This window comes from Tyto alba, unplaced genomic scaffold, assembly GCF_018691265.1.
Source record: "Tyto alba isolate M040663 unplaced genomic scaffold, T.alba_DEE_v4.0 Super-Scaffold_40, whole genome shotgun sequence".
NCBI lineage: Eukaryota > Metazoa > Chordata > Aves > Strigiformes > Tytonidae > Tyto > Tyto alba.
In genome coordinates this window covers 24,152,530-24,404,003 of record NW_024881316.1, presented here as the reverse complement: position 1 = coordinate 24,404,003, position 251,474 = coordinate 24,152,530, and the positions used below count along the sequence as shown (strand labels likewise).

Genomic DNA, 251,474 nt, shown 5'->3' with positions numbered 1-251,474 from the left:
TAATAGCAAAATCTGTTGCAAGACAATGTAAAAATAGATTTAAAATGGCTCCAATAAGCTGTACAATAAATACTTTTTTTCATTTGTAGTATTTTGTGGGATAAGCTATACAACCAACAATTAGCTTTGCAAATGTGTAATTCAGAGATCTGTAAGATTACTGTGGTACTTATTGTAATTTATTCCCCATATCAGTGTTGTACTGCACAGTACACTATTGGGTTTTTTTTTAGTTTGTTTTCATTTAAGTCCAGAGAGCCAGGGCAACATAAAGGTGCAGTAGTTCATGGGTAATTGAGACATGTTAGTCCAATTTTGTCTTCTCTTGCATGAGTACATATTCCATTAGCAGCCCAGTGACAAGAGAAGAGACTGCAATGCTCAAAAGGCCATCTTGCCATTTCATTCTTTATTTCCTACAGGTGCTTACAGATGTCTTGGTAACTTTCTATAAGGCCTAAAATTTTTCATCATTTTCAACTCAAAATTAAGAGTTACAGTTAGGTCTCCATTTTTCACACTTGGACGTCATACCAAAACCATGTTGCATGTTTTGAGAAGTGTTTTCTGTATTGAGAAACAGGATGGAAGAAAACATTTGCTCTTGGACAGCTCAGAACAGAGCTACATTCCTGTTAAGCAAAGCTAATAGTGCAGATTTCTACTTTAGTGTTGTTGACTACCTAAGTTTTAATCCCCTTAACCTCCTTCTTGCTTAGAATGAATCTCCCAGGTCAGTATTTAAAAGCAATTTTCATAGTTCTAACACTTTAAAAAAGTGGTCAAATCCTATTTCTGAAAAGCCAGGGGAATATAGGGGTCTAGATTCCCAAGTCAATCTTTGTATATCTTGAAAATATCCTTGAGTATTTCTGGAAGAGAATCTGGTTTGCTAAAAATGACTGGACATCCCTTCAGAAGAAGCTGCTGTGAAGACTATGCATCTTTCTCCCACCACATGTGTTACATTAACTAAAAATTCCACACATAAGTGCAAAATATAGTTGGGTGGAAAAATAATTACTTCTTATAAGAGGCCCATGAAACGTGATTATTTTGGTAGTGTTGCTTCCATATGTAAATATGTCTGGGATATAAAATTGCTTCTTTTCTCTCCAAAGTAGACAAAATCGATGACAGTTGAAGTAGAAATTTTTCTAAAGACTATGCACCCACGGCAATATTTTATTGTGTTTGAGAAATAAACAAAATGCACTTATTAGCCTTCAAACACAGGACTTTTACATGTTGTTTGTACATTGTCTGTTCTTGCCTCATTTAGCAACCAACATGCTCAACATTCAGACTGATTGTCTACAGCCCTTGATAATACCCTGAAGAACCAATCCAATGAAGCATTAAGCACACGCTTAGCTTTTTAAAATAGGCAGTCCCTAGATAAAGCATACCACCAGGCATACATGTTTGTTAGATTTCAGTGTTAAAAAAATCTCAGTGTAGTCCTAGCTGATGTATCTCAGGAGACTGTTGAATATATGGTTTCATTCTTCAGGTCATGTCTAATTTTGACCCATGGTGACACCACATTTTGACATCATATCTGTCATATTTCTTCCAAGTGTCACATATGCTAGTGTTAAAATATCATTATTCTGGTTTCAGAGTTTAGATCAATCTTCCTTAGTGCAAGGCCTGTGGATCCCTGGTGATTCATAAGATTTCAAAAGGTGACATGGAAGTGAATTCAGATAACTAAAAAAATGCAACCAAACAGAAAAGAATTTGTGCATATTTCCACATACAGCAGAGGAAGTAAGTAAAATCAGAAGATAAAGTTGTAAGTGAACATAAGTTGGTACACGAATGCTGCAGGGAAAAAAAAAAAAAAAAAGAAAATCAGGTACTCTGATTAAAAAGAGCTGAGAAACACTGATCTAGATGTAAAACAAACATGAGGAGTGCTACAAACACACAAGACCCAGAATAGATATTACTGGGTAATTTCAGAGGGAGGGAAAGGAAAGAGGATTCCATAAAGTTGGATGTAAAAGACTGCGGGTTTCATTTACAGTTGTTACTTGATATATAAATCCTTTTTTTTTTGTTGGAATTCCTGGATTTCATAGCAGCTATGTTATGGATTTACCATGTATGTACAGATACAACCCAAAATTTGTCTTGAAATAATTTATTCCTTTATTTTTTACCAAATAAAATGTTTCTTTTAAAGCTCAGCTCATTCCTGTGCTCCTGTTTTCACTGGCTCATACTGTTATTAACATTTCTCATTTCAAAACATTAACATATTTTTAAAAATGCTGACATCAGATGCATTGAGTGACATGTTGTAAACCAAGGTCCCAAAGTCGCTTTGTGGCAGCATCACTGTTTGCACATCTGCACTTTCTATGGGACAAAGAGTCCACCCCAAACAACAGAGAAAGGACGAAAGCCAATTTCGCTTCAGTGTAAAATTTCTGGAATAAAATATAGGTAACAATAAGCTGGATCAAAAAGTAAACAAGGTAAAAGATCCAACTATGTTATCATCCCATGTTCACTTTCAGAGCTGTGTTTCACTTCCTTGCTGACATTTTGGATTTGTTTGCCTTCCTGTTAATTCTGTCTTCCTAGTGATGTCAGGTTCAATAGTCTTTTCTGTGTCCTCCTTCCATCTCCACCTTCATTTCCTTTTTCCTATTTACATGAAACATCCTTCAGAAATCTGATTGCCTACCTCATCCCTTGTAAATGCTATTGGAAAATATCACTTCCATCACCTTGCTTGAGAATTAGCTTCAGACAACTCCATGCATGAGTGCACACTACTATTGAATGTCAAATGAAAAATTAATTTTGAATCCTGCATATTTGGTCAGTACCTTTGAAAAAAACAGGAGGAAACATAGTAGCCTTTCTGAGCAGCTTAGGGTCTATATTTATATTTAATGGAGGAAGGAAATGAAGAGGAAGAGAGGAACTGAAAAGTTAAAAAGGCAAAGGTTATAAACCAGTGAGGTGGTTACTCAGTTACCACATAGGAAAACTTTAATGGTTGGGGTTGTGGCATACATGCATGTACTTGTATGCATAATACCAAGGCTCCTACTTGTACAGGAACTTCTACTTATGTAGTAATATAAGTAAAATTCATCTTGATTAACTAACTTACCCTGCCAGTAACTCTGTCTGCAGCATTTCAGCAGTACTAGGTAAATATTAAAAAAAACTGAACCTTTTCATTTTCTGGACATATCACTTGGACTGAGCAGGAAGATATGCCTATAGCCAAATGAGGACAGACTGATGACTATATGAGTCGAAGATTTCTGACAGGAAAGTATTTGCATGCAATTCATTACTGAAAATTAAAATGTGCCAATTTTTTTACAAAACATTGATGAACAATAGAATAATTAGAGTACGTTATGGCAGAATTAATTGAAACTCAAATACTTCCTTGCATCTGAGTTAGAGCTGTCATCTCCTTTCTGCAGATGGGAAACCCAAGGCTGCACTGGTCTTGCACACCAGAGCATTTGTGGGTGCAGACACAGGTGTCTCCTCGTTTTACCTTCACCCAGTTCCACTGCCTTGAATTTACCAATAAAACAAGTGACTTGGAGAGTACATTTTTAGGTTTGTAAACTAGGTCTTTTTTAGTAAAAGTACATACTAATCGGAAATTTTGCTTCAATTAAGTGCCTGTAAAATTGTCGCTTTTGATATTGCATAGCTTCGTATATAATAAACAGCTTTTCCTTATGTATCCCAAAAATGACCAACTTTCACACCGTATTTGAGACACCTAGCTCTATTTTATCTCAAAGTAGTGGCTAGTGGTACTTGGGGCACTATATTTTGATAAATGTCCATAAGTAGTCAACACTTAAAGAACAAAAAAGATTAACCATTACTCTTTGTGTGCAACAGCCTGTTTCAGAAACATCAGCCACCATCTTCACAATTGTTCTGTTCAACTTGCTCCGCAAAATAAAAATATCTCAGTGCTAAGGTGGGACAGCCAGTTGGCTCTTACAGTTTGTTGAAGTCCACAGAGACCTGCATCCAAGTGATGCCGAGGACTCGGTCTCTAAGCAGAGAAGTCAAGGAGACTGCCAGGGCTTGAGGTCAGGCTGCTCTCAGAAACTCCTCATGATGGTTTCCCTAATTAGAAGCATTATGATCAGTATAGGCCATAGGGAGGCAGGTAGTTGCTATATACTTATTCTTACACTGCTAAGCCTGTCAGCCAGAGAAGTGCTGTAGAGGTGTCAGGCATGCTTTGAGATTCATATCCTCTGTTCCTCCTCTTCTGAGTAGGACAAGGGTTTGAGGGAAAACACAAAAGAGCTGAAGGAAAAGAGATCTGGGAAGATCAGAAGCCTGTTTGTCAGCAGGTTTTGATCTCACACCCCACATATAAAAACCTTTAGGAGGACAATATCAGTCACTGGTTACTTGACACTCAAGGAAACTGCTGGGTTTTAGCTATTTCACTGACACCCATCTCTGTCTCAGAGGGCCCCTGCACTGGTAATTCTTAGTAGTGGGGGGGAATATTCTGAAGAAATGTTACTGTACACAATCTCTTTTAAGCCAAATAACTCACAGCAGTCTCTCCGCCATTGTCCAAGGGATCATGCCATCATCCTTTGATGCTTCAAATGATTGGCTGGAGGCAGGATCACAAATCACAGATCTAAAAGAGTGTCCTTCCCACTCTCGGGGAAGACATAAACAGCAAGATAGAAGTCTGTCTGCCTCCCTCTGCAGATTTCAAGAATGGATGTTCCACAATCTAGGGGCTTTTTTAAACTTCATTTCCTTATGGTATCTCTGTACAGTGTGCAGACTTATAGCAATAAGACTGCCAAAACAATAAAGTGTTGAACCTTTAGGAGTTTATGAACAGAATATAAGTTTTGCCTGGAGCATTTTTGTCATTTTTTTCCCACCCACACCACAGACGTGGTCAGAGAGCAAAAAGCAATGAAAATAAGAACAAACCAGAGGGCACCTTTGTGGCTGATACGTGTTCATACTTTTTCTTCTACCAAGGCTTCTGCACTACATATTGGTTTTAGCTCTCTGATAAAACCTGTGGGAGCAAGTTGCACTCCTTACATTGGTCTTCAAACCCACCGTTCACAGACTCATGTTTAAACCTATATTTATCACATTATTTCATTCATCCCTCTGAGGGATTTTTGAAACACCATCTATGTTGAAATATAGTTTTCCCGAGGAGTATTACTCGTTACAGTGTTAATATTTTGAAGGTTATATATGTATGTATGCATACATACCTTCCTTCACATACTTCTTTTCCAGCTTGATAAGTTCTAAAGACAATTCAAAAGAGATTACTCTCTCAGTAGGTAAAAATTTACAGCCTATATTCTTTAGGTTAACAGGCAATATTTCATTCAGTTCATTAGCCGGTAATCTGTTTGAATTAATTTCAGATCAGTTATTTATAACAATGTTAATCTCATGACCTTGAGTAAATCGGTAGTTGACTGTTTTAATTCAGTCAACATTTACTTCAATTTCATTTTCTTGAGCAAGCACTATTAAACCTCATCAAAAAGAGTGAGCATTACACTAGGATATACACTTGTGTAAGGTCTAACACTCACCTGCTTGTACTGGCCAAGTAACAACAGAAAGAAATAAACAGCAGCTATCAGCAGATATCAGAAATCTCTCATGCTCAGTTTTGAAGCAAAATGTTAAAAATCATGGCAGGGATACAGAAATTGAAGTCCCATCTTCAAAATAACTGAGATAATAGTTTTTTGTTGGCTTTTGTGTTTGTTTGGGGGAGGGGATGAAGCACTGTATCTGGATTTACTCCTTGTATTTTGCAGACAAACATTTTGAAAAGACTCATCGTACTCAACTCTTACTGATTTTTAAGGGAGAGAAATAAATAATTTTAAAATCTGTAAAGCCTGAAAACTACGTGTGTGATTTTGGAAAGGATGTCTTCAGTCATGTACTGAGAGACGAGGAATTCAAACCTGAGTCTGCACTTCAGAAGGGGTTTCTTTCTAGGGAACAACATACTGAATTTTGGTCATTTGGAGAACATATTTTCCCAAGAATGACCAGATGAATTGTCATCTTTAGATAGAAAATCCTAGAAAGTCTGAATAATAAATAAATTAAATAAAAAATAAGCATAAAAGTTAAGACAAGAATAATGTATGTTTCTTTTTTTGGTAAAAAGAATTTTAATTTTTTATTCCCCAGGATCAAACGCCTTTTATTAATTAATAAATCTTCTTCCTTTGAATTTTAAATAACTCCATTCATTACTATGAGTGCCTTGGGTTCCAAAATTATAGAGACATGAAAGACATGACCTTGCAAACTTTAGCTACCTCGAGTTTCAAGGAGTATACCACAAAGCATATTTTACCATGTTCCTTCACAAGTAATTGAACAGTTTTTTTGCCTTACTTGAGAAGCAAGTGCCATTATGCCCTTAAACCCTTTATAATTTTTTTTTTTGTAATATGAGAAGAAATGTGGGTCAAAGTATTTATATCCAAATACTTTCATGCACATCTATAAATCTCTTAGTTAAATGGGAAAAAGAATCAGAGAAGAGAAAGAGATATTAGTCTCTCCATCTGCCCAAGGGACCCAAAATGTACGTTGGCATATTTTAATTCCCTGCCAGCAGCGAGCCAAATTTGCAGTACTTTGAAGTGACAAACAAAATAAGGTGACAACTAAAAATATTGTAAAGCCTAGGCTAGGATTTCACACAGAGCACCACGCTTACCTGTGTCTTCAGCCTTTAAACATGAATCTCAGAAAATTACAAAAGCTACAACCCTCTGTTACGTACATGAGCAGAGAGCTGAGTTTGCTCACGCCAAACAGCACTGAGGGGAGGCAGAGGCTGTGCCAGCCCGGTGCTCAGGGCGCAGTGGAGAGGGAACCTCACCTGGTGTTTTAAATGCTTCCCAGCAGCTGGAAGAACTCCTGTCCAAACACTCTGTAGGTATCCCCTATCCTCCTTATAAGTGTTTCTGCTTATTTATTTTAAGTGTGGAGCCAAAATCTAGAATTAGAAGATCTGCATCATGTTCTGGCTTGTGCAAAGTCAGGTTGTGTTTAGAAAATCCAGTCCCCAAATTTTTGCTTGGGCTGGTGATGAATGACCAAGCCAGGTCTCAGTGAGATTTCTGTTCCTGGAAGTTGGGCAGTTTGCAAAATTGAAACATCTTCCTGAATATCACAGAAAGGGGAAAAGTGAAAAAGTCTCCCCCCACCAATATTTCTGAAGTGCCTTCTGAGGTGGGAGCAGACTGTTGTGGCAGGGAGAAGCACTGAGGAGTCAGAAGAAGGGTCCAGCAGAATGACATAAAACCATAAGAAACAGGAATCTGACCTTATCAGTACAGTGAGTTAATAGCTCTGCTTCTATAAACACTTCTGAGAAGTCTCAAGCAGGTCTGGTCCACGGTGTTCCTCGTCCAATTAAAATTTCACCCATGCAATGATGGTAAAAGACCCGGTCTTCAGTTTTTTCCTCATTTTCCAAAAGAGATTCTTTTCCTCCCCACACTGCTACCCATGCATTTATGGGTACAGCATAGCAGCAGCGTCACTGCATAATGATACTGCAGAGAAATGTTCAAGGAACAGACAGCTTTGCAGTTATAACGTGATTGTTAAAGTATCAGAAGTGCCATAATTCACAGCCTGCTCAGATATCTCCATTCTTTCATGTTGACAAAAGTATAGACATAACTATAGAAGAGATGACAAAACTGGCATTTAAGTCATCCACAGGTTCTGAGGTTCAGTACCAATGTATTGGTCTGACAGCAGTCATCATATGATAACTGATTATATCCTGTGATATTTGTATATATATATTTTTATAGTATTAAATTTAAAAACATATTTAATATTTATGTGTTTGACCTGACAAGGTACTAAAATGCCTTAGAATAAAAAGCATATTAATAAACAGCCCTAGTTTTGCAGATGGTTCCTTACTGCCCTCCAAAAGTAAGAATGGAGTGTTCTTTGAGGTTTACTTTAGCTACTAATCAATTATATTAAATGATACTTAGGAAACACATAATTAATTTGTTTTCAGTGTGATGATGATGCAAGCATAAAGGGATGATCATCAGAAGAAAGGGTATAGTAAAGAAGAAACTGATGACAGACTTTTTCAAATATAATTTTGTTGGTTTTTTGTGTTTTTTTTTTTCATGTACATGATGCATATTCCCTGTATAGATGAAAAACTACAGATGAATCATAAAAAAATAGTGTGAATGAATGGGTTCTGCTTGCTGTAAAACACAGTTAGTAATGTATTCATTACCTCCAGCTAATACTAGAGCTTACAGCTGCTACATCTAAATAACACTGAGGTAATTTCCATGCTGATTTATACCCAAGAGAGGACAGTTCCAAGTCCTGATTTTCAGGATGGGCAATATTTTTAAATGAATGGCTGGACTAGCACTTGGGAGATTAAGATTCAGCAGCTCTTCCACAGGTTTCTTATGTAGCCAGTTAAGGCTTGATTTCTAAGCAAGCCATGCAACTGCACTTTTCTATCTTCCATTTTTCCTCTAAGCTAAAATAAAGAAGCATAGCTGGATGCAATGATCCAAAGTCAAGGTTCCTTCTTCCCCTGAATAAATGCTTCAATCAATAGGAATCTCTTCTTTGACCTTACCTGTTTTGCTACCTGACAGCTCAGCTTCAGCAGTGGTGCTCCTACAGGAATAATCTTGAAGGAGCTACTATTTTCCCCTCAGCTTTGTGAGAACCTTCTGCATCAACCAGGGGCATGCACAGACCAGGCACAGATCAACCAGGTGCCTCAAGTGCAATAAATGGAGGACAACTTAATTGAGAAATGTTAAAGGCACAGATGTGAGAGAGCTGATGATTCTCTCTCTGCCAGCAAGATCCAGCCCCCTTAAGGGTGACTAAAAGCAGAATTTAAATAATCAGAAAACTGTAATACTGACAGCTGACTGGGCTCCCGTGACTTCCCAGCCAGACAGAAACCATTCTTCTGGCTTTTGAGGCTTAAAAATTTAGATCAATGTGAATAAAATGGGTGTTGTTCAGGTGATACTTCTGCTGATCTGGTTTCTGATCCAGTTTTGCTCTTCCCAGTACATAGCAAACCCACTACAAAAATTAAAAAAAAAAAAAAAAAAAAAATCTTTCATTTACTTCTCTGCAACTGACAGGGACAAGTCACAATACATCCCCTGCTGCCATTGTACAGCTGGCTGCCGCAGGGTCATTTCCTTTCTGTCTATCCAGTAAGAGAACCTAAACCAACACTTAATATATCCAATTTTTAATTTTCTTATTTTAATTTGTAATTTACAGCACTTGTAGCAGCACAGCTCTGAATAAATATCTTTGACTTTTTGAAATTTTGACAAAGAAGGTTTGTACGTGACTTGTTCTGCAATCATTGTATTAGTTTCAGTGATGCTCTTAAATTAGCATGTTTGATTTTGCTTTAAGAAATCTACTGTGGCAATAAAAGGGTAAGTCTGTGTTTGTTTTTTTTTTTTTTTTTAAGCAACATTGCTTTACATTTGTAGGATTAATTCCATTCTGCTATTTGATATTTTTTTCCTCATAGTTTTCTGCCAAGATGGGAAAATGATCTGACAAATGCTAGGGGTCTATGTGGCTGCTTCTCCTCATGGCACGGACAACAAAGCAAATGTCATGCTGTAGGGAGGAGGCAGGCTGCTGGTGCTTCCCATGGAAGTGAGCAGGATAACGGGGGCTCCTGGACAAACCACCCAGAGAGGATGGTGGAGGATATACACACCTTCTGTAGAATCAGGAAGGGTTTCACCACAGTCCTCCATCAGCCACGTGTTCTCTTGCTGGCCACAGACAGAGGCAGATTCCTTTATGGAATGGCTCCCAGGTGGGTGAAGTTTAAGGTACCCTTGTTAGTAACAGGTGAAGAGACTGAGACCTGAGCACTGAGGAGGGCTGGGCTGTGCTTGGATGAAGACGTCTCACCGCGAGACAGGGCATGGGGGCTGAGGCTGGTAACCCTCCCCAGGGACCACGGCACCTCCAGCCCCTGGAAGCCACAGCCCATCTCTTCCCTGATGCCTGCACAAACGATGTAAAATTAATCACCAAGACTTTGCCAGTAGCTCCCAATGTTTTAAGGAGAGCTTTGTGGACCTGTGCTGAGGGAGTGGCTGAACTAATTGAACAAGCTATTGAAATACCTGCTGTGAGCCAGAGGCTAAGCTTGACTACACAAGGATGTGCTACACACTCTCACGGAGCTGGGCTAGCACCAATAAACGTGACCATCAGCCTGGAGGTTATTTCAAAATCAGAAAATTTACTTTCTTTTTCCTTCTTTGTAGCAAATTTATTTTGGTTGTAGATCTACATATTGTACTCAGGGTTCACTGAAGCAGCAGAAGCCTGGGGATGCATTTTAAGACAACAAGTCAGATATCCTTTGGAAGAGAGAGATTTTTATAAAGTCTTAAGCACCTCTCTGATTATAACACTCTTTAAAGCACTTTGAACTGAGTAGCTCTATGGGACTAGAAATACTCAAAACCAAACTGGTTTTGTCTTTTATTTATCAGTTTTACTATTGGTAATTTTTTATCATGCCACAAAACTACTCCCATGCACCTGTAACTTTATCAATACATCATTGCATAAGTGAATCTTCTTAACTTGAATCTTGTTAATTAAAAAAAAAAAAAAAAAATCTAATCACTCCTTAAAGGAAAAAAAGCTCATAACTGGACTGAATACGAACTGCACAGACTATAGTTAGTCAAGGATTTTTAGCTGAAATTTTTTTGGAAGGAGATAGCAATGACCTGAAATAAAAGCTTTTTAATCTAATTTCTCATTTTCATTTTGCCCCTCCAGGGTGAACTATTTCTGTGAATTTTTTATCTTGAAAAGATTTAGAAAAATTTTCCAAAGCAGCTTGACCACTGTATTTGGTCATTCTGAAAGAAGAAATTCCAGCCCATCTAGTTCAAAATGAACACTGTCTTTCAAATAAGACTGCATGTACAACACGGTGAACATAGACAACAGCCAAGCACGATTGACCAGAACGACTTTGTAAATATAATTTTGAAATTTATTTTACTAGAAAGATTACACTTTTCATCTTTGGTTTAGAACTGGAAACTTCTCTCTAAATCTCAGAAAAACAGTCAGAGATGGAAAGCAGATTTCCTTCCCAGCTCTGGCATCATTGCCCTGTGGAACAAGTTAAATAATACAAAGTAGTTATTAACCATGCAAATTAGTGAAGGAAGATTTAGCATGAGTGTTACTATCAAATCTTCCTCATTTTGTTTTCCAAAGGAGAACAGTGTTACTGCTGGTTAGTAGATACACAGCAACATGTGTGAACTAAGGAGGACAAGGGACAAAGGATATAAACTGAAACAGGAGAGGTTCATACTAGACCTAAGGAGAAACTTTCTCTCCAAAAGGACAGCCTAGTTGAAGAGCAGGTTGCCCAGAGAGGTTGTGCCATCTAATCTTTGGGGGGTTCCAAAACCCAACTGGACAAAGCCCTGACACCACAAGTGGCCCTACTTTTGTCAGGAGGTTGGGCTGGGGACCTCCTGAGGTCCCCTCCAGCCTGAATCATCCTGTAAGCCTAGTTTACCAGGCAGGCTAAAGTCGCTGCCTTTCCACCTGCCTACCAGCACTTAGGCCTGTCTCCTGTGATCCCACTTCGTTTCCACTGCGTTGTGATTTTGGGCGCTTTCAAACAGCTGGTTGCTACATGGCCCTCCAGCATTCTCGTGACTCTGCTGAAGCTCGAGGAGTTGCACTTTTGTGTAGCATCCCAGTGTGGTGTGTCCCATTCCCACTGCTGCCTGCATCCCCCAGCTTTGGTCACGTCCCTAGCATGTGACACATGAGGCAGAAAGGTGTTATGCAGGGCGGGAGAGAGGGAAACCTTAGTTCTCCCCATCCTGCGTGAAGCCTGAAGCTGTACCTGCTGCTGCACATGGAGTTGTCACTATACTTCTCGTGGCAATCTGTCTTCCTTGATAGAATATCCTCAAGGGATGCACAGTATTTTTTTATGGTAACCTTTGGGTTTAACGTGTAAGCTGCACTGTGCATTTTATAACTTCATTTTATCTTCTGCAGACTGTGCCTATGTGAACCATCTCTGTGGGTACAAAGTTTGCTCTGGGGTCTTATTTTGATAGATTTGATGTCTCCTGATTTAGTTTAGTGTTATTCAGCCTGGGATCTGTGAACTACTGTTGCTCCACAGAACATCAAAGATGTTCCATAAAATGTTTGTTGGCATCCCCCTCCCCCTAAAAAAAAAAAACAAAACCCTCTATGCAGTCAGACACAAAATGAAGGAAAATGAGGAAAATCGAATAATAGATGAGTACTTAAAGTTTACACTGTTGTTCTGGGTTGGAAATTAATAGCTTTGTGCTGGAACTACATGAGATAGTCCTTTCTTTTTCTCTCCAAATAGTAGATGGTCCTTTAATTAAATAAGTTAGTTGACACGTCAGTTAAATGAAATTAATTTAGATTTAGTTTTAGATGCTCTGAAAGGCTTTTTCCACCTTATTGATATTCCAGCCACAACAGAGTACCAATTTTGGCAGTAAAAATATCTAAGCACTGTTTTTTTCAGAAGTGTAGCTTGCTAATGCCAGCTATGCTAATAATGAGATTTTTCATGAGTTTGTCAGATAATGGATAAAACCTTCAGAAAATTCCTTTAATTGTATCTCTAATGTTTCTGTAATTGCCAGCTGCGATACTGCAGCTGCATTAAACTTTGTTTTCTGAGATAGGAGGAAATGATTGCTCTCTTTCCACTCTATGTTAAGAATATTGTGTGGAAAGATGTCTTAGAATAAGGTTTAGGGAATGTGAAGGTTATGTTGTGCACTTACCCCAGGGAATATTTTTGCTCTCAGCTAGAGTTTTATCAATATACCCTCACAGAAAGCTCACTGTTAGGCCCAGATACAGTTCCTGTAGATAAGAAACTTTTCCTAAGTCTGATTCACTCTGCTACTACTCCTGAGAGCCTCAGGATCCTTCTGTCACCCCATGGCCTCAGAGCAGGGCAAGCCAGGGGATGCCACTCTCACAAGGGGGACACCATCAGCAGTTAAGAACATTTTTCTCTATGAAACAAACCAGCATGTACTGATTGCCTGAAAACAGTCAACAGTGCAGTCCTTGAGGGAGGCTGTTGTGTTAGTCCATGGTATTAGTTGGAGAGCAGGTCGGCTGGCCAGGCTGCGGTCTGCAACCTCCAGCCCATCCCTCCCAGTGTCCCAGCCTCTCCTGTGTCACAGGGTCAGCCTCTCTCTTTGCTTCCTCTATCTGTTTTAATCACCCGATGTCTTTGAAGTAACTTCAAAGGTCTGCTTTTAAAAATGAATATCCAGTAGATGATGATTCCTGTTGTTTTAGACAGGGAAACTGCCTCAAGAAATGGTTCTGCTCATGTCTCAATGCTTCATTCAACAGCTGGTTACATTTCCCTGCATCTCCTTGACTCCTAACTGTGTAGTTAACCCTTCATAATCTCTCATAAACAGCATGCAGGGAAAAAAAGACACAATGGTGAACACAAAGTATTTTATTATACCTAAATGTGCAGCTATTTTACAAAGTTTGCTAGGCATTGTTTACGAATATCACATATTATTGATGATCACTGTATCTGGAGGAAGCTGCTTCTTATCCCACTAGTTTTATTTCAGAACAAATACATTAGCCTTCACCAAGAGTGATATTCCTTCATTTCAGTGATATGAGAACGGACAGAAATCTCCTGTCCCTTACAAAAGATTTGCTGTACCGTTGTGTAAGTCAGGATCACCTGCACTGAAGTCATTACTCACAGCTATAATCCATAACTATTATTTTATTGCTGCTAATGTTGTTATTTTGTGTGAAGTTGTAATCATTTACTACCCACAACTGAAATCCTACTCGGTATTTTCTAGGTATAGCTGTCAAACGTGTAGTAGTGAGATGGTTTTATAGGACTAAAACTAAGAAGTCTTAGAGCTATCAACTGCTGAGTCTGACCAATACATCGAAGGATTCAGTAGGGCCAATGGGCAAATTTTAGGCCTAAGACATCTGTTTTGTCTCAGGTAATTGACTACAAATGGTGAAATGAGGACTTCTTGTGCATTCCTTCCACTTGCAGCAGTACCTGCACCTGTTTCAATTTGATCAATTTCCAGTATGGATGTTGAGGAGGAAGCAGAGACCAGAGCTTCACTGATCTAGCTTTTAGTTCATATGTTCCTCTTTGAATTACAGCTAACCTAGTTACCTTCTTGCTTTCTTCTCTGTTGTGCATATTTCAACCCTAAAGAAAATATGACTCACTTCATTTTATCACTTTTGTTTGGGAAATTTTGCATGCTCTGTAATGTCATCTTCATGTTTCTGAATGCAGATTCAGTATATGCTGTTAAATTTTCACCTGTGATCTTTTTATAAAGTGCTGCACTGATTTATATTGAATCACAGTATTGCTCTTAAAAACACCTGGTTCAAATCTCAAAAAATGACAGATCTGCAAGATAAACTACTAAGGAAATGCAAACTATATCAAAGTGGAGTTGATCAATTCTTCTTTAAAATTTCTTCTCTGAATCTACCCTGAAATGACCCAAGAGATTTCTATATTCATGTCAGAAAGTGGGGCCTGGAGCTCTCTTTAATGCAAAATATTTAGCTGTAAGGACGGGAAAAGTCAAGAACAGGTCCATAATAATGACACTGACACAGTTGCAGGGAAGGTTTGACTGCAGAACAAAGAAATAATAATTTAAAAGGGTTTTCACTAGAATTACATTTTTTATTCATCTCCTCTGAACTTTCTTAGACTGTCCTCAGAGATGGCACACCCCATATGGACTATGAAGTCTATAAGTCAAGGCTCTTGTTTATGGGCATGGCTATCCATTTAAGGATACTCCCTGTTGACTCACCTGAAAGTGCAGCTTACAAAACATCAAGAAAGGCTCATAATCATTGCAGTAATGTGAATGTGCAGAATTTCTCTGGGGTGGTTGTCTTGCATGCTGCACACTTGCTTAATAACAAAGGAGTGGAAGTCATTCAGGGATGAATTCATTCAAAACTTGCATCTCCATGGAAATAGATGTAAGATTAGGGTAGAATGAAGAACAGGCCTTCAATTAAGTCATGAGGCATGAAATATGACCTAAGTTACCTCTTTGCAATACTTCTCAGGCATGTTTACTGCTGCAGATGCAGGATGTGTAATTCATTGGCATACATGTATCTCCCCCTACCTGCAGGCCAGCTCTGCTAAAGAAGGGAGTTTATTTTCTGACATCACAGGAAAATACATATTCCTTCATGAATATTAAAAGTTTTAGTTCCTACTAAAGGTCTTCCTGAATTTAGCAGATGCTGTTGTCTTCAGTGTGTTCGTTATGAGTTCTACCTCAGAAAGGAATGTGTAAATATCATCCTTAATTAGAATTAAACAGTTCCCAAACTGTAATATTCACACAAGTTGTACTCTAAGTAGTAAACAAAATCTGAGACAGTTTTGCCTTATCTGGTATGATAGCTTATTCCAGCTCTGTCAAAAGAAAGGCAAGATAGAGAGCATACAACAGCAAGACTTCTGAAATAATACAGATAGACACTGAACTTTTCTTCATTTTTCTTTATTCCCATAAGCCTATAAAACTCAAGCCAAGGTGTGTCATGAGGGTAACACAAAGAGAGCAGCCGTTACATTACTTATCTTACTGATAACAGAATCAAATGTCGCTTTTAAAATAAAATCTCTGAAATGGTGAACACTGTAGGATAATGAAGACTACCTACCATTACAAATTGTTCATTAAGCCATTTGTCAGATAATTTAAACAGTGAGCAAGATAACATGAAAACCATTTTTCATATATTTTTTTCCTGTAAGAAAATTCACTTTGTTCAGAAACAAAAGTTGTGGGGATCAGCAGCAGAGGGGTGGGAAGAGATGTGCACCATGTATAATAGTCCTGCCACTCATACGTGAGCATGTGTTTCCAGCTTCATATACCTTCTCCCTCTTTATCGTAAGTCTTTGAATGCAAACACTGACTCTGCTCTTATTGTGCTAGAGAACCACCATTGTGGCTGTGAAGAGCCAATTTTGAGTAGCTACTGGCAGAAAAGAGTAGCTGCTGGCAGAAAAGCTGCTGACTTTGCCTGTGCTTGATCCATCTATTTACAAAGAGGAATATGTGATGGGGTGCCAAGTGTTCTCAAGTTCTTACTTTCCAGAGACCTCTGGATCTGAGTCAGTCTCTGTACCTACGTATGAATTTGTGTGCAAAAAACTGTGGGATGTCAGGAGATACTAAATGGAAAAAGTTTTAATCCTGTCTTATCTGGGCATTTAGACATATCCTTTGTCTCTGTGTTTTTCTTTCTGTCTATGGTCTAATTCTGTTCTACTCCCCAGATACTACCACAGTGAAAAGAGATAACTGAAGTCTTTTACAGCTGATTAAAGTCCTGAACTCTTTTAGCTGTTTTGTTATACTATACTTGTCTCAGATAAGCTCCTTCTTTGCCCGTTCTTGAATATTTCATTTCTTCCAGAAGGATGGATAGAAGATGAATGAAAATGCCCTTTCAACAGAAAATAGCTAGAGTTTCATTTGATTGCCACTTCAAACAAGGTCCTTTCTATAATATAATATAATATGTTAGCAGGTGCACTCAAATAGCATGCCATCAACTTCAAGAAAGTTCTAGGTAAAAGCAAGAGAAGCTGTTAATAGCTGTTTGTATTAGATTGCTTATATTTTTGTAGACGAGGACAAGAATAAAGGAGTTGTGAGGCCTCAGGAGATATGCTTTTAGACAGAAGTTAATTTTCAGTTTAGGGTACTTAATGAAGAATGAGCATGTCTTTTTGCATATCATATCATAAGCAAAATGGTAAACTGTAAAGACTAATGTGAAATAGAATGTCCTTTTCATCCTAAAATACAATTGAAGGAAGTGAGTGCAAATTCAAGCTTAACATGGACTAAGAGGCCAAGGTAGATTTGGGAAATGAACTCCTGCGGTATTGGAAAGATCTTTTCTCACAAATCACTGAATCATAGAATGATAGAATGGTTTGGATAGGAAGAGACCTTCTAAAGATCATCTAGTTCAACCTCCCTGCCACAGGCAAGGACATCTTTCACTAGATCAGGTTGCTCAAAGCCCTGAGCAGGTAACATGTATCAAACACTTGCCTTTGTCTGGACTCGTGTCCTTCGGTACCCTTAAGCCAGTATCTTTGCACAAGCAGTATGTTCAGACACATTAGAAAAAGTTCCTTCCTCCTCTTCCTGAGAAACATTTTTTGAAAAATAAAAAAAGTACAACTTAGCGGGAGTCTAGAGATTGTAGCATTTGTACTTACTGTAAAGTTCATAGTCCTGGATCTCAAGTCAGTGTTAAGAGTCCCAGATCAATATCCTCAGGAGCCAAATCTTTGCTCATAGCACCAGAATTAACAGTTCCTAAACTAGTATTCTCTTATTCTAAAAAGAGTCATTAAAACTTTTCAAAGTTAAAGCAAATGTATATACACATATATTTATATGCTAGCATGTATAGAGTGAGCAGAGAGAAAGGAAATACTGATTCTTAACAGAAACTTAAGAAGTAGAAGATGCATTGAAATAGCAAGTGCTCTTTTATGCTAGTCTGGAGATTGGTCTTCAGAATCAGGACAATGCAGAAGTATCTAACAGTCATCTGATGGGTTTGAAGGACATATCATGCCTTCCTTACAGCAATTTCATTGCCACAAAATAAAAGATATGTGAATTCTCTTCAAACTAGTAATTTAGATTTCTGTGGCAGTTTCCACAAAGACTGAAGAGTCTGAAGACTTGCATTTTACAAAGTCAGATACTCACTGATGCAGAAAAGACACGTCCCAATGTGCTGAGTGACTCTGACTTAAATTACTTACCTATTTTCTCTCACCACCAATGCAGTAATGAGAAAGACCCTTAAAGTCAAAACACATCAGTGAAATTAATAAAAAAATATTTTATCTCTGTTTAAAATTATCAAGGTATTCAATCCATTTAGCATGTGACTATTTCTTGCTATCTGTCTTATGGTATCTTACTTGATAATCAGCATTCAGTTACGACATACTCCATTTGGGTCTGTTGGAATGTATGTGTAGTGTACTATTTCTGTGGTGTAACACTGCCCTGTTCTACAAATTGCCTAGCAATGAAGGGCTTCTGATGTTGTTGACTACTGAAGGTTTTGCTCAATTAGTGTCATGTTAGGTTGGTGTTTGGTGGCCTAGAGATTGGAGATAGCTTGCAAATCCTTTTCTAAGATTATAATCATTGTGATCACTGTACTCTACTATTATATTTTCCATTAAATGTGTTCCAAAATCTAATGGCTACATTGGGCAATACGTAGGAATAAGATTCTTTCTCAATAATGGATCAACATGGGAGAATGACATATCATTTTTCATGATAACAGAATATCATTTTCTTGTGAAAGTATAGATACATTTACTAGTTCACTCGAATACAATTTTTTGCAGTTTCTTATGTGACACAGGTATGAGAAAGTCTGTCCCAGTAATTCTTAAAGAAAAAATACAACCATTTTGAAAATGCAAATTTTGTCCTGAAAGCAAGTTAGGTGCCTGCTTGTGCAGCATACTGGAGTGTTCAAACTAGTGATGACTGAACCAGCTCCAGGGTTGGCAGAATGACAGATGTAAGAAGGCAGTATGCACCAGCCTTGCTGAAACATATTTACTAGCTGGAGTGCAGTGTGGAGCAAGAGTGGCTATAGTAGTTTTTGAGACATAATTGGTACATTCCTGATGCTCTACATGCTTAGTATTGGTAAAGCAAACACTTAGGGCTGATCTGGGATTTTTTGTATATTATATTCACATAGGCACTTCTGAAAATGTTACTGTTTGAGCTGGGTTCCTACTGTATTTATTGTGTAGCCATTGGCTTATCTCATATCTGTTCCTCTGAAAACATTGTCTTCCATCACAATTAAGAAAATGAGGTTTTGTTCACATCCAGTTCTTTTCCCGTATAAGGGTCAGGTCTCAGAACTTTGTATTCTGTGTGGACTTCCCTGTGTTTTTTCTCTGTGTATATGTGGGCAGTGTGGTTCCTGTTTTGTGTGCTGCATAGAGAATAATAACGTCAGAGGAGTCAGTGCTTGTAAAACTAAATTAAATAAGGTGGCGTGGCTGCAGGTAGGTTCCCATCAACCCTGTGTACACAAATTGGTGTCACAGTGGCACTTCCAGCCTCTTCCTTCCTGCAATTTGTGTGCCTCCCTCCAGGATCCAGTCTTTCTACATCTTTCCCTTCCTTTATTTGATTGCAGCCTGAATCATTTTCTTACTTCCTGGGGTCAAACCGAACTAGAATTAGTCACACCATGGGAACCTGGAAGAAGATGATAAGCTTCATATACCTTTCAGTATGCTGATTTACAGTATGGCTTGGACTACTGATGCTGCTAGGGAGCCCAGGGGGTTCATAAGTTGTTTTGCGATTCCTGTTTGGTACTAAATCCATTTGAATATGCTGGCATGTACTGTGACACAGTAGTTCATATGTTAAACTTTGGCACACTACACCTTGTAAAATCTGCTGTCAATATCTTACCACAGTTATTGCTGGCATGATTTAGCAATCAGAGGATGGTAGTTGTGACTGTAGTTCTGGACCTTAAAACTCTATAAGTTCTGTCACAACTTTTTCAAAAATCAAGTCTGAAAAGTTTCCTTCCATGGGTGACCAAAGTATTCTTCACACACCTTGTACTTGTCCCCAAATGTGTGTTCAGGACAAAATACAAGATGGTTGTCTGTTTCCTTTCACATATAATGTTGTCTCTAGACATGAAATATGCATCCTTTAAATTTTGTCACCTCTTATCTGGCAGTATTACTGTCTGGATCCTCATAAAGATGCACTCTTCCCTCCACAGTGCATCACTTTGCTGGTAGAAGAAAGTAACTTAATGTGATATTTATGTATTAGGTTCTGGTCAACACTATGGTTTGAACTATTTTATAGTTTGTAGTACCCCATCTTTGTTGGGTTGCCTGGAACTGCTCATCAGAGATGAAACTATAATGCTGTGTATTAATTGATGTCTTTCACAGCTTCTTATAATACATTGAAGTAGGCCTCATATTCACTTCCTTGTATTCAGCAAAGGTTATTTAAGATTTCTTCTTTTCGCCTATAGTAGTTTGTGATGAAGTTGTCTGTCTTCCTTGTAAACTGGTGGAACTGTCCTATTCCAGAAAGCATAGTCATGAGCACTTCTTCTGTCAGAGCATAACTCCATTCTGTGCCTGTCACAGTTAGAAATTAAATTAAAACAAACAAACAAACAAGAAAAAAAAAAAAAAAAAGGACCCCAAAAATTCAAAAAATATTTAATATTGACCTAAAACATTTATTACTTTTTTCCATTGGATACAATATAGTTTTGTTGTCTCCTAGTCCTGGATTTTTTTCACTTTTGACCTTACAAATTTTTCCTGCATTTTATCAGCATCATAGTTTTGACCATGGTTTTGATCTTTCCCTGCCAATTCTCTTTAACATTTGGAGTCAATATTCACTTTCTCTCAACAAACTCTCCTAGAAGCTGGACTGCCATACCTCACAAAATAACCAAGCCTCTCATTATCAAGTTTTTATCCTTTATTTTTAATGGGGATACCAGATTGCCCAACTCTGCAATTACCTACTGTCTCTCCTGATTCTTAGTTTTAGATTTAAAAGATAAGGCAAAACAGCCATCCAATTATCTCTCTGCAGTCTCTCTCATCAAATATTTTTAGTACAGCTACAGTGTTCTGAGCTTCATTCTTAAGATTGTAAAGCTATTATTTATTTTTTTAAAACTTAATTTTCTGATCTCTATCCTCCATGGACGTATCTGTGTTCCAAAGTGATTTCAAGCTCTTAAAAATTGTGCAGCATTTTAAACCACAAAACCTTCATTCCCAGTGGTCTCAGTCCCTGCATATTGTCTATTTGCTCTGCTTCTCATATATGTCTGGCTTCCCCACGTACCACACTTTCTTTTTACCTTGCAAGTTTTGCTAAACTGAGTGGTGCCTAACAGATAGTCAATAACACAGGAGGAATCCCTTTTCCTATGAAAAAATGTGTTTTATTTAAATGTGAATTTGCTACAGCTTCAGTTCAAGTAACAGCCATGAAGAAAAGCCTCTGAATACATTCTTACTTCTCCCTCCATTAGGATTTGTTGCAGCATTCCAGTTCACAGAAGCTGCAGTAATCCCAGAGTCAGTCGGCTTTGTATCCATGGGCCATTATGGCTGGATAATCCAATGATCCTGGACATCGGTTCTGTGTTTGTTCCCTTCTGTCTTCAATTAACATGCAAATCTTGTAATAAAGTAATTGCAGTTTAATTAACGTTAATTTTCAGCTGTGCTCAGCTATAGATTAGACTATGGGCTTGGTTTCTTACTTAAGCCTTCAACCTGCCTTGACACTCCCTCTTCCGAGTGCAAACTGGTTCCAAGGCAGCTCTGTCAAAGCACAGGGACAAAGTCTCTCTTTATGTAAATTGTTTGGATTCCAGTGAATGTGATGCATTAATGCAATTCTAATCCTTTGGGCACATGTTTTTCTGAAAACATACTTAAATTTAAATCAAAATAACAAAGAAATCATCTGGGCGTACATAAGCATAAAAGTTTTGAAGGACAAGTGATGTAAACATTAGGGTACAACCAGGAAGTTTTTCTTAACTGTGACACCAAATCTACCAGATGGTATGAACTGCATGTGATGTGTCTGAGAATCTGGCCAAGACTTCAGTAGTGATTTTGCCAGAGGAGGATGAAAAGATAAGGCCTATGTAGATATTTGTTAAAGGCTTATGTAATGCTTCTTATTTTAGTCTGCTTTACGCTGTGTCCCATGCCAAAATATAGACTAAACAGTAAGAAAACACTAACTTGTTTTATAGGGATGGGATATTTCCATCTTTGATGGGTAACTTTTCAGAGGACTCGACAGTGTATAAACTATAGTGTTGTTATGGAATTTGGCTGTTAATTAGGATTGTGTATTTGCAATAGTATGGATCAGATTCTAAAGATAGTTAAGGCTCAAAAAAACATTAAAATAACCTATTTTTCATTGGTTTTCAGAATCAGAGTATGTTACAAAATAAAAATCAAAATAAATGACAGACCAGAATTTTAGAATTTTAAACCTGTTCAGAAGATTTTGTCTTGTGAAAACTTGGTATAAGCCTGTATGTAGTAAAAACGTGACTGTGCATGTCCATTTTTAAAGCTGGACCTTGATTTCCAGACACTTCCATTTCCATAACATATCACTGGCATGAACATAATAAATTACAATATAAATACCTGATTTTCAGAATCAGGTAGTAATTTAAAAGTTTTCATTCCTCTAAGGCATATGGAACCTGTTACAGATAAGAGAAAAAAAAAATGGGAGGAAGAAGAATGGGATAAATAAAGAACCCTAGCTTTAAAGATAATAAATAAAAAAAGATTGCTTTGGCAGTCCCACATGGAGGTAGAATTGCTGGCTATGCAGATTTGCCTACATATTTATTTATAGATGACTTATCCAACATAGTCTAATCATTACCAAGCTAATATACTACATTTGCATATTCACAATAAATTTTCACTCTGTTCTGCTGTATTAAACTAATCTCTGTAGATTAGTTCAAGTGTATTGCAGTTTATTCCTATAAGAATGTTAAAAATCTCTATAAACTTGAATTAAAATATATTTCAGATATAGATAATTATTTCTTACTTTGAAAAAGTGAGGAAAGTCCATATCATATGCATAGACCCTTTATGCAGAGCCACAGTGGAAGAGGCACACCAGTAAGGAAGTCATTGTAGGATCAATGTCATAGGTTATTATATGCAGCAACATAAAGGAACAAACATGAATTAAATAATTAAAAACCATCTCAAGCAGCAAATTAAATAATTAAAACTCATCGTAAGATATTGCAATAAATTAATGCCATTAAAATCACAAGCAATGCAGACAGGCCAGATGCCAGACAAAAAGATCCAGCAGTGCCTCTTGGGCTGCACTTCAGATCTGTTTGTTTCATGAGTCCAAAAGCAAAGACAGAAGATCAGTAGCTCAGAGAAAAGGATCTGACCTTCTCTTCTGCAGTGACTCTGTTTTGACTACTTGCTGTAGCAGTTTCACTTACTACCTTATCTTCCAGACAGCCACCATCTTTTTCTCAGATGCTAGGCGACATTGGCCTGCAGATGATGCACTGGCCACCAGCCACCTCTTCATCCTCTTTCTCTTATTAAACCATGAAAAATTCTTCTTTAGATATGGTGTTGTTATTTTTTTAATGGTCACGTCTGTTGTCTTTCTGTACAGTATGAAGAGCTTTTAGCTTTTCCCTTTCTATTTTCACCCTGTGACAGTTTTGAACCTCCTCCATTTCTTCATTTAGTCTATTCATCCCAAACCACAGGCATGTGGGGCACACTGAATACTGATGTTCACCAGAAATTAAATTGTGAAAATTAAATTAATTACTGTACTGATTGATACTGAATTGCATAGACAGAGACAGACTTATATATGCACTTATGGCTTAATTGACGTTTCACCAGAGCTCTGAAAGAGGAATATGCTTTTCCTGACATTGTATGACCTTTCCAGACACAGAAGATATATATATATGAATGGCACTTTTGCATTTGTTTTTGTGGGGGTTTTGGCAGGTTTTGTTAGATTGTAGTTGCTCCCAACTAAATAAAAATGCAAGATTTGCTTTGCTTTTGTGTCTACACTAAGCTCATCATGGTCTTTGTTTTGTAGGTTTCATTTTCAAATTTCTTGCTTTCAACATTGTGGCATCTCTTCCTTTATAAACACTGAAGAGGTCTCATCTAGACTGTTGTTCAGTCTCTAATCTGTGGGTAGAAGTCCTTTATCTATCCTTTATGAGGACCAGGGGGAAGAAAACTGAACATTAATCTCCCAGGAAGCTGAATGGGGTACCTGTCAGTGCTTGCTGAAGCATTTATCTAGTGAGCAGCACTGCCTGGCTGCAGAGAAGTAAAAAAAGACTGTAAATTTTAGACTGATTTACGCTCACAAAAGATTGTCCTTGCAGAATGAAGAGCAAAGTTTTAAATCATTATTCAGTAAAATGTGTTCTTTGGAATGTATAAAATTGCAGGTAATATTAATAATGAAATAAAAGAAAAGGCAATGATGTTTACCATGTTACTTGCTTTCTTCAATCCCACAAGTCAAGATACAGCAGACAAGTGCTTTAGCTCCATCTAGGAGGCAAAAAGACTATTACTGCATCTTCCTAAAACCAGATTTCACAGGTTATTCTCATTTATAAACTGCATTTTAAAGACTTTAATGAATTAGTCTTGCTGTATCTCCCTGAGTCAGACTTCCATTTCTACCATCATTTTTGTGGATAAAATTCTGCAATGTAGAGATGCCAGTTTTGCCCAGTGTAGCAGCAGCCAAGTTTACACTGTAAATAGTTCAGTTTATATGAATGGAACTAACAGAAAATAAAACACTATTTAGACCAAATTAATTAATCCCTGAAAAATGGGAAATTAATTCTAATATCACTATTGAAGAGGAAAGACCCATTTTAATGGAAACTGTGAGTAAAGCACAAGAAGTAAATTTGGCCCTGAATGTCTTATTCAAGGTCATATGGAAAATCATGTATAGAGATGGAGTCAGCCCCTGAAACACCTTCTTCCACTTTACCCAGCAGGCAGTCCATCCTTTCCCAGTTAAAAGGAGTCTGTCATGCCAAAGGCTAGGGTGAACAGAAAACTAGAGCAAATTCTATCCTACAAAGAGACTATATTTTCCATTTTTATTAATGTTATTTTAGTCCTGTAGTGTCAGGGTCCCAACACACACACACACAGAGCCCAAAACACATCTCTTCCAATGTTTGTACCAGACCAATGCTGAATTGCTACTGTGCAAATGAATGGTAGAGTTTTACTTGACTGTTGTAGTAGTTATGTTGGAACATAAACGTTTTCTAACCATCAACATCCTGTTTTCATTCCTTGCAATACAGTTTAGCAACCTAGTCAGTGTATCATGAAGTCATGGTTGCTGATGTCCCACTTCTATGGTAGTCTTCCTGCTCGTTTCTTCACACGCAGTTTCTACCTACAAATGTTGTCTGTTCCTTATGCAACTAACTGATTGCTCATCATTCATCTTTTTTTTTTCTGCCTAGCAAAGCCTTCATTTTACACCTTTTTTTATGAGCTTTAAAAAAGACCACAGAGCATCTCCAGTTACTTTCACATATTGGTGAGCTAATCCAAATTACAGAATGTTTTTCTGCAAGCCTGGGAGCGTGTTTGCAGTTTTCTGATGTCTTAATAAAATGAAATACACAACTTCTGACATTAAACTCAGACAAAGGCAGAAATAGGAATGTTACCACCTGCTGTCTAGTGCATTTTGTATAGCAGTTCAGTTAAGCCTGCCTAATTTATTGTCGTTCTTCATATCATGCCTTCTGTATGCACATACACAGTCAAAATGTAATTCCCAAATTAAAAAGGAATTTAAGGACCTGTATAATTTTAAGGACTGGTATGGTCTCCTTGCTTTTCCCTTTCATATGGTTACAGTTATACTCTAAGCATCCTGTCACCATGAAGCCAAAATGTTTTGGAAAATCTGAATAAACTTTGCTGAACTTTGGTTTGTTAGGTCATGCAACTGCAGAGTATTTCCACTACACCTGAGTACCCCGACTTGATAGCTTTACTCTGCTACCAATTACCTCACTGAATTTGATGGAGCTACTTCTGGATGTCAGGATGACCAGAACTGATCTTTCAATTTCTGATCTATCCTCTGTCACATGACCATTCCAAGGTTCCACATGATTAATTTATTTTGATATTGGATTCTATTCACCACTATGTAGAAATAAGAACGTGCAAGGAAGTTAGATGTCTTACATGACTAAAAGCAACATTTGGATGTAAGTGATAACAACATTAATCTGGAGTAATTGCACTGATTTCCTTGAATCTCTTCCAAAATTTACAGTGACACAGCTGAGATAACAGTACAGGCATAAATACCACTGGGGGAGCAAAAATACATTGGATAATGGACCTTCAACATCATTCTTCTGTGTAGACTTCAGAAGATAAAAGAAGATATGCATCTAGGGAACAATGACTGTAAATACAGAAGTTTATATTCTAGAGTCTGTGGTTGCTTTGAATGCAATATATGTAGGACATGGCTAATAGTGCCTATACACTGCCTAAATAAAATGCACATGGATCCCTCAGGCCTCAGCATTGTTCTTTGCAGCAAACAAAGTAAGTGCATTTAGGAACATTTCAGAAGACTCTAATCACTGCATTTATGTGGAGTATGAAGGTTTAAAGATCCTGTAGAGTTTAGATTAAACCTATGTTCTAAATTCTCTGCGACTTGTTCAACCTGTTTGCTGTCTGCAGGTTAAACTCTTCATTGAAAAACATATACAAAGACATTTTATTATCATTATTTTTTAACAAGAACCCCTCATCTTTGCAGAATGAAAGCACCCAGCTAAAATCCATGGTTAAGTTTTGTTTTCAAACACAAACATGCAAACAACACCATATAACCACATAATTAAATGTCTTCTCACTGTAGCCATTAAAGTTTATATTAGTGTTTGCACAATAAGACCTCTTCACAGCAATTTATAACAAAAGTTGGAAGTACTGCTCTGGTACACTATTTATTACAAAATATTAAATTAGAAAAGGAGTGGGAGGGATTTAACTAGCTCTCTTGGTTTACATGTCAAATATTTGATTTCTTCACAAAGAACAGTAAATAGGGAACTTGCTTTAAAATTTTCAGCCCATCAGTATCTAATGAATAAAAATGTCTTGTTATTCAAAATGTGATTTTATTACTTAGCTGTCTTCCCTCATTTGCATTTTAATCCAAGACTGGTACAAATTTCATAAGTTTTTTGTTGTTTTTTGACTTACATGATGCAGAGGTTGACATTTTTACAAGTTACATTATACACTTTTCCTATCAGTATCCCTAAAAATATAGGTACAAAAGAGACTAAGATGCTCTTACATTTTGAGTAAATAATCCATTTTTTTTCTTCCTCGAAATTGCCATTTTACTTGTTTGTCCAGGAAATTAGAGCTATCTATATCAATAGAGCTCTCATTTTTTTTCTATGAAGGAGATAGTTACAGAAAATTAGTCAAAGCCAAATGATATGTTCTAACCAGATTAATCCTACAATTAAATATGTGCAGACACATTTAAATAGTAAAATCCAGATAACTTTTAATTGATATTTAGTGTCTTTTTTTTCTTAAGCAGGAAATCTTTCAGACTTTCAGATTTTAATTTCCAAAGAATTTTTCAACTTCTAATGTTTGCTCTAAAAATGCATGATGTATCCAGCTAGGATATCAAACTGATAAACAGAGATATTAAGAATGCACAAATCATAATAAAGTCAAGGCCACAGGACACATTGCTGGGAAATCACTTTTCCAATGATGCCATGACCTTTAAATTCATGCAGTAGGATTTCACATCTAGCTAGCTATATTCTCAAAATGATCCAGTTTACTGGAACAGAATTGTCAGGTATAAAGACTTCAATAGGCTACAGTAATTTTAAAACCATAGTTATATCTGTAACATTTATAGAAAATCATTTTATTTCGGATCATTTGCATATATATTTTTCCATTTGTGATTTTTTGCATTCATTAGACTTGAATGAGTTCACAAGATACATTTCAATCAGTTTGATACAGTGTGTACTAAGGTTTAGCTGTCTCTGTCATATGACTCTGAAACCTTAACTGAAAATATTTAGCAAAACATTTTAAGAAACAATTTAATTCGAAAAGATTTTGAGAGTGCTATGCAGATGTTTAAATAGCTAATCTTTTCTGAAATTCAGTGTTTTTCACTTAGTTGCTTTCAGTCATGATTTCCATGATCTCTTTGTTTTCATTCCCATATAAGATCCCAGGATATTTTCCACAGGAAAAGGCATGTGGAACTCATTTCAGTGTTCATCAGTATTCGTGCAAACATTGAAGTTAGCTGTTTTCAGGAGAACATATCTGGTCAGAGTGTTCATTTCCTTTTCCTTATTCTTACTGGAGAAGTGTTAGGGCATATTCTGTCTCCTCTATAGCAGCTACAGTGAAAAATTAGAAGCAGAAGTTGTATTTGCTTTTCATCTTCTGCTACTTATTAGGGATCAGCTAGCTGAGCATTAAAGAGGGAGTCTGAAGACTCTTAACAATTTTTATCATAAGGGGAATACAGACAGGGAGAACTCATCCGGCTCTGCATCACATCATCACCAATGGCCATGGGGAGGTGCCCAGGGTACAAGGACATCAGGATGCATTTTGAAATTTCATCACTCTGCAGCTCAAGAGTTTCTTTATCAAGAGGTATATATACATTTAATAAACCTTCACTGAACCTTTCTTCCTTTGACTTATCTAATAACTTTTTTTGATCTATATGAAATTTAGCATTCACATAGTTTCATCACTTTCACACAGAGACTTTCACAGATTACACCTGCACTTATAAGAACTATCTCCTTTGCGGGGGGGGGGAGAGTTTGTTGGGTTTGTGTGTGTGGTGGGGTTTTGATAGTGGTGGAGGGAACTACAGAGGTGGCCTCCATGAGAAGCGCCTTGAAGATCCTCTGACTCCAAGTCGGACCCACCTCTGCACCAAGGCTGAGCCAATTAGGGACAGTAGCTGTACCTCTGCGATAATGTATTTCAGAAGAGGAGCCTGGGAGCAGGAGTTGGAGTTGCGAGGAGGAGTTGCTAGGAGGACACCTGTGCAAACACTGAGCTCAGTGGAAGGAAGGAGGAGGAAGGGGAGGAGGTGCGCTGGAGCAGAAGCTCCCCTGCAGCCCGTGGTGAGAGGGCAGGCTGCCCTCCTGCAGCCCATGGAGGTCACTGGTGGAGCTGATACCCACCTGCAGTTTGTGGAGGACCCCATGTCAGAGCAGGTGTCTGTGCCCAAAGAAGGCTGAGACTGTGGGAAGTCCTCACTGTTGCAGTTTGGCACTGGGATGACTGTGACATGTGGGATGGACCCACACTGGAGCAGTTCAGGAAGAGCTGCAGCCTGTGGGAAGGACTCATGGCAGAGAAAATTAATGGAGAACTGGCTCTCATGAAAGGGACCCCATGCTGGAGCAGTGGAAGAATGTGAGGAGTCCTCTCCCTGAGGAAGAAGGAGTGGTGGGATGGACCGCAACCCCTATTCCCTGCCCCTTGTGCCACTGGAGGGGATGAGGGAGAGAAATCGGGAGCAAAACTGAGCCCGAGAAGAAGGGAGGGGTTGGGGTAAGGTGTTTTTAGGATGTAGTTATACTTCTCACTGTCCTACTCTTTTTGATTGTTAAATTAAGTGGTGATGCTAGCAGTGGTGGAATTAAATTGACATTATTTTTCTTCCTCTAATAAGTCTGTCTTTTGCCTGTGACCGTAATGTGTGAGTCATCCCTCCCTGTCTTTATCTCAATTCCTGAACATTTTTGTTTTATTTTCTCTTTCCCATTCCTGATGGGGAAGGAGTGAGTGAGTCGCTTCTGGGTGCTGAGTTGCCCTCTGGGCTCAAATCACAACAGGGAGGCAGCCAGTCCCTAGTTTTATTCAAAAGCCCTTATTCTTCTGTTGGAAGACATGGTGAAAAATTTTTTTTTTTTTTTTTTTTTTTTTTTAATCTCTCATATGAGTCAGATTTTTTCATCTAATCCTCCTTCCTCCCAGTCATCTCTGCTGGCTCCTAAAACCTGGTCTGGGCAAGCAAAAAAGCAGCCCAAAGGAGACAGGATATACTGTCTTCTGTGATATATCTGACTATAATTTCTTGGTAGTATGGGCTTTTTTCCATAAAGCTTATAAATGAGCATCTTTAAACATGATATGTATATGGTGAGATAGGAACTACCCGTTCCTCTAGCAGAAAGCCTTTTTGTAGTCATTATTGTCACTGTCCTTGTTGAAAACACATTTCAAGCATCTCTAATAAAACTTAGTGTGAATACAAAAGGTCTAATACACCTACAGATGACTAAATATTCTTCATGAAAGTACTAACAGACAAATAAAAAATGTAAATCTGGAGTTTTGGTCTTCTGAGTAGTTTTTCTTTGAATAAAAATAGAAGCAGCTAGATTATATAGTAATGTCAGAATAAGCATTTGCATTATAGAGGACATCACTGTAAACCCACATATGTTCCCGAATTATGGTATAGTTCCTTCTTTGCTAAGTGGATTGCTTTAGTTTGATGGAGAGAGAGTCCAACATTCAGTTTGTTTTAAATATTTTTGGTAAGAGATTTTGTTTTGTTTTTAGTTTATTCTTTCTCTCACTCTTCTAATCCCACATCACTTTTCAGTATCTGCCATCTAATTTCTTGAGAGCAGTTGAATGAGACACTTCAGCCTTAACTGCAGGACAAAGTTGGAGCCAGGCCTCATGTACTGCTCACTGAACATAACTTGAGCTGTTGTGAGGTTGTTATCTCTAGTTCTGAAACAGGAACATAGTAACCATACTGATCTTATTAATGACACTTATCATAAAACGCCTTGTGATTTGCCATTGCCTGTGGATATCTGCTTAAATTCTTTCATTCCTCCTATTCAGCCTCTTCAGGACTACATGCCTATGTATTTCTGAAACTTAAGCTCTAAGTAACATTCTCAAAGGTGCACACATTGTGACTTCTGTTTGGATTTCTTTGTAATTTTGAACAGAATGCCCAAAGAGGTCATGCAGTCTCCATCCCTGGAGTTTTTCAGGACCTTACTGGAATAAAGCCCTGAGCAACATGGTCAGACCTCATAGCTGACCCTGCAGAAGTGGGACTATAGACTCCTGAGATCTCTCCAACCTGAGTTATTCTGCTTTGTTCTACTCCATCAACTCTATTCATTCTATAACCTTCCAAAACCCTTTAACACTTAAAATAAATCGTGAGTTATATCCCAACTAAGACATATTTATTTATACAATTGCATCTCATTATTAATGTTTCTGCTGAAATCATATAACTGTATACTTCATCTACCCATGTCAGCTAATAACAAATAGTGTGGTGTACAGTATGAACTCCTTATCACCTACAGAGTTTCTGTAACAACTTTTGGAGGCAAGATTCAGTTCAAGACTCCCATTTAGGTATCTAGGTGTGCTGTATGTGTTGAAATTTCCATTACAGTCAGTGGAGAGAGTTAGTTGACCAAACATTATGGGCAGGATGCAGCTGCCTCTACGCAGTCCCCTAGTGCCAGTTCAGACACACTGGAATGTGCAAGGTACCTACTGAAGGACACAGATTATCGGGGAAACTTGCATCCTTCTAGAAAGACAATGGGAAAACAGATATTATACCATACACCAACTGAAATTATGTTTTATATCAATGTCTAGGCAGCTGAATTTCATTGTAGGTCTCTGCTAAAGGATGAGCTGAATTGCTTTCCCTGCGTCAATGACAGCAATACCTCCGTTGACCGTAATGAGAAATGAGACGTTTGATGTGCCCATAGACACTCATTAATTTACATATCTTCATCTCAGACTGAATCCCTGCATAGACAACTTAATCTCAAACTGAATTTCATCTTTATCATAGTTGATGAAGTGTATCTTTGTCTGTGATGAACACGTGTAGTACTCATCAGTGGCTTAGTCTTTGGGGAAGGTAGACAGAAATAGCTGCAGAGACATGTTAATATGTTTTGGTTTTATTTTGTGATTTCTGATCCATGGGAAATTAGTTTCTTGTAATGAGTTTAGGAGGATTAAAAGGGAATTTAAAAACTGAGGAGTTGAGGGATTTTGAGAAAATGTGTTTACACTGACATACGTTTGAATTCCTTTTGCTATGTTGCAAAATTTACAGGAAATTTCTGCACTTCAGCAGTGGTCTGGAGTCAAACTGAAGTCCGCTATTTCTCTAGGGAAAGTTTAATCTAGTTAGAGCTGTAAAATCCCTTTCTGTCGCATCTCCTCTGCATTTAAGAAGGCTATATTTTGGGGAGGAAGGGGTTTGTACAAGAGAAGAATAGCCTTGAAGCACTGTATGTTTGAATTTTACATCTTTGGTGATTTCTCTCATTTCATCAGAGTAGATTGTCAAATAATAAACAGAAATTATGTAGACATCACTTCTTTTGATAACTTCTGGGACAGACTGGGTAAGATGTTTGTCTGACTTTGTTACTACCCATGCAACCAAACACCCCAAGGGATTCTGATGCTTATATTTCTGGGCAGGCATGTTTTGCTCATATTTTCCAGACAACTGCAGTTTATCTCATCACATGCATAGTTTGTGGAAGACATCCCTTCTCCTTCAGAACTGAGCAGGTAGTGGCAAGACTCCCACATGTCCTTGTCTGGAGTTTGCTTACACATTATTTTGTCTGAATCCTTTACCTTTTTTCTGCTCATTTAGGCTGTTACTTGGATATCCCAGATCTCCAGTATCCCAGCAACTATTTTATTTATAAAGCAACTGAACTGAAATCATGCTTCATATCTCGGTTTTGATATGGCAACATGGAGTCTACTCTTATGAAATCCTTGCTCATCCTTCTGCATCTTTTTTTTTTTTTGTTTGTTTCTGGGCTTCATCTATTATCTGTAATTGGTGCATTGGATTAGTCTTTTACCAGTTAGGCTCTTAAGCTATTTCTCATATATTTTATGATGTTATATAAGTATACAAGCATTCCCAGAATGGAAGACTAAGTCAAAAGGGACAGCTGGGTAGCACTAAAATTATGTTCACACCACATATTTCCCTCTTAATAAGTTCCTGTCCAGAATAACTTTTTAATTTTGGGCCCTCTGCTTTCAATCAGAGAAGGCAAGTCCAAAGCCACACTGGCTTTTTTTTTACATAACTGTAATTTAGTAGAGCTGTGTTGATGCTGTTATTGTTGTGCTGCCGAGATACCCTGCCTACTTCTGTATGTGCATTTAGTTCTTTGTATGGGCTAGTGTACAGACTCAAGCACTATTTTCCTCACTATTAATTTCTTAGCATTATCCCTGGCATGGCTGGGAAAAATAGCACTGTCCCAGGCCCAGCTCAGGAGTTAGCACTCCTGATGCTGCAGATCAATCCCAGTGCAGTTCAGATGTGTTCACCTTCTGGTTTTGTGGAGATGAGATCTCTGTGTGTTTCAGCTGGCCTTTACTTTATGCAATGTCAGTCAGCCACATTATTTACTATGACAGGCAAAACCTCTGGGTTTGCCAAAACCCCTTCACTAGGACCTCTGACTAATGGATTGGTAATGGTGGTAATAATCTCCTAGCACAGCCACAGTGTGTTGGGGGCTGGTAGGAGGCTTAAACCTCGACAACCAGAAAACATTTATTAGTTCAGGATAGAGAAGAGAGAACTGGATTTGGGAATTACATTTTGTAACAACAGTCTGCTCTTTAAATTATTGCTAATTATCCCCGTTTATTGTTGTCAGGTCTTCTTAGCAATCATTAAAGTATTAATTCTAACTCTCTTTTCCACAGCCACAGTAGGGGTATTTTCAGTTGTCCACCAACTGTTAGTCATTAAAATCTCTGAAAAAGCATTTGGTTGGTGTGGGGGATGAAGTGTTGCTTGTTTTTAACGTAGAACCTGAGCAGTTCTTTTGGACATGTATGCAGTGGGAGATAAATGGGAGGTTCTCAAGCTAAGTCTTTTTGTCCAAAGACTAATGTGAATGACAGTGATAGGAAGAAGTTCAAAGCAAACCTATAATGCCCCAAAAGCAGGCTTATTTGAAACAGGCTAATATTGGCCCCTTGCAGGACTAGCACTAGCAGTGTGTGTAGCTCCGAGGGTGGGACTTGTCTTGTTCTGGTAACTCCAGAGAAACTTGTCTGTATTGGTGTCCTGGCCAAGAACTGAGCATAGGGCATAAAAGGACATGCACTGAGATCTCTGACCCAGTCTGATGTGTCACGTTGTTATACTGGGGCGGCTCAGCACAGAGAAACTCAAGTGTTGCCATGGGACTAGAGAGTGATCTGCACAGGCTCGCTCTGAACACTGACTACAGGATTGCTCCCAGGAGGTGGATCAACGGCTGGCTTTTAAAATGAAATTCAATATCTCTGCAAGAGCTTAACGTTCCCCTACCTCTTCTGATGAACTGTTCCAATGTTTAATTTTCATCCTTAGGGAAGTGACATAGCTTCAACTTCTAGCAGCTGTGCTATCTCATGCTCTTTCTCTGTAGGACTGAAAAACTTCTCTATTTCCTACACTGGGTAAGCACCCATTACTTGTTATGGATAAGAGACCTCTATAGCTTCTCTCTGACTAGCTGGATAGAATGTGCTTTTCAAGCTTTACATCACAAGGTTGCCTTTTTTTTTTTTTTTTTTTTTTTTTCTGAATCTGCCCTCTTTTATGACTGTCCTTTGAACTTCTTGCAAGGTGAGTATATAGTCAGTCACTCTATGCTGGTCTGATATGTGCTAAGTCTTTCTTGCTGGCCCTGAATTAGCTATTATGTTGCCTAGAAGTGATGCTCTGTTTCACCCTTTTTACCATATCTAAATATTAGAAATATGTGAACAGACATATTCTAGGGTTTTTTTGCTATTTTCAAATATTAATTCTTAATGTATCATTCATTAAACTATATGATGTTCACAGAGCTTTCTGGATCCTTTCTTTAAGACCATTAAGTACAATTTGTCTGGGTCACATGATGTCATGACCTGAAACTGTTTTATCCTGCCAGATCACTTTTGCTGTTCATAAAAGAAATATAAATAAAAATTTATTTTCTACATATAAAAGTAAAGTGTTTTTTACTTCAGATGTAGCACTGGGCTACAAGACTTTCTTTTTCCTATTTTTTTTTAAAACATTTCCTGTTGCCATGTTGCTTACTGGGATTTGTTTTCTTTGCTGGTCCTTCTTAACCCCTTTTGCTATCTCTATATTAGTAAATTAAGTAACATGGTAGAAGAAACAGGCATGGCAATCATCTAAATTATTTTATTGTTAGAACCATACCTGGCAGCTTCAACCAGCCAATACTGCCCCAAGCACTTCCAGAGCACAGTTTGGGATTTAGTCTAGTCCAGACCTCCTCTTCAGAAGTCTGAAGGCTTTAATAAATAGTATGCATGTGTTGGTCTTTGAAGCTCAAAACTGTTTAGCTTGTAAGTTTAGAGGTATCTTTCAATATGTAAATTAAAATAATTTCCCATTTTTTAATGTGACTATTAAATTCAAAGTCAAAAGTGATGACTATTTTCATAAGGACTCAATGTTTTAAAGTTAATACAAGTATTACTGACTAGTCTAATGACATGAATTGTTCACAGGAAATGAAAAGAATTCAGGATATCAAATAAGTGTCTTTCACATTGATACTATCGAAGCAATGATCAGTTCTTTTATATTTCATAAAGACACACGAAAGACCCATTTTAATCTTAGCATATATGTAGTATGAAAGTAACCTCATATCCACTGGAACCTCCAGATCCTTTTCATCAGGCTTCTACACTTAGAGCTCCTTCCCAACCTGCTGTTATTATTATAGGGTCATTCTGCACCAGAAGCAGAACTTTGCACTTTTTGCTGAACTTTGTGAGGTTTACTCCTGGATCAGTCTTCAAGCTTCTCAACTTTCCTCAAGATTAAAGCCCTACAGATTAGCCCTCCACCCAAGGCCCTCAATTTATCATCACCTGTGGTAATTTACTCACAATCCTGTTGGTTAAGCAGGGTTTGCAGCTGGTAAATTCAGGCTGCCTGTTTCTTATTACCTTCTTGTCTTTCAGATAATTGGAGATGGATTGCAAGAAGACATGCTCGAAGACCTTTCCAGGGACTGAGGTGAAGCTGATCAGCCTATTGTTCCCAAGGTGTTTCCTACTCTTCATGAAGATAAGCATAAGATTAGACTTTTCCCAGTTGGCACAGACTTCCTCCAGTTGTCATCTACTTTCTCCAGATGATAGTCAACGTCCTCACAAAACCATGTTATTTCAATACCTTTGAATGAATCTCATACAGCTCTATGGATCTCAATACTACCAGACTTTCCAAGTAGCCCATAATCTGCTGCTCCCCCACTGCTAGTTGCACCTCTCTCAGCAGCTTTGCAGATGATACCAAGTTGAGTGGTGCAGTTGACACATCTAAGGGATGGGATGGCATCCAGAGGGACCTGCACAAGCTCAAGAAGTGGGCCCACATGAACTTCATGAAGTTCAACAAGGACAAGTGAAAAATCCTACACACGGGTTGGGGCAACTCCTGGTATCCGTACAAACTGGGGGATGAAGGGATTGAGAGCAGACCTGCAGAGAAGGACTTGAGGGTACTGGTGAATGAAAAGCTGGGAATGAGCTGACAATGTGTACTTGCAGCCCAGAAGGTCAGCTGTATCCTGGGCTGCATCAAAAGAAGTGTGGTCAGCAAGTCTAGGACAGTCATTCTACTTTGCTCTGGTGAGACCCTGCTGGGGGTACTGTACTCAGTTCCAGAGCCCTCAGCACAGGAAAGGCATGGACCTGTTGGAACAGGTCCAGAGGAGGGCCACAAAAATGATCAGAGGGATGGAACACCTCTCCTATGAGGAAAGGCTGACTTGGGGTTGTTCAGCCTGAAGAATGTTCTAGGGAAACCTTATTTTGACCCTTCAGTTCTTAAAGGGGGCTTAGAAAAACAGGCACAAACTTTTTAGTAGGGCCTGTTGTGATAGGACAAGGGCTAATGATTTTAAACTAGAAAAGGGCAGATTTATACTAGATAAAAGGAAGACATTTTTTACAGTGAAGGTTGTGAAACACTGGAACAGGTTGCTCAGAGAGGTGGTAGATGCCCCATCCCTGGAAACTTTCAAGGTCAGACTGGATGGGGCTCTGAGCAACCTGATCTAGTTGAAGATACACCTGCTCATTGCAGGGGGGTTGGACTAGATGACCTTTAAAGGTCCCTTCCAACCCAAACTATTCTATGATCTCAAACTGTACATGAGAATGGCTGGAAGCCAATTTTGACTGTGAAGAATAACACAAAAAAAAAGTACTGAGTACTTTAGCCTCTTCTGTATCATCCATTACTACTAGATCTTCCCCATCCAAAAAGGTGCAGCATTTTCCCCAAATCCGCTCTTATTACTAACACTGCTGTGGAGTTCTTTCTTCTTGTCTTTTTTGTATCTAACTAGATTTATCTGCAGATGAAGTTTGACCTTCTTGCTTTTGTCCCTAAATGTCTGAGTTATGTTTTTATAACCCTCCTTTGATGCTTGTCCTTGTTTTCACTTCTTGTATGCCCTCTGGAGCTATGTCCAGTCTGTATTCTTACTAATGCAGGGTAAAAGATGAATATGTGTTTGGTCATATCAATGAAGGATGTTGGGCCCTGTGTGACAGACTAGATGCCAGTAACTCAAATAACCTCCAAATTATGCTATTTTTTTTTTGTTTTGTTCCTTGAACAGCTATAGATGAGGATAAAAGTACTCCTTTCCATCAAGACTGGATTTGTGAAAAACAATTTCTTTGCCCCTTCTGGAATTGATGCAGACACCCAAGAAAGCAATCAGTGCATGAGATTACATACCCCTTCTCCAAAGCAAGCTATCAAGAGACTGGGAGTCCAGGAAAAGGTTCAGTAATATGAGAAGAATGTGATTAAATGATGATGCATTTTTCTGGAATGGTAAAAGTAATAGAAAAATTAAGACTATATTCTCAATATCCTTCTGAATGTAGCAGTGGTGTTTGTGATATCAAATACAATCTCCTTAACCAAATAATCTAATTTTGTCTATGGTTATAACCAGTGCTTTTATGAACCCACCTGTGTGACCTACTTGCCAAATATCAGCAACTCCAGTCATGATGTTTTTTTTGTTGTTGTTGTTGTTTTGTTTTGTTTTTTTAACATTGAAGGCCCATATATAATTAAAAACATATTCTGTTGTCATATATTTTCTGTCTTCATATTCACTTTAAGATTTTCATGGCTATTTTAGTGTATTTTGTAGCTGACGTGTTAAGCAGGAGCTAATAAAAAATCAGTTTCTCTGTGTTTGTGAACAAATGCCATCAGATGGGAAGAGAAAAGGAATGACAAAAAGTACATAATGTTCTGTTGTTAGTATCTCTCTAAATTAGTTTGGTGAAGGAAGAAAGAACAGCAATTTCTGTGCTGATTAATTTCTGGTCAATGGAAGTGAAATTGCCCTCAGTGTTTCCACACAAGGCCAACATAATTGTAAGTGCTATGGCAGTCATACGTTGTAAGGTTGTTCATAAAAGGAAAATAGCACTTCAGTTGACCATAGCACTCAACAAACCTTGAGTGAAAGACACAGGTTTGTGGTTTGGTTTGGTTTAGTTTTATTTTTCCATTCTATGTGAATTAAACCCAATTTATAGAGTAAGAGCCTCAGGTTATAGTTACCTTCACAGCTGACTCTTTGACTCAGCACTCAAGTATATAAAAATAAGTTTAAAATACTGCCATCAAACTTGTTTTTATCTTTTCTTGCCAAAACAATACCTTTCTCCTTGACAAAGACAATAAAAATGGTCCAGTACCTGACCTGCTTTCTGTGGCCGAGTCCCTTGTAGGCATTTTCCAGAAAAAAAAACAAACAAAAGGAAAGTTAAATCCACAGTAAAGGCAATAATATAAACAGCGTCCAGTTGAACAACCACCTAGTGATCACAGAACATGTCCAATATGTGTGACTTCTGGATTTTATTACTCTTCAGTGAGGGTGAACAAAACCTGCATTTTGAATTCCCAGCAGAATATTCTGTCAGGACAAATATTGAGTGGGTTATTCTCAGTTATCCTTGACAGCCACTTATTTGCGGAAAAAACCTCTTCAGAAGGGGAAATGAAACTCAGTGGAATTCCTTTCTTATGACTATCCTAATGACTGCCTGACAAAGTCATTTCAATAATGTTTAGTGTTTCAGTACAATCTGAAAATGAAAGTCTTCCAGCAAAAGAGAGTGACAATGATGCATCCCAGAATCAAGCTTAAGGACACTTCCACAGGAATTCCTTAGATGGTAGGTTATGGAGTTCAAACAGAATTAAGCAGAGGAGGAAAATGAACAGAGGTCTTCCACCTCATGGAAGCATGTTCCAAACACTGAGCCTGAGCTGCTGCATTAAAGATGACTTTACTACCTCATCTTCTGATGATTTTGTTTTCTATATCTAGAAACAAGAACCACATATAGCACATTCAATTCAAATTTGGAAACACTTTCAGAATGTCTGAAACAGCCTTTTTAATAACTTTAACTGTAGAATCACAGAATTACATAATCACTGAGCTAAGAAACCTCTGGAGATCATCTAGTCCAGCTCAAAGGAGGATCCAGCTTAAAGCTAGACTAGAGGGTGTCCAGTCAGGTTTTGAGTTACCTCTCTGGGCAACCTGTTCCAGTGTTTCATCACCCTCACAGTAAAAAAAGGGATTTTCCATGTTTAAGTGGAATTTCCTATATTTCAATTTGTGATCATTGCTTCTTGTTCTTTCACTGAATACCACTGAAAAGAGCCTGGCTCCCTCTTACACCATCTCATCAGGTTTTTATGTATCACATCATACTAATGTGATTCCCCTTCTCCCCTAGTCTTCTCTTCTCCAGGCTAAACAACCCCAGCTCTCTCAGCCTCTCCTTGTATGTCAGATGTTCCTGCCCCTTAACCATTTTCATGGTCCTGAACTGGACCTGTTCCAGTATGTCTATGTCTCTCTTGTACTGGAGAGCCCAGGACTGGACTCAGTACTTCAGATGTGACCTCAGCAGAGCTGAGGAGAAGGATGCCTTCCCTCAACCTGCTGGCAATGTTTTTTCCGATGCAGTCCAGAATGCCATTAGCATTCATTGCTACAAGGGCACGTTGTCAGCTAGGGGTCAATTCGTTGTCCCCCAGGATCCCCAGGGCCTTCTCTACAAAGATGTTTTCCAGATGGTTGGCCTCTGCATCAAATCAGGCCCCACAGAATTGTGTATGTCCAGTTTGTTTAAATATTTCCTACCCGGTCCTTCTCCTCCAAGGGTAAGTCTTCCTTGTTCCAGATATCCTCACTGGTCTTAGGGGCCTGGGATTCCATAGGATTCTTGAAGTCTGATCTTATCAGTAGAGATATACTCAGCAGTACTGTTCAGATTCATCTAGCCAACTTCATATGCCCCCAGCCTGATTTTCTGGAGTAATATGAACAGGCAGCTCCAGAAGTTTAAAACTAAAGTTTGGATACTTACCCATTTTCTCACTCTGAAAGTAGGCATCCAAAATTCAGTAATATTTCTTGAAAGTGTTAATATTCTTGCTACTGTTCTCAATTAAACAATGTTTCATATGCTTCCAGGACCCTGGTATTTTGCACCTCATCCTGAAGTGCTTGAGAACTGTGCTGATGAACACCAATCATCAGAGAACATATTGACAAACACACATCCTTGCTTTACTTTTCCTGTAACAGACATTGCATATCAAAAAGGTGTACTCTGCACCTGTGTATCTGTAATTACTGATAAATTATAGAATTTTATAAAGAAACAAGTAACAAAAAAGCAGACAAAATTAATACATTTATACCAAGATCAACTCTTGAAGGCTTGGTCCACCACTTCATCCCACATCAGTAGGCTGCATTCAGAAAAGAATACAGGTTGAAGGTGATTGCTGCAATCTCTATGTCTCCTCTCACTTGATTGAGAGCTAATTGAGGATTAGATAGCTATAGAGAAAATCTAGAATGTGTTCCTACATGAGATTCTCAAGGTTTGGTAGGAAGAACATGGGACATTCTCTTCTATTTTTAAAGTATTGTAACATTAGGTGGCCCAGGATACAGAGAAAAGTAGCCATCCTGACACATGGATTATTTTTTTTCTGGTGTGTTGAGTCTGGACAAATGGAAATAGTTCTCTGAAATTAAAATAGAAGTGAACAAGAAAGAGAAAAATATATGTTTCTATGTGGTTATTTAATCTATGTCATAATTTCTTGCAGCAAAATATTAATAAAATCAGAAACAACAGTGAATGAATCTTATAAAATTTAGGAACTTTCCTTTTCATGTCCTGTTTTGGTGATAATTTCTTACTATAACTCCTCAGTATACACTGCATTGAGGGAATATTTATTTTTGATTAAACAGGCATTTTGGAATTTGAGTCCAACATGATCTTAATTAAAGGTTGACATTTCCATTTTCCATAAAACCTTTTTGTAATTAGATCTATTGTAGAAATAATTACCTTTTCTTTTTACTTACGTATATGAAACTGTATAATTATTTCTAAATATAAAAATTATGTGGACTGATGTTTCTTAGAAAGGTTAAGGATTTTATTCCAAAAGTAATTCTGAATACTCATAATTTATAGAGTACCTTAATATTGATACCTATTTCTCAACCTTCTTCCAAAAGGGAGGGTAATTATTTCTCATAGAGTAACAGAAGATTTAATGTCTAAAAATTTGTCTTACAAAATTGACTGTGGTTATTGTTGTTAGTAGTGGCCACCACCTCCAGCAGCCCTGGCCCAGGACTTCTTCCTGCCCGACTGCTGGAGCCCAGCCCAGTGCCTAGAGGCTGTTCCAACTTCCTCTTAACTCCCCTAGAGGAAATCCTCTCTCTTTCTCAAGAAGGAAAGTTGTAAGATTAATGTTGTAAGAGACTTTGTCAACACTACTAGGCCAGTGTCAGTCACCTTTGGCAAAAAAAGCTCTGTTTATTTTTCCTCCATGCTCTCCATCTGTATGCCACCCCACTTTTGCCATGCCATACCCTGAGTGGATGGCAGCAGGTATGGATATAAAGGGACAAACAATGCACCACAAAGAAGGTGAGAGAGAGAAAAATTGTAGGAAGAGAAAGGAAATAAAAGGGAAGTGGGAGAGACCATGTCCAGTATTTGAAGTATCAAAAAACCAGAACTAAACAGTGCCAAGGATCTAATTAGTGTGCTGGAAGGGCCTATGTAGACTAATTTTGGAGAGTGCATCACCATGTAACCCTAGCTAGAGCCTTCATCAGCAGATACTCCCATGTCTGTCAGTCTCCATGGCCTGGTTTCTCTCCTGAGGAAGGCAGGATTAGAGCACACTGGTGCATGTTTCAGTTCTGATCAGCAGAGACACAACTTTAAAGTAATCTCAGGCTTCCCCAATTACACATACCCTGACTCGGTTTCAGAAGGAACCTTCCTCTTCCCTTGTCGTGGTTTGAGCTCAGAGGGCAACTGAGCACCATGCAGCTGCTCACTTCCCCTTTTCCCCCCAGCGCTGAGAAGAAAAAAAATAGGCAAAGACCAGAGATTTGAGATAAGGACAGGGAGGGATGACTTATTTTGGTAATGGACAAAACACAAATTCAGGGGAAGAAAAAAAACCCATAAATATATTACAGACAGTAACAACAACAACACTTAACAGACAGGGTAGCACAGTGAGAAGCATTGCCACATCTTGAAAACACCTTCCCCCCACCCCTCCCTTCTTCCCAGGCTCAGCTCTGCTCCCGATATCTCTACCTCCTCCCCCAGAGACACAGGGGGCAGGGAATGGGGGGTGCACTCAGTGCTGCCATTTCTTCCATCTTCAGAAGGGGGAACTTCTGGAACTTCTTTCTCCTGCTCCAGTGTGGTCCTCCTGCCACAGGAGACAGTCATCCACAACTTTTTTCCAACTTGAGTCCCTCCCACAGGCTGCAGCTCTTCACGAGCTGCTCTGGTGTGGGACACCCCTGCCTGTTGAAATCCTCCCAGCACTGAACTATAACAGCGGGGGATACTTCTTCCCACAGGTTCCTGGCCTCCTTCATGCACAAGTGCCTTAGATGGTGCAGGGCTCCCCACAGCCTGCAGGTTAGCATCTGCTCCACCATAGACCTCCATGGGTGGCAGGGGGACAGGCGGACCCTGCTGTCTCACCATGGGCTGCCACGGCAGTCTCTGCTCTGGCACCCGTCCCCCACCCTTTCCTCCTCCATTCTTCCACTGTCCTCAGTGTTCACATAGATGTTGCAACTTCTCCTCACAACTCCAAATCCTCCTCCCAGGTCACTTTTTAAATACCTTATCACAGAGGTGCAGCTGATTGGTTCAGGCTTGGTGGAGAGGTGGAGCTGACTTGGAGCCAGGGCAGTTTCAAGAAGCTTCTCACAGGGGGCCACCACTGTAGCCCCATCCCTGGCTACCAAAAAAACCCACCAATCACTCAAACCCAGGACATGCCTAGGTGGGAAATTAATGTGAATAATCGCCTAATATAGTTTCCTAAATTACAATCAGACAACATGAAAGTTGCCCTTCATTGCTTAATTAAAAATACATTTTCTGTTGGCCACCTTTAGGAGCAGATGATGTGTTGTCATTATGTGTTCATACTCAACATATTTGATTTTGCAGTATTTGCTCTCAGTCAGTCCTGAGGTCTTGAAATAATTCACACTTTTGATGATATCTCTTGGATTAAACTACAGGTTAAGGTGAACTGCTGGTTGGGCTACAGAGGTTGTACCTTGACTACATCTCTTGCTGTTAAGAAATCTTAGTGAAATAATCAATTGTACCTCCCTTCTATATTTAGCAAGAAAAGTTCTAATATCAAGCAAAAAAATTTGATTGTTATAAATTAATGCTTCATTTTTCATACTAGTCATTAATTCTCACAAGGGATAACTGTTACACATTTAAATTATAGAGCTGTTTTAGAAGCAGCATGTAAATATATGTGTCTACAGTCAGAATGGGAGTCCAAAACACTGCACAGAGTACTCAAATCTGATAGTACCTGAACTTATTGGGAGCCTCTGTCATTTTGGCTGTGAAATTTTCAGTGTCTAGTTTATTTGGTTTGGGGCATTTTGTAAGTTTTTTCAATCTTAGACAGTCAGTACCATCTTTCCATGAGGATCCATCCAGAAGAACAGCGAATGAAAGCCTATATCCAGTGAGGGATCCCATATTCTAGGCAATTAAAGAACATTCCTTAATATATGTCTGCAGAATGCAGGTCCTCCAATAGTAAATTTCCTGACATTTTCTCTTAAGTTGGGACTGAGGAACTGTTTTTACTCACCAAGGAATGGGGAGATCTTGCCCTCTTTATCATGAAAACTTTTAACTCTGAGCTTCTCTTTGCCAGGATATTGTCTTAGAGAAGGATTTTGCTCTCCTTCAGGAAAGCTGGGCCACTGTGGCAAAATAACTCATATCTGAGTGTATCAGAAAGCAGATGAACAAATGAGATTAGCAGATGTCATACTGATATAGTATAATGTAGCCTACTGCTTCAGGTCATCTAAGATATGGAAGCTGTGCCCTTTAATATGGTAGCGGGCAGCATCACCACCACCTGTGCAGCTCTTTTTAACAATGAATACAGACAACTTGTCTGAAGAGAGTCTAGATTCTGTGGTTCCTCAGTAGATGAAGAATGAATCTACACTGATGTTTTCAATGCACTTTACAAAAGAATCTCTGAAGCTTCCTCAATGGCTATGCTTTGATTCTTTGATTATTAACTGAATTTAATTTGGGTGGAACTGAACTGGAAGGTGTGCTTTGATATACTCCAAACACTAGTAAACATTCAGTCACAACAATCAAGCCATTCTACTCCTAGGAAAAGCCCTCTGAAACATTTATAGTGTGGATGTCAGAGCCTCAGCATCAACTATTTTCCTTGATGAATTTGGGTCTTAGCAGACTTCCCTACTTGCTAGTTTAGACAGATACAAAATCTGGCTTGACTGTCAAAATTCCTTGAGAGGTAGATTTTAAGACCCTCTCATTTAGACGAGTTTCTTCTTGGATGGCTTTAGGCACCTTCTCATTTTGAGTGTATTTTTTAACCAGCTAACCTGAAGCATAGAGATGGGGTGTTGAATTTTAGGCTTTGTATGATGAGGTGAGCATGTAAGGACTTAAGTTGACAATGGAGTCTTAGACAAATAATAGGTCCAAGACCTCAGTTCATAACCCCTTAGAATGTATTTCTCCATTTTCTAAATAGATATGGATTTCCAGATTTGATTTTCCGGTTGAACTCAGTAGCACTGGAAGACTCACTTAAATGTTATTCTAAATAACTTTTAAATATCATGCATACATACAAAAAACTTCTGTAAATTGTAATCTGCAAATTAATATGCTAATAGGTAAAACATCAAGTCAGTTGACCAGAGAGATTAATAACCCGTCATAAAATTCAATCTACTACTTTGGGGTTTTTTAATTACCACATTTTGAAGAAACGTTCATATAAACAACAAAAGATTGAGGTTTTGATTGAATGTCAGAGTGAGGTCAGTGTATTTTTATCAGAGCCTCTGCAATGATTCATCCATCTGCTGTCTCGTTGTTTTCTTGTTGATATATGCTATCAGAGGTATTGCTTCTCCCCTGTATTTATACTGTTATTAAACCAAAAACACTGACCAAAATGCCCATTTATTTAATTTTCCCAATCCCATTCTGTTTATGCAGGATGACTTCAGTAAGTCTAATTCCTAAATATTAATAATTTAGCATAGATTTCTATTTATATTGATTAAACATTTACAACAAAGAATACAAATTTTCTACATCAATTTCATTCATTAGTAATATGTCAATTTTGAGTAAAAATTTGAAAGTTACCTTTTAAATGATGGGATTATATTCTCTTTTTGTTACATAAATCTGATCCGTAAAACTCACAAATGAAATGACTGCTTTCCTCTCCTGTTAGTAGACTGGATTAATAAACCTTCATAAAATAAGAATTGTCTCCTAAAGAATACTCTTCCAAGGAACTAAATTCTTTCTTTCTTTGAGTGTGTTTCTCCTCTATTTTAGTTATATAGTTATTTCTGTCACCAGGAAATGTCCACCCCATCTATATCTGCCTATGCCTATATCTCTATCTATCTCTATCTCTATCTCTATCTCTATCTCTATCTCTATCTCTATCTCTATCTCTATCTCTATCTCTATCTCTATCTCTATCTCTATCTCTATCTCTATCTCTATCTCTATCTCTATCTATCTCTATCTCTATCTCTATCTCTATCTCTATCTCTATCTCTATCTCTATCTCTATCTCATCTCTATATCTCTATCTCTCTATCTCTATCTCTATCTCTATCTCTATCTCTATCTCTATCTCTATCTCTATCTCTATCTCTATCTATCTATCTCTATCTCTATCTCTATCTCTATCTCTATCTCTATCTCTATCTCTATCTCTAATCATCTCTATCTCTATCTCTATCTCTATATCTCTATCTCTAATCATCTCTATCTCTATCTCTAATCATCTCTATCTCTATCTCTATCTCTATCTCTAATCATCTCTATCTCTATCTCTAATCATCTCTATCTCTATCTCTATCTCTATCTCTATCTCTATCTCTATCTCTATCTCTATCTCTATCTCTATCTATATCTATATCATCTATATCTATATCTATATCATCTATATCTATATCTATATCTATATCTATATCTATATCTATATCATCTATATCTATATCTATCTATCTATATCTATATCTATATATCTATGTGTGCATGTGTATAAATATATATAAAACAAATATCTTTATGGTATGTCACCTACATATGCTGCACAATAGTTTATTTAATCACTAAGTGTCTAAAATTTAATGCCATTTTACCACTACAGACACAAAGTCCAATCTCATGTGATCTTTTTAACACATGTAGATCTTTGGAATAATGTCGGATACAGACTTTCATAAAAGAAATATCTAAAAAGTCAGATTTAACCAAATTTCCAAGTTTTGATAACTGTAATGGATTGCATTTGTCATGTTCAAACAGGAGCTAGACAAGGGCTGGAATGAGACTTGCAGAATTTATTTGTGGATATTTCTGAGTTCTCCAGCCTCCTTTAAGACACTATTAACTATTAGATCATTCTTGCTGATGTTGAAAATCCTACCTGCAAATAATATGTGGATCCTCAGCCCTTAGAAATTCAGTCTTTCAAGGTTTCTTTGGCTAAAATACCTCAAGTCTGTATTACTCAACTTTTCTGACATATAGATTATTTAAACTTTTAAAAATACAAATACTTTTTAAGTTTTCTTGAGATTTGTAATTTTTAATATTGATTTTTTTTCTTTTTCCTTATATATATTGCAGCAGTAAATCTAATACAATATATTTGAAGAACACAATATATTTTTCATTAATTTTTATATTAAATCAGAGTGGCATTCATGGTTTTGCAGTTGCTAAGTTTGTTAACATGTGAGGATATGGTAGTTGTTTTCTACCATGCAAAATTATGCTGTTATGTACATTCACATCTATTAAATAGAGGTTTGAATTTCAGTCTCTGAATTCATTAACTCACCTAGTAATCTGAACAATCTGAATAATCCAATATTTTAAATGATAGATGTGTTCTTTGATTACTCATCATTAAAATCTGAACAGACACAGTTTTCTAGTGTATATGCAAAAAGGGGAAAGGACCAAGTGTTGTTGTTGGAATTTCCAGAAATTAACACAACTCTCCTAAAACTTGTACAAAAGCAACAATTATTTTTTGTAGAAAAACTGTGTATCACCTATTCAGTAGTATGCAACAGCTAGTCTCTAAATTATTAGCCAATAATGGCTAATAACTTAAAAATAGCTCTATGATGAAAGAAAAAGACCCAGAGTATTCGCCTACACCAATGGAAGAAAATAAAACTATTCAAACACTATAATGATATATTATATTCCTAAGAATATAAATTTAAAATATATCATATTATTAAGCTCTTTAAAGTGGTGTATGAAAAGGTACAATTATTAAAGAAAGAAAGAAGGCAAATATCTTGCAGTTAAACTAAATTTTGAGATGAGAATTTTTTAAAGGTCTAATAAAATCTATCTGATAACATTAGTTGAAAGACATGAGCAAAATCTAAACTACAAAAACTGATAGTGCCTGTATGCTTCTACAATTAAATAACTTTTTCAGATCTGCCAAGAAACCTGTTCCTAATGATTTTACTGAAATTTAGGAGCCACATGGATAGAGGCTCAGCATATCACTAAGTCACGTAAGACAATAAAAACAACTCCCAGTCTTCAGGATTTAGAAAAAGTATCACCAATAATAGTGCCTTCTGTAATTTGCTTTTGGCAAAGACAGACTGCAAAAATGATTCCACTAGGCCAGAACAAAATTATGTCATATGTATTATTGTTTATTTTACCTCCTGCTCAAGGATAAGAGCTAAGATAAAAGAAAATATTACACTGTGGTGGGTTGACCCTGGCTGGATGCCAGGTGTCCACCAAAGCCTCTCCATCACTCTCCCTCCTCCAGCTGGCATTGGCTTTGTTGAGCACAGGGTAAGTTTCTAGCAGCTTTCCACAGAAGCCACCCCTATAACCCCTCCACTACCAAAACCTTGACACACAAACCCAATACATGCACACAGGAAAATGTGAAGGGTCACATTCTCCCAGTTTAATAGCAGCCCATACTCAGACAAAACACTTAAAATTCAGAATGTCTTGGATGGAAGTTGCCCATGAATACAGGGCAAGAAGATCAGCCACTGATGTGTTGCAGTCATGAAACTTGAAGTGGATCCTTCACAGATATTAAACTCCATACGAAAACAACCCTTGATTCTTTTTTTTTTTTTTTTTTTTTCACTGAAGAATCATCACATTTTAAATTGTATAGCCAAAGAAATAGAGGAAAATTTGTACTGGCAGCCTGTCACATTGGCATAGTTCTGGACAATGAAGGCATAAGATTCATCCATTACCATTTGGGCAGGGAGTGCAGTTCACAGAAGAACAGAATCACTCTATTGCTGAGGTTGGAAGGGACCTCTGGAGTTCATCTAGTCCCACATTATATTGCTTGTGAATGTAGAATTCTCATCTAATTTGGAAATATAGCTCTAATTCTTAATTAATTTGGAAAAAAAAAGTTTTGACAGAAAGTATTTAAGCAGTCCTATCTCTGAAAGACAGAGATGTTCCACAACAATCTAAGAATACTGAGGTGTGCTAATTGATTAATATTGTGAAATCAATGTTTTGGTTAATCAAACACAGCTATCGGGTACTTTATAAAACTTCCTTGTGCCAGTTACAAGGTTGAGGGGTAGGGAATGGGAGGTGGAAGACATTCTGAAAGCTAGCAAGGAACCCAAAGTCTTCCTAAATACAGCATCCACAAACACCCTGCCTGTACTGTAGAGCATTAGCCAATGTTACCGATGTTCAAAGTGTCTATCATAAGGATGTACATTTGCTCTTCTACTTTTATCACAAAGATGCATGTTTATACCCTCACAGTATACATTTTCTTTGGTGTATTTTCATATTAGTCTATCAAACTGTGTGCTTACCTAACTGGATTCAATATGGTTAGCATGTCAAGGAGTAATAAGGGTCTTTATTATTCTAGGCAAGTCTCAAATAAGTACAGTAACGAGAAAATGTAAATATGAACACGTCTTTGTTGAAATATCAGATCTAAAGCTGTTATTAAAAAGAAGATAACCTTGTCACAAGATGAAGGAAAGAGAAAGGTACATGGAATAAAGTCATGTACTTTCCCTGCAGTTCTGTCAGTTATGTTACATTGGATTTTTTAACTTAACTGTGCAATGGAAATGCACATTTTATGTCTGGTCAGCCAAAATTTAGTGAAAATACCACATTACACTTACTTTATATTTTTGATTATAACACTAGATGAGAGGGAATTAATTTTTGATCAGCCAAATTAAACAAGATCTCCCAGAATGGCATTTACATGAACTGTGATCCCAAGTGTGACCTGAATTGCTGTGAGTTTAGTATGGTAGTTTGTAAGTGAGAGCACAAGTAAATGTTATACAAGTGTCCCTCCATTGATTAAGTTTTGTTATTAGAAGGGATGCCTTATTGTTCAGGTTTTAATTACATACTTCTAATTGATAAAATTTTGTATTTAAAGAAGAACATAAAATAGAACTGTAAGGGATCTTCAGAGCTTCTCTAGTCTAATACCACCCATGATCAATTATCCCTCACCCTGTTCAGATAAATTTATTAATCTAATCTGGTTTTATAAGCATTCAGAGATGGAGATTTCATACCATATTAAAATATCTATTCCAATACTTTTCTAGCCTTACTGTAAGAACATTTTCCCTGGTATCTAAATCTTCCTTGCTATAGCGTAAAGCAGATGTTTCTTCTAACCAGAGTAAGAAAGAGTAGGAAGAATAGATATTTCTCTTATTTTCTTTGCAGTAGCTTTTTGTGTACTTGAATGCTGTTATAAAGACTCCTCTAATCTGTTTTTCTTCAGCCAAAACAATTTATTTAATCTTCCTTCAGAGGCCACATTTTCTAGGCCTTTTAATTATTTTGTGGTTCTTCTTTGACTCTTCCCAAATTGATCCAGTTTCTTAAACTGATGCTCAAGAACTGGGTGCACTTCTCCAACTGGCATCTTGCCAGTAATGAATGGAACAGGTGGATGTCACTTATGTTTGTAAAATTAGGTTAAAATTATACCTTTTCCCACAGTAAGCATAGGACATTGTTTTATTTGGATTTTGTTCATAAATTCTAGACCCTTTTTTGAAGAACTGAGGCATAGTCATTGTGCTGTTTATTATTCTTTTTTGTAAGTCATTTTATTTCACTGAATTTCATGTGGTTTAATTTGGATTATTTCTTTATTTTGTTGAGATTATTTTGAATTCTGATCCTCATCACCAAAGCACCCGAGTCCATTCCAGCTTGACATGACCCACAACACTTACTTCCATGCATTTGTAGGGACTCATAGTTTACTCCCAAATAGTCTGCAGGAGCAACAATTACAGGCTAATATTGTCTGTGCTGGACAATCTCCATCTCCCTGGAAAAGCTTTGGAAGTTCACCAATTGATTGAAAATTGTTAGAATAAACTGACCTTATAGTTGCATCATACGAATCAGTCTAATGTAGTATTTTAATTAGTAGACATTGAAATCAACAAACAAATAGACCTCATCTATTAAACAATATATTTAGAAAACCTTTCTGTTCCAAGAAATTATGGTAAGCCTATAAATTTAATAGCTTCAAAAATCAGTAATGCTAGTTATCCTAAAACTTGGCTATAATTTTGAGAATAAATATACAATCAAAAAGGAATTAATATTTGTAGATTTTTCAGCTGTGTTCAAATGGAAGATTTTACAATCCACTTACATGACCATGAGCTCTGATGTGTATATGAACCAGCCACAGGTGACAAAAATGTTGTTTTCTAGAGGCAATCTAACTATATATGCCAAACTTTCAAAGAATATAATAAATTTTGGTCATTTTAAAAAACATATCTCACACAAATATGTAAGAGGTTCCATTGTATTTGTTTTATATATTTGGGCTATTTATGCTGGAAAAGGGGTTTTTTTAGCAGACATAAATTTGGAGTATTTATTCAGCTCTGATGACAGCCGACAATAACGGCAATGAGGGTTCAACCAGATGTAAAACACATTGTGGGATGAGTAATTTCCTGTGCTGCTGGAATATGGAAGCGGGGCTTGAAGGAGAGGTGGTAGGCTGGCAGTCTCATGGCTAAATGTGTACATGAGAACATGTTGCTACAACAACCACTTGCTCAAACAGACACATAAGCAGCCTGAGGGATACACATGAGAATAAATATGTTCTCATAAGATTTGTATTTGATTATTTTCTGCCCATCCCTGCTGCTCCTCCAGAGTTCCTAGAGCTGGGATTAGTTCAGTAATTGATTATGTAGCCCATAGTTGGAAAACTAGATTGCACCTGAATGTGAAATGCAAACATTTGGGACAGTATAGTTATTGTTCGGGGAGTGTAAAATTCTTAAACAAGAAGCAAGTTCTCCAGTGGAGACAAGTGTGCCAATTGTATGTATCTATTGTCCATAAATTATAATAAGTAATTGTTAAACTAAGTTTTACCTAATTATTCTTTTACAGTTTTTTGGCAACAGGAATGCAAATCTGCATTCTTAATATTATCAGTGAACTATTATCTAGGAAAATCAAGGATGATCAGCTGAATCAATAAATAAGTCTTTTCAAAAGACACCATTTTTGTTAGGTGTGATGCTAAACTATTTTTACAGCGTTTTTCATACAATATTTGATGCTTTATCCTTTTAAAGTATGCAAAACACATTCAATGTGCTGTAGCTCTTAGAACAACACAGTGCAAATAAAGGGTTTAGGACCATGTTCAGAATATCTTTTCCAGTTTCCCCAGCAGGATGATTGAGACCTGTTAGATTTAACATTTTTATCTCCATAAAAACAATGGAAAGAGATATATGACTGAAATACCTCCGAAGTGAGAAATCTGCTTCAAGTTTCTGTGTCCCAAGGAAGTTCAAATCTACATATTTGAACACAAATCCACTCCCAGGTTGTTCCTAAATAATCTGCTCTCTACACCCTATACAAATTGGGTTAATAAGCAGCCAAGAGCATTGTCACTAGAATGGGTACCAAAAGAAGGTACCTGAATATGTAACCTCCTTTTCAAAGAATGAGGTTTTTTTCTCTAGCACGAATACAGGCTGGGTAATGAGTGGATTGATAGCAGCCCTGCGGAGAGGAACTTCGGAGTATTGGTGGATGGAAAACTGACTATGAGCCAGCAATGTGTGCTCACAGCCCAGAAAGCCAACCGTGTCCTGGGCTGCATCAAGAGAAGTGTGACCGGCAGGTTGAGGGAGGGGATTTTCCCACTCTGCTGTCATGAGATCCCACCTTCAGTATTGCATTCAGCTCTGGGGCCCTCAACTTAAGAAGGACACGGACCTGTTCAAGCAGGTCCAGAGGAGGCCATGAAGAAGATCAGGAGGCTGGAGCACCTCCATTCTAAGGACAGGCTGAGAGAGTTGATGTTGTTCAGCCTGAAGAAGAAAAGGGTCCAGGAAGAGCTTATAGTGGCCTTCCAGTGCTTAAAGGGGGCTACAGGAAAGATGGGGAGGGCCTTTTTATCAGGGAGGGTAGTGATAGGATGAGGGGTAATGGTTTTAAACTGAAAGAGGACAGATTTAGTTTAGGTATAAGGAAGAAATTCTTTACTGTTCAGGTGGTGAGGCATTGGGACAGGTTGCTCAGAGCAGCTGTGGCTGCCCCCTCCCTGGAAGGGTTCCAGGCCAGGTTGGACGGGGCTGGGAGCAACCTGGTCTGGTGGAAGGTGTCCCTGCCCATGGCAGGGGGGTTGGAACTAGATGGTCTTTAAGGTCCCTTCCAATCCAAACTATTCTATGATTTACTTAAAGGCACATGGAATCAGGAGAAGACTTGATCTGTAAACATCTTTTTCAATTAAACATGTATCTCAGAGCTCCAGGGAAGTAATTAACCACAAGGGGAAGCAAATTTCAGAAGCACATCTGTAGTTTTTTTGGCTGGGATAGAGTTAATTTTCTTCATAGAAGCTAGTGTGGGGTTATGTTTTGGATTTGTGCTGTAAACAGTGCTGATAACACAGGGATGTTTTATTTACTGCTGAGCAGTGCTTACACAGAGCCAAGGCCTTTTCTGCTTCTCACCCCACCAGTGAGTGGGCTGGGGTGCACAAGGAGTTGGGAGGGGACACATCCAGGACGTCTGACCCCAACTGACCAAAGGGATATCCCACACCATGTGATGTCCTGCTCAGCATATACATCTGGGGGAAGAAGGAAAGGGGAGACATTCGGAGAGATGACATTTTGTCTTCCCAAGTCACCATAACACGTGATGAAGCCCGGCTGTCCTGGAGATGGCTGAGCCCCTGCCTGTGATGGGAACTGGCAAATTAATTCCTTGGTTTGATTTGCTCATTTGTGAGGCTTTTGCTTTACCTCTCAGACTGTCTTTATCTCAACCTGTGCGTTTTCTCACTCTTACTCTTCCCATTCTCTTCCCCATCCAGCTGGCTGGGGAGTGAGCAAGCATCTGTGTGGTGCTTAGTTGCAAGCTGGGGTTAAACCATGACAACATCTCGACATTTTTTATTGTGTAGCTTATGTGTTACCTCTGCTCAGCTCATGTTCTCTTGTGAATCTGACTCTTAGACACATAAGACTTCATGGCATTTCTCATGCAATGTACAGGAGCTGTAGGTCTGTGATCCTGTCCTGGGGATACCACCTCAGGAACTGAGGAAGGGCAAAGCTGAATATGTGCCTTTTGGATCTGCACATATACAAATTCATTGTACTTCCATCACCAAACAAAATTCAGCTATATATCATCCTCTTTCAAATAAAAAGTAGTTTAAAAAATTTAAATTGTTGAAGTGACTCAGCAGAAATAAAGCAGTATTACCACTGGAGTATGTGAATCAGAGCAAGCTTACGTAATGCTGAAAGTCACACTCAGTCCTTGAATTTAAGCTAGTCCTCAAAACCTCATCGTCCAGCTTTAGTCTTGTTTCATTATTTCCTGCAACCATTGTTAGTGCTTTCGCCCCAAATCAAAGATAGATCAAAGATGGGATAAGGGAAGCCAAACTCCCAAGCAACTGGAAATTTCCTTTGCTCTTTGTAGTTTGTCACAGGGAAATGCTGGAGGGATTAAAATGCCAGCAAGGACTGTAAATATATGCTAAGTGTACCCTGAAGCAATCCACTAAACACTACAGCAGTGACATTCTATGTCACCATATGCATACATTGATGAAATGTGTTTCAAAGTACCATTTGGGAAAACAAACAGAAAAAAACAGACAGTGTAAGACTGTGCACTAGTAATGTGATAAACTGTAAAGGAATAAAAATAATGAGATTTTAAAAGTAGAATCTGTTTGGATCAAAATAAAAATCTGGAAAAGAGAAGCACATTTTACAGGAAAATGCTTGGGGTCTATTACATGATCAGTTTCAAGTGAAAATAAAAACATCTACAATCTTGTTAAAGAGAGAATTCCTATAGTATTTGTGCTCTTTATGGGACTCTGAAGAATATGGAGAACATCAATTACGATGTGACAATGTACTCATGAGAACGGATCCTTTTTCAGACTTAGTTCTAGAAAGTAGTCAGAGCTTCAGTTAAGTCTTGATGATAGACATTAAACTTAAATTGAGTAATCACAAGCTTATACAATTGAATGAAAAATAAATAAACAGAAGGTTAAAGCTAAAGCTTTTTTTCCCAAGAAGGAATCTGTAGCTAAGAGTTTGAGTCCATGTAATGAACCTTTAAGAACTGACAAAGTGCTTTAAGTTCCATCCTTCCTTTGCCTACCATCAGTGACAGATACCTATCCCTTGCCACTTCAACTATTCATGTAAGTTAGAGATAACATTATCTGTGCCTTTTAAGCTGGTAACTTACTTTGCTCTGAACAGGATCTGTAAAATGATACAATTAGAAAAAAATATCATTTTCTTGTTGTTAGAAGACTCATGGAAGTCATTGGGGTCAGGTTGCTCAGAGGCTTAGCTGTAACATGACATATGGAATTTCTTTTAAGATGAATACAAAACTTTGTGATGCTTACAGCTCACATCAAGAGGAAAATACATTGAAGTTCCATGTCTCCACAAAAGAAAAGCAGTTTCATACAGAATATTAGAAATAAATAAAAGCCTAAAAGAACTGAGGAGAAAATACAGTCTAATGAAGAAAGCTGAGCTACATCTTACAAACTATAATGAACCACAAAATGTTCTTCAAAAGCCATAAAAACCAAATGAAACCGGAAAGAAGTAGAACCAGTCTTATACCAAGAATGAAGAAGGTAATCTATGTATGATGCCCAAACAAAGGAATACTATGTTTTGGTTTTCAGCAACACTGTTTTTTTTAAATATTGGACTGTTACTGGAAATAAGACTACAGAAATAGAAATACTGAGTTTAAGGAAAAAACACAAGAGCATTGCATTCTGTAATCTCTCAGCACTGAAAGAAGTAGCAAGTGAAATTAGTACTCTGATAGTTACGATGTTTAGTAAATTCCTCAGTTTGGAATTTATGCTGCATGACCATAGTATAATACCCATTCATCTAATATCAAGTTTTTAAAACAACGTTTAAGGGAGAGACAGGCTTCAGTGGATATGCTTAAGTTAAGCAAGTCACTAAGACAGAACACTGAACACAAACAGTCTCAGCTTTGCGTAATCAACATCCTGATCAGAATGCTATGTCGTGAGCCCATCTTTAATTTAAATTGATCTCAACCAGGATTTAAGAGGAAGGGGGCAACTGAGGCCAGTGTGGCTTATGAAGGAGTATGAAGTGATAAATCAATAAGCATAAAGTGCTCACAAACCAAAAACGGCTCTGTAGAGAAAGGAGGTAGTGTGACCACAGTGAAGATAGAAGCAATCTTAGGAACAAAATAAAAAAGAATCTTTTAAATGGACACAGCTAAACAATATTTCAAAGCCTCTAAACATGTCGACTATGATTAGTGTCCTCCTGGGCAATGGTTTAGAGCCCATTACCCTGTACTTGTTTGAAGTCATAAAACACTTTTTAAAGCATTCTGAGTTTTTTGTTTTGTGCCTGTTGGTTAGTTTTTCAGTATCTTAGAGTTTATGTCAGGTTCCTAGACCTATTAAGCCTTTTTCTAAACACTCTTCAACTAGGTCACAGAAGATGTTAAAGATGAGATGAATAACAAGCTCTTCATCCCACCATACTTCTGAGCACACATGGTGCCTGGTTTGGATCCTATAGGAAACTCCATTACTGACCAGTAACATGCCAGGTGAAGTTAGGAAGCTCTGAACTGTGAGATTTCTAGGTTGCTTTCCTGGAAATAAATGTCTACATTCTGTATTAAAGTTACATAGTAAGGATATAAAATGTCATTTGCAGTGTTAAACATCATAGAATTTGGTTTTAAAATAGCAAGCATCAAATGTTCACCGTGAGCTGATCAGGATATATAGCAAAAAAACTCAGGATCAGCAAATATATTGAAATAAGAAAAATAATAAGTAATATCAAAGTTTTCAGACATTGAATAAATTTCTCTGTTCAAAACTGAACCCCCCAGGAACTCCTATAATCCCTCAGACCATTCATTTCAGCCTGGTTTGGCAACTCTTAGATGTCTGAAAGGGACTTTGAAGCAGTTACTGTATCAAGTTCTTTTTATCTAATGATAGCTGACCATATTATGTGTTTCCCAGCACAATTCAAAGCAGTTCCCTAGCAATAATGATAGTTTAAGGATGTGCTGAACTGTAATGAATTGTATCTAATACTGTGCCAGCACTGAATAGGCAAGATTCAACAGACCCCTAACTGCTCTTCCTCCCTAGCCATGCTTTCTTGTTAACGTAGGGAAAAAGCCTGCTACAAAGTAGTCTAGTTTAAACAAAGTTAAGAGTTTTCTATGAATTTATCTGATGGTCAAATTTCCATTTTTATCTCCTGCATATGCCAGTTATGCTGATCTTCCATTTATTTATTTTCTAAAATAATAGAGTCTTTTTAAAACTAAAGGCTAGTATACTCGTTATTAGAAATGGCAGCATTTCCATTTGTTTAAGAAAAACATTATTTACAGACATCCTATTTTCATATATGGCAGATCACTGCTTAATGTATGGACTATTTCTTTGCTGTTTCTCATTCCTGTTTTTATGATGTTAACTCCAGTACTTTATTCCATTAAGGAGATATGAGACAACTATTAAAGAAATTAGTTTAAAATATACAGGTATTACTTTTACACATATTGTCAAGGTTTATCCAATGCCATCCTTTAGTAAAAGCTATTACTGACAGAGAGATTGTGATATCTTTGGCAGCTGTACTGCATTTCTTCTATAAGGAAGTACTGACAGCCTTTCTATAAGGGAATGTTCATAGGCACAGCTTCTCTGTTCCCACCTACAGCTCTGTACACACATGTGGACATCTGATAGACGTAAATGGGATATAAATAGGACATTTACACACAATCATTCTCAAAGGAGCTTCAAGAATTTTGTAGTTATGTGGAATGATTTCATTCCACCATTCCCCTCAGAGGTGGAACAGGATCTCCTAGTCAAAGGGATCGCTCTCTTTTTACACTGTTAAATTTGTATGGTTTGGGTGTATGTCTCCTTAGATCAAGATAGCCTTTTAGCGAGAATACTCATTCTGCTTAGTTTTGTAATTCAGGTTCATTTGAACCTTTTAGTGACTGAGGAATGACACTAAATGTAATCCATTTTGCTGGTCTGGAAGAACTCTTCTGGTTAGAAATGCATTCCATTTTTTATACTAAATACCATAATTGCTGGAATCAACTTGATTTATTTTTATAAGTACTAGTAAGTCACACAAATACAAACACAGTCATGTCATGATGTGATTATTCAGTGAGCCACAAAGCATAAATTTTCTCTTTCAGGTTACTGTCGTGGCCAAGTGACAACTGCTGAATCAAAACCAGTGTTTTGTTCATTAACTGTCCTCATGAGAAACCTAAAACAAGCAAAAGACAATATAATTTCACAAAATAAGTAGTAAAATTTTGGAAATACTTCTCAGAGCAAGCTGTACATGTTGAAAATATACATAGGATTAAACAACAAAATTATGAAATGAAAAACAACATGCTATTGAATACAAATACTGTAGCTCAAGGATCACTGGAAGCTGGGTGGTTGTTTGTGGTAAGTGTCATTACATTTTTGTTGTATTCTTACATTGGTCCTGGGCATCTGCTACCAGCAACTGAGGGAGAATACCACACCTGACAGACCTTCACCTTGCCACAGCATTGTTGGTTTGCTTCCACTCTACTGTACAGATCCTATGTGTGGCATTTAGCCACACGTACATAATGTAATATGTAATGTAAACAAAATCACTGTCCAAAATGAGAATGCTCACTAATGGTAGCCATATGTACAGCTGTGCTTGTGTGAGAGTGGACACATAACAATTCTTGCTGGTATCTATGTTCGAGCTGTACAAGAAAGCCTGTAGTTTGTTGCACATATGTCTAGTCATGTACAGCTAGAGCAGAACCTCCTTCCTAGAGACTGGGGTGTATGCATCTTGCTGTGGTAATGTGCTCTAGCTTGTATAGTGTCATTCATTGGCATTCTTGTCTTCCCACTTTATGAAAGACAATCCGGTAGTATGCTAGCTACAGAGATCAGCTCCAGAACTTCACAAAACACATGAGCCTCTGTCAACCAAGTTAGATGATCCATCAGTGTTAGCTGTATCTGAGGAGGGACCAGCTGTAAGCCAGTGAGGTCAGAATGCCATCCTAAAACAATTTGATACTGATAAAATTTGCTTTCACTCATGTAATTCATTCTGTTGGCTTTCCAGGGATGTCTGGATGTAAAAGAAAAGAGAATTTGATTATTGCTTTCATTTTGTGAGTCAAGTTCTACATCTGTGCTCTTTAAGATAGTATAAGATATTATGTTTAAGACATTATACCATGAAAGACAAGCACAAGGTCCAAGTTCCACATATTAGAGAGCTGTTTAAAATCACAGAAATAGATTTTACCCTAAGGAGGGCTGATGAATTACTAGCATTGACAAGACTTGCAAAGCTACAGATGAAGAAAATAGAAGTGTTTGCATAAAAATACATTTTAAATATGAAAAAAAGGCCAGGAAAATAGAAAGAAAGAGAATGATAACCTTTATCTTTTTTGTCATTAAACCTACACTTAGCCACTTTGCCAATTTAAAAGATTCAAATAGCATAATACATGTCAAAAAACATTCACAGTAAAAGACAGGTGTTTACTATCCAAAATATCAAAGGAGGCAAATATATATATATATATTTGATTTTTTTTTTTTTTTTTTTTTTTACATTTTTGAGATAATTTCCTGCCAGCTACCTCTCGGTGTCACCTTTAACTCATTGTGCTAATGACACACTACTTTTGGGAAGTATGCTCTGAAACAAACACTGCAGTTGACACAGAATGGATTATTTTTCCTTCAATACTTCATCTGAACAGCAGCTGTTTGTTGATACGAAAATTTGCATGACTAATCACAAAATATTGTCTCTGCTGATAAGCCAAGCAGGAATCTAAAGAATAAAAATAATCACAGGTTTGCAGGCATATTGGACATATTTGTAATATTTTCCCAATTGTTCATTTTATACATATTTTATTTTTTCTTCCTTGTGCTACTTTTTTAAGGAAGAGTTTTAAATGTAGGTAGTGCTTTACCTTCAGGGAACTGTCAGACCACAGATACTTTCAAATGTATTATCAGCCATGGATATGTTTAAATTTGTGCAATTCAAATTATTGACCATTTTCTCCACCTGCTTATGGTAAAAATTATTTAATGATTCAGGAGTAGTACATGTTGACCATAGCCAACACAAAGAATGATGAAAACCTCTCAGACATATGCATACCCACTTCTGTTTTCTTATGTACTTGTTCTGAGTAATTCTGCACTTATATTTGCTGGGCTGCCATTTTTTTTTCTGGCAATGAAATTTGTTGGAAATATTTGCTAAATAAAACCTAAACAGACAAAATATTGAGAAGAACAGATTGCAAATTTTTATTATTTCAATATTAAAAATAGCAGTAAACTAATTAGGAAGAACATGAAACATCTTATAATCTATCAAAACAATTTTTAGTCTCCATGTATTAGCAATATAAAGTCAGTGAACAAGTTACCAGCTAAGAGTCTGCTCTATACATTATTTTACATTTTAAAGATTTAATACATATAAAATAATTAGTCTATTAAGTTGGTCTATTAATGACAAGACATACATTTATCTTGTATAGTATTTTGTCTTGTTTGATAATTAGAATTGCCTGAAGTAGTAGACTTCACCACATTTAAAAAACAGAGTATGTTTGCAATAAAGAAGTATGTATAATGCTGCATTTTCAGTTGTAACTGGCCAATTTCAAAATATGAGTAGCAGTATTAAAAAATAGTTAGGAGAAAAAGATATTTGCCTGTAGTATATTATAAATTTACTTTAAAAATAAAGAAGTAAATTTAGACCTAATTTCAAAGATTAAATTTGTGTTCAATTCCATCTAAGGTGCATCTTGTAGCTCTTTAACTCAAAGATCCAAATCTCACAAGGTGCAAAACCAGACTTACATAACAGATAAATCTTTTAAACATAGGTATAAAGAGTTAACAGAAGAAAAAGGAAAATCCTTCATTGGTATGTGTGGATTCAGCTGAAGAGAATATAACTCTTGACAGACCTGAGAGGTGGGACCATGTGAACCTCATAAAGTTTGACAAGGCCAAGTGCAAGGTCCTGCACATGAGTCAGGGCAATCCCAAGCGCAAATACAGGCTGGGCAGAGAATGGATTGAGAGCAGCCCTGCGGAGAAGGATGTGGAGGTATTTGCTGATGGAAAACTCACTATGAGCCAGCAATATGCACTCACAGCCCAGAAAGACAACCGTATCTGGGGCTGTATCAAGTGTGGCCAACAGGTCGAGGGAAGTGATTCTCCCCCTCTGCTCTCATAAGCCCCCACCTGCAGTACTGCATGCAGCTCTGGGGCCCCCAGCATAAGAAGGACATGGGTCTGCTCGAGCGGGTCCAGAGTAGGCCATGAAAATGATCAAGGGGTCTGGAGCACCTTCCCTATGAAGACAGGCTGGAGAGAGCTGGGGTTCTTCTATGATTTTATGTTTCTCATGCACAGAATGGAAAACGAGAAATTTCTGAAGTGGATTCAGAAGTACGTTCTCTTCTGTACTTTAATAGGAAGTCTAATATGTTAGTAAACTTCCCTTAACAAAGAATTGACTTGGTAACACTAAAAAGATCCATCTTTTTTTTTTTTTTTTGAGAAGGATCTGAGTTATGTGTATTGAGTCCAGGTTGGGATCTAGTGATTGCAGTTTACAAAGTTCAATATACCAGTCACACACCAACCCTTTATGCTCATTGGGTACCTATTCAAGTCTCATGCTAGGGTAAAACCTTCTTTCTGCATATTTTTACGCAATTAACAAAGACACTTAAGTTCAAAATACAAGTTCTTCAACTTCCTTCCCTGGTCAGGGAAGGCTTCCAGACAAGCCTGTCTAAGACTTTGGTTCTCTGGAGAGTTTTCTGCCTTTGTCATTCTCTCTCTCCTCTGACCCTATGAGGAGGACAATCCTAACTTGGATGTCTCAGTTCAACACCTAAATTATTTTGGATAAATGTGACCATTATGCCATAAATAATAAAACATGCCAGGCGACCCTCTATTAAATAGGATCTAACATCTGTGTTCTATCTTTAGATGCATAGAGGATAATTAATTCTGCTATGCATCCAAAGCCATTCTGAAGGTATCATGCATTCAGTGTGGAGCCAAATGACTTGCTGCCCAGAGGATCTCTTGTTAATTGTTACAGAGTTGGAACCACATAGGCAATGAGACAGTTTTTGTATTGCCTTCAATTTCTGATTACTGGGAACGCATTATTAACTTTTAAGACAGACACAAATCAGAAGAGTTTCATAATAGTGAACTCTTCTTAGTCCCCATGCACACTCCAGACTTTGTTTTTATTCTTACTCTGCCACTTCCAGATGATTACAAGGCTTTCAGAGTCACACAGGTTTCCCAGGATTTGTCTGATGACAGTTTGTGAAGCTAATTTGTAGCTGATGTGGCTACTATGCGAAAGAGACAATTAGACATACTCCTTGTGGCTTAGTGTCATGGCTTAACACCAGCTGGCAACTAAGCACAACCCAGCTGCTCTCACTTCCCCTCACAATGGGATGGGGAAGAGAATCAGAAGAGTAAAAGTGAGAAAACTTGTGCGTTGAGATAAAGACAGTTTAATAAGTAAAGCAAAAGCTGCAAACACAAGCAAAAGGAATTAATTCACCACTTCTCATCACAGGCAGGGGCTCAGCCACCTCCAGGACAGCTGGGATCCATCACATGTTATGGTGACTTGGGAAGACAAACACCTTAAGTCCAAAAGCTCCCCTCTTTCTTCTTCTTCCCCCAGTGGTATATGTTGAGCAGGACATCCCATGGTGTGGGATATCCTTTTGGTCGGTTGGGGTCAGCTGTCCCAGCTGTGTCCCCTCCCAACATTTTGTGCATCCCCAACCCACTGACTAGTGGGGTGAGAAGCAGAAAAGGCCTTGGCTCTGACTGAGCACTTCTCAGCAGTAAATAAAACATCCCTGTGTAATCAACACTGTTTTTGTCACAAAACCAAAACAACACCATGCCAGCTACTATGAAGAAATTTAACTCTAGCCCAGCCAAAACCAGCACACTTAGGCTCCCAGGGTGAAGTCCAATTTAGCAGATGGATTTTTAGCTGATATCACTTGTGGGTTCAACTCTTGTTGAGTTACTGAAGGTACAGTTCAAGCTGTCTGGATTTGGGTCATCATCAGGTCCCTTAAGAGTGTTAATTGCTGATCTATCAGAAAAATATTACTCCTCAGAAGAATTTCTAATGATCAAACAGTAAAAAATTGATTGAATTTAACTATCATCAAACTTGCAATGGCTATCTTGCATCATGATTAATCATAGGAAATAAAGAGAGGCACATAGATATTTCTTGTACTAGAAGGTGTTATTGGTTGCTGTGAATATGTGCTGTGAATATGTCTTTGATCAACAGACAATAACAAACCCACTTTAAACAAAACAATAGCTAGTTCAGTCTTCTTGTATCTTAAATACATGCAACAAGTAAAACTCTTTCACAGATTGACAGCTATAAAATTAAGAAGACATCTTCTAAAGAACTTAGCCAGATATCAAAGCTGGAACAGAGGTGATTTGTGCTTTTTGAGTGTTTTGCCTTTGGTTACAACTGAAGAGACATGCAAACTGTTTGGAAGAATGTATACCCATGGGGAGAAAAAGACAGGATGAAAAGCAGTCATGCACCTGCTTCTATGAAGGGATCTCTGTGGTTGCAAAACTGACTGAGAAGGACCGGAGGAAACTAAAAGTGAGGTCCTGTCCTCTTGTGCTCAGGGAAAACAGGATTTGTGTGTAGGATGAAGAATCTCATTTTTATCATTCACTTCTTCCCCAAATGGTCACAGTCATGGGAATTCCTGTCTACTGACTAACAGCTCAAAAAAGCAATGAATAATGGAAATTACAGAACTCTCACTAGGCTGTCTAGGAAATCAGTTCTGTAAAAATACGTGATTGTCAGTCAGTGGAGAAAGCAAATTATTTAGCATATACTAGCAGATATGCTACTGCTTGATTCTTCTTTTTGAAATACAATTCTGCTGCAGGTGGGAGAATTACAAGGGTTGGGCTTTATTATACTTAAATAACATGAGCTTAACAATGATGTTAGATCCCCTGAGATCAAGCGATCTTTTTCCCTCCATCTTAACTATCAGCTACCTTTACTGTTCTGAGATACTGCTTACATATTCAGAGGGGATCTGAAAGCTAATTTTTCTGTATGTCTACACAAATGGAAGATAAGGCCAGTTTCCAGACAGAATACTTAAAAATAAATCTACATTGGTGATATGCTCTAAATGTTGTAAGGTTACATCTGTGTTAGCAAAGTAAAAATGCCCATGTTCATCTTCCAGTTGTGAAGAGAACCGGCGCAGTTTGGTTATGTCTGTATTACTAAGCTGTCTCCAAGACAGGAGGATTCTTTATTCATAAACTCTATTGTGAATATTCCCTTGTTTATGCTACTTCCTGAACTATTCCCAGGAATTGTATGGCAGATGAATTATTTAGTAAAAACCAGGTCAAGAACTATTTTAACAACTTTGTATTGTGGATATTCAAGCTCCAGTGCTTGGACATGTATTGGCACTGAAGACAGTTTGAATAGTTTTTGTCATGGAGGCTTTAGGTGAGATCTTTTTTTGATTTTTAACCAGTAGTTTTCTGTTTTAAGCCTGTATCCTAATGTATAGAATAGCTTTTATTCTCAAATGAAATGGAGTAGGATTGGGTCTGAAATGTGACTGCCATCAGCATGCTGGAAACCTTTCAAATTCTTCTCAAATAGAAACACTTTGGAAGCTTCCCATAAATTGATGGTACTTCCTTAAATCTTCATCTGTGCTCTATCTAAGCATCTATAAACCAGGGAGAGATGTTATTTCCTAACACAGAAACCCTGTGCATTGTGAATTCTTGCTGTCAGCTTAATATATAATCACTCTGGATTCCTTTTTTTTTTTTTTTTTAAAGTTTGTTGCCTCTTTTATAAATAATCATTCACAAAATAAAAAGAAAAATAGAGGTTTTATTTTCTTATTCACTCCAGATAATGTAAGCCTGTCACTCTCACCCACACAAGTATACTCATTTTTCAGGCTCTGTAGGCTGTTTTTTAGGGAAGGTGAGGTGAGGGGGAGTAAATCTCAATATGCTAAATGTATATGTATATCCTTCTAGTGCCTAGAGATATCTGTTTTACGTTGAAATTGTGACTGTTAACAGAACTCTGGTGTCTTTCTGAAAATGAAGAATCAGGGGGGAAACCCCCCTTTTTTTTAATAGTTTAAATAAATTTAAAAATGAGTTATTTTTTCTTTGTTAGTGTTTTCTTCATTTTTCTTTTTTTTTTTTTTTTTCCTTAAGATATTCACCAGCAATTTTATCACCTGAAGTTTTATAGCCCAGAAGTAAGTACATGACTGGAATCAGCGCAATCTCCATCTGATCCAGGGTTTGATAAGGTGAGACCTCCCATGGCTGGTTAATTTAGCTCACATCTTTGTAAGGGGTAAACTAGAATCCTTCAACTAATTTGATAACAGTCCATCATTTCCTGGGGACAATCTAAATGCAAGAAATATGTGGGTTATAGCACAGATTGTAGTTCTCCTTCCTTATATTTGAAACTACTGAGAAACTAAATTTTCAAGTGGCTCCCTAGAAACTTTATGCCATCTCTTGTGTCACCTAAAAAAAATTTCTGGAATGCTTGGATAGGATCCAAAACCTAGTGGCTTTAAGTCAAGACATTTAAAAAGTTTTCCTGATTTTTTAAGAAACATTTTATGAGCACTCCCACGAGAAAAGGCAATTCCTGTGCTTAACTAGACCCAATGGCACATTTCTGTAATTCTAGTTTCTGGCTTTGAACAAGCCTTGAGGCTGTGAGCAAGTGGAATTATTTAGAATGGCCCTAGGCTATCTCTTGCTCTAAGAACATTGCTGGACTACTCTATAACAGAAATCCTTGAGTTATAGTAGTCTGTCTAGTCATGCTCATGCATCCAGGGAAATATGTATGTGATGCTGTACCACATGCTTTTCTTCAAACACAAATAATCCTTTGAGTTTCATTGAGAATGCAATCAAACTTCCAGGGACCCCTAGTTGACAGGAGTTGTACACATTCAGACTATGCCTAGGCTTATACTAGTGAATTGAAATACAGTTTGGACATGAGTGTCCTGATTTGAAGTGTAAAAGAATTAAGTAGTATCGATGTAATTGCTAGAGAATTGTGTCTGGAATACTAATTTATTAGTATAGACATAGCCCCACTTTCATGATAAATACCACTTATTTACTCAGCTGGGAGCTCCCATGAGGGGCTGTGAACTGTTGGCAATGGTAGTAGACTGCCTGCCTTGAAGCACAGTGGGTTTCTGTACCTGCACTTACAATATGTTACATTTAAACATCATCCCTACAAGAAGCACCTGACCTAGACATATCTAAGTGACTCCTCCATGTTCCAAGGAGCCAAACTGAGCTTGGGAGAAGCCTTAATAGATGCTGATTAAGAGCAGCATCTGTTCAGGCCTTTCCAGCAGCCTCCCTTGTGTGTAACCCTCAATAGGTATCCAGTACAGGGAACAGAGTCTTTGATTAACAGCTGAAATAACAGGGCACACAGCCACAGCTCTGCTGTGATCCACTGCTTCAAGGGAATAATATACTTTTAGATGTAAAGAATATATTAAAATGCTTGGCTTGTGAATGCCTCTTTTTTTAATGGGCCACATTGCCACAATGGTCACAGTCCAGTAGTTCTGAGGTGCAAATGTGCGGTGTGTAAGACAGAAGATTTGGAATCAGGAGACATGAGTTTGATTTCCAGCTGTGTGAACTATTTTCTTTGGGTCATTAGAAAGGCCTGCACATCTCTATTTTTCTGTTTGTCCTCCCACATTTTTCTTTCTTGTCTGTTCCCACAATAAGCTCTTCAAAGATGACCATTTTTTTTTAAATCTGTTTATGTTTTCTAGGGTACTGTGATTTTCTTTTAAACTCCACATTTTGGAATAAGAACAAGGCGGTTTGTTCTAACTTTCTCAGGCTTTTATTGATTTATAAGTGCTATGATTTATTACCTGCACTGCCTGATTTCATTTAACTAAAAACTTAGTCCAAACATAATGCACATAGCACTTGTCACAGAAAACATCAAAGGCACTTCTCTTCCTAGAAAAATCCACCCTAACTGAGTAAACAAAATGTGTTCCAGCAGGAAATAAATATTGAACACTGTGGTATGGGCTCCAGGACCTGCAGCTAGAATCCACAGGAGAGATAACCAAGCTCTCTGCCTCCCTTTCAGCTTCATCAGCAAGATGTAGATCATGGTTCAACCATCACCAACTCAAGATCTGGGCACTTCTGGGTTACCTAGTAGTACCAGCTGCACCCAGATGAAAAATAAGGACATGAATATAGTTCTGATTATTCAGAGATAACATATAATGGGTCATTTATTAAAGTTTTATGCTAGCTGTGAAGAATTAATGATTCCTGACCTAGCTTTCAAATTCTTCACAAAATAATGAATATATTTGTACTAGCAGTGTTTTTACTGGTTAAGCATTCCACATCATGTAATTATGACCATTTCTATCTTGTCCAGTCCTGAAAGTAGATTTGCCACTGTCTTGAGCCAAATGAAAGGAAATAGAGAGAAGGTGAAAATGTGGGATGGGCTACTTGGGGGAATAGAGAGATATTGTCTAAGCTTGTAGGGGTGGAGTTAGGAAATCCAGAGGTTAGCTGGATCTGAAACTAGTGAGATCTGTGAGTGAAAACAAGAGTTTCTTAATGTACAGCAGCAGCAGAAGGAAAACTAAGGAAAATGTGAGCTTTGCTCAATGTGCTTACTTAGTGTCAAAGGACACGGAAACGGCAAAAGTATTCAACAATATTTTTGTCTCGGTCTTTCCTGGTAAGATCTGCTCTCAGGCCCCTTGGGTCTAGTAGCAGAGGAAGACACATTTAAGGAACTCTTAAGCAAATTCGGCTCTGTGAGATGCTATGAATCCGGTGATACAGAAGGAACTGGTTAACTTCATTGGCAGGCCTTTCTCTGTCACCTTTAAAAAGTCATGACAATCAAGGGAGATTTCTGCTGACTGCAAAAATAGAAATGTCACATCCATCTTCAAGAAGGGCAAGAAGAAGGATCCAGGGACAAACAAACAAGCCAGGAACCTTACTCCAATGACACCAGTTGACATGGCATGGCTTACGTCAGCACAGATAAACTCTTTTCTTGGAATATGGGTTGTGTCCTGAAAACTGTTTATTAGAAATGGTTCCTGCCCTATTTTAACATCCAAATCACACTCAGGTAATGCTTAGGCTTTCTTTAGTTTACTGTATAGATGTAGCCAGTACTGGTAGAGACATAGTCAAGGAGATCCAAAGCCAAGTGCAAATTAGTGTTGATGTAGTTAGACTGTGCATGTTAACTGAAGACCAGAAAACAGGCCCTGGCCCTGTTTTAATTAAAATTACAGATGTATTCATTGCTTCACATATCAGTTAAACACATGCATACGCACTCTGGGGACAAGCACATAGACAAGTAGATGGTAAATGTTTTGCTCATGTGAAGTTAACCTCCATTCTAAACAGCAGAACTTTTCTGAAACTGGTCAAAGACTATTTAGCAGAAGATGTGGAGGAGGTGAACAACTGAAAGGGTGCTACTCATTGCTCTGTGTTACTTCCCTATATGTGTGATAAACTTTCCAGAAGCCTGTTCAGACAGCATTTTATTCTAAAAAAAAAAAATTTTACTTGAGTACTGCAGTTTTGACTGTTTTGTTAATCTTTAATAACTTGTTTGCTTTATTTGTTTTATTTATTACTGTTGTTTGATAATTTTTTGTCTTACAATAAAAATATACAAAGAATTCAATAGCAATAATTGTAAGTTTCCAAAAATAATATACATTCTGGTATAAAGTGAAACTTCCTCAGCATTCAACTTCAGTATTGTTGCTTAAATGGGAATAATTTCAATATTATTTTTTTTAAAAACTGCTTATGAATAGATGTCCAGCAAAACAATATTCACAGAGCGAATCTAAAATCTAGGTTTCAACAACTAGTCACTAGAAGAGTAATAATTTAGTATATACTAACATAAAATGCTACAGCTTATAGAACAGCAAAGAGGCTGTGTTTCTTTGGTCATGGGGAATGGCAATATTTGAAGAAAATAAACTATTAAGATACCATTTATGTAGGAAATGCACATCTTGCACTACAGGCTGAAAGAAAAAATATTGACAGTTACAAGATAGTACAGTACAGTATTACAGCAGTACAGTATAATACAACCCAGGGTGTTACCAACACTACACTGAAATGCTGCTTGCAATGGTATTAATAGCAAAAGGAGGCATTTGGCTGCTAGGTAAAGTGTATTCCCTCTTAACTGTATTCCTTCTCACAGAGTGGAAAAATATGATCTGACTAACATGTCTCTAGTAAAGTGAGGGAATATTTTTTGGATAATGAATTAAATACTAGTTTCCTAGGAGACGGAAAGATGCACAAGAGGCAGTGTCAGTCCTCTTCTCTGGAGCATTGCTTGCTATCCAGTGTGCTCTCAATCTACAATATTAAAATATGTTAATGGATCTGGGAATAGGAAACCTGTTTCTGTGGAAATGTCTTGAATTACTGAAGAGTGATTTAGGACAATTTCCAGGTTACTTATGCTAGCCTCTCATTTTCTCTGTGGAAGTACAGACTTTAAGAATGTATGTGTCACTAGAAGTCTGTCAGCTTATTTTGCCTGCATACATCACACGGGTCCAGTTTGGGAGGGGGCTTAACCTGCATATCTGAGTTGGAAAGTCTATGTTCTGAGGTGTACATTTATGCAGCTTTTGCTCTGATGCTTCAACAGAAGGTGAAACCTGTTTTCTTAATTATCCACAGAGAAGGGTACAACGTTACATTCAAGAAGGAATATACTTATCTTAAATAGGTTTCTTTTTTTTTTTTTTTATTTACAATTGATAATGTAATTTGGAGAACATTCAGTTCAACTGTAACCATCCAACTTTGCTGTTATTTTGTAACAACAGTAGACATATAGTTTATCTGGGGACAATTTGTATACTTAGAGTAATCTGGATTTTCAGAGAAAATAAATTTATCTGGTTTTGAGGTGCAGCTTATTACATTTATTGAACAGATTTCATAGTGTGTTAACCTATGAGCAGCAGGGTACCAGATAACTTAATTTTCCATGGGAAACTTCAGAAATCTCACCTAATTTCTAACACAGGAAAGCTAAACCAAGCCTTTTGTTATAATTAACAGTGACAAGCCTGGATATTCTTGTTATCTGTATGAATGATGAGACCTTCTGAAAGGTAACTAAATTTTATACCTTAATGGGTTCTACAGTCTATTTTTACCTTGTTGGAAAAAAATCTGTTAGCTCTATTCTGTATTTCCCACTACTAATTTCATTCAGTGATTCCTTCTTGTGTCATGAGTAAGAGAACAGAAATATGTAGTTTGCTTTCCTCTTGCTGTTCATTTTTTGGCACACTTTTACTGATATCCTTACTGATGTGTTTCCTGTGGTAAAACAACTCCATTTTTCATCTTTTCAAAGATGTTTTCATTGTCTTTATCATTCTTACTCCTCTTTTACAAAGATCTTCAAAACCTGCTGTGTGCTCTTTGAATGATAGATTGACTAGCACATCCAACAGCATTACTGATAACACTACCAATCTATCTACTGATACTATGTTTTTGTATAATTCTCTACACCGTCCTTTCTCCCTGCACATACATACTAATTAGAGACCTTAAATGAACTTTAACAACAATGTAAGTAATAATTTGGGCTGCACTTATAACAGCTCTTTATTCAGAATAAATTCTCTAACTCATGGTCCAGCTCACTCTTATTATCTGGCAAGGAGAACGGAAAATGAAGAGGCAATTTGTAAGTCCTATAATTGAATGCACATATCTTAACATGGGTTATTAACCAGCTCTGTTTAGGTATTTGTAGATGTGTGTAGGTGCGATTATGAAGCCAGAACCATTTGTAATTATTTTTATATAGTATTCATTATTAAGCAAATTTACAGAAAAGAGACAAGAAAACAGGTAAAGGAAGGGACAGATTTTTCAAATTCTGACATTTAGTTTGGACTTAGTGGACTTAGTCTGAACTTCAGTCAGCACAGCAGTTCCAGGATTTATGCAACTTTTATAAATTTCAGTGCCCAACTTCCTTTCCATCACCTCCTTCATTTGTAGCACCTTAATTTTATGTTTTTACAGACATTCATAGTAAGGAAGTTCTGTGAATTTAATTTCCAGATGAGGAACTAGAAGCTGGGATTAAGTGATGATGGAGTTTTCTATAAGTAGTTGCGAGCAACTTACTATGATGTGTATAAACATAGAGAAATCTCATGAAGTTCATTAAATACAATCCTGCTTGCAGTAACAATGCTAAGAGCTCAGCAGTCCTTCACAAGAAATGGATTTTACACCAAGAGTTATGAAATCCAGAAGAAAAAGCCACTAAAGAAACATTGGGGAACATCTGAGAAGGCTTAATTATTTAAAGAAGCGGGAAATTTGGAAGGGAAATAGTGAATAATGCTTTTTCAAATAATACTTTGACAAGCTCTGCTCATGATTTACCATGAGATCTTCAGATCTTTAGTTAAAGATCTTGGCTACTCATGATCCTGCTGAACTTAAACTGAGACACAGCTGCCTTGTTTGCAAGTTATTCTATAATTTAAAAACATGCAGCCAAAATAATTATATTTTTCAAAGTAAAACACTAAATAAATTAAACATTACTGTTACTAACACTGAAGTGCATTTGAACAACTTTTTGTGTAGTTTACCTAAAATTTTGATTGTTTGAAACAAATATGTCTTTCATAGATTTGTTTTATAAAAATATAGTTTTATCTATTTGCTATGTGGTTCTTTTTTGATTCCCTAGCATTTATGATTCTTCTTATGGATAAGTTTACCACCTTTTCAGAACATCTAGGTGGAAATAATTAAACGCGTCAAGACTCTGGAAACAGGTATGCCTGGAATTAATTCTTCAAGGCCCTCTACATGTCATTGTCCTTTTATGTAACGTAAAATCTGTAAACGCTATATTAGCTGCACAAATTAAAAGAAAGGCTGTCTGTGAATGTGTTAAATTATTCGCAGAAGAACTGAATATCACAAATAAATAATGTCTACTTGTCATGGTTTGAGTCCGGTCAGCAGCTAAACACCCCGCAGTCGCTCACCCACCCTCCCCCTACTTGGGAACGGGGAGGGAATTGGAGGGGCAAAGGGAGACTCGCGGGTTGAGATAAAAACAGTTTAATAACAGTAACAGAATAACACACTGACAGCAGTACCAACGGGTAATGTACAATACAGCTGCTCACCGCTCACCCACCCACCACAACCAACCAACACCCACCTGCTCCCGGCCAGCAATCCCAAACACCAAGGCCCCACAGCCACACTCCCAGAAGTGGCAGCCCCTCCTGGCCCTCTCCTGCCTTTATATAGTGAGCACAAGGTCACATGACACGGGATATCGGCCAATCGGGGCCCAGCCCTCCAGCTGTGCTCCCCCCGCCCCCGCACACAGGTGAGGGCACTGGGACCTGGGGAGCCCCTGGGGTCTCAGGGTGCTGCAGCTCCTCCCGCTGCCAGACCAACGGGAACTCTAGGCCAGACCCAACCAGGACACTACTTGGTCCTTTATTCAACCTAAATGCAATGCTTACAAGTCCTGAATGTGAGAATAATTGAAAGGACAGATAAAATCAACTATTCCATTTATTGACAGTAGTGTATTGTTTCTTTATACAGGAAAGCTATCTAGAGGTCATTCTGATGAGACTGTGTATCTTTAGGGACCTTTGAAAACCCTAGTTTGGGTTTTCTTTAAAAAAAGAGAGAATTAACAGTATCATGGAGTAAAAGTCTGTTTTATAGACTGAGATCATGAAAAAAAAAAGGGATTCTTTATTTTCACAAAGCACTGGAAGAATTGCACAGACTCAGACATTCCACCGAAAGAGTTACTGGGAGAGTCCTGAGGTTGCATGGCTGTTGTAATCTCCAGGTTCATCTCATCACTCAGTGCATGTTAAGCACAGCATCACTCATCCAACTTCACAGAAAAATAAGTGTTTGTCCTCTTCAGTGTTGGTGCCCCACAGTGTAACAGTAATGTGAGAGATTATAATGATTTCTTTACACATATGGCTCTGACACAGGAAAAAGCAAGGAAGATTCCTGTGCTGAAGAGTTTCCAGTCTGTGGGTCCCAACCAACAGTTGTGTCTGTATTGGCACACGTCTGAGCCCATTCAGGGTCCTGCCAGAGCCAGAGGGGTGCAGCACCATAGGTGGGTAAGTTTGTATATGCCTGGTCACAGGTCTGATCCTTCCACAATTGCCTTTACTGGTAGCAGAGACAGTCCTTAAATGACTTCCTCCTCTTCCCCTTCATGGATAATAGGCTCATCCTGCAAAGTACACACACATCTTTATTTGAAATCATAGATACAAAAAGATTTTAATAGTAGACAGAAATATAATTATCTGAGTCTCAAAAGCTGTCAAGTGGCAAAGGGAAGAGAAAAATCTGTCCTTAGTCATAAGGACTGGTATTCTCAGGCTTGAGAACTGAAGCTAGATTTAACTCATAAAATGCAAGGTGACTTAACTAAGGTACAAAAATATGTGTTTACTTCACTAAAACAAGCGTTTTATATTCAGGCTAGGCTAATTTCTACAGTACAAGGTTGACCGGTATCTAAGCTTCTTAACATTTCCTTCCCTTTTTGACATTTTTGGGTTTATTTTATTTTATTATATTATCTTCTTTTTACAAGTTGAATTACTGGTTTACAGTGCTTAACAGACTAAATATCTGAGCCAGCCACTGTCTAACTGGATAATGAATAGTATTGACAATATTCTTTAATACACAGCCAGGCCAGGTAAGACTTACTGAAATAGGCAACTGACAGCAAGAGATTAACACAGAATGCAATATTCAATACTTGGGGAGCTGGAGAAGACCACTAAAGGTGCTAGCTTTAGTTATTCTGTAGCAGAGATAACTTCTGTAATTCATTTATTCTTGGCCCAACATCATCACAGAGCCTGAACAATAAAGATCTTCACTGATTTGGTGTTCAGATTTTTCACAAGTAATCTCGTTAGTAAGTATACATTTTATAGATACAGTAGCAAACTGCAGAAATGTCCTGGGTTTGAGTGGTGGGGTTTTTTTGGTAGCAGGGGAGGGGGCTATAGGGGTGGCCCCCTGTGAGAAGCTTCTCAAAGCTCCCCCAGCTCCAAGTCGGACCCACCTCTGCACTAAGGCTGAGCCAATCAGCTGCGTCTCTGCGATAACGTATTTAAGAAGAGATGTGGTGAGCACAAGTTGTACTTGTGAGGAAGAGTTGTGGCAGCTGCATGAACACCAAGGTCAGTGGAGGAATGGAGGAAGAAAGGAGGGGGGAGGTGTGCCGGAGCAGAGACCCCCCCTGTATCCCGTGGTGAGAAGCAGGGCGGCCCCCCCTGCCACCCATGAAGACCTACAGTGGAGCAGACACTGATTTATGGACTGTGAGGGGCCTCTCGTGGATGACCAAGGTGACTGTGCCCGAGGATGTCCGGGATCTTTTGGAGAAAAGTAGCCCCCGCGGCTGTAATTCAGCTCTGGGAGGATTGCAGCATGCGGGGGTGTCCCACGCCGGAGCAGCTCGGGAAGGGCTGCAGCCGTGGGAGGGAATCCAGTTGGAGAAAGTTAGTGACCCATGACGGAGCAGTGTGGGGAACGCTGCGGCCTGTGGGAGGGACTCCCATTAGAGAAAGTTTGTGGAGGACTGTCTCCTGTGAGAGGGGGACCACAATGGAGCAGGGGGAAGAAGTTCCAGAAGCTCCCACCACTGAAGATGGAAGCAGCAGCAGCACTGACTGCACCCCCCATTCCCTGCCCCTGCGCTTCTGGGTGAGGAGGTAGAGATATCGGAAGCAGAGCTGAGCCTGGGAGGAAGCAGGGGGACGGGGAAGGTGTTCTCAATACGTGGCAATGCTTCTCACTGTCCTACCCTGTTAAGTTTTCTAATTAGTGTCTGTAATAAATGTGTGTTCTTTTTTCTTCCCCTAACGAGTCTGCCTTTTGCCCATGACCATAATGGTTGATCTGCCCCTCCTGGCCCTATCTCACATCCCAAGTCTGGCTTATTTTCCCTTCTCTGCACTGAGAGGGAAAGGAGAGCAAGGGGCTGTGTGGTGCTCAGTTTCCCTATGAGCTCAAATCATGACAAGAATACAAACAAATCAGGGCAGTCTATGCTGGCACAACAGTGCACTTTCAGCCTTTAGACTGAAAGATGAGAATCCTGTCCAAGAGGGATCAGATCAAACTGTGTAAGAAACTTTTTTTTCTTCAGAAATGGTATGTCATTATATTTGCAGTTTCTGAAACATAAAGCATGTTTTTCTATTACAATAAGCCTTAGAACAATTAGGGAAAATACTGTAAAGTTTTGCATGTTGCAGTGCAAAGTAGTGTATAACCAATGAAAAGCTCTTATTTCACTGAATGATTGAGAAAAATATTCATGCAACAGTTCATTAAAAACAGGAGGAAAGTAAGATCTTCCCTGTTACCTAACTGAAAATTTTATTAAACTAGAAAAAAAAATATATAGTAGGTATGGAATAAACTATCTAGGCAGCAGTAAAGTTTTTAAATGCCACATGAAAATGTAAGTGCACAAACAGAATATGAAATCACACCTTAAGGAACAAAATAGCAAAGAGTGAAAAAAAGACATGGATACAGATGATCTTTGTGCTTTGTGAGCTATTCTCATGACAAAATACTTCTGTCTTGTTTTATGATGACTTAACATAAAAACGGAAATATCAAGAGGTCATATTATAGAATAGTAGCTACAAATGATATAAAATCTCTGAGAAAAAATGTGCTGAGAAATGTTCTCAGTACCACACACAGAGCTAGAGAGAGTGCAGAGTGTCAATGTGTCTGAGAAGTGGCATAAAGAGCAGAGTCAGTTAATTAGGAATGGTGGAAACTTTAAGAAAAAAATGGAGCTGACAGGAGGAAGGTAGTCTATCCAAGGAAAATTAAATCTATTGATGAAACTTTAAAATAAATATAGTTATGGATAAGTTTTTAAACCAGTGTTCTGAAAACCAACATGTTGAAAAGTACACCATTTGAGATGAGTCATCTGGTAGTGAAGTTACAGAACGCTGTACTCAAATGAAGTATAGTATATAGGGCAAACCAAACAAAATTCAGACAAGTGACAGCAAAAAAAGACTGAATGAATAGCGTCTCATTTAAAGAGGTTACAAAAAAATGATCATATGTATGAATACTTCTATGCAAAGGCTTGAAACCAGAAATAGAAGACAGATTACCTGGAATGGTTGCTTTAAATGAGAACGTTGGCAGGCAGGCTTTCGAAAGAAACGAAGTCAGTAGGATGTAGAAGTTATGCCTGCATTATATGGGACACTGTCACAGGTTCTAACTCTCTTTCAGACAGTTCCCTGGAAGAGTTCAAGGGCTTTCAAAATGGAGATCCTTTCAAGAAGGACATGACTGAGGAAAAGAGCATCACAAGCGGTATGGAAAAAGTGGAAAAGGAAATATTCTAATTTTTACAATATATAAGAACAAGAAACCAAATAAAATTATCCAGCAACAACTTTATAGGTAGCAAAGGAGGAACACTGTAACAAACCATGGAAATCACTGCTTCTAGTTGCAGGGAAAGCAAGAGCTTCAGATGGGTTAAGAAAACAATTAAGGGAAATTGTTGGGGAAAAAATATAAAGACCTATTTATTAACCAGACACAACGGTTTGCCTCAGGAAGCTGCTAACTTGCAGACTGCTCATAGATGGGAAGTTGTAATGATGGAAAGTATTGCAAACTTGCCTTACCCTTATGTTCTCCTCTACACATCTATTCTTGGCCACTGTCAGATGTAATACAGATTAGAGCGATCTTTGACCTCATGCAATATGACCTGTTTTTCTGAGGGATTAGAGAACAAAGTAAGGAAAAGTCTGATGAAAGCAATGGGACAATATAGTACTTTTGGTCTGATCTTATGTCAGTAGGTCAGTGAATCTGAACACAGAAAATACAGGTCATAGCCTGTAATACAGGTGGGTGTCATTTAGCTCTCAGGTACCAACGGTGATATGTCACTTAAAACCATCTTTGTCACTGTTTTCCTTCCCACTCTTAATCTATTTTGTCTGCTTAAAATGTACATTCTGCCGAATAGAGATTGTTCCTTGCCTCATGTTGTAAATGGTACCTCTAAACACCATGAAAACCTTTATTATAAATTATAGGTGTTCCAGAGCACTGGATGTTGTGCTAAATTTACTTGAAAGGACTTTATTTCCTTTAGAACAACCAAATTCTTTAGATATTAAAAAAAAACTTTGTGCCTCTTCCTTCTTATTCCTCAAAATACTCAATATAACAGTATCCATCTTGTCTCAGATCACACCGAAGGTCCTGTGCTGTTTCCAAATGGGTCAGGAGCAGATGCTAGGGAAATTAATTTTAAGAAAGAGTTTATATTTGGAGTTATATTTTCTCTGGCTTCAGAGCTCGAGTGAAATGTTGCATCCAAACTGCTTCATTTAACAGCTTTGACGGACTTGTAATAAATTTGCCCTGTCTTCTACAACAATGAGTTCCAGTATTGACATAAACGTGAAGTTAAGAGCTTTCTCTATTTTAGTTATTTAAACTTGATGACTGAAATTATCACTGGGTGTGCCTTGTGTTGCGATTTGAGCCTACTCAGCAGCTAAACACCACACAGCCGCTCACCCACCCTCCCCCCACTTGGGAATGGGGAGGAATTAGAGGGGCAAAGGGACACTCGCGGGTTGAGATAAAAACAGTTTACTAACAGTAACAGAATAACACACTGACAGCAGTACCAACAGGTAATGTACAATACAGCTGCTCACCACCCACCAACCAACACCCACCTGCTCCCAGCCGAAGATCCCCAACACCAAGGCCCCACAGCCACACTCCCAGAAGCAGCAGCCCCTCCCAGCCCACTCCTGCCTTTATATAGTGAGCACAATGTCACATGACACGGCCTATCGGCCAATCGGGGCCCAGCCCTCCAGCTGTGCTCCCCCCGCCCCCGCACACAGGTGAGGGCACTGGGACCTGGGGAGCCCCTGGGGTCTCAGGGGGCTGCAGCTCCTCCCGCTGCCAGACCAACGGGAACTCTAGGCCAGCCCCAACCAGGACACTTGTCTTATAAAAAAAAAAATAAAAAGGGTAAGCAGACATCCCTCTTTCAACTTTCACATGCAGTTCAGAGACCTCTTCAGAAAGGTGCATTGTAATTTGTTCTATCACAGTTGGATCTGTGCCCTGATCATGATGTGTGCTTGCTCTTAAATATTTGGAGAATTGGTGGGGGAGTGAATACTGCAGATAGAACACATTTATTTTCCTAGACAAAGCAAATTTTTTTTCTGAACTCCTTTTAGTACTTGTCTGTCAATAAGCAAATGGCCCAAGAAAAGCATGGAGGAGCAGTGTACTTTTTTTTGTATTAATTATACCATCTTGGAGATTATACGTGTAACATACAGGAATTATGTTAGGCAATTCTGTTGCAGATTGCACAACAGAATTTTCAGCAAGACTTAGATTCTCATATTGCTTTCAGTTCATCTGAATTTGCACAACTATGCAGTGTAATATTTTAATTTGTATTACAGCAGCAGAACTCTACTGACATAAATGAAGTCACTTCTAATTTATAGTAGTGTGATAAAGACTAGAATCAGATTCTTTCACTTCAAATATGTTCCGCATTGATGGATATTAATAATGAAGATGGCATGTTCTCACCAACTGCTGATCTTTCTTATCTGATCACTGCTAGAAACAGAACAAGTCCTCTCAGCTTTGCCTCATTTTAATGGTGCTAGTGAGCTAATAAATCAATAGATCATAGCTGATATTATTCCTATATTTGGGTAACTGTACCCTAACAAGCTCTTGGATTGTTTAAAACAGGATCCTGCTGAACAGGATCCTGCTTTCTACACACAAAGAGAAAAATGCCTGAGGTTAGTTAAACAAGGTTAATCGCTGGATGCTTCTTATGTCACCAGTGGTTCCCAAAATTCAGCATTAGGTTTGAATAATATCTACCATGTTAAAACTAGGTTTGCCTCTTGAACCTACAGTTCTTTAACAAATTAATGCTAAGACAAGAGGGGGCCTAAAGGAAATGTGGTGCTGCAAACGCATTGTGTGATGGAGCATCCTTATGTTCATTTGTGAGATTTGCTGATTAATTCCTTCTTTTCACAAAAAGTACAGTATTTATTTTTCTTTTGTGGCTCTTTACAGATTACTGCCTGGTGGTTATTACCCTTGTTACCCCACTGAATTTTATGGCTGTAGAGATTTCCAGATATGGCTTTTTCTATCACTCCTTCTTTCTTGCTCTTAGCTTCTCTCTACTTCCTCATTTACCATCTTCCCTTCTTCACTATTTAGTTGATGATAGCTGATCTGCTTCTCAGGAACTGCTTAGTGCTGCTGCCAGGGAAGAAGCACTGCCACCTCGAAATACCATTAGAGGAGGAAAGATACCAGAGGGGCTTCACAGACAAAATCTGGAACATGACTGACCAGGGTTGCTCAAGTAAATAAACAGTAAAGCTGCTGGTTTTCAACTGAGCTGCTATGTGACATATTCCTTAAGAGAGAGAAGGGGAGCAGAGAAAAACTGTTAAATGAGAACAGCGAAAGGAAGATGGGAAGGAAGGACATAGTCACACAATCCATCTCTACTGCCAATACAGCAGTCAACTTCTCTTCAGCAGCCGTGCTTATGTGGTTTGCTTCCCAAGAATGAAAGCACCTGTTAAAATGTTCAGCAAAGGCTGAACACAAACCCTCCTCCAGCTCAGCTGCCTCTTAACCCAAATTGCAAAAACTTTAAAATTCATTCTGCTTTGATAAAAGGCTTCTAATTTAATATGCTATTAGACTAGTATGGAACTAACCCTCTGAATCAAATAGCTTTTAAAATGAAAGGGCTAGTGTCTAAGATATGAAAAAAATGCTACCTATTTGTGTGATTAATAAAAATGCAAGTCTGCAATAGAATTATTATTATGGAAGGGGAAAATGTGTTTGAAAAAGCAATAAACTTGGATGCTGAGGTAGGGTTAGTTTGTTCTCTATGAATGCCAGTTCCTGTGAGCTATCAGATGCAATAAAGCATAAAATTGCATTTGATTTATATTCACATAGTCTAATATCACATAATAAGTGGCATTGAAAGCCACAAGGCATATCTTCTAGGGCTGATAATTTCATTTCAGTATTTTTGGATTAGTGATAGAAAGTTATGGATTAAAAGAGATATCAATGTAGGCAAACCTTTTAGCTAAATAAAGTACCAGACAGTACTCCTCCTGAGGTAAGAAGGCTAATAGATATAACCTTGAATTTATGCTTCTTTTAAGTGCTGGGTAGCTGATATATGCTTTGTTCGTAAAAGTTTGTAAACCCATGTTAAACAGGTTTTGAACTGTAAAAAAAACAGTTAACAAAATAAGAATTACATACTTTTGAGCACTTGCATGTGAAAGGAAGAGACTTAAACTGTTATACTAGTCTTGGTGTAAATAGTAGAATTAAAAGAAAAGATAAATCAGCCCTAAAATTCATCAGGTGAATCTATTTTGCTAACGTGCTTTCACAAATCAGAAAGCCAAAGGGGAGACTAGCACAATCATCTAGTCTGACCTCTTGCCTACTACAGGTCATGCAACTTTTCTGAATTAATTCCCATTTCAGCTGGCACTTATCTTTCAGAAAGGCATTAAATCTTGATTTTAAAATGTACAGCTAAAATGACTCAATTGAAAAGTATATCCACAGTAGCAGAGTTTTGCATATGGTGAATATTTCCATTTAGTCAAGTTTCACTCGTACTTGTGTAAATCTCAATCTGTTTTCACCGGTATACTTATTCATGCCATCAAGGATCTCATGAAGATTTCTGGCTGCAGATTGGTGATGTGAGTGTGTGTTCAGCTGATTACTCCTGATCTTTGGATCACCTACCAGCTTCTTCAAGGTCATTGAACGATGAGTGTAACAGAACCAAGAACTGACCATAGAAATGCACGGGCTCACTGATGATTCTCTGGCTACCATTTCATTCTGAGATCCATTAGTTAGTCCATTTTTAATCTTTATAATGTGTGCCATATTGATTTTTACTATCCTGTCTTCCTAATCAGAATGTGCTCTGTCAGTCAAAGCAAATGTCTTACAGTACTGTAGGAATACTAAATTTATGCAGTTTATCAATATGCATAATCAGTTATTTATGTCTTTATCAATCAAACTTGTAATCTTGTTGAAAAAATAAGCCTTAAGAGGCATTTTTCATAAAAACATGTTGTTTCTTAATACCTTTTTAGTTCAATTCCTTACTATTGGTGAGGGAGGAAGAAAAAAAGCACTCTATGTCAAAAAAGGCATTACCTGTTTCAGTCTTTATGGTAACATGGAAGCGAATATTTGAATTACGGACCAACATTTTAACATATGAAACAAGCTGGAGCATGAGTGTGGCTGTCTTGCTGATCACCAAGTGCCCGGGGTCTTTTCACCACTAGTGAAGACCATGACAATCTCCTTAAATATGTCTCTTGCTGTGTATCAAGCAGACGTGCATTCCCACGTTCTCGGGAGAGTTTAAATCACTTCTCAACTAATACCTCAACTAATGAAACTTTTGTTTTTTTCATTAGTTGTAGAGTGTCTAATCATTATTTATGAAGCTTGCAAAGTCTACCTTTCTGATCTACATAAGATAGGTGCTGATCCTACCTGTATATCCAAGTACATCTCACTCTTTAATGTAGTTAGCCTAAAAAGTCCACTCAGCTTCTCTGTGGAATAGGAAAGGGATTTTTTTATTTTGTTTTACAGGGAACTAAAGCAAAGAGAGTAGGTCTGAAGAATTAGGTGCAGATATACCAAGTGTAGGTATGCTGTACTGGACCTTGAAGGCAGTAGAAAAGGCTGCACATCGGTGAAGAACAATTCAGGAACCTGAAGTACTGCCTAGAGATAAGCACGACAGTGTTAATGAATATCTGCTCCTCTGTTATGCTTATGTGTTGGAGTAGAGTCTCACCGTAATAGTTCCTCCATTCCTATGGAGATGCAGACCCTGCACCGAAATGCTTAACTGAGGGAGGTGTGCCATTTCACAAAGGAGGTGGTGCTTTTGTCAGATTAGCTAAATTATTCAACTAGGAAATTAACAGATTACCTGAATAAAAGTGGTTTTTTTTTTTTTTTCAGTCGGGGAGGGGCAAGTCCAGACCTATCCATTCTCTTTTGGGAACTGTACTCTGGGGTAAGTATGAAAATAATTGAAGAAGCAATGACCCATAGCCAGGAATCCTATCACGCTGTTTAAGTGGCACATCTGGTCTCTCTTGAATTGTTTTCTGCCAGCTCAGCTCAATTCAGAATAGCTAAGGGGCAGTTGCTGTCCTGAGAGCCCAAGCTGGACGTTTGAAGCAACCTCAGCGCAGGGAGGCTGCCTGCTAGACTCAAGCCTACAGTGAGCGCTCAGTGATTTTCAAATCCAATGAAACCCCACGCTTGTCTAATCAGTGCTCTTAAGGATTTTTCCCACCGGGGTTAACTGCTCTGTATTAGCCCCATACTCAGCCCGGTTTTCAAAGGGGCACAGGAGGAAGCCAGTCTCATTAGCCCCTCGTTTTTAATGACTCCTTTCACCCTATGTTTCCTTTCACAGCAGCCTTTCATCCACAAATATCGTGAATGGGTTTTAACGTAGAAAGATTTAAAGAGCCTGTGCGAGAAAGCGTAGGAAATCGAGGGGAACCGGAGTCGGAGGAGGAGCGGATGAGCCAGGAGCTGGGGAGAGAGATGAGGGGGTGTGCATGTGCATGGTTCGGGGAAGGAAAATCGGCGTCGTCTGAAACAGACGTGACTTTTTTTTTTTCCAGCGGGGATGGGGGGGGGGGGGGGGGGGGGCAAGTGCAGTCCGGCAGCCGAAGCATGCAACCTCTCCTGACCAGCCTTTTCCCCGGCCGGGCAGGGGGCGCAGCCTCCGCGGCCGCGGAGGCTGCGCCCCCTGCCCGGCCGGGGAAAAGGCTGGTCAGGGAGGGTTGGGGAGCGACGCGGATCCCCAGCCTGTTCCCGCATTGGCTCCCGTAAGTTCCCGCGTCATTTTTTCTCCCCACACCCCGCTTTTCGCACTGGCAACCACAAGCCTCGATGGACGGGCGGGAGAAAGCGCGGATGCTCTGAGAGGGTCTGGTGGGTTTGCTTTTGTTTTTTTTTGTTGTTTCGGTTTGGTTTGGGGTTTGGTTTTTTTTTTTTTTTTTTTTTTTTTTTTTTTTTTTTTTTACTCAGCCCCCCGGACCAACCACCCAGGGATGTCCGGGATTCAACCCGAGGATGGTTCCCCTCCGTGCAGGAATTGGACGACCGGGTCGGAGCTAAACGAAACGCGGGAGGCTCTTTTAACCCCTTCCTCCGACTACGACGATGAGGAGTTCCTGCGATACCTCTGGAAGGAGTATTTGCATCCCAAGGAGTACGAATGGGCGCTGATCGCCGGCTACATCGTCGTCTTCATCGTGGCCCTCGTCGGGAACGTCCTGGGTGAGTCGCGCTCCCCCCCCCCCCCCCCCCCCCCCCCCCCAAACTTCCCGTTCCCCCTCGCCGAGGTGAGGTTTGCAGGGATGGTGGCTGGAAACCGGGGGGGACGGGTTTCGCTTCCCGGTAGAAACGTGGGTGTCCCCCCACCCCGAGCCGCGAGGTAAAGTTAAGGCTGCGGGCAAGGGGCCTTTGCTGCGGGACGCCGTGAAAAACCGCTTCCCCCCCCCACCCACCCACCCCCCGCGCTTGCGAGGGGCTGCGGCAGCTGCTGAGGGGCTGGGCGGGCGGAGCGGGGCCGGCGGAGCTCACCGGCGGGGCAGCGCGGGGGGGCTGCCGGCCGCCTCCCGTCCCTGTCCGCCGAGCCGAGGTGCTGAAACGACACATTCCCCCCCCCCCGCCCGCCGCTCCCCGCCCTGCCCGCCCCGACCGGCGGCTCCGCCTCTCAGCCCGCCCGGGAGGTTTCTGCCTCCTCTCGCAGCCCCGGCCGGCTCAGCGGAGCCCGGCGCCGCGCCGGCGGTAAACAGCGTGCGGTGTTTTCTGAAAGAGAGAGACCGGAGCCCCGGGGGGGTGGGGGGTGGTGCGGGGTAACGGGCACGGCACGGCGCCCGCCCGGTGAGGGGGGAACCGCCGGTTGCTCCCCTCAGCAGCCGGCGGGCGGGAGGCGCGCGGCGCAACGGCCGCGCTCGCGAGCCGCCGGGATGAGGGACGGCGAGCGGCGGATGGCGGGGGGGGGGGGGGTGAGGGGGAGGGGGCGGTGCCCTCCCGGGCTCTCATTGAGGGAAACGGGGCGAGGCGGCGCCTCGGAGCCCGCCTCCTGCCCGCTCCCATTCATCCGTGAAGGAGGCGGCTGGGCGGGGGCTGTGGGGCGGCCGCCTCCGGCGGGGGGGGAGGCGTGGGGGGGGGGGGGTGTCGCAACCCTCGGGCAATGATGGGGGGGGGGAGCGTGGCGGAGAGCCGAGGGCACGGGTGGGCTGGGAAACGGGAGCGCTGACGGGAACAGGTGGGGCGGGGCGGCTGGGAACCCCCCCACCCAAACCCGCCGCACCCCCCGAGTGGAGCTGCTCCCCCGCAGCCGGGGGAGGGGGGCGGGGGGCCGGCCGGCCCCACGCCGGGGCTTGGCGCGGGGCTATGGGGAAAAGCGCTTCTGGCAGCCGGAGGGGAAGAGCCCCACCGCCGGCTGCGTGGCGGGCAGACACGCGTGTGCACATGCCCACGCCCGGGGCGGCCGTGTCCTCACCGGCCGCTGCCCCCCCCCCCAAAACACACCCCGCAGCCGTGCCCTTGCAGCGTGCTGGCGGCCGGGGGAGCGGGAGCGGCGTTGGTGTTCGCCCCGTCCTGCGTGTGTGAATAAGCGCGGAGGCGGCGCGGCCGCCGGTTGCGCCGTGAGAACCCGCCTAGCTGGAGTCACGGCCATTTGCTTTTTTTTTTTTTTTTTTTTTTTTTTTATTTACATCAGTGACATTTTCATGAACGGAGTGGCGCACTAGCGCGCCCCGCCCTGCCATACGGGTCTTTCATTCATGTTTTTCAGAAGGATTTATGCATGTCAGGGCTGTCATCTGCAAGCTCCCTAGGCTTCCCGAAGCAAGATGCAAATAAGAGCGCAGGCAGAGGCAAAATTTTGCAAGGTTTTTTTGTTTTTCAACGGACTGACGATCCTTTTTTTTCTTTCTTTTTCTTTTTTTTTTTTTTTTTTTTTTTTTTTTCTGGAATAGTGCACTGATTGCCTGTAAACATCCACTATGCACGTTGGCGAAACCAGTGAGTTTTCAGCCAAAGAGGTTACGTTAGAGCTGTTAAGAAGCCTGAGCATGTTTGCCTGGTCCGTTGTTCGGCAGCCAGCTTGACAGACGGTGTAGAGATAACAGTCCTTACAAAGAGGCTGCACTTCAAACTAGAAAGTAAAGTGTCCTTCGCTCTGATCTTGAGCAAAGACAGTTTTAGGAAAACTACCTGTGTTTACCTATTTGCCTCCACTCGTTCGGTAAACAGGCTGTCCTCTCGCCTTTAAAGATTCAAGGTCAAATCTTCACCTCGAGGAGCTCTCAGCCTGTTTACACTTCTCCCTCTGAAGCCACGAGGGGAATAGCTTTCCTCTCCGTTCACTTGCAAATAGCGACGATACCGGTGCTGATGTAGAGCCGATCCTCCCTGACATTCGTGTACGTTATCTTTTTGATTGGGCTGGAAGCTGGCATGTGGCTGTCTACCCACCTTTCCTTTTACCGGACTGCTGCTACCCAAACCTTTTGCTCTTTAAACTGCCTTTGTGCGTTACACGGACCTCACCCACCCAAACAGCTGCTTCCCTTAACGGGCAAGTTGTTTGTGGGATCTGCAGGTGCAGGTGCTCGTTAGCTGAACACTGTCTCATCCTTATGCAAGGAAGCTCATAGTGCACTGATTGCAGGCTCGTGGTTTTGAGGAGAGAAATGGATGTGGTCTAGTGCTCTTTGCAAAGACGTTTTGGTTAAACTTTATTTGTCTGCCACTAAGAATCTGATACAGAACAGTACACGTTTTGAAATCTCTGAGAAGCTAGTTTCTCCTGCTTGGAAAAATCTATATTCAAGGTTAATCTGGGATTTAATCATGGACCTTCTCAAAGCAGAGCAGAAGTGGCTCTAAAGAGAGATTTAGTAGCTCATAGTGCTTTACTGTATCATCTTTTAATGATGCAGTGTGTTCCTCAGTTTATGTTTGATTGACGCTACTGGACTTGTGTAGCATGTGAAGTCAGTGCTTTGACTCTGTTTTGTCCATGTCCTAATCAGATAGCACTTAAGTAACCAGGAAAGACCCTTCCCTTCCCTATGTGGTGTAGAAGGATTGTATTTCTGCCTCTTATTTTGAATTGTGCATTCACATGGAATGATGAAGAGACTCATTGTGTCCCAGCAGTAACATCTGTGCAAGTGGAAGGCACAGCACATCCCTCGGATGTTAGTAATAAACCAGACTGAAGCATTCTGACAGTTAATTAACAACCAAGGGTAGGATCAGAAGCTTGAACTTTGATTGACATCTACTGGGCTCCTGAGTGAGCTGCACTGCAGGAATTCTACTTATAGTAGCATATAACAAGGTCTGCATTGCTATTAAGCTTTCAATTTAATTAGGAGAATTGACACACACTGTCCGAGATGCTGCACAAACCAGCTAAAATGAAAACTGTTAGCAAGTCCCTGCATTTGAATGCAAGTTTCATTACTGCATTTGACTGCTTCATGTCAGTGACTCTCATTTGTGCCTACACTGGCTACTCACCACAGATTTTGGTGCAGGCCACTGAGAAGAAACAGAATATGTTTTTAGGACATACTGACGTGAACATTCAGAGAATCTGGAATCCGGATGATAACATCAGTATGTTTTGTCCTATTTTATTCTTCACTCTGTCACTATCACTAGAAGCAGAATAGGTGTTAGGGATAAGGACTTCCTGTTTCCTAAACAAGAACAAAAGATTTCTTCACCACTGCAGGGTAATGAAACTCTTGCAGCTTCTTTGCACAGCTAGTGCAAAACATAGGACTTCCTAATGGAGAATAGATGTTGTCTGTAGAGTACATACCTGTTTCTTCTTTATTTGAAAGCACTGCGTTAAAAACATTGCTTAAAAATAGAAAACTAGGTGATTAAACAAGGAAAGATATTTTTAGGATGTACAGAAGTCTCTGGTTACTGACATTATCATTCCACACTAACAAGTTGCAGCAGTTGGTAACTGGAATAAGACAGAAAGGATTAATAAGTAACGTGCAACTCCATAGATTTAATTCCATTTATACAGGTAAAGAATGGGAATGGTCCTTGTTTAAGTTACTCATTTGCATGGGCCAGAACTTTCCTAATGAAATAGTTTCCCTCAGGGAACATGCGTTCATCAAAATCAAAATGTTCAGCAGAGACCTCTTGGTTTGATCAAAGACAGAAGGCAGAACAAGCAGCCTTCTGGTGTCCCACCAGCTGGGCTGCTGGGCCTGTTGGCAGCCCTCCCCAGAGCCGGCAGGAGCCGAGATCCTGAGCGCACACAACCTGCCAGCACCCAGCTTGAAAGTCCTCAGCACTGCTGGCTTCCAAGGCTAAGAGACTGTGCAGGAATTCAGTGAGAGATTTCAGAAACTTTCTTTACTCACACAATTTGGTGATACTTGTTTTTCTTTCCAACTCGGACTGAAACCAAATTTAGTTGACAGAGAATTACTCTTCTCTGGATAGCTCTATTATTTATTATCTATTTTACAGTAACTGCTAGATGTGCTGAGATCTGTACAGAACCCAGCTGTGGTCCTTTTCTCAAAGAGTTCATAGTCTGACTCAGAGCTCAACAACATTCATTTGATTTTTACTTATTGTAGTTTGATTTTTTTAGGGCTGGAGAGAAAAGGTTTGTGTACAGTTCTAACATCAGAGTCATAGTCAATGCCTATCAGTGGGCAACTGTCTCAAATGCTGCTCTGTTATAATTTTAAACGTATCTGGTGAATACTGAGGTCTAGGCATACATGCATGTATTGGTAGATTTGGATGAGTCATGTATTCTCTTAAACGGTGCCGTGATCTTCATGAATCCTATTTGATTGCTATAGACGAGGCGTATTTCATTTAATTTTGTCCAGATTATTTGGGAAATCTGGCAATGAAAGGGCTTTACTTTTGTAATATCAGCATGAGAGTCACCTTTTTCTGTTAGATGAATAATAACTAGAGTGGCTTTATCATTTTTAAAAAGATACCACATAGGAAATGCTACAATATTTATACATTTCATCTACCTAAGATATAGAATATATGAGCTCAATTTATGTAAGAGAGTATCAACTAAAGTACATTAGTGTTTGCATATATGGGCATTACTGGCAAGAAAGAGTCATGCGCATCCTTGTGAGATACGCAAAAAAATAAAAAAGCATTAAAAGAATGAAGCTGCTTTGAAATTATTTCCTTTTCTGTCTAGATTCTTATATGCAGATGCATAACTAGTTCCACTCTATATGCTTTCTCACCAGAGAGTCCAGAGGGGGGACAGCTCCGCTATCCTTTACCATTCTTTATGTCAAAAGGCAATTCTGCCTGTTGTGAATAGTGCAGTCCTATTGAACCCAACTCTGAAAAAAGGCAATGCCAGAGACTCAAGGAAGGTGAGCTGCAAGGGATGCTTGATGTCTTGAATGTTAATTCAAATCTGTTGACTTTCATATGAGCTCTTCTAAAAGAAAGGACAGCTAAATCTGCCTGGAGGCTGCCCTTACAGTTAAATAAAAAAAAAGTGTCCTTGGATAATATTTTTTTTCAGTCGGAGTAAAAAGCAGCTTGGATACTTGTATTCTAACATCATTCTGAAGGACAGTAGTTCAGCTGTGAACTCATTCAGTGATAAAGGAGGAGTGGAATCGGAACAAGTGGAAAAGGTCTTGGTCTCAGGGGTCAAAAGCCATTAAAAGGTATTGAAAGAGAAACAAAAAATATATTCCTTGCCATATGAAGTCTCATATTCTATTCAATTCATAACCACTTGTGACAGAGTTCTTGTTCTTCTGAGGCTACATGTACATTTTAGAAACTAAAAACTAAGGACTCCTCTGCCATTCAGTTTTCTTCCTTCTCTATAGCACTGCTGATAAAATATCTCTAACCTGATGTACAATAAACTTTGACTTAAAGGCTGGCTGTTCAGCACCTCCTACACAAGGACTATCACCAGTTAGTCAGAATTCCCCTGCAATGCCAGAACATTATGGGGTGGGGTTGGGTAGCAAGGGAAAGCACACCAGCATGTGTTTGAATTATTTGTGTTTGTATTACCTAGGAAGCAAATAGGAAACTTTACTGTTGCTGGGTTTTGTTTCATTTTACTTTCAAGATGTACATCTGATAAATGTGTGAAACTTTTAAATAACTTACCCCATTTAATTTTATACTTTCTCAAAGCTGTTGGAGTGACAGTTCTGAAGACCACCTCTGCTATTTAGACCCAAAACAGGTACAACATTGATGGTGGCAGGATATGCTGCCTAGTGTTAATTTTATATTGAGTGATGTTTGGAAGGAATCATCTGTCTATGGAAGAAGGAAAGTAACTCAGCAGAGCTCTTCAGCAACTGCCTAACTCCAAGACAACTGGAAATAGTAAAGCCCTGTCTGCCAGGAGCTGAACATGGACTAGCATACCTTTCCCTTAGGTCAGTGAAGTAGTCCAGACCTAAGTGACTTTGGGGCATTACCAAATAAAAAGAAAGCTGTTGTCACTTCTCGCTTTAACTCACTATCTTTCAAAAAAATTGAAGGTTTTGAAATGCTGCTTTGTTTTTCAAGCATTGTTTATTTTCTGTGTTGGAAGTCAAGTGAAACTTTTTTGTTTGTTTGTTTACTTTGGACATTAGCAACTGATTCACTTACTGTACATCTCACAACTGGAATTTGTCAGAGAATTGGAGTGGACTGTTGCCCAGGGGAAGGAGAGCCAGGAGGTGAGGGCAGCAGTAAGATTGAAAGGGCAGTGTACTCACCAGCACAGTCCCATGGTTCCTGAGACCCTGGTAGGTCTGGTGACGTTTATCAGGGTTCAGTTGCTTGCCGGCAACCTCCAGACAAATCCATAGTGGTGAAGCAGGTCTGAAGCCAGAAAGGCAAGCCAGTGGGTGAGGATTACAACCAAAATCAGCAAGGCACGCTCATACCTGCAGTGTGGTCTTTGCCTGAGCTAAGTGTGAGAGCCTGAGCTCAAATGCAGCTCCCAATCAAAGAGGTGACCCCTCAGAAGAGGTGTCTCAAGTCTCTTGCCAAAAGCTCGGTTCCCAGCAGCCTGATCCCAGCTTACACACTGCCCAGCACCAGAGCTGGCCTCCAGCACAGGCAGGTAGCCCCCAGGCAGGGGCAGGGGCTGCAGAGCCTGGGGGGGCGCTCAGCCCTGACAGAGCTGTGCTCTGTTTCCTGGTTCTCAGCGCAGCAAGACTGCAAGGATTTTAGCCCAGTTTTGGGAATATGATATTGACAATATGGATTCATGATATAGATTCAGAAGATATACACTATGCAGGGTATTGTCTGTAGCATTTCACAAGCACAGTATTTTCTTTGTGTAGTCTAACGAAGAAGCATTCTTACATCTGTGTTAGAAACATACATGGACATGGAAGAGTTTTTCCTAGTGTAACTGCATTTTACACTGGCAGATGCATTTTGAAGCATAGGGTTTTAAAGTTGCACAGCATTTCAGCATGGAGCATACCTTGCTTTTAATGAGTCATGCAGGTTTAAACGGAATCATAGTGAAGTGTGAAATCTTTTTATTGTAGTGTCGTGCAGTATGACAGCTATGATTATGGTCCTTCCCTCTCTAACACGAAGAGTGTTGTAAGGATTTTATAGGCTTTTTATTGCTACTATGGATAGAAAAATACATATATCAAATGTGATTATGAAATAACTGGTCATTCATTCTACCTAGCTCTGCAGAGATGACCAGGGTTGCTGATTAATACTTGTAATGATTGGTTTGTGTACGTGTGTGTGGTGAGACAGTGTAAAACCAATATCTGTGTTACTCAGCACAGTTAGCGCAGGAAACTTTGTGATGGTACCTCTCACATCCTCTAGAGCTGACCAAACCTGGCATTTTTGGCAGTATGTTTTTATAGCATATCTGTTCTTCTGGTAATAACTCCCATTTCCATAAGATTGTTAATTGTCTAAGATTATGTAATGTAACTTAGAAAATGAATCCTGTGCCCATTGGATGGCTGTGCTATTACTCCCAATTGTAATATGTAGAGATAAGCTTCCAGCAAGCAGAATTTAGTTATTGTATTCTCTAGTGCCATAATAATGAGACAGTACGAAAAATGCAGAAGTGGGTTGAGAACATGAGTAACCCACAACCCCCAACTCATAAGTCCCTTTAAAAGCCTGAGTACAATAGAGCACTTGGTAGCTAGAAGACATCTCAGAAAATATATTGCTGCAAGTGAGCTAGTGGCTGTATATCTTTTATTTACGTAGATTCTGTCTTCTGTGGGAGACAGTTCCCCCTCAATACATTTCAGTGAAGCTGATATTCAACAAAATACTTCAAGATTTCATATGTTCAATGTTATGCAGCTGTATTTCTTACAGTTTCAGTATTTCTTCTAGAGTTTTACTAGAAAAAAAGTGGTGGAACCTACACATACATACTTGCTTATGCGTGATACATAGCTAGCATGACGTAACCACCTACTCCTTTTGTCATGCTTCTCCTCAAATTTGTTGACACAGCTAGTGTGTCCTGTTGATGAGGAACTATCACCTCACTGGCAGGCTATGTAATTCCTTTGTGTGTGCAGCCCAGAATATTGTCCATCTTTTCAGCTGTCACATCACATATTCAAGGACAGTTCTTATCTGCTGGGCATTATTACCAGCTGTAGAAACTTTTTCATTATTTGCTTTATAATAAACATTGCATTAAAAGTGTCTTTGTGTCATTCTTTCTATTACTTTTTCAACATAAACCTGGTCTTATGTTGGACTCCTTTTTTCAGATAAGATTAGTTATGTAAAAAATGAAGTAATGTGTGAGTTTCGAGCTTAATAGCGGGTCAGAGATGGACAGCCTAGGAAGTAGGTATCATCTCCCTGTTCACAGAAGAGATTGCTTTGTTTTAGATCCTTTGTTCTCACTGGTGGTTTCAAAAAACCCTAATTAAATATCCTCGGCAATTTAGTTAAAGTACTTCTCACCTCTTAATCAAGATCATCAATAAAGTTATTGAAAGACTCATGGAAAGCCTTCCTAAAACAAATAAAATAAGCTTAGTCTTAGGCGCCTCATTTTTAGACTCTTAAGTTAAAGCAGAAGAGTCCTTAATCAGGAATCACTCATAATGAAAGTAGTTTCAATTACAGCATTTTTCCTTCCAACAGTATGCATTGATTCAGTGTTTCCACAGGGACTCTAGCTCTCCAGAATCTGTTCGGTAGCCTGTCTACTCAGCCTTCCTTTCAACATGATTGTGTTTCTGGGCACCCCGACCACCCATACCTTGGTTCGCAGTCGGTGATAGCATCATCAAAAAAGGACAAGGGGGAGAATGCTATACGGAGAACCAATTCATTGCCAGGTGCAAAAATTTTTTTTGGTGGGGGTAGGAGGTAGAGAATAAATAATGCGTAACTCAAATATAACACTTTTTTAAATCAGGTTTTCTGCCTCATGCATTTGGAAATGTTGATGACCAGTGCTTATAATCACAGCATCACTTCCAAATGATTGCTGGATGGCTATATTATGATATTTTAATCAAACAATTGTGATACTGAATTACCAAAGCAAAAGAAAATCATTGAAGTTTAGTGTGGAACAAGATAATTCTTTGTTTACATCCATCTGGGTTTTATTATTCACCAAAAATGAGATAAGAGGTAGTGTCATTCATTTATATAAGGAAATATCAGGTATTGCTGGTTGTGGAAATTATGTTTCTGTTTTGGCCAAGAAGTCACACTGGAAGATGACCTACTGAACAAGAGATTGAAAAGGCTTCTGGAGTGTTAGGGAAATGATTTACGGTTGACATGTGAAAAACAAATTGACAGCTGAACCAGCGGCCCACCAGCGGAAGGACTACAGCACAAACTTTAGCATGCTCAAGGCAGCGTAAATCTTCCAGGAGGCAAGCAGCTGCATTTTCTACCAGCTGGAGCCTTTTTATTGTTTTCACATTCAGCACAAGCTACAATGAGCTATGCTAATTGAATAGATGGCATTAAAGCCTCTAATTAAAATGCCCCAGGACACTAAACCAACGGGGATTGAATTTGTACACAAAAAAAAAATACCAATCTCACCATACCGTCATGTTTGAGATGTTTTTTTTCTTCAGGAATATAATGAGGTATATGAAGCTTTCTTAATGGATCTCTAATAGCATCTGTCTTAAATTTTTAACTTTTATTTGAATTTGGGACCTGCCTGTGAGACTTTTTGGGGGGCGGAAGATCACGAGTGTTTGGAAGATGGGTTCTGAACTATGCTTCATTATCGCAGAACTGTCCTCGCTGGGGGAAAGCCTCCACAAGTTTTTCCAAACACTTTCAGCCTGGCAACTCAAGCTAGTTTCTGAGCCTCCACTGACACTGTGTGGCAGAGGTAGGAATAGCAAGCATTTTGCTTAAAACGATTTTGGCAGAAGAAAATGGGACGGAGTTATGAGAATCGTATTACTTAATAACCATTATAAAAATAGCTGTTCTATGTGAAAACTTGTCTGCATGTTTTCATTTGAAGAAAAGTTATTAACTGCAACTTTGAGAGTTTCTAGAAAATAAAAACTAAAATACAGAAAATAATAAAAAACCCTAGACAGGTAATTAGGTTCCAGTAGAGTTTTAGCAGTCAGGAAAGTCATGCACAGTAAGGGCACGTTTCATAGTTTCCTTTCTCTCACATTTCTCTCCCACTTTTTTTTTTTTTTTTTTTTTTTTTAATTCCGATCCCCTCATTTTCAATGCCTGTGTTAATACCAATTTTGACACTTTCTTCCTCACTCCTATCTATAGTTGTGAATATCAAAGGCTGCATAAAAGATTTGCATATAATGATAAATTGAGATTTTACTCAGAGCTATTTTTACTATTTCACAGATTTTCAGCAGAGGTGTGAAGAGCTCAGTTTGGGCCACTGCATTGTGCCCTAACTGAATAAGCATCACATTAATTATGTGGTGTCTCCCAAAATTTTTAGGAAGGCTGGTTCTGGCCTCATCTTCTGTTCTATGATTTTGGAGTACTTTTTAGTAAAATACACTCCTGGTTGAGAATCTTTACTACCTTTCTCATCCTTGCATCTCTTCTCCAAGCTGAGGGGAAAGCACAGTGCTCTGATATTTCACTCTGCATAGGCAGATGGCATTTCCCACTCCACAGCACTTCGTTTCTCTTAGCACATTTCTTTACAGTTTATATGGGAGCTGAGTGCCTCCACTTCTATAGAGGACCACCTGAGATGAAAATGCATGTTTAAAGGAGTGAGAGTGGAGAGTATACAAAATTCTTTTGTTCTGATACTTAATTGGTTATAATATATTCAGTGTCATAGTCAAACTAGTTTGCACACCTATAAAATAATGGGTTTTTAACACAGGTTAGAACATCTTTCTTGATGATCTGCTAGATCCCTGGTATATCAATTAAGCTACTGGCTAAGTCTACTCAATAACCTTATATTGAAGTAGTCTGAGAAAGACGTTGAGTCTGGAAGGAATATATTGAACTAACTTTCTAATTTATACCATTCTGTCCTATTCAAATAACTTGTATCAAATCCTCACAGCTCAGTTCAGCGTTGCACTGAAAGAAAACATTGCCAATGCTTGTGCAGGTTGAGAACAATACTGCAACCAGCAGAGGGCAACGAGTGGGGGGGAGAAGCCGACTTGTTTTTATAATACTTTCTCTTTAGAGGCTTTTTTACACAAACTTTTTTTTTTTTTTTTTTTTTTTTTTTTTTTTTTTTTAATATACATTCATGGAATAAGTTTCTGGGATACTTAAGTATTGTGGTAGTATGCAAACACGCTAATGAAGAAGATTTTTTTCCCTGTGCCATATGGTCTGCTGCAAAGAACAGATGAAGTCAGAAGGGGAAACACGCAAACATAAACAGTGAAATCTAAAGTAAAAAATTATCTTGTATTTCTATGCTTATAAATGATTATTTTTTCCACCTTTCAGGTGTCTCTTGCCCCCATAGATTAAAATTCAAAGGAATTCAGAGCTTCTTTCTGTACACTGGCTTTCCTGCATACTGCTACTCCCAGAGTAGAAGGGGGCATAGTCTTTAGGTACCAGAGTTCATCTAAATTCCATCCGTGTTAAGCCAGTGTGACCTGGAAAACTTAGTACAGAGCTGGGAATTAGGAGTCCAAGTTTCCCATTCTGTGTCTGATTTACTGTATGGCCTTTAGCAACTTCTGCACTTCACTTGCCTTGCGTCGAAGATGAAAATGATAATATTTTCTTAGCTCTCTGGGGTATCATGAGGTTTCATTTGCTTATACTGATAGAAAGCTTTGAACACAACATGAAAAATGCTATGCATTGATTTCTGATGCAGTTTGCTGCCAGTTAGATTGACCTCACATTTGTTAACTTCATGGATTTGTTTTACCAGTTATAATGTTTATGTTCAGGTGCTTTCCCCAAACAGGGCAGCATAGGAATTAGAATAGGGCTTTCCAAAGACCATACACCTTGCACCTTTAAGCACTGACATCCTCAGCTGAAGACAATGCTCTGCTTTTAATTGGGTAGAATGTAGGAGGGTTGAAACCATAGCATGGGAACAAAGTGGCCAAACTCTGAACTTTTAGAACAACATTTTATTTAACCTTTGCCTGTTGACATTGATTTCGGTAACTGCATCCAGACCACAAAGACATGATCCAGTCTGAAGAGTGTCCAGAGAATGTCAACAAGGATGATTGCAGAGGTTCTAAAAATGACTGGGAGTAAAAGAGTTTTGAAGTTGTACAGTCTGAAAAGAAAACTGAGGAAAACTGTAACAACAATCTTTACACATGTGAAGCATTGCTATGGGGAAAAACTATTCTTCATTCCTGCCTATGTGCAGGGGAAAAAAAAAAAAAAAAAGAAAAAAAAGAAAAAAAGTTATATAAGTAGCAGCAGAAGAAACGTAGATTAGACATTAGGAGGTTTGTTTTTTTGTTTTTTTTTTTTTTTTTTTTTTTTAATAGGGAAGATAGTTAAACACTGCAACATATTTAAGAGAGGCATGGTATCTTCAAATATAACAGATTTTAAAATGTAAACTGGCCAACAATGGCTTAGTGGTAGTCTTGCTATGGTTGTGTTGGTCTAAAGACTTAAATAAGACAAGATTTGTGGAATAAAGTAATATATTTTATTACATCAACTAATGCAGCTGGAAGATGGACACAAGCTTTCAGGCACATCATCCTTCTTAGAATATACTTAGAAGTATCTGATCTCAGGAGCTTATGTGCCTTACAGTCTGTGTATTTTTTTGCAGCTGTTTTAGCTAGTTTAGTAAGAGAGTGGCTTAACTGTAGCTGATTCCATTTCAGATTTGGACAATCTCTTGAGGACCCTTCTAACTCTAGCATTCTGTGATCTGTTTAATATATCTAAATTAAGCATAGTGCTGTATCCTGACAGATTAAGGAGACCTTGAATCTTTATCCAGATTTGCATGATGGATGAATTATTATTTACAGGGAAAGAACCTTTGATGTACAATGTGTTGTATTGTTTTTGTGGTGTTTCTGGAAAATTTTGTGCATCAGGAAAACAAGCTGCTTTATATATCAGATTATTTCCCATGCTGTGGTATGTGGAAAACTATTCTTTGTGTACTAAGATTGTCTCTACATGTACCCTTGTTTTCACTCTAAAGGAAAACACATGGTTCTTACACTGAACTACATATTCAAATATTCCGTGTTAAACAAAGGACACAAACACTTCCTTGATTCTGCAAAGCCAAGTGTTTTCCCGTTGAATCATCCCCTAAGTCATTTCCACCTCACTAACTTGTCTTTCCAAATTCAGTTTGCATTGCAGTGTGGAAGAACCATCACATGCGGACAGTTACCAACTATTTCATAGTGAATCTTTCTCTGGCTGACATTCTGGTCACAATTACTTGTCTTCCAGCAACTCTAGTAGTGGACATCACAGAAACATGGTTCTTTGGGCAGCCCCTCTGCAAAGTGATTCCCTACTTACAGGTATAATTTTACTGTGTTTGTGTACACATTACCCATGTTGGAAAAAAGAGAAGGAACAATAGCATCTTCCTAATAGTGATAATCTGATGGAAGTCTGTTTCTGCTAGCAAAGTAGATATCTCAGGGTACATGCGGAGGATGAAAGGACTGTTCCACTTGTGAATGTGTTTATGCTTAATAAATACTGTTCTTGGTCCATTTGATTGTTAAACATGGACAATACAATTTCTGGAAGTTTTGTCTGAGGCGCTTCACTTTTGTGATCTTTTTTAATAATTCAGAAGGGATATAAAGAAATAAAAATGTCTGTAAATAGAATTGCAGTCATTTATACTCTATGTGTGTGTACCTAAACAGCTACACAAGTGTCCAGGACAGACAATCCAAACTTCTGAAGGGAGTCTGGGCTTTCATGTATGTTTAGTGACGCTTTGCATTTTTGAGAAATAGCAAAGTATCCACATTCACTGGGTGCTGATCAGATTGTCTGCCTTAAGCAATAATTGCCACCACACATTTACCAGTGGACTGAATTAGTTATGAGATCTTTTGCATCAAAATGATTGAGAAATACCTTTTCGAAGAATAGCTGGTTAGTTAAACTGACTGGGCATACTAGAATGACAAGTGCTTGGCCTTTCAGTCATTATAAATCAAAAGAATTAAGCAGAGCTCTGAATGTATGCAGGTGATCAGCTCCATGCTTCCAGCACATTTTATATTTTGACCTGTATGACTGAAGAGCCACATTGTGTCATCTACTTAGTAGAATCAAAATCACAAAACTTGTTTCAAAGCCTCCATTCTAGTGGAAGAAAATCTGAAGAGAAAGTAAAATGATCACCTAGTGTATAAAGTAAAAGAATAAAACCAAAGTGATAGGTTATTTCCTATACCAGATAGAAGGTAAAATGAATTAATCTGTCTTAAGATGATTGGTTGGGTTTTTTAATGAGAGCCTGAATTTCCACTATTCCTGTAAAAATTGAAAAGGCAAAATGATGATACTGGTATTCAAATATAACATAGAATACAAGCAAGCAAACAAAATTGTTCTACAAAGAAAAGAGAATTTAATTAGTTGTGTATTGTTTTTAAAGTAATATTTCAGATACGGTTTTACAAATTCAGAATCTGACCCTGCTAAGCTTACTCAGTTTGGGTAGCGCCCTAACATGTGAATTGTTCTGTTGATTCTAGTGGGACTACAGCAGATGAGGGTATCTGTTGTAGTTCTGTAAGAAGTGATTTTAAAAGGAGTCTTTTCCTGATAATAACTTCTATTTAATAATTGCAGATAAAGAGCTAACGCTGCTGAAAATAGAAATAGTTTTTAAAACTTGGGGAAAAAATTTTCAATAAATAATTTTTAAGGCTCTGAAAAAATTACATTTGCATTTACATAATATTTCCTTTTCTTTAGACAGTTTCAGTCTCTGTGTCTGTACTAACACTTAGCTGCATTGCTTTGGATCGATGGTATGCAATTTGTCACCCTTTGATGTTTAAAAGCACAGCCAAGCGAGCAAGGAACAGCATTATAATTATTTGGATTGTATCCTGCATCATAATGATTCCTCAGGCTATTGTTATGGAGTGCAGCAGTGTGTTCCCAGGATTAGCCAATAAAACTACCTTGTTCACAGTGTGTGATGAGCACTGGGGAGGTGAGTGTGTCATTGACCATAAAGACTGAATTTGTACTGCTGTGATTTTTATGTAATAAAAATATCAGGACATATTAATATGCAGTCAAGTTGGATAAACACATCACAAAGTGTTCTTAATTGTATAAGCTTTCCTAGAATTACTGCTTTTCAAATACTGTGAAATCCTATTTTCTTTTGTATTGCTAAGACTTAAAGTACATTTGAAACCAAGTTTAAATGAATGAGGCTGGCTTGTGTCTTGACCGTGTTAATGTTTCCCAGAGGGTAGAAATGTTCCCACCCTTAAATGCTTATGCTTATATAATTATGCTTATAATTCTGTGATCAATGAACATTTCAGGTTTACACAGACTTCAGTATTTAGCCTTAAGAAATACCTACATGAGAACAGAATTTCTGTTTACCTGATATATTGTTTTTGCTAATTGCTGATTTTTGACTAGTCTTTATAGATATCTCCTGGGACATCAATGCAAATTTCCTGTCGTTACAGAATTTATAGAGATGTCACCGATACAGGGTAGAAAGTTAGCCTACAATTAGAAATTTGTCACGGACAAGATATTTTAAATAATTTTGTAAATGTAGTCAGTTACAAACGATTCTATCTGAGAAGTGTAATTCTGCCTTTCCAGATTAACTTTGAATCCAACTTCTGTATTTGAATTCAGCTGTAAGAAGCCGTAAGGGTTGCCAGGGAGTAACTACTTCTATTTTGTCTCCGTTCACAGCGAGCAGCATTAGCTACCCACCCGAATGGTTACGACCCAACCCTGGTGGGCCTTGGCATAACTCCAACGCTAATAGAGTGTATGATTTACATGCTGTGACTCTGACACTGGATATAATGACCATCAGTAATAGCATTATTCACACATGGGAAAATAAAGCCAAGTTTGCCAAAACATATAACTAAAAGGTGCCTGTTTAATAGCTGCAAGTCACACTGAAACACAATCAGATTCTCTCCCAGAGCTGTCTCTGTAGAAGAAGATTCCAGTCCTGTAAACAATTAAGATGAACTACAACTGGATCACCTGTACTTAATTATTGTGATAAATTAGCTTAAGCAGCATGAGCAGCTGAGGGCTCTTCCATGTGCTGTTTTGGGAGTTCCTCCCCTGCTAACGGCCTCCACAGGGCCACCATGGGATTAATGAGAAGACATTGGCTAGCACATTCCTCCTGTTCTTTATCTCCTTCATCCCAGCTAGTCCTCTGGGACAAGGCAAGGGGGCAGAGATGGCCATTAGCTAGCTGGCCCTCACTGCAGACAAAGATGTGCTGTAAGTTTGTAGGTTAGAGGAATCCTCTGTTAAGCTATGAGTATTGTACTTGCTGTTTCATTGGAGAGGGCACATCTGCTCTTTACGTCTAGTGTTCTTTCTTCATCTGTGAGCAATTTTGTATCTCAGCCTGCTGCTGGATGCTGCAGTATTTATGTGACTATTTTCTTTCACAGCATTCACTTCAAGTACAATTTGTGTCCACTCATTTTGGCTGCAGAACTAATTATCCATGCCTTCATCACTTCAAGGTTAGATCTGCAGTGAAGATTCTTTTAATCAACCTAGGAAATGAAAATGATGTAGCTAATTAATTAGGGAGTCGGGATAGCATTTCATCAGGGCAAGCAGTCTCAAAAATTCCAGATCTGCACTGGCCACTTTTTGATTCCCAACAGGAAATTGTTGCTTTTGAACTACAGAGTCCGTAGTAGCCTTGGAACTATTTTAAAGAATGCCTCTTGCTCAGTGCTGCACTGACGTAGTTGCAGCCCACATATATGCCTGAGCTGAAGCACCCATTATGCAAAATAAAAAAAGCTACCATGTATGTTTGCAAGACTCTACTCCTATGGAGTATATTTGTCCAAAATGGAATCTATTCATCTTCACGTTATGCTGTGACCCCTCACTTGGATGTTTGGAGAGGTAGAAAGGGGTATAACAAAGGCAAGTACTTGTGCATAGAATTAAGAATTAAGTTCTTTTGTGTGTGTGGCTTCAAAAATTAAGTGCAAACACTCCAAAATTATTTTGATTTTTGTCAATTTATATTAAGCATGAAATGAAAATAATTTTACATTAAAGTTTTCTGAAATGGGAAGCTTTTCATTCCATTGAAAGATAACAACCCTATTTTTATCCTGCTGCCTTTTTAATGAATTATTCTTCTAATGATAATGCACCATCATTGCTAGTTATTCTGCTAGTGCATTTCAGCTATCCATAAAAAATAATCCTCTCCACTTTCTAATAATAGCTTATCATGGTAACTTGAGAGAAGAACCTTTCTGTGCGTTAAGTTACAAGCAGGTTACTCAAATCATGGAATTACTTAGTAAATGTAGAGTTAACCATATATTATCAAGGAGGATAAAATATAATATATATTTACACCTTAACATCCCTTTCAGACTATGGAGAATAGTGGCATTAGCTACAGATAATTTCCATTCAGTTGAAAATGTCTAAGAACACTGAGTTGGGCCAAAGCATAGAAGATGCAGTTTTTCTACTGAAAACTGGGGTTTGAAATCACAAAATCCCCCAAACAGAAGAACAACAGAACAGGGATAACAGGGCAGCAGTTTGAAAAGATTGGTGAGCCTTGAGGCCAGAAGAAAGAATAAAGAGCTAATATTTTCAAATAAAATAATTGCATTTTTTGTTGGATTTTGTTTTCCTTTTTTCACTATGGGAATATAGAGGGTCAAAGAAAGCAAACTAGGAGAAAGTTGAAGGAGAAAGAAATTAATGTTCCTACCAATAAGCTTATTTGCAAAGAGAAAGTGGGGATGTAGATAGTGCATGCACTCAACAGACCCTGAGCGATCAAGTTCTATAAGAAAGTCAATTTAGAGGAAAGGGATTATATTTGGGTGTTTACTGCTTGTTTAGAACTGCATAGAATTTATGCTCCCTAAAATTAGGGTATGTCTGATGAAATCTTTGCAGACCATCATGTACACTGTATGTCCCAAGAATGTTAAACTGAATTGTCAAGGTTAGGACTGCAAAAAGGGGGTTCTTAATGATACTTTCCAAACTGTTTTGGAATTGGAAGTCTAAATTCTTGGAACTCAGGGCCACTGAAACATGAGGTGCTATGGAGGACTAACGGGAAGCCGCATCCAGGAAAATGTTGGAGATGCCAAAGCAGGAGATAGCACTGTACCCTACCCAGACTTAGGTCCAGCTGCTGAAATCCATACAAGTCTGATGAGTGTCTGTAAGGAAGGTCTGATCAGCACTGTGACACTTGGGCTCCTTAATGGTGAACAAGTAGTGGCCACCCTGACTAATAAGATTTCAAGCATGCTGTTGGAGAGCTGCCAGTGTCTGCAAATGGAGCAATAGTCCAGCCTAAAACAGGGCTCAATTTCTTTTTAATTGCTTCTGGCATTCCTGAATATAAAATTCATTGCCAGTTCTAGGCTGAGGGTTTTTTCATTTTGAGTACTGTCTAATAACAATATTTTATTTGGGAATGCAGAAGGATCCAACATGTGACCTATGCAGGCTCACTTAAGGAGCCAGTGCTGGCCACAGTTCTATAATACTCTGTAATTGCTATGTGCTGAATTTTATGATAAAGTGCCAAAATAAAAGAGACGTATATTAAAATGAGTTCACCATGTGTTCAAGTCAGCTAAATACATTCTCTTAGAGCTGCTTGTGAAGTGAGTGTTAGCCAAAGTGCATTAGGCAACCCCTTTGCAAATGATAAAAAGAATATGGAGATAATCCTTTCCCAAAACTACATGGTTGAATGAAAACAAAGGGAAGACTTTGTGTTCCATTTCCTCTTAGACGACTCATAAAGTAGTACAAAAACATATTGTCTTAATTCTGGAAAAGAAATAACTGGAAATTGCATTATTACGTGAAGGTTTATACATCCTGTTTCTCAAAATGTTCAGAATTTAAGGAAAAACTTGTGGGACATTTTAATGCAGAAAGAAGTCAGAATATTGCTAATACTAAAAATATGCTTAGTGTTATTGTGAATTGAATAACTTAAGCATAATATATCAGGTTTGAAATTGTAATTTAAGTATTAGCTAACTGTAAATACTCTGGCATAGGAGCATAGCTTGGAAAGAACAGTGTTGTGTGGTCGAATTTTCTCTACTATGGGCACTCACTTTTTAACATCCCAATTTATTAAGCTTTATTCTAAAAGTATACCCTTTTGGCTGTCTTGCTTCTTCATATTGGTAAGTCCAAAACCTCATAGGTATCTTCCTGAGAATAGGGAACCTGGGAACTCTCTACTAATGCTTAACAAACTTGATAGTCTTGTTGTTCATCCCTACTCATACGGAAGCTATCAAGAGTACCAATTTCATTATGCACCTATGGCTTAAGGGAATATTGCATTTGCTAGACATATCAAAACCTTTTGAGTCTGGAATGTTTTCAGTTTGTATACATATGTATGTGTATACATGTATGTATATATGTATTTACACAAATATAGTAAAATTCTGGCAAAAATCCAAAAGCTGTAGTTTCAGTCTTCTAGCTCCTTGCTTCATTGAACAACAGTCTGGGACTGGAACACGGTGCTGAGAAGGAAACTTTAGAAAAGTCTAAAATTTATTTAATAACCCCCTGCAGCAGACAGAGGAGGGCTTGTTTTAGCATACTGAACCTCTATCAGGTTGGAGTAATCATACTGTATGACTGGTACTGAGTAGAAACACCAATTTCACCCTAGTTCAATCCCCATTTTTGCTTTTTATCCCCTTCTCTCTCATCTGTAAAATAGTGGCCAGCGATGTGAGAATCATTAATTTTTTCTTAAAGAGATGGTTACTTCAGCTAAGAACAATCTCCCCCTGTCTTGAAGCCCATTAAGTGTCCATGGAAGGCAAAGACACTTTTCCCCTCTTCTGTTTGGCAGTAAGAGGTTCAGCAGTCCCAGTCAGGCAGCTGATATATCACCAGGACCATAGACTGATTGATGTCCTTATTCAAGGAGCCTGGAACTCACTCACTTGATAAATGAACAGTATCCCAGACCAGCCCCTTCCTCCTTCTTGCTGCTGTGATTGTCAAACAGTTTTAAAGCTTTTCTTTGGCTCGAGAAGCTAAATAGAGTCATGCTTCTTAGGGAAAAGTTCTACAAAGAGTTTTGCCCTGAGTGGAGGAGGGACAGGTCTTCCTTTGATGTTTAGCAGCTGGCACTTTCCAGGTGGCTAAACTTCAAAGGCAAGTGTTAGGATCTTCCTCTAACCTGGTCCGTCAGTTCTTTGTAGATAGCTAGGCTCATTTCACTTTACTTGGAATGCTAAGTTGGAAGCCATAAACTCCAGATGGCCTTTTAAATATGTACTGTCCTTCTACCTGAAAGGGGCCTGGCTGCCTGCAGGGCACTGATGAGGCAGGTGGCACCTCCTTCTGAGCAGAAAGAATGTACTTTCAGCTCTGACCTCCTGTGATCCCAGTAAGTCACTTTACTCCAGTTTCTCCTTAATCTCCCCACCTGTGAAGCATGCATGTCGGTATTTCCCTATCTGACAGGACTGCTATGAGGCTGCATTTTCTGGAAGGCAAAAACAAGTTTGAGATCATCAGTCAATATACAAACCCAGGTTATCACTAATTATAGAAAACCTGAAAACCTACCCTAAATGGTCTGCTTTCCCAGGGGACATTGACAAGAGCTAGTAGCTGCAACTGCTAGTTAAGAGTTGGTAAACTGGTTTGCTACGGGATCTTAGAGCAAGGAAGGAGTAAAACGCTGCTCATCTAAATTTTTTGAAACCTGATCCATCAAAGTTGTCAAATGACAATGGCAATGTCTCTATTACCTTTGCTAGCAATAAACATGGGGTGGATTTTGTTATAGCATTTCTATTTCCCTGATACCAAAGTTTTTCTGACTGGTGAACCAGCTGGCACTTTCTGGCCCAACACTGAGTGTGATATTACTGGAGTCTGGGTTTGAGGGTGAGTCTGGAGTTAACGTGTGATAGTGTACTCCTTCCTGCTGTGAGAGTTATGGGCCAAGTCACTGTATCTCCTTATCTAATCAAACTCTTAGGGGTTCTCCTGGCATGCAAAGGTACCTCTTGTTCAACAGGGTCCACAATCTCAGTCACATCAAGAGGCAGAAAATAAGTTTGACTCACCAATGTTTTGATCTCGTGGAACTTTTTTTTTTTTTAATTATTTTTATTTTTTATTAAAACTACAATCAATACAGAGTTTCAGTTGCATATCTTATCATCCTGAAACATTCAGAAATTCTGGAAATTAACATAAGCATTCCTCCTTTACTCTAGCCAAAATGAAATGTTTACGATTACCATGCAATCCAACTGCTCATGGAGTACACAGGTTCTCTTCTGCTATGTATTGTCAGTCTCCACAATGTTCATTCCTTTTCTCAGGCCATCCATAAGTGTTAAATTGTAATTAATATAAACATTTGGCAATATCAAACTCTCCTCCCATCACCATCCTGTGTGCTCTAGTCTACATTCTCTGTTTATAGGTGAGGGGCTGTGCAATGTACTCAGGGATACATAGTAGCCTTTACAGAATTAACACTAAAGACCATTACACAACCTGCTAAATACGTCAAAGATGAGGTAGGTTGGATAATTAGTTAGCTATTGTTAGATAATGAAATTTTCTATCTTTCACTGATTTAATAAAAAGCAAAACTTAAGACTTCATACCTAAATTAATAATGTGATATGAAAGCAATAATGTGATATGAGATGCTTGAGATAAAAGCAGGTTTATAATAGAAACAGAATTTATATAGAAGTGATGAAAAAATCAATCCTGACTGAAATATTATTGGATACATCTCCCATTATAATCTATTATGTTTGAAAAACACATGGATGTCTATATGAATAATTTGTCTTAAAGTGATTTTGAAATGTATGTATATTTAAATGCATTTTTCCTATTTGAATTCTCTTTCCAGCTGAGGCTTACCCTAAAATGTACCACACATGCTTTTTTCTGGTGACATACATGGCACCACTGTGTCTTATGGTGTTGGCCTATTTGCAAATATTTCGAAAGCTGTGGTGTCGCCAGGTAAGTCACTTAACACTAGCTCTATTTGCTTGCTGTTGTGACTATATGCAGATTCCCATGTACAACCTTCTCTATATGCTCCACAGTGTCACTTAAGACTTTGATTTTTACATCCAGCACTGTTACCAGGTTCAGTGGCACTGCTGGCTTACAGCCACCTTGGATAGGCACTAAGAGGCATTAAAACTTAAGGCAGTCAGGCTGAGTGTAAACCCCTTCTTGCTCATGTCTTTGAAGAGCTTAGAGAGAGAGAAAAAGGCAACAGAAGTACTAAATATAGGCAGAAGAAAGATCTCTCCCATTGTACCTGAAATGCTTACCAAATTACCTTCAGTGACCTTAAGTATACCGCTAAAATCTCCTGTATTATACCTCTAAAATCTCCTGTAGCAGTCAAAAGTTAGCATCGACCTTCCCATCTTGTTAGTAGTCTGTACAATTATTTATTTTTATTTTTCATTCTAGAAAGTCTCAGGTTCGTAGCAGGTCCAATCTGAACAAAAGTTAGACTAGAAAGTCCACCTATCAGAACTATGAGACTGGAATTGCCTGATGTGAAGTGGGCTGTTATCTGTGACATTTGATGTGAATTACTGATGTATAATTGGCATGATTTCTAATGTGAACATCTGTTTTTTCAAGCTTCAAATTAAAAATACAGGAAAGAAAAGAGGAATACTAAACAAAAAAACCCAAACAAGTAAGCACACAAAGAACATTTGAATTGAAGTGGCAAAAACTATGTCAGTTTTTTCAGGAATATTTTTTGCCCCTCCAACATTTTGAAATGGTGCCAGCTTGAGAATCATTTTCTGGGTGTGAATTGTAATCTGTCATGCAACAATGCAATGAATCTGTGGTTCTCTCTGCTGTCTTCTGCTTTGTCCAAGATTTATCTATAGCTGTAGTCCTCTGCCACTCCCTGCCCTGTCATTCTGTAATGGACAATAAACTCATCCTATTGAAGACATGATGCAAAATATTCCCTCTCCTGTCCTCTCAAATGGCTCTAACAATGGCTGACATTTCCATCAAGATATGGGCATGAATTATTTCTCTGTCACTGTTACATCCGATATCATCCAAATTTGAGGCTTTCCTGGCCAGGACATAATATCTGCTACATCAAGAGCACTTTTCATTTAGTTCAAATTGATCCATCTGAGAAGTCACAAGTAGACTTTAGATTTCTAAATATACATGTTAAAAGTAAAAATCATACTGACAAAACCTATCTCTTGCAAATAACTAAAACATAGATAAAAACAATTCCGCTATAAGACATTTTGTTATCATCCGTACATCATAATAGCAGTTATTCTCACTTCCAATCAGATTAGGTTAAACCAGAGTTGCGGTTTATCTTGCTGTTTAAATAATTATTTTTGCTTTTAATTTCTTATAAGATTAAATAACAAGATAGTCTGAAGGTAAAATTTAACCTTTACAATTTGAGGGGATTCTTCACCAGAACAAAGGCTTTGCTTGGTTAGTTTTGAAATTAAGTTCAGTCTAATATATCTCTAAGATGCTCTGCACTGCTGAATAGTTACCTGTCCTGTAGCACCCAATGACCTTATCACCATAGTCCTTAACCTTCTTTTCTGTACTTTCCTTACGATCTACCTATTCTCTCAAACTGTCCATTAATTAAGTTAATGCAAAGAAATTGTTCTGTATGTAGCTTGAAAATTCTGGTTCAGATTCAGAACAGAAGTTGGATGACTGGAAACCAACCTATTTTGTTGGTTTTTTTCCCAATTGTATTAGCAGGCCAATTTCTTTTTCACAATGTTTCTTGCTATACCTCTTGCATGCTGACAAGGATAGGATGATCCTTTTTTCAGTGGCAAAAGACAAATACTGTTACAGGCTTAGTGCTATCAATAATGCGAAATTACAGATGTCTCTTTTCCTAGCACAGATGATAGCACTATATGTAAGAGGCTGCACTAAGTGAAATTAAAACCCCTGCCCATCTATTATCCACTGTGACTTGGCTGCAGACATCAGGCATTTTTCTAAGTGCAACAGGTGTGCCAGAATCAGTCATGTAGAACAAATGAATACAGTGCTCTAAATGTATTATTTGATAATAGTTTCAATTAAGAAATCATGCTGTTTACCAGAACTTCAGTTAAATATAGTGATCCTAATGCAAGGTACAATAAGCCTTCCAGATGTACCTGATAGAAAAAAAAAAAAAAAACAACATAGCAAACAGATGCTTTCTATGCCTTACACTTTTTCTAAAAGTTCTTTTTAAAAATGGAGTGTGTCGTGCATGCAAATTTTGATATGTCTAAAGGTAAGATAGATTTACAAGCTATTCTTACCATACTTGTGCAATAGCTTTTAAAATTGTGTCTTTCAAGCAGATCTTTGAATATAAGCTATACAGTCTTTGAATTCATGAATCATATTTGTAAAGACAAGAACAGTCATGCCACAAATACCAGGGATTTTGAGTAGTTTATTGTAATTATTAGCAAGGAATTAGTGACTTAGAAGGAAGGCTATGTTCTCTTGCAGATTTTAAGTAGATTAAAAGTAACTTCTGAACAAATAAATAAAATTGAATGGATTTATGATGAAAGTGTTGATACATAATTTGTATTATCAAGTTCCATACTGCATGCTTCGATTTACTGATATCCAAATACATTCACACTAAAGCCTACTCATATTCGTAACTAGGAACCCTGTCCGTTTTCATTTTGGCAGCTGAAATACACACTTCTAATCTTTGGAAGTTGTTATTACATTTGGAGAGATTTCCTCTGGTTATAAACCCCTTGAAAATAATTTGAGGGGATAGAGGAAAGGTGAATAAGAAAATAACTGCAACTTTTAGTACCTGCTTGGACACAGGCTTTTAGTGAATCACTGGAATTGCACAAATTCTCCACAATTATCTCTAGAACTGATTCATTACTGAAAAGCAAATGTATGCATTATGCTGGCATGTGTATACTTGTACATACGTAATCGTAGAATCACAGAATAATGTATGTTGGAAAAGATCCTTAAGATCATTGAGTCCAACCATAAACCTGGCACTGCCAAGGCCACCACTGAACCATGTCCCTAAGTGCCACATCTACACGTCTTTTAAATACATGAGGGTGGTGACTCAACGACTTCCCCGGGCAGGCTGTTCCAATGCTTTATGACCCTTTCAGTGAAGAAATTTTTCCTAATACCCAGTGTAAACCTCCCCTGGCACAACTTGAGGCCATTTCCTCTCATCCTATCACTTGTAATACATGTATGTGTGTTTACACAAATGCATATTTGTAAATGTTTCTGTATACACACACACACACTTCTGAAGTGTTATTCTCCTTAGATGGTACTGGTTCAGATCTGCATCTGTGGGTATATAGCACTTCTTTTTTTTTTTTTCTTTTCTTGATAAAATTCTTGCTGTATTATTGCCTATTGGTGTAAGAGTAGCAAATCCCAGGTGTATACCAGGTAAAGACTGAGGAAAATAGGGCTCTTCAGAAAGGTTCTCAATACAAACTTCTGAAGATTTAGCAATTTAATACATGGTACAGTGAGATTGTACATTGTATACGGTCCTACCTTTGATCACCTCTTTCTATTAAAGACTGCTTAAATACTAGAAAAGACCCTTCTATCTGCACACACAGGTACAAACTATGTAAATAGTCATGTCTAACATTTCTTTAGAAATACCCATTTACAATTTTTGAGCCAAGATAATGTTTCTCTTCATCTAAATTGCATCTAGCTACCATGAAAGCTGGTTACTGATTTCTTCAAATGAACCTTTAGCATAATCAGGCAGAATTTCTCTGCTTCCATCTCCTGTTCTTGCTACAATACAGTAAATCAGTATGGCTGAAAAGGAAGGAAAACCTTCCGCTTCAAATTTAGAAGAACAGAATATCAAAGTACCCTGATAAGCCAGAATCAGAACCTTAGGCATCATATTATCTCAGTCTTTGCATGGCAAAGACACACTGGAGTGGTACACCCCCCAGCTAAGTAGTGTAAATCCCTTGCAGTAGGACAGACATGTCCAGGTATGAAACTGACACTGCTGATTTCAGCTGAATGAGTGGGAACCCACAGTAAAGTAAGTGCAAGGTGGTTTTTTGCTTATAGTACACATTAGTAAAAATTACATGTTATAGTGTGTCCCCCATTCTGCTTCACTGATTTCCTGTTCATTACAACACAACTTTCACAAAATGTTCCTATAGTTGTAAAGCAGGTTTGATGGTGCACATAAATGCTAAATTGAGGGCTTGTCTGTGCAAGGTAGCTATTCACACACACAAAACCAAAATGAAACAACATAATAGCAATTCTGAATTTGCATGCATTTATTTTAGAACAAGTGTTCTCTTTTTAGCTTACTTTTTTTCTGAAATAAATATCTAAAAATTAATTATTTTCTGGACAGTTTTTGTGGATAAACCCTGATAGACAATTATTTATTTTTTAGATACATTTAAAAATTAATTATATTATACTTATGACACTAGTCACTCCACAGAAAATTGCACTACACATGAATAAAATTAAATTTCCACCCAAAAAGATTTTCACAATGTGTAACACTGAAAACATTATAAATGTCATTGTAATAGAGTTCTCTGGGGAAGTCCTTGCCATCTGTAGTCTTTCACATTTGGCTGCAGGCAGGAAATAATTTTGAAGAACTGAAGCAAAATTGCTTTATTTCGCTTGGTTTATGTGAGGGCACAGGAAAAAAAAAAAAAAGGAGTTATTGTTTTGTTTTTGTTTTTGTTTTTGTTTTTGTTTTAATAGCATGGTGCTACATCTACCCATTGGCAAGGTGTCTGGCTAACCTAATTCTTCCTGTCTTGGTACTCTTCCATGATTCCCCTCTATTAATCACTGTATATACATTGGGTTTTGAAGAGCTTTTCAGGGACATCAACACTTCAGCTGTGATTTCTTTAGCTGCTTCACTGTAATCTAGATTGTGTATTTGGAAGTTTTATGGCACCTAAAACTATGTAGGCTTTATATCCTTCTCTTGCAATGCTGAAAAGCTGTTTAGTGTCTTAAATTAGCAACATATTAATGGGGAAAACTACTCTGCCATACAACAAAACATTTAATGTAGAACTCCATAGCAACATAAACAGAAATAGCGTTGGTAAATGTGATAATCTGAAGGCACAAGCAAGGCAAAGTATGTGGGAAGTAAAGAAAATTTTAATACATCAGTTGATATATTTGGATAAAACACAGATTTTTTTGCAGTCCTTCAAATTGTCTGAAATTGTGTTTATTTCTCGCAGCTACATCAATTCATTTAATAAAAACCTCCTACTTCTCCCTGCAAGCTTACATTGTGTATGCCAACATGTCTGTTTTTCTTGTTACAGGTACCGACAGTGCTAGTTTTACAAAGTGCCCCTTATTTTGTCTTTGTTAGATCCCAGGAACTTCTTCCGTTGTTCAGAAAAAATGGAAGCCTCTGCCATCCTCAGCACAGCCCCGAGGGCTGGGACAATCAACAAAATCAAAGATTAGCGCTGTGGCAGCTGAAATAAAACAGATTCGTGCAAGAAGGAAAACAGCACGTATGCTAATGGTTGTCCTTCTGGTTTTTGCACTTTGCTATCTACCAATTAGCATCCTCAATGTCTTGAAAAGGTAAAAATTATCCCAAAAGGTAAACACTTGGTAAAGTTTTCTGTCTAAAAACATTCTGTAACTCTGTTGCAACATTCCTGTTATACTGGCAGTTACTTTTGAAGGATAAGCTTACTTATTTCACAATAAAGAAATGGAAAAGAAAATCATACAGTTGCAAGAAAAACATGTATCTAACCTATCCGTAGTACCTAAAGTCCAGATTATGGAACCCTTATTAGCAAGCTTTTCCTCATGAAAATGATCTAGCCTAGCTCCTCATTAAAACCTGTCATTTTCATGGGATTACAGCTTGTTTGCTGTAAATGTGCCCATGGAAGTGCATTTCCCTAAAGCAGCTGCTGAAGCTTAGCAGCAGAGTGTAGTGCTGTAGCTTGGGCCCGGTGACTGTGAGAAACACTGGGGTCAAACCCAAGCCCCATCATGTACAGTTCTGAGACCTTAGGCTAACCCTTCAGTTTGCCTGTGAAGCTATGTTTTACCTTTTTTTACTCTTTTCTCCTCTGTTCATTTGAGACATAATTATGTAAGCTCTTGGGTTTTGTACAGTGCCTGACAGGCTAAGGCTTTGGTACAGTTTTATCTCATGACCCCTCTGGAATACTGATAAATGATGACATATAGTAGAAGATTTTAATATCCTAAAAAATAACTAGCCTGTTATTGGTGCTCGAGGAACATTTTAGTTTTTAAGGAATAGTTTTAAGTTGGATATGAAGGCTTAAATACATCCCACTCAATTCTGGCACTTTCCTGAGGCCTAATTTAAGTACTTTTCATCTTCAAGTCCCTTGGTAGATGATGTGGAGAGAAAAAAGTATTTCCAGAAGGCAGTTCAGGCCACCTACAATCTGAACCACAGAGGAAGCACACAGGCTGCCTCAATTACAATAGCAGAGTAGGCCCACAGTTAGGTTTTCACTTAAATGGCAAAAGTTAGGTGTAAGGAATCTGGGAAAAGCAGATTTCTGTGGATGACAGGAGCTGCTACTGTGGCCTCAGTTTTGGGGTCAGTTCAGTGCCTTTTCAATTCCAGTGCCCCTGTTTATTGGAGAGTAGGTCTAGAGCCAGGAACCTCAATGACATGAACAGGACAAAAGCAACTTTTCCCATCTTTTATTGGCTTATCTGACACTGGCTGACTTGGTCTACTTAGCAGAAAAATACTGCATCTGCACCATTGAGAAGTAGAATACTGATGGTCTCTGTTGTACTAAAACATCAAGACAGGAGGCTGAGGGATGGGGAGAAGACTTCATTCTCTCAAGAAAGTGATCACTGTTGAATCAACTTTTCTGTGATACTGCAAATAGGCCATCAGACATAAAATTAGGCTAGAGGTTGCCAAATCTTTTTATATGATTTCTCATTTTGCCATCTTTCAGGTTTGCTTTTCTTTTTCTGTAGGGTTTTTGGGATGTTTAATCATGCCGATGACAGAGAAACTGTATACGCCTGGTTCATGTTCTCACACTGGCTTGTATATGCAAACAGTGCAGCCAATCCTATTATTTATAACTTCCTTAGTGGTAAGTTACAGTTACCTAGAATTCAAGTTTAATGTATAGTTTGAATGTAATGAGCCATAACAAGTAAGATTAATGACTGTGTAACATCAGCCCAGCTCCTCCGGTGGGAGCTAGATCCTCTTCTTGGAACAAGTATCCCATTACCTTCAGGCTATCTACCTACAACTAAACTAAACAGTGCCACGGCCTCAGTTCAAGTGCTTGAATTTGACTGTCCATGACATTAATTTGGTAGAGAAGTCCCTGGCGTGACTTTGATCTGAAATAATTATCATTCTCCTAAACACTCCCCAGATACTGTCTGTGAGGTAGCACAGGCCAGGGGCTGGTCCCAGTTGGCATTTTATATGCAGGTATTGGGTTTTGGAAGCTTTGAGTCTTTAATAGTACTTGCATGACCAGACTGTGCCAACTAGGGTCACAAGGTCAAAGAACCATCCAGGATTCTGTTTACTTACTAGTACAGATTTATCTTAGTTTGTGTTTTTCTTATTTGGCTATGGGCAGCAGAATCAGGACTTCAACTGGTGATATTACAGACAAATACAAGAGGCAAAAGTCTTTTGATCCTCACTATACATTTGCCCACTGTAGTTTTTTTGTGGTATGTTGTGTAAGGATGATCTGAACAATTTACTCAGAGCCTCACAAGCAGACTAATGAGCTGTCGAACATTTTGAATCTTCTTTTAAAATGTATTCAAGATGAAATACAAATTAGCCATACCTTCTCATTTCATATGTCAAGTAATGATTCAGCCATTTAAGCCTACGATTACTCAATTACTTGTTTTTGTTAGATATGTTATTAATCAACAGACTATCCATGACATGATTTCATAAATCATTCTAGTTTATCCATTCTGTCTAGCCAAGAATAATTTAGGCTTCATACCACACCTCGCATATCTTCTTACAAGGCTATATTTTTTCTGTCTTTCTCCAAGGTGTTGAAATTGTGATTTCCTACTTCTGCATTAGAAGAACATCTGGGTGTTTTGAGTTAATTTTGCTTTAGATAGCTTCTTTTTTTCTAACCTATGAAGTGTGATGAAACACGGTTTATAGTACAGTTTTTTCATGAGTCTTTTCTGTGGTTGACAGGAAAATTTAGAGAAGAATTTAAAGCAGCATTTTCTTGTTGCATCTTTGGCATTCGCAGTCACCATGATGAACGGCTCACCAGAGGTCGTGCCAGTACAGAGAGTCGGAAATCCTTGACCACCCAGATCAGCAATTTTGATAACATTTCAAAACTTTCAGAGCACGTTGTACTGACCAACATAAACACAATTCCAGCAAATGGTACTGCACCTATTACCCACTGGTAGTATACTTGTCCCTATGTCTTTTGATGCTGTGGAAGTAAAATTTAATTGCGCATACAACAATATTTGAGTCTGAGCACAGTGCAAGGAGAGAAGGATGTTTACAGTGAAGAACTTATCACAAATATTTTAACCAACATTTGATGTACAGATCGAACTACCACCTGAATGTCCTTGACTATTCAAAATTATCTACTTAACATACATTCTGGTGTGAATTGGGCTGATCAAATAAGAAACTCACATTAGTTAATTTTCTCACATTTTCTGTTCTTCTTCCTGTTGGGTGGGTATTGTACGTAGTCAGTAACAGCTGGAAAGCCACTCTTGATTCTTCTCCAATACAGATTGATAAACAAATGAACATAGTTTGAAATGAAAGGAAGAAGTTGGTCGAGCTTTCCCAATTCTGGGTAAACACTGAAATGATTGTGCAATTCCCTAGCTTTGTGAATAGATGGTGAATGTAATATAATTTATTATTTGATAGTTCTTATTACATTATATGTTATATCCCAGCAGGACTTTGCAAGAGACTGCAAGTACAGGATTCATCTCTCCTCTCCTAAGGATGTGAATGTTGGTTGTCTAGAAGTTATCTCAGATACTATAGGCTAGGACTAAGCTGTATGTTGATAACCAAATAATTGATAACTCCAAGGATAGCTAATCTGTTCCTAAACTATACATCTAAAAAGAATTAAATAAATTACCTCTGAAGACGTCTGTTCTTTTCACTTACTATAAAAGGAATGCATTTTTTCTCCTGAATTCAGCTTGTTCTTCTCCAGTAGTGTTGCCATTCCTGTGTGTATGGCACAAGCAAGGTTACATCCATGAAACCCAGTTGACAGTGTGGCTGTAGACTATGTTTTATTCTATATCTATTATTTGTCATCATTTTCTTCTCCCTGCCTGTGCTGTGCTCATGGCAGGGGTGTCGGTCTAGATGATCTTTAAACGTTTCTTCCAACTCAAAGTACTCAATGATTCTATGATTGGCTTGTACACAGGAAGCTGTAGTGCTCTGCTGGTCACAGTGGCATTTGGATAAAGAACCACAGGGCAATTTACCAAATAATACATATTAAATAAGTAGTAGAACACAATTTAAATGTTTAAAAGTAAGAAAATCAAGGTTTATGCATCAGAAATCCCCTTAGACTCCAGTCAAGAAGTCTTCAGTTAAAATTTCCAAGTGCAATTTGGAACATTTTCTGGCAGACCATTTAGTTAATAGCTCATCACTTGCATAGTTTTCAGAGAGTGACAGTCACAGGGTGAGACAGTCAGCTACCTGATACAAACAGTAAAATCATCTTAAAATCTTTATTTTATCTTGCAGGTATTCCAGCTACACTCAGCCCACTGAAATCAGTGGAACTGCATCTCCACATACCAGGGATGAACATGACTTCAAATTTAGATGAAGATGTGAGGGTTTCGGCAGAAGACACTGGCAACACAGAGAATGCAGAGTGGGACAAATTTGTCCCTAACATAACTAAACTTACCTCGATGGAGTTACAGCAAGGGTGACTTTGGCTCAATACATGTAAGACCACCAGAGAATGGCACAGGCTTTTATCATGATACAGACTGCAATTGGACAAAGGGATTCCTTCAAAACAACTGCCTCTCCTATTTCTTCTCAGTCTTACAGAAACCTACTTACCTCAGTATGAGCTAAAGAACATGTCTTTACAAGTCTTTTTAAAGATTGGATTGTATCATACTTTGTAAATAGTGTAGATATTTATTTTTATATATTTTAGATGCTGTGGAATGTTCTAAAATATATCATATAAAGAACTTTAAGTATTTGAAAGAAGTCTCAACCATCATTTATTTATACCCTGTTTCTATAAATGAGTGACTTATTTACAGGGAATGCTTACTTATGCACTAGTGATATTCTGGAATTACTTTGCACTTCTTTTTCTGCTAATTCACTTGTAGTAAATTCTACACTCATTATGGAACTTTCACTTCAGATTGATCTGGGGAGATTACAGGCTACTTTTCTAAGCACAGACATGCGTCTAAAATGTGAACCCAAAGTGCTGCAAGTCACACATGTTTTCATAAGACTACACTAAATAGCCAATTATCTTTTTCTTCAGACTTGAGTGCCTAAAATATAACTACTTAAACAAAACTTACGTGATGCTCAAAGGTGCTATAGACTCAAAATTCCTACTCAGGCCAATAGGAATAACAAGTGTCAGCACCCCTGAAGGACAGAACATTTTAACTTTGGTAGCCCATTTTAGTCCGTAATGTCTGGAAGTGTTGCTCCTGAAGATCTCGGAGAATCTTTAAAATAGAAAACATTGGTTATCTTGTTTCTTTCACGTTTTCTCTCTCAGATGCCATTTAATACTAATGATACTAACAATTAGCATAATTATATGCCAAGGAAACGTTGACTTCTCAACAATTAAAATAAAATATTTCTCTTCGGAAATTATAGAGGTGATATCTCATGGAACCGGTAGATCAAGTACTCATTTATTCATTTTCCATTTATGGGATAAGCTCCCTGGCCTGGGGCTTCATACCATGCATTGTAATTATTCTTCTTAAAGAATGAAGACGGTGCATCACTGGAGACTTAGTCTACTAGGGGAACATGGCCTATTGTTTGGAGAGGCTAATCTATAAGGACCTGAGCTACAATCTCCCTGTGGCACTATTAAGATTTTTCAAAAGGAAGAGTAAGATGGGAGTGAGGACTTGGTTTTCAGTAAAAAGCATTTCACATAGAAAGAAGACATTCTCACACATTTAGATGTTTCTGAAAAGCCAGTTATTCATAGACAAGGTGTTATTTGATTAATTTATGTAAATATTTTTTCTAGGTTTGATTTTGACCTAATGTCATGCAATGTACTGTCTACCACGACAGCTATAGTTTTATGAAGTGCTTTATCATTTTATGCTTTAGCCTTGCCCAACAGCTGTTTTACTTGACATTGTTGAAATTACTCCTAGTTTACACTGGTGTAAAGTGAGAGAAAAAAATTTGCATTTGTTTGTATATTAAAGTTTTCTTTTTCTATTAAGAAAGAAAAAGAAGAATATTCTTTTTCTAGTAAAAAAAATAATGAGAAATACCTAAATGGAAAGAATGTTTAAACATCAAATAAAATCAGAGGAATTCCTATATTCCTGTGTGTAAGCTTAATTTTTAAATATAGCTATTATGTCATTGTTATGTCAAGAAATTATTTTACTTTGTCTCTTCAAAGGAAAAAAACACAAATAGCTGTGGAAATTACAGCAGGATTTTATTTCATAGCTATTGCAATTCCTTTGCCATTAGAAGGCTATTTTTGCTCTTCAACCACAGAAAATGTTGTATTCTTAAACTGTGTGGAACAAGATATAATTTTTCTATATAATTTGAAATGATTGGACAAACAGCTGCTGAATTAAAACATTACAGAAAAGGGAGAATGGAATTTGAATACTTCTAATTTGTTCTTTTGTTTCGATATAAGTAAATAAAAAGTCAAACAATTAAAAACTAGTATAGGAATCTAGTTGCAAAATAATTATCAGTAATCATTTAATTGTGCCATAAAATGTTGCCTCAACCCAGTGCTGAAAAATATCAATTATGTCAAAATTATGCAAACCTATACTTTCATTTCAGAAAATGTATTTTTATCTTTTCCTTGAAGAGAGAACAAGAAAGGAGAAAGTAAATGGTTATCTAAGAAAACTTTGTCAGTATAAAAGGGGAGTGTGCATACCTTTCAAACATAGAAGGTCATGGGTGACTGTGGAAGACCAGCAAAATTCTCATCCCTTGTCAGGTGTGTTGCCCAGATCCTTGTGAGATGAACAGGGGCAGGGGGTGGGGGGGGGGGGTGGCGTGGGGGTAGGGGGGAGAAGGGTTGCAATGGTCATGGAAAAATCATAAGTAGCATCTTTCCACAGGGGATTTGAATACCACCTGCCAATAGAAATTGTCTTCTTTTTGCTGCTGCCTTAATGCCAGTGGGAGAAATTGTGTTTGTTAGTTTGAGGTAAGAACACCACTAAAGGTCACTGGGAGTTTTTGGCTTCAGCAGGTGTCCTGTGACATGTTAGAAATGGAGGTTCTGGCCTTATTTTTCTCTTTTGTAAGAGAAAATGTCTCTTTTTTTTTTTTTTTTTTTTTTTTTTTTCTCTTTGTTCTCTTATTTTCACCTAGATCTCCAAAATTAAAATTTTTCAACTTTCCTAGGAATTTATTTTAGCCATAACTTTAACTTAACAGTACATATTTTGTGGAGAATATAAATAAAAGATGATACATTAATTGGCAAATGAGTCTGGATTTTTATCTGGCCAGATTTTTGTTGAGTAATTAGCATATCTCTCAGACACAAGTGATATAGTCAGATCTTGTCTAAGATTTGAAATTTCAAGGATAGGTAGAAGGTGTTAACTAATTCTTGCCAGATAATATGGTTATCAAGCTAAAGGCTGGTTAAATATGGTTATCAAGCAAAATATTTGGTTATTTTGATGAAAAGATTTTTTATTCAAAAATATCTTTTTTTTTAAATAAACATTTTTGATACAAATATTCATATGTATTTATTTATTTAGTTTTACGAAATTTGAAAAATACCTAGAAATTTTCTTTTTTAGCTCAAATAATTTTTCAGGCACAATTTCATCAGAAAAACTTCAGAGGCCTTTAGAAATCTCTCATCTGCCTGTATAAAGTAGTGAGGAGTTTTTTGCTAGTTCTAGGACCTTTTCCTGCAGAAAGATCCAAATACTTAGATACATTCAAAATATTATCCAGCTGGATTTATTTTTGAACGAAAATAATCACTAGGAGTTTTTAGTAAAGATAAAGCCAATAGTGAGCAGTGAATATTAATGGGGATAGAAATGGCTGTGAGAAGACATGGTGAGATTTTAAGACCATGTGACAGAAATTAACCCATCTTAAAGAAGTTTCTGGGCTTCTTATCCATCAAAAAAGGTCAGGTTAGGAATGCACATTTCTTATCCAGCCTATAAACCTTGAAAATTATCTGAAAGCTGAGCTTTAATTGTGTTTTGTTACCTCTCGTTGCTTTAGTACTCTGATATTTCCACTAGCAACTCAGGAGCATAGAAACTGAATTCTCATGCCATTGTTTCTGCTTGGACATATCATTAGACATAGAGCTTAAATTACAACATATTTGTTCCCACATACATAAATTGCTGTGCCACCATCACTCTGGTACTTTGTCTCTCAACACATTTCACAATCTTGTAGGTCTGATATCCTGACCTCCTTCTCTTTTTCTGTTGTCACTGTAGTGAAAAGCTTGTGCCCTGTAGTCACAATGACTGCAAGGTGATTTCTTACCCTCTCCACCTCCAAAAAGGCATTTTGTTTTCCTTTTCTTTTGGACTGTATAGAGGACACCATCTCATCTCTGATATTAGCAAAATTGATGCACGTCATTAACATGGGGAGTGCTTTATAGGAAGTAGAGCACAGTAAACATCAGCTTGACTCAGCCCTCCCTGTAAGATGCATCGCAACCTACTGTTGCATGTTATAACGGATTAAAGCTGAGACGAATTTAGCAGTGTTTAAGAGTTTAAATAAAGAATGTGATAAATTAACTAAGTTTTTTTTTTGTTTTTTTTTTTTTAATATTGCAAGATTGAATTTTCCTAAATCATGACACTGACCTAAACAAAAAATTAAGCAAAATCTGGATTTGGTTCAACTTCTGCTTTGCCAATATAGGGACAGGATTCCACACAAGTTATCTCTATCTCTGCTAGTTATGCTGGAAGTTTTAGGATATCTTTTTGGTTTAAGCATTCAAGGACCAAATCCAATTTAAAATGTTCTTTATGGGATAAGCAATTTGTGAAAACAAGACGCACAGGTAGTGTGGAGGAATCAATAGGGATCTGCTGTTTCTTCCTCCTTCCAGTGCAAAAGCAAAAAGCATCCAGTGAAGCCAGCAGGTGTATGATTGTATGCTTCATGGCTGATTTCTTTTTTATTAAGTACCCAAGTCAGCTGCTCACTTTTTTATGCCAGACTGGTTTTTGGTGTATTTTAGTGAAACTCCTGAAGTTAGGCCCATACTCTAGGATGGGTCTAGACTACAGACTAGTTATTTGTTCCTCTGGTCTGCTGGCCAACATCCTCCATAGCTCCTCTGTCTCCTTAGCAGATCATGATCCTGTTCAGCGTCTGAGACGAAAACAAATCCACTTCTAAAACGCATTGAAAAGTGCTCGCAGAAGGCGGTCAGGCATAGCAACAGGCGTTTATCTGGAGAGATCGCAGGCGTCCGCCAGACTTGTTCTGTTAGTTTCTCCGAAAATCAGCGGAGAGCTGGATGCACAGGCAGTGCCAGCTGCCTTCCCCCACCCCCACCCCCCACCCCAAGTGAGAAACGCCTGGGAACCACCTCGCCCCGATTAGCGATGACGGCCGAAAGAGAGACAGGGGCTGAAGGGTGTAACGGCGGCACCAAAGGGAGCTGGCGGGGGCTGGGGGGGGGGGGGGGGTGAGGGGGGAACCTTCAGCCAGGGTTCCTCACCGATGGGTTGAGGGGGGGCCGGTGTGTGTGTGTGGGGGGGAACCCTTCAGCCAGGGTTCCTCACCGATGGGTTGAGGGGGGGCCGGGGGGGGGGGTGAGGGGGAACCCTTCAGCCAGGGTTCCTCACCGATGGGCTGAGGGGGGGCCGGGGGGGGTGAGGGGGGAACCCTTCAGCCAGGGTTCCTCACCGATGGGCTGAGGGGGGGCCGGGGGGCAGTAGGACGGGGCGGGGGGGCCGGGGGCGGGGCGCTGTCCCCGCGGCGGGTGCTGAAGGGGCGGCGCCGCCCCGACACCCGCGTCCCGGCGCGACCCCGCTCGGCGCGGAGCTGCAGCCGGCGGCGGCCGGGCATGGCCGCGCTCCTCCGCCTCGGTAAGTGCCGCGGGAGGGGTGGGGGGGGTGGAAGGGGAAGAGAGAATTGGGGTGGGAGGAGGCAGCCCCCCAGCCTGGCCAGGACCCTCGCTGCGCCCCGCGCCTCCTGGCCTCTCCTCCCCGCGGGATCCCTGAGGGCTCCGTCCCTTGATCCTTCCCGCGGGGAGCCCGAAGGAGGGGGGCGAGCAGGTACCCGGCGGGGGTCCCCACCCCTGCGCGACGGCCAGGCCCTGGACACCCAGGCGGGGGTGGCGGGGGTGGCGCTGGCCAGAAGTTGAACCGGCGAGGAGTCCCGCAACTGGGACGGCTTGTCTGAATAAACAGCCACTTGTTTGCTACGTGGGAAGAGTTTAGTGCTGGCAGTGCGACGCAGGGGGGCTACTGGCATTTCCCTTGGGGTCTGAACGGAGGAAAAGGGAAAATCAAGAAACCTGGTAGAAACGGGATTGGCACAAGAGACGTTGAGACAAGTGTATCTTCATTTCTTTTATTCCCCTCTACCTACTGTATACATGCTGAACTCTTTAACATCCCGCTACTCTAAACTCATATTCCCCTGTTAAAAAACATTCTAAGTAGTTCTGCCACAGGCTTTGTTAGAATAAAGTGATCCTTTATCACTTTTCAACTATACTCAATCTGTATTCAACTCTAGTTTGCCTTTCTCCTTTGGAGCTACCTATCTTGCTGCTCTTGCAGTTAGATAGACACCACAGCTTGGTTTCCCATTATTCATTATTATCTGCCAGATAATAATTCTGCAATCTTGGGAGAGACACTGCAATTCCTCCATTCCACAGTTCCCAATCTGCAAAATGAAGGTGCTAAAATGCCCTTCTTTCCCCTCTTTTCACTTTAGACACCAAATTCTTCAGAACAAGGAATTTTACACCTACCCAGTGAATCAAGACACCTGTACAAAAATACAGACAACTGTAGAAATCTATATTTATGTATCTTCATACCAAAATGTATCCCTCTAAAAGTTTTAGCTACAAACTAACTCTTAGATGACCTGAACTCTTCTAAGTAGGAAACAGTTGCGGAGTACTCCAAACAGTAGAGTAAATAACTAAAGTGAATGACTGAAGTGATTGTTAATTTTAACAGTTGTATTAGCTACAGTTCACTGCATTCTGAAATCATATAGGCTGGTTTGTTTCATGTAGGCTTGCCACAGTATGCTCCCTGTGTACTGCTGAGGAAACAAAAGACCCATCTGTAAGATGTCATTAGATCTGGAGAAGCTCTTAGACTGAATTAGCTTCAATCATGTATTATGCCACTTGGCTGTTTATTTTGCAGTAGCATCTCCTCCTTTTTGTAGGCACAGTTTCCAGGTGGGTTCAAAATAAACACACTCTGAAATAATCCTAACAAAGGAGTAGGAGCTGCTAATTGGCAATCAGTCCTACTTTATTAATTTTCAGTCACTGGTTCTGAAAAGCTGCTTTAGCAGGAGCGAGACAGTATGAAGTCTTTGTGCTGCAGATCCTAATCAGATGCATAAATCTTCCACTGTCTTAGTACCTAAAAAATAGGCAAGTGGTCATCCAGCAAAATACCCTTTCTTAAAAAGTTTCTAGGTTTGTAATTTTGTATTGCCTTATATATACAGGAATTTTGACCTGTAAGGTATCTGGCAACTTTTTTTTTTTTTTTTTTTTTTTCTCTGTCATCTGAAATAATAGTGAATAATTTCACAGTTAGAACTTTTGGAGACGGTCTCAGGATTAAAATATTGCCATAATGAGCCAAAATTGTCCCTATGGATGGGCCAGCTGCGCATTCCTCAATGTCAAGTGGCAGAGGCTGTTTCTGTCAATCAGCCTTTCAGGCTGAGCGACAGATGCAGCCTAAAAGAGTATTTCAGGTTGTAAATCACTGACATCACAACCAACCCTTGCACAGATCTGGGAACTGGCAGGACTATGCACAACTGGGGAAGGATTAGCACCTGCTACAGTAAGCACGTGGTATCTCAGTGTCTCATAGGCACCCTAGATGCTACTGTACTTGTCAGTTATAAAGTATTAAATGTTGCTTCGTCTTTACCAACATGCACGCAGAAAGCTTTCCCTATGGCAGCACTGTTATATCACAGGTAAGAATAATTTCCAGAAGGGGTGGCATCACCTCTAAACTGTCATGCCTCTTTATTAAGAGCAATATTTGGTATTTAATTTCTTATTTCTCAAATGTACCACTGGAAACACTTAATTTCTATGGATATGATCTGGACAAATCCTGAGGGAATATTTCATGCCTCTTGCAGATGACATTTAAGGAATTAGTACTAGAAAAGTCTCAGGTTACATATGAATTTACCTGAACATAAGGAAAAAAAAAGGAGACTTGGTCTGGGAGATGCTGTGTCCTTCAATACCTAAGGAAAACAATCCCATTAGGTATTTATCACCTAGTTTGATAAGGCCTGAAATCACTGTCTGAAACTTAATTTTATAGAAAATTATGACACATGGTTACAAATTAGGGGCTGTGTTACCACATAAATGTTGATGAAAGAGCTAAACCCAAACTAATTTGTCTTTTCTTAGCAAGACAATTAAATTTTCTACTCATAAGCCAGAGATGGTGCTGATTTAAAATTCTTTACCTTGAAACTTCTGTATCAGTCTTCAGTTTCAGAACTTTTTTATGCAATTAACATGGCCTTTAGGTTCAGTGCACTCGGGGAAGCAGATAAAGACGTAAAGGAGTGGGTTGTTTTCAAGAAATGATGCATCTGTGAAGTAAAAACAAAGATGGTGAAGAGTACTGTATTATGAAATAATATCTCATTTATTATCTAACAGTTATGTAACTGTCAGATCTCTTTCACATGCTCTATTCATAGGAATTCCTGTGTAGTCTCTAGCTTGATGAAATTGCAGTCCAAATAAAATGCTGTTTCCTCTGAATTTTATATTGTCTGTCTTCCTTTCTATAATTTCTTATGGATCTCAGAACTGCAGCCATTTCTATATATCTATTTTATATATATATATATATATATATAAACCATATATAGCTATGATTGATGTATAATACTGGAATAAAACCAATACAAAATATGCCACACTGCAACTTTGAAAATTTAAAATTTAAATTTAATTTTCCAGCTGTGAAACTGAGGAAAAAAAATATTCTGTTTAAAATTCACTTGGTAGAAAATTTGAATCTATAGATAAACTACAGTAAATTATATTGTTATAATTTAAGTGTAAATGAAAAAGGTCAGTACACTATCTAATGTAATAAATAATCATTATATTCTGGTTTTACAGTGTTGTTCATGTACTTCACAAGTGTATCTACTGCTCAGACTGCTGACTGTCTGCACTTGAGGGAGCAGTGTATAAATGCTGCAAATGGATGTGAGAGTGTCTGGAAGGTAGTTGAAGATGTCTGCAATATTTCAGGTAATTCTTTATGGTGTATGTACCTTTATTTTGAATTGCTGAATAGTTGCATATACACAGTTTAGCATAGTATTGCTGTAGTAACTGTATGAAACCCGTAAGATTTCAAAGAGAAAATGATGGCAGAAGACAGTCAACTTCTGAAATCCTTGACAGTGGCCAAGATTGTTTTCACTAACAGTCATACTGCCTCTTCAGTAAGGTGATAAATGAAATTTCAGGACTATGGACAAAGTCAGAGTCTGAACCAACACAAGTCTGAATTCAGCAGAAATTATGCTCTTGTGGGATCCTGTTAAATAAAGACAACATGCAGCTGGAAAAAAAGTTCCAACCTTGTTTTCCATAATTCGGAGGAGTTGATCTGCCCCCTCCCTGGAAGTGTCCAAGACCAGGTTGGATGGGGCTTTGAGCAACCTGGTCTAGTGGAAGGTGTCCCTGCCCATGGCAGGGGGGTTGGAACTAGATGATCTTTAAGATGACTTCCAACTCAAACCATTCTATGGTTCTATGATTCTAAGGTTGACCCGAAAGTCATCCTAATCTCTGTTATCGTTTAGATGAAAATATTCCTTTCTCTAAAGGTCTATTAACTTCTTGAACAAATCTTGGATCAGTCGCCATCTCTCTCTTTCTTTAAATCCCTCCAAGACCTTGCTGTTAAACATTGAATATTTGCCTGTCAGATGCTCTAAATATGGAAGGGAAGAGAAGAGTGGTAGTGTCATTAGACCAAGCTAGCAATGATGCCTTTGTTGACTGATAAGTGTCAAAGGCCTTGATATACCAAGGCTACATCAGTACTAGCAAATAAAATAGGCCAGGGACTATTTTCTGTCCCTGAGTTCAACTGTTATGGGCCAGCATTTATCCATACAAGTAAACAGTCTTACCCCCATGCAGGCTGCACAAAACTGCCTTTTGGGAGTGACTTGAGGCCCACACTATCTTACCAGTCTAGCTGGTTCAGTCCAGACCAGGTGCCATGCAAAAGTGCATCAGTATAGACACAGTGACTTGCCATTAGCCTAGCCCATGCCTTGATTCTGTTCATAAATGTAGTCAAGGATATTTAGGTACATAACTGCCATTTCCAGCAACTTAATTAAGTAAGGCAGTCTCTCTGTCACTGGGAATTGGAGGTATCTATATCTCCACGGAAAGTTCCCTTCTCCTTATATTGACATTATTTGAACAAAACCAGCCATATCCTGATGCCGTAATCTGTTCTGAGCCTCAGCTGCAACAGAGTTGATAAAGTGAATGTCCCTCTGTCTGTTGTGACATCAAGACCCAGTCTAACGTTTGCTCTGTGTGGGAAGCCAGGTAGCAGAAGATGCTGCTTGACTTCATCCTCAATAACCCACTGCTAGAACATTCACCTGCAGTGTGAGCTACCTGAATGCCTCTATCTGTCTGATTTGTTGCAGAGATTTGAACCCAATCATCCAAAGTCACAAGGTGGTATTCAATATAATTAGAGCAGAAATTTCTCTGAGGGATCTTTCTTAGTGTGTCCTGTTCCAGATACATATCCGCTTTGCATAGAATGGCTGAATACTTTTATGAACAGAGTAAATGAAAAATGCATGATAACCTAATGGTTACAACAGTCCCCATAGGAACTGGGTTTCAGCTCATGTTCTACTGATTTTTTAAATATTTTATGTGAAGCGGAACAGTTTCAAAAGATATGGCTGCTGTTTGAAATAAGTATTGGAATATGCAGTACTTTCAGGCTCATGATAGTGACCTAAAGATGAGCTTTCTAGAACCAAACCTCTTCCCCAAATTAGAAGAAGCTGAATTTGCTTCTCTCACATCATTCACAAAGGTATTATCACCAAGACTACTTGATATAAAGATCAGGCTTTGTACTGTAACTACTCTACATCATACCTTGCAACCAGATGAAGTGGGCCAGCACAATGACTTCTGTGGTCTCCTCTTTGGATTTGTTGCGTTGTCCCATAATATGCAATTTGCCTCACTTACTGTCCTATGTGCTTATTCACTGATATTAATGGTATTTGTAACTGAGTCAGAGAAGTCTGCTGCAAATGAATGCTTCTTGTGGTTGTTTGTTTGGTTTTGCATCTGTATATTTCATTAGGATAATATTGGCAAGGACTCTCCAGCATTGCAGGGCACTCAGATACTGCATTTAGTCTGGGACAAATTATTCTAAATGTGGTTATTAGGTACCATCACCCCAGAGGGTGTAACCTGCAGTCAGACAGCTGATGGTACCTCTCAGAGAACCCACAGAAACAGTGACAAAAAATCTACCCACAGCATTATTAGTAAGAATAACATTATACTATCTGTCAAAAATACTCTACATGTGCAAGACTAAAAACTTCATGGGTAAATTGTGTGAATGGAAAAGGCTGAGCAGGAGCATGTCAGTTGAAGGCAACATGCAGTGGGACAAGTATTCCTTTTGCTAGTTTCTTTATGAAAAACCTAACTACAAATGATAAATGTACTCCTACTCTATGGTATGAGTTCAGTAACTCAGTCCCTGAGGTTCTAATCTCCAAATTAAATGTGTGAATTATCAGGACCTCTGTCTTTTTTTCTTCAGAGCAGATCTGGGGGCACTCTCCAGGTGACTGCTTAAATCATTCCTTTCTCTGTCAAACTGTCTGTCACTACTCCTCTACTACTACAGTACCGTTTTCAGAGTCTCGGTTTATAGTCCTCTGAGCACAATCCTTATTTCACTTCCTTTTCCATGCCAAGATACATTAACAAAAAAAAAAAAAAAAAAGGTGAAAATGTCTATGAGTCACTTTCCAGATCAGGATGGAAAAGACTGAAATATTTAATTTTGGTGGAATCAGAAGTTTTCATTATTGAAAATGTCAGAAATGTTTCATCACTGCAGAATCATTTGGAGTTTGCTTGTTTTCTCTTCTTTTAGTTCACTGATTGAAAAAATAGAAATTTCTGAGCTTCGATTTAACCATGAGTATACATTTTCTTGATTTTTCAGAACTGGAAACATCTGGGTTAAAAAAAAATTATCAGATTGCTCAAATATTAAGGAATCACATTTTGAATTAGATTTGGAAGTAAGTTTACTTTTTTTAGAGAAACAGGATCACTGAAGTTGCAAGGGATCTCTCGACATCTAGCCTAACCCCCTCTGCTCAGGCAAGGTCAACTGCAGGTTGTCTTCCAGGACTGTGCCCAGTTGGATTTTTAATATCTCCTATGATGGAGTCACCAAAACCCCTTTGGGAAACCTCTTCCAATGTTAGATAATCCCCACAGTAAAAAAGTTTTTTCTGACCTTTAAATAGAATTTCTTGTACTTCAGTTTGTACCTCTTGTCCTGTCAGTGGATATCACTGAAGCGTCTGTCCCTGCTTTATTCAAACCCCTCCCATCAGGTATTTATACATACAGATATGTGTGCCTTCCCTCCTCGAGGCTGAGGAGTCCCAGCTCTCAGCTTCTCCTCAAAAGACAGATGTTCTGGTCCATTAATCACATCTGTGGCACTGTGCAGGACCCACTCCAGTATGCCCATGTCCCTCTTGTCCTCAGGATCCCAGCACTGGGCACAGCACTCCAGACATGATCTTAACAGTGCTAGAGGGGAAAACTCAGTACTCCACAGTCTTCAGATCCTATTCCCACTGAAATGACTGAAGAACTGACTGTGTGAGAACAGAGATTATCACCCTGGAAGTGTCAGCTACTATTCTGTCATGCTTCTATCTGTGGTCCCACGTACATAAATTATGTACATATAAATAAAACAAATTATGCCTGCCAAGCATTAGGCCAGAGAGCACTTTTTGTAAATGCCTTGGAAGCATACGTATAAACTAAAATATATTGCCTAGAACTAATCAATGATAGAGCAACAATAATTGAAAACCAGCAAAAAAATATTTTCTGCTGTTCATCACAGCTGAATCAACACAGTGAACAAACAGACCAATACTGATAATAGGTTATTTCTACACAACTTTCAAGAGGCCAGGCAAGTGAACCCCATAAATCTGATGTGTTTCCTGATTCTGTCTGTGCCCTTTGTATGTACATAACACCACAACCCACATCTCACCCCCTGGTTGTCAGCTACTGTGATTCAGCGCAGTGTGTTCACAGCGCACAGGGCCACTCTGAACACAGCCCCTGCACCCGACTCCCAACCACAACTTGTTAGTGTCGTGAAGATAAGTGAGCTAAGTGAGGCTGGGGTGCTGCATAAAATATAGTGGGATTTGTATTTCTTATTCTTCTGTCTCTACAACCTCCATCCTTGAAGTGTCCTCAGGACCTTGAAGAAGGCAGACATAAATTTTGTAAATTAGCTAATTTTTACACAAGCTCCTTCTGATCTTTGTTGCTCTTGTTCTAGCCCTGGAATTTGTCCTCCTGAAATTGTGTCCTGAAACCCTTTTATTATCCCTTACTCACTTGATAACATATAGAGTAGAATATCCACCCACCCACCTCCATGGGCCTCCATGGTTCCCATGTCACCACATACTTTCCATCCTATCTTTATGGTCAGGGAGTGTCCTATGTCTATGACCTTCAGTAACTTCTACTTAGATCTCCTGAGCTCCTTGGCTACTGGAAAAAGAAAGAAATATGAGGGCTAAGGGTCAGGGTCACGCTCTACTTCTAAAAATGCAGAGGGCAAATTGGAGATGGGGTTGGAGAGATACACACAAGGCTGGGCACCATGACCTCTTCCTTTTCTCATTCAAGAGGTGAGGTGGGAGCAGAGGCTGGGTGCTGTAGCTCTTTCCAGACTGCGACTTCCCCCTGTAGAACTGCCCATTTTAATACATCCCCAAACCCCCCTCAGTCAGCAACAGTAACTGGAGAAAAGGCAATGCAGACACCGTTTGAAAAAGGATTTAGGAGTGGCAGGACGGGGATGTATTAGCTCTGGAACAGCTAATACTCATTCCTTCAGGCACAGCCAAAATGCACTATTTCCCCTCGCAGGTCTTTGCTTACGTTGCCTTCTGCTGCTATTTGTGTCAACGACACAGAAATGACATTAGAACTCTAACCACGTTAAAGCTTGCCCGTGGCAGCCGTGACACGTGGCTGCTAGCTTTGCAGTTCCACCCGAGCGCACGGTCTCTGCCGCTCCACGCCAGTCACCAGGGAAGCAGCGAGGCAGGAAGCCAGCCATCACCGTTGACAGGACAGAGACAATAGCGTATGTGCGCGGTAGGTTAAAACCGATCCTCGTGCTGCCCGGTGACCAGCTGGATCTTGCGAGCCACATGCTCCTTATCTTACAGATTGTGAGATACTTAATACCTATGAGGCAAAGAGAGGCAGTGTGCTGGTGTGGGGCCCTGCAAACCTGTTTTGACAAAGTAGACCATGGCTTTCACAAAATAAAATTGTCTTAAATGGTATTAAATTGCTTCTTACATAATTTTCTTAAATTGATTCTTATGTAACTTTCTTCAGTAAGTTCTATAAGCAATTACAATGAAATAGTTTTAAAACATTGTAGCCTATAAAATAGAGGGTTAATTGATTTACCACAAACTAGTACATGCACTTTATTTTTACTATGCATACAAGGAAAATATGACCTGACAGCCCGTGTGAGTGTCTTTGTCATTGAGTCCAAGTGCACATGCAAGCAACGGGCTTGAAACTGGACTCGCAACCCAGGCTTCTGCGTAATTTTTTTTTAATGCTAAATTCCTCCTTATTTTTATAATGAAAAAAATAAAAATCAGAATATCCTTGGGCTATTTCAAATTTGTTGTCATTGCCAAACTTAGGCAGCAAAGTTCTTCTACAGGGTAGCAGTCCGAGGGCATATCCAAATGGCCAGGCATTTGTAGGCTCGTGTCATCCTCACGTGAGTGACGGATCTGAACCGGAGCCGGCATCCCTCAGGACGGGGTTAGCACCACCATCACCGGGGACTGCGCCTGCCCTCCCGCGTCCCCTCTCTTACTCGGTTACACGGCAGTACCTTACCCCGCACTGTGAATTCCCGCCCCTGTACCAACCACCTAACTTCCACACAGATGAGCGTCTCTGCCTCAGTTCAGGATGTGCCCCTCAACTCATGTGCACCTTTTTAGTTTGGTTGCTGTACATCATCTACGTAGAATAAAAGGTATGAGTTTAAGGTTTTATGTACTTTGGAAATGAGAACAGAAAAAGATGTTCTGGCAATGCATCAGATAGATAGAATAAAAGAAGGCAATATCATACCCACAACTTTATTATATCCCTCTGAATGTTATTTAAAATTTGTAAATTATGACAGGTTTTCAAACAAAACTAAGTTCAAACCATCTTCTCTGGGCAAAAGATATTATTTTTGTGCCTCAGTTGAATTGTTTTATGTAACCGTATCCCTTAAGCATTCATAAACATTAACAACATTATAATTTTAATGATAAGTTCTAGGTAATAGGTGCAAGGCAGAAGACGCTATTGGATGTAATAGAATCATCCAGGTCCTGGCTGACAAATACCCAGAATTTAAAACCTGTGTCTGCACTACAGACAATTTTTGTAGCATCACGACTTTGCTTGGGAAACAGTGCAGCATTGATAAAGGTAACTAAACATAAAGAATTAATTATGAAGAACAAAAAGAAATATGCAGTTTTGTAACCCTCATTTTAACTGGTTTCAAGTCTCTTTGCATATTTCTCAAATCTGATAATTCCCCCCAAAAAATAGTTTTGTCTTTTCTATGTTATTCATACACCAATATGCATATGAAAGCGATGCTATATGTGCTCTAAAATAAAATTAAAAAACAATAAAAGGCATGTGATATATTCAAATGGGTTTTAAAGCTTTTGCTCAATCCAATGGAAAGCAAGAGTGAAAATAAGACGTGTTGAGGTCTACTTGTTGCGCAAGAAGGCTTGAGAGCCACTGGATCTATGTTATGTATAGAGAGCCACATCCAGCTACCTTGTGAATGGGAGTGTGGGTGAATGGGGATGCACAGCTCTGCAGTTGTGCCACACTGTGTTACAGGAACATCTTCACTACATCTAGGAGAGGTTAATGGATGTGGGAAGTAGTTACTGCCTTCATAAAGCTGTACTTAATATATAAAGTTCATCCTTTTAAAAAAATCTATTGTAAGCAATGCGCCCATCTCCTCTGAATTTGTTTTTTATTATCCTGAGAACTATCTTCCCTTCAGAAAATCTGTTTCTATAATTGAGAATTATTTGGTGCATGAAAGGCTTGCAGTTTCTGATCCAATGTCTCCTAAAGTAATGATTAACAAAGCTGACATAAAAAAGGCAAAATCAGCCAATAAATGAGAGTCTGGAACGTGATCCCCAAGTTTGATTCCTGGCATTGATCCATCATTCCCTCCTGGCACCAATCAGTGTACGTCATATAGTAGTAGAATATATGGCTTTATTATAGAGAAAATAATAACATCCTGATCTGTTACTCATTGCCCCTAACAAGAAGAGTGGGTATCTAAAACCTGATGTTGATGTCATTGGAACAGTTGCTTTTGCTTCTGGCAAAATGAAGTAATTTTATATTTTTTGCTGATTGAGATTACATTTTTAACCAGTATAGCAAAAAGGTTGAGTGGAGTTACACTAGTATTGGTTTTACCTATACATGATAGATTATGGTGTTGGTAGATACTTTCAGGAATAATTCTCCCTGTCTAATTTAAATGACTATTTTAGGTAATGAATGAACAATTCTCTGGAATTGCCATTCTCTCTTCACAAATTATGCATTGAATTAAGATGATAATCCACGATATGTCTAATCTGTGGTTAAAATTATGTGAGATGAATCTCTTTATGCAGTAATTACAGTGAGAGTTTCTCGTGTTACTGTTAGCAGCTGAACTGTTAAAGTAGATTCTATTATACAGCCATGAGGACACAGTAAGCATGAGGAAGATTCATTAACCTGCAAAACTCCAAAATTATTATATTTTTATGTACATCTGAGAATGAAAATAGGGCTATTTCATTCATTTTACTGCATTAAGACAATTATCCTTTTCCTGAGTTTGTTTTGAGCTGACCAGTGATGATGCCCTCTCTTCCATTTGATGTATATCTCTGTTTGTACCTATTTGTACAGAATATTTGGAAACTTCCTCAAGATCAGACGCTGGACAGAATTTTAGGCAACACAGAAATGTCAAAGGCCAAAGACACCCGGAAGAATCAGAGAACGACTGCAGTATTGCAAAACAACGCTGCCAAGAGGACCCTTACTGCTTTTTAGTCTATAAGAGCTTCCAGCGAGCGTGCAAGGTGGACACAGCAAAATGCAGGCTCCCGAGGGTCAAGCAGGAGTGTTTGTCAGCGGGACAAGAACTGAGGAAAACAGTGCTGGGAGAGTGCAAGTGCTCAGAGCCACTTCAGATGAGATGCGTTAAAATATGGAGGGGAATATTTAACAATCCTTGTTTACAATACTCTCAAGAAAGCCAAGCTTCAGCAGCTAGTGAAAGTGATGATGATGATGATGATGATGATGATGATGATGATGATGATGATGATGATGATGATGATGATGACAACCTTGATGGTGTTGATGATGATGACGATGATGATGTTGATGATGAGAAAAATCAGGACACTGACACAGGTTAGGGGTATTCCAGCAGCTGGAGTGCTTTCATACATGACAGAAGTGTGTACAAGTCTGGTAAAAAGGTTTTCTTAATTATTTGCTGTTTAACATTAGAAACAGGATAGTTTTAAGAAGCTTATTTAGATGCAGATGAATAATCTGATAGCAAAATGATAGCCTAAGTGCAAATACTATTGTCCTTCAATGTATTAATTTGATATGACCTGATCCAAATCAGTCCCTTTTAGTATCACATAATAACTAGAAACAATATAAGACCAATAACAATAATTTTCTAATAGCAGGAATTGTCTGCCCACCTTGACTTTAAACCATGACAAGCAGTTAGTTGAAAACTGTGTGCACTGATGAACACATTAAGGCTTCTGGCCTTTATTTATTCACAAGAAATACGGCTTTGTACTGCACTGAGCAGGTCTAGAAACTCTTCTCGAGCTCCCAGGATCTATAAGTATACAGAGAATGTTATCAGCAGCCACTGATAAACTGTGATTTCACTCCAAAACTTATGAATATATGTAACAGTTATTTGAGAATTTGTTAGCAATCTGACAGGTTCTATTTTGTCAAGCTAATTTATTTTATTCTTGTTTATTTTTACTACTGGCACTGTGCCAGCAACACAGCCAATACTTTAAAGTTAAAAACTAAGCTATGACATGATTTATCACTTATGCCTGTATCTGTATCTTTCTTTTTCTAGATAATATTAGTACAGAAACAAAATTACAATGGAGTTTATCTGCTCTGTCCAACCAAGGTAAGTCTGAATTTACTTATGAATCCTAATAACTAGTTTTAGTTCTGGTTTCAGATAGTGTACAATGTATTTTGAGATTGAAATTAATACTTTCCATTCAAATCACTGAAGAGTAGGCAGTCAGTAGATCCAACATATTTTCACTTAAGCTACTGGGTAGAGAAGAATCCAGAAATATCAGGTAACAATCCTAATACTATTAAATTTACAGAGGCAAATCTTATCCCATAAACATTTTAGGGTCATTACCTAGATCTTTTTGGAAGGTTTATAGCATAGGCTAGGAAAAAACCTAAACTAGCTTTAAAAGCACAGAAATGCCATTTATATTATCTTCTCCACTATTTACTATGTAGCCTAGCATAAGACTGCATGATGGAGATTTCAGCAGTTTCAGGTATCTTCTAGCCACTATCTTCCAGAAATTATTACATACCATGAAGAAACTTCCATGTTGCCAGTTTTCACTTTATTCTCCTGTATTTATCTGGTGGGGGCAGAAACTTGCAGAGCTGGATCAGAGTTTTGGGGAGTCAAACTTGGTTTTAATGGGAATGTTGCAGACATGATGACAACTGATCATCACTTGAGAAAGGTTTTCTTGTGATTTCATTTTAAAAACTGTTACTCTTTTTAGCATACACAGCAAACAGAACCTGTTTGGATGTGAACAAGGAGTGTGTTGAAGATGAAGTATGTAACAAACAGTTGTCCCTGTACCTTAAGTTTTGCTCAGTAAATAAGAAGTGCAACATGGAAGAATGTCAAGCAGCCATAAGTTTCTTCTATCGAAATATGCCTTTTGAAGTTGCCCAAATGCTTACATTTTGTGACTGTGTCCAGCCTGATGAATCCTGCCACAGAGCCAAAGAACTTCTCCATGGCAAACCCTGCGCAGTTACTACAGTTCCACCCCCATCATGTCTGAATGTAATCCACATGTGTGAAGAGAATGAGTTTTGTAGGTAAGTAGAAGGAAGATTTTGCCTAGTAATGTTCCTGTGAATAAAGATTTGATTAAATCATTTTTACATATGCGCCATATATCTCATGTATAGCAAAATTTTTTTCTGCTCTGTATCTATTATATATTATCACTCATGTTTTCATCTTCACAGATGTCTGCATCAGCTGTGGTAATTCCACAAGTAAACTGAAAAGGTTAATTTTCAGAAAGGTCTAGAATCTAGTGTGGACTTTGCTTCTGCCTCTTTTATGACTCTTAACACTATTTCTGCTGGACAAACTGTGCTGTTGCATATTTTCATTACCATTTTCTTCAGATAACACCTGCCAGTCTGCACCTTTGCCCTCTAGCAGTTTGCACAAATTGTGCAGCAGACTGGACAAAGTTTGTTTGGTTAAAGTAATTACCTCTTCCACTGCAGAGTCTGACCCTTTGTACCCAACAGCCATACAACCAACTTGGCCTGTTCGGAAAACTGTCATATTCTTTTCATCTCAAGCATACTGATACTTGAAAAAAGCTGCCCTGAAACATGCACAGACCACCAAATTAATGAAGAATAACAGAGTTTTCAGATTTTAGTTTATTTGAGAAAACACACAACAGGATCAGCCCATATTTGTAGTTCTACTTAATTGCCACCATTTGTGCATGGTCAGTTGGCTCACTTTGGTTTTCAGTGTAGTCACCAGTTCCCTTGTGGATTAGACCTGAATTTTACCTGAAAGCTGTGCACAAATTAACCTTTAGTCAACAAATGAGGAGGACAAAAGATGATTTAATTCTGTGCAGGCTACTCAGGTTGATGTCAGTGGGAATTGCCCCTTTTTATGTCAAGAAGAATTGGGTTACAAATGTATGTCTGTGCATGTGCATGTGTACACATGCAATATCATAATGGTGACTTGCTGAATTACCTATTATTTTGGGAACATTAATGTTTCTTGGCACTGAAAATAAGTGGATATAATTAGCAAAATTAGTCTGTGAATTATAGCTAGCCATATCTATAAATCAGGAGGTGAATAAACATAATTCCATTAGCACAGAGGTGACATCTGCTTTGAAACCTTTGCTTGTGTAATGAAAATATTTACAATAATGTCCTAGCTGGTATTATAAGAATCCATGTTTTTCCATGTGACTTGCTTGTTACAGTTACACAATAGAAATAGTAAATTAATAGCCTAATTTTATGATTAAGGAAATAATGTTCTAACATATTAATGTACAATATACAACAGTTTACCTTTACTGTCCACTAACATTTAATGTAAGTGATAAATTTGTTTCTAACTAATATCTACAGATTTCTTAGTTAACTTTTAATAGATATTTTCTATTGTCATACATAGAGCATTAAAGGCCAATTTTTTTCTATCCTAAGAGAAAATAAACTAAAATAATTTGATATTATTGAGCTGGAAAACAAGTTAATTCTTCTCGTAACTTATCTCTGCTATCAATTAATCTTTAAGGTCAACTGAATTACTTCTGATTTTTCCTGAGCCTTGAACATTTTTTATTTCATTAGCATTCAGGCGGAGGAGGTGTTAGCACTGAATGTAGATTATTTTATGTAAAACAAGTTGAATATTCATTCTTCCTTCAGACGGGCCAACAAACAGATCCACTAGAACAACACCTGTTTCGGTTTCCTTGTGCTGACTGGTCTAATTCCTCTATTCACATTTCTTCTCTGAGGATCTGAGACTGTTGGTATTCACATGGATTTTTGCTGGACCTTGGGAAAATGTCTACAGGTGCTGGTTAGAAGTTCCTTTTTCTCAAAAACTTTTTGCTAAAACCAAGATTTTCCTCCAATTACAATTTTGCAGATTTCACTCAAACCAATTAGGTGCAAATCGGAGCAGAATTTAGACCAGCTATCACTGAATATTGTGATTTTTAAGGCTTGAGTGGTACCTAGGGACTACATTCTCTTTTCATGATGATATTTACATGTCATTTTTTGAAATCACAGAGTTTTTAAACTGTCATTGTATACTTCTCTTTTTCCACCAGGAAAAAATATACATCTTTTCAGTCCAAGTGTTGGAGACATATGACAAAAAAATGCTACAATGATGAAGCTTGTCTTGAAACTTTAATTAAGGATGACATCCCCTGTTCTGCAAATGCTGATTGCAAAGCAGCCTACATTAGCAACTGGGGCACGATGCTGCGCATGGAGTGTACCTGCCAGAATTTACCTCCCGCGGAGCAGTCTTTGTGCAAGCTCTTCCATCACATGCTTCACAGCAAATCCTGCTTCACTGAGTTACGTGAGTAACACATAATACTTTAAAGAATAATCAGGTTTAAAGAGTATTAAAATACTGACTTCCACCAAATGTTTACTATAACTTTCCTGTCACTGATTTCAGCAAGATTTGTATCTTTGTTTTTTTAATCAAATTCTTTTTTTTTTTTTTTTTTTTTTTTTTTGGTTTGGGGAAATATTTTCTATTAGTAACAAATCAGTAACATCAAATACATGTCTCATTACATGAACTTGCTGGAATAGCAACAAAGGAATAATTTCTGGGGCCTATAATATTATGCAGACTAGAAAAGTTCCAAAGCCTCCCTGTCATTGCCTTAATGTTGTACTTTGGTACAGTGTTTTTACAAATAGTATCATAGAATCATACAATCATAGAATGGTTTGGGTTGGAAGGGTCCTTAAAGATCACCTAGTTCCAACCCCCCTGCCATGGGCAGGGACACCTCCCACCAGACCAGGTTGCTCCAAGCCCCGTCCAACCTGGCCTTGAACCCTTCCAGGGAGGGGGCAGCCACAGCTGCTCTGGGCAACCTGTGCCAGTGCCTTACCACCCTCATAGTAAAGAATTTCTTCCAAATACTAATTTAAATCTACTCTCTTTCAGTTTAAAGCCATTGCCCCTTGTCCTACCACTACATGCCTTTGTAAAAGGTCAGCTTTCCTGTAGGCCCCCTTTAAGTACTGGAAGGCTGCTATTAGGTGTCCCCAGAGTCTTCTCTTCTCTAGGATGAACAACCCCAATTCTTTCAGGTAATCTTCACAGAATAGGTGCTCCAGCCCCTTGATCATCTTTGTGACCTCCTCTGGACTCTCTCCAGAAGGTCCACTTCCTTATGTTGGGGGCCCCAGAGCTGAACACAGTACTCCAGGTGGGGTCTCACAACAGCAGAGTGGAGGGGGAGAATCACCTCCCTCAACCTGATGGCTATGCTTCTCTTGATGCAGCCAAGGATGCCGTTGGCTTTCTGGGCTGAGAGCACACGTTGCCAGGTCATGTTGATCTTCTTGTCAACCAGCACCCCCAAGTCCTCTTCTGCAGGGCTGCTCTCACTCCACTCATCTCCCAGCCTGTATTTTTGCATGGGATTGCCTCAACCCATGTGCAGGACCTTGCACTTGGCCTTGTTGAACTTCATGAGGTTTGCACAGTCCCACCTCTCAAGCCCGTCAAGGTCCCTCTGGATGGCATCCCTTCCCTCCAGCGTGTCGACTGCACTACACAGGTTGGAGTGGTTGGAAAAGATGCTGAAGGTGCACTCAATCCCTCTGTCCGTGTCACCAGCAAAGATGTTAAACAGCACTGTAATGACACATTATGTAATATGACACATTATGTTGTTTTTTCTTTCTTTTCTTCTTGGAGTCTAAATATTAGTATAGCTTACATGCCTTTAGCAACAGACTTCATTCCACAGCAAGTAACTTTGATGATTTAAATAGGACCTCACAAAGAAAAATCTGCTGTGAAAGGAGGCTTCAGCATTTGGCCTTCAGTAAAAACACTGGGATTAACTTGGATTAAATGTATGTATGTTCTCAGAACCAGTAAATCCTTTCATGTGCTAAATCAGCCACTTATTTTTGTTAAATATAAAAGTCCTTGCCAAGTCTTTGTTCAGGAGAGAATTGTTAGCACAATGACTGGCAATATGAAAGCAAATATTAATGGTTTAGTCTGAATCTGGAGTGTGCCTTCAAAACAAATCCCCTGTTTGTCCCTACTTACTGTGCCATGGGTCACATCACAGGGTGGTTCCTGGTCTCCTGCAGCCTAAAACTGAACCTGAAAGTTCATCTGCTGCCTCTGCAATGCTCCAGATAAATCCAGGTATCCGGTCCATGGACCAGATTAAAGACCAAAGTACCCTCTTCTTCTCAAATGTCTGCTATATCACACCAGATATTTTGCTATCCTCTAAAGATACACTACTTGTTAGTGCATCATACCCTATGCCAGTCATCTTCTATATGTAATTATGTATATTCCCAACCTTGGGAGAAGTAACTGTATCTAAAGATTTCGATGAAAAGCAATGACTATTTCATAGTTCCATGTATTATTTGCATGTATGCATTTCATTGAATGAATTAGGTAATTTTTTAGTGGTAGCAGCCAAAATGTTACCACTGATAAAGGTGTAATTTTTTCTTGTCAGTCAAAGTATAACCAGAAATTAAAATCAAGTTGCTAAAACACTGCTCTTAAGCTTAGTTAATTGCTACTAGAACTCAGACTCCAAGAAAAGTTTAAAAATCACTTGCCAGCTTCCCTGGAAAAGTGATACTGTAAGACTGTTAGATTTGTGACTACACTGGTGGTGTTTTGCTGATGAGCACTATTTGTTTGTTTGCTTTATGGCTGCATCTAATGGTCCAAATGAGTGATCACACCATTGTTAGTTATTCTTTACCTATAAAGCAGAAAGATGATGCTCATATAATAATAATCAAATAATGCTCATCAGATATTGCCATTCCCTGAAGCAGTCTCGGGATAAAATGTTTTTTTGTGATGGAAACTTCCCTAACCTAATTGAGATTGAAGAACAGAAGCCTGCTTGCTCCTGTGCTGAAATGAATTCTTGCTAGTTAAACAAGAAGAGTTTGGGGATCCAGGGCCTTCAGCGGAGTAAAGGATCGGCGTTTACTCTACAGAACATTTGCACTCTTGTGAATCTTGCTTTTGTTTTTTCTAGATGTCTTGTTGTAATGCAGCTAAACTGAAGAGAGAGATGATTATGGGTTTGATTGTAAGGTGCCATGTTAAACAGCAATATCTGCATTGCAGTTCAGAGATGTGGAGTGAGTGCTCTGGTGCAGACCTCATCCAACCCTTTCTGCAAACTTATTCATTTGGCCTGGGCTCTGACTTTGGATAACTTTCACTCTTACAGTAGTGATGACTTTTAACATTGAAGTATTTCTGAACAGGCAAATACCCAGGGCTAGCAAAAGGGATCTTTGCCTCTAGAACTGGTGTAAACAGACCTGCAAGTGGTGTCTACACCATCACACCTTCCTACTCTTGTATGGCACTGCCTTGCTACAAATGTTTGCTCTTGGGGCTGCATTTACAGGATTAAAGCTTGCTGCAGACTCAACAAAAGGTAAGAACTGTGAGTATATGAGACAGAAGCACAGCATGGATCAGTGCCAATGTAGGATTGGTGTCACAACAGGAATAAGCAAAAATGCCAGTGACAGAAAATAAAAAAATAAGTTTCCAAAAATATTTTAACTCTGGGTTGTACTTTTGGATCTCATAGAAATGCTACATTACAAGGAGATTTAGTCCATTGCTATTTAGATGACATTCCAGGCTGCAAACCTGAGTCTTTGTCATATTGTTTTAATTCCCCTAAGGAATAAAAATTTCTCATTTTACAGTTCATGTGAGTGACCATGAATATTCTTGCACGGTTTAGCCTCTTGCTCTGTAAACTGCTCTACTTAGGTAGACGTCTTATTTGTCGTCTCAACAGAAGATATGTATTTTCAGATATACTAGTGAAAATATGCCCACAAAGAGGACAGACCTTTGTGAAAGAGTTGAGGTCTAGCAATTCATTTGGAAAATAAGCTTTGCTTTTTGGAAATGGTTTCAAACTACTACCCATTTCTCATCACTTCTATATTGGTCTGGTGGGCCTACTTATTTTGGTGGGCCTATTTCTAAAATTGTTTCTGTGAAAAGAGAATTGAAGCTGTTTTGAGGGAGAGACTATTTTAAAAGCACACTTCTCCCCCATAAGATAAACTACAGGGGAGGTATAACAGAAATGTCAAAGGAAGAACTTTCAGTCACTTTGTTCATTGAGTATCAGTAAACAATATTTTTAAATAGCTGTTCCTTATAAATTCAGTGACTCTTATCAAAATTTGCTTAAATTTTTATTTTAAAGTAGTATTTTGAATGGGTATTATCTTTCCAATATTCAGGTCGAATTTCCATTAAGAAGAAAGGTTTTCGTTGGTTAAATACAAAAATACCAGGAGAAAAGCTTTCCAGAGAACAGCTCCATTCTTCTTCAATTAACGGTGAGTTTGAGCAAATCAACCCATGATTTTAATGGAAGTACTCTTGATATTTCCCTCGTGTATCATAGGGAAGACTTAAAAGTTGGGTCCCTTGGGTGGGTTCAGGCAAGTGAGCTCTACCTGTCACTCCCTCATTTAACAGAGTGTGGTAAAATCTCTCTACCTGTTTGGCTTAGTTTATATAACCACAAAATAAAGATAATGAGACTGAACCAATTCCTCTAAGTGGTTTTGAAAAAGATGTCTCACAACCACTATATTATAATTGGAGAAAATTAAGTTACTAGGCCCACCAGAGACTGACTCTCTGTACAGTCATTAGAGAGTAGTAGTCATAATGTGTAATACAAGATATTATCTCTGATGTCACAGCTACTTCTTTCTTATATCTCTTGACTTTTTGTGCCATAGTGGTTACAACAAAAAAATTAGGAAGCCATAGTAAGTGATCTGAGAAGGCATTTGTGTTACACTCCATCAGACTTTACCTACTTGTGCAACAGAAGGGGACATAATTGCGGATCATGATATCCCATGGGCTATAGAGCTGCATTTGGTTTTATTTCCATTTATTTACGGGAGCAATTAAGTGACATCAAGTTATAGGATATTGAATTAATACACAAATTTTCTCATGGTTGAAATAATATTAATTTTATATTTCCTTTAGAAGGACTCAGTTACAGAGTGAGAACACTAAAGAGCTTAATGCACAAATATCAACTCTAAATAGAATGACCTGTTCTACCTTGCACGGGGCAGATTACAATAATCCAGACATTACTATGAATTAGTTCCCAGAACTGTTCCTACTAAACACCTTTAACAGTGAAAAGATAATTCAAGCTCTGCATGCAGTACAAAATGAAGGGGTTTCCATGATCTCCATCTTTCAACTATTGCTGAAGTGGGCAACCTGGGAAATATAACAGTAGATTAATGGGAATAGGATTCCTGAGACCTGTATGTAAGTAATGAAGCATTCAGCTGTAATTTTAGCATTAAAATTACTTACCTATGAATCATGCATGTCATCTAAGTGCTCTGGGTAGCCAGAGAAAAAAGTCAGGGACCCTCAGAAGAAGATTAATCCCACCTTTTCAGACTGTATTTCCTACGTCCTGGAAGTCTTGTCTTCTCTTTGCCAACTACAGGCAGAGCCTGAATCTCTAGCTGGAATGAGACTCTGGTGGTTAAGAAATGCAAGTTATAATGCAAGAAATCCTGCCCTAAGTGAGAAAATGTAAAATGTGAGATATTTCACCCTTGTGACTAGTTCTAACTGCAGAACTTTCCCTCAGAGATTCAGATAAATGTTTGTAAAATGAAGCCTGCACCCAGTTAATTCTGTTCCCATTGAAGTCTGAATAATTTCCAGAAACCTGTCCTTGAACTCTTAACAGAATTTTGGATAGCCTTAGAAAAATAAAAAGAATGCTGACCAGCCTAAACCATACAATAAAATATTCCTTCTATTGGAGCTGTCATGTCCACTAGCTGGGAAATCTCTAAGCTGTAAATGTCTCATAAGAAGCCAGGCCAAGGAGAAGAATTTGATTCAGGGTATATACCTGATGATAAAAACCATATTGCAAATTGTTTCATAAATCCCACTGCCAAAAATCTAACCCAGTATCCTAGATTCATATGCTAGTAAATGTGCATTACTCAGGCTGCAAAGGGAGCTATCATCTTTACAAAATATTTATCTTTACTGAAATTAAATCCCAAGAAGAATCCCAGGGTGCAGAGGCAAAATGGCTAAGTTGTCAAATATGGCCTTTTGTGTGTATGAAGATATCTGAAGATATTTGCTTCTTGGCTATTTTCTGCTTGGAAAGCAGGAGACAGAATTTGCCAATGTCTTGTTCTTACATCAAAATCTCAGAAGAATCCTTTATTTAGTTTGTCATTGAAAGATACAAGGATGTCTTTCACCAGTCCAAACTAATGACTGTCTACAGATGAACATGCTCAGAATAAACTCAGTATTTCTTTAACCCTTTCTTAATTTTACAATTAAAAAAACACGTACTGTTGAAAAAACAGTAAGATTTCTCCATTCTATTCAGTGGCATTGCAAATCATGCCATTGGGTAAGACTGACTTTAATAAAAGGAGTCTTTCATAATAAATAACAAATCTAAATCTATATACATATATTCATATATATTTGCAAATAAATATAACCCTGTTTAGTTGGAAGAATAGTATTCCAGCTTTTGGTGTGATAACAGTATTGTTTAAAAATCTCGACTGGATTTACACTCATTCACACACCCAGGAGGGTAAAGGCCAGCCCAGTTGTCTGTGGGCTGCTACAACCCTGTTAACAAGATGTGATGTGGGCAGAGTCCTAACTTAATGAGACTTTTGCTGTAAACTTAGATGGGGCCAGAATTTTATGTCATTTTGGGAATAACATCAAGAAACGCTAAATCGAACAAAAATTCTCCAAGCTTCAAAAATATTTTTATTGCCTACCTAGCTATGCACTCTGAGTGTGGTTTTGACTTTATCTTATGCAAATTATCTCCATGATTTTAAAGATCCACATAATTTAAAAGATTGTTTCCCACACTTTAATTTGAAAAATTACTCATCTGTGAAGATAAGCATTTACTTTCATCAGCATACAGCTTTGGAGCGAAAGTATTTTTTGGCTGGAAGAGAAAGGTAGAAATACAGAACTCTTATCCTGTCCTTGTGAAATACAAAAAAACTGGGATTGACCCCAAACTGTTGACATTAATCTAATTTCATCTTAAACTGTAGAGTTACCATATATTTCCCACTGAGGAGTTTTGTTGTGTGAGAATCTAGATAAACCGGTAATTAGCAGGGTTTATCTATAATTATACCAGCTGCTGTGGGAACTGAGATTAGTTCAGCTCCAGCAACTTTAATTTGTAAGGTATGAAACATTGTCAGTCTGATTGTTTTATAAACGTAGAAAAAAACCTGTGACGAGATGCGGGTAGCCAAGAAATCTCTGAGCACCAGCTGGAATTAATCTGTCCGATGAATATTCACAGCCATTTCACTAGGTACACATAAACAGGTGGATTTACATGAGTGTAATCCCACTAATTGTTCCAGCTGCTGAGCCCACGGCTATCCTCTACCAAACTTCGTCACTGGAAATGTCCGTGTGTCCATAAAGAGAGCTCTGGCTAGCACTTCAGTGGTGCCTGCTGCCCCAGTCGTTGTGTTCCTGAGGTTTGCAGCCCATCCCACGAAGGGCAAGGCGTGTACCACGCGGCCATGGTGGCCCTGCTACAGACCTGCCCCAAGGTGAGGAGGTCCACAAGCTCCCCATGGCTACAGGCCACCCCACAGGCCCCCCACAGCAGCCCTGCCAGCCCCTCCCCTCGCAGTGGAAACGACTGTTCTCTGCTCATGTCGATTCACTGTCCGCAGGACTGAGCTGGAGACATCTCGTCCTTTAGCCACCCCCTATTACGGGTGCTCAGACGCTGCGTGTGCTTTTCTCCATGGTACGTGCAAGATCGTTGTACTCATCCAGTCAGAAAACCCAAACCAGGCTTGCTCTTCTGTACCTCAATCAGTTGAAGTACTGAAATAGGGACAGCTGTTCCTCAGAAGGGTAATGACATAGGCGTGTTATGTACACTACATTTGTTACCATTTCTGATAAGAATAGGAACTTATTCTAACTTTTAACTGTGTTTCTAATGCTTGTGACTGATCTGTCTGCTCTACAGTGAGCTGTAAATGGGCACATAAGATGAGAGCCAAGGTTGTTGTGCCTAAATTCAGTTAGGGTTTTTATTCTTTGTTTAGGGCACTGCTTTTTAAGCCTTAACTTGTTATTTAGTTCATGTTCAGAGAATCAATATCATGACATACAGGAATTTAAATGTGGATTCTAGTAGTTTTCATGGATAAGATTTGGGATGAACAGAGCCAAAATTTCATATCTATATTTCTTAACTTCCCTAGCACTATTTCACATTTCAAGAACTGATCGGATATAGATTAATAGTGAAAATTTATATAAAATGCTTCTTTTGATTTTTAAAGAAGAGGAGAACACTTGAGAAGTACACATCTCAACAACATTTTTAAGGGAAGATGAATAAGCACATTCAAGTAGTTAAACCAGAAAGAATACCTAAAATGAAGAATTAGCTCTTCAGCCACAAAATTTTGCCCTCTCCTAGCCTTATTTCTCAGAAGGCAGGAGAAAATATATAGCTTCTAGCATGATCTCATCATTAACATCTTTCTTGTGTTCCCCATAGAACAGAAAATGTTATAATCAATATCTTTTACCAGCAAGTAGTTCACCAGAACCATAGCATTTTATAGGATTTTGAAAAAAAAAAAAAAAAAAACAAACAAAAAAAACCAAACACCATTTTTGTTTAATTTGATCATTTCAGAGTGTTTTGATTTATCAAAATTGGACTTTTTCTCCCAACTCTTTCAATAAAAATAATATTTTGGTGAAATATTAGCCTATTCTTAACCATCCATGACCGTTGCTCTTAATTTTCCTAGTTTTGTGGTAATTGATGTACTTAAAAAAAATTCCTTTTGCTTTAGATATGTGTGAACTTCACTTTCCACTTCAAAAAACTAGGAAACTCTTGCCTCTACAACTGCCCCTGCAGTTGTAGAAAGTTTTAAAAAATGAGTGAACAATCAACATTGAGAAAGAGCAAAAAAGACTAAAATTTTTCTCTTTCTAGAACTCATCATCTTAAGGGAATGTAACTTGAGAGGAGAGCCAACTGCTGATATATTTTTAGTGTATGATATTAGCAGTCCTGAACCAAGACTAAGACAGATCTTGCCCTTCTTCCTTCAAAAATTCACCACATTAAATATTTTTCAGTAGCTTGCTGCATAAGTGGTATGTTTGCTCTGTGCAACTTGTGATGGTTCAGTCATTGTGTTCATTTTTATTTTATTGGAAAACTTGATTTGGGGATATTTTTGAGAAAAAGTGATAATAATAAAAACCAGGTAGGTCCAACACCCTGATCAGCTCTTGCTCACTTGTCCCCTCATGGTAAAATATATATATTCACTCTTTCTTACTGGAGCTGCTCCAGTATTTATACCGCCTTTGTTTGCATTATGCTATAGACTGCATTTGTTGCATATATGTAGTATATACAAAAATGTCTTATTTAGGGTCTGTGTGTCCATATGCACAAACACACAATATGTAATAACTGATAACTGTTTCAGAGACAAGAATTTTGCCTTCTCACAGCCCAGGTAAGCAGCCTGGTGGGGGGGCTGGGACTCCATCTCTTCAGTGAATATTTCACTATGTAAGGTAGAACACCTTGGGAACAGCTAAGGCCTTATTTGCCACTCTGCATTTGAGTTCCTGTCTAAACAAAACTTACTTAGTTGTATAAACATGATAGAATCAGTGCAACAGGAAAGTAACAGAAAGGTCTTATGTTTTATGCTTGCGGCTCTGGATTTGAGTCCTCTTGTCAAGTCGTCTAAGCTCTCCATCCCAGGTTGTGGGATTGTTACATTCTCAGCTGAAATTTTTCCTTCTGAATGTTTGACCAAAACTGATGGATTCACTCCTTCAGGAAAAATAAGTTTCTCCTCATTTGGAAAACAGAAGTTGAAACAACTCCCAGTTTTTCAAGAGTTGGAATTTTTAGCACAGAAACTGCCTAAGTGACTTCTTGGTGAGAAGCCTAAGAGAAAGAGGAAACTCCATGGGCATGGAGCCCAGAAGCAACACTAGATCCCATTTTACATTAATTTGATTCTAGATCAAGTATTGCTGCACATTGCAATTATGGTAATATGTGAAAAAGGAAAAAAGGTCTAGCAAGTAAGCAAGAGCCAGGTCTCCTCTGATACACAGAATAAAATTAACACCTTAAAATCAATGGGGAAAGTACTCCAAAACACAATTCGGAGTAACAAGCTGTTGCAGTTCCCCTGGAGTGGAACAGAGTAAAAGGCAGTGCTACACATATGCAGTGCTATTGGAGCTGGTATTTACTAAAAGGACTCTGAAAATTATTTTGCACCAACTGGTGAAGGAAGAGTTATTCCTACCATTGGCATGCCACATGGGTCTTTTTCCCTCTTTTAATTACTGATGTCAGAGTCGATTGCTAATTAAGCTTTCATATATATGCATTGCAATTCAGATCTCAAATCTGATTCTTACTACCGAGGAAGTAAATGTTTTATGTCTGCTTTCTGTTTTTTACTTATAGGTGAAAAAGTCTACATTATTGCCTATTCCTCCTGCGTAGTTCTCATCCTAGGAATAGTCTTGTCGACTCTCCTAAAGATCAGGTAATTTGATAGGCATATTAATCACTGGCTCTAGGAAATTGGAAAAGCAGAGAATAAAATGTTTTGACTTAGTTGAGAGGTTGGCACTGTGATTGTCTTTAAAAACAGTCCAGCATGCCCCAGTGATGGAAAGAACTGACATTGTGGGTGTCAGCAAGAACGAGTGAAATACGACACATATCTACAATGCCCTCCATTCATGCAGAGATTCCAGGCTGCAGGAGGTTTCATTTCCTGTCCCATGGCAGGGGAAGGTGAAATCTGAATTCAAAAATTCTGCAAGGCTACCTTCCTAGCCCTGTAGCAGGCAGAGGTAATGCAGAAAGGAAATGAGAATATTCAGCATTATAACATATTTAGAAACCTAACTGTGAATGCTGCTATTGTAGTTAATAATCTTGCCAAATTCCATTTTTGCTGATAGGATTCTGTAAACATTCCCACACACACAGTATGAGAAACTGCCCATACACCAGTGCTTGGTAAGAAAACAGAAATGTGCATTCACTTAGCCAAATGAACACGGCCTTTTCTTAAATGATACATTTTCTTGGACCAAATTAAATGGCCAGATTTCAAGAATTACACTGTCAGATGATAGGTAACAGAACATGATGTAGCAGGAGCTATATACAGTGGGAGGGATATTGAGTCAAATTTCATTATTAAATTCAGAGGCAGATCAAAGAGGAATCATGCAGAAAAATGCAAAAGGCAAGTCAAAGATATATGGGAACAGAGGCTTTCTCTTTAGGTTTGCAGTTACAGGAATATCAGCATATAAATAAAACTCAGATTTAAAGAATAGAGGGGATGGAAGAAAGAACAGTACATTAATAATGATGAAGGGAATTATTTTATACCACAGTGTTCATCATAAAAAGAGGGGAATTTTGCCACTGATTTCAATTAAGCCAAAGTTCAAACCAAAAGCCATATAGTTTACTGTTAAATACATGCACATTCTTTGTTTTCAGAGCCTGCAGAACAAAACGTGAGTCAAGAAGTACCTCGACAGATCATTCTTCTGAAACATTTATGGTCCATTATAAAAGCCACAGATGAACTACTCTGTTGCTTATGCTTTTTAAGGCTATTCTTGAAAGCCAGCCTGTTGTACATATGCGATAATAAAATATATATTAGAAAAACTACTATAAATTATTGAATTTTGTAGTTGAGCATAAAAAAGATTTTTATATTTATTAACACATATTAAACCTTTAACAAGCTAAAAAAAAAAAAAAAAAACCAAGGTAGAACTGTGCTCTCTCGCATTTGCGTAGGTTCACATACCTGTCCTGAGCTGCACATTTCCCACATCTTTAGATGGACATGACAATGGTATAAATGTTGTATCAGCATGAATCTGCCTAGCAGTGGCAATCTTTGAAACCCAACCCTTCTGATCTGAACTCATCTGGCAGAAAGGAAAAAAATACATTCAGAAGCATTTTATAGAGGTGTTAAAAAGTACATATGCGGTAGTTTTGTACACTAGGTTCCCAGGTACCAAGTACCTGATGCAATATTTATAAGGCAGCAGGCACAGGTAGGCTGCCTGTAGTTTGATGGTGGAGCACTTGGTGGGGTAGGAGGAGATCGGGATTACAACCCGTTCAGTACAAAGAGGAATTAAACTCTTGACTATCTTGCTTTAACTATAATGCCTTGACCTCAGTATGTTGCTGAAGCTGTTTTTTCTTTCTCCCCCAGTATGTTCAAAAAGAAATGAGTGAGCCTTGCCAATTTGAATACAGTAATTTTAGAAAGCATTTTGTGGTCTGAATGCCCAGTGAAGAGAGCCACTTGCTTGAGACTGAAGTGCCTACTTCTCTAGAGAGAAGTTACAACCTGTCTCACCATCTGTGTTTCCTATTCATTGTCTCCAGGCAATACCCGAAGTGCTTAATTCTCCCCGTGCACTGTACTGGGAGCCATGGTCCCTAACACACCACTCTGGATCCCACTTTCTGGCTATGAGTTCTGGATTTCTCCCTGTAGCTGAGTTGCTTTGCTAGATTTAAGCTTCTATATACTAACAAATAGTTGCCTTTGTTGTATCTGTAACAATCTGGGTCTTGTCAGCACAGGAAAATGGACTGGCATTTCTTATACAACTGTTACCATGAGTAGCATATGTATTGTTTTGTTTTGATAGCATCTGATAAATTGATATTTTGAATTTTATTAATTTGAATTTTGTTTGAATTCCCACTAAACATAACTCACACAACAAATAGGATCAGGAATGAAATACTGGTTCCACTGAATTCAGCTCCAGTTTTGACCCTGGCTGATTCAGACCTAGGGCTAGAAATTTATGATGTGATCAGAGGAGCAGGAATATCTATTCTTCAATGTGACTTTTCTTCTGGCTTTGGTAGTTTGTGAAACGACTTACTGTGAGATCAAAATCTTAGGTGTGTAATTATATTAGGGAGAGTTTTAAAAATCTTTAACAAATATTACAAAATGCATTTTTTCCTACTTTAGGATCTGCATAAAACCAAAAATTCCTCTTGCTTTGCAATCAAATACATCTCGTTACTAAGTCAGCATTACTAAATACAATCTCATTACTAAATCAGCCTTTGGACAAAAAAAAAAAAACCACAGAAAAGTGTGAAGTTGGTTAGTTTGTTAATCAAAACAATCTCTTTTATCAGTCCAGTGATTTGAAGCATTTAGTTTACCTCCCACCATGAAGGTATTTTGAAAGTATTATATGAATAGTCTTTATCTTAAAACTGTGAAGAGGAAAAAGTTCAAACTGAAAATACTATTGAGAATATGTTCTTATCAGTGTTGGATAAAAAAAAAAAATTATATAGGAAATATACATATGAAGTGAACCCTGTGTTGATTTTCAGTCTGACTTCAAAAAACAATGATGAAATGATGAAGCCTCTATGTCACAAAATTTGAAGAGATCCATTTATATTCAGACTTAAATAAACCTCAGTCATAAAAACATCTCTTGTAACTTTCTCTTATAAACTTTTTGTCTTCTAATTATCTGAGTTATTAGTAACTCTACTCGTATATGTGCTGAGACACATACACACACACGTGTATGTAAAATGTATTTGACTCAGGGTAAGTGTGTGAGTCACTCTGAAAGACAGAGAGATATTTAGTGGCTGTTGTGTTGCTTCTGTAATTTTACAGGCTCTCTTCATTAGAGCTGATTTTCATGCTTAAGGAAAAAGTACATTTCCTCCATTATACATGTAAAATATATTCTTTTCATTCATATTTCATAGTGACACTGTATTCTGCCAACTGTATCTAGTCATTAATTATTAAATAAAGGAATTTCTGCCGTGTTCAAGTGACCATGATTAGACTACCTGCTTCATGAAACAGTTTCATGATGGAAGAAGAAGTAGTACCTTTGTAAGAGCTTCATCATTAAAATCTTTTCCCCTGAAGTGGAAATATCTGCACCTAATTCCCAGATGAGTAAAATTAAGTTTCACTGATGACTTGGGATTCCTAGGACATAGGTCATTCTGGGTAAGGATGTAGCATCCATCCTTCTTCCATTGCAGCTAGGACATTGCAAAGTGAAGAAATGAAGACTGATTGGGCTAGGAGAAGGCATACATTTTAGCCTTACAGCACTCTCATTTGAAAGGGGGAATATTGGATTCAAGCTTTTTCTTTTAAGATTGTTTATGCAGTTTATTTAAAGCTTGTTTCAAATTAAATGTGTAAGGAGTTTTTGAGAGAAATATGCACTACTAGCTGTTCCTTATGCATTATTGAAGCTACAAGACTGTAAAGTCCAAGTCTCCACTCCTCCTGTATTGCCACAGTGAGTCTTGAATTTTTCGAAAGGAAGATTTTCCTCAGCTGTATCACCTGTTTGTGAGGTGAGAGAATGGGCTGCTTGGAGAGACAGGCATGGGCTCGGCCTTTTCAGGCTCTTGTGGGAATCCCATCCTGGTACTCTGAGCTCAGTGTCAGCTCAAGCTAGCAGCACAGATGATGGCTGGAAGCAGCACCAATGCCATCCCCAAGAGGGTGCCTTAAAAGTGTGAACACCATTCAGTTCTCTCAGAAAAATTACTGTGGGTATCCTTCCACCAGGAAAAATACTAACTGTTGGATTCAAGCTGAAGATAACTAACTGCAGCTCACGCTGAGGCATTTCAATGGTAGCATGGAGTAGGGAATTTTACTGTTGCCTTTTCCAAGAAAGTTCTTTGATCAACATGCTGATGTTTCAGACCACATGCTGAAGTCATTCAGTCTCCCATGAAGTGTGTAGGAGGGCACAGATTTCTACTCTGCAGCAGAACATCTGAAGTTAGATAGTGCCTCATTGAATTTTTCACCTCCTACCTCCATTCCTGGCTGTAGCTTTTAATGTTTAGTTAATGGAGGGAAGAAATGTTTCCCTAGTAACTTAGAAGAGATTTGTCATCTGTAAAAGCACACAGGAACAACTGATAAAAAGGTAATCCTAAGAAAATGCACTCCAAATGGATTACAAGGTAACAAAGTCAACACAGGCATACGTGTCAGAGTGACAGCTTATATTTGCTAACGCAGTATGTGTGAGCCGGTTAGTCAGAGCTGCTGAATCTGTAGTAATACATAAGCATATCAGTTTCAATAAACACTGAGATAGATTTTATTTCAGCTTTAACACCACCACATATTGCAAAATCACAAATGCATTTAACCAAGAGGATACATGACAATTCCTTAACAAACATATCATCTCTTTGACATCAGTTTCAAAGGTCTAAGTTGACTTTGGCTGTAGTCCTTCTGCATGCTGTGTTATTGCAGCAATGAAGATCAACACTGCATTAAAGAAGGACTGTAGAGGAAAATAATCTTCAGAAATATAGCATAACAAAAAGCATTGATCAGGAAGTCAAGAACTGGAAAACAAGTTCATTCTCTTCTCCAAACTGATTGTTTTGTTCAGTCAGTTCTCTAAACACTTCACAGTCCATAAAGAGAACTTAAGGTAATCTGAGAAATCGCAGAAAAATTCAGTGTCACAGTAATTAAACAATATTTCTACCCCTTAAAAATAACTCCATGAAAAATAGGCAGATCTTATACCTTTAACTAACTCTTTGGACAAGTAGTGTTTCATTTCACCACCACTGATCCCAAACATGGGAATTTTACCTCACAGACTTGCAGTCTTCATTTTGTGACTCCTTATTACAATAATAAAAGTTTTATGAACTCAAATGACGCTATTAAGAAAGAAAAATTAGCCAAAGCCTCTCTGGACTTATTCACAAGAACAGAATATTCACTTCCTATTTCCATAAACTCTGGTTATACATGAAAATGAAACATTAAAGTGCTGGTCCAGAGCCAAGTTGCCCTAATACATCAAAGTTTAAACTACAAAGGAAGCTGCTGCTGTAAGGCATTAGCACTATCCATGCACAGGATTCATGTCATTGTTGTTTTGTGAAAGGCACTGAAGAACAATTATGCCCATTACTAATGGCATTGATCATTCTCCTTCAAAAAAGCACACCAGCCATACCTTTAGAATAACATAGTATCTTGACCAGCCAAAGAAGCCACTATTTGACTTACTAGCTATTGCCAACAACACAGGAAAAAATACTGTAGAAGTATTAAAGAAAATTCCAGCAATATCACATTGGTTCACTGTTGAACCTTCACAGACCAAAGACTGCCCTGGGAACTCCAGTTTACATACTCCACGGCCATGGCACAAGTAGGATGATCCCATATTGTTCTGTGAGATCTCTGCAGTGACTGTGATACAGTGAGATACAGAAGAAAGTCTCCAAAGCATAGAAGTAAGTATCTTGGTACAACTAATTTGTGTCCCACAATACTTGCTGAAGGCAGTCAGTAACTACTACTTCTCTCCCACATGCTCTCAGAGTTTACGTTAGCCCCTTTTCAGCATTTACGGCGGATCATTAGCAAAACAGACAGGGAGACAGCATGTCCTCACATTCCAACAGTGTAATCATGATATTCAGCATTCTGTTGCTTTTTCCTGATACCTTTGAACAAATATATATATATATATATTTATATATATAATTTTTATAATGACATAGTAATAAGAACACCTGCAGGCACCACTAGCAATGGGTCACTCTGAATATAAGCATAAATATTTAGAAAGTCAGAAGCACTGGAGAGCAGTAGCACTATCTCATGACTTGCCATGGTTTTGAAGGGATGTAGTCTCAGCTGCTTTATTATGTGTGGAATTCAATGCTGCCAATGTGAGTGATGCATGCTCATGGAATAGCTACTGGATTAGCCCTTGATCTTAAGGGCAATATACACCTATTTTGTGAAGCCAAAGATTGGGCATTAAAATGCTCTGTGCAGTTAAAATGTTAAAATAATGCCCACCTAGGAAAGCAGAGCAGCAGCACTTTATGTGCCTAACAAATTTTAGTAGCGAGAACATGAGATGTCTCAGGATCCTCAGTCACACTACAAGTAAAGAAGGATTTTATGGGGATTGCTCACCTGGACCCACAGGCCTAAATTCATCCCAGGTGGCACTTTTGGCACATAAACACTGGGGGTTTTTTGAATCTGGCTTTATGTTTCTTCCTCCCTTGTAACGATCCTGACAAACAATCTATTTGTTGGTGACCTCCACCCTGGATTACTATAACTCACTATGTGGCTGAAGCTGAACGTGCGAGTGAAGAACGGGCTCCAGATGTGATGGCTCATCTTTTCCAATGCTCACATCATTACAGAATAGCAGACCTGCATTTAGAACTCTCCACAAGCTCCCAGGTAGTTTCTAAAACAGACCCAATAAAGAACTGAGGCATTTCAGGTTGTTCATCCCTGCGATTTAATAGGTACCCTGTATCAGTTCAGAGGGAGAGTTAAGAGCTTTAGAATTTTGAACTTGACAGCCCAGGTGCTGAGAAGCCTAGGATGCACTATGCAGAGGCATATCTGAAAATTCCTCCAGACTGCAAGCGTCTCTTGGCACCAGAGGCAGCAATCCTTCATGGTACTTAGGAACACAGACGTCTAGAACTCCCAAAGAACTGAGCAGAGCTAGTTCTTTTATTCTATAGTCTACGCTCTATATAAGTATTTTATTTAACACAAAAGTTGTGGTAGTAGGGAAACCACTCACTTTTATCTAAGGTGTTGTAGTTAGTATACTTATCAGAAAAGTGGACAGTATCAGTTCAGTTCCTAACTTGGCCTACAGCTGAAGCTCTCTCCACCATCTTCAAGGAAAAAAAATAATCTGTTTCAGAGACTTTTTTTCTTGTGATCCTACTGGTCTCAGTAAGTAGTTGTGCCCAGTGGCACAACCTCATCTGAATTTGCTAGAAAGCACGTTCTTTTTCAGTTCTGAATATAGCCAGGTGGTTAGATCCATTGATTAGGATGCCATAAAATGTGCATCTGAATCTCCCGTCTCAGTAGCAAGGTAATCTCAGATCAGTTGTTTAGTCCAACATTCATGCTAATATTTAAAAGATTGTTTGTATCACAACTACTTTTTTTCAAGGGGTGACTTCACTTTCATTCTTTGAGAGCCTCAATCTTACTTGTTGGTTAAACATGTTCACAGGATCTTGGGTGGAAGAAAATTCATCAGGCCCTACATGAGAACTGCAGATTTTGGCTCTAAATGAGCTAATTCTGTGCCTGCACAGAAGCAAACTAAAGAGGAAATTACTGTTAAATATATGAGGAAATTCACTGTTAAACAAAAAAGTATTACAGTGTGGCTAGTCACCTGCAGGGGTAAATGGCACTTGAATCAGGGAGTCTTTAGGATGTCAATTCTGGCATCTCATTTAGGCTTAACTACTAATTATTACACTAAGTTCAGCCTAAATACTGCTGCAGATTCCTTACTTCTTCATTGGATCTAATTCATTACAGAATTTTTAAATCTGTGAATGGTTCAAGATCTGGTTTTATTAAAGTTCATGTTTTGATATATGAGCGATAGTGGCTGCTAAATAACAAAGCCCCAGCTGAAACATGGGAAAATGAGGACAGAGTATTTTCTGCTGTGATCCAACTATGCACCCAGAGCAGGTCAAGAAAATCAGGGTGTTCACATCTTTAAAAGTACCTGAAAGTCTTATTAGGTACCACAGGAAGGGGTGCAATTTAGTGTTTTGGATTGATAGGCAAGATATTTCCTGCCTCACCTGAACACATTTCTTTGCTTACTCTTTGAGTGTTACCATGAGAAGAGTGGAACAATGTAGCTTACATTAGTTTTGACTATCATTACAGCAGAAACAGGATAGGGGTTTTATATCAAATTTATAGCTTTGAGTTACCTGGCATGCAGAGTTTGACTTTCTTAAGATGTGCCAATTCTAAACTACAACACTGGCTAAAAACATTCGTTTCAGAATTTCAAAGGCAAACTGAGACTCAGCTGTAACTTGGCAGAGTTGAGTTTCAGACAAAAATGATTCAGCCTTTTCCTTCTTTACATGTTATCTTTCACTTTCTTTCATCTTACCTTTTTCCAACCTTTCATATTTTGGAGGAAAATGGAGAATGGAGATAGAAAAAGATCATAGTCCAGGGTTTTAGATTTTCATGTTAACACATTACGTTCAGAAAAAATATAGATCAAGGTTAAGTACACAGAGAATTACAGAAGGATCCTAGACAAACAATCAATAACAGTACTGATGTTTCAGGCTAAAAAAATGACAATATTTTCATGGCACATTTGAACAGCTTATAGATAGGATAAGGCTCTTCTTTGTATTTGTCCATTATTAATCTAAAAATAACAGTGCAGTTCACTGGCATCTTGCTGAACTAATACATGTAAAAGAACAGTATCATTACCAGCAGAGCACAGAAAAAAATTATAAGTGGTTTCCTTTGTGCAATTAGCCTAGCAGAATATTATTATCCTCAAAAACCCGTGACTTATAAGTGAGAATGTAAATTCATAGACTATAGAATAAAAAATCAAATTGTTTGATGAGATCTTGGACAAAAATTTAGCTCCTTCTACACTACTATTATCCTGAATGATGGTTGAAAACCTTGCCAATTTTCAGTTGCTTCATATAATTAGGTTTTAATACAGTTGATGAAAAAAAAGTAACTACAACAAATTTAACATATGTAACAAATAAGGAAATTTGCATTAGATTCAGAGGATCTGGCAGACTGCCATTCACCACAAAGTCTTGGAACAAGATAAAGTCATCCATAACTTAACAGATGTTAAACAAGGAAAAAATAAAAAAGTGCTATTGCTAAAAAATTCTTATGGTGAATTCAGATTTGGCTCCATGTTCATAACAGAACTAACTTGACAAATGAAAAGTAAGGATTCAGATAAATAAAACACATAATAGAACGGCCACACACAGTGTGGGATCTCATAAACTACTGTAAATATTTGTACTATTCTAGAAGTCATCTTGATTAAAAATTAACTATGTATTCACTGCTTCTATCCAGTTTTCCTGAAAAGAACTAAAATTCAATTTAAAACATGGTAATATGTCCTGGTGTTTTTACATTTTTTTCACTTGTATAAGTATCAAGCACAGGGTTCTGTACTAGTCATTTATTTCTCACAAATCAGACAATTCTTGACAGTACAGTACAATAACTCTTCTCATAATAAGAAGTTATGTATGGGTTCTATTTTGGTTCTTTGCTGAAATGGTCTTTTTATATTTGTTTTCTTGATATGTTCTTGGTCAAGGTAGATGACAAATGTGATTAAGCTGCCAAAAAAATCCATTTAATTGATAGTTCCAGTATTGAAGGAAGCTTGTGCAACCTTTGAGTTTGTTTTCTTGTTCAAAGCTGTGCAGATGAAATTTCCAGCTTCCATCACTGTAGAAAGATTTACTCCCTAAAAAAGAGGTGAAAAATATTAAGAATAATAAACGCATGTTGAAAATGCTTAAATTCCCATTCTTAAACTCCCTTTTTTTTTTTTTTTTTTTTCTCCAAGGTCTAATTATTGCAAACAAAGGGCCTGATTCATGTCATAGGTCACTAATGTAGATGAGTAGAGCTACGATGACTTATACAATAGTCACAGCTTCCATTTTTTTGGAAGATTCTACCACTTTGAGAGTGATATCATAACAGCAGTGGACCAAATACTTGAGTAATATGTTTCAAACTCGAAAGAATCCAGAATGAAGAACTGAAGTAACAACTAGAAGAAGTCAGAAGAAAAATATGGTGTCTACATATGTGCTGTACTTATTTATTACCCAACGCTAAGAAACTTCATGCTTATAAGTATCCCATTTGTAGCTCAGGAAAATGCAGGAAACACACTTGTATTGGCAACTGAATTCAGTGAGAAACAGGACCCTGTATTCTCTTGAATAAATATAATCTCTTTTTTGAAGAAGTTCCTTTCAATGCAAAATTACAATTTACATTGCTAGCACAACTGAGCAAAACATTGCAGCTGCTTGCTCTGTCCATGCTAAAAAAAACATTCCCTGAGCAACCAACTGGGTTTTAACTAACATAAGATACATATCAGTACTGCTTGATTGCTAAAATGGAATCAGATCACTGATTAAAGAGGAAAAAATGTACATCTTTATTAGTCTCCTGGATTACTCACGTACAGTAAAAATTTTAGAGTTAGATTGTATAAATGATGTAAGTACTTCCTCCAAAGATTGGTATTTAGAAGCCAGTAAAGTTTCTGTAGAAGAGATGCGAAAGGGAACTTCGAACTACCAATATACTGAGCAGTCCCAGCATAAAACTGAGGGAAGTGTGTCACTCCACATTAAAGAGTACAAGATGCATTGCACTAGAAATACACTTTTGCAACACTTACAGATTTATGCACTGAAGTTCTGACTTAGATTTAGGTGCTTAATCTTTTAATTGGATCTAGCACTTATTTTCATGTTCTATGGTAAACTTTGCCTTTTACATTCTTGGAATTGGCTAAAAACCTTAATGAGAATAGAAATTACTTCACAGAAATGTAATTAAAAACATTTTTAATTTGAAAAAAAAAAAAAAAAAGCTTCAAAGTTTCCAATCAGCTCTAGTATTTAGTACCATCTAAAACATACTGTTCAAAGACATCCTTTTCTAACTGTTTCTTTTTAATACAGTTATAACAAGGGTGATTTCAGCTTATTCTGTTTATCCTTTATTGGTCATTACTTAGGTTTAGTTTGTAAAGTGCTATTGAACATAACGCAATCTAAAAAGTTCTTAGAGCATCTGTGTTTTTTTACAAGGATTAAATAAGAAACATACCACCATAGACATACTTGGAAGTTAGATTATGGAAGATAGCAAAATAAAAACCCCAAACTGTAAAAAATTCACATTTTCAGCACTGTAAAACTGCATAATGTGATATGTGTTGATAAGAAACATATGTTCACAGTTCACATTCATTAAATGGAATGCAAGCATCTCTAAGCCTTTTAAATTGTCCTTCTTATGTAAGTGTTGAGAAACAAAGAGGATTACTATGAGGGCACAAACCCCAGAATTCACCAGCATGACTCACAGATGGAGAGGCGAAAAGAGTAGTGACAGGTGTTTGTAAGGTTGTTGAGTCAAAATAATGTCTTCAGATAGGTACTCAGAAGTGTACTTAAGTGTACTTGGTAACCACTCCATACATCCAGAATTATTCCTTGACACCAAGGAATAAAACCATGAAACACAAAGACAAGTACCTTTGATAGTATATATGAAGTCAGGTAAGTGTCTTAAGTCAGAAAAGCTTCTCACAGAAGGCAAAGTTCTTTAACTCCCATTGACTTCCATTAAACAGTTCTCATTCAGCATTTATAAATACCAAGTCTATTATCTCTCTGTACTTTGGTTTCGGTGTCAGTAATGTGAGGTTAACAGTACTTAGTTGCTCCTCAGAAAGGCTTATTGTTTGTCAAGCACTTCAAAAGCATCATAAGAACAAGTACTATTACTGTAATTACGAAGGAACCATATAGAAACTGTATTTACAGAAAGTACATGTCTCCCTACAAAGTTGCATAAGCATTAATGATCTATGACATAATTATCTATCCATTACCACGGTACAACCAATAAATCTCCTTGTAGGTAGGCTCTGCTAGAAAATTATTTCACATTTAGCCTGATGGAGATTCATTTCATGTGTCACTTCTTGGTTACATGTTCTGAAGAACAGTATAGAACAAGCATCAATTACTGTTTTGATGTATCTAGTCAATCTGAACTCAGTAACGTATGCTTAAATACTATCCATCCTTTGGTTGACACTGTAAGTAACTTCAGTCAACAAAATGAAAGCTTTAGTGCATAGCTGAGAAGAACGTGACAAAGCGCTCCTTGCAAACGGACAGCATTAGTAATTACAATTTCATTTTGTGTCATTCCGCAAAAAGGGATGTATTAATAGATTTTTGCGATAATGATTTTACAGAATTGCCCATGGTACCAAAACCAATCAACACTGCAAAGACCAAAGCTCATATATTAAGGTAATAATTTTGAGGCTCCATGTCTCTCATCCAGTAAATCACTCTTTTCTTAATTGGCCAGAAAAGGGTCAAGAAGCAAAGGCCTGTGTTTTATTGTTGCATAATCTAAAATTAAAATAAGAAAAGGAGAACTAAGTGTTTCACGGTGAGATTTTTATCTCCATTGGATTTGGTATCAACCTTTAGAACAACCTAGAGTCCTGTTTGGACACCAGATCATTAACAGATTAATAAATTTTATCAAGAAGCCTGGAACAAGGTACATTAAATTTAATCAGGATATTTTTATTTAATTGATACCTTTTGCTATGAGTCAGTTGGAAATGTCAGTGGACAATTTGCCCAGGGAAAAACTATAATAAAAGCCTAAGTATAAGGTGCACAGCAATGTAAAGTGAAATGCATGATTTCTCCTCCTTATTCCAAAGAACTGTGTTGTTTCAAAACAATAAACACATTCTTCATGAAAAAAGCTATCCCAAAGCACGTATGAACAGTTCAAAACAGAGCCCACTTGTGCAGCGGACACTTGTGATTAAACCTTTTCTAAACAGTTATCTGACATCTACCCAGAACTCCCTAAGAAGCACACGAAAGCAGATAAACAGTGTGAACTCTGTAAGGTACTGAATATGCTTTAACAGTGCTCAGGGGATGTACAATTCAGAAACAAGTTCCATGATCCTTTTATGTCAAGGAACTCTGTTGGTGTGTATGCCACACTGAACTCTAACCAACAGGCAAGTGATAAGCTCCCCAAAAATTCAGATTTTTGCCTTTCAGACACTGGGCTTTTCAATCTCTTTCTGCAGTAGTTTAAATACAAACCACACATGTTGCAGTTTGGGCAGCTCTTTATATTTTGTCCTTTGAACTCAACTCCCAAAATCTATATCTAAGTCACTGTAATGCTGGAGTTACTACGAAATCATTATGGCACGTTTCCAGAACAATGATAACCAACAGGAAGACTGAAGAACACGTTCTTTGGAGAAAGCAGCATTACTTGGTTCCCAGGTATACAGAATAATTAACATGATAACAAAGCCAGGAATACTAAATGTGTGCTCTTGAAGTGTGAATGCTCACGGGTAAGGTTCATTAAAGTGCGGATTGGTGTAGATAAACTGCTTTGCCCTCTCCTTGAAGGACAGGGCTGGAAATAAAAATAACTGTGAAGAATGCTAACCAGTAACAGATCTTGTACAATTTTGAAATATATTAAGTGAATACCTGAGAAATACCAATGTCCTGTGCTTGCACTCCAAACACCACAATTTTTTTCTACTTTGAAGCCAGGAAAATTGGCAACAAATTAATAAGCACTATGAACCAAATCCAAAGCTCTGTGAAAAATGCTGAGGTCCACTCAGTCATTCCACTGTAGAGCTGATCAGCCTCCCGAGGCAATGTCTACAGTAGTGATTTTTTTGTGGTTACTGAGGCAGAGCAATGACTCAAAGTAGTTGCTACTGAGATCCTCGCAGCTCCAGGTAATGACAGTGGGGTTATTCAAATTCCTGTCAAATACACAAAACAGTTCTACTTTAAATTGCTAGTGAAGACATCTTTCATGTTATGTGTCAAGCCACGCTAAAGTGCTGTGTTTGCAAAAACTATTTGCTCCCAATATTTTATTGTACAGCACAAGTAATTGTCAGGTATGTATCATATGTCTTCTAGAAAAACATTTTTGTTTTCCTTAAAGTCTTAAACAGAAAGTAAAAATTTCTTACTGTATTGATCCCCAGGCCATTAAGCATGTATATCACATCCTCTGTGGCTACATTTCCAGTAGCACCTTTTGCATAGGGACATCCACCCAGTCCTGCAACTGATGAATCCACTACAGCAACTCCCATCTGGAAGATAACAATACAAGAATGCAACATCAGCACAGAGTATTATTTATAATTATTCATAAATAGCAGGCTACACATATTAGTTATTATGGATAAAATACACATTTCTGCCCAAATGGATGTGTTTCTTGAAGGAAATTCCTTATAATGGCGTTAGCCCTGACATCTTTATAAGGTAAGACTCTTCAAACACAGGATGTGGAACAGAGAACTTATGGTCCACTACATGTGATTTTGGCAGATAATTGCTGGTTTAGAGCCAGAGTTGTATGTCTTTTCTATCTTTATCTCTCTACATGTCTTTAAGTAGTCCCTATCTATTCTTGCATAGGCTTACATACAGCCAAATACAATCAATGCATTTATTCAAATGTGTAATTTTAAGCATATGTATTAGTCTTTGCAAGTTGGAAGTCTTAATATTAGCATCTGATTTATGTGTCATCGAAAGTATTTTGGGACATCTACCCTTCAAAATGTGTTTTATATTAATGGCTATTCTTCCACAAAGAACTTCCTTCCCAGCATTTTCTCTCCTCTCATTTTATTTTCTTTCCTCTTTATTAGAGATCATGAAAACACCATGTAAATATTTCTTTTGTTCTTGTTTTAGAGGAAGACTACAAGGTATTTTCACCCAAACTGAACACCATAGTGTAAAGAAGAATTAAATTTTGGCAGATCTGTTAAAGATCTCATGAGTTTAAATCAAATGGAAATAAAAACTTAAAGAACTTTATTCTGGTGAGTCTGACCCATTGTTTATCATATTCACCAGTCTAGAAGAAAACGCAACCCCCAAAATAGCAAATTTCACACCCTAGCACAGTCCTGGGGCAGCATTCAAAAGCCTAGTTTTTAAGGTTCTTGCAATAACTGGATAGCTTGGATATCACGGAAGTTGTCCATATAGTTCAAATGTTTGAATATTTTTAAGGGAGTGCTTGATACACGGTGTTAAGGTTTCTCATTTAAATTAAGACTTGAAAAAACAGCCAGCTCTCATAGATTCATAGTTCTCTCATTTTTATTTTCTTCCTATTGCATCCAAGCTCCTTCTACCTTCCGATCCTCTCTCAGCATATTAATGATAAAGAATAGTAAACCAGTTACCAACTCTGCGCAACAGATAATATTAAATTTCCTATGGGATAACGCCTTCCCTGGGAGATTGGTCGGGGAGAGAAAGAAACTGAGCCTGTGATTTCCACTGATTTGTTTAGTGAGCTCTTGTACCCTCTTCTTTCTGTGATTACATGTGAAAACAAAGCTGAAAGTTGGAAGCATTTTTACTCTGTTTTAACATGTTAGGTATGTGATCTAAAACACTGGGTCTCCCTTGTCAGACAAAAGCTCTTTAGCCTTCCCCTTGAAGAAGATTAGATGCCTTTGGAAGCATTCAGGCTCTAGAGATAATCAGAGGTAGGCAGTGGTATTGGGCAGAGAGGTCATGAGCTCTTCAAAGACACCAGCTTCTCTCCACCTTAAGCACACTTGAAGATTATCCTCCTGCTAGGTCTAATTCAGGCAGACACAAACCAAAAGTTTAGAAGGAGAAGCCAAGCAATCTGAATCAGTGTGTAATCCCACCTCAAATTCTGGGCAGGAGTTCCTACACTGACCTAAGTTTTCAGTACTCCAACTTTGACTTTAGGTCCGGAGAAATTCAGAGGTTAAACCATTCTTATTACTCACATTTGCAAGTCAGTAAGATCAGCTTAGAGGCCGGACTGCACAGCAAGCTGATTTCCATTGCCCTCCTGAAGGACCTGCCTGTCCCCACAGGCTGAGCTGGGAGCCTGAGCTTCTTCACAGCCACACATACAACTAGCTGGCAAGGCAGGCAAAAGATGATATCCTGCATGTTGCAGTTTCTAAGTCCCCCCTTCCGAATATACCCATCAGTGGGGGTTTTTAGTTCTGAAATAAACTTCCCTAATGTTTTGTTGTATTTGCTTCTAGTTTTAACAGTGCTTTCCATAGTTTTATCACTGGCCTTACAGGCTCTTTGAAGTTCCAACATTTCTGGAGAGCAGTAATAAAAAGTAATCCAATGAAGCTTTGTCCTAGGTCCTGTTCTCAGGCAGGGAACATCATCTTGAGCTAGGTAGCTGCTCAAAGCCTTTAATAAAGACCTCAAAGGGGCTGAGGTGCGTAACTGTGACAGGCAAGACAGTACTGTTTAATATTGCTCACACAATGAGACACTCTAAGAAAGGATATTGTACTTTAAAGTACACTAATCTGTGAATTATGGAGTGAATCACAAAAGTACATGTTTCACGTTTCAGTCACTTGTCACACACTTTGTTTGTGTAACCCACTGGTCAGAAAATGTGTTATACAACACACATCTGTGTCCAATACACAGGGGACAGGTGTTTATGATAGCTTTCAACTGGAAATTCTGTCTCTTTTTGCACCAGCTGCTAAGATCCACACATTTACTCTGGAAGTCATCGCTTCAAGCTTCACAGTGGCAGCTGTCAGGTTTGCAAGTGTCCCTGCAGAAACACACCTAAGGCCTCTTAATGGAAAGACTTAGGGTACGGTGAAGGTCTGGGGAAGAGAAAAGGGAGACTCACATGTAGAAGTGCTGGTATGATACAAGCATGCATCCCAATACCATGCCTGCTCTTTCAGGCTGATTTTAAGATCTTCATCAGAAATTATTGTTTCAGGGATAAAAAGGCAGAAGAAAGGGTCCTTCATGGAGTTTCCCACCAGCCGTCAGGTTATGTCAAAACTGTTAGAGCATTCTTCTTGATGTACCTATTTTTAGTAACTTTTACATGGGGATAAAAGCTACAGGAAAATGATGTGCTGAGGTACATCACAGCTGTTCAACTCCTCAGGAAGATGAACAGACTCAGAAACAGTTTTAGTAGCACATAAGCAGCCACTTTCTAATCCCAGTGAATTTTCTCATGAAACGCTTGTCCTTGTGCAAAAATAGGGAAAAATATCAACTAAATTGTATTGGTGACAATTAAAGTGGCATCTGAAAACAGCCAGAAAAGTTTTGTCATTTCAAAACTGGGGAGAACCTCTTCCTGTGGGTTGTTGCCTATATTACTGTCAGTAGCCTGCTCCAGTGCTTCATAGGGCTCTCACTGTGAGAAAAAACAAGAAACAATATATTGCCAGCCTTAAAAGGATACACATACATATTAATTTCTTTATATGCTTATACAAACACTTGTGATGCCACCATAACTCTACATTTGCAGTGCAAGTCTTGTAATGCTGGGGTACATGTTGCTTATTATTGTCTGTAGAAAGTGTTTGTGAATACATGGGGGCATGTGGGATACCACAGCAACATGAAGGTAACATGAAACACATATTTTTGTCTAAGCACATCCTAGCATTCTCTGGTACCCTTGTTTGAGTTAATTTAAGCAGCAAGAGCATAAAAAACCAATGCCTTCTGCTGGCTAAGCAGTGGGGGCAGTGACCCCCAGATGACAGACAGTGATAATTGCTCTGTCTTTTAAACCATCAACTATTGCGGCTAAATTGGCAAACAGACAGCTTTACATCGGTATCATCCTCTGTGTGGTGGCTTTCAGACTAGTACAGGACACTTAAACTGTTACTTCCCAGAATTAGTGTATAAATACGTTTATGTCTCTATAATTGTATCTGCATCGGGATGGATTTGCCATTTTAACATTCAGACAGTTGTAGACAAGGTCTTGACATGGTGTATATAATACAGTAGCTCTGTCTGACCTTCAAAACTAACATGCCTTCAAATCAGTGCTCTTAATATACAATGAGCGGGTGTCTCTGCCTTTAAGATAATTGTCCTTTAAAGTTCTTTTCACAATGCTCCTGATGTCTACTGCAACAGGCTATTTCAGCAGCAGGCTCAGCGGCATCTGTTTGCTCTCGCACACTGTACAGGCAAATATGTGCTTTCTGATTCATGTGCAGAATCACTGCAGTTCATCTCCCATGTGGCTCCATTCAAAAAGTCCTTAGATAATCCATATTCCAAGCTCCATTCTAACAGTGCTAAAAACAGATCTTGGAAAACATCCTTCAGCAGCAGTACTAACTAATTTGGAGGTTAATATTACAGCCCAGCCTGTCCAAGCACAGAGTCTGAAATAGCACCTAATAAATAACTTCTCTGCAAGTTTGAGCAGCTATGAAGCTGTTTTGCTTTTGCAGCCATTAAAAGCATACGGGGCTCTAAAAGAAAAGCTAAAAATTGACATAATGTGTAAAACAAAGCCTCTTTCCTTTATCACGTCCAATATTTGTAAGGCTTTTATGGGAGATAACGAGTTTCAAGCCTTTCAGCAAACTGAGCTTGCAAAACATTCACTATCAATATGAGATCTTTAAAAAGCCCACAGTCTCGTTGTCACTTCCTGACAGGCACTAAATTGTGCTGAGATTCATCAGAAGTTTCACTGCAGCAATTTCGTAGGATATGTCCTGGACGACCACTCACCAAGCTGCTTACATATGGACGTGTGTGTGGGTGAACAATGGCTCGGTTTCCAGGACAACTTCAGTGCTCCAATCTTTTTTGACACTTGCAGTGTTTTGATAATCACTAAATTCCTGACAGTGGTTCCTGAACACCTTCCAAACTTTCGCTTTGGCTAGCTTTAGCTTACTCTCTAGAGAAGGCAGAAGACTTTTTGCTCCTGTCCCATGCTAACTCTCTAATTCCCCAATGAGAGAGCGAGGAATTAAATTCATCACCTTTGTCAAATAGCCAGTTTTAACAGGAAACCATTATTGCCAGTGAATAATAAATGCTTCATGTTTCTCAGTTTGCTTTACTACCTCCCCATAGTTTCTTGTTGGGACAGTGAGTCTCCTTCCTTACCGATTTTTAAACCTGGCTTCATCTGACAGAAGTTTAACTTTGTCCCTCTCTTAAAAATGGCAAAGGCAGCCTCAGCACCTCCAGGGATGCATGAGGTATAAATCAGAAGCTATAAACCAGGTCTCATAAATTAGGATGTTTTTAAAACTATGAGATTTTGAAACCACAATGTCAAGGATCCCAGGTATGCATTAAACAGGAAAAGATTTGATGTCCCACAAAGTTAGGGGCCACAGCATTGTGAAGTTCAGTATCACAGTGCCTTAAAGATAGGTGCATGCAGATATGACAAAGAATGAGTGCGTTAGTTCAGCATTCGTTCGAGGAAGGGAGAAGGAAGGGAGGAAGAAGTAAAAGGAGGTCAAAGGTTGTCCACACAAAAGGCAGCACAAGACTAATACAATGTAATCAGTGCCTCACCGGCACTCTTGGTGTGGTGTGGTACTGTCATATTACTGTGTATCTCTGGCATTAGTCTGCTGCCCACCACTACTTAGTATGCCATCAGGAAAACCCCCTTCTCCTGTAGAGATAACCATAGAAAAATAAATAACTACGCCAGCAATGCTTTGTAAGGTTGCTGTGCCCACAGAGACCCTTCTGTGAGTTACATTATCAAGCTGTCTAAAATCAAGGCTTGCCATCCCCCTTTATAAAACAAATGTGTGTAAATAAATATTATTCTAGTATTTGAGCAATTAGAAGCATAAATTTCTACACACAAGACAATAAAATGGGACAACATCTCTCTGTGGAAAATCCTGAACCTTAACTGCATTTCCTTCCTGCTTCTTTTTCTCTCCACTCTTGCTAAAGATTAATGCATCACAAAAGAAAACACTACTTTTCAGAGTTAACTTAATCAGTACTGACCACAGGGTGTCACTGTTACATTAATATATATAATCTCCCAGTTCATTTAGTTAGAAAATTAATACATTCAACAACAACAAAAAAAGCCTTTTCTCCCAAAACATATTGAGATGCAAGCAATTTGTGGGCAGACATGCTGCATAAAATAGGTTAATACAGCATTCCTTTAACTTATTGCACACATCTTTTCATATTGCTACTGACACATTTATTATAAGCAAAGCTGGCAATCACATCTAGAGTTAAAGTTCCCTAACACTTTCCATCACAAGGCCCTACTTTGAGTTGTTTATTACTTTGTCAGCCTTTAACTGCTGGAGCTTATATTTTCCAAGCCTCATCTCTGCCTCAGGCTGGATTGTTTTGGAAAGTTTTAGTGAAAAATGGGGTTGGCCACTTCCGCGAACAAGTTTTGGGGAAGAAAAACGCTTTGTTATGCTAATATTCAATAATTCTAACACAAGCCTCTTGGAGATATTCTTGTAGCTTTGCACTCTCAAATTTGGCACAGAAGGAACACTGTTTTAAGAAATCATAGAGTCTGGACTTAGTTATGATCTTAGGAAAATTCCACCTCATTGTCAGGAAATTTTCAGTCTGGTAGCTAAAATGCCAGAGGGTCAAGAAAGCAGCAGCTAACCGCTAACCATGCTCCTTCCCTCAAACTCAACAAAGAACTGAAGCCATTTCTCTGAAACTGAGTTGAAAAATCTGTATCTCTGGCTGGCTGTGCATCACCTGCACAAAAAACCTCTCATCAGCAGGCTCGAGCAGCTGAGATCTGTGTTGCAGATCCAGTTCTTCAGAGAAAATTCATGGATGTCTAGAGGGAATCAATGCCATTAAACATGAGACAGGTTTTGAGATTTTGAAAAGCCTAGAAAGTCCTACTAAAAATCCTACACTGTAACAAAATTCATATTGAGAAGCAGATGCTCACAAATCACTATTAGTATTGCCTATGCAGGCTTATTTTGCTCCTTTTTTGAATACATGTACTCTTATTGACAAGACACTAGGGTTTGCTAATTCAGGGTTGTACACAATTCGAGGGGCTCCCCTGTTAAGGATCACAAAACCTGCAGGGGGAGCAGGAGACACATTTTAAGGTCTTGTGGAAACCCATGAAGATGCCATGACCATCAGAGCAGTGAGTGACTTTCCAGTCTCCCTTCCTTCCCCCCTCCATAAACAACCCGGGGCATTGCCCCATTTCCTGACTCGGCTGCTGCAGATCTGAAGTAGCTATTGCCCCAGATGCTCTTCAGCAGAAGTTGCTGCTCTCAAGTAAACCTCTGGTGGTTTAACAGTTTGTCTGCTTGCTGCGTCTTGTGAAATAATCTAATCTAAAAATGTGGGTGATTAACTGTATAGGTTTAAGTTAGGACACAGTCAGAAGACCAGTTAAACAGGTAGAACACAAAATATAATATTCTTGGGATCTGGAGGGAAAGGGGGAACTGGAGAAGAAAAGCAAAGAGCAACTTTGAGGTAGGCAGGGAAAGAAATGTGTAGTCTAGAGGTGCAACAACTGTGGCAGGCTGTTTGTGCCCTACATGCAGCTGGCTGACAACCAGGTTTTTCTCACACGCTACATGCCAGTGTAAATGAATAAAAATAAACCCGAAAAGAAATGGAGAGCTTTGAATGGACAGGGAAGACAAAAAGATTACTTAACTTGATGGTAAAGTTACTCTGGGTTGGTCTGGGAGAGGAAAATTTTGCTGGGTCTGAAGAAGCATGTTTGGAACTGCTGACAGTGAAGAAAGAAAATCCAGTCACTTTGCAAGGGGTGGTTCACAGAGGACAAGCAGAGTAGAGAGACATACCTACTAAAATAAAATGCCCGAATTATCATAATGGCTGAATTATGGATGGTCATCTGAGAATGGGTTGGATGAAGGATGGAACCACAGGTAAAAATCAATGTTTGAGATGAAGGCTGCAGAGAGCACACTTCACTGTGAGTTACAATACTGAAAAAGGACAGAGAGCTACTACGGAGAATCAAGGAATGGTACTGATCTAGTACATGAAGCACACGTCGCAAATGTGGAACATGTGAATCCATCAGTGAAAATGGCAAATCTGACCTGAGCATCACAGAATCTGAAAAGGATAATTTTTCCTACATTCAGAGAACATATAACTTAGTTCATCTATTTTAGGTACCCCTTTTATTGGTATCTATGACTTATAAAGAAAATACAAATTCTTCTGATCTTGTTCAGTCCTGGATCGTTTCTGTCAACTCCCAACCCTTCTAGTTACTGGAAGACAAATTTCTGCTGTTGATTCACTCTGTGGCTTAAGCTGGGTGGCCAAAACTGTTCCTGGAGGTCTAATTCCCCTCACTTCGTATGAACAGAACACTTCCATCATGATGCACCAAGTGGCAGAGGACACTAGCTTGTACCAATGTTTGCAAACAAAATAGGTGGGTGGCAGAGAACATCTACTTTTATAAAATATTTTTGTAGCAATGATGGCATTTATAAGAAAGCTGGGAAAGCAGAACAGAACTATTTTAATTCCACAGTAGTATTATGGTATGTCAGCATCAGGGTACCTAAAGGAATGAAATAGTAACAGCATTTACAAATCTCATCTGAATTCAATTCAGCCAAAGCCCTCACACAGTAGCACCTGACTCCCCTAGAGCAAGGAACATCACCCACCCACAAAAACCACTTTGTTTTGACTTTCATTCTTTGTATTGTCTCTAAAATCAGGTCCACCTGCCACTCAGCAAAAATGGGGACCTCCCACGCATCCCTAGGACTCATCTCCAGATGTGAGGTGGAGTCCTACAGAAGTACCAGCTCCTTGTCTGGAGCTGATCACTCAGACAACATGTGTGGTCTGCACAGCCTGAAAACTACCACTGGCTCCTTGGCATGGAAGCTGGGGAAGCTCAATGGACCAACATGGATGGAGGGACCCCAACATGACATCAGGAATTCTAATGGGTTCTACAGGTGTCTGAAAATGTATGCTAAGGTCAGCCTCTTCTCTGTCTCCCTCTGCGTAGCTTTCCCCAAGGAATGCTAAGACTTACTAAAGGTGAGACCTCAGTTTAAGTTGTTGGACACTAAGATTGATGTCTGTTAGTTCTAGTACAAGGACATTTTTCTTCCACAACTAACTCAGCTTCATGCAGTGCTTTCCATCTTAACTGCATAATGAGTTTTCACATTTAGAGTGAAAAGACCTTTTCAGATATTAGTGACTTTTAGTACTGTTCCCACTCACACCTTGTCAACTAGACCTACACTTGTTTCTGCATGTGATGATATACAAAGCAAGGAAGCAGTTGGTAAATATACTTCAATCCAATTCTCCCTTATCTCTGCCACATACCAAAGCATCTGCTGAAGGTTTTGGCTACTATCCCAAACATGATGGCAGTAACGGTGTATTAAATAATCTGTTGCACATTACAGTTTAAGTAGATAACTACTCCTATCTCATGATTCCAAGGCTTTTCCTCTGATGTTAGTACCTATGCTTTCCAGAAGGTTGCTCAGCTTACTGTTGTAACTGTTGTAATATCTTTCTTCCCATTTCACCTATTTAATAGGAATCAAGCTAGGCTATAGTCAAACTTTTTCCCCCCCCCCCTCTCAATAACCATCCCAGAAAGATTTAGCTGACTTAGAAATGGAGCAGATTCATCAGTAGAGCTAAAAAAATGCATACACATATCCAAATGCAAATACATCCAGTAGTCAAGCAGTGATATTATCCTACCTGGGACTCGGGTTTATTCTTCATCTTCCCTCTAAATAAATGTCCTAACTATTGGGTATGTGGGACACCCAGGCAGTGAACACAAAACTCGTGCCTATGGCTTTTTTCCCATTTGAGACCCAAATTGTGCTGTGCTTCACAAACACATGACAACATCTAAATGGAAGGTCCTGCTGAAGCTTAAGTTTTCAGCTACTTGAGAAACACCAGGATGGTAGTGTGTTCTGTACATATCCCTGAGAAGTCTAGCCCCAAGCTAACTTCACCTTTGCCCCTCCACTTTTCAGTCAGATTTTGCTGCACTTTCATTCTCCTTATGTAACAGCAAGATATAAAGCACTGGCAGCACAGTACCACTTCTTAGAAGAGTCTGGCATTTTATACAGACCCAGATCTCTTGAAACTCCTCAAATGCACAAATGAATTGGATTTGACTAATTCTTACTGTATTGAAATTATTATTCACTGGGAGATCGCTTGAGCAAGAGCATGGACTTCAAGACTGTAACATTATTATTATTTCTAACCTATAGTTGAAGCTCGTAGATGTGATTCCTCTTGCAGATCTCAATAACTACCAATGAAATATCTTAATTCATTAATAAGCGGGCAGAAAGAAAAGAACCTGGTTGGATCAGAGAACAAAAGTCTGTTTTCATCTTTTTAACTGTTACGGCTTTCATCTTTTGGGGGGGGGGCGGAAATAAAAAAGACAAACAGCTCTGTTAATTCCTGAGGCTACTTATTTTGCAAAAGAAGATTCTTGGAAGTTTTCTAAAGGAAGCCACACATTTCCAGCAGGGTACACGTGTTACAATGATATAATTTGCAACTTAGAACTGGAAAATCGCTTTATCTAGTGTATAAAAGTGTTATCTTAATGCACAGTTTTAGTTGTTCAGATTAATTTAAAATGTACTACAAGGATGAGCAGAATTTTGAATTCTAGTTTAATTTTTCCATAATCCATGGTATCTTTTGCATTTTATATTAATATACACAATATATGATTCATACTTACAATACAGAATATATGCTCCTAGCAGTTATTTTCTAATGTGGGAGATGCCTATTATCATTTCTGGAGATAGATCCCACAGCAGAAATGAAGAATTGTGCATCCTATCTCAAGCTGAATAGACGTATATCTTCATCATTCACTATCACTCCATATTAGATTTAAAGTCTAGGCCAAAAATAATTTGTACAGTTAACGCTGTTATATAAACCCAGTACTTTTTAATCAGATGTAATTACTATTTTGAATCTCTCTTAATTCTATTCTCATAATCCCCTGAGTGAAACAATACTTCATTCTATTTTAGTACCTAGGATGTAAGGAAGTTCAGAGATTCTGCTGCCCAGTATTCATTGACAAAACACACTCAGCATAAAGAAAAGTGGATTGCCAAAACGTACGGTAAACTACCCTTAGAAAAAAACCTCCTGGCATCTATTACATCATCTGGATTACACAGGTGCATATCCATCTTCTCCCATATTTGGAAAAAAAAGAACTGCATTCTCCATTGAAATGCTTTTAACTTATTTACAGCTAGATCTGGAGAGTTAATATTTATTATCATGAAGTATAAAGCCAAATGTCCTTTTCTTCAGGAGCAACAAAGATTAACAGATTAGAATGTTTTCCACATGTCCATTTTACTGTCAAGAGAATATTAAAGAAGTTTTCCAGCTTCCACAGCTCAGCCAGATGTCAATGGATCCCACAGTGAAGCAAAATTGGCAGAGTAGCCTTCTCATGACCCCGGCATTGTTTTATCAAGGATCAGTTTAAAAGTATAAAGGGCCATTTCTTGCTGAGATCTGTAATGTTTTTCAGCCCTTTTCCCCTGCAATTACACAAAAGTGCTGACTTTGTTGAACTACTGATATGCAGTAGTATTTCTTATGACTTCTCTCACACTGTGCTGTAATTGCTGTTTGTGTTGGCACAAGAAAAGTACCACGTCTTGTTTCCACTGTACATTTCCGGACTCTGGTTTCAGTAACATCAGTGTAGGATATTGTACTGGGCATATGTTTTGTTGTGTAAACATTAACTGGTAATTTACCCTGTCAATCTACACAGTATGGCCTCTAATTACCAGAGGTTGAGGGGCTTCAGATGGACATTTTATAAAATATTTACAGTAGTTATACTGCCTTCTTTTTTCTTTACTGGTATCTGTGTTCTGAAAGTCAAGGGGAAAAAATACAACATCAAAAACCATAAACTAAAACCCAACAACAAAAACAAATGTATTAATTCTTGCACACCTCATTCTCTAGAGGAACTAAAGACTAGGTTTCCAATTAGTTAAGGAAAAGTTATGGCAATATTGCAGTAGAAATTACAGTGTAATAAAGTATTAGATATTTCTGTTTTCTTTCAACTTGATTATTCCCTTTTACATCGTTTGCTACAACAACAAAAAAAGTATATTATGTCTATCAGTATTTTTTTTCTTAAAATTCATTCTCTCTAAATAGCCCCTGAACTTGCAAACAGCTATGCACATGTTTAATTTAATTCAAGACTCAGACAAATGTATTTAACAAATGGGACCACTAAGGTTTTGTTGGAAAATGTAGCATCTACTGCAAAGATTCAGCACCAAGGAGCAACCTCCCTTTAAGAGGTCTGGAATATATGTTTTAGTCATTCATCTATATAACTTCAAGGAAGTAGAACATTCTATTTTGTGCTAAAATGTAATGTCCTAAGTAGAATTCCAGGATGGGATTAAACAATTAATAATTACAGTAATGTGACCAAAGAAGATGCAATCAAATACAACATCTTTTCGGACACCATAGGGAGAATGAATATTTATTTCAAATAAAGTTTTCACCATGATTTTCATCATAATGCAAGAAGCTAAAAAAAAAGTGTGACAGTTTCTCAGCTTCTACTATTCCATTATAACTGGATCAATTTTGTAATATTCATCACATTGCAGTGATTTATCAGATTACAATACCGCCAAAAGAATCCTTCCTTTCAGTACCTTGACTAATTAAGTGGTAGCACTGAAGTGGGGAGCCACAAAATAATATGTCTTATAATTTTTTTTCCCTTACTCTGAATAAAGTTAATTAAAAAAAAAAAAAACAGTTCCAAAGGGCTCATCCAATATATCTGCTACCAGTAAAACCAGAACACTTGTTTAAAAAGGTATTCAACTTAGCATCTTATCTTTTGCTCTAGATGCACATTATATTACTTTGTTAAGTCCACTTTTATTCTGTTTGTTCAGTTTATTTTTCAGAGGAAAAGATACTACATTAAATTAAAAATTGTTACCTATTGTTGCAACTCTTAGAGCAAGCAAAATCTTACTGTTATGAAAGAGATCAGAGAGAAATCTTTCTATAATTGTTTACTTTATGCATTTGAAAGGACTCTGTGTTAAGTAAATCACATCATTTGCCTCTGACAATCTGTCACCGTATAGCACTTGCACTAAGCAACAAAGGAGAAAAAATAAACAGGAAAATATGCAAGCTGGCAAAAAATACAGAGCGTATAAAACTATCATTCATTTATCTTTAAAAAAAAATGATCACAAACTTCTTATTTCTGAAAGCCTGGCTGTTTCAATTTGTACTGTAATATTTCAATAGAAAAAAAAAATATAAGTGACAAATGAATTGACTCAGGAGACTGGTTCAGTATTGCTTCACCACAGCACAGAAAGAAAAGATGATTGTCATACTTTAAGTACTGCATCAGCTTTGGTTTCTGTCTTAACGGAAGAGTCATCTTTGACTTATTCCACTTATGCGAACAGTCACTTGTTCTCAGATGGCTACAAAGATCCACCCAACACAGTCTTTTAGAGTGCGTTCAGTCTGTCTGATCATAAAATCTCTGCAGTTTAATCTACCTTAGGAAACACCCTCAGAGCTTGTTTAAAGCCACCTGATGTATCTCAGCAACAGGAAGTAACTCTCCCTCCTTCATTGTTTGCTGGATGATAACAGAATTGGTTCTGAGGAGCCATAAATATGCAAGAATGGCCAGAGGTTTAGTTCCACCCCCTCAGCACAGCTGTCTGTAGAGCTGCCCAAAAGGAAGGAAGCATCATCCTGTAAACACTGCGCTTCCCTACTGGAGACACTGGGATTTGTGATTTCCCAGGACTGTTCCTGCCATGGCAAACTCCTCTGACCCTTGCTTGGTCTGAAAGTCAGTTTCCATGCAATGCCCTCCTTTCCAGGCAGAAACTAGAATAGACACGCTCACAAATAACAAAAGGTAATGAAAAAAACCAGTCATTTCCAAGTGGCAAGAACTGTAGTGATTCTGTCCTTATTTTAAACTTGCTGTTAAACTTTAACAAAAACTACTTCAGGGTAAAAAAGGAAAGGAAGACATTTCCATCGAGTAGAAAAATAGGTATGTCTAAAAGCCATTGATGATCTTCTAGCTGATGTATATAGAGCCACAGACTCATTAAAGTGCAATATGATTATAGAGAGAATTTCTAAAAACAAGCAACTCTTACAGAAATAAGTTAATCACAAAATACCATGAAAGTTGAATGAGGAATTAAATCCTGAATAAAACCCTGTTTTTAAAGGTACTTAAAATAATTGTATCCTCACCAAAATTTTGGAATTTTTCTTTCACAATTATTTTTAAAATTATATTGAAATATTGTATGTTATTTTTGTCACTGTACCACGTACCTTTTTAGTGAGCAGCATGTAAGCTCAACACAAAGAGAAAGCAAAAGGAATAAGACTGTAGCACAGTCAATCAAGGAGACTAGCTGAAAACACAAAGCTAGATACACAACTACTGTCATCCTCCTATGTTTTAGATTAGAAAGTATCTAAAAGTGTATATCCTAGAATCACCATCATATCTTAATCAGAGGGATGAATATGTGGTCTAATGAACACAAAGTTCATACTGATCTAGAACATGTTTTAGATTACTATTTTTTAAATCCAGACATCGATTTTTGTGGTGTATATCAATTATAAATTTAATTTAAATTGGCGTGTTAGCTACGTCAGTTACAAAGACTGGCCAGCATTCTCCACATTCAGATGCTATAGAGAGCTGCTTAGAGCTTTGCCACTCTTTTATTAATCAAGTTGATATCCTGTGGGACAGCTATTTGCCCTGAACTACAGTGCTCTGGAAAAACTTAGCTGAAATAGTTCTGCTATTCAGAGCAACATGTGCACTTAGATGTGTCATCCTAGTAAAGAGTGATGGATAGTCATGCCCCCATGCCTTGAATCAAAGACATGCAATGTGGGGAGTCCCACCTTAGCTGTAGAGATGGAGGCAGAGTATAGATGTTTAAGGCAGACCTGTAACAGCTCTGCAGTGAAATCCTCAGGGACGGCAGCAGCACATGCAGTGCTGACCAGAACCTCCGAATTTCAGCTCTTGAGGCATCCTCGAATGGCCACTAGGAATGACAGCAAAAATCTCTCTTTTGAGCTGTTAGTAAACAGGAACTTGTGCTCTTTTGTGGCTATACATATCTATATATATATATGACCAATAAACTAAATGGCATCACGACTGGAACACAACTGTCCACTATAACTCTTGCACAGCCCCTGGCACAACTTTGGGCTGGGCCAGGTAGTGCCCTACCAAACAATTTCTGGCACAGTCTGGGAATTAGCACCTTTTAGGGATCATTCACAGTTGTCAGTCTGGAAGTGCTGACCTTATTTTGGAAGGTTAGAATTTTATTTTTATGGATGCAAGCTTTTCCTAACATTTGGCCTTAGTGCCAGAGAGGCCAGGAGGTACTGAGACTAGGAACACTTTAAAGGAGTGATACAGCAACTGCAGGAGTGCAAAGCCTATTCAGACATGCAGTCTCATATATAAAATTAATGTGACAGCTGATGAGACTGAAATTGATGAAGAAATGCACGCTGTGGGAGAGGTGCTGAGAAGGGAGAATGGGACAGTCTTGCAAAGATGGAGCAGTTCTGAGATGAGATGGTTGTGTAGGATACTTATTTGTGGAAATTCCATTTCATTTGTTGTAAAAGCCGGAAGGTGTGTGAGAGACAAGCAAGACATCATAAAACCAAAAGGGACAGGTAACAGCTGTGAAGAACTGGCTTGTCTTTCTGTGAATGAGAGAGGGCCTACATGATGCTGCATAAGGCACAAAAAACAACCTTCAGGGTGATGAAAACTCTTCATTTTCTAGTCATCTTGATAATTTAGACTGATTTTCAGGAATTGAATCAAAAACTGTTGCAAAATAAGTTACCGGTTCAATTTCTGATTGCTACAGGCAGTCATCTCATCAAGCCTACAGCCAGCCATGTAGTCTCATGTAAAAAAAAAAAAAAAAACAAAATACTACCCTTTTTTATGCATGCAATCCAGTTGAGGAACAATAGAAATATGCATGGGGAATTTGACACCAGTGTGCCCTCACTGTACTTTTTATGCATGCTACAGATAAGTGACTTCAGTTTTCTAGTGATATATTTTCACAACTCCTAAAAGAACTAAATATTTATTTTAAATTGGGCTTAGCATTTCAAAAACTATTTTATACTGATTTGTTCTATAAACACCTGAAAACCTATTTTGAAAAGCCCTCTTACATTTCCAGCATTTGGAAGTAATTTGTTTCTAGTCCAAAAAAATGAATGTCTGTCTCTAACAGAAAGAGCTGGATTACTGCCCAGTCCACTTCAGAACTGGATGATGCTGACTCTTAGACATTTAAATAGTCAAGTTAAACAAGACACAGTTGGGATGATAAAAGGAGGTCTGTAAAAAGACTATTGCTTTGGCCATGTGGACTTACAACTATCAAACAATGACTAGGAAAATAGTGAAAGAGAGGAAAAAATTAACATAAGTGCCAGGGAAAATATTAGGATTAGGTGAATGTAGGAGCACAGTATCCGTTCACATCATTCTCCCTTCTTGCCAGTGAGCTGCCAGCAGGATATTTACTCTGCTTAAGCACTGACAGAGGCAAAGAATGGCAAAAAGGCATTACAAGTGAGAACAAAGGAGAGGGGAGGTAGACACTAACCATCTGTATGGAGTATTATCCTCAAATGCGAATATAATCTGCTGGGTTTGTATCTAAATTATATTCTATGCTATTTTGTGTAAACCTTGTTTGTAAGCACAACTTTGCAGGCCTCTTATTAGCTGGCAAAAGGTGAAATAAGACAGAATTGTCATCTCGTATTCTATTAATACTAATTCCTTTCCCTTTGACAAACTATAGTTCCAGATATGACAACTAAAGAATAATGCGGCAGAACAGAATCTGATGAAGACCAAGGAATCACTTAAAGTGAATTCCCTGAATCTGTTTATGTTTGCATGGGAAGAAGTGCATTCACAAGAGGAGAAAGCTGTACAGTAATGAAAGCAATACTAGAATGCCTTCTAGGTAGTGGTCAACCAAATCAGCACGGCCTTAATGCTTCTAGATTTAATGAATCAGAAAATGATCAATGAAGATGAAATTGGAATGTACCACTGACACTGAAGAATGAAATGTGAAATGAACACCACTTACAGGATGGGAAACTCAGAAATGAAAGCATTTAAGATGTGACTAGGAAAGCCACAATAAAACAGTATTCCAAGAAAAAGGTAGAAGTATGCAGGAAGGATGCAAGTATGGAAAAAGAGAAAAGAGTATAGAATATTTGGGCCAAATTGATTCTTTCTGTAAATCCACATCTTCAATGCAATTAGTACAGAAATTATCTTTGGCTTTAAAATAGAAAACTAAAACCACTTCAGATTTTATTTCTCTAGTTGCTGCAGTGATTACTCCATCCATATTCCATTTAGACCGAGGGTGATAAATCTGTATGGACTTGCTGAGATATAGAGATGTGTATATTTGCATGAGAAATTCAAGGTTTAAAATGTTTTAATAGACACTTGAGGTTTGATTGTAAGCCAAAGGGAAGTTGTGTCTACTGCTCCAAGTCAGCCCTAGTGAGGGATTTTGGAGATGAGAATAATCTATAGCTGATGAAGGATCCCTTTGTCTGATTAGTATCCTGAAACAGACCTAGACTTGAGGTTTGTTGGTTCAGTAACTAGGGTTGAAAGCTTCTGAAATTCAATCATCATATTAGAGGCAGCTAGAACAATGTAGATTTCTATTATTTGTTAATAATTTACAATATACTAAATTTCATTTAAAATAAAAAACAAAAACCACGAAAACATACAGGCTACCTGTTGGTATATGCATGTAAATACATCTTTGCCTCAGGAACTCTGGCTGCTATTTCAGTATACAATAACAAATATATTCCCTTTGCTATCCTAACAAGTTAAAAAAATAAAAATCTTGAAAGACAGTCTAAACTTTTTTTCCCCTAATAATAGTGTAACAGTTGTAATAACAGCAATGAGGAATTTATTTGTGAACTATCAGACTATCAAGTTTTTCTGAAGCATAGGAAGAAAAGTCAAAAAATTTCAACTCCTCAGAAATTGCACACTATGCACATCCTGCAAAAAGCAGTGGAAAGCAGTAAAAATAGGGTTGCTACTTCTTTTGTACTGATCTAAGAAAAGAGCAGGATTGGTACTGCCTGTTCATTTGCTTGCTTTCTTACTTTGCTGAAATGACAGGCAACAATGTAGAACCAGTACCCATAAAAAGGCAAAAAATAATAAATAAAACAAACAAACATACAAACAAAAACAAAAAACAAAACCAGAGAAAGTACAGGAAAACATCTCTTGATTTTCACTATGAATGCCTATGTTTTCATTTTCTTCCCATATGTAGGTCTGATTTATTCATTTGTGCAGTATGTTTTTTCACTCACAAAAGTAACTAGCTGACTACTCACAGTAGCAATATTATTTGATAAAATGCAAGTGTTTCTCTACTTCCCTAAAGCACACACCCTCTTTTAAAGTTTTCTTCACAGAAACCTTGCAGTCTGCTACCTTTTCACAATTCACCTGCCATTTTCCCCCTAACTTACCTGCTTTCAAACACACAGCCTTATCCACCTCTGTCTTGTTGGCTTTCAGTCTTAAATAATTCTACTCACTCTTTTCTTTCCTAATATCATGTACTCCTTCAGTTTAAACATCTGATTTTTTTAATTGCTAGCTTTACCTAAGTGCTATGTTGTTTCCATGAGGAAAAGGGAATAAAAGGAAACAGAAACAAAAAAGCAAAGTGATGTTTTCTAAAGAATTTTGTGTTATTGCTAACAGCACTTTTACTTTGCTGACAAATAAATCAACAGTATTGCTTACATTTTTAAACCTAGAAAATGCCTGGTAAGTCCATAGGATAAATTAGTTCCTAGAGAAATCCAAAAGTAGAAAGCTCTAGGAAGACCCTTATTTAAAAGGACAGGCATGGTGTAATAAACAATGTCTTGCTTTACCTAAAATTATGTGTATTCCTATATGCTTATTTTTGACCACAAAATTTTTCTTTTGCATGTTTTAGAATATTACACAGATTTACACTTACAACTAGTGCTAGGTATCCTGTTTATCATAATGGAAATCTACAACTTTAAAAGTTTAATATCTACAAGTTAGAACAATTGCCCTGGACACGAGCATTATGATATTGCAAATTATTCATTTAAGCAGGAAAACCTGTGACCCACAGGCCAATAATTCTACAACCCTGCTGATCGGTGCTTTCCAGCTTGAAAAAATTCTGTTTCATAACTCCATTTGTTTCCTGCCATTTAGCCAACTTTCCACTTATTACATGCCTCCACGCCTTAATATTAATTTCCAGTGCAGAACACTGTAAAGTGTTTTCTGAAAAATCAAAGCGTATGATGGCCACTGTATATCCTTTGTCTTCTTTGGCAGTGACTGCCTCAAAGGATTCCAGCAAAATACTGAAGCATGACCAGCCCTTCCTGAATCCCATACAGCTATTCTCAGTCAAGCTGTGTTTTCTAATGTTTCCCTGTATGAACCTTGAAATTAGTTTCTGGAGATCTTTGTTAATTTTTCTGCAGTTTCCTAGCGTATCTTCGTAAACAGCAGAGGAAAGTAAACTTGTGACGTCTGCCAAAACCTTCCCATTTCTACATGTTTCTTAAAACAGGAATGAAAAAATACTAACATTCTTCCAAGATCCCAAAATATGTGCATGCTTCATACAAGAAGTCTTTCCTACCTTCATGTTGTACTACATAAATTCTTCAGTGTGCCAGGTTGTGCAGAGGAAAGGAAGTGGAGTGTTACAGAACTCTGATAATTTGATTTGGCTTGTATGTGTTTTGATCACTTGCCCAAACATATACCTCAGCTTTTTTAATCTCAAAATTACATTCTATATCAAACACTATTCAGTTTCTAAACTTCAATTTCAAAAATAAATCTTAAATCTAGACTTCATAAAAATAATTTGTACTTGTCTGATACTCTCCACTGTAGATTTTTTTTAGCATTTCACAAACTAAAGAGATGAGTCTTATTCCTGTTTTGCAAATAAAAAATTGAATAAAAGTGACGTGCAGTGACATGACAAATCAGGAAAAGACAAGCCAAGATGTTATAGTTCCTGCCTTCTGTACCTCATTAATTTCATACAGTACCTCCCTATTGGCTTAAAAAAAAACTGTCTGTAGTACAGTGTTTAAATATTAACTAAACTATCATGACTAGTTTTGCTCTGTTAAAAATTAGTTTAGATGTAAATAATTTCATTGCCAGGCAGTGGGTACCCCAGCACACTGCTGATAATAAAACAAAATCCTAGTGGTCTTTAATGTATTATTCAAGCAAGAACTTTGGCAGCCCGCTACATACAAGTTCATTTCCTCAATTACTACATAGCTCCCCAAAACCAGTATTTTTTAATTTCTGCAGCTACAGACAAATATGGTTAGACTGCCTTTGTCAGCTAGAAAGTTCACATTCACTGTTACATGAGAAATTCCTAGCTCAAGCCTAGCTTGATGAGGACATGCAAAGCTTCATACTTTTGCATGGTTGCTTATCTATCTTCTGTACTTTATAATAGAAGTGTCAATTTATTCTACTATACTATAGCTGTGAATGATTTTGCTTTGCAGGGAATTAAAAAGAGGTCATTTCTTACAAATAAAAAATGAGGTGGTGTTTTTTTTTTTTTCCTTTCTTGATACCATCTTGAATGTTCAATTTTAGGTTGCTAATGAGTTAGACAGAGAGTTGTGAGATGTAGATGTATAAGCACATTTATGATCCTGGCCATCAAGGAGAAGTTGTTGAAGTACCAACAAATCACCAACAGAAATCCTAGAACAATTTATATGTGAGTAGTATATACATGTAATTGCTTTCTTCCCATTCAGCCTCCCACCATTGGTACCCACAGCCTCGTGCCATTTTACCATTATTGTTTTTTATCACTTCTCTATTCAGATACTCTAACTTGCATGGCTTCTAGCTGTACCTACTAGTCGTTCACTGGGATAAGGCAGCATGAGCCCTGCATCATTGCAGACATCTACTAAAATAAGCTGGACAAATCAAAGGTGAAAACTGACTGCAGACACAAATACTAAGTGAAATATTCTTACAGGTTCTGTATTTATTTGGAAACTCATCATTATGGGTATATTCTTCTAGATCAGTTAGTCACAGAAATACAGGTCTAAAAACTGAAGAGGACAGTGGCAGTGAAAGTAGTCTGGCACCTAACAGAGATGTTTAAGTTCTGTCAGACACAGACACCAATTCCTCAGGCTGATTTCTGGATTCCTTTTTTGATCCAACAGAGTTCCCAGTGCAGAACTGTTAGGGCTTTGTGTACACCCAGATTCCAGGAAATGCTTTCTACATTTACCTGAGTAGCGATACCTTGCCTCTCTGCAGGACAAAGCCTCCAGCTGAGCTCCAAGATCAAAGCACGTGAGACCTGCTAACTCTCACAGCTGCTCTATCTCCCAGCTCAGCACCCACTCCCACTACCTGCCATTCAGAGCCTTCCTTAAAGCTCAAAATACTGGTTGCTAGTCCCTCCCCTAAAGACTTGACTGTCTTGAGCAGCAGCAAGGATAAACTGCTCATAAAGGAAGGCAATAGAGGAGCCAAGAGTCACAGCTAGGCAGGTGCAGAGGCAACCTTACCAAAAAAGAGCCAGGAAGTCAAGTCAGCAATTCAAAGTCAGGATCAGGTCTGGAGACAGACAGTAATCAGAGTCAGTTACAGATCAGCCAGGTCTGAAGCTAAGCCACTAAGCCAAGCCTGTGAGTGAGGATGAGGGTGAGAATCAGGGAGGTACAAGACTGGGAGCAAACACAATTGCAATGCTGCTGCAGAGTAGCTCAGGTGGGGGCAAAGCACAAGAGCTTCAGGTTTAAAGCCACCGACAAATGGAGGGGGTGCCCCCACTGAGGCTCCTAAGCAGCAAGCAAGCCCCAGACAAGAGATCTTAGCAGGAAGCTAAGCAGCAGCTGAAAGGGGTCTTGACAGCCTGACACTACAGGCAAGCTCAACAGCCACAAACAGCAAATTACATATTTGAAAAAAAAAAAGAAAAGCTAGGTACTTACATCTAGGAGCTGGTTTGGGGTGGAAAATTCATCTCACCTAAGGCTTCACATAGAAACTCACATGAACCATGGAGGAGAGAATTTTAAACACAGTCTTTTTCAGCTGCTTAACTTAGGCTCTATCATTTCAGGCTGCTGGCCATTGTGAACTCTATTCCTGTAACATAACAATCCTTATGAATCAATAAAGCATGAACTTCAGCATCTATGTTCAGACTCCTCTCCTGGTTCTGGCACTTAAAACCTAGTTATATCAACACTGAGTTCCTTTGTGTGATCCTAATCATTACTACATAAGTAAACTGGATGCACAAAAATATTGCAAGTTGGTTAGTCTCTCCAGCATGCACCAAATGGGCTAGAATCTATTTAGTTACGTGATGAAAGGAAGAGAAGGAAAAGGTCAGCCGTCAGCCATTCCTATTTGGATTTAAAAAAAAAAAAAATTAATCTTTAAAATTCAAGGAATAAATGAAATATTAACTATTTTGCATTCTCTGTAAGGGGATCTATTATAATGTTTGTAATGAAAACCTGTATTCACAAATTTGGATTTTGCAGTCTGAACCTTGAAAGTCTAATTAGAGGCTTGTCAAATTCTGTTTCTGATAATAAAGTGGATTTTATTTCAAAATTCCTGTTTTATGGAAGAAGAAAGCAGTAATAAAAAGTAATTTGTTTTGACAAATCATCAGTCTCATTTATCTCATTGTGTCCAATAAGGTGGAAATGATTATACAAAGTGGTAAAAATCCCTGCTCCCTGTAAGTAATTTTTTTTCTCTAAGTTAGGATTTGATGCCAGTAGTGTAGGGATCAGTTTATATTAATGAATTACAACAGTGATTTGAATTTGACAAAGTTCTATGGGATTACCATGCGATTGTTTCATTCATTGAGTTATCACTGCCAGTCAAAACTCCTTTTTTGCCTCTTAGCATATTCTTTCTCATGTTCAGATATGTGCTACGAAAACAGACAAAGCTATTTCTGGCAACTACAGAAGCCATGGAAGAAAAGAGTTCTGTATCACTTCTATTAAAAAACTCCCCCTTTCTTACCTGATATGCATACACTATGGGAGTCAATTGTCAAGGTAACCCAAATCTCCTCAGATCAGTGGTCTGCCTTCTTGGGGCCCCTCCAACACAGAAGTTTCCTGACCCATCTTTTTACCTTTCCTTAGAGGTCTGTAACAATTTCCTAGAAATGCTTTACTACTACTTTTAGCTACATTTTGTGTTTGTCACATTAGCTAACCCACATACGTAATTTTACTCAAAATAACATAAACTCTAATTAGATCACCACACCACTTGCCACACCATTTGCCTCTTTGGTAAATTATATACTCTGATATTTTTATATTAAACCATTTAACCAAGAGCCAGTTATGTTTCTACTTTAAATGTTTATTGTTTTGTTCTGAAGCATCGCTTCATGTTCCTCACATTTTTACACAGATTCTCTTCATAAAAGAAAGTGAATTTCCTTTCTCTAGGCAATGCATTCTATAATTCACTTCACAATTTAAAAAATTACTAATACTTTAGAAGTTGGCTAATCTCTCTCCCATCTTTCACTACCTATCCTTTTGCTAAAACAACACACATAAAACTGAATACTAAAATTACAAGACTACTTCCCTGCTAATTTCTTATACAGATACAGCCTGTCAGTTCTAGATGACTTTGGATCAGCCCCAAACAAAAGAAAATATTCCGGGTAGTATAATCCTTCATGGAACAATGTGATCTGTATAAAAAATCACTTACTGAATCACCAGCACCTCTTTCCACTCCTAGGAGATCTCCCATAGAAGCAATGCCTGAATTAGTGCAGAGTGATTTGTGGCTTTCCAGCTGTCATTCATTAATTCTTAGGAAATACAATATACAATACAATAGTATTCAGTCTGAGGTTGTAGTCTGCAAAAGGAAGAGTGTAATTTGCCTGTTGAATGTTCTTTAAACTTGTTTTCAAACAATAAACATAGCCCATTATTTCTATAACTCCTCAAACACATTTCACTCCCAATGAAATACTGTGTCGGTCGCACAGACCCACAAAGGAAGAAGGGTAAGGAATTTGCGTCTGTGGGGAGTCTGGTCTATGAAACGAACGGCTGAGTTGAAGACAAGGGGTTTTACTCCAGTATTTTGCCATTCATGTATCTTTGGCAGAGAGGAAAGTGCCTGATGGCAGGGGCACAAAGTGACCTGGGCACTCTGATCCACTGGCTTTGGCACTTTACCGTCCAGTTGACCTGTAAAAGTTGTCCTGTGTTAGAAAGAGTATTGCTCAGCTATAATTCGCTGCTAGCTGCCCCGTTTCTTTGACCAGAGACAGGAGAGGATGTTGTGACGTGCAAGCTCTGTTTGAGGATCCAAGAGCCTGGGGACCTCCCTTTAGAGCGAGCCAAGGAGCTGCTTGCAAAAAGCCAGTCAGAGAGACTGTGTCATGCCTGCTTCATCAAGGACTTTTGGCAAAATCTATGACAAGTTCTGCTCAGCCAAAAACACTGCACTTTTAGACATGCACTGTAGCAGAAATTGAGCACATAGGGAAGTTTTCTGGTGGGTCTCAGGCACCCCTGGCTTCCCAGAAATCTGAGAAGGTTGCACGGGGATTTTTTTTTCAGGTCTAATGCTCTCTTGAATTTACATGCTAATTAGCCTGAACTGCACATTAAGTACCTAAGAGCTTTCTTCCCCTTTAACTCCTACATAGTTGATTTAAGAAGTAAATAAAAAGATAGGAGCAGGAGGCAAACCTGAAACAAGAATCACTTACAGCAAATACGAGGGTTAACAAAGCATAGCCATTGTTCAGTGTTTAGTAGGCAGCATGACAGCAATTATTTTAAGGAAGGATTTGAAAAATAATGCTTCAAGTATTTTTATGGCGAACTCCTCCCATGCTCAGGGGTTTTCATACTTTTAGCTATTACATCTGCAACTGAAGCTAACTGTGAAATTAACAATTTATTCATCCCGTGGTACATACATTTGCAACAGTCAAAGTGAGTAAGGGTCAATAGTGAACACTGAGAGTAAACGTTAGAACTCTTTTTACCAGATTTTGTCATTCCGTATTTTATCAAATACCTTCTGAGATTCCCATACTGAAACACCTTCCTGTTCCTTCTTGTTGCTTATATCACAAATACTGTTAACACACTGCTGTTATTTCTAAACAACACAGTAAGAGCTTTGCCAAAATAACAAGCAGGGAAAAAGGTAAGTTGACCTTAAAAATGACTGCCTGAATTGAAAGGAAGAAGAAGATGCCATTAAGTACAAAACAGAACAATAAAGACCTACAGTTTGTAAACAGCTTTTGATTCTGTAACATTTAGTAAAATAAGTCTCCTTAGGAATGCATGTACACATTAAGATATTTTTCAAAATTATGTTTACAAAAACTACATCAGAACTTGTAGTCTGTTTCTTGTATTGTGTCCTATTCTTAAAATATATATTATCACAAAGGAAAAAATATATCTTATGGAATTATTTTTTTCTGATTATTTAGCCACAGATTTGAAAGAAGATTAAATAGGATACAGAGTTGTTGCTAATCTTATTTGGAAGATATAAACCAAAAAGCATACCAAGGGCATGTTAACAATGATAAAATTATCTAGACCATTCTGCATGTGTACATAATCACCCATTATTTAGATCTATCCATCTGAAATCAAGATGTAATTATGCGTTATTCTATTTTATACTTAGACACCTCTATGAAATAGAAATTTTAGTTTAGTGAACCATGAACATACAGATGTTCCTAAGAAAAGTGGAATCTGAGACACCAGAAAAAAAAAATATTTTATCTCCCTCATTCATCCAAAATCAGTGGAATATAATAATCACCACTGTTTCTTAGTGATTCTGTATGGAATTGAAGGTAATAAGTAGATAAGAATTGACATTTTCTTGCAAAAGGAACAGCAGTAATACCTTTAGACAATCCAATATGTGAGCAATACTTTCTGAAAGTTTAGTGAGTGCCTCTTTCCTTTTTTAGTAATTTCTCTATGGCTGAAATTTTTTTACATTGTGCATTTGAATTAAACTAAGACTACAACTACGATGTCTATAAAATGAGAACCTGTGTTACCTGTATGGCTGTGAGGATATTGGCTAATGCCTGGCCATAGGTGTCATGACAGTGAACAGCAAGAGCACTCAGAGGAATTTCTTTCATAACAGCTTCCAACATTCTTTTCATACTTCCAGGAGTCCCCACACCAATTGTGTCCCCCAGAGAGATTTCGTAACAGCCCATACTGTACAGCCTCTTAGATACCTGATTAGGAACAGAAAAACATGAAAAGGTCAAGATGAAAGAATATAAAATAAGGTCAAGAACATACATCAAAAAGGATACACTTCTGTGTAGGTTTCAGGTTTTGATGTACCAAGGTGGACCTATGTATCAGAAACCCTCTATTCATTCTTGAAAATTGTCACCCAAGAAGAATGTCCCATAGATCCTCTTATTTTAAATTTATAGTTCTGCTTCTGTACATGGAATAACCAACCAAGCCAAATCCATCAGGAACTTGCTTTTTGACTCTCCCAGATTCCAAATAAGCAAGATTTTACACTATGAATTAAGTTTCTGTCAAGCCCTTTCCCAACATCTTCCTCTCTCTGGGGATTTCCCAGCTGTTTGGTTTTCTCCGTGTACTTTTCAGCTTACAAGTTGTGCAGGGTAAAGACCTGCCCTTTTGTTTGCTTATTACACAGAGCCAAGCACACGGCTGAACTAAGGCAATAAATAATTAACAAGACAACTGATTTTGCTTTCTCTTGGCAATGAAAACATCAATGAATACTGAAGTTTTAAGATGTGGTAGTTAATATTAATTTTGCTTGCTTTTCATGACAGCAAACATTAAAATGCTAACAAAGCTAAACTGTAACTAAATTAACATTCTAGTCTTTAAGTTTTAAATTTTTTCTTAATACCAAACAAAACCGTATACAAATAGTTCTTACTTATGTAAGCAGAGGCCTAAATGTTTCTGGAATTACATTTTTGGGGAGTTCTTTGTACGAGTAAGAGAATCAAGGTCTGGCTGCGTAATGTTTCTATGGGGAGAGACATACACTCAGAAGCACAAAATCATGTTTGCACCAAAAATATTGCTTTAGAAGCTGAATGTAGGATCTTTCCATCTTAGTTTTGTTTAATTTATTTGGAAAGAGTTTAATCTTATTTTCATATGCTGAGTATGTTTGTCCCCTTTAGGATTCCCCAGTGTGTATCAGCAATCCTGAAAGGCCACTCCACTGGAATGGAATCCCAGTCTGGAAATTAACTGTTTAGAAATGAAGAAGTACAGCCCTTTTCCAAGACATCTTCAGTTGCACTGCACTATGCTGTTAAAGCAATTCCAGGACATCATCAGTGGGATTGCTGTGAATATGTCTGAGGAAGCTGACAAAGTGCTGCACCAGCAGTCTCAGAAGTGCTGGATTAATATTGATGTTCACTTAATTCAAAGAACAGCTGAAAAATAACTTCAAGTAGTCTGAATTGTTCTGCTTAAAGCTTGGAAGTGCTATGACTACTGCAAATGTACTAAAACTCTTTGGGCTTTTAAGAGCCCCAGGTTCGTATCAACATAAATTCAATATACACTTTAGGAAAGTGACATTCGCCAGATTGCAAAAAGGGATTCTATCTCACAGCATATTTTTATATCATCAACACGTGGCAGGTGTTTCAACTGGACTACTGTTGTAAGAAAAAAAAATCTTTGGCAGTGGTGGATTACCTCTAGTTAATCCCCAAACCTCAGTTTAAGATCAGGGTAAAGGAAGTAAACTTCATTTTTTTCTCATGTTGTTTTTAATTCATGATTCAAAGTTTTTCTAGATGAGCATTTTAATGACAATAAAGACTATATAAATTGCTAGAACACATACTTCACTTCTTTCCCCTGCTCAGTCCTTAGGTCTTTCAGCTTTCTGGAAGATGAAAGAAGAGAGGGGGAAACTACTAACAAGCTGAGCATCATCACTGACTTGTCATGATCTAACCTTAAACTGACCCTTAAAAAGAGATCTATATTTAATTTCAAGAAGAATGCCTATGCTTGGAAGATGAATGGGAGTTTTTCATACCAAATTTTCTATCCTACCATAGTAGGAGGCAGCCCATTAGTTATAGTTTTGTAAGTTTTCAATGTGGATTTTGGGGACGAGAGTGGGGGAGAAGAGAACACACTGTTTTGTCAGTGTAATCAGGATGTGACTACGAGCTTGCAGCTTTGTTGATTGAACAGGGTTGTGTTCTGCACCACTGAGCAGTTTTACTATGTATGAGTCTTGTTCTACTCTCCTACTTCCCTGACTGCATTGATCAAAACGGGAGTTGGTGACCCAACACTGCAACCCCTTATGCATGTGAACAATCCTACTGCTGGAAATAATGTCTAAAACTGTACTCTTAAACTGAATACAAAAGGTCATAATTGAGTTACAGATTATTTTAAGCAAATAACAACATAAAAACACACTGCAGTCCTTGTGCTGTAAGGGAAATTTTGTAATAATCCAACAGCATTCCAGTAAGAATAGGCACATTTTCTGTAGCCTGATCATCCTGTATTCTGGATAATACTTACATGGATTTACTGCTCTAGGTTAAAAGAAAGCTAAGGAGGGAAAGAAACAGGCAGAAAAATAAAAACAGCCAAGTATATGACTGGAAGACAATGGATAACACAACTGGCTTCAAGTATGTTACACAGTGCTTCCAACAACTTTCAAGTCTTATTTGCCTAAGGTTGAAATTCACAAACCACGGGATGATAAATGGTTAAACAGTGACTCCATTTCAAGAAAAAGCAGAGTGATAAAAAAGGACTACACAGTTTATTTTAATAGATGAGAAATGTGGGGGTTTTTAAATAAAGGACTATATGGATGTACCAGATGGATTCTAGAAGTCTAAAGGCATCTGAAGTTTGAACTCACTGGGTAACTATGTATAAAACAGTCATGTACCTAGTAAGCTAGAAAAGCATGTAATCTGGTTAATGAGTCACCTCTCCTAATTGGTTTTGCTTTAGCTAAAAAATCTTTTGCTTAAACAAAAAAAAATATTGGTCACTGTCACTGACTGCAGAAGAAACAGTCTAAACATCTCAATCATAGCTGCTGACTGTAATTCACAGTCAAGGGAGTCACACACTACCATCACGAGAAAGATGATGACCAGAGAGGCAGCTCTCTGAAAGGATTTAACAACACGGCCTGTAATTTTGATAATTCTGATTCAGCAAAGGATGAATACATGTGTTTATGTAAAATCCATTAACAGCTAATCACATGCTTCTATATAGACATCAGTGCTTGCTGAATCAGGGCCTCAATAACTTTAACAGGACAGCTTTTATTCTTAAACACATACATGATGGTGTATGGGTACACAGGAAGACACCTACTAGGATGAAAACAGAAAATAAAAATATCTGTGTGAGTAAAAGTTTGCAGGTTTGGAACGTTAAGTAGTACTCCCACCGGCAAACTGAAGAGGAGCAGCTCTTCTGTGCAAGGAGTAGTTGCAAAACAAGCAACACATGGAAAGAAGCCTGTTGGAGAACATGATATTGCAATAAGCAATTTACCAACAGCACTGCTGAATCTGTCATCACTGCTCTAACTAAAGCTCTGTCACTTCTAACTTTCACTTCATATTAAACCAAATTAACTTAGTAATACTGAGTAACTTCCAATTTAGCTATTTTTTTCAAATAGTGTGAGTATATGTGGCTGCTGTGGGAGAAGTATTATCACAACCGCCATCTGGAATGTATACAAGAAGATGCAGGAGAACTGGACCTGAAAGTCACACATGCAGAATGCAATATATCAGACAAATGCTGACTAGCTGCTAGTGCTACAAATAAATAAATAAATAAAATGTGGTTTGGAGATTCTGCTAGATCAACAAAACTAGGTGATTAACTGTAACAGAGAAGACAAGTCTCCAGAAGGAAGGCCAGCGTGTTCTGCCTTGTGCCTCTTGAATTCTCTCCACTTTCTTCTCTACTGTCCATTTCAGTTTTCATGCCCTCTTTGCCGTTCTGCAAAATTTAACACTTCCGTTTCACTCATCTCTTTCTCTGCTGGAAAAAAAGGCTGGACTAAGACATTCATCTTTCTTCTCCTTTACCCTAAACGGGAAAAGGGAGTGGGGAGCGAAAATGCAGCTTATTCCACCATAGCAGTAGAGCAAGTTAAGTAGCAGCAAATCACGTTGGGGATGAGTTTTGGTTCATATGACACTCGCTAGAAGCACAATGTAGCTGCAGAGACCCTACCAGCTGACAGGACAGTATGCTTATGCCAGCAGAAAATGGATTTAAAAGCAGATACGCTTTGCAAGAGGTTGTGCTGGAAATCACTTCATACACCATGGTCCACTGGCATATATGCTTGAGTATATTTCCTTAAGCATTTCCTTACCTTCTTGTTGGAGCAAATAGCACATAATATTTTTCTTCATCACTGATAACATTCAAAACATACTAATTTCCTTAGATTTGACTCCATATGGTTGAATGAGGTTATGCACCCAGTTTTTGTATTAGCTATGTTTTGTGTTTGTTTTCCTTAAATTTTATCCATTAAAGAACTTTTTAGGATTAAGTAGAGAACAATACTTCTAGACATTTTAAAATGTATTTTTGATTCATTAAAAAGACAAGCCAGAAGTTCACTCTTACTTCTGCCACTTTGGCTGGTACGATATTTCCTTCATATGGGCATCCCAATGCACATGACACATACCTACAATAAAAATAACAGAGAAAGATACTTCTGTTTTATATATGCGTATCTGTATCCATCCATGTTTATTAAAAAAAAGGTTAAATATATTTTTGAATACTTAAGCCAGTCAGTGTAGAATAAACACTTGAATGAAAAGTTAAAATTACACCAGATGAAAATAGCAGGTTTATCAATTTTCTTTCTAAATCACAGGACAGGGATTTATAGCTTTATTTATGCTCAATGTATGTCACAAGTTATAAAGGACTGGCAATGCAGCTAAGCTAACACTGCTGCAGGAGACTTTAATTTTTCATGGTATTTCCTTCTGAAGTTGTAAGAGCCAGCTCAAGTTTTGCCTTGGCTGGCCCACATAAGGTATTCAGAGGAAAGTATCATTTTCTTCCTCGTGCCAGCTACCCAGATCAGAGCGCAACACACGGACACAAGCAACTTATAACAACCCCACCATCTCATAAGTCATTAGAATTGTGGTGAAAGGGGTAGCTTTCACCCTCTATCTCTGTACTTGCATTTCTGTCCCAGTACCGCATAAAAATTATAGCTCCATTGCAAGTTGTAGTTTAGGTATGCCTTGGGACAAGAAGAAACTGAGAAGCCAGACTGTGTCTCTCAGCAGCTATCGGCTCCACAAAGCACAAAATCTGAAAGCCACAACCAAGCCTCCATTGTTCAGTCTTGATGCTGTGTTAGCATAGAATTTGCTTCAAATTTCCTTTTGTTAATGACAATTATGAGCCATGAAGTTCTAATTAAACTTCTAATTGTTTATCTTTAATTGATTAGGAATAGAATTAAACTAACCAGAAACAGTCATTCAAAATCAAAAGAAGTGTGGCTGTAGAGGGATCTACACCAAATTCAGAGGCAGTCAGAGCCCCGGTCCCAGTGGGAGGTTGCTCAACTGCTTAACAGAAGAACAAGAGCATTCATCGATCCCCCATCATTCCCCTTCCTTCATCACTGAAGGATATAATGTAAAATTATACACTGTATAATGCAAACAAGATTGAACAGATGCCAGTTTGTATGTAGTCAAGGTCCATAGGGTAAAGGATGCATTGTTTCTTTTTTGGTTGAAGGAGAAACTGATTGATAGAATGTGAAATTACGACAAGTAACAGGCAAAAACAAACTGTGAAAAAAATGCCAAGATTTTAATGCATAGAACATATTCCATCCCTTATACGAAGGTACAGTGTTGGCACACTGGAAGTAACAGTGTGAATGAAGCAAACCTTGAACCTAAAAAGAACTTGATTATCCCTGACAAAGAAACGAAAATTAATTTTGTTTCGACAAAAGTGGTTGGGTCCATTACAACCTGCTCATAATTTTAGTCCAGATGCCTATGATGCATGATTTCAATTATCCGTATGTCATTATGAAAACCAGGTTTTTGAAACTTGGCCATAGACTTCATTAAATATCACAATTTAGAGGTCATTGTGTAAGTTTCAAAATTCTAAATTTTCTTATCTAAAGATTTAATAAGTAGCTACTGTTAACAGTTAAACACTGACTCGCTCTTCAGTGACACATAACTCAAAAACAATTCAGGATAATTTCATTCATTTTTTTATATGTAAACAGTTTTTCAAATGAAACCAAGCACAAAAAATTTCAGACCCAAAGGATTGCTTTTTACATAGTATTATATTATGCCTGTAGCTAGTGAATACACAGGCTTTTACTGAAATTGTTTTGCAACATCAGCCACAACACTTACTATGAAGTGACCAAGAACATTACTAAATACAAAGTAAATGCAAAACATACAGTATGTACGTGCACATGTTCCCTTTAATTACATATATCTTTACATTTTCCTAGCAGCTACATATGTTAGATCAAGAAGATTTAGTAGTGATAATGTGGCATGAATGACATCTGGAATGGAGTAGGGCAAACAAAAGTAAAAGTAGGCCAAAAGGTATCTAGAGAAGAAGGTTATACTCCCTGTGGTTCACACCAGCAAGCAGAAACTTGCCTGAGTTTACGTAATTCATCTGGGTCTGCTGGGGTACAAAAGTATGTGTTGACCTGAGGAATCTGCCTACTACAAGGTACAAATCTGTTTGAGATTATGAACTCTCTGCATGCCTATAACATTGTGACTAGACTGACATTTTAAACCATTAAAATATGATAGATATAATCTAACTGGGCATCTGATATTCCATATAAAACTGGAGAAAATAGGGATTACTGAAACAATTTGACAGATAAAGAACTTCCTGCCAGAAACAGAACAAAGTCCCTTGGAGAATGAAAGAACTTTTTTTCAGTAGAGCTCATCAAGGATGAGCTTGGCAGAATTTTACTTAGTATTTTCATTTAATGAATTGGCATAAAAAGTAGGGATGTGGCGATAACATTAAATTTCTTGGTACTGTCAATACAAAAAAAAAGCACTGGGATTCCATGGACAAAGGACAGGAGCAATAGAAATGGGACTTACTTGATGATAATGACAAAGAAAGTAAAATGCTTAAAATGAAGCTGTAAAAGAGTGAAATGCACTCCAAACATATATCAGGATAAGCATTTTTAACAGAGGACATAAAATATTAATTCCAGTTGACAAGCCCTTGTTATATTCTTATTGGAGACAAGAGATACAATCTGAGTCATTTATAGCAAAAGTAATGCAAACTGGAACAGATGCAGGCAGGGACTGAGTATAGCTAGCTGGGGTAGAGAGAGTCTAGCATATGAAAGGAGAAAATATGCATGTCTGCATGAAAGAGGGATGATAATCAATGTGTCTGCTCTGAGCATTTGCCAAGACATCTAGACTTGAGGCAGCACCGGGCAGGATGCTTTGTAATTGCATCCATGTGGTTCCAATAAGCTCAAGTGAGAGGAAATAGGTTTCAATAGGAAGGTAGATCTGTTATCTACAGATACGTTTGGCTTGTACGTTTTCTTTTTTTGTGTATGAAATAACTGATAAGGCATTAAAAGCACAAAAGATTCCAGCCAAAGCAGAGCCCCACACCTCCAACCACATCCCTCCATTGAAGAGCATGCTGAAGAACTGCTTAGAAAGAAGAACATTAGCAAAACAGCCACAGAAAGCAACAAAAGACACAAGTTTAAAGAAGTCTGGTCAACTGCAGCAACTACTGACAAGTCAAGAAGAATGAGGATAGACTACTGTTTCTGAGATCTTGTCATCAGGGAGTTTGGTGAGAGCTGTTGCAGTTGCAAGCATGGAACAGAAGCCAAAGTGTAGGAGTTATAGGAGGGAATCACAGAAGAGGGTCTCCAGACAGTAATTATAAACAGCGCCTTCAATGAGCTTAGGAACGAAGAAGAGATAGGCAGTGAGATATGGTATGAAGAACCAAGTAGGGTCAAAGGTGCAATCTTTAAGAGGCAAATGCTTGCTTATACTGCAGTGGAAAAGAGCCAGAGGACAGTGAGAGGTTAAGAAAGAGAATAAGGGAGGGGAGAAATAAGAGGAAGAACAGAACATGGGGTCACTGGGGCAAGTGGAAGGGGTACAGAGGGAGAGTAGACAAGAAACTCCTGCTGCTCTGACAGTGGAGGAGAAAGGATTAGGGAAAGGGAGGGAGAAAAGTGACAGAAGGAAGCACATACTTTATCTATTGTTCCTTAGGAGAAAAAGCAACATAGGGAAAAAGAAGAGTTTGAGCAATGAGTTACAGAGGCAACTGGGATTTAATTTTGTAATTCAGTTAAGCTGAAGAATACAGCTGTTTTCTTAGAAGATGGCGGGACTGAAAGAAAAGAAGACTTCATAATAAAAACGACTGTCTTGGTCTCAGGATATTGACCAGGGACATTCCACAGTATGAGAGCAGAAGCTGATATCTGGGAGTTCACAAAGCAGACTCTGCAATGGAAGTGTTTAATTCTAAGTATGTGCTTAAATCTTTGCTGAAACAATGCCAGAATTTTTAGTAGCTTAACTATGTCTTTAGCATGCCATTAAGAAGAGTCCATTCAACCAGAGGTGGAAAGAAGGACCTGCAATAAGGGTACATATCTATACAGCTTTGGGAACACATGGGTAAATGCTGTTTTGCTCACTCAGGTTCTGTGAAATCAGAATTCCTTCCTTTATTAAAAAGTAATAAAAATAACTTCTCTACTTGATTCACCTGGCAGAGTTTACCCAGTATCTGCCTGTCCTACAGATTTCACTGCAGGTGAATATCATTTGGTCTTCTCCTAAATTGTTTTCTATGCATATAAAAACAATTGAAAAAATAAACCGCAACAACTTTACTGTGTAATATTTTGGACAAAAATGCTGAACAGCCTCTGGGGATGGGGAGGGAGAAGGAAAAGGAAGAGAGTTTTCAGTTTCTTTCAGTAAGCCAAAACCAAATTGCCGTGTTCCACAAATGGTATAGACAGTGTAAGGTCCCCACGATCAAGGTCACTAGGAATGGTGATAATCACCACACCAGCCCAATGACTGTGAAGGGCAGGATATAAAACCACAAACAGGGTAAATGAGCAAACTTTTCATAACCAAAGTGTGTTAAAAGGAAAATGAATCCAAGCAGAAACTGAACTCCATGTTGTAATCAGCCCTTTGTCAGCTTATTTCAGCAAGAGTTCCAGAGCCAGATCCACAGCTGCTACCACAGCTGGAAGCACGGAGCCTCCTGAGAAGCCAGTTGCAGACTCAGATGCTGCTGTTTCCTGTTTATTATTATAGTGTAAGTTCGCATATAATTTACCATGTTCACTGCAGATGTATTTATTTTTATTGGATGTTCGTGCTAAAATGTATATGCCTATCATTTGGTGAATTCATAATATTAAGGTTGATATACTCTGTCCCTTTGCAAAGGAAGCCATTTCTTAGAAACGGGCAATCTTTACTGGAAGGAGAGGGGGAATACAAAGAAGAGAAGAGGGAAAGGAGATTCTTCCAGAAACAGAATCTCCAAGCCAAGCTCAAAATGTGTAAATAAGGCCAGGAATTTTTTTATCCATATTTGATTAAAAAAAAAAAACAAAACAAAAAAAAAAAATCCAACATCTCCATGTATTTAGTGCCCAGTTGTGAGTAATAAATATGCAATTCAAACTGAATCCTATAGTCATGTTACTATTTTTAGAATGCCCAGAAAACACTGTTAAATTGTGAACTATGTTCTAGAAGATAACTGCTCTAAAACCAGAACAAAACTGTTACTATCATGAAGGGCCACTTAGCCACTTAACTTTTAATAACCATATCAAATTATCCATGGAGCAATCCATAACATACTACCAAACATGTTGTATTGTTGTCTTATAATTTCATAGAAACATTTCAAGTCTGATTTTATGCTACCCTTTAAGAAGAAACAGGGATCATTTTTACTTCCCACAGGTATCCCTCTCTCTTTTTTTAATTGAAAAAAAAAAAAAAATCATCTCTTCTGGCCTACTACCATTATTTTCTATTTGCAGCACAAAAAAACGGGTAAAAGTTGGTATAAAGTTATTCCTAAGGAAAATCTCTCCCCTTACATAGTGCAATCACCCAGGATGATAGAATTAGTACAATGGCTCCTACATCCTTCTTTTAACCTGTGTCCACTACAGAGAAACCCACCACATCCCCACATCCCAGCAAGCTCCAGCTTCTCAAACACAGGCTTAATACTGTGTGAACCTGTAGATTTGTTTACCATTCACACAGTAAAATGTGTTGCTTTTAAGTCTATTAAATGTTCATCTACATTTTGTTGTTCCCATATTCTTAAATACAGGCTTAGTTATAGTGACACAAAGGTGTTAAATTGGTTTTACTATCCAAAGAAGTTCTAATGGTATAAATCACCCTATTATCAATATAATTCTGACTATGCTAAACTATACAGCATAGTCTAAAAATGGGGGTTTAAAGCAATGTGGAAAAATATGTGTACTCCAGCACTAAGTATTCCAGAATACCAAATATGAGTTCAAAGTTTCTATCTGTATTTATAAAACATATGCAGCTTTAAACTGTATTAATTTGTACAAAACTGTATTATTGGAGTTTAGCTCTGGGTACTTCTAACAAAGTATATAAAATACAGTATTGTAAAGCCATCCAAATATCCTGAATTAAAGTATTTAAGAGGATCTATAATAAAAGGGAAAAAAAAGATCACTATTGAACTGAATTCCAAAGATCAGATTGTCTTGATAATCAGAAGTTTCTGATAATCAGGATGTTTCTTTATAAACAAGACAGACTTCATTATTAGTTTCCAGAATTACTTGTTATAATATGGTGGGGGTTTTTTTTTCAAAATAAATCTAAATATCACTAGCACAAGATAAAAATAACTAAAATGAATTCTTTCTCTTTTGGCTTCCACTATTTAGTGTCTGTCTTTGTATATCAGCATCTAATTAAAATAATAATTATTTCCTATAATCAACAAGGAATTATGTATGTTGTAACATGTAACCTTTATTATAACATAATATAAACTAGCCAAAAATATTGCTATATTTCAAGTATATCAACCAGGATTTTAATTCTATACAAATACAGATGTAAGCCAAATATTGATACATTTCAATATGCTTTTATGTATTGTGAACGTCACTAAACCACTCATCTTTAAAAGACACAGGACTGTAAACAAAGGAATTACATACACCAGTTTAGAATTAATGTGTGATTACATGTGCTTTAATTTATGAAGCAGCAGCTTTGTAAGGAAACGCTTGTAGAGCTATTTTACAGCAAACATTTGCATCTGTTTTTCTAACACTGAACCTCTAAACATTTGCATACACATTCACATTTGTACATGCAAATATCCAAATGGCCTCAAAAGGGCTATTCACATGAAAATTTTTCAGGACTGGGACGTAAATACAGCTTTAAATTGCTGGTCACGGAGAAGTGCTTTTTAGAAGAGAAAACAGAATTACAACCTTTCAGGTTTTATATTCCCAGTTAATTTTTATTAGGACTAAGACAGTCCTATACAGGACTGAATGTTTCAGAGGGGGATAGTTTGACTTTATTTCACTGTCACAGGACACAAAGTAGGTAGAGAAGTATCATTCACAGAAAAGGGGGAAACACAGGACCTTACTTCCTTACTGTTCTATTGTACTGATTGCAATTTCTTTCTGTGCCTTTTTAAATTTTGGAATACAGTAAATTGGAAGAAACTAGCTTAATCAGAATTTACTTAACATTTTCTTCACATAGACATTAAAATACATTTAAATTAAAACACAGTCCAAGTGACTACTTGCAGTTACCATCTGCCAGAGTTTTTCATCAATCATGGCTGTTAGGCTTAATTTTTAATCACTGAAAAAGATGTTATATTTTTAATAGTACCTGCATTATGCATTAAAAGATGCAATTCTAAAACCAGCAGTATTCTGTGTCATTTCACATGCAAAATATGCATAGTAGTAATTAGCTGACCACTCAGTTTCTAACTGATTTGGCTCAGTGTCTTCACGGAATGTGTCCCAGATGTTATTGTAAAGTTTTTATGCACGTACAAAAAAATAAAAATAAAAACCCCTTTATGATGCTAATAAGTAGTATAACTTCTAAGACCATACGCAAGATTTCAATTCTTCATAAACATTTGAACTAATTTAGTAAACATTTAGAGAACTGTGTACTGTGCTACGGATTTTAAATGTGACAGCTGACAACATAAATTTTCTGGATGATGATCGAGGTAATGTTAGTGCAGCTGTAGCAACAGTAAGACATGCAAAAGCTTAAAGTTTAGTTTCAACTGTTTGAGTGCATTTTTCATAAGATTCAAGGATTGCCAATGATTTATGCTCACTACATAAATTCTAAATTGCCAGTAAAAATAGGAAATAAAATTTGAACCCCTTAAAATTATTTTTGGAAGTATTTTTCAACTGCACAAATAAGGAGTTAGGGCAAGGCACTAAATTACCCATTTCCTGCAAATAAATAACACTTCAAACAATAATAGTACTTTAGAAAGGAAACAATCTCTGTATTGAAATTAATATAAATGCAATTTATGCATATTAATATTTTTATTACCTAAGTAATTCAAGCAAAATATTTAGCCAACAAAATTTATATTAGAAGCCAAAATGTTTAGTCCTGGGAGCTTGCTTGAGAAAAGGCTGCAGGTTTTGGCTGTGGTTCTTTAAAAGTAGACAATCTCCAAAAGGGTGATAAAAAACAAAATGTTAATTCTCAGTGCAGAGAGTGCCAATATTTGTCCACATAGTCCACAGTTTCATTTTGTGTTACCTCGCAGCACAAACCCTATTAATACATTTCTTCTATTTATTGAAATTTACATAAATTATAAGGCCCTAGTCCTTAGCCTATGCACAGGTACGACAGAATTCATCTGTTCTAATTTCTGATATCAAAAATAATCATCTACAGCCTATGCCTTAGGCTATCTATAGGTTCAATAACATAGAATAGGACCCAAGCTCCTTTGCAGCCAAAAGGATGGATTATCTGCAGAGTGGTTCATCTTATCCTAAGGCAGGTACTTTAAAAAGCCCATACAATAAATCATAGCCTGAAGGCTGCCTATTTCCCTCTAGTAACTACAAGCAGACTTAGGATGACAAGCTCAGACTTGTGTGATCATGCTCGGATTTGCCTCACCTTACAATAAAGATTGTAAATAATATATAAATATTTTCAGTAAATAGAAGCCACGCAATAACATAAAACCTGAAAGTATTTTTCCCCTTGAAATTAAATAAAAAGTAGTCAAACCATGAGAATCAATTCTAAATACTGAATGTCAACTGATGAATTATGTAACATTCCATCCTTTTGTTTCCAAACTTCTGGGTTTGAGGTCATTAAACGGAAACTCCCAAATTTCAATTTCTAAAACTGTCGGTTTCTGCCCCTGCTTGACTTGTCTATGTGATACTTACAGATCAGGATATAAAGCATAAAGATCATGGCATAAAGAACAACTTGCCACAAGGCCTTGACTGTCTCAGCATTCAGAGAAATTTGCATGGAACTGGGATACAAAAATGCCATTTATTTTATCTGACACTAAAAGGATCTTCTTTATTAGCTGCTAAATATGGGATCATAAATCAAGACCATAAATCACAGGCTTTGATAGCTAATTCTTTTTTGATTGTTTTATCTCCAGGAAAAAGTCACCCTGATTGCACTGAATATTTCTATGAAATCTCTGTTTAAGTTTTACTTTCTGATTATCTTTTCCACACTTTTTTTCATCTAGGAAGAGAAGCCCTGTGTTTTATATCATTAAATAAAATGCAAAACTCCAAAAGTCTTCTAAATGTACTGCAGTATTTGGGAACTAATGAACTACTTCCTCTCAAATCCTAATGAATTCCCTATAGGAGTGCAGGCTTTTGTTGGGTGTTAGTACCAGAGGAAATTATAGTTTAGTCTTCTAGGAATTAAGTTGGAAATGATGGTCTGCTTCCATAATCTTACCCCTCACAAACAGCTGAAATGTTGTAAACAGATGTATTTACTTCCTGGATTTGGCATTCAAAGCTGATTCTTCTTCTTTATTGGCATTTTTAATTTTTTTAACTAAATAAAAGTTTTAAGTCCACATTCTAGAACTCTAACTGCTAAGAGATCTACCATTAAAAAAAAGAAGTCATGAATTCTGCATTTCTATCTTCATGCTCCCACTATTATTCTTCTGGTCTTCAGATTTCTACTTAACAAAAGACAGTACACTGGAGCTTAAGAGAAAGTACTGAGGTAGATGGACACTAAACAATCCTTCTTTTTTATTATTTCTGAGCAATCATTCCCTGTCAATGCTTCCTACAGACTCCTGTAACTCTGCAACCACGAGCAGTACATCTGAATGAGTATGAAAGGGTAGGAAAAAGAATCAGTGTATCACAATACCTGGTAATTATTTACTTGATAACATATATGCCTAGACTCTGATCCATGGCAACATTTTATTTCTCATTAATTACTATTTTACCTCCTCAAAATCTCCCTGAAAGGCATTTTTAAAAAGTTCAAAGTCCAAACGGATTGTGTTAACCAGTTCTCTTTTATCTTCTAACTTATTAGCATGCTAAAAATTTTCAATATTTTCATATACTGAAATCCATGTTCAATGGATGTTTTAGATACTCAGAATTACTACCTCAGTTAGGGCTTTTTGTTATAAGGCTCCATATTCTGCAATTTATATTTTCAGCAGATTAGCTACTTTATTATTGAGTTATATTAGATCTCTCTGGACAAATACCAGACAGACCTCTCCTAAAATTTTTGATTTGCTGAAGTGTAATGTTAGTCCAGCATCTTATCTCCTGATGCCTCAACCTGGAATTTTCACCAGGATAAATTAGCTCCCAAGCTACTATCTTGTGATGAAGACAGCTGTAATATAAAGATAAATGTAGTTTCTCTTCAATATACTTATCCTCTCTAATTGGATTCTTTAGTTGGTTATAATCCCACAAATCGACAGATCCTGTCAATGGCTTCCTACTTCTGAACGATTTACTTTTCTCAGACCTGTAAGCCTAAGGAAAAAAGCTATAGCTGGAGTGAATTTACATCTTTTTCATTCACAATGTCCAATCTGTTCACTTTGTAGCATTCCTGGTATCAAGCAGGCCACTGTTGAAACCTTGTGTAACATACTGCACCTGGCACAACAGACTCAATTAAATTGTCCTGCATGTACTATTGTGAAGTTTGCCTAGGTTTGCATACTGAAGTGAAATAACAGGTTTTGTACTAGATGTACAAAATAAGAACTTTTAAAAGATAATCTGATTGTATTTTCTCTGTGTTCAATTATCTTACTTCTCTTCATCTCTGCACTGCTGTTTTTTCTGTTTGTTTCATTACCTGCTTCTTGATACTCCTCTCTTTGTACCCCCTTGGTTTGTTCTCCTTCTTATTATTCTTATTTATTACAATATTCTTTTTTTTTGTGCATGTGTGCTCTGCTTCTGTTTGACAATTTTCTGCCTCCTACTTCTTCCTCTCTGTACATGCCTTCCCATCCTGCTACTTTCTCATTGCCACACAGTTCATCAGAGAGTAGACAAAAATGCATGAGAATGTTGCAGAATCCTATCATGGGAACAGTCATTTCCATCATGTCAGTGTATCAGTGCCAGAATAACAGCTACTGGTGTATTACAAATGCCTTAGACATACAATCTGTGGAAAAAAAAGCAGCAGGTTGCCACTTTCTTAAACATGTGAAAACTACTGCACAGAAGATAAATTAACATTTTAAGTTCCAATGTCAATCCAGAGTACACTACAGGGGGTTCTTCATCACCTGCAGTTTACATCTTTTGGACCAGTTGCAAAGTCCATTTGTCAATGCCCATAGCTATCCAAACACATACGCAATGCATAGGCTTTGAGGATTCCCCTGATGGTTGGTTGCCTCTACTGTGCCATTTGCTTGAATTTTCTTAGTGAAATACAGGGATATGAAACAGAAAATATTGCCCGGCATGCCTAAACATCTGAGAAAACCAGAAAACAAAAGTTTACTGTAAAAATGTTCACCAGTGCGTAAGGTTTGTTGCTATACACATGCTGTCTTTTCTGAATTGGATGCCTAATCCCTTTTTCACACCTATCTGGGACCTAAAAGTCTGGCATCCCTGAGCTTAATCCTCATGAAGAACTCAAATTCCTAGTTATGTTCTCAGCTCAGAATTTAATTTCAGAAAAACGTGGAAACAACGAACCTCTTACAGGAGAAGTTGCTCAGGAAGGCAAACCCTGACTCTACCTGACATTAGCAGCTAGGTAGAGTATTTAAACTCTGGTACAAGTTATTGTTTCTTAATTCCCTATTCACTGGTTTTCCATCTGAAACATGTAATGAGGCTAGGGAAAAAGGACCCAAGCATTTATGAGCTATCCTTGGTTGGATATGTGTGTGTTACAAATCTTGGGTTGGTCAAAATGACCTCCAGAGGTCCCTTTCAGCAGGCTTTAGCATTCTGTTACTCTGTGAACCTCTGAGGATGAGGTATAACTAAAAGTCAGATCTCCTTTTCTCAAGGCAAAAGCTCAAACTACCACACTATTGTGCAAGCACTGAGCAGTAGCATTACCTCATCACTATTTCTAAGGAAACAGAGATCCCAGTATTTAATTCCAGACAAGTTTTTAAGCACTCAGTCTCTGAGGTATCCACCTCTCTATTTTCAAGTCCAGGTATTTTCTGAGCATGATGTAATTTGCATTACTAGTCATCCTCAAGGAATCTCATTGTTGAGTTTCTCCTTGAACCTATGTAAGCCTTTTTGCATTCACAAGGACCTTCACAAATAATCTTAAGTAAGTAGCTGTGTAATGCAAAAGAAAATGGAAATGAGAAATAAAGACTGTTCAAGGGCAAGTACCATTCAAGATTATATCAAGTTTAAAGGAAGGTACTCTAGAGAAAGATATATACAAGAGTTTCATGCAATAGAGACTCCAAACACTTTAATGCCTGGAGTTTTCAGAATAACTTATATAGAGAATATTTTTTGCTTAGGAGTAAATTTGTTCTATCACTTTTATACCTCAATTCTACAGCGTATGAAGTGATATATTATCAATACTATAATAAAATAAAAGTATGCAGCATATTTTTTAAGGTGCAGGCAACAGTTTTATGAGTTCTCAGCAGCACAAAATACATTTTATGCTGTTATCTGTGATGGTAAAAATAAATTTGTAAAATAAAATGGGTATGTTTATATACACAGCTTTTTTTTACTCAATTTACAGAGAAGACTAGTCAACATTAGTAGTTACAAAACACAAAGCAAAATTACTACATATATTCAATCTTAAAAAAAAAAAAACACAATAAGACTATTATTTCAATTCATCTAAAATGTAAAAATTTGGTAGTATACTTTTCTGCTGGTACAAAAAAAACCCTCTAACAGCGACTCCAATAACTCTGTATTACTTAAGAATCTTTATATTTACCCACGCACTGGAATATTCATATTCCTTGCAGATTTAGCAACTTCTTCAAATTTTTCTATGCTTTCTTCAATTGAACAATTAATATTCATTTTGCTAAAAGATTCAGATGCTGCACCAAATACTGAGACTTCTGTAGCTCCTGCTGCAATCTGAAAAATACATTTTAATAAAACAGAATCATAACACTATATTAGAAGATTGGATTAAGCATTTAATTCTGCACGACTCTAGAATTCTAAAGTACATTATAAGCGTATCATCCATATCTAAAATATAAGTTTAATTCCAATTTTTAAAAAATCTATTGCATACAAACAGATTGAATCAAATTTTGAGTTCATTCACTATGGCGTATTTCCTTCCTCTTCTTAGCAATTAGGTAAACATTTTTAAAGTGGTAAATGAGAAAGGTATTAAGATATAGGCAATCACATGGATCAACTATGAAAGTAATAATGACTGTATGATACTTATATTCATTTTTCAGAAAAGGAAAAGATCATATAACTCTGAAATATCTATTCTCTGTACAAAGCCTGTTCCTCATGCATGCCAGGAAGTCATTCTCATGCTTAGGAAAGCTCTGTGCCTGCATGTGCCCAGAGCAGCAACAATAACCAACAGGGATTTCCCTGCTACAGCCAACTCTAGGATCAAGGGCGCGGTTTTGGTCTTGGTGTCACAGTCGATACGGATAATATGGAAAATGTCCATGTGAGAGTCTGCTGTGAAAAAGTCTCAGAGTAAATACCAGTCTAGAAAACGTGTAAATGTGGTGACTTCACTGAAGGAGCAATTAGCCTGAACTTGTACTCAGTATCTCAGTACTCAGTAAATCGACTAACGTGAGGCAAACTAGAATGCTGAAAGCCAAATGATAGGAGGAGAAAACACCTAAGCACAGGAGAACAGCTCATTAATTAACTCTCACTCCCCGGTGAGAATAACGCTCTTGTTCTATGAAAAAAGAACAGAGCTTTTCCCTCTACTCTCTGCTTCTGTAGGATAATGTCTAAGCTTCAGCAACCCTTACAGGAACAAATATCCTTTCAAATAGAGGGAAGAAGGAAAGAATAGCAGCAAGAAATAACTCAGAAATCACCTACAACTATGTTCGCACTTTTTTCTTTTCTTTGTATCGCTAAAGCAGATTTAATTCAACTCATACAAGCTACCACTGCAGACAAAGTTGTGGCACTATAAATCTGACTATTGATAGTTAACTTGCCTATCTACAGGATTCTGTTTTAACAGGGATTTCATATGCAGTATAGAAACTGAATGGTAGACTACACCACAAATGTCCATCAAGCAGTATGCTTTCCAAATACAGCTTGTCCTATATCAAGACAAAAGCAGAGAATACAAAAAATTTTCAGAAGACAAAGAAACGTAAAGATTTGACTATCAATGTTTTAAGAAGACTGAACTGCTCCATTTTCACAATTCCAAACACTTCGAGTCTATAATTTTTAATATTTATTTTGTATGAACTGAAGCAATTTGAACTTTCAAACCCTAACAAAATGCAATGCAGAATTTAAGAAATCTAATATATTTCTATAATATAATTAATTTAAATGATTCTTTCCTCATTCGTCTTCACTACTTTCCAAGAAGACACTCTTGAGAAACTTGTCCAGGGCCAACAAATCACAGGAGAAGGAACTACCTTTTTCATTATACACAAGCATCATTTATCAGAACTTGTAAAGACTGTTTGATCAATACTCCCATTAAAATATTAATATGTAGACCTTTACATCTCTCTGTGAATTTGACCATTTTTCAGAATGAAAACTGACAGGTTTTGATTTAAAAAACATAGCTTAGTTCTAACAGGACAGGCTATATGACATTAAATAGCTAGTTTACGGGACTGAACTGAAAGTATCTAAAACATGAAAGAGGGAATTGTGAACATCTATGAAGGCACTTACAGCAGAATGAAAACCTTGAAGATTAGGCGTGAGAACAGGATATTGGACTCCAGGATGCCGCTCAATGCCCTTCATTACTTCTTTGTGATCTGCCATCTAAAATATATAAATAATTTGTATTTCTCAGCAGTTATTTTCTGATTTTATATAGCTAAGCAGAAATGGGCTTAGACTGTGGGTTTGCCTTCATTAGGTATACAGTTCATACAGAAAGTGTAACAACAAAGGGGTTAAATTGATGTTGTACAAGCACTCTTTTTTTGATTTCTTAAATTCTGAGTATTTGAGTTACAAACTTTCTATTTCTATATGAATAAAGAATTGGGGGATAAGATTTATATACTGTTTATTTTTGCATGTATCTGTAAAAATATAATTTCTATCATAAATTTACAGACTTGTGATCATGCTGATCATCAACTGTTATTGCAACCATAAACTTACCTCAATAGATTCAATTAATGGAAGTAAAAGAGTAACTGACATTTTAAAACCATCCAAATCTTGAAAACTTCAGGACTCTGATAAATACAACTTCAGTCTTAAGCATAAGAATCTCAATTACTCAATACTGTAATCAGCATATTTGAAAAGACTAATCACAAGCCTACCCTTAAAAATATAGCAAAATGTAGCAAAATCCAGTTCTCTGCATAGTGTAACATTTTAAGATACTTAGAATAGAAGGAAAAAAGGCAGGGCTAATAGAACCACATATGTGGCCAGTGGATCATAAAAAACAGGTGCTGGGCTGTTATCAGTTGATTAATCTGCTCAGCAGCGGATGCACTTCTATTTAAGGTCACTGTGCTATGGACTCTTCAGCAAAGTCCTCCTGGTATGCTGTTTCTCAGGAAAGTTGACTAGAGAGTTTTATAGGTTAACAATGGACTGAACTGGATTAATAAGCAACTGACATCATCTACCTGGACTTGTACAAAGCATCTGACACTGTCCCACATAACATTCTTGTCTCTAAATTGGAAAGACATGGATTTGATGGATGGACCACTTGGTGGATAAGGGACTGGCTGGATGGTCATGCTCAAAGAGTTGCTGTCAATGGCTCGATGTCCAAGTGGAGAGCAGTGACAAGTGGCATTCTTCAGGGGTCACTACTGGGACCGGCACTGTTTAACATCTTTGTTGGTGACAGGGACAGTGGGATTGAGTGCCCCCTCAGCAACTCTGCTGATGACACCAAGCTGTGTGGTGCGGTCAACACGGTGGAGGGAAGGGATGCCATCCAGAGGGACCTGGACAAGGTGGAGAGGTGGACCTGTACAAACCTCATGCAGTTCAACAAGGCCAAGTGCAAGGTCCTGCACATGGGTGAAGGCTATGACAAGCACAAGCTGGGCGATGAGTGGTTTGAGAGCAGCCCTGCGGAGAAGTACTTGGGGATAGTAGTAGACAAAAAACTGACAATGAGCTAACAATGTGTGCTCGCAGCCCAGAATGCCAACCGTGTCCTGGGCTGCATCAAGAGAAGTGTGGCCGGCAGGCTGAGGGAGAAGATTCTCCCCCTCTACCCCACTCTCGGGAGAGCCCACCTGCAGTGCTGTGTCCAGCTCTGAGGCCCCCAGCGTAAGAAGGACATGGACCTGATTAAGCGGATCCAGAGGAGGCCATCAAGATGATTGTGGGGCTGGAGCACCCCCTTTCTGAGGACAGGCTGAGAGAGTTGGGGTTGTTCAGCCTGGAGAAGAGCAGGCTCCAGGAAGACCTTACAGCAGCCTTCCAGTACTTAAAAGGGGCTACAGGAAAGATGGGGAGGGACTCTCTTTCTCAGGGAGTGTAGTGATAGAACAAGGGGTAACAGTTTTAAGCTGAAAGAGGGTAGATTTAGATTAGGTGTAAGGAAGAAATTCTTTACTGTCAGGGCGGTGAGGCACTGGCACAGGTTGCCCAGAGCAGCTGTGGCTGCCCCCTCCCTGGAAGTGTGCAAGGCCAGGCTGGACGGGGCTTTGAGCAACCTGGTCTGGTGGAAGGGGTCCCTGCCCATGGCAGGGGGGTTGGAACTAGATGATCTTTAAGGACCCTTCCAACCCAAACGGTTCTATGTTTCTATGACTCTATGAATTTTCTTTCAAAGGAAGAAAATACTTCTTTATTTTAGCAAAGGTCAAAGACCATTACTTTCTTCAAGCATGTGTTTTCCTTAGTCTCCCCTCACAAAAAAACCTCTGCCTTTTTAAGATATTCTTACACTTTTCTCACTCAATATTAAATACACACCATGTACTAATCAAGAAGATGAATCAAAGACTTATTTGTGTAATAAACTGTAGATTATTTTGCACATTTTCCTGAAAGAAGTGGAGCAAAAATTAGTTTATTACTTAATGGTGTGTATGCTTGAAAACAATACAGTTAATAAAACATATCCCTCATCTTTCATGTCCTACAGACTTAGAGTTTTAAAAAATGAATAGTGTATTTTAAATGCTTTTTAAATCAGCTCTCATAAAAGCAAATCTTCCAAGCAAACAGTATTAAATTGGATTTCTGATTCTTTCCACACTGATGAAAAGTCATTTGGGGAGTACCATATGAAAAGATGTATGAACTACAAAGCTTTTGTTACTCCTGATTTTCAACAGATATGTTATTGATAAATTTGCAGTACCACAATTCTAAATATGTGATATTAAATGATACCAGATTATTAAGTGACAATACTACTGGCAACATGGAATCTTCCTGTCACTGGTTTCCTACTACAAAAATGAATGGACTAAAAAATATCAGAAAAATGCATGCATGCCTCTTCAAATATATGCCCGACATGTATCTATAAGGAATTGGATATATGATATGAAAAGTGTCTTGTAGCTAGATATAACTCATTTCTCATCAGGAAACAAGTGATGGCACAAAGCAACTTTTTGTAATTGCTTCTAGATAAACTAAATCAGTGTGACCACCTAACATATCTGATAACCTCACAAAATGCCATTTGGTAATGATTTAGTTTTTTAAGAACAATTTTTCATTCCTTAATTTAATATAAATAGTATCTACATTTCTCAGGGCAAGGAATAACTTTTGAAACCAAATGATTAATTAAATGGCAAATGCTGGAACTAATTCTACACTTTAAAATTATAGCCTGACTTAAAATACACTAGAAAACCAAAATTACACTTTTTCAACCAGTATAAAGCTGCCAGATCCAAATAATATTAAATGTATTACATTTGTCCCATAACTATTTTTCCTGTAAGTAAAATCCCATTTTAACACATATTGCATGTTGTAAGATTTTAAATTATAATAAAATATTTCTTTTCCAAATTTATTTTAAAATAAGCTTTCTAATGGTAGGTATTTATAATTTTTGGCCATTTAGGTTATAGGTGTGGGATCCTGTTTTATATGGCACCTTGCTACTGTGGAACTTTTTCTTTTAGCTTTTTTCAGTAAAAAAAACCTCTGCCAAAAAAAACAGTGGATGGGAAACCATAAAAGAGCTTTAAAATACTAAAAAAAGAAATAAATGAATGAGTGATCTAAACATAACCGTGAATTCTATTCCCATGACCTATGAAAAAAGGAGCAAAGAAAAGACAAAGTCAAGACTGCACTCCCTATCAAAGCAACACAATCTTATCTTTTAAATAACAAACATTTTAAACACAATTTAAGCCATTAAAATAAAGTATTCAGACATGAATTTAAGATAAGAAGGGATTGTTCATTTTTTGCAAAACTGACAAACCTGTGCTAAATTTGGGACTACTACTGGCTCACGGAAAAAGGAAATAATTAAACAAGAAAGGAAGAAATCCACCTTTGCTTTAGACTTTTCCTTCCAATGTTTAAAAACCTACATTATTTTGTTCCCGTAACTGCCAAAGTTTGATGGCACTTGGAAAAACTTAGCCTAGCCACTTTTAATGGACACAGTATCATTGTCCCTGCATTTACACCAAAGAAATTCTGCACTGTTGCTGTTCCCCTCCCCTTTCCTATGATCTTTCCTTTAGGCCCTTCCCTGGTGATTCCGAGAACACTGAAATAAATCAAATGTATGCCTCAGAGTTCTGTACAGTTTGCTCTGCTAACGTATGACTAAGTATGATCGTACTATGTTTTTCTCAAGAGAAAATCCTGGAATACAGTCCAGGCCCAGGATGTATTCTCAGTCTAAAATGGACAAACTTTACATACGTTTTGACAGAAGATGTGCAACAATGAATGTTAAAAACTGAATTATTTTCTCAAATTAATTAATTTAATGTTTTACTTTGTAAATAACTTATGTGGTCCTTACTAAACATATAAGTACTCAAATGTTTCTGTGCAAACAAGCGAGCAATTTCCTGAAAATTAGTTTAAATTATACAGACAAGTACTGACTTATCTCCTTACTTTCAGGGAATAATTAAGTTTCCAGAAAGAGAAGCTACACAGTATACTTCAGAACTAAGCATGAATTTGCAGTGTTAAATCTCAAATTAAAACCTGGCACTCCTAATGCCAATGTAGTTTTGCTGTTGACTTCAGAAAGGTTAGGATTTCTGCTAAATTCTACCAAATGTAAAAATTTATGTTGGAAAAATAATGAGCAAATTATTATGATTCATCAAAACTCAGTATTGCTGCTGATAGAGTGCTAGATCTGCAAAATCACTAACACGCCTAACTACTACTACATATATGAAAGTCCCAAATTTAGATCTTCCAAACACACTTCCAAATGTAGGAAATGAAATTTCATTTAGGCAGAAAGAAAAAAAAGTATGATACCTTTCTTTTTTACATCAATGACTATTAGTTCTCAGAAGAGTAGAAAAGAGGTAGGAACAGCATTAAATTATATTAATGATGTGTCACCATCCCAATTCTTTACTTACAACTGAATGTTTATGTAAATAATGTGGAGAATAAAATGCACAAGTACTTTCTTTGACTCCATTTTACACTACAACATTAGCATTTATTGTTGAAGAATTTTATCCATATTATTAACTGCAAAAATTCACTGTCCCTTGGTGAGCAAACTCACAATCTGGATAGAATGTGCAGCATCTCTCCTTAACTAGAATCCTTCAACATATAAGCATGTGTGCTTGTATCTGTGTGTGTGCTTATGTTAGTGCTTGGAAAAGGACGACTACATGGTGGATAGACACACAGAAAAGTACCAAGTGCAGCTGGTGTCTGGCCTCAGGGAAGGGTCAAAGTTTCCATGACAGTCCACACAACACCTAGGCCTGGGAAGTCTGTTCCCTTGAATTGGTGCTAGGGAGCAATGCCTGAGTTTACCTGCTTTGCACAAGCCCTGTGCCTCCACGTTTTCCTGCCCTGATTCTAGGTCTCTGAATTGGTGTTGCTTCCACAAGAAGTCCCCTCCACCATAGCTACTCCCCAGAGATCAGTCCCACTGCTGTTCATCTGGATACTCAAATTCAGTACTCTGTATCCCGACCACTTCTGTTGTGGTTTAGGCCTGGTTGGCAGCCAACCACAATGCAGCACCTCTCTCTCCCTTCCCCTCTGGCAATGAGAAGGGACAGAGAGCCAGGCTTGGGGTTCGAGATAGGACTGGGATGGGGAAAAATCACCCTTTATGATCATGAGCAAAAGGCAGACTCGTTAGGGGAAGAAAAAAAAGAACATACATTTATTACAGACACTAACAACACATAACAGAGTAGGACAGTGAGAAGCATTGCCACATCTTGAAAACACCTTACCTCCACCCCTCCCTTCTTCCCAGGCTCAGCTCTGCTCCCGATATCTCTACCTCCTCCCCCAGTGGCGCAGGGGCAGGGAATGGGGGGTGCAGTCAGTGCTGCCACTTCCTTCATCTTCGGTGAGGGGAGTGTCCGGAACTTGTTCCTCTTGCTCCATTGTGGTCCCCCTCTCACAGGAGACAGTCCTCCACAAACTTTCTCTGACTTGAATTCCTCCCATGGGCCGCAGCGTTCCCCACACTGCTCCGTCATGGGTCACTAACTTTCTCCGACTGGATTCTCTCCCACGGCTGCAGCCCTTCCCGAGCTGCTCCGGCGTGGGACTCCCCCGCATGCTGCAATCCTCCCAGCGCTGAATTACAGCAGCAGGGCTACCTTTTCCCATGAGACCCCAGCCTTCTTCGGGCACAGAACCTTGATCAGGCAAGCAGAAGCCACAGGCCGTAAATCAATGTCTGCTCCACCGTAGATCTTCATGGGTGGCAGGGGGGACGCCCTGCCGTCTCCCCACAGGATACAGGGGGGTCTCTGCTCCGGCACACCTCCCCCCTCCTTTCTTCCTCCGTTCCTCCACTGACCTTGGTGTTCATGCAGCTGCAGCAACTCCTCCTCACAAGTCCCACTGCCCGTCACCACGTCCCTTCTTAAATATGTTATCGCAGAGGCGCAGCTGATTGGCTCAATTTCCCAACCAGAAGTGGAGCTGACATGGAGCTGGGGGAGCTTCGAGAAGCTTCCCACAGGGGGCCGCCCCGATAGCCCCCTCCCCTGCCACCAAAAAACTCCACCACTCACTCAACCCAGGACACTTCATATTCCCAAATCTTTATGCTTACACTCAGCATCCTCTATCCCAGTGGCCCTTTACTTATGGTGCTGATCCATCACCCCCACACTTCTTATCCTCACCCAACATCCTGTGACCAATTTTCTCACTCCCCATTTACTGCTGTCCCTTGCACATATGCACACATACAAACTCCTACCCTCGTGCTGCAAGGGACAAATTGGGAATCATCTGCTAAATTATTTATGTTTGGAGAGTGATGACAACATTTAAGATTTCTCACATCCTATGTAGTAAGCACGGCAAATTGTACTCCTAGCATTTCTGTTGATCAGGGCCCAGAGTGCTCCCCTCCTAAGAGTTTAGCTGCCTGCACTCAAGGCCAGCTCATTGATAAGATGACAGCAACTTGTAAAGCCTCAATCAGCCCTGGAGCTCACCAGTAAAAGCTGGAAAACGGGTCAGCAGAGGCTCCCCCAAACACCTCTGTTAAGAAGTCTTAACACGGCCTACCCCGCCTTTTCCACTCAACTTCACAGCAACTTTTCAGCTGAGATACTCTTATGCTTCCTCCCTGCCTAAGAAACAGCGCAGCTGCACAGCAGCAGCCAAGCCCATGCCTGGCCACGTACCTTACTGACTGGACTACATCTCCCAGACTTGACTCCCCGCCTTAGACTGGGGCCTGCCACATCACTGCGGACTCACCTGAGTGGGTGTCTTCTTGGCTGCCCTGGCCACCCTCACTAGACTTGCTCTGCTCTCATGGACTGTTGGGACTGCCCTTTGGTCAACAAGGCTACAACCTCTGCTCCCCTTGTTATCATGCTTGGCTTCCAGTTCCCCTTCCCTTCTGAAGCAACCTGCTCCTGCTGATGATGAGTTAGGGATTTAACCAGATCTCTGCACAGCTTACTGGCTTTTATTCAATTCAGACTACTTTTTAGTCAGCTGACCTGAATAAAAACGTAAAACTTGAAAACGGTATAAATGGCGTCTGACAACAGACAAATAAACATTATTTCAGTTCCATGTTCTTTCATAATTATACAAGCTATACTACCAGAAAACTCCACCGCATTTAAATTGAAATAGTTTTGAATGGTGATGATTTTACATACCTGAGGCACCCATTTGGATGAAACAAAACTGGTCACTTCAATTGCAGGCAGGCCTGTTTTGGAAAGCCGGTTGATTAACTCAATTTTGATATCAGTTGGGACTATCACCTATGGACACGGAGACATACTATAGTAAAGTATTTCATGTGGGAAGAAACTTTTGTAAGTGAAATTTTTTTCAGTACCTAATCATTACTTTTTTTTTTTTAAATAATGAACTATACATATACACTATACCATAACTATACTGTTTCCTGACAGTAGGAAGCTACTGCATAAGGAAAGCACTAGGCAGTATACATGGATTCTACTCCATTTTTTGTCCATCACAAAAGAATAAGGAAAAATCTCTGTGCAACTGGTTGTAGATCTGGCCTCACTAATTGTTAGTAACCAAACACCAACATAGAAAAGAAGTGACAAAGGAAACAGTAATACCAAATATTCCAACCAGAGAAAAATGGGGGGAAAAAAAGCTCCACAGCTGAGGCAGAGTAACTCCATTCTGTTAATACTGCTAACATCTTTGATGTAAGTAACAAGGATGTATGTAAGCTTATCCTCCTGTTGGTGGAAACAGATGACTGTTTTGATACATGTACCCTATTTTACACAGTCTCTTTCCATTTCTTATATGCTTCCCTACCACCCTTCAGGCAAATATTATCAAAAGAGTAATTTCTTCTTTCTTCCATGCCTGTTCAGCAAGAAGTATGACAAAACCTATCATCCTCTTCCTACTATAGTAGCACTTGTAGCACAAACACATATTATGAAGACAGTCAGTATTTCATAGTGTTTACCAATTATGTCATGACAGAATGTTATTGACCGACAAGACAAATTCCAGAAAAAGAAATGGCACTTGAGTAACAGAAAGGCTAGTTAACCAAATATAGAAAGAAACTATATGATTTAACATCTGACTAAATAGTAATATACTTTTATTCTAATATATAAGTTATTAATATGAAAAGAAATAATTATATTTATAGTACAAAATGGAAGAAACATGATTAGCAGGATGTATGTGTTTTACACAATGAAAATAACACTGATACCCATATCAAAACACACACAAAAAAAAAAAAAGATAAAAATTACCTTTTCATTCTGTAATCCATCCCTCGGCCCAACTTCTACAATCTTTATGTACTCAGGCAGTCCAGATGCTTGAGACTCCTGAAATAAAAATCAATACAGAAACACAAAACAACGAGGGTCACCAAGATCAAAGGTACAGCTTGTACTTGTCCTGTCATATGATTCTGGGCATAAAGTCATATTGTCAACATTAAGTTTCCTCACGGCATTTAAAAATCTGTGAGAACACATTCCGCACCTTGAGTTAGGGAATAAAAGTTAAAAGCAGAAGTTATCTGTGTGCATGTTCCACTGCTCCTCTGAGGCCACAAATGTTTATTATAAAAATGCACATAAAACCATAAATGAACATTGTGTTTACAGAGTGAGAAATATTCCCATTTCAAAAAGCTTCCCAATGAATGATCGAGTCTTCCAAACTTCTAACTGAATGTTCTCAATTTAACTGAACAGTTACTTCTCTGTAAATGTTTGCAATATTAGGCTATAAATCTGAAAAGAACAGAGCAGTCAAGAAATGTTGAAGAGATTATTAATGAAAGATGAAAGTAATTCCTCTGCCTGAAGATCAAGGTTTTAAAGAAGGATTTAAAGGAGAACAAGGAAGGCCCCTGGTAGACAAGAAGAAGAATTTCCCAGGTGTAAGAGGAGCTCTGGAAAGGCAGGAGGCTGACGGTGACAGGAGGGAAGGAAGGCAGCAGCAAGGTCAAAGGACTAAGAAGAGCATGGGGAGCTGGAGGGGGAGGAAGGAGAAACAAGAGCAGAAAAGCAGGTGAAGGGAAATGAAACTTCCTTTTTTATTATTTAGCTGCTCTGTTATTGAATCAAGTTGACAGGTGTGGCAGTAATGTAACCTGGGCCTTTAAGTCCTGAAACACTTCAGAGCAGTTGCTTAGACTGACCCCCAAAAGCTGTGTGTCTTTAAGAACACAGCAAAGGGCCAACTTGGGGCACGCTGCCGCACCCGGAGGAGCCTTGGCAGGAGCTCTGGAGTCATCGCATTTTCTGTATTGCACTGAATACAGAATCCAACCCAGTGCCTGCATTCCAGCGTTGCAAGCCCGTGCTGGGATTCGCGTGAGCTACCTGCAGGACAGCTGCTCCCGCTGCACCCACCACCTCCCCCGAGAGTTACACACCACGGGAAGGACAACACAGTCAGCCCAGGCGGGAGCCGCAGCTCGCCATGAGACCAGAAGTCACTTCTGCCGTGTGTAAATATGGCCATTAATCTCACATCATCCACAACCAGATGAAAAACCTATTTTTCATCCCTCCCTGAATAGTATCATCAGGGTTGTTTCAACCAAACGGCTGTTAATTTCCTCTCACGGTAACGGAAAATGAGCATTACTGCAGCACCTTTGGTTTCTCCCTGCATTCTCAGTGCCCATGGATAAAACTAAGTTCTCTGCAGCACTAGCCAAAATACAAAAAACATATTTCAGAGCATTTACTGTGTATTTATCGGAGCCCAGTAAAAAGAATGGGAAACAGCTGTATAGTATCTATTTGATCACATGGAACATCTGGCAAGTTAAAACTTTGTCAGGCTGTGCTAAGCCCACACTCGCTGACAGTATAAACCTACTTAAATGTGAAGGTAAAACCTTCACATCTGCTGCATATTGTTTCTCTTTTTTAAGTTATTTTCACAAATATGGCACTGCTTCAGCACTACGGGCATAAATCCTGGTTATTTCATGATTATCAGATCCTTCTTGTTACATGACAAATGCCACAGCTGCACTATGAGTAAAGCTGTGACTGGAGAAAAAAAAAAAAAAAAAAAAAAAAAAAAAAGGAGATAAAATAGATTATGCGAACCAAAGCTTAATTTAGAGCATGAAAAATGTCCATAAAATTTCGGTGGCAAAAATGTTCAGTCTCTAGGCCAAATCCTGTAAATCCTATTCAGTTCCTACTGTGGTAAAACTGCTGAAGTCAAAGAGCTGTACCTGTCTTTACAGAACAGTTCACACAGCTACAGCACATGCAGTAGGTTATTCACACAGCCGTTAAGGGGATGTCTGCAGCCCTTGGATATCGTAGGGGACAGAAGTTTGGAAGGGACATTGCAGAAAGGCATTCAAGTATTTCTATTCACCATCTGTGATATTTCAGGCATACAATCTCTTTGAGCCATAGTCCAGGTCTCCCAGCCCCTGATATTCCCTATAGCCTTCCTGTCTACTAGTTCGTCCCAACTTGAATTGACTGTTCTTGAACTCAACACTGAGAACCATGTACAGGATGACTCTCACAAGGGCCACAGAGTGGAAACTCAAGGCACTACTAGAGACGAATCCTTACACTCTTCGAGCTAATGAACTAACAGCTTAAGCATCTTGGCTCCAAGGCCAGAAGAGTCTAGCTTTGCATTGAATTTCATATAGTTTCATCTACAGCACATTGATTGCTCCTGTCTTCACTCAGTTCCTCCGGTGTGGCACCCAGTGTGGCAGTGCTAATGTCTCCTGTCTTTCTGGCATCAGCAGATCTGACCACCTTGATATTTTCTGGTGAAAACATTTGGACTAACATGATTACCTTATTTTAACACAAACATATATTATCTCAAAAAATGTAGGTTAGTGCTATAGAAAAAACCACATTTTTAAGAAAGACCTGAGGAACCCCATCAGCAATGTCTCTTTGGCCTAATAAATCTGCTTTCAACATTATCTCTTATTTCCTCCTCAGCGTTTCTTACTCTTCTCACAAATTCTGTCCTGATCATCCTTCTCCCCAACATAACTAGTAATTTCTATTGTGCTGCACTGCTGAAGTTCAGATAACAAGCAAGTAAAGGAGAGGCAGAATACTTAGGTACAGGCCTGTATGTACTATTTATGCATTTTACAGTGCATAATCACTGGATAAAACTCAGAAACAAATTAGAGACTGTAAGAGTACATGTACCATCTTCTGCTAAGATGAGTCTAGCATTTTTGCTTTCTGTGGCCCAAGCTGAATCAGAGAAGTAAAGGAGTACCTCTTCACCTTAATCTCACCTGTCCTATGAATGCTCAGTAACTAGCTGCTAGGACATTCTTTCAAAACCAGCATTGGTGATATGTATTTGACCATGTTGTCAGGAAGAAAAAAGAGACTCCCTGCTTCGTTGGGAAGTCTTCTGATCACAGTATCACACTTGCAGAATATTTGGACATAACCTGAAACACAGCTGAAGAAGTCACCTGAGCCACCAGTCACATTCTGTGCCAGGCTCAATGCCATCTGCATTCACTAGGTAAGCTTCAAATTCACAGACCAGATTGAAGTCTCTAAGAACTTATGCAGAGTTTAGACACTTCTCTGTTTACTATCTGGATGGCATCAGACCTTAACCAGGACTCTGGCTTTGTGAACTGAGGGATGGAGTTCCTTGAACTAACTGGAGAATTCCAAATGGGCACCATCCTCTTGGGTAAAAGGAAGGATTTTCAGAACCAACACTGAGACAAACTTAGATAATTCTGACACCTTCAAATATGGCATTAAATTCTCTACAGATAATAAATGGAAAATATAAATAGAAATAAATCAAAAAATGAAAAATAGTTTTTATATTTTAAGAGAATCCAAAAAAGTTAAACCTTACAGAAATACACAAGTATTTACATTAAACACTAAACATGTCAGGTAAATCACTTTGTTTCAGAAAAAATATTTACTAAATTGTATTGTAGGAAGTATTTTTATGTAACAAAGTACAAAAAGTAGTTATGGCAGATACTTAGAGGTGACTGCTTATTGAATTATATAGTGGCTCTGTTAAAAAGTAATGACTACCAAAGTACAATGTTTGAAATATCAAGAAGGAAATAGTTGACATAAAAGACTAAGAGCCTGGAAAATTTGTTTTTTCCATGTATCAACCCTTGCCAAGGGAGAACAAAAAGCATATAAAACCACAAAAAATTGCCTCCCTCAAAACAGAATGTAGCCAAAGAGTCTTTTTAAAAAAATTAGAAGGAAAACCATACCATTCAGCTTAAGACACTGAATGCCAAATTTCTGTATGGAAACATTTTCTTTGAGCTATAAATAGCTGAAAATTCAAGTTTATTATAGAAAAACCTAGTAACCCTTAATTAGAGCAGTATAATCTTCCTAACATAGGCATAAGTGTAATCAAATTAAATAAACACACTTTTTTTAAGCTCTGTCACTGCTTCACTATTTCTAGTAAAGGCGCTGAGGTTCCCTCAGCCTTCTGGTTTTTATTCCATGTATCTCATTCATAGGGGCACTAATAGCACTAGTAAATATTACCCAGAACTGCTCAAAAGTAACTGAAAGGACCCAAAAGTAAGGGAGAAGAAACTGGAGGTTCAGGTCTTTTCAATCATTTTAACCAAGCAAATGTGAAGCTCTGCTTTCCTTTTCCACAAGGTGGTGTTCTGGCACAGAGGACAACTGAACAAAGGTAGGTCCATCTCATACAAGGAAGAATTATTCAGGAGAGCAGTTTTAAACAAGGATCAGCAGGGAGGTGGCATCATAACTCCTATGTATGTATGCACTGACATGGACAAATTCCCCAAAACTGGGAGAAGGCTCTGAGATAAATAACACCATTGCTGGAAGGAGAACAAAGAAAACAGTGGTCAATCTTCTGAACACATAGATGTGTCTGAACTTTACAAGACACAGAGGAAATAAACAGGAGGAAAATAAAATCGTAGTATGTAATCAAATAATGATTGAAGTGGTATTGAAGAAATTTGTTTATATAGTTCACACTACTGGAAGGCAGATATAAAACATATTCATTCCCAAGTTAACTAGGGGGAAAATGGAGAAGATTCACCTGTGCAACATAAAGAATACATATAGAGATTCAAAAAAACAGTGGGACACACCTGGTGACTATCCCTCAATAAATATAAACTGAGTATTTGTTCCAGAATTTCTGTGGTATGCTGCTGACATGACCACTGGGAGAACAGTAGCTAGGAACATCCCATAACTAGCAAAAAAACCTCATCAGCCCTTGAGAAGATATAACTAAGTAAGTTCTTCTTATGATATCACTGCATATTCATGACTTGAATGTTAGCATAGAAATACCACAAAGCAGCTGCAAGTGCTTAGACCACAGGACCAGAGTTCAAAATTCCACTGACGTACTAGAGAAATAAATATGATAGATTTCAATAAAAGCATTACATAACACAACACTTAAGACTATCCTTATTGTATCTGACTATGATTGACTAATTGAAAGAATTTATGCATGTTGTCCTTTACAAATTCTATCATGATTATTTCTCTATTTTAACAATTTTGACCCCCAAAAAAAAGATTTTTGTACCATAGAAGATAAAGACTACCTGACTAACCAGTTCTATAGAAAAGGACTGGGATATTAAAACAAGTAACAAACTGAGTATGAGTCAATAACATCATGCTCTCAAGGAAAAAAAAAAAAAATAGAAGAAGATTAAATGGCAAATCTAATCCTAGGCTGTAAACAGGGATGTCATAGATAAAACAGTAGCCTGCCACTTAATGAGTAGAAATACTGTGTCTAGTTTTGGACTTCCTACTTCAAAAAAGAATTCACTCAACTGGAGATCATCCGTAGGAGAGCAAAATATGAAATGCAAGTAAATCATTACAGAATGAAATTAGTTAAATGCAGAGTTAACTTATCTGGAATAAACCAAATAATTGTTGAGATCAGAAGGGAACTCTGGAGATCATCTAGTTCAACCACCCCTACTCAGAGCAGGGTCAACTAAAGCATGTTGCCCAGAACCATGTTCAGTTCGGTCTTGAGTAGCTCAAAGGACAGAGACTCCTGGGCAACCTGTTCCAATGCTGACCACCTGCACAGTGAAAAAGACTTTTCTGATCTTTACATAGAATTTATTGTACTTCAGTCTGTGCCCACTGCCTCTTGTCCTGTCAGCAACTTTACCTCCTTTGTTCATCCCAGTGGGTATTTGTATATATTGATAAGATCCCCTGAGCCTTCTTTTCTCAAAGATGAATGCTCTCAGCCTCTCCTCATATGACAGACGCTCCAATCCATGAATCATCTTCATGGCCCTTTGTTGGAACTGATTCAGTATGCCTATGTCTCTCTTATACTGGGGATTAAACCTACAGGTATTGCTTTAATCCACCTCTTCAATTTTAATTTGAATGTGCTTACAACTTTCATTAGAGGGCTTGTGTGAGCACATGAAAGAGCAGTGATTTACATATACCAGGAGACTATCTGAATTGACTGAGAATTCACTGTAGGGATTCTATTGTAAAGTAATAGCTCTAATATTTCTTCTCTTATTTCCATTAATTACTAAACTATAATATAATCTGCTAGTACACTTATTAAATTGTTGCAGGGCTGTTTACAATAAAATACAAGTCATTCATATGAAAACAGAGGAAATATTATTTTAAACACAGGGGAATTCAACTAAACTATAAGTGCTTACGCTGCTGGAATGGCCAGTTGTTTGATCTAATCCTGTTTACAAAGACGACTTTGAAAGTAAAGACAGAGTCGTAGAATGCAAATAATATTAACAAATAATAAGAAAAATTACTTTTCTTTAGAAATTATAAATTAATATTTCATAAATAGAATTCTATCAAGTGAGCAGAATTCTGACGAACTGACAGTTCAAAAGTTAACAAATTACATTAATAGGGAATGGTCCAGACATTGTAAAAAAATGCTGATGTGTTAAGAACTGTATTCTTACACAAAACTAGAAAATTCAAGTCACATTCTTAACTACACTACTCATGGACATAGAGTTATTAACTTAAAAAAGCAAAATACCATCTGTATATTACTATTCCTTTGAAAATCCTTTAGACTAGGTCTTCCACTGCTACAGAGGACGAGGTTTAAGAGTGGTATCCAGCTCAAGGTTAAGAAACCTCAGCTCATTTCTGCTGTCTAAATATATGTACTTGGAGTCATTCTGGATGACTAAGAAGTTCTGGTCTCCAAGTGCTGCGCAGGAAGGGCATGGGTCCCACTTCGCCCATTTACCATAGGTCTTATTTCAAATCTATCAAGATGTCTGTACACTGCAGGGCATCTTAAATGGCACTAGACACATCTGTTAGGCAACTGAACTGAGCTTCTACCTGGTTCCCCCCACGCAGGTATCTAAAGGCATGTCAGATGTCTAAATTCACATTGCAGCTGAAGGAGCTTTATTTAACATGGCTGATGGAGATAAAGGATAATTCAAGTCATCTTAAGGTCCACACCTAATGGCTGAGGGTCTCAATTGCCAGGTTTATATAACTGCTTGGGGACTAAATGCCATTCTAGAAGGAAACAGGTGTCTTGCACATTTTACAGTGTACAGGATATGCCTAACCCATAAGAATTTCTCATATATTCTAGGTGTTTGAAATGGCACTAGGCACCTCTGTTCAGGCAACTGAGTCCTGTCCTAGGTCTGCACTGGCTATCACAGGAACTTGAGCTGCTGTAGACACCTATTTATATCTTAATTCAGATGTCTTAATCCCAAACAGACATCTGCCTCAAATGAACTATATATCACCTAATGAGTTATCAAAAAAAACTGGAGGAACTTCTTTTGAGTTCCTCCAAGAGTTCAGTAGGTGATGTACTCTTTTCATCATTCTAGACTAAGTTTTCACCCTTCCTTGCTGACATGACTCCCAATCCATTCTGCTGCTGCATTTAATCTCTGCCTCTAAGGTCTTCCTCACTGAAAAACTGGAATACAGATAAATACATAGAAGAGTGGAAGTAACATTACCCCTTGCAGCAGGTCAATTCAATCCAAAATATACCCTCATCAACTGATGCTTTACACATCAACAATTTTCCAGGTATATGAAAGGCAACATGTAGCACATGGATATTTAAGCAGCATCAGTCCAATGAAGAACATTCTAATTCCTGTTTCACAGCACCTCTTTAGAGCAACTGGCATGATTTCTAGGTTTTTTGCCAAAGCTGTGAGTTAGAAGCAATTCAGATCAACTGAATTCTTGCATCCTTGTCTTCCCGTAACTCCTCTGTAAACAGAGCATTCACACTGATCCAAACCTTGACCCATGGACTGACTTTCCAGTTTGACCTTCAACCTCTCTCATCACTATGGACCTGCCTGATGGTCACTGGGACTGCATGGCCAACCCTGACTACCATCAGTGGACCAGATCCTGACCCTGACTCACTCTCAGCTCTAACCTTGGACCTCCCTTGTCACCACAAACTTCCCCAATGACCTGGACTCTTGCTTGAACCCGGAGACCACATCTAGACCTACCTTGCTCACCTCATTTAGCTACTGTGGGACTGGGCCCTGACTGGTCACCTGCTAGCCCTGTCACCACGCTCAGCTGCCCTCCCTTAGGGAGCTGCTGGCCCTTTGCTCTCTGACAACCAAACGGAGAGAAATTTCTTATTCTAGAGTCCATTGCATTATCTGATCCTTGCTACCTGACATCCAGTTCAGATATATACTCCCAGAGCATTTCTTTACCCCAAGTCATATATGCTGGGAGTAGAATGCAGCCTAGTTCTCCCTCCTTTTGTCCCTTTCTATCAGGGGTACCTAAAAAGCAAGTGCAGTAGTTGTTTATGGCTAGCACTGTAAGTAGAAGCTTTGTTGATGGAGGTCAGTAATATCACACGCTCCAGATTCGAACAGCAGCAGTCATAAACTATGTCTGAAAGCTAGTGCTTTGTACACTAACTCTCTCTGATCCCACTGCACCATCTCCTTACCCAGTGAAGGCTACAGCTATGTGATGCTGTGAGAGTAATCCCAGGGGATAATGTCTTGTTCAAGCAACAAACTAGGGCTTGACATGAAAAAGTACAAAATCCAACTAATAGTAAAAGAGCTCCGTCTAACACACAAATACAACTTTGCTCATAAAAGACTTAGGCATCATATGCAGTTGTGCTAAATCACTTACTGCACAGAGAATCACCAGAGGGGTACTAAGTGTGCAAACCAATTTCACAGCACAGTATCTCACAAGTCTTAGCAAACCCTAACAAGATGTAGCAAATAAGTAACTCCTTTCTATATGAAAGGACGTTTCTTTCAGGCTAAACAAACTAGCACATTTTCCAAAAGAGCTACAGAGTTAATAAATCAATATAATCTCCCTCTGCAGGAGTCTAACAGAGGAAATAAGAGAAGGAATTCCTCACTTCTCAGACTATTTTCCTTTATACTAGATCAGAAGAGGTCAACTCTCACATACTTTGTGTGAAACACCTGCTGAATATTGTTTTCTACGATTTAAAATTTACCCTTTCACTTACAGTGGATGTGTTTAGCTGCTCAGAGATGCAAACAAAACCTGCAGCTCCCTCCAACATATAATTTGTCTTGTATAACCAACTCAAGTGAACTCTTTAATTTTGCAAGTTACCTACTGTTATTTAATTGAAAGGGTAGTAATATATTTGAATACTGTTTGGAAGTGTCTACTTTCCCTTTCATTTTAAAAACATAAGAATAAGCTCTAATAATTTCTTAATAAACTTCTAAATACATTAAAGGATGAAAGTTGTTTTCTGTTGTACTTTTCATATTACATCAAAGACTAAACTGACCTTCATTCTTCAACTACTCCTCATTTTCCTGTTTTGTGAGGAAGTGCTGAGTTCAGAAGTAATAAATGGGCTTGAAGATTCCTCGTTGTTACTTTATTATGTCATGAGTTTGGAATGCATTTTGAAACTACTAGTCTTAATCAAACAAATTACATGGCATACCATACAGATCTTGCAGCAATATTATCGTGTATTTCTTTATGACTTTCTCAGTTTCTTCATAAACTACAGTTTCTTCTTGATCTCGCCATTATTTGAAGAGAATACAGAATGCAAGAATATTTCTTCCAAGACTGAAAAACTACACTGAGCATGTGTTTTTCCCAGTAGCAGTATATAAAACCATGAACTGCTGGCCTATGTTCTTTACCTTCGGTTCTGATTAAGTCCTTTCTTTGTAACTTCTCATATATTGTTTTCAATCTGAAAAACTGTGCAAAGCACAGATACAGTGAAATGACGGAACACAAGTGTCCTGGGTTGAGTGAGTGGTGGAGTTTTTTGGTGGCAGGGGAGGGGGCTATCGGGGCAGCCCCCTGTGAGAAGCTTCTCGAAGCTCCCCCAGCTCCATGTCAGCTCCACTTCTGGTTGGGAAATTGAGCCAATCAGCTGCGCCTCTGCGATAACGTATTTAAGAAGGGACGTGGTGACGGGCAGGGGGACTTGTGAGGAGGAGTTGCTGCAGCTGTGTGAACACCAAGGTCAGTGGAGGAACGGAGGAAGAAAGGAGGGGGGAGGTGTGCCGGAGCAGAGACCCCCCTGTATCCTGTGGGGAGACGGCAGGGCGGCCCCCCTGCCACCCATGAAGATCTACAGTGGAGCAGACATTGATTTACGGCCCGTGGCTTCTGCTTGCCTGATCAACGTTCTGTGCCCGAAGAAGGCCGGGGTCTCATGGGAAAAGGTAGCCCCCCTGCTGTAATTCAGCGCTGGGAGGATTGCAGCATGCGGGGGAGTCCCACACCGGAGCAGCTCGGGAAGGGCTGCAGCCGTGGGATAGACTCCAGTCGGAGGAAGTTGGTGACCCATGACGGAGCAGTGTGGGGAACGCTGCGGCCCATGGGAGGAATTCAAGTCAGAGAAAGTTTGTGGAGGACTGTCTCCTGTGAGAGGGGGACCACAATGGAGCAGGAGGAACAAGTTTCGGACACTCCCCTCACCGAAGATGAAGGAAGTGGCAGCGCTGACTGCACCCCCCATTCCCTGCCCCTGCGCCACTGGGGGAGGAGGTAGAGATATCGGGAGCAGGGCTGAGCCGGGGAAGAAGGGAGGGGTGGGGGGAAGGTGTTCTCAAGATGTGGCAATGCTTCTCACTGTCCTACTCTGTTATGTGTTGTTAGTGTCTGTAATAAATGTATGTTCTTTTTTTTCTTCCCCTAACGAGTCTGCCTTTTGCTCGTGATCATAAAAGGGGGATTTTTCCCCATCCCAGTCCTATCTTGAACCCCAAGCCTGGCTCTCTATCCCTTCTCATTGCTGGAGGGGAAGGGAGAGAGAGGTGCTGCATTGTGGTTGGCTGTCAATCAGGCCTAAACCACGACAACAAGTTAACCAGTGGCTTTATCTCAGGTACACATTAATGGCTATGCCAGACAGAAAATGAGTAAATGCTGTATCTCCCACCTTACATAATGATAAAGAGCAAATCTATTATGACCACCTATTCAAAGTATCAACACTCTTGAATAAACACATATAATATCATTATTACCTAAAATACAATTACTAGTATTATTTAAGATATTAGAAATAAATATTTAGGGTAAATACAGACATATAAATATCAACATTCTAGACTTACTAATTTACATATTTTATTGGCTTTGAATCTTATTGTTCTTCAAATATTTTCATATCTCTATTTAAACAATGCTAGTAAAGTATACTGGAAAATATGTATAAAAATGATCACGATATGAAGATAGTTACAGACTCCTAGAAGCCTTTATTTTTAGTAAGCAAAGGTAAGAAATGTGAACATTTGAATTGCATAAAGTTACCCATTTTAAATTGTGATCATCAAAATCATAACGGTCCATGCTACATGCTAACTATACTGCCAAGGACGACTTACTACATGTCAGTCGAGAGTCACACAAACACTTCTATTGGTCATGGCTTAAAATTTTCCGAATGTCAGCTCCAGTAGATCAGAAAATTCCACAGGCAGATGCAGGCTACTGAAACTGCTGTTCTGACAGCCCTGCAAAAATGAATTCTTGGGAACTGTGGATTAAATGTCTAATGGAAGCAGCAGCTAGTTCTAAGAGAAATTGCAAACCATGTCCAATTCTCTCCCATGATGTTGAATGTTCTGAAAAAAAGTAGAAGCATTACAGGACAAATACTCAGAAGAATAAAAACGAGCCTAAAGACTGTTCACAATCTTTGAAAACAACTAAATTGCTTATTTAATATTCATGTCTGTGTTTCACATAAAATCATTCACAGCCTGACAGAACAAAAAAATAGACCAAATCTGTCAAGTAACAGTCTCCTGGATGAGTCTGAACTTTCTGAACTGTCACTGACATTTTGGGTTCCCATCTTCTAAGAAATGTTTGTTGCTATTTTCAACAAATGTAGAGCATGTGAAATTGCAGAGGTTTGAATACAACTGTCAATTACAGCTAACAGTTCATGCAACCTAAAAGCAGACAGATGTGTTGTAGTCACAGATAATTTTGGTTAACTTGCAAAATAATGATGAAGAGAATGTATTACTAGAGTCAGGTGGTTGCAGAGGCATAGACAACCACAGTTAGACTTGTGTTACAATGGAATCATTAATAATAAACGGTACTAGAGGCCTCTCCTGTTAGTAAGAGGCCAACCCAGTCAGTCACTAGCAAAAACTAAAAATGTATTCTCAGGATATGGTGTATGCATTACCTTTTTCTATTTCCCTAAATGCTTCCCTTGGCTAACAAGCAGCATTTCTCCATTAACCAAGTTGATTTGTAGCCAACTCACTTTCATCCATATCCCTATCTTGGTCAAAGCCTGGAAAAGCAATTATACTCTGCCATCTGGGCTGGATGAAAAGGATACAGAGAACAGAGATCAACAGCATACTGATGACACTGGAGCCAAAACCTCCCACACTTTCCTTTACTATTATTTATGGTAATAGTATTATGGTGTGTATGGTGTTTTACAGGCAAGACTAAAGACCGAATTCTAGAAGGCAGAAAGAGTGGTGCTTTTTCACACACATTGAAAAAGCAGAGGCATGATCATCCTTACAAGACCAACATGTGAAAGTAATTTGCTCTTAATAATGCTTTGGGATATCAGTGGGTGAAAAATGAATAAATTGACAAGCCAGCCCATCCACTCAAGCAGGTAAGTCTCTTTAAATACCTCATTGTCAATAAAAGTGAGTTATGCATAGATCTTTAAGAACTCAAGTAAAAAGTTGGAAGTAAATCAAATATTCCCAATTATTATTTTCATCAGAATCACCTTCTGTGTCCAAAGGCAGTGCCTAAAAGATCAAGGAAATCTTTAATTCAAGTACAGCTGGCCTATTACTATGTTTTCCATAGCTCTCTTCCCAAAAGACACTGATAAAAATGATGGTAGTTTAATAGTTATTTATTTAGCCACTGTTGGCAACTCATCCTTCAGGAGAATTTAAAATTTATAAACCACTTTAGAAAAATAACATCTGCAAAGTGTTATTATAATAATTTCTCAATGGTAGGAAGGAAATTATGGTATCTTGAACACTACACCCTTCTTGATGTTCCATTTTCACAATGGAATCAGTCAAACATGAGCATATTTAACTGATATAATTCTCTGGCCATTTAACTGATAATAATTAAAACTACTGAAAATTTTCCTCATATGAGATTCATAAAAAAGACAGATATAATGCTTTATTTTTAGAATAAATGTTTTTAAAATTTATCAGTTTTTATGAGCTTATTAAAAAGTACTCAGATTATGATATGTCACAGCTTTTGCTGAACTGGTTAAATTTCCAATTTATTACATTAAATAGTAATGTAATAAGATTTTAACATGTTCTAATGATGCAAACCTGGAAACAGTGGAGTAGAAAAAGCAGAAAATGGACTGGTATTGAAGAAAATATGACAAAGACAAAACCAAAATGGGATCATATCACTTCAGACTATTTGAGAAGATTAAGGGTTTTCACGGCAAAATAAAGCATGACATTTCTTAAGTTTATTATTGCTTCCACTTCTAGACTTCACACATTTTTTTCAACCTCCATATTCTGGATAATAAATTGTACAACAGATGAGAAAGAAATGTGCATTTTTGTAAAACTGGTAGTAAGACCAGTAGGTCAGTGCTAACTAAGCACAAAACACGTAAAAGAAATCTACTAGTATTACCATTAGCTGTACTTTCACTTTACTGTGACACATGATCTTGATCAAAGGATTGTTCTAAACTCTAATGATAGATAATAATACTTAGGGACTAGATGGAAATCCAGACATACCACTCACTAAGCTCAAAATGTCCTGAAATGTTCTTAATGACAGGATTCAACTGAACTGTAAGACACCTGAACTTAGGTATCTACATATTTATGTCTACAGGTGTGCTAGGTACACCAGTACAGTCAAAACATATATTCACATATAATGTCTTAAGGTTTCCTAAACACAGAATGTAGAACATAGAACCTGTGCCTTTTTTGATAGCTAAAGCAGGATATTACAGGGCATCTTAAATGGTGCCAACAATGAAGTGTGGCCAGCTGAATCAAGCCATTTCTCAACACTGTCAGCAATGGCCAAAAGCATATGAAACAACTCAGGCAAGTAGTAAGGGCACAAGTCAGATGGCTATTTGCATCCACTAATACATTTGAGATGCATCTCGCATGACTTCCAGCTACCATGCCAGAGGGCACAGGTCTCCCATAAATCCTGATATCTGCCAACCCTATAAGCCATCTCAGCTACCTCATGGCATCTCACATGGAACCAGACAACTGTGCTTAGGCAACTGATTCAAGACTTAAATATCGAAAAATGGCAGGAAGACAAAAGACAATTCTCAGTCACCAGCTGATTCCTCTCTGTATAGCCAACAGCCAGCTGGCTTAGTAGCTTAACTTTCCATCTTCTTCATGCCATTCAGGCAAAAGTAAAACATGGCAGGGCCAAGGAACCTGCCTATCTTCTCTCTTCTCTTTCTCCAATAAATTCTTCATGTAAGCTGTTTTGCTTTATATGAAGCCAACATATAGTTCAACTCAAATTATGTTTCCAGGCTTTTATAAATTCAGCTGTGATCAGCTGTGGATTCTGTTAAATCTTTTTCCTAATCCCAGTGTTCCACATGATATACCTTCATCACTTACCTTGCTCCCCCATTTCTCACATACTAACACCTATATTTAATCTCATCTTAACTACTTGCATTAAAAGTAAACCCTAAAGCCACATACAGTTCCTTTCCAGATGCTGCTGTTGAATTATTTCCCTATGGGTTTCACCTAACATTCCACCAATGTCCTCTGGCGCTTCAATCCACACATCTCATGCATTCAAAGCTTTTAAACTTTTTTTTCCAAGAAACTCATAAACTAACACCTTTATTCCCATACAAAACAGCTAACATCTGTGGACAAAAAAACAGCCAAACAAAGAATAAATGTCTACCCAGCACAATTTTTTACCCATGCACCTTTTAGCAGTTTTTTGCATGTAATAAATCTGTTTTTTTGTCACAAGAGCTGTTGAGAATCACTCTCCTAAGTATATTTAATCCACATAACAAATTCAAATGTAATGTAACAACTGAGGTAACTTTCATTCATTTACACCAAACCATAAAATAAATCTCCATTTAACAAGGGAATTACCTAAAAACAGTATCAGCAACAATAACATTCTGAAAGTAAATATAATTTCCTTCTTATCACCTCCAGCATCTTTTTCAACTTTTTCAACATTAAATTTTGTCCCAAACTATGATCGAAATCTTCATCATCAGTTATGATGTCTAACCCAGTAAAAGTCTGAAAAGTCATTAGCTGATTACTTCCAACTCTAATACCTTAAGATTGAAAAGCAACCCTTAAAACTATCCCTGAAAGTATTTTCCTGAAATGTAAATCATGCATTTATCAGTTTTCTGATTCCTTTGGAGTGAGAGGTTGATAAAAAGACCAGAAAAAGAAAGTCTGTATCTGATTCACAATCTCATATTTAATAAACTTTATTACTCATTACAACTTAGGTCACTATGAACGTATTACAAAATAGAAGAAACTTTTATCTCCACTGCACTAGTTAGCGTTGAAGTGTACACACCATTTTGACATTTCTGCCCCAAAAGAGCTATACAAGTGTACATTAATACAACATTAATAAAATATTTCCTTCTTGCTGAAAAGCAAAAATGCTGAATTAGCGTTACTGGTATACAGCACACTGTGAAAGCCTGATTTTGATCATGGAGCTACAGGCCTCATATTACATGCTCTTATCTCAGAAATTCCAGATCAGCCAATAAAGCAACTTTTCTCAGAGTTTCAATATCCTGATGAGTTTTTCTATGTGACAGAAAATGAACGGATTAGATAGCCTGAGAGAACCTTTTCCTATAAATCTGTGCCCTATAGCTTTTTATTCCCATATGTGTTCCAGTATTTTCTGAGGTTCAGTTAACTGATGAGCCTTACTGAGTGCATAGTACTTCATTACACTCTATGTCAAGGTCCACATATGCATTATGGTGTGCATTGGCACACACTGTAAGGTGGTATACATTCCCCAGCAATACCACACACCATCTTTAATACACACTTCTTTTTCGTATATAATCTATCTTTTTAAATATACATTTGGGGGAAAAGAAGAATGCTAAGGAAAATATTTTACCTTTGTTAAAGGAATGAGAGCTAAACAATAGAAGAGAATTCAACACAGCCTGAAGTACTAAATAACTATTTTTCTGAAGTCCCCCACAGTTTCTTTAAACATAACTCCTACCACATTTGACACATCAAAGGATCTCAATAACCTTCAATTCCTAAAATTTCAGAGAATCATCACCTTGGTTAAACACCTCAAATATTTACATTGTGAAAGAACAGAGGATGACGTGAACTCATTTCCGCTTTATCTCTAGACTGTACCTACACTGCACCAGTTTCTCATTGTGTGATATTCACATAGAAACTGAAATTCAAACACACACTTTCATAAACAAGTGAGTCTTCCAACCCAAATGCTGCAAGAATTGGAGCTACCTTTTCCGCCTGAAACACCAAAAAATGGTCCTATTATTAAAGCTGAGCAAAAATATGTATAACTTCATTCTGTATACCCAGCATTTCACCTTTAAGCCAAGACTAAGTGAAAAAAAAAAAAAAGAAGTAACTTGTAACCAAAGTCACTTCAGAGACGACTGTTACTACTATTTTTTAAACTTGTCAGGCAATTTAAAGAGACAAAATTTGATTAATTAGGAACAGTAAATATTTTGCTTAAGTCTTAGGGTTGTCTTATAAGGCACTTGTGAGATTCCCTTACGCAAACTAGAAGCTAGAAGATACACCAATTCTAAATAAAATCTTTATTAAAACCTGAGACAAACATAATATTCCCATTTATTTCAGTAGGAATTAAATTTGGAACTACTCGATCTTAGGCAAGTCACTTATCTTCACTCTCAGCCAAGGCAATGAGAAAATGAATTAAGAAGAATGATCTCAAGATGTATGAATTTTTAAATTATGATTTGACACACAGGGTGTCTGAAATTAATCTTTTTCTTTGAGCTGGCAAGAGAGGAAATTAATATCACTGTGCCCATATGTAGGCTTTGAAGGAGGTGGAGGTGGGACAAGTGAAAAAACGGGATCTCACCAAAAAACAGATGTTGGGTCTGAGTAGAAATTTCCTGTGCATTTTTTTAATTCCCAAATTTGCAGAGCAAGATCTGTAAAATCCTTTACAACATTTCCAGCTGTATTATAAAGTTCTAAATCCACATAATAATCCCAATATAGCATAAATCTGTATCAACTAAAAAGCTCCTGTTATCTTTCCACTATTTAAAATCCAATGCCGCAAAAGAACTAAAAGTCAGTGACTCCATTTACATCAGACTTAGACTTTATTATCAGCCTCTTAACTTCTAACATCCTGTTTGGCATCTTTACCAAACCAACTACTTAGCCTTTTTGGACTTTCTCTCTTTAACATTTATATCCACCAATGTTCTTGAGCTCTTATTCTGCAGTATAAAGAATACCTGGCTGAAAAAATTGGCATGAGTCTACTGACTGGATCTTCTGAAGGGGAAACTCCTCTTGACTTCAAAGAAGATTTTGGAAAGAGCTCAGCATTGAACTCTCTCTACTCCAGTTAAATCCAGTGGAAGTGTGGTTTTGTGTTTTATTTACTACCTCCAGTGTCAGCATGTATCAAATGTCATTTATCGCCTCCAAAGTCATCAAGAAAAGATACACCATGCTGCTATGAACTTAATAGTTTATAATTTAATTCTAAATTACAGTTATAATAATCCTTTCTACTTTATTTTTCTATTTATCTATTTTTGAATAACACTGTATGCTTAACATCTTATGTTGTAATTTTCATAAGATGTTATACATCTTATGAACATTAAGAAAATAAATGTTGCTTGAAAATCTGCAACAAAACAATAATAAGTCCCATTCTTGTGATGTATTCATCAAGAAAAAGATCAATCTACTGAGTTCTGTGCTCACAAGGCCTCTACATGTAGAGGAATATGAAGGGCTAGAAATTAAGAATTTCGAAGTCTCTTAGTGATCAGTTATTGAGTCTTAAAGTACATGAAAAACAACATAAAAACTTGCATATTGTAATTGTCATAATAAAATAACATGCTTGCAATATTGTTGACAGCAAATTTTTATAGTACTTCTTAAACTAAATAAATTAAATAAAAAATGAAAATAGCCTAAATAGTTATTTAAGGAGAGCCTGCAAATGTGAATCTGTTCCTGGAATATATAATTACATTGAGATAAAAAGAGCATGAAATATAGTATGTCTCAAATCAGTTGCTCTGAGGTGTAGCTAAAAGATTCAAATAAAACAGACATGATTTCTCCTCCCAAGTAGCATAATATCATATGCCTCATTTTTTATGCTGTAATTTGAATCAAGAATCAACCATCAAATACAACTGGTTAAGACAAACATACATAATTGTCATATGGACTGTGGGTTTTGTTGTTATTCTTGACTTGCTTTAAAAATAAATTTGAGAGGTTTCTAGCATATGTTTAAAACATTGCAGTCTATTGCAAAATCTAAACTAGCAAATTAAAACTGCAAAAGTAAGACACTTGTGTGCATCTCTTGATCCATTAGTGTCATGCAATGAGGAGATGAGGGAATCTTAGGCTGCGTGGTTTAGGTCTGGATATTTAGGCATGTAGCATATAAATCATTGCAACCTAGGTAGTGAAACAGAAATTAGCTGTCTAAATTAGGTGACCCAAGATTTTGTTCATTACTATACGTATTGAGGACGTATAATTTGTGTTCCTCTCCAGTTATAAAACTGACAATAACATACACTGTGCTTTCCAATGATAATATGCTGAACAACTGTTACTGAGTATTGCATCCCATGACAGCCTAAATCTGTGACAGAAATCCTACAAGATCACACAGCATACATTAGCATTATGTAGATAGATTTACACCTCCTAGAGTCACAGCCACATTCTACAGAGCAAGAAACTAGAGTTTTATTTTTGACTTATTTTTGCTTTGCTTGTGGTAGATGTAGGCAGCCCTCACAAAACCATGTAACTCCTGATACACTCCTAATATACTGTACCTCTTAGTACACCTAGCTAGTGGTACATTAAAACACAACAGCCTAAGAGAAAGATTCTTATTACTTAGCTGTTTAGCTACTACCATCTTGTAGAGTAGAATAGGATGCACTGGTTTAAAGTGACTGAAGACGAATATTCACACTTAAGTTGACACTCTGAGCTTAACTAATTCTAGTTTTTCCAAAGTGCTGTAAAACATGTAATGTAATTAAAAACTAGGTTTGGAATTGTCTTGATTTTACATCTTTAAATATCTAGTCCCTTATTCCTTACCATATAAACATTACAATCTCTTAAGAATCCAATCATTTTCACTACTATGAAAACCACATCATATAATCCTTTTTCTAAATCATATAGGTTTTTCACCCTCATTATTTTGATTAGAAACCTATTAAAGAATGTCACCAGTTGACACTCAGTTTTTACAATTCTACTGTGTATTTAATATATAGACAGATTATAAGCATTTGTTTCTGTGTGCCACATATTCCTTTATCTTAAGCAGCTCTTTCCTCTTCCCTCCCTTCCTGCCCATCCTCCAGGCCCTAACACTAGATATCAAACAAACCAAAGTAATTTTACATTTCATCTCCATTTTCTTGACCATTCCAGTGGTGCAAGACCTAACTGGGAATTCAATTTCTTGAACATGACTAACCAAAACTGAACAAGCCTCAGATACAGTCTTTTGCAATGGCATTAACATTTCCCTGTTTGACTGGGAATACTTGATCTGATATATCCAAGGACTTAATTTGATTTTTTTAACAGCTGTACTGTATTGGTAGCTCTTAGTTCTCCTATGATTTGTGAGTATCCCAAAATTCTTTTCTTCAATTGCTTCTAACTGATAATGCCACCGTTTCTAGTCTGGGTTACTAGTCTCAAAGCACCTAATCATTCTGTATCCTTGAATTTCATCCCAGTCTTTTACACAACTTCTTTAGCCAACCAGTTCTTCTCTGCTGTGTCAGCGTATTCCTAATACATTAAAATTCCATTTTAGCCTACATGAAAACATAACATTAAGTCTGTAGGATGAGACCAACGTCAGTTGCTCTCAGATCATCTCTTCTTCCAGCCAGAAGGTTCCTGCTAAGCCAGAAGACAACCATCAGCTATGGATGCACAGACAGGCTTCCTCCCTGCTGCTCAGCCTGAGCTTTTTATAAAACAGAACACAAAGTACATTACAAATTCCAGTCGAGTGGTATGAGTCACCATCAGTAGCAATTTTGACCACTGAGGGAACTCCCTAATTCTGCAATATCTACTGCCATCTCCCTTCTAGGTAGATCCTAGTACTTTTTACAATTCCGATATCAATCCATGTCTTTATTAAACTGTCATGTAGCTGTAATTCCTATTTAGTGAATTTAATCAGAACTTTAATATTAAATTAATCAGACCTATTAATAAAAACAGTATTCACCAGGGTAATGCTGGGAAAATTAAGCAGAACTAGGATCCTCTTGTATGAAACATAAGGCAATACTTCTAAAGCAAACAAGATAAAAAAAAAAAAGAGAAAATAGAATAAAATGAAGATACTGCAACAGGAATGTGGTGTCCCATTGACTAGTCAGGTGTTTAATCATTTTTTTACATAATACAGACTGGTCTAAATAAGAGTGAAATAGATATTAGTAAATTAGAGTAATAGTAGAAAATTCTATTTAGTTTCTCTCTAGCCATTAGCCCAATTACCTTTTGCTTTCTACCTCTCCTTTTCAATAATTTTGCTCCTCAAGCAACCCTATGTTTTTGAAGTCAAATACAATTGTAAAAATGCTACAAAATTGTCAGCTAATTGAAACAGGAAAATTAACAAAAAACAAAGACTAAGACATCCCACTGCTCACTCTAGGACCTATTATTTTGTCTCTAATACAGCTCCAAGCGGTTAAACCTGGACCTCTACAAATTAGTTAGCACAGTATATAACCAAATTTTTATATATTTGGGATTTTTTAGGCAAAATTGAACTGGTTTAGTTTTACAAGAGCCCTGGAAGTAACACTCTAATAACACCTACATATTACTTTGTGTTTAAAGAAAAAACCTGAAAACTCCTGAAAATATTTCAGCATGAAAATCAACTCTTTATTTTAATCAATCATGAAAGTACTAAATTATTTCTGGGAAACTGTTATTGTACCTTAAACCTCTCTCCCTAATTAATTTCTTGGTATACTCACATAAATGTGATTACAGTGGTGCCCCCATAACTGTCTTGCATACACTAGTCAAAAACCCCACTTTTTATTATCACCACTTGAGCTAGTATGGTTTCTAAATTTCTAAAAGGAACACATTTTTTCTTGAACAGGATTGGTACAGAATGCACTCAAGCATAGGAAAAACCTTTATGGATTGTTTAAGCATCCATGTGAGAAAAATGGAAATCTGAACAAATTCATGTAAATAAAATTATTAAAATCATCTAACAAAAATCACAGCGGCAGCAAGGTAATGCAGAAGTAAATGTTAAAACATCACCAATGACCAACTCCAGATTTAATTACTGTCGATGGGCTCAGTAGGCTGTGCAGCTTACAGTCACATCAATGTGCACAGGGAGGATAAGCAGCAAATTCTCACGTTTGCTGTTTACTGAGGAAGACATCTTCCTGTATCCTTGGAGGAAGAAAAATGGTAATGAAAATTAAAGAAAAGCACTGCAAAAATTTAGCAAAAGTTACAAGCATCTACTACAATAAACATCTATGATTTTCTGGGAAGATATTATTGTTTGTCTTTGACTTCAAACCCTCTCCGCTGCAAAAGTCCTTGAACATTTCTGATGTTTTGTCTGATAGGGGGCAGATACTGATGCAATCAAGTGGCATATCAAGGTATTTTGAAAGAATTCTTAAAAAACGTTCACAACTCTTGCAAGAAAATGACACAACAAAATGTAGCAACGGCACATGAAAAGAATTACAGTGCTTTGCTTCATGCCTAATACATAAAAATCCTTTAATTCCATTTTATTTCTTTTTACAGTAAGAAGACATTTTTCCACTTTCACAGAAACAAATTAGGAAATTATGCTTGATTTTTTTTGCCAAAATTCAATGTTGGATAGACACAATTCTCAAGGAACTGTGATAGCTGGAAGGTGTATGGAGCTTACCTACACAAAGCTCCATGTTCCAAACAACATTGCTTTGGCTATTCCATATATGTAGCTTTTGAGATATCAAGCTCAGATCATCTAAAGCAAAATTACAATGCTGCCAGATTTCATGGCACTCAGAACATTGTTTTTTCATGATCTCCCCACCTCTGAAGTTACACAGCTACCCAATTATTAAATTTCACTTCCAGATGATAGAGAAAAATGAAAGATGTACCCAATCTATCTGAAAGATGTAGAAAACAGAAGAATGATGCAATGAAGTGCATTTTTTTTTAAGACATGACTTTTAAACCAATTTTGTTCCAGGCTTGGCTCGTATTTTTTAATGTTTGAAGCACTGACTGATTGCCGGAGTTAAGACTCAGACTGAATGACAGTTCAGACACAATATGCCCCAACAATGTGTGTTGTTATAGTAAAGGCAATGTCACGCTCAGGATGATCTCCTTCTTTATTTCATATTGACCTCTTCCTCCAATGCCCTTCCAGATTCTCTAAAAGCCACTAGTAGCCTTCCCTTTCTTTCATTTCATTCCTTACAAAGCCAGGATTAGGACAGTCATGGCCTATGGTCTTCATCTGGCCACCTGCCCCCATGCCTCCCCACTGAATTTCTTCTCCCGCTCCCCACTGCCTCCAGCCACCCCCCCCGCATCTGCTCAGAGCCGACAGACAGGTTGAGCAACCCCCTTCGCTGTCCCTCCAGGACAACCCCACCGGTGCTCTGAGCACCCCAGCCCAAAAATGAGGGTACAGCGATTCCCCAGGAGTTGGCAGCTCAGCCCCCGCACCCTTCGGCCTGTAGCGACTTTCCACCCGACAGCAGGTGGGCCCACCGCCCTCCAGTCTCAGAGATACAAACCCCGGGGCGGGGTGGGGCAAGTGGGGTTGGAAAGAGGCACGGGTGATACTGTGGCCTCGCCGAAATACCTGTCACCCTACAATTTTATTACTTTTCATACAAGGGATTGTAGCAGGTGTGGGGAGGCAGAGACGAGTGGACCTCTTTAACACGGCCCCATCCCTGCCCCCAGAGACGCCCACCTGTGCATGCGCTACCAGCCAAGCGGCGTAACTAACCGTGTTGGAAAACGCTGACCAGGAAAGGCCCCGCGGCGGGTGGGGATGAGAAAGACCGCCCCCCCCCCCCCCCCCCCCCGGCTCCTCCGCCCACGGCCTCACACACGGCGGTGGCCGGCGGGCGGGCCGGGGGGGGTGGGGAGGCAGGGGGACGTGCGTGAGGGGCGAGGCGGCGGCCCCCGCGCCCGGCGGGCCCCGGCCTCTCGCCAGGCCGGCCGCCACCCCACCCCCTCCTCCACCCCTCGCCCGGCGATACCTGCCCGGCGTGCGGGGCCGCGGCCGGCGGCGCGGCCGGCTCCCCGATCCACAGCTGCTCTTTGAGGAGGTGCTGGTAGCTGAGGCAATGCTTCAGCGCCGACGGCACCGTGCCCATGGCGGGGCGCTCGCCGGGCGCCCGGCAGCCAGCCGCAGGCTCGGCGCGGCCTCGCCCGGCCCGGCCCGCGGGGACGCCGCCGCCGGCTCCGAGCGGCGCCGGTGATTGGCGGAGCGCGGGAGCCCGCCGCGCCCCCCTCCCCTCGGCCCGCCGCCGCTCCCCGCTCCCCGCTGAGGGCGGCCGCCGGAGCGGGGGCGGCCCGGCGGGGGCTGCCCGCGTTTGGTGCGGGTGTGGCCGGCGCCGCGGCAGCCTGCCATTGCGGGGCGTGGGGAGTGGGGGGGGGGGGGGTGTGTGTGTGTGAAAACGACCCCTGAGGAAACTCGGGGAGCCGGCGGGGGTGGGGGGGGCTTGCCCCGTAGCTCCCCACTTAAATTTCCGCTGTCGGTGGTTTTGGCAGAAGAGCTTGAGGGGAAAGAGGAGAAGGGGCAGCGCAGCTTCCGGGGCCCTCTGTGGGATCCTGGGGCTGCGCAAACGGTAAAACCTGTCCCGCTCACTCGGCCGTTCAGGTGGCAGCAGGTCCTTGACAGGAGGCTTCATGAGCACGCTGGCATTTATGTTTTTCATTCGGGTAGCAGAAGCTTAGAACATAGTAAATTGAATACTTTTAAGGTTTTAACAGCTCTCTCGGAAGCAGCAGGTTACATTTTGTCATCTTCAGCGTTCAGTGTGTCAGCCAACTCCCCAGACTACTCTAGAGCAGAGAGTAGTGTATGCACTGGAAATGGTTTCTGGATCATTCATTTGTTAAATGATAATGTCAGTTTTTCAGAAATAAAATATTTTAAATGCAATTTTAAAATTTATTTTAAAATATCACTGGTGGGCATGTCTGCAGTTTCAAATCTGGCCACAGAAAAGTGCCAGCAGGTTTCTCAACTGACTGATCTGAGGCAGTTGGTATCTTTTCTCTCTTCTTCCACTAAAGTATTTGTGAATTCAAAATTATTTTTTCACAGTTCAAAATTCCCCTAAGTTTCCATTAAATGATGCCTCTGGGTACTTTGGTCTTGTTACCTGGAAACCTTGGGATAAAATGTACAAAGGCTGGCCAAAAAAACAAGCCTTTCTCTTCTCTCTCCCAGTGAGAGACAGTTTGTCTATGATGTGCTTGGTACATGTGAAGAGAAAAGTACTTTACTGAGGTAAATAATTTCATTTTGCATTTTTCTATACATTTCATAGCAAGATGGAAATCGGGTGGAAAACGCAATCGTGTGTTCTCAAGTTACTGCAGTCCTGAAGTCAAACTTCATATTGCCTTTAATCATCTTTCTTACAAATACCTCTGAAATTAGATTCATTATAACCCTCTGCAGGTAGCTTAGCTGTCAAACTGCTGTGTTCTCCACATTAAATCCCTTCTAATCGCTTTCCTTCTTTGTCCGTCACTGTTATTAGAAACATAACTATAAAACATAATGCAGAAGTGAATGCCATTTTTGTAGGGTTTAAAGCTTCAGCATGCTCTTCCAGCTTAAGTCCACTGTGAATGTTTTCTGGCACAAACCTGCTTTAAGACTCAGAGTGCCACCGAATATGCTAAAAAGGAATATCTTTATCTGAAATCCCAGTGCTGTGGGCAGAGAACGAAAATATAACAGTGATACATTATAAAATAATCCCAAATAAATTGGGTTTTCATGCAACAGTTTCTCACGTTTTTTTTTTGTTGTTGTTGTACCTCTCATTTTCCCTGAAATCAGAATTTGATTTTCACCCTTGCCAATTTAGCACTGAATTTTTCAACCAGTGCTTCTAATTCCGTGTAAGCAGTTGTTTCAAAATGAAGAGATGTATAAGTAAAAGACATTCATTTGAAACTCCCATGTTTCTTGGGAGAAGGACATGATAATTTATCTATCAGAAGAGCAGTGTGTGTTAAAAGTTTTAGAGCTAAACCAAATTGTTATTCCTAAACAAGAGTAACGTGGGACAGCACAGTGTGAGAGTACCTCCAAGAAGAGCGTGTCTCAGGCGGGCGTAGTCATGCCAATACAGTTCTTTGCTTGCAGGGGCTACAAAACTCATTCCACCCCACTTTGCAAGTTAACATGAAGGTAGATATGGTACAATATACTGTTTAACCTTGTCTGCTTTCACTGGTGGTACCAGTATATGTAATGATAGCAGCATTTGCAAAACCATGTAAAGAATAATGGTGACTTCTGGCGGATCTTTCTCTAACAGCCCATGGGCTTCTTATGATCTGGACCCTTACATGCCCTGTGCTGTTCCTTATTTTGATTCTTCGTATTTTTTGTTCAACAATGGCATTTTGGAGTAACTTCAGTTTACTAGAACATGTGGAAGGTCTCAGATGTGTTTTGTGCTACATCAGGATAGTGACTAGAAATTGCACATGACTGGCTTTTGGCTTTCCATCTCTCTCTTAAAACTATTTATCATTCTGATGCTCCTCTGAATTTATCATTGTCATTGGCTCATACTGTATTCTGGTCAAAGGTTTTAAAACATTTATCAAAATAAATGCTTTTCACTCAAATAAATAATCTCTCATTAAAGTAATGCCACCGAGCCTACCAGATGGGGAGAACAGGCAAATTTGTGTAATTTGCAGAGAAACTTCAAATATTACCGTGAGAGATGTTTCTGTGCTCCTTATTGTTCCCATGCAATTACACAGGTAGTCAGCAGTCAGATCATTAGGAGTGGAAACATTCAGCTGTTGGATTTCCTGCAGTGTGACACAAAACCTTGGCCAAGAAAGACATGGTAAAAATAGGTTGATCGTTTACAAGCATCTATAAGAAAATAAGAAAGTTGTTTAAAGAGTGATTTGATGACAGCAAGAAGGACAGAATCAGAAGCAAGGGAGCTATTCATACTGCTGATAATTGTAAGTGCCAAACTGGCAAGCAGCCAAGGTGCCTACTAGGCAGGGATCAAAGACACATATGGTGAGTCTCAAACAACAAATAAGCCATAGAATTCTGGCAAGCATTGCAGGAATAATATGCTCCAGCCCTGACAGAGAAGATGAGGGCTAAAGAAAAAACAATGGGGCTACCAATAGTGAATCATACCTCAGGGAAAGCAAAGCTTTCATCATTTCAGTTTTACTGGAGAAAAATGCAGATAACTTCTCACATATGGTAGGTCTGGTTGATCTAAATTGATGGGAAGTGTAACACAATGTTAAAAAAGATTCTTTACAGTTGTGGCAGTAAATCAGTGTTCCATTAGCAGCGGCATCATTCAGAGACGGCATTCTTCAGAGAGTTAGTAATAGATTCACTTTGCCAAAGTAAGACTACACCCCAGGTGATAGACACCTGGCATTTGAAACAGACACAATCAAGAAGAAAGTCCAAGTTACGTCTTGCCAGATGTTGGATCCTGTTCTTTTCTATTATTTCACTAATTCAGGCAGATGGCAGGGGTTTTTTTCCAACTATATCGCCGTGCAAAACACGCAAACAAAAAACCTGAAACATCTGAATTTTATTCTCATACTACTGGACAGCATTAAATAGGAAAAGAAGGAAATTCTGTGACTTAGGTTCATAATCACAACAGATATACACTTATACACAGAGTTGTAAAAGAAAGGGATGTATCATAAGCTTGTTATTTTATATTTATAAAGGGAACTGCCTTTTACACTGGTGAGAATGGTAACCCACAGCCCTTTGAGTGATCTCCAAAGTACCAGCACTACATAGCAACATACAACTGTTACGGCGCATACCAAAGACAGCAAAGAATTGCAGCAGAAGGTGCTTATTTACTAATAACATCTTCCATTTGAGATGTTTCCATAACTGACAAAAATGCTGATGAATCAAATGTGTCCCCTGTCTGGTTCCATCAGTTAGACTGTAATTTCTTCATCTCAGTGACCTGACCTACGACTCGGCATTGTCAGGAGAAACCATGGGCCAATTTCTGAATGGATTTTCAAGGTGCTATTGTGATATTTAAGATATTATGATATTTAATGATCTTTCCTTTTCAGAGAAAATATTTTACCTACTGTTACACAGACTATATTTCCATCTCTGTTTTCCACATAAATGCAGTTAGTATCTCCCTTTCCTCTCCACCCAGTCTTTTCTGCCAGTAAATACTGATGTGATTTGTTATATGGATTATAAGCTGCGATATGCAGTACCCTCAGATTTCTTTCCTCCCTTTACGTTTTTAAGAGCCAACGAAATAGTATTGATTGTCAGTGGGGGCAGTTTTCTTGCTCTTCCAACAAGTGAGCCCTTTACATCGTATAATACAAAGAGAAACTATAAATCATCCTTAGGAAATATTTACTGAATAAGGAGATGCTGGGACAACTTTAATGCTATACCCCTTTCTTCTCAAATAGAGAGCATTTGATTATCAGAGTTTAGCCAAAATGGCCCAAAATAACCACTTGGCAAGGATAGCTGCACAGCATTCTGGGCATAGTGCTCTCCCAACCAAAAAACAGTTAAAAGACCTGCAGCTTCTCTGTGTTCTCTTAGGGAGCAATTCTGATTTATTTCAAACATGTAGTATCAAATGAACAATATTCTAATATATGCATTCGTCTCCCCGATGACTCTGGAGAGCCTAGGGTAATTACTCAGATGTAGATGGCTTCATTAGCTACATTTACTCAAATGAGTCCCATTCCAACTGACGTTATTAAGTCCACTACATCATCGCTGCATTCAACTCTATACATGATTTCTACCTGTGCAGACAAGGAAAGTCTCATACCAGTATACTTGGCAAACTTGTTGCCGACTTCAGAGAAAAAGTCACCAAGGAAGCTGGAAGTGGACTGAAAGGGAAGGTATAAATGAAATGCAATCTATAAAAATGAATATATAATCTCGTTGTATACTGCAGAAAATTTCTGTCTGTTAAAGGTTATGTTGTGATAACTTTGAGGCAAGTAGATAAAGAGAAAACTGGAAAGTGTGTCCCTCTGGCAGATGAAGGTGCAGTTTCAGCATTAAGAGGAGGGAAGAAGATGGAGAGGAACTGGAGTGTTTCTGGGAAGCCCAGATAGTCCAAGGAACTGCCTATTTATGCATTGAAATCACAAGAAAAATAGAGATCGATTAGTTTCTAGCTTGCTCATTGGTGAATTTATTTCAAAACCTGGGATCTAATATACTAGTGTCTAATATATTAATATCTAATATGCAATTTCTCTATTTCAAACTTTTCCAGCAAGTGACAATGAATTAAGCATTATCTAATAAGGCACAAATATATGTGGATGATATGAATCCAAAAGTTATATTTCTCTGCTCTTTTTGGTTTTATTTTTCTAATTGCTAAGTTACTGTACAAAAAATATTTTGTGGGCATACCAGGAATATCTGCTCGAAATTTTTTTTAGGCATTTGCCATATAACTGTCCTTTAAAAATGATGTGGGGTACTCAACTTCTATGTCCCTGGCATTAAATTGTTCCAGAGCAATAGTAACAGTTTAAATTCTAGTATAGTGACCTGTCTGCCACTAGAATTTTTCTATTCTTTTCTACCACCAGCATTACACAACCTAGGACCAAAAATAAATGGAGAAGTAATCTTCTGGTGCAGTATAAACTTGCCTAATTTGGCAACCAAACAGTAAAAAAAGCAGAGATATTACTTAACAGACAAATCAAAGTTTATTTTTGCACAAAAAAGGATGTGCTTGCCAGGGTAGTCTGCTTGTGTTTATTATGGCATTTTGATGTTTTTCAATTTACTTCATATCATTTTGCCTGAGTAATGCATAACTAACATGCATATCCACAATAACTGAATGCAGTTGTTAAATTATCAACATAACAAAAGCTTTCGGACAATATACTACTAAATAATGAAAAATAAATTGAAATAGTGTGTAATGTGGAATAGAAACAAATATCACATGCACCATAAAACAATGTAATCTGAGATCATCAAGTAAATGTGTTCATCATTTATTTGTCTGATTATTTTTGTACTTGACTTCAGAGTTTTCAGCTGTGTCCTGTGATCTAAAATACTCTTTGGTAGCATGCATAAGTCAGGACAAAGGATTGTGTTTTTTGGCTTCAATAGCAAAGACTGAACCAAGCAAATGAATACTGTGACTCTAGAGGAAAGGCTGACATAGAAAATACTGGAATGGTATTGACGTTCAGAGATTCCCTTTTCAGGATAATGGTAGAAATATCATGATAAGGTAAAACACTAGGAAAAACTATTCTTTTTACAACTTCTTCCTCTGTCTTCATCACTAATGAAGATGTAATCACATAAAAAATAATATGCACTATTTCATGTTATAGCTGCAATAATCACTTCCTTGAGTCCACAGCATCTCAAGCAAAAGTATATCTACAAGCTTCATCTGGTGGAGGTGGAGAGGAGGGAATAATAATACTTTTGAATTAAAATACTGATGCCATATTGTGAAGCAGAACACATGTTATTGTTGTTACATTTAGGGACCCACAGTGTTACTTAAGCAATATTCTGTGAAAGAGAACAATCTTCTTTTTTTTCATAACAAGAATGTGGTTTGCAGTATCAACCATTCCATGCTACGCTTAATGTCTTCTTTCCCCAATTTAAAACACAATTCATCTCTGATGCAGATGTTTGTATACCAGGATGAGAAAGGATTTGTTTCACATAGTAGATATGGAGGTTTTAAGGTCTATGTGTCAGCTCATAAAATTATGTGACAATACAAGAATTAGCAATTTTCTTAAGAAAATTCACAATTTTCTCATCTTTCTGATTGCAAAGAATGGCTTTAAAATGTGACAGTGTGGTCCTAGTACAACAGGGCACTGGTTTTGTCTGGGATGGAGTTCATTTTTTTCATAGCAGCTTGTATGGTGCTGTGTTTTAGATCTGTGATGAAAACAGTGTTGATAACATACCCCTGTTTTAGCTATTGCTGAGCAGCATCAGAGGCTTTTCTGTTTCTCATCGTGTCCTCCCATTGAGTGGGCTAGGGGTGGGCAAGGAGTTGGGAGGGGGCACAGCTGGGACAGGTGACCTCAGCTGACCAAAGGGATCTCCCAGGATGTATGACATCTTGCTCAGCAATAAAAGCTGGGGGAAAGAAGGAGGAAGCGGGATGACATTCAGGGTATGGCATTTTGTCTTCTCAAATAACACTTCCATGTGATGGAGCCCTGCTTTCCTGAAGGTGGCTGAACACCTGCCTGTGATGGAAAGAAGTGGATCAATTCCTTGGTTTTGCCTTGCTTGTGGTAGTGGCTTTTGCTTCACCTGTTGAACTGTCTTTATCTCAACTGATTAATTTTCTTACTTTTACCCTTCCAATTCTCTCCCCCATCCCACTGTGTGGGGGGAGTGAGCAAGCAGCTGTGTGGGGCTGAGCTGCCTACCAGGGTTAACCCACGAAAAAAGACACATCAGTCTATCTTCATGAGACTGCAGATGATTAAAATAGGTATGGACAGCATTAGTGAGACTTCCTACTTTAGGCATTTAAATTAGACATTGCAGCATTTATAAGCCTCTAGAGAGATTTCAGCTGCCTAAACTGCATTTTTCTGCAGTCAGTGGAGAGAGCTAGGTGTCTGCATCACCCTCAGGGAGTTTTTTGGAGTAGCTTAGCTACAGTCTTGCTTCTCCACTGCAATGAAGGAAGCTGAGGTGTCTCTTCTAGGCAGTGCAGTATGTCCACATGTTGAACAGGTAGCTGCTGAAGTTTGGCCAGGAGGAAACTTCAAGCACAGAGAAATAGCCATGAAGTTCCTGGCTCAGTGTTTGAGAAGCCTTCAGAGTATTGAACCCACACTTCCCATTTCCTAGGAGAGAATCATAAGTGCCAAACCAAATGTTGATTCTAGATCACTGTACAGCCAGGAATTTGAGTAATAAGGAATTAAAAACAATGCATAGAATATTTCATTAAGTTCTATAGTAATACATAAATGTTACGGTTCTGACTTTTCTTTGACCTTTAAGTATTGCTGGTTCTAGTGCAGAGAGATGCTTAGAGATCTATAGTTTCCCTTGAGGACAACAGGTAAATAGGCTTTTGGACTTAAAACTAGTCTTTATTATTTTTGTAAAAAGTTTTTTACTTTCCCGCACATACAGAACTTCCATTAAAATTTTTGAGGTGTTTCATACCATGCTAAGGAACAAAATTTGACCCAACGCTTCAATTATTATAAATCAGATTTGTAATTCAGGGCTCAAGGAGAGAGCTAACAAAGATGTGAGGTAGTGTAGTGTTAACAGAGGTAATTTGAGCTCTTACACTCCTCTTTCAGTGGGCCTTTTGAGGAACAGGAGAGAAGGGGAACAGGACACCATGGGGCACCAGAAGCCCCAACATAGGCAGTAGAGGCAGCATTGTAGCCACAGAGACAGTAAGACTGCTCCAGTGCATGACAGCCAGGAAGGGAAGCTTTAACTTTCTTTCAAAAATTGGTCCCAGAGAGACTTTGTCTCTTCAGCCTCATTAACATCCATTTCCTGCTCCTTGCTGTAGTGTTGTCAGCACACATGTTCATGAGACAATGAACATGTGTTCCCATTGTAAACACAGTGGTGTTTACCCATGGTACATCTGTGCCTGAAGTAGTGACCACTATATTTAAGTTGCCAAAGCTTTTCCATGACAAAAGTATGTTCAACTGTTTGTAAAAGTACAGACATCTCCATGTTTTGTAGCAAGAAATTGGAGTTTAGCAACAGGATAGCCTGGAGTCAGGAACTTGCCCTCTGTTGTTCCGGTGAATATCAATTTAATTTCTAAAATGTTGAGAAGTGGAATTTTCTAGCTATGATTTGCTCCTTTGCGTTTGCCAGGGGCTAACAGCTAAGCAGTTTAATATTCCAGTTGTTCTGAGGAGATTTTGCTCTTGCATGTTGCTCCAGCATGGGAAACAATGCTAAACCTACATCTGGAGCCCACATAACTCAATTCCTACCACTGCTCCACAACAACCATCCTCAAAGACCAAAACTTAGTGAGACACTAAAGAAGGGTTCTGGAATGAAAATAAAAACTTCATCTTTTAGGGCTTCAGACAATCTCTAAGTATTAGGGTTTAGGATGAGACCTCCTTAATAGAGAAATAATCCAACATCTGCCTACTGTAAGGGTTTTTTGCACCTTTGTCTGAAACATCTGGTGCTGGCTACTATCACGGACAGGATGCTGTGCTTCATAGATTACACATCTGATTCATATGGGTTTTTATAGTGTGGATAGAAAATTTGCTGGATGCTAATTCACGGTATGATAGTTCTAAAGGAGCTCAGTTGTACCTGTGGAATATTTTGTTTCTACTAAAACAATGATTTGCAGCAAGGGATAATTCAGCTAATGCATATAAGATGCTAATTATGAACATACAAAAGTATAACGATACTTGCATGTTTGTCTTGAGCTTGACTGTATCCAGACGTAAAATAAAACATGGTTCCTATCCTATCAAAATGACAGAAGAGAACAGAAATATAGGAAGGGAAATGTCACCAGAAAATAATCAGCTTTTAAAATCCTTTTATTGACAAAAATGATACAAAATAACCAGCCCTGTTTCTTTTGGACAGAAACAGATAGGGAAACGTGTTAGGCAGAGTATAGAATCTCTTGCTGTTCTCTCTTTATCTGTGCTGTGACTACATTTTATTAATTAGCATATTAAATATGAAAAAGCAGATGCATTGCTGAAAACCTTTTAAGAAAACCAAGAAATAGTCTTTGTTTCTCATGCTATGGCATTTGAATAGTGATACAGTGCAAAGGGAATAAGATGAGCCCTTTTTCATTGGAAGAGAGATAAAAGTCAGGCCCTAAGAGCAGAAGAATAAGTGGGGCCTCTAAAATTGGAGGTAGAATTCTAACCAGAAGGAACAAAATTGTAATACTGATGAAGGCTCCACCCAGAAAAGAGTTGTATGGAAAAGGCAAAAGCAATGGAAATTTCTTTTATGCTGGACAACGTGAAGCAATTGGCTAAATTAACGAGCAGATTCACTGCATGATGAATAATTCACCACCCTTATTCTTATTAATCCTGAAGTCTGCCCAGGCGGATTTAGGATCCTTCTGTAGAAGCATAAATGATCTGTTAACGGTGGTAATTATTGTATTCAAAATATGGTTTATCTGGGATGTACTGTTATGAATTATTGTGCAGCTTGTACTATATATAGACATGGAATACAAGAATTAATTAAAAATTTAAAGTAATATGAAG

At 38.3% G+C, this 251,474-nt stretch overlaps 3 protein-coding genes across 6 annotated transcripts; 2 read left to right on the top strand and 1 right to left on the bottom strand.

The window, feature by feature from the left end:
• The first annotated feature begins 83,740 nt into the window (after positions 1-83,740).
• HCRTR2 (hypocretin receptor 2) lies at positions 83,741-118,142 on the top strand. Its single transcript, XM_033009960.2, has 8 exons — positions 83,741-84,191; positions 97,761-97,939; positions 99,363-99,606; positions 106,561-106,676; positions 112,117-112,337; positions 113,745-113,866; positions 114,970-115,170; positions 116,539-118,142. Exons 1-8 carry the CDS (start codon positions 83,963-83,965, stop codon positions 116,730-116,732), a joined length of 1,506 nt encoding a protein of 501 aa, XP_032865851.1. The 5' UTR covers positions 83,741-83,962; the 3' UTR covers positions 116,733-118,142.
• A 3,926-nt stretch (positions 118,143-122,068) lies between these two features.
• On the top strand, positions 122,069-150,922 carry GFRAL (GDNF family receptor alpha like). Of its 3 annotated transcripts, none has more exons than XM_042803354.1 (10): positions 122,069-122,126; positions 125,414-125,548; positions 131,963-132,121; positions 133,646-134,158; positions 134,868-134,924; positions 135,562-135,889; positions 137,917-138,176; positions 142,118-142,216; positions 148,444-148,525; positions 150,418-150,922. In XM_042803354.1, exons 1-10 carry the CDS (start codon positions 122,105-122,107, stop codon positions 150,473-150,475), a joined length of 1,713 nt encoding a protein of 570 aa, XP_042659288.1. In that variant the 5' UTR covers positions 122,069-122,104; the 3' UTR covers positions 150,476-150,922. The 3 variants fall into 3 exon arrangements, with proteins under 3 accessions (XP_042659288.1, XP_042659287.1, XP_042659289.1); XM_042803353.1 differs by lacking the exon at positions 150,418-150,922 and adding an exon at positions 149,503-149,646; XM_042803355.1 differs by lacking the exons at positions 131,963-132,121; positions 150,418-150,922 and adding an exon at positions 149,503-149,646.
• Positions 150,923-153,143: 2,221 nt separating this feature from the next.
• Positions 153,144-241,405, bottom strand: HMGCLL1 (3-hydroxymethyl-3-methylglutaryl-CoA lyase like 1). Of its 2 annotated transcripts, XM_042803572.1 has the most exons (9): positions 241,175-241,405; positions 217,267-217,344; positions 216,163-216,270; positions 208,553-208,648; positions 206,613-206,761; positions 193,606-193,669; positions 188,982-189,170; positions 162,741-162,866; positions 153,144-158,393 (listed from the first exon to the last, which is right to left on the bottom strand). In XM_042803572.1, the coding sequence occupies exons 1-9, from the start codon at positions 241,289-241,291 to the stop codon at positions 158,280-158,282; spliced, it is 1,041 nt and encodes a 346-aa protein (XP_042659506.1). In that variant the 5' UTR covers positions 241,292-241,405; the 3' UTR covers positions 153,144-158,279. The 2 variants fall into 2 exon arrangements, with proteins under 2 accessions (XP_042659506.1, XP_042659507.1); XM_042803573.1 differs by lacking the exon at positions 193,606-193,669 and having other exon boundaries at positions 206,621-206,761; positions 241,175-241,358.
• Positions 241,406-251,474: the final 10,069 nt, after the last annotated feature.

Coding starts and splice junctions, on each gene's coding strand:
- HCRTR2 (XM_033009960.2), top strand. CDS start 83,963: ATGTCCGGGATTCAACCCGAGGATGGTTCCCCTCCGTGCAGGAATTGG. Junction 113,867..114,969: donor TATTTATAACTTCCTTAGTG/GTAAGTTACAGT, acceptor TGTGGTTGACAG/GAAAATTTAGAGAAGAATTT. Junction 115,171..116,538: donor AAACACAATTCCAGCAAATG/GTACTGCACCTA, acceptor TTTATCTTGCAG/GTATTCCAGCTACACTCAGC.
- HMGCLL1 (XM_042803572.1), bottom strand. CDS start 241,291: ATGGGCACGGTGCCGTCGGCGCTGAAGCATTGCCTCAGCTACCAGCAC. Junction 189,171..193,605: donor TACCAGCCAAAGTGGCAGAA/GTAAGAGTGAAC, acceptor GTTCCTAATCAG/GTATCTAAGAGGCTGTACAG. Junction 162,867..188,981: donor ATATCCTCACAGCCATACAG/GTAACACAGGTT, acceptor GTTATCTTCCAG/ATGGGAGTTGCTGTAGTGGA.
- GFRAL (XM_042803353.1), top strand. CDS start 122,105: ATGGCCGCGCTCCTCCGCCTCG. Junction 134,159..134,867: donor AAATCAGGACACTGACACAG/GTTAGGGGTATT, acceptor TTCTTTTTCTAG/ATAATATTAGTACAGAAACA. Junction 135,890..137,916: donor GAAGAGAATGAGTTTTGTAG/GTAAGTAGAAGG, acceptor TTTTTCCACCAG/GAAAAAATATACATCTTTTC.